Below are 288,358 nucleotides of genomic sequence, written 5' to 3'. Positions count from 1 at the left end.
AAATACAGTATTCCATCCATTGTCCCCGGAGAATACTGTACCATTGTGACATATTCAGTATTCCATCCATTGTCCCTGGAGGATGCTGGCCCAGTGTGACATATGCAGTATTCAATTCATTGTCCCTGGAGAATACTGTACCAGTGTGACATATGCAGTGTTCCATTCATTGTCCCTGGAGAATACTGTACCATTGTGACATATGCAGTATTCCATCCATTGTCCCTGGAGAATACTGTACCAGTGTGACATATGCAGTGTTCCATCCATTGTCATTTAAGGATGCTGGCCCATTGTGACATATGCAGTATTCCATCCATTGTCCCTGGAGAATACCGTACCATTGTGACATATGCAGTATTCCATCCATTGTCCCTGGAGAATACTGTACCATTGTGACATATACAATATTCCATCCATTGTCCTTGGAGAATACTGTACCAGTGTGACATATACAGTATTCTATCCATTGTCCCTGGAGAATACTGTACCATTGTTACATATGCAGTATTCCATCCATTGTCCCTGGAGAATACTGAACCATTGTGACATATACAGTATTCCATCCATTGTCCCTGGAGAATACTGTACCATTGTGACATATGCTGTATTCCATCCATTGTCTCTGGAGAATACTGTACCAGTGTGACATATGCAGTGTTCCATACATTGTCATTTGAGGATGCTGGCCCATTGTGACATATACAGTATTCAATCCATTGTCACAGGAGAATACTGTACCAGTGTGACATATGCAGTGTTCCATTCATTGTCATTTGAGGATGCTGGCCCATTGTGACCTATGCAGTGTTCCATTCATTGTAATTTGAGGATGCTGGCCCATTGTGACATATGCAGCATTCCATCCATTGTCCCTGGAAAATACTGTTCCATTGTGACATATGCAGTATTCCATCTATTGTCCCTGGAGGATGCTGGCCCAGTGTGACATATGCATTGTTCCATTCATTGTCATTTGAGGATGCTGGCCCATTGTGACCTATGCAGTGTTCCATTCATTGTCATTTAAGGATGCTGGCCCATTGTGACATATACAGTGTTCCATCCATTGTCCCTGGAGAATACTGTACAATTGTGACATTTACAGTATTCCATCCATTGTCCCTGGAGGATGCTGGCCCAGTGTGACATATGCAGTGTTCCATCCATTGTCCCTGGAGAATACTGTACCATTGTGACATATGCAGTATTCCATCCATTGTCCCTGGAGAATACTGTACCATTGTGACATATGCAATATTCCATCCATTGTCCCTGGAGAATACTGTACCATTGTGACATATGCAGTATTACATCCATTGTCCCTGGATAATACTGTACCATTGTGACATATGCAGTATTCCATCCATTGTCCCTGGAGAATACTGTACCATTGTGACATATGCAGTATTCCATACACTGTCCCTGGAGGATGTTGGCCCAGTGTGACATATGCAGTGTTCCATCCATTGTCATTTGAGGATGCTGGCCCAGTGTGACATATGCAGTGTTCCATCCATTGTCCCTGGAGAATACTGGCCCATTGTGACATGTGAAGTATTCCATCCATTGTCCCTGAAGGATGCTGGCCCAGTGTGACATATGCAATATTCCATCCATTGTCATTTGAGGATGTAGGCCCAGTGTGACATATACAGTGTTCCATCCATTGTCATTTGAGGATGCTGGCCCATTGTGACATATGCAGTATTCCATCCATTGTCCCTGGAGAATACTGTACCAGTGTGACATATACAGTATTCCATCCATTGTCCCCGGAGAATACTGTACCATTGTGACATATGCAGTATTCCATCCATTGTCCCTGGAGGATGCTGGCCCATTGTGAAATATGCAGTATTCCATCCATTGTCCCTGGAGAATAATGTACCATTGTGACATATGCAGTATTCCTTCCATTGTCACTGGAGAATGCTGGCCCAGTGTGACATATACAGTATTCCATCCATTGTCCCTGGAGAATACTGTACCATAGTGACATATGCTGTATTCCATCCATTGTCCCTGGAGAATGCTGGTCCAGTGTGACATATACAGTATTCCATCCATTGTCCCTGGAGAATACTGTACCATAGTGACATATGCAGTATTCCATCCATTGTCACTGGAGGATGCTGGTCCAGTGTGACATATACAGTATTCCATCCATTGTCCCTGGAGGATGCTGGCCCAGTGTGACATATACAGTATTCCATCCATTGTCCCTGGAGAATACTGTACCATTGTGAAATATGCAGTATTCCATCCATTGTCCCTGGAGAATACTGTACCATTGTGACATATGCTGTATTCCATCCATTGTCCCTGGAGGATGCTGGCCCAATGTGACATATACAGTGTTCCATCCATTGTCATTTGAGGATGCTGGCCCATTGTGACATATACAGTGTTCCATCCATTGTCCCTTGAGAATACTGTACCATTGTGAAATATGCAGTATTCCATCCATTGTCCCTGGAGAATACTGTACCATTGTGACATATGCTGTATTCCATCCATTGTCCCTGGAGGATGCTGGCCCAGTGTGACATATGCAGTGTTCCATTCATTGTCATTTGATTATGCTGGCCCATTGTGACATATACAGTGTTCCATCCATTGTCCCTGGAGAATACTGTACCATTGTGACATATACAGTGTTCCATTCATTGTCCCTGGAGAATACTGTACCATTGTGACATATGCTGTATTCCATCCACTGTCCCTGGAGAATGCTGGCCCAGTGTGACATATACAGTGTTCCATCCATTGTCATTTGAGGATTCTGGCCCATTGTGACTTATGCTGTATTCCATCCATTGTCATTTGAGGATGCTGGCCCATTGTGACATATACAGTATTCCATCCATTGTCCCTGGAGAATACTGTACCATTAAGACATATGCAGTGTTCCATCCACTGTCCCTGGAGGATGCTGGCCCATTGTGACATATACAGTTTTCCATCCATTGTCCCTGGAGAATACTGTACCATTGTGACATATACAGTATTCCATCCATTGTCCCTGGAGAATACTGTACCATTAAGACATATGCAGTGTTCCATCCATTGTCCCTGGAGGATGCTGGCCCATTGTGACATATACAGTATTCCATCCATTGTCCCTGGAGAATACTGTACCATTGTGACATATGCAGTATTCCATCAATTGTCCCTGGAGAATGCTGGCCCAGTGTGACATATACAGTACTCCATCCATTGTCCCTGGAGAATACTGTACCATTGTGACATATGCTGTATTCCATCCATTGTCCCTGGAGGATGCTGGCACAGTGTGACATATACAGTGTTCCATTCATTGTCATTTAAGGATGCTGGCCCATTGTGACATATACAGTGTTCCATCCATTGTCCCTGGAGAATACTGTACCATTGTGACATATACAGTGTTCCATTCATTGTCCCTGGAGAATACTGTACCATTGTGACATATGCTGTATTCCATCCACTGTCCCTGGAGGATGCTGGCCCATTGTGACATATGCTGTATTCCATCCACTGTCCCTGGAGGATGCTGGCCCATTGTGACATATGCAGTATTCCATCCATTGTCATTTGAGGATGCTGGCCCATTGTGACATATACAGTATTCCATCCATTGTCCCTGGAGAATTTTGTACCATTGTGACATATGCAGTATTCCATCCATTGTCCCTGGAGGATGCTGGCCCAGTGTGACATATGCAGTATTCCATCCATTGTCATTTGAGGATGCTGGCCCATTGTGACATATACAGTATTCCATCCATTGTCCCTGGAGGATGCTGGACCAGTGTGACATATGCAGTGTTCCATCCATTGTCCCTGGAGGATGCTGGACCAGTGTGACATATGCAGTGTTCCATCCATTGTCCCTGGAGAATACTGTATCATTGTGACATATGCAGTATTCCATCCATTGTCCCTGGAGGATGCTGGCCCAGTGTGACATATACAGTGTTCCATCCATTGTCATTTGAGGATGCTGGCCCATTGTGACTTATGCAGTATTCCATCCATTGTCATTTGAGGATGCTGGCCCATTGTGACATATACAGTATTCCATCCATTGTCCCTGGAGAATACTGTACCATTGTGACATATACTGTATTCCATCCATTGTCCTTGGAGGATGCTGGCCCAGTGTGACATATGCAGTATTCCATCCATTGTCCCTGGAGGATGCTGGACCAGTGTGACATATGCAGTGTTCCATCCATTGTCCCTGGAGAATACTGTACCATTGTGACATATACTGTATTCCATCCATTGTCCTTGGAGGATGCTGGCCCAGTGTGACATATGCAGTATTCCATCCATTGTCCCTGGAGGATGCTGGACCAGTGTGACATATGCAGTATTCCATCCATTGTCCCTGGAGAATACTGTATCATTGTGACATATGCAGTATTCCATCCATTGTCCCTGGAGGATGCTGGCCCAGTGTGACATATACAGTGTTCCATCCATTGTCATTTGAGGATGCTGGCCCATTGTGACATATACAGTATTCCATCCATTGTCCCTGGAGAATACTGTACCAGTGTGACATATACAGTATTCCATCCATTGTCCCTGGAGGATGCTGGCCCATTGTGACATATACAGTATTCCATCCATTGTCCCTGGAGAATACTGTACCATTGTGACATATGCTGTATTCCATCCATTGTCCCTGGAGAATACTGTACCAGTGTGACATATGCAGTATTCCATCCATTGTCCCTGGAGAATACTGTACCATTGTGACATATGCAGTATTCCATCCATTGTCCCTGGAGAATGCTGGCCCATTGTGACATATACAGTATTCCATCCATTGTCCCTGGAGAATGCTGTACCATTGTGACATATGCAGTATTCCATCCATTGTCCCTGGAGAATACTGTACCATTGTGACATATGCAGTATTCCATCCATTGTCCCTGGAGAATACTGGCCCAGTGTGACATATACAGTGTTCCATCCATTGTCATTTTAGGATGCTGGCCCATTGTGACATATGCTGTATTCCATCCATTGTCCCTGGAGGATGCTGTCCCATTGTGACATATACAGTGTTCCATCCATTGTCATTTGAGGATGCTGGCCCATTGTGACATATACAGTATTCCATCCATTGTTCCTAAAGAATACTGTACCATTGTGACATATGCAGCATTCCATCCATTGTCCCTGGAGAATACTGTACCAGTGTGACATATGCAGTATTCCATCCATTGTCCCTGGAGAATACTGTACCATTGTGACATATGCAGTATTCCATCCATTGTCCCTGGAGAATACTGTACCATAGTGACATATGCAGTGTTCCATCCATTGTCCCTGGAGGATGCTGGCCCAGTGTGACATATGCAGTATTCCATCCATTGTCCCTGGAGAATACTGAACCATTAAGACATATGCAGTGTTCCATCCACTGTCCCTGGAGGATGCTGGCCCATTGTGACATATACAGTATTCCATCCATTGTCCCTGGAGAATACTGTACCATTGTGACATATACAGTATTCCATCCATTGTCCCTGGAGAATACTGTACCATTAAGACATATGCAGTGTTCCATCCATTGTCCCTGGAGGATGCTGGCCCATTGTGACATAATCAGTATTCCATCCATTGTCCCTGGAGAATACTGTACCATTGTGACATATACAGTATTCCATCCATTGTCCCTGGAGAATACTGTACCATTAAGACATATGCAGTGTTCCATCCATTGTCCCTGGAGGATGCTGGCCCATTGTGACATAATCAGTATTCCATCCATTGTCCCTGGAGAATACTGTACCATTGTGACATATACAGTATTCCATCCATTGTCCCTGGAGAATACTGTACCATTGTGACATATGCAGTATTCCATCAATTGTCCCTGGAGAATACTGTACCATTGTGACATATGCAGTGTTCCATCTATTGTCCCTGGAGAATACTGTACCATTATGACATTTGCTGTATTCCATCCACTGTCCCTGGAGGATGCTGGCCCAGTGTGACATATGCAGTATTCCATCCATTGTCATTTGAGGATGCTGGCCCATTGTGACATATACAGTATTCCATCCATTGTCCCTGGAGAATTTTGTACCATTGTGACATATGCAGTATTCCATCCATTGTCCCTGGAGGATGCTGTCCCAGTGTGACATATACAGTGTTCCATCCATTGTCCCTGGAGGATGCTGGCCCATTGTGACATATACAGTATTCCATCCATTGTCCCTGGAGAATACTTTACCATTGTGACATATACAGTATTCCATTCATTGTCCCTGGAGGATGCTGGCCCAGTGTGACATATGCAGTATTCCATCCATTGTCCCTGGAGGATGCTGGACCAGTGTGACATATGCAGTGTTCCATCCATTGTCCCTGGAGAATACTGTACCATTGTGACATATGCAGTATTCCATCCATTGTCCTTGGAGGATGCTGGCCCAGTGTGACACATGCTGTATTCCATCCATTGTCCCTGGAGGATGCTGGCCCATTGTGACATATGCAGTGTACCATTCATTGTCATTTGAGGATACTGGCCCAGTGTGACATATACAGTGTTCCATCCATTGTCATTTGAGGATGCTGGCCCATTGTGACATATGCAGTGTTCCATCCATTGTCCCTGGAGAATACTGTATCATTGTGACATATGCTGTATTCCATCCATTGTCCCTGGAGGATGCTGGCCCAGTGTGACATATACAGTGTTCCATCCATTGACATTTGAGGATGCTGGCCCATTGTGACTTATGCAGTATTCCATCCATTGTCATTTGAGGATGCTGGCCCATTGTGACATATACAGTATTCCATCCATTGTCCCTGGAGAATACTGTACCAGTGTGACATATACAGTATTCCATCCATTGTCCCTGGAGGATGCTGGCCCATTGTGACATATACAGTATTCCATCCATTGTCCCTGGAGATTACTGTACCATTGTGACATATGCAGTATTCCATCCATTGTCCCTGGAGAATACTGTACCATTGTGACATATGCAGTATTCCATCAATTGTCCCTGGAGAATACTGTACCATTGTGACATATGCTGTTTTCCATCCATTGTCCCTGGAGAATACTGTACCATTGTGACATATGCAGTATTCCATCCATTGTCCCTGGAGAATACTGTACCATTGTGACATATGCAGTATTCCATCAATTGTCATTTGAGAATGCTGGCCCATTTTGACATATGCAGTATTCCATCCATTGTCCCTGGAGAATACTGTACCATTGTGACATATGCAGTATTCCATCCATTGTCCCTGGAGAATACTGTACCATTGTGACATATGCAGTATTCCATCTATTGTCCCTGGAGAATGCTGTACCATTGTGACATATGCAGTATTCCATCCATTGTCCCTGGAGAATACTGTACCATTGTGACATATGCTGTATTCCATCCATTGTCCCTGGAGAATACTGTACCATTGTGACATATGCAGTATTCCATCCATTGTCCCTGGAGAATACTGGCCCAGTGTGACATATACAGTGTTCCATCCATTGTCATTTTAGAATGCTGGCCCATTGTGACATATGCTGTATTCCATCCATTGTCATTTGAGGATGCTGGCCCATTGTGACATATACAGTATTCCATCCATTGTTCCTAAAGAATACTGTACCATTGTGACATATGCAGTATTCCATCCATTGTCCCTGGAGAATACTGTACCAGTGTGACATATGCAGTGTTCCATCCATTGTCATTTGAGGATGCTGGCCCATTGTGACATATGCAGTGTTCCATCCATTGTCATTTGAGGATGCTGGCCCAGTGTGACATATGCAGTGTTCCATCCATTGTCCCTGGAGAATACTGAACCATTGTGACATATACAGTGTTCCATTCATTGTCATTTGAGGATGCTGGCCCATTGTGACATATGCTGTATTCCATCCATTGTCCCTGGAGGATGCTGGCCCATTGTGACATATACAGTGTTCCATCCATTGTCATTTGAGGATGCTGGCCCATTGTGACATATACAGTATTCCATCCATTGTTCCTAAAGAATACTGTACCATTGTGACATATGCAGTATTCCATCCATTGTCCCTGGAGAATACTGTACCAGTGTGACATATGCAGTATTCCATCCATTGTCCCTGGAGAATACTGTTCCATTGTGACATATGCAGTATTCCATCCACTGTTCCTGGAGAATACTGTACCATTGTGACATATGCAGTATTCTATCCATTGTCCCTGGAGGATGCTGGCCCAGTGTGACATATGCTGTATTCCATCCATTGTCCCTGGAGGATGCTGGCCCATTGTGACATATACAGTGTTCCATCCATTGTCATTTGAGAATGCTGGCCCATTGTGACATATGCAGTATTCCATCCATTGTCCCTGGAGGATGCTGGCCCATTGTGACATATACAGTGTTCTATCCATTGTCCCTGGAGAATACTGTACCAGTGTGACATATGCTGTATTCCATCCATTGTCCCTGGAGGTTGCTGGCCCAGTGTGACATATACAGTGTTCCATCCATTGTCATTTGAGGATGCTAGCCCATTGTGACATATGCATTATTCCATCCATTGTCCCTGAAGAATACTGTACCATTTAGACATATGCTGTATTCCATCCACTGTCCCTGGAGGATGCTGGCCCATTGTGACATATACAGTGTTCCATCCATTGTCATTTGAGGATGCTGGCCCATTGTGACATATGCAGTATTCCATCCATTGTCCCTGGAGAATACTGTACCATTGTGACATAAGCTGTATTCCATCCATTGTCCCTGGAGAATACTGTACCATTGTGACATATACAGTGTTCCATCCATTGTCCCTGGAGAATACTGTACCATTGTGACATATACAGTGTTCCATCCATTGTCCTTGGAGGATGCTGGCCCATTGTGACATATACAGTATTTCATCCATTGTCATTTGAGAATGCTTGCCCATTTTGACATATACAGTATTCCATCCATTGTCCCTGGAGAATACTGTACCATTGTGACATATGCAGTATTCCATCCATTGTCCCTGGAGAATACTGTACCATTGTGACATATACAGTATTCCATCCATTGTCCCTGGAGAATACTGTACCATTGTGACATGTGCAGTATTCCATCCATTGTCCCTGGAGAATACTGTACCATTGTGACATATGCAGTATTCCATCCATTGTCCCTGGAGAATACTGTACCATTGTGACATATGCAGTATTCCATCCATTGTCCCTGGAGGATGCTGGCCCAGTGTGACATATGCAGTATTCCATTCATTGTCCCTGGAGAATATTGTACCATTGTGACATATGCAGTATTCCATCCATTGTCACTGGAGGATGCTGGCCCATTGTGACATATACAGTGTTCCATTCATTGTCCCTGGAGAATATTGTACCATTGTGACATATGCAGTATTCCATCCATTGTCCCTGGAGAATATTGTACCAGTGTGACATATGCTGTATTCCATCCATTTTCCCTCGAGGATGCTTGCCCATTTTGACCTATGCAGTGTTCCATTCATTGTCATTTGAGGCTGCTGGCCCATTGTGACATATACAGTAGTCCATCCATTGTCCCTGGAGGATGCTGGCCCATAGTGACATATGCAGTATTCCATCCATTGTCCCTGGAGAATACTGTACCATTGTGACATATGCAGTATTCCATCCATTGTCACTGGAGGATGCTGGCCCATTGTGACATATACAGTGTTCCATTCATTGTCCCTGGAGAATATTGTACCATTGTGACATATGCAGTATTCCATCCATTGTCACTGGAGGATGCTGGCCCATTGTGACATATGCAGTGTTCCATTCATTGTCATTTGAGGATGCTGGCCCAGTGTGACATATACAGTATTCCATCCATTGTCCCTGGAGAATACTGTACCATTGTGACATATGCTGTATTCCATCCATTGTCCCTGGAGGATGTTGGCCCAGTGTGACATATACAGTATTACATCCATTGTCCCTGGAGAATACTGTACCAGTGTGACATATGCAGTATTCCATCCATTGTCCCTGGAGAATACTGTACCATTGTGACATATGCTGTATTCCATCCATTGTCCCGGGAGGATGCTGGCCCATTGTGACATATACAGTGTTCCATCCATTGTCATTTGAGGATGCTGGCGTATAGTGACATATACAGTATTCAATCCATTGTCATTTGAGGATGCTGGCCCATTGTGACATATACAGTATTCCATTCATTGTCCCTGGAGAATACTGTACCATTGTGACATATGCAGTATTCCATCCATTGTCCCTGGAGGATGCTGGCCCAGTGTGACATATACAGTGTTCCATCCATTGTCCCTGGAGAATACTGTACCATTGTGACATATGCAGTATTCCATCCATTGTCCCTGGAGAATACTGTACCATTGTGACATATACAGTATTCCATCCATTGTCATTTGAGGATGCTGGCCCATTGTGACATATACAGTATTCCATCCATTGTCATTTGAGGATGCTGGCCCATTGTGACATATGCAGTGTTCCATCCATTGTCATTTGAGGATGCTGGCCCAGTGTGACATATACAGTATTCCATCCATTGTCCCTGGAGGATGCTGGCCCAGTGTGACATATACAGTGTTCCATCCATTGTCCCTGGAGAATACTGTACCATTGTGACATATTCAGTATTCCATCCATTGTCCCTGGAGAATACTGTACCAGTGTGACATATACAGTGTTCCATCCATTGTCATTTGAGGATGCTGGCCCATTGTGACATATGCAGTGTTCCATCCATTGTCCCTGGAGGATGCTGGCTAATTGTGACATATACAGTATTCCATCCATTGTCATTTGAGGATGCTGGCCCATTGTGACATATGCAGTGTTCCATCCATTGTCCCTGGAGGATGCTGTCCCATTGTGACATATGCAGTATTCCATCCATTGTCCCTGGAGAATTCTGTACCAGTGTGACATATACAGTGTTCCATCCATTGTACCTGGAAAATACTGTACTATTGTGACATATACAGTGTTCCATCCATTGTCCCTGGAGAATACAGTACCATTCCATCCATTGTCTATGGAGGATGCTGGCCCAATGTGACATATGCAGTGTTCCATCCATTGTCCCTGGAGAATACTGTACCATAGTGACATATGCAGTATTCCATTCATTGTCCCTGGAGGATGCTGGCTCATTTTGACCTATGCAGTGTTCCATTCATTGTCATTTGAGGATGCTGGCCCATTGTGACATATACAGTATTCCATCCATTGTCCCTGGAGAATACTGTACCATTGTGACATATGCAGTATTCCATCCATTGTCCCTGGAGGATGCTGGCCCAGTGGGACATATGCAGTATTCCATCCATTGTCCCTGGAGAATACTGTACCAGTGTGACATATACAGTATTCCATCTATTGTGCCTGGAGAATACTGTACCATTGTGACATATGCAGTATTCCATCCATTGTCCCTGGAGGATGCTGGCCCAGTGTGACATATACAGTATTCCATCCATTGTCCCTGGAGAATACTGTACCATTGTGACATATGCTGTATTCCATCCAGTGTCCCTGGAGAATGCTGGCCCAGTGTGACATATGCAGTATTACATCCATTATCCCTGGAGAATACTGTACCAGTGTGACATATGCTGTATTCCATCCATTGTCTCTGGAGAATACTGTACCATTGTGACATATGAAGTATTCCATCCATTGTCCCTGGAGGATGCTGGCCCAGTGTGACATATGCAGTGTTCCATTCATTGTCCCTGGAGAATACTGTACCAGTGTGACATATGCTGTATTTCATCCATTGTCCCTGGAGGATGCTGGCCCATTGTGACATATGCAGTATTCCATCCATTGTCCCTGGAGGATGCAGGCCCATTGTGACATATGCAGTATTCCATCCATTGTACCTGGAGGATGCTGGCCCAGTGTGACATAAGCAGTATTCGATCCATTGTCCCTGGAGAATACTGTACCAGTGTGACATATACAGTATTCCATCCATTGTCCCTGGAGAATACTGTACCATTTCTACATATGCTGTTTTCCATCCATTGTCCCTGGAGAATACTGTACCAGTGTGACATATGCAGTATTCCATCCATTGTCCCTGGAGAATACTGTACCATTGTGACATATACATTATTCCATCCATTGTCCCTGGAGAATACTGTAACCTTGTGACATATGCTGTATTCCATCCATTGTCCCTGGAGGATGCTGGCCCATTGTGACATATACAGTATTCCATCCATTGTCCCTGGAGGATGCTGGCCCATTGTGACATATACAGTATTCCATCCATTGTCCCTGGAGAATACTGTACCATTTTGACATATGCTGTATTCCATCCAGTGTCCCTAGAGGATGCTGTACCATTGTGACATATGCAGTATTCCATCCATTGTCCCTGGAGAATACTGTACCAGTGTGACATATGCTGTATTCCATCCATTGTCTCTGGAGAATACTGTACCATTGTGACATATGCAGTATTCCATCCATTGTCCCTGGAGAATACTGTACCATTGTGACATATACAGTATTCCATCCATTGTCCCTGGAGAATACTGTACCATTGTGACATATGCAGTGTTCCATTCATTGTCCCTGGAGAATACTGTACCAGTGTGACATATGCTGTATTCCATCCATTGTCCCTGGAGGATGCTGGCCCATTGTGACATATGCAGTATTCCATCCATTGTCCCTGGAAGATGCTGGCCCATTGTGACTGTGACAAACTGCCATTTGCCACTGGGCATTGTAGAGGACTGATGGCTAGCCTCCTGCCCTACGACTATGGCCCCGGGACATATTACCCTTCAAGAACAGAACTATGCCGCATGTCTGGACTGTTCTTAGGACCGAACGCGGTCAGCGGTGTATAGTAAAGAATCTATGGAACTGTTTTGGGGCAGGAAATTGTGCTTGCGGTCGTTGATAAAGGACTTCCACTGAACTTTTGATCTAATGGAAGCGGATCCGTTACATTGGTGTCAAGCGGTGGGATGGCTTCCCTAGTGCGAGGAGCAGCATCCTGGGAACACCAAGCAAAACTGGACTATTGGTATAGTCACGTACGGTTTGACGCTATGCTGAAGAGGCGGTTGGCTATCTACGGGCCCCACCTAACAGAGGAAATTGTACCGGAAGTGAGGAGAGAACTGGCGGAGTATCTGCAGCAGGAAGCAGAATATCGGGCAGAGATGGCGAAGTATTCCGTCCCTGCGCCCCAGCAAAAACGTGAGTTACAGGGGGCCGAAGGTGTCATCCTTCCCCCCCAGCGGCAGTGTGTACCCCAGGGGGCCGAAGGTGTCGTCCTTCCCCCCCAGCGGCAGTGTGAACCCCAGGGGGCCGAAGGTGTCGTCCTCCGCCCCAAGGAACAGAGTGAACCCCAGGGAGCCGAAGGTGTCGTCCTTCCCCCCCAGCGGCAGTGTGTACCCCAGGGGGCCGAAGGTGTCGTACTTCCCCCCCAGCGGCAGTGTGTACTCCAGGGGGCCGAAGGTGTCATCCTTCCCCCCCAGCGGCAGTGTGTACCCCAGGGGGCCGAAGGTGTCATCCTTCTTCCCCAGCGGCAGTGTGAACCCCAGGGGGCCGAAGGTGTCGTCCTTCCCCCCCAGCGGCAGTGTGAACCCCAGGGAGCTGAAGGTGTCGTCCTTCCCCCCCAGCGGCAGTGTGTACCCCAGGGGGCCGAAGGTGTCGTCCTTCCCCCCCAGCGGCAGTGTGTACCCCAGGGGGCCGAAGGTGTCATCCTTCCCCCCCAGTGGCAGTGTGTACCCCAGGGGGCCGAAGGTGTCGTCCTTCCCCCCCAGCGGCAGTGTGAACCCCAGGGGGCTGAAGGTGTCGTCCTTCCCCCCCAGCGGCAGTGTGTACCCCAGGGGGCCGAAGGTGTCGTCCTTACCCCCCAGCGGCAGTGTGTACCCCAGAGGGCCGAAGGTGTCGTCCTCCCCCCCCAGCGGCAGTGCGTACCCCAGGGGGCCGAAGGTGTCGTCCTTCCCCCCCAGCGGCAGTGTGAACCCCAAGGAGCTGAAGGTGTCGTACTTCCTCCCCAGCGGCAGCCTGTGTTTCAGGGAGAGGAGCGAAGCACCCTCTCTCCCCAGCGGCAGCTTACCATAACAAGGGGAGACACCAATCGCTCAGACGGCGCAGATGGGACCTTGGTCTCTGCGCCTGACCTACCGGGATGCTGGACAGCCTGTCCAGATCCCCCACTACCCTCACCAGGACAACAGGAGGAGGGGGTAAGTACAAATTCCCCTCCCCAGTTAACTCCTAACGTGGCCTCAGGGTTAGCAGAGGCGATGTTAACCCCTGCTGACTCCCATGTTCCTCTGGCTACTGAGCCGGACTATGGTCTCAGCACCCCAGCAGAAGAGCTGGCAGCTGGGCAGAGTGCAGTCGGCCTCTGCCCTCCCTCAAGTCCCCACAGCATGTTGCCCCATCACCACAGCAAAATACCCAGGTGCAGTAACTGTTTCTTGTGGGTGGGTCACCCTTGTACCTGTTTGTTGTGGGTGGGCTACTCGGGCATCTGGTTACTGTGGGTTGGTGGATCGACTAACGGAGGCACTGACCGACAGAAGGTCAGGTGCCTGGTTAGTCTTCCCCCCAAAGGGGAGATGTGTGACAAACTGCCATTTGCCACTGGGCATTGTAGAGGACTGATGGCTAGCCTCCTGCCCTACGACTATGGCCCCGGGACATATTACCCTTCAAGAACAGAACTATGCCGCATGTCTGGACTGTTCTTAGGACCGAACGCGGTCAGCGGTGTATAGTAAAGAATCTATGGAACTGTTTTGGGGCAGGAAATTGTGCTTGCGGTCGGTGATAAAGGACTTCCACTGAACTTTTGATCCGCTGGAGGGATTTGTGTGATTTTTGGAAGTGTTTATGTTTGATGTATGCAGAGTTTAAATATGTAATTTTTATGGAGATGGAATGTATGGTTTTAAAGTTATAGAGTATGTTTAAAAACTGTATTTTTTCTGTCTGTGATAGTTATGTTAACCCATAATTATATCACAGACAGAAGGGAGGATTTTGTGTATTTGGGTGGAAATTCCTGCCCTATTGTTCCCGCATGTGTATTGGTGATCTCCCTTTGTCCTAGGAGATAATTGAATTGCACTTCGGGTGTCTCCAGGCAGAGAGGAGGAGACCATGATGCATTGTGGGGACCTGCATAAATACGGGCGGGTAGCCCTCAATAAAGAGTTCATGTTCAGTTCATGTTTTTCAACCCTTCAAAACGCAGCCTCGTCTCGTTATTGGAGGGAATTGCTGCATCACGCTGGGGATTGCTATGCTCTACATATTCCCTGGAGGAGAGATCTTTCCCACACGGTCCTGATTGTTGGAGGTTCATTCAGGGTGGAAGGAAGACGGCGCGGCTCCAGTTAAGCTACGGCAGTTGTGGAGTCTGCGGTGCTTGTGGTGTCCAGTGCGGTGCTTGTGGTCCTCGGCGCAATCTAGGAAGCGTCCATTAACGGAAGCGGATCCGTTACAGTGACATATGCAGTATTCCATCCATTGTACCTGGAGGATGCTGGCCCAGTGTGACATAAGCAGTATTCGATCCATTGTCCCTGGAGAATACTGTACCAGTGTGACATATACAGTATTCCATCCATTGTCCCTGGAGAATACTGTACCATTGTGACATATGCAGTATTCCATCCATTGTCCCTGAAGAATACTGTACCATTGTGACATATACAGTATTCCATCCATTGTCCCTGGAGAATACTGTACCAGTGTGACATATGCAGTATTCCATCCATTGTCCCTGGAGAATACTGTACCATTGTGACATATGCAGTATTCCATCCATTGTCCCTGGAGGATGCTGGCCCATTGTGACATATGCAGTATTCCATCCATTGTCCCTTGAGAATACTGTACCATTGTGACATATACAGTATTCCATCCATTGTCCCTGGAGAATACTGTACCATTGTGACATATGCAGTATACCATCCATTGTCCCTGGAGGATGCTGGCCCATTGTGACATATGCAGTATTCCATCCATTGTCCCTGGAGAATACTGTACCATTGTGACATATGCAGTATTCCATCCATTGTCCCTGGAGAATACTATACCATTGTGACATATGCTGTATTCCATCCATTGTCCCTGGAGAATACTGTACCATTGTGACATATGCTGTATTCCATCCATTGTCCATGGAGGATGCTGGCCAAGTGTGACATATGCAGTGTTCCTTTCATTGTCCCTGGAGAATACTGTACCATTGTGACATATACAGTATTCCATCCATTGTCTCTGGAGAATACTGGCCCATTGTGACATATACAGTATTCCATCCATTGTCATTTGAGGATGCTGGCCCATTGTGACATATGCAGTATTCCATCCATTGTCCCTGGAGGATGCTGGCCCAGTGTGACATATGCAGTATTCCATCCATTGTCATTTGAGGATGCTGGCCCATTGTGACATATGCAGTATTCCATCCATTGTCCCTGGAGAATACTGTACCATTGTGACATATACAGTATTCCATCCATTGTACCTGGAGAATACTGTACTATTGTGACATATGCAGTATTCCATCCATTGTCCCTGGAGAATACTGTACCATTGTGACATATGCAGTATTCCATCCATTGTCCCTGGAGAATACTGTACCAGTGTGACATATACAGTATTCCATCCATTGTCCCCGGAGAATACTGTACCATTGTGACATATTCAGTATTCCATCCATTGTCCCTGGAGAATACTGTACCAGTGTGACATATACAGTATTTCATCCATTGTCCCCGGAGAATACTGTACCATTGTGACATATGCAGTATTCCATCCATTGTCCCAGGAGGATGGTGGCCCAGTGTGACATATGCAGTGTTCCATTCATTGTCCCTGGAGAATACTGTACCATTGTGACATATGCAGTGTTCCATTCATTGTCCCTGGAGAATACTGTACCAGTGTGACATATAAAGTGTTCCATCCATTGTCATTTGAGGATGCTGGCCCATTGTGACATATGCTGTATTCCATCCACTGTCCCTGGAGGATGCTGGCCCATTGTGACATATACAATGTTCCATCCATTGTCCCTGGAGAATACTGTACCAGTGTGACATATACAGTGTTCCATCCATTGTCATTTGAGGATGCTAGCCAATTGTGACATATGCTGTATTCCATCCATTGTCCCTGGAGGATGCTGGCCCATTGTGACATATGCAGTATTCCATCCATTGTCCCTGGAGAATACTGTACCATTGTGACATATGCAGTATTCCATCCATTGTCCCTGGAGGATGCTGGCCCATTGTGACATATGCAGTATTCCATTCATTGTCCCTGGAGAATATTGTACCATTGTGACATATGCTGTATTCCATCCATTGTCCCTGGAGGATGCTGGCCCATTGTGACATATGCAGTATTCCATTCATTGTCCCTGGAGAATATTGTACCATTGTGACATATGCAGTATTCCATCCATTGTCCCTGGAGAATACTGTACCATTGTGACATATGCAGTATTCCATCCATTGTCCCTGGAGGATGCTGACCCATTGTGACATATATAGTGTTCCATCCATTGTCATTTGAGGATGCTGGCCCATTGTGACATATGCTGCATTCCATCCATTGTCCCTGGAGGATGCTGGCCCATTGTGACATATACAGTGTTCCATCCATTGTCCCTGGAGAATACTGTACCAGTGTGACATATGCTGTATTCCATCCATTGTCCCTGGAGGATGCTGGCCCAGTGTGACATATACAGTGTTCCATCCATTGTCATTTGAGGATGCTAGCCCATTGTGACATATGCAGTATTCCATCCATTGTCCCTGAAGAATACTGTACCATTTAGACATATGCTGTATTCCATCCACTGTCCCTGGAGGATGCTGGCCCATTGTGACATATACAGTGTTCCATCCATTGTCATTTGAGGATGCTGGCCCATTGTGACATATGCAGTATTCCATCCATTGTCCCTATAGAATACTGTACCATTGTGACATATGCAGTATTCCATCCATTGTCCCTGGAGAATACTGTACCATTGTGACATATACAGTGTTCCATCCATTGTCCCTGGAGAATACTGTACCAGTGTGACATATACAGTGTTCCATCCATTGTCATTTGAGGATGCTGGCCCATTGTGACATATGCAGTATTCCATCCATTGTCCCTGGAGAAAACTGTACCATTGTGACATATGCTGTATTCCATCCACTGTCCCTGGAGGATGCTGGCCCATTGTGACATATGCAGTGTTCCATCCATTGTCCCTGGAGAATACTGTACCAGTGTGACATATACAGTGTTCCATCCATTGTCATTTGAGGATGCTAGCCAATTGTGACATATGCTGTATTCCATCCATTGTCCCTGGAGGATGCTGGCCATTGTGACATATACAGTGTTCCATTCATTGTCATTTGAGGATGCTGGCCCATTTTGACATATGCAGTATTCCATCCATTGTCCCTGGAGAATACTTTACCATTGTGACATATGCAGTATTCCATCCATTGTCCCTGGAGAATACTGTACCAGTGTGACATATGCAGTATTCCATCCATTGTCCCTGGAGGATGCTGGCCCATTGTGACATATGCAGTATTCCATCCATTGTCCCTGGAGAATACTGTACCATTGTGACATATGCAGTATTCCATCCATTGTCCCTGGAGGATGCTGGCCCATTGTGACATATGCAGTATTCCATCCATTGTCCCTGGAGAATACTGTACCATTGTGACATATGCTGTATTCCAGGGCTTGACAAATTTCCTTGGAATCTAGGAGCCAGCTAAAAAAGTTAGGAGCCAGGCGGAGACGCGTCATAAAATCTATATTGCGATATAACTTTAAGCATGTATATCGCAATATATTGTTTTCTATATTGAAGGGGGGGGGGGGGGGTTTAAACTTTTTTTTTTTTTTAACTTTATTTAATAACTATTAGCCTTCTTAAGGGCTAGAACCCTTGTCATATTCACCCTAATAGAGCTCTATTAGGGTGAATAGGACTTTACACTCTCCCTGCTGCCCTGTGCATAGTACACACAGCAGGGAGCTGACCATGGCAGCCAGCCTCTGATCAGCCCCTCCAGCCTCTGATCAGCCCCTCCCCCCCTCCCTCTGATCAGCCCCTCCAGCCTCCCTCTTATCAGCCCCTCCAGCCTCCCTCTTATCAGCTCCTCAAGCCTCCCTCTTATCTGCTCCTCCAGCCTCCCTCTTATCAGCCCCTCCAGCCTCCCTCTTATCAGCCCCTCCAGCCTCCCTCTTATCAGCCCCTCCAGCCTCCCTCTTATCAGCCCCTCCAGCCTCTGATCAGCCCCTCCCCCCCTCTTATCAGCCCCCTCTGGTAACAAACCCACCCCGCCTCCCTCCCCAGTATTAATCATTGGTGGCAGTGGCCACAGGGTCCCCCTCCTCCTCCCCCCCATCATTGGTGGCAGTGGGCAGTTCCGATCGGAGTCCCAGCAGTGTAATGCTGGGGCTCCGATCGGTTACCATGGCAGCCAGGACGCTACTGAAGTCCTGGCTGCGATGGTATGTTAGTGAGCAGCATTATAGTCACGTGCGTCGTGGCCGCCGGGAGCTCCTTCTTCTCATAGGTCTGTGCGGCGCATTGCTAATGCTATAAGCATTAGCAATGAGCCGCACAGACAGAAGAAGGAGTGACTGGCGGCCACGGCGCACGTGAGTATAATGCTGCTTACTAACATACCATCGCAGCCAGGACTTCAGTAGCGTGACTCCTGGCTGCCATGGTAACCGATCGGAGCCCCAGCATTACACTGCTGGGACTCCGATCGGAACTGCCCACTGCCCACCGATGCAGAGAGTCGAGACTGAAGAATCCGGCACCCGACCTCTGACAGGACGCTGTGATCCGCGCGAATAACCCCTCAACTGAGGGGTTAATCGCGCGGATCACAGCGTGCAGTCATAGGGGCCGGGATATGGCCGGCACATTCATTGGTGGCGCAGTGGCTACAGTCCCTCCACTCCTCCTCCTACTCTGTTCTTAGTGGTCAGCGGCAGCCGCGCAGTGGGGAGGGAGGGACTCCTCTCCTTCTCCACTGTGCCGGCTCAGGAAACCATGGTGCGCGCCGAGAGCACATCTTTGAAAACGGGCTGACAAATACCCAAGCGCCAGGACCAAATTCCTGGTCGCCATGGCGACCTGGCGCCCGGGATTTGTCGAGCCCTGCTGTATTCCATCCATTGTCCCTGGAGGATGTTGGCCCAGTGTGACATATGCAGTGTTCCATCCATTGTCATTTGAGGATGCAGGCCCATTGTGACATATGCAGTATTCCATCCATTGTCATTTGAGGATGCTGGCGTATTGTGACATATACAGTATTCCATCCATTGTCATTTGAGGATGCTGGCCCATTGTGACATATTCAGTATTCCATTCATTGTCCCTGGAGAATACTGTACCATTGTGACATATACAGTATTCCATCCATTGTCCCTGGAGAATACTGTACCAGTGTGACATATGCAGTGTTCCATCCATTGTCATTTGAGGATGCTGGCCCATTGTGACATATGCAGTATTCCATCCATTGTCCCTGGAGAATACTGTACCATTGTGACATATGCAGTATTCCATCCATTGTCCCTGGAGAATACTGTACCATTGTGACATATGCAGTATTCCATCCATTGTCCCTGGAGAATACTGTACCATTGTGACATATGCAGTATTCCATCCATTGTCCCTGGAGGATGCTGGCCTAGTGTGACATATGCAGTGTTCTAATTATTGTCCCTAGAGAATACTGTACCATTGTGACATATACAGTATTCCATCCATTGTCCCTGGAGAATACTGTACCATTGTGACATATGCTGTATTCCATCCATTGTCCCTGGAGGATGCTGGCCCAGTGTGACATATGCAGTGCTCCAATTATTGTCCCTGGAGAATACTGTACCATTGTGACATATGCTGTATTCCATCCATTGTCCCGGGAGGATGCTGGCCCAGTGTGACATATGCAGTGTTCCATCCATTGTCATTTGAGGATGCTGGCGTATTGTGACATATACAGTATTCCATCCATTGTCATTTAAAGATGCTGGCACATTGTGACATATACAGTATTCCATTCATTGTCCCTGGAGAATACTGTACCATTGTGACATATGCAGTATTCCATCCATTGTCCCTGGAGGATGCTGGCCCAGTGTGACATATACAGTGTTCCATCCATTGTCATTTGAGGATGCTGGCCCATTGTGACATATGCAGTGTTCCATCCATTGTCATTTGAGGATGCTGGCCCAGTGTGACATATACAGTATTCCATCCATTGTCCCTGGAGGATGCTGGCCCAGTGTGACATATACAGTGTTCCATCCATTGTCCCTGGAGAATACTGGCCCATTGTGACATATACAGTATTCCATCCATTGTCCCTGGAGAATACTGTACCATTGTGACATATGCAGTATTCCATCCATTGTCCCTGGAGAATACTGGCCCATTGTGACATATACAGCATTCCATCCATTGTCCCTGGAGAATACTGTACCAGTGTGACATATGCAGTGTTCCATCCATTGTCCCTGGAGAATACTGTACCATTGGGACATATACAGTATTCCATCCATTGTCATATGAGGATGCTGGCCCATTGTGACATATGCAGTGTTCCATCCATTGTCATTTGAGGATGCTGGCCCATTGTGACATATACAGTATTCCATCCATTGTCATTTGAGGATGCTGGCCCATTGTGACATATGCAGTGTTCCATTCATTGTCATTTGAGGATGCTGGCCCATTGTGACATATGCAGTGTTCCATCCATTGTCATTTGAGGATGCTGGCCCAGTGTGACATATACAGTATTCCATCCATTGTCCCTGGAGGATGCTGGCCCAGTGTGACATATACAGTGTTCCATCCATTGTCCCTGGAGAATACTGGCCCATTGTGACATATACAGTATTCCATCCATTGTCCCTGGAGAATACTGTACCATTGTGACATATGCTGTATTCCATCCATTGTCCCTGGAGAATACTGTACCATTGTGACATATGCAGTATTCCATCCATTGTCCCTGGAGGATGCTGGCCCAGTGTGACATATGCAGTATTCCATCCATTGTCCCTGGAGAATTCTGTACCAGTGTGACATATACAGTGTTCCATCCATTGTACCTGGAGAATACTGTACCATTGTGACATATACAGTATTCCATCCATTGTCCCTGGAGAATACTGTACCAGTGTGACATATACAGTATTCCATCCATTGTCCCCGGAGAATACTGTACCATTGTGACATATGCAGTATTCCATCCATTGTCTCTGGAGAATGCTGGCCCAGTGTGACATATGCAGTATTCCATCCATTGTCCCTGGAGGATGCTGGCCCATTGTGACATATAAAGTATTCCATCCATTGTCCCTGGAGAATACTGTACCATTGTGACATATACAGTATTCCATCCATTGTCCCTGGAGAATACTGTACCATTGTGACATATGCAGTATTCCATCCATTGTCCCTGGAGAATACTGTACCAGTGTGACATATACAGTATTCCATCTATTGTCCCTGGAGAATACTGTACCATTGTGACATATGCAGTATTACATCCATTGTCCCTGGAGGATGCTGGCCCAGTGTGACATATACAGTATTCCATCCATTGTCCCTGGAGAATACTGTACCAGTGTGACATATACAGTATTCCATCCATTGTCCCTGGAGAATACTGTACCATTGTGACATATACAGTATGCCATCCATTGTCCCTGGAGAATACTGTAACCTTGTGACATATGCTGTATTCCATCCATTGTCCCTGGAGGATGCTGGCCCATTGTGACATATACAGTATTCCATCCATTGTCCCTGGAGAATACTGTACCAGTGTGACATATACAGTATTCCATCCATTGTCCCTGGAGAATACTGTACCAGTGTGACATATACAGCATTCCATCCATTGGCACTGGAGAATACTGTAACCTTGTGACATATGCTGTATTCCATCCATTGTCCCTGGAGGATGCTGGCCCATTGTGACATATACAGTATTCCATCCATTGTCACTGGAGAATACTGTACCAGTGTGACATATGCAGTATTCCATCCATTGTCGCTGGAGGATGCTGGCCCAGTGTGACATATGCAGTGTTCCATTCATTGTCCCTGGAGAATACTGTACCAGTGTGACATATGCTGTATTCCATCCATTGTCCCTGGAGGATGCTGGCCCATTGTGACATATGCAGTATTCCATCCATTGTCCCTGGAGGATGCTGGCCCATTGTGACATTTGCAGTATTCCATCCATTGTACCTGGAGGATGCTGGCCCTGTGTGACATAAGCAGTATTCGATCCATTGTCCCTGGTGAATACTGTACCAGTGTGACATATACAGTATAGCATCCATTGTCCCTGGAGAATACTGTACCATTTCTACATATGCTGTTTTCCATCCATTGTCCCTGGAGAATACTGTACCAGTGTGACATATGCAGTATTCCATCCATTGTCCCTGGAGAATACTGTACCATTGTGACATATACAGTATTCCATCCATTGTCCCTGGAGAATACTGTACCATTGTGACATATGCAGTGTTCCATTCATTGTCATTTGAGGATACTGGCCCAGTGTGAAATATGCAGTGTTCCATCCATTGTCATTTGAGGATGCTGGCCCATTGTGACATATGCAGTATTCCATCCATTGTCCCTGGAGAATACTGTACCATTGTGACATATACAGTATTCCATCCATTGTCCCTGGAGAATACTGTACCATTGTGACATATGCAGTATTCCAACCATTGTCCCTGGAGGATGCTGGCCCATTGTGACATATGCAGTATTCCATTCATTGTCCCTGGAGAATACTGTACCATTGTGACATATACAGTATTCCATCCATTGTCCCTGGAGAATACTGTACCATTGTGACATATGCAGTATTCCATCCATTGTCCCTGGAGAATACTGTACCATTGTGACATATGCAGTATTCCATCCATTGTCCCTGGAGAATACTGGCCCAGTGTGACATATACAGTGTTCCATTTATTGTCATTTAAGGATGCTGGCCCATTGTGACATATGCAGTATTCCATCCATTGTCCCTGGAGAATACTGTACCATTGTGACATATGCAGTATTCCATCCATTGTCCCTGGAGGATGCTGGCCCAGTGTGACATATGCAGTATTCCATCCATTGTCCCTGGAGAATACTGTACCATTGTGACATATGCAGTATTCCATCCATTGTCCCTGGAGGATGCTGGCCCAGTGTGACATATGCAGTATTCCATCCATTGTCCCTGGAGAATACTGTACCATTGTGACATATGCAGTATTCCATCCATTGTCCCTGGAGGATGCTGGCCCAGTGTGACATATGCAGTATTCCATCCATTGTCCCTGGAGAATACTGTACCATTGTGACATATGCAGTATACCATCCATTGTCCCTGGAAGATGCTGGCCCAGTGTGACATATGCAGTATTCCATCCATTGTCCCTGGAGAATACTGTACCATTGTGACATATACAGTATTCCATCCATTGTCACTGGAGAATACTATACCATTGTGACATATGCAGTATTCCATCCATTGTCCCTGGAGAATGCTGTACCATTGTGACATATACAGTATTCCATCCATTGTCCCTGGAGAATGCTGTACCATTGTGACATATACAGTGTTCCTTTCATTGTCCCTGGAGAATACTGTACCATTGTGACATATGCTGTATTCCATCCATTGTCCCTGGAGAATACTGTACCAGTGTGACATATACAGTATTCCATCTATTGTCCCTGGAGAATACTGTACCATTGTGACATATACAGTATTTCATCCATTGTCCCTGGAGAATACTGTACTACTGTGACATTTGCAGTATTCTATCCATTGTCATTTGAGGATGCTGGCCCATTGTGACATATGCAGTATTCCATCCATTGTCCCTGGAGGATGCTGGCCCAGTGTGACATATGCAGTATTCCATCCATTGTCATTTGAGGATGCTGGCCCATTGTGACATATGCAGTATTCCATCCATTGTCCCTGGAGAATACTGTACCATTGTGACATATACAGTATTCCATCCATTGTCCCTGGAGAATACTGTACTATTGTGACATATGCAGTATTCCATCCATTGTCCCTGGAGGATGATGGCCCATTGTGACATATGCATGTGTTCCATCCATTGTCATTTGAGGATGCTGGCCCATTGTGACATATGCAATATTCCATCCATTGTCCCTGGAGAATACTGTACCAGTGTGACATATGCAGTATTCCATCCATTGTCCCTGGAGAATACTGTACCATTGTGACATATGCAGTATTCCATCCATTGTCCCTGGAGAATACTGTACCAGTGTGACATATACAGTATTCCATCCATTGTCCCTGGAGAATACAGTACCATTGTGACATATGCAGTATTCCATCCATTGTCCCTGGAGAATACTGTACCATTGTGACATATGCAGTATTCCATCCATTGTCCCCGGAGAATACTGTACCAGTGTGACATATACAGTATTCCATCCATTGTACCCGGAGAATACTGTACCATTGTGACATATTCAGTATTCCATCCATTGTCCCTGGAGAATACTGTACCAGTGTGACATATACAGTATTTCATCCATTGTCCCCGGAGAATACTGTACCATTGTGACATATGCAGTATTCCATCCATTGTCCCAGGAGGATGGTGGCCCAGTGTGACATATGCAGTGTTCTATTCATTGTCCCTGGAGAATACTGTACCAGTGTGACATATACAGTGTTCCATCCATTGTCCCTGGAGAATACTGTACCAGTGTGACATATACAGTGTTCCATCCATTGTCATTTGAGGATGCTAGCCAATTGTGACATATGCTGTATTCCATTCATTGTCCCTGGAGGATGCTGGCCCAGTGTGACATATACAGTGTTCCATCCATTGTCATTTGAGAATGCTGGCCCATTTTGACATATGCAGTATTCCATCCATTGTCCCTGGAGAATACTGTACCATTGTGACATATGCAGTATTCCATCCATTGTCCCTGGAGAATACTGTACCATTGTGACATATGCAGTATTCCTTCAATTGTCCCTGGAGGATGCTGGCCCATTGTGACATATGCAGTATTCCATTCATTGTCCCTGGAGAATATTGTACCATTGTGACATATGCAGTATTCCATCCATTGTCACTGGAGAATACTGTACCATTGTGACATATGCTGCATTCCATCCATTGTCCCTGGAGGATGCTGGCCCATTGTGACATATACAGTGTTCCATCCATTGTCGCTGGAGAATACTGTACCAGTGTGACATATGCTGTATTCCATCCATTGTCCCTGGAGGATGCTGGCCCATTGTGACATATACAGTGTTCCATCCATTGTCATTTGAGGATGCTAGCCCATTGTGACATATGCTGTATTCCATCCATTGTCCCTGAAGAATACTGTACCATTTAGACATATGCTGTATTCCATCCACTGTCCCTGGAGGATGCTGGCCCATTGTGACATATACAGTGTTCCATCCATTGTCATTTGAGGATGCTGGCCCATTGTGACATATGCAGTATTCCATCCATTGTCCCTATAGAATACTGTACCATTGTGACATATGCTGTATTCCATCCATTGTCCCTGGAGAATACTGTACCATTGTGACATATACAGTGTTCCATCCATTGTCCCTGGAGAATACTGTACCAGTGTGACATATACAGTGTTCCATCCATTGTCATTTGAGGATGCTGGCCCATTGTGACATATGCAGTATTCCATCCATTGTCCCTATAGAATACTGTACCATTGTGACATATGCTGTATTCCATCCATTGTCCCTGGAGAATACTGTACCATTGGGACATATACAGTGTTCCATCCATTGTCCCTGGAGAATACTGTACCAGTGTGACATATACAGTGTTCCATCCATTGTCATTTGAGGATGCTGGCCCATTGTGACATATGCAGTATTCCATCCATTGTCCCTGGAGAAAACTGTACCATTGTGACATATGCTGTATTCCATCCACTGTCCCCGGAGGATGCTGGCCCATTGTGACATATGCAGTGTTCCATCCATTGTCCCTGGAGAATACTGTACCAGTGTGACATATACAGTGTTCCATCCATTGTCATTTGAGGATGCTAGCCAATTGTGACATATGCTGTATTCCATCCATTGTGCCTGGAGGATGCTGGCCCATTGTGACATATACAGTGTTCCATTCATTGTCATTTGAGAATGCTGGCCCATTTTGACATATGCAGTATTCCATCCATTGTCCCTGGAGAATACTGTACCATTGTGACATATGCAGTATTCCATCCATTGTCCCTGGAGAATACTGTACCATTGTGACATATGCAGTATTCCATCCATTGTCCCTGGAGAATACTGTACCATTGTGACATATGCAGTATTCCATCCATTGTCCCTGGAGGATGCTGGCCCATTGTGACATATGCAGTGTTCCATCCATTGTCCCTGGAGAATACTGTACCATTGTGACATATGCTGTATTCCATTCATTGTCCCTGGAGAATACTGTACCATTGTGACATATGCAGTGTTCCATTCATTGTCCCTGGAGAATATTGTACCATTGTGACATATGCAGTATTCCATCCATTGTCACTGGAGGATGCTGGCCCATTGTGACATATGCAGTGTTCTATTCATTGACATTTGAGGCTGCTGGCCCATTGTGACATATACAGTGTTCCATTCATTGTCCCTGGAGAATACTGTACCAGTGTGACATATGCAGTATTCCATCCATTGTCCCTGGAGAATACGGTACCATTGTGACATATGCTGTATTCCAGGGCTTGACAAATTTCCTTGGAATCTAGGAGCCAGCTAAAAAAGTTAGGAGCCAGGTGGAGACGCGTCATAAAATCTATATTGCGATATAACTTTAAGCATGTATATCGCAATATATTGTTTTCTATATTGAAGGGGGGGAAGGGTGTTTAAACTTTTTTTTTTTTTACTTTATTTAATAACTATTAGCCTTCTTAAGGGCTAGAACCCTTGTCATATTCACCCTAATAGAGCTCTATTAGGGTGAATAGGACTTTACACTCTCCCTGCTGCCCTGTGCATAGAACACACAGCAGGGAGCTGACCATGGCAGCCAGCCTCTGATCAGCCCCTCCAGCCTCTGATCAGCCCCTCCCCCCCTCCCTCTGATCAGCCCCTCCAGCCTCCCTCTGATCAGCCCCTCCAGCCTCCCTCTGATCAGCCCCTCCAGCCTCCCTCTGATCAGCCCCTCCAGCCTCCCTCTTATCAGCCCCTCCAGCCTCCCTCTTATCAGCCCCTCCAGCCTCCCTCTTATCAGCCCCTCCAGCCTCTGATCAGCTCCTCCCCCCCATCATTGGTGGCAGTGGGCAGTTCCGATCGGAGTCCCAGCAGTGTAATGCTGGGGCTCCGATCGGTTACCATGGCAGCCAGGACGCTACTGAAGTCCTGGCTGCGATGGTATGTTAGTAAGCAGCATTATACTCACGTGCGCCGTGATCGCCGGGAGCTCCTTCTTCTCATAGGTCTGTGCGGCGCATTGCTAATGCTATAAGCATTAGCAATGAGCCGCACAGACAGAAGAAGGAGTGACTGGCGGCCACGGCGCACGTGAGTATAATGCTGCTTACTAACATACCATCGCAGCCAGGACTTCAGTAGCGTGACTCCTGGCTGCCATGGTAACCGATCGGAGCCCCAGCATTACACTGCTGGGACTCCGATCGGAACTGCCCACTGCCCACCGATGCAGAGAGTCGAGACTGAAGAATCCGGCACCCGACCTCTGACAGGACGCTGTGATCCGCGCGAATAACCCCTCAACTGAGGGGTTAATCGCGCGGATCACAGCGTGCAGTCATAGGGGCCGGGATATGGCCGGCACATTCATTAGTTGCGCAGTGGCTACAGTCCCTCCCCTCCTCCTCCTACTCTGTTCTTAGTGGTCAGCGGCAGCTGCGCAGTGGGGAGGGAGGGACTCCTCTCCTTCTCCACTGTGCCGGCTCAGGAAACCATGGTGCGCGCCGAGAGCGCATCTTTGAAAACGGGCTGACAAATACCCAAGCGCCAGGACCAAATTCCTGGTCGCCATGGCGACCTGGCACCCGGGATTTGTCGAGCCCTGCTGTATTCCATCCATTGTCCCTGGAGGATGTTGGCCCAGTGTGACATATGCAGTGTTCCATCCATTGTCATTTGAGGATGCTGGCCCATTGTGACATATGCAGTAATCCATCCATTGTCATTTGAGGATGCTGGCGTATTGTGACATATGCAGTGTTCCATCCATTGTCATTTGAGGATGCTGGCCCATTGTGACATATTCAGTATTCCATTCATTGTCCCTGGAGAATACTGTACCATTGTGACATATACAGTATTCCATCCATTGTCCCTGGAGAATACTGTACCAGTGTGACATATGCAGTGTTCCATCCATTGTCATTTGAGGATGCTGGCCCATTGTGACATATGCAGTATTCCATCCATTGTCCCTGGAGAATACTGTACCATTGTGACATATGCAGTATTCCATCCATTGTCCCTGGAGAATACTGTACCATTGTGACATATGCAGTATTCCATCCATTGTCCCTGGAGGATGCTGGCCCATTGTGACATATGCAGTATTCCATCCATTGTCCCTGGAGAATACTGTACCATTGTGACATATGCAGTATTCCATCCATTGTCCCTGGAGAATACTGTACCATTGTGACATATGCAGTATTCCATCCATTGTCCCTGGAGGATGCTGGCCCAGTGTGACATATGCAGTGCTCCAATTATTGTCCCTGGAGAATACTGTACCATTGTGACATATGCAGTATTCCATCCATTGTCCCGGGAGGATGCTGGCCCATTGTGACATATGCAGTGTTCCATCCATTGTCATTTGAAGATGCTGGCCCATTGTGACATATACAGTATTCCATTCATTGTCCCTGGAGAATACTGTACCATTGTGACATATGCAGTATTCCATCCATTGTCCCTGGAGGATGCTGGCCCAGTGTGACATATACAGTGTTCCATCCATTGTCATTTGAGGATGCTGGCCCATTGTGACATATGCAGTGTTCCATCCATTGTCATTTGAGGATGCTGGCCCATTGTGACATATGCAGTGTTCCATCCATTGTCATTTGAGGATGCTGGCCCAGTGTGACATATACAGTGTTCCATCCATTGTCCCTGGAGAATACTGGCCCATTGTGACATATACAGTATTCCATCCATAGTCCCTTGAGAATACTGTACCATTGTGACATATGCAGTATTCCATCCATTGTCCCTGGAGAATACTGGCCCATTGTGACATATACAGCATTCCATCCATTGTCCCTGGAGAATACTGTACCAGTGTGACATATGCAGTGTTCCATCCATTGTCCCTGGAGAATACTGTACCATTGTGACATATGCAGTGTTCCATCCATTGTCATATGAGGATGCTGGCCCATTGTGACATATACAGTATTCCATCCATTGTCATTTGAGGATGCTGGCCCATTGTGACATATACAGTATTCCATCCATTGTCATTTGAGGATGCTGGCCCATTGTGACATATGCAGTGTTCCATCCATTGTCATTTGAGGATGCTGGCCCAGTGTGACATATGCAGTATTCCATCCATTGTCCCTGGAGGATGCTGGCCCAGTGTGACATATGCAGTGTTCCATCCATTGTCCCTGGAGAATACTGGCCCATTGTGACATATACAGTATTCCATCCATTGTCCCTGGAGAATACTGTACCATTGTGACATATGCAGTATTCCATCCATTGTCCCTGGAGAATACTGTACCATTGTGACATATGCAGTATTCCATCCACTGTCCCTGGAGGATGATGGCCCAGTGTGACATATACAGTGTTCCATCCATTGTCATTTGAGGATGCTGGCCCATTGTGACATATACAGTATTCCATCCATTGTCACTGGAGAATACTGTACCATACTGACATATGCAGTATTCCATCCATTGTCCCTGGAGGATGCTGGCCCATTGTGACATATGCAGTGTTCCATTCACTGTCCCTGGAGGATGCTGGCCCAGTGTGACATATGCAGTATTCCATCCATTGTCCCTGGAGAATTCTGTACCAGTGTGACATATACAGTGTTCCATCCATTGTACCTGGAGAATACTGTACCATTGTGACATATACAGTATTCCATCCATTGTCCCTGGAGAATACTGTACCAGTGTGACATATACAGTGTTCCATCCATTGTCCCTGGAGAATACAGTACCATTCCATCCATTGTCCATGGAGGATGCTGGCCCATTGTGACATATGCAGTGTTCCATTTATTGTCATTTAAGGATGCTGGCCCATTGTGACATATGCAGTATTCCATCCATTGTCCCTGGAGAATACTGTACCATTGTGACATATGCAGTATTCCATCCATTGTCCCTGGAGAATACTGGCCCAGTGTGACATATACAGTGTTCCATTTATTGTCATTTAGGATGCTGGCCCATTGTGACATATGCAGTATTCTATCCATTGTCCCTGGAGAATACTGTACCATTGTGACATATGCTGTATTCCATCCATTGTCCCTGGAGGATGCTGGCCCAGTGTGACATATGCAGTGTTCCTTTCATTGTCCCTGGAGAATACTGTACCATTGTGACATATGCTGTATTCCATCCATTGTCTCTGGAGAATACTGGCCCATTGTGACATATGCAGTATTCCATCCATTGTCTCTGAAGAATACTGTACCATTGTGACATATACAGTATTCCATCCATTGTCCCTGGAGAATACTGTACTACTGTGACATATGCAGTATTCCATCCATTGTCATTTGAGGATGCTGGCCCATTGTGACATATGCATTATTCCATCCACTGTACCTGGAGGATTCTGGCCCAGTGTGACATATACAGTATTCCATCCATTGTCCCTGGAGAATACTGTACTACTGTGACATATGCAGTATTCCATCCATTGTCCCTGGAGGATGCTGGCCCATTGTGACATATGCAGTATTCCATCCATTGTCCCTGGAGAATACTGTACCATTGTGACATATACAGTATTCCATCCATTGTCCCTGGAGGATGCTGGCCCAGTGTGACATATGCAGTATTACATCCATTGTCATTTGAGGATGCTGGCCCAGTGTGACATATGCAGTATTCCATCCATTGTCCCTGGAGAATACTGGCCCATTGTGACACATGCTGTATTCCATCTATTGTCCCTGGAGAATACTGTACCATTGTGACATATACAGTATTCCATTCATTGTCCCTGGAGAATGCTGTACCATTGTGACATATACTGTATTCCATCCATTGTCCCTGGAGGATGCTGGCCCATTGTGACATATGCAGTGTTCCATTCATTGTCATTTGAGGATGCTGGCCCAGTGTGACATATGCAGTGTTCCATTCATTGTCCCTGGAGAATACTGTACCATTGTGACATATACAGTATTCCATCCATTGTCCTTGGAGGATGCTGGCCCAGTGTGACATATACAGTGTTCCATCCATTGTCCCTGGAGAATACTGTACCATTGTGACATATGCAGTATTCCATCTATTGTCCCTGGAGAATACTGTACCATTGTGACATATGCAATATTCCATCAATTGTCCCTGGAGAATACTGTACCAGTGTGACATATACAGTATTCTATCCATTGTCCCTGGAGAATACTGTTCCATTGTGACATATGCTGTATTCCATCCATTGTCCCTGGAGGATGCTGGCCCATTGTGACCTATGCAGTGTTCCATTCATTGTCCCTGGAGAATACTGTACCAGTGTGACATATACAGTATTCCATTCATTGTCCCTGGAGGATGCTGGCCCATTGTGACCTATGCAGTGTTCCATTCATTTTCATTTGAGGATGCTGGCCCATTGTGACATATGCAGTGTTCCATCCATTGTCCCTGGAGAATACTGTACCATTGTGACATATGCAATATTCAATCCATTGTCCCTGGAGAATACTGTACCATTGTGACATATGCAGTATTCCATCCATTGTCCCTGGAGAATACTGTACCATTGTGACATATGCTGTATTCCATCCATTGTCCCTGGAGAATACTGTACCATTGTGACATATGCAGTATTCCATCCATTGTCCCTGGAGAATACTGTACCATTGTGACATATACAGTATTCCATCCATTGTCCCTGGAGAATACTGTACCATTGTGACATATGCAGTATTCCATCCATTGTCCCTGGAGAATACTGTACCATTGTGACATATGCTGTATTCCATCCATTGTCCCTGGAGAATACTGGCCCATTGTGACATGTGCAGTATTCCATCCATTGTCCCTGGAGGATGATGGCCCAGTGTGACATATGCAGTATTCCATCCATTGTCATTTGAGGATGCTGGCCCATTGTGACATATGCAGTGTTCCATCCATTGTCCCTGGAGAATACTGTACCATTGTGACATATGCTGTATTCCATCCATTGTCCCTGGAGATTACTGTACCATTGTGACATATGCTGTATTCCATCCATTGTCATTTGAGGATGCTGGCACATTGTGACATATGCAGTATTCCATCCATTGTCCCTGGAGAATACTGTACCATTGTGACATATACAGTATTCCATCCATTGTCCCTGGAGGATGCTGGCCCAGTGTGACATATGCAGTATTCCATCCATTGTCCCTGGAGGATGCTGGCCCATTGTGACATATGCAGTATTCCATCCATTGTCCCTGGAGAATACTGTACCATTGTGACATATACAGTATTCCATCCATTGTCCCTGGAGAATACTGTACCATTGTGACATATGCAGTATTCCATCCACAATGGCCCAGTGTGACATATGCAGTATTCCATCCATTGTCATTTGAGGATGCTGGCCCATTGTGACATATACAGTATTCCATCCATTGTCCCTGGAGAATACTGTACCATTGTGACATATGCAGTGTTCCATCCATTGTCCCTGGAGAATACTGTACCATACTGACATATGCAGTGTTCCATCCATTGTCCCTGGAGGATGCTGGCCCATTGTGACATATGCAGTATTCCATCCATTGTCATTTGAGGATGCTGGCCCATTGTGACATATACAGTATTCCATCCATTGTCCCTGGAGGATGCTGGCCCATTGTGACATATGCAGTATTCCATCCATTGTCCCTGGAGAATACTGTACCATTGTGACATATACAGTATTCCATCCATTGTCCCTGGAGGATGCTGGCCCAGTGTGACATATGCAGTATTCCATCCATTGTCCCTGGAGGATGCTGGCCTATTGTGACATATGCAGTATTCTATCCATTGTCCCTGGAGAATACTGTACCATTGTGACATATACAGTATTCCATCCATTGTCCCTGGAGAATACTGTACCATTGTGACATATACAGTATTCCATCCATTGTCCCTGGAGAATACTGTACCATTGTGACATATGCAGTATTCCATCCATTGTCCCTGGAGAATACTGTACTATTGTGACATATGCTGTATTCCATCCATTGTCCCTGGAGGATGCCGGCCCAGTGTGACATATACAGTGTTCCATCCATTGTCATTTGAGGATGCTGGCCAATTGTGACATATGCAGTATTCCATCTTTTGTCCCTGGAGAATTCTGTACCATTGTGACATATACAGTATTCCATCCATTGTCCCTGGAGGATGCTGGCCCATTGTGACCTATGCAGTGTTCCATTCATTGTCATTTGAGGATGCTGGCCCATTGTGACATATGCAGTATTCCATCCATTGTTCCTGGAGAATACTGTACCATTGTGACATATGCTGTATTCCATCCATTGTCCCTGGAGGATGCTGGCCCATTATGACATATGCAGTGTTCTATTCATTGTCCCTGGAGAATACTGTACCATTGTGACATATGCTGTATTCCATCCATTGTCTTTTGAGGATGCTGGCCCATTGTGACATATGCTGTATTCCATCCATTGTCCCTGGAGAATACTGTACCATTGTGACATATACAGTATTCCATCCACTGTCCCTGGAGGATGCTGGCCCATTGTGACATATACAGTATTCCATCCATTGTCATTTGAGGATGCTGGCCCATTGTGACATATACAGTATTCCATCCATTGTCCCTGGAAAATACTGTACCATTGTGACATATGCTGTATTCCATCCATTGTCCCTGGAGGATGCTGGCCCATTGTGACCTATGCAGTGTTCCATTCATTGTCATTTGAGGATGCTGGCCCATTGTGACATATACAGTATTCCATCCATTGTCCCTGGAGGATGCTGGCCCATTGTGACATATACAGTATTCCATCCATTGTCCCTGGAGAATACTGTACCATTGTGACATATGCAGTGTTCCATTCATTGTCCCTGCAGGATGCTGACCCATTGTGACATGCTGCTTTTTGGCATATTTGCCACGTTGGGTCCGGATCGATGCCGCTCTCCAATTAGGTGAATAAATGGGGCTGGGTAGTCTTCCGGCAGCTCAGGGGTGTACACTGTAGTACGGATCTGCCAGGCTGTTCCTCTGCTGGAACAGCCTGCCGGACCGAGTCAACGCCAGTGTGAAACAGGCCTATGTCAACAAGGAAATATCAAACATACTAATAAAAAAGTGGGTTTATCTTGCAGTACTGCAGACTAAAAATAAAAATATCAAGGAGCCATTGGCTACTAACCTGAAAAATTTAGGAGCCAAATTAAGTTTTGAGTCGCCAAATTTAATATACATATAATTACGGTATAATAGTTTGTAGTTGCCTATTTGTCTCTCCTTTTAATTAGTTCTTCTAGCTCCATCAATCTTGAGGCTCACCGTCCTTCATTACACCCACTCACTGTTCCTCCATTAACCTCTTCAGGACACATGATGTACCGGTACGGCATATTGTCCTGATACTTAAGGACACATGATGTACCGGTACGTCATGTATAGTTCCGATCACCACCGCCCGGCGGGCGGTGATCGGAACCCGGTGCCTGTGTAAATCATTGAGCAGGCACCTTGGCTAGATGCGCCGGGGGGTCCTGTGACCACCCCCATGTCGGCGATTGCAGAAAACCACAGGTCAATTCAGACCTGCGGTTTTCTGCGTTTCCGGTTTATTCGGGTCTCTGAGGACCCGATAACCCGGAACAGAATGGTGATCGGTGGTGTGATTTTACCCCACCAATCACCATCCTGCGATCCTGAGAGGTGACGGTGACATCACCTCTCAGGATTGCCTCTGATTGGTAGGTGGGCGGGTCGGCGGGAGATTCAAATCATAGCAACGCTCCTCTCCTCCTCCTTTTGTGTCTGGAGCCCGAGGAGAGAGGAGCGCTGCCTGCACGTGTGGATCTGAGCCAGCATCACCCCATCTGTGCCCCAGCACCCATCCTTGCCCCCAGGACCCGATCTGTGCCCCAGCACCCCCCATCTGATCAGCAGGTAATTAGGGAAAGTATAGGGAAAGGTTGGGCTAGGCAGGGATAGGCAGGGATAATAAAGGGAAAGTTAGTGTGAAAAAAAGTTTTATTGCATCACCCTAAGTAGGGTGTCTGGGATCCACAGCACAGCTATGTGACCCTAGACCCCCCAGGGGTGCTGCTGCTTGCCCCCCTTTTTTTGGGGCGCAGGAATTTTTTATTTTTTTGTGCGTATGCTGACTGTGGCCGGCACTCTTAGCATCCGGCCACTGTTAGCGCATCGCACACCCCACCGCTGATCAACTTCGGACAGTTGATCAGCGGTTTAGAATTTTTTTTAAACATATTTTTCTTATTTTTTGCCCTTTTTTTAGTTAGTCTTTTTTTTTTTTCTGTTAGTTTTAGGGATAAGTCCGCGAACACCCATGCCCCCCACACACCAAATATTTACACGCACGCACATACACACGCAGACACACACTCCCCTATGGCCCGCCGGATGTTCTCGGCCGAGGAGGCATACGCCCAGCTTGCCTCCGAGTCCGAGAGTCCCAATGAGGACGAGGAAGACCCCACTTTCTGCAGCGTACTCAAGTTGTGTTTAGAAGTGTTCCTGGGTGATGTAGTGCAATAGACACTAACCTGAGACGCTGACTCTCTGCAAGGACAGGTGATGGTAGAAAATGTTCGTGACGCCAGTGCCAATTAAACGGTGGCACGCCGTTTGCTGATAGTAGGAATAACTGAGGAACACGTGAGGTTAAAGCAGAACTCCAACTTTAGTAGTCATCATCAATATAGGGACAATAGTGGAATCGCAGTTCCTTTGCATACAGTCGATTTTGCAATACGGTTGATGCAGGCAATTCAGTTACAGCAAGGTTATTTCAGAGTGTTAAACACAGGACTTGCAGTACAGGCCGTTTGCACTCTATTCCTGTCTGATCCTGGAACATAGAAATTCTTCTCCAAGGTCCAATGCCCTGCTCTGGCGTATATCCTTGGGTTTTATTCTATTAAAGTACCTCCTCTGTAGACTTAAGTACCTCTTGCTTTCCTTGGCTTGCCTCTGTCCCTCTCAGCTTCCTCAGGCTCTTGAAATGAGGTATTCCTGCTTCTGCATATTGGATCTCAGGAGGGGAACCTTCTCCTTGGATTTGGAACCCGGTTACAGGGACTACAATACCCTCTCCTGGTCCGCAGGCTTCAGGCCTGGACTTGTCTCTGACATGGTCTAATCTCCAACTGGTTAGACTAGACTAGACTCTGGACTAGACTGACTTTCCCTTCCTTAACTGGGCCTTATATAAACTAGGGCTCCCTAGCTCCCTCTAATGACCAAGAGCTGGAATGACACCCCTAGCAGGCCTGTACATGCAAGTTTCACAGTAACAGGGAAATACATAGCATTACATTACATGACATTTTATAAAGATGACATATACCAACTTCCCCATAACTAAGGAGGGACGACAGCACACCAAGTGACCTTTGGTAGTGACGGGTATTACAGTCCCCGTACACTACATACCCCACTGCTTTAAGCTGAGTACGACCTCGTACTCCATCAGGGCTCGCCCAACTGGAATCTCTACCTGAAACAGAAAAAGACACATGCAGGCATACATATATGCAATTCATCAGCATTTACATTCAGATCAGGTCCAATTGATAAAGGTGCAGGGTAGTGACAAGGGGCGTCGTTCTCTTCTTCTCAGGATAATGAATGGAACTGGGGCGCTGACCTGGCACAGCATAACATTATAACCAGGATAGTCCATGACAATGAATAAGTCCATAATAGAACAGTAAAATAGATAAAACAGTATAAAAGTTCTTGGAGGCTCAAAGAACAAACATGAGTCCGTACCCAGGTTACTTTCTTATTAAATCACAGAGGCTCTCGTACGGTGGAGTCCATCTCTGGGCACATTTCCTTTTAAAAGAGCAAAAATCTCAGAGGCTCAGGTTCTTTTGAGTCTGTCTCCGGGCACGGTTCCTTAGTATCAAGTTGCACAATAAAATGACAGCAAGACAAGTGCTGTAATACCCCTGATCAACCTGAAAAGGGGGTGAAGGGTAAAAGGTGCAACTAAGGAACAGGCACAACTTGGCGTGGGGTAGCAAAAGCAGGCAGGAGGTCCTGGAAACAAACTTGGCTTTGTTGACTTTATTAATTCAGTGGTCAACACCTACCACTGAGCCGTGGATAAACTGGCAGCAGCAACAAACGACCAGTAAACATAGGACTCCTGTCCTGAAAGGGTTAACAACATAATTCTTTGGAAACATAAGTCAAAGGCCTAGCAGGCTGATTTACAGAGGAATATCCTAATCACTCTGCCCTGCTGGCAAATATGGCCTGTAGTAGTCCTCTACAGGAGGATGTGCCCACATAACGGTGTTAGGGGGCAGCTGCAGGGTAAAGGGGCCCCTAATAGGTATTGGCCCCATGGGCCTAGGGGTAAACCCTTGGGTGGACCGCACCGGTCCCGGCATGATAATCGTGGGATGAAGTGGAGTTGATACCGCCGCCGCAAGCGGTACGGTGGGCTCTGGGCAGCCACTTCCAGCAACAGGGGGTCTTCTTTGGGGCACCGACGGAGCGGTGGTAGCAGAAGGTGGTCTACGGGTGGTGACAGGCACCCTTACCTCGTCCTTCTTTGGCGGCGTTTGGATCCTGGCGGTCGCGATCTTGCGCAGCTCCCGCAACTTCTCCTCCAGCCGGACAATCTGCTCACCGATGCTCTCTGTGTCAGAGTCGCTGTCATCTGCTGGCGCCGCCGGCGCAGGTACAGTCAACGATGGCGCGGACTCGGCCTCTGCAGGTTCTTGTGATGCATCGGGTCTCCGACCCCTCCGGATGTTCTCAAAGGTATTTTGAAGTCCTTTTAAATTTTCCATTTCTCGCATGGTCTTCTCCCGACGAGGCAGCTCGGGGGAAGGATAGGGGCTCACCCATTTTTCCAACACGGTTGGCTGCCAGAAGACGTTAGGCCCAATGAAGGAGCTCCGCTCCTGGAAGGCGTGATGGGCCGGCTCTGGAGAGCGTTCTGGTTCCCGCTCGCAGCCAGAGTAGTCTTCTTCTTCTTCTGCTTCCCAGTCCTCAGGACCTCGCTTGGGACGGGTCACGGCAGTTGCATAAGGGCCTCTCAGGCTCTCGGCAGGGGTGAACTCCACTTCCTCTCCCTCGCGGAGGCTGTGCTGATATGAAGGGAGGTAGTCTCTCTTGACAGACCTTCTGTTAACATACAGGTCTCTGCCAGTCACATAATCTTGGATGAACCCGTAGCCACGGGTTTTGTCAAAGAACACCACCACTCCCTTTCTCCTTTCCAGGCGGGGTTGGGTGTCGGTGTGTCGTTCATGGATTGTCTTGGTCAACTCTTCATAATAGATCTTGGTCTTTGTATTCCGCTTTATAGCGGCCTCCCGGATCTCCGCCATTAGTGAGGACCATTTGAAAGAGGGCTGAAAGAAGTCTCTCCAAGAGCCATAGCAGGGCTCTGGTTCTTTCTCCCGTGGGCGGCAGGCGGGTTTCTCCGGTCCCGGAGAGTAGGCCGGTGGAGCCTCTTCTGGCTCTACACCAATATCACTCATTTTTGAAATCTCCGGCGCGGACGCTGCAGCAACACTCTGTTCACTCTCCAACATGCTCGATCCTTCTCTGGAGAGCGATAGGGTCGCGTCAATTAGATCAGCCAGCTCCTCCCATTGTACTGGGAGGCCGCCCCCCAGGTATTCCAGTATAGGGAAGGCGGTGTCCAGGCTGGCAGACATGCAAATGTCCAGATAAGCAGTGGCGCCTGACCTTGAACTTCTTCCCGCTATTTCCTCAGAAAGGCGCCAATTTTTCCCGCCTTTTCGGGATGAAGATGACGCAGCAGCTATTTCAGCAGCCTCAGCGGCCATCTTTGAGTAGAAACGCTGTCTATTCACTGACAGCAAGCAGGATGATAAAAAGTCCATAAAACCACACTCCAATGTGGCGATTTTCTTCCTCTGGGTAGCGCAACACTGCACAGCGCTTTTTAGGGGTTTTTGGTACACTTTGGGTATGATTTTCAGTCCACAAAGTCCACTTGAATAAAACAGGCAAATTGTCACTTTGGTCACAGGGCAACTGTATAAGGCACAAAGTTCACGCTTCTTGCACTAGAAAGCATGCGTATCCTGTTCGTGACGCCAAAAGAGAGCGGTGCAGCGTACTCAAGTTGTGTTTAGAAGTGTTCCTGGGTGATGTAGTGCAATAGACACTAACCTGAGACGCTGACTCTCTGCAAGGACAGGTGATGGTAGAAAATGTTCGTGACGCCAGTGCCAATTAAACGGTGGCACGCCGTTTGCTGATAGTAGGAATAACTGAAGAACACGTGAGGTTAAAGCAGAACTCCAACTTTAGTAGTCATCATCTATATAGGGACAATAGTGGAATCGCAGTTCCTTTGCATACAGTCGATTTTGCAATACGGTTGATGCAGGCAATTCAGTTACAGCAAAGTTATTTCAGAGTGTTAAACACAGGACTTGCAGTACAGGCCGTTTGCACTCTATTCCTGTCTGATCCTGGAACATAGAAATTCTTCTCCAAGGTCCAATGCCCTGCTCTGGCGTATATCCTTGGGTTTTATTCTATTAAAGTACCTCCTCTGTAGACTTAAGTACCTCTTGCTTTCCTTGGCTTGCCTCTGTCCCTCTCAGCTTCCTCAGGCTCTTGAAATGAGGTATTCCTGCTTCTGCATATTGGATCTCAGGAGGGGAACCTTCTCCTTGGATTTGGAACCCGGTTACAGGGACTACAATACCCTCTCCTGGTCCGCAGGCTTCAGGCCTGGACTTGTCTCTGACATGGTCTAATCTCCAACTGGTTAGACTAGACTCTGGACTAGACTGACTTTCCCTTCCTTAACTGGGACTTATATAAACTAGGGCTCCCTAGCTCCCTCTAATGACCAAGAGCTGGAATGACACCCCTAGCAGGCCTGTACATGCAAGTTTCACAGTAACAGGGAAATACATAGAATTACATTACATGACATTTTATAAAGATGACATATACCAACTTCCCCATAACTAAGGAGGGACGACAGCACACCAAGTGACCTTTGGTAGTGACGGGTATTACAGTCCCCGTACACTACATTTCCTGTTGTCATCCGCGTCCTCCTCATCATCTAGCGATGATGAGCCCCCAAGGCGGCGGAGACGCCTCCAGGCAGAGCCCGCCATATTAGGGACCCTGTGGCCCACCCTAGTACGAGCAGCTCTGGGGCTCGTACTAGTTTTCCGGCCCACCAGTTAAATCCACCGGAGCCCCCTGCCGGTGAACTTGTCTGGTGTACCCCAGAGCGATTTGAGCCTGTGATTCCTGATTTTGTAGGCCAACCAGGAATCCAGATTTCCACAGTGGGCTTCACTGAAAATCTAATGGTGGAGCAGACGAACCTGTACGCCCAACAGTTCGTTGCTCAACACCCGGTATCCTTTTTGGCTAGGCCCGGTGGCTGGACGCCGGTCAGTGCAGCCGAGATGAGGACATTTTGGGGCCTCGTGCTGCATATGGGCCTAGTCAAGAAACCTAGTGTCAGGCATTACTGGAGTGGGGACGTCCTCTACCAGACCCCACTTTACAGGACGGCAATGACTCGCTCCCGGTTTGAGGCCATCTGGAAATGCCTGCATTATTCAGATAATGCAGCATGTCCCCCCCGAGGTGATCCTGCCTATGACCGTCTGTATAAGATACGGCGGTCATCGATCACTCTGGGGCCAAATTTGTACAGGCCTATGTACCTGGAAGGGAGGTCGCGGTTGATGAGTCTCTTTGCGTTCAAGGGGAGACTCATTGTCCGCCAGTATGTTCCCTCAAAGGGGGCGAGGTATGGCGTGAAGCTGTACAAACTTTGTACACTCAGGGTACACTTACAAGTTTCGTGTGTACGAGGGGCGAGATTCCCGTATTCAACCCCCAGAATGTCCCCGCACTCTGGGTGTTAGCGGGAAACTTGTGTGGGACCATATGCACCCACTGCTAGATAAGGGTTACCACCTTTACGTGGATAACTTTTATACTAGTATCCCCTTGTTCCAGTCCCTTGCCGCCAGATCCACGTCCGCTTGTGGGACCGTGCGGAAAAATCAACGCGGTCTCCCTGCCCACCCCCTCCAGGTACCTATCCCCAGGGGTGAGACCCGTGTCCTTACCACTGGAAACCTGTTGCTGGTCAGATATAAGGACAAGAGGGATGTCCTTGTACTGTCCACAATTCATGGTAACGGCATCACCCCTGTCCCTGTGTGAGGTACCGTGGCAACGGTCCCCAAGCCCGATTGCATCGTCGACTACAATCGGTATATGGGAGGAGTTGATCTCTCTGATCAAGTCCTCAAGCCATATAACGCCATGCGCAAAACCCGGGCATGGTACAAAATAGTTGCGGTCTACTTGGTGCAGATTGCCATGTACAACTCTTTTGTGCTGTCCCGGAGCACTGGCAACACAGGGACATTCCTTCAGTTCTATGAGGGAGTCCTCAAGGCCCTGATCTTTTCGGACCGGGAAAGAGCAGGCCGGAGTAACTCGGGAACTGGAGGCGCCCGGATCATCCCTGGCCAACATTTTCCACGTGTGGTCCCCCATACTGGAAAGAAGGGACGAACCCAAAAAAGGTGCAGAGAGTGTCACAGGAGGGGGATACGGAAGGACACCACTACTCAATGTGACACGTGCCCCGATCATCCGGGCCTCTGCATTATTGGTTGCTTCAGGGAGTACCACACTTCCATGGAGTACTAAATTTATATCCCAATGTAGCCACTGACAATCGGATAAAAAAAATATGTTCTCAGACTTGAGACACCAAAAAAAATTGTAAAAAATAAAATAATAATTTAAAAAAAGTATACAAAATTTTTTGTATCAAAAAGGAAAATATAATATAAAACCTAAATAATTGACTTATTAGGTATCGCCGCATCGGTAATAATCTCCTCTATAAAAATACCCTATGACCTAACCCCCCAGATTAACACGGTCCCAAAAAAAAAAAAAACTGTGCAAAAAAAGTTTTTTTTTTTTCACCTTACATAACAAAAAGTTTAATAGCAAGCGATCAAAAAGTCACATAGCCCCCAAAATAGTGCCAATAAAACCTCTCATCCCGCAAAAAATGAGCCCCTACATAAGATAATCGGCTAAAAGAATTACTCAGACTTTAGAGATACAAAAAATTTTTTTTGTATCAAAAAGGATAATATAGTCTAAAACCTAAATAATTGTAAAAAAAAAGTAGACTTATTAGGTATCGCCGCGTCCGTAAGAATCTCCTCTATAAAAATACCCCATTACCTAACCCTCCAGATTAACACGGTCAAAAAAATAATAAAAAATGGTGCCAAAACAGCTATTTTTGGCACTTTTCCATTTCAATCCGTTTTTTCCGGTAACAAAGCAAGGGTTAACAACCAAACAAAACTTTATATTTATTACCCTGATATTGCAGTTTACAGAAACGCCACATTTGTGATCGTAAACTGCTGTATCACTAAAAGGCAGGGCGCAAAAGGAAAGGACAGACATGGTTTCTGGAAGGCCGATTTTGATGGCCTTTTTTATTGACACCATGTCCCTTTTGAAGCCCCCCTGATGCACCCTAGAGTAAAAACTTCCTAAAAGTGACCCCATCTAAGAAACTACACCCCTCAAGGTATTCAAAACTGAAGATTTTACAAACTTTATTAACCCTTTAGGTGTTCCTCAACAGTTAATGGCAAATGGAGATGAAATTTCAGAATTTCAATTTTTGGTAACCTTACATCACAAAAATGTAATATAGAGCAACCAAAAATCATATGTACCCTAAAAATAGTCCCAACAAAACAGCCACCTTATCCCGTAGTTTCTTAGATGGGGTCACTTTTAGGGAGTTTCTACTCCAGGGGTGCATCAGGGGGGTTGAAACAGGACACGGTGTAAATAAACCGGTCCATAAAAATCAGCCCTCCAAGAACCACACGGCGCTCCTTTCCCTCTACACCCCGCCGTGTGGCCGTACAGTAGTGTACGACCACATATGGGGTGTTTCTGTAAACGGCAGAGTCACGGCAATAAAGATACAGTCTTGTTTGGCTGTTAACCCTTGCTTTGTTAGTGGAAAAAATGGGTTAAAATGGAAAATTTGGCAAAAATATTAAATTCTCAAATTTCATCCCCATTTGCCAATAACTCTTGTGCAACACCTAAAGGGTTAACAAAGTTTGTAAAATCAGTTTTGAATACCTTTAGGGGCGTAGTTTCTTAGATGGGGTCACTTTTATGGAGTTTCAACTCTAGGGGTGCATCAGGGGGAGCTTCAAATGGGACATGGTGTAAATAATCCAGTCCAGCAAAATCTGCCTTCCAAAAACCATATGGCGCACCTTTCCCTCTACACCCTACTGTGTGGCAGTACAGTAGTGTCTGGCTGTTATCCCTTGCTTTGTTAGTGGAAAAAATGGGTTAAAATGGAAAATTTGCCCAAAAATTTAAATTCTGAAATTTTATCTCCATTTGCCATTAACTCTTGTGGAACACCTAAAGGGTTAACAACGTTTGTAAAATCAGTTTTGAATACCTTGAGGGGTGTAGTTTCTAGAATGGGGTCATTTTTGGGTGGTTTCTATTATGTAAGCCTCGCAAAGTGACTTAAGACCTGAACTGGTCCCTAAAAATTGGGTTTTGGAAAATTTCTGAAAAATGTAAAGATTTGCTTCGGCCTTAAAGGGGTTGTGCACTAATTTCTATGACCTCTCAGACATGCAGATTCACGTTGCTGATCATGCTTTCCTGATCCCCAGGTGCTGGGGATCCGTCATAATAAAAGTCTATGGCCTGCATAACGGATCTGACCTGTTTGCGTTATGCAGGAGAGGACTCCCCTGCATATCGGAAACTGGACAGATACGTTTTGCAGCCCATAGACTTCTATTATGACTGAATGAATATCGGAATGCCTCTAAAGGCATTCCGTCATAGAATTGCATTATAGTCCGTGGTAACGGAATCCATAACGCAATTCTGCTTTTACCACCAAGCGAAGCCTGAACGAATTTCAAAATATGAAATTCGCTCATCTCTACTTTCAACATTATGTCAGTGTTATCCAGTACACTCCAGACCTCTAGGGGTTACATAGCATCATAAATCAATATAATACTTTGCGACCTGGTAAGTACTACGCAGGGAAGGACGGGGAATCCCGCCGACATACTGTGGTGTGAAACCAGCACAGCCGGTGCTTATACTTGTTCTTACAGGGTTTACCGATCTCTGGCTTCTCCTTGTGACCTCATGATGACTCAGTCCTTTAAAACACTCTAATAAATCCGCATGCCTAGTGTTCTCAGCCGCGGACTGTGCGGGAGCTCTGTGCGTCCCCAGTTGACATGTCTCCGGAAGCTCACGGCCACCAGCAGCTCAGCTCCACAGCACAGTTTCAAACTTGGCAGACTGCTGGAGACGGGAGCCCAAGACGCAGAAACCCAAGCCATGCCCACCCTCTATGCCGGGTAGCGTGAGGGGCGGATCTTCACCCGGCAGACATCTGCAGCGTGTGTCTGCTGGATGAAAGACTTTTTTTTTCTTAAAGAGGCAGAACAGTGGAGGGTCTAGGCGCAAATGCACTTTGTAGTCTTGTCGCCATTTTGCAATTCTAAGTCACATTGGCGACCATTTTGGTCGCTATCTGGAGCACTGTCTTGTGGCGTTTATAATTTTTCATTCCTTTCTTTTTCAGCTGTTTTCCAATAGCCTTCTCTATAGGACTGGAAAATGAATGAAAAAAAGCTTTCACCCAAAATGCATGAAATTCAGTTTTTGTAAGCAAAAAAAAAAAAAAAAAGCCACAAACATTGTTTTTTAAAAAAAAGTAGAAATCCTTAGAGCAGTAAAACTATTGAGTGCCAAAGCATACAAACTACACACCCTTTAAGTCTATAACAGCACAGAAACAACACAGCAGCAGAATATGTCTAGTGTAATGGAGCTGACGCACCGGCAACACTTGACATTTACAAGGTGGGCACAGCTAAAGTGAAGTCATTTTGTGGAACTCAAGGGAAAATATTCCAATTTCTATCACCTGATGAGTTCTTAAAGAATAACTAAACTTGTATTCAAGATTTTTTAAAGATGTCCCAAATGCCCTAAAAATACTGTAATTTTTCTAATAGACCTTATTTACTGATTTTGACTTTTTACTAAAGACCTTTTCACCTAAAGCCCTAAATTTAAATTCCCTATTCTGGCACATTGCTCACTTGTTAGGCTGGGTTCACACGGGCGTGTCCGGATTAGGTCCGGATGCGTCCCGGTGTATTGCGGCAAACCCGCGCGAGTAGGAATGCAATTGCAGTCAGTTTTGACTGCGATTGCGTTCCGATGTTTAGTTTTTATCGCGCAGGTGCAATGTTTTTTGCACGCGCGTGATAAAAAACCGACTGTGGTACCCAGACCCGAACTTCTTCACAGAAGTTCGGGCTTGGGATCGGTGTTCTGTAGATTGTATTATTTTCCCTTATAACATGGTTATAAGGGAAAATAATAGCATTCTGAATACAGAATGCTTAGTAGGTGATCAATTGAGCGTTAAAAAAATATAAAAAAATTAACTCACCTTCTCCTCTTGTCCACGTAGTTCCCGGTCTCTTCTTTAACTTCTTTAATGATGAACTACAGGCTAGGACCTGTGGTGACGTCAGATCACATGCTCCAATCACATGGTCCATCACCACGGTGATGGACCATGTGATTGGAGCATGCGATCTGACGTCACCAAAGGTCCTTTAGCCGACAGCTCATCAGAAGAGACCGGGAACTACGCGATCAAGAGGAGAAGGTGAGTTAATTTGTTTATTTTTTTTAACCCCTCGAGCGCTATTTTAGTATGCAATCTGTATTCAGAATGCTATTATTTTCCCTTATAACCATGTTATAAGGGAAAATAATACAGTGAATAGACTGTCACCTAGCAACCATGCGTGAAAATCGCACCGCATCCGCACTTACTTGCGGATGCTTGCGATTTTCACGCAACCCCATTCACTTCTATGGGGCCTGCGTTGCGTGAAAAACGCAGAATATAGAGCATGCTGCGATTTTCACGCAACGCACAAGTGATGCGTGAAATTCATCGCTCATCTGAACAGCCCCATTGAAATGAATGGGTCCGGATTCAGTGTGGGTGCAATGCGTTCACCTACCGCATTGCACCCGCGCGGAAATCTCGCCCGTGTGAACGCAGCCTTAGTGGTGTACAGACTCTGCATTGTATGAATGGGGCCACAGAGAACGGAGTACGGCCAGGAGCACGCATTGACTAAAAGCTGGCATAGGATATTGGTACCCTGTAACAATGTGCTATTCCAGGATTAGCTGAGCGGAGTGGGCCACTGCCAGTGCCTGCCTAGTTAGGCTCCATTCACACATCCGCAATTCTGTTCCGCATTTTGCGGAACGGAATTGCGGAAATATTCATTTCTATGGGGCTGCACGATGTGCGGCCCCGATCCGGAAATGAGTACCCGCACTTCCGTTCCCGAAAAAAATTGCGGACAAGAATAGGCATATTCTATTAGTGCCGGCAATGTGCGGTCCGCAAAATGCGGATCGCACATTGCCGGTGTCCATGTTTTGCGGATCCGCAAAACGCACACGGATGTGTGAATGGACCCTTAAGCTAAGGCTACTTTCACACTAGCGTTAATATTTTCCGGTATTGAGATCCGTCATAGGGTCTCAATACCAGAAAAAAACGCTTCCGTTTTGTCCCCATTCATTGTCAATGGGGACAAAACGTAAATGAACAGAACAGAGTGCTCCAAAATACATTCCGTTCCGTTCTCAGACCGGAGAGCAAACCACAGCATGCTGCAGTTTGCTTTCGGTCCTGGGATGAGGAGCAAGACGGATCCGTCATGACCCACAATGCAAGTCATTGGGGACGGATCGTTTTCTCTGCCACAATAGAAAACGGATCCGTCCCGCACTGACTTTCAATGGGGTCCATGACGGATCTGTCTTGGCTATGTTAAAGATAATACAACCGGATCCGTTCATAACGGATGCAGATGGTTGTATTATCAGTAACGGAAGCGTTTTTGCTGAACCCTGCCGGATCCCGTAAAAACGCTAGTGGGAAAGTAGCCTAAGGCTGGGTTCACACGGGCGAGATTTCCGCGCGGGTGCAATGCGTGAGGTGAACGCATTGCACCCGCACTGAATCCGCACCCATTCACTTCTATGGGGCTGTGCACATGAGCGGTGATTTTCACGCATCACTTGTGCGTTGCGTGAAAATTGCAGCATGCTCTATATTCTGCGTTTATCAAGCAACGCAGGCCCCATAGAAGAGAATGGGGCTGAATGAAAATTGCAAGCATCCGCAAGCAAGTGCGGATGCGGTGCGATTTTCACGCATGGTTGCTAAGATGACAGTCTATTCACTGTATTATTTTCCCTTATTACATGGTTATAAGGGAAAATAATAGCATTCTTTAATACAGAATGCTTAGTACAAGGTCAATTGAGTGGTTAAAAAATAAAAAAAATATTAACTCCTCTCCTTCTCTTGATCGCGTAGTTGCCGATCTCTTCTTACTTCTTTAATCATGAACTGCCGGCTAAAGGACCTGTGGTGACGTCACATCACATGGTCCAACACCGTGGTGATGGACCATGTGATTGAACCATGTGATGAGCTCAGTGACGTCACCACAGGTCCTTTGACAGGTCCTGAAGAAAGAACAGGAGACCGGCAGCTACGCGATCAATTGGAGGAGGTGAGTTAATTTTTATTTATTTTTTTAACCCTCAATTGACCTTCTACTAAGCATTCTGTATTAAAGGGAACCTGTCACCGGGATTTTGTGTATAAAGCTGAGGACATGGGTTGCTAGATGGCCATTAGCACATCCACAATACCCAGTCCCCATAGCTCTGTGTGCTTTTATTGTGTAAAATAAACGATTTGATACATATGCAAATTAACCTGAGATGAGCCCTGTACGTGAGATGAGTCAGGGACAGGACTCATCTCAGGTTAATTTGCATATGTATCAAATCGTTTTTTTACACAATAAAAGGACACAGAGCTATGGGGACAGGGTATTGCGGATGTGCTAGCGGCCATGTCCTCAGCTCTATGCACAAAATCCCGGTGACAGGTTCCCTTTAAAGAAGAAATGATTTTCCCTTATAACCATGTTATAAGGGAAAATAATTACATCTACAGTCGTGGCCAAAAGTTTTGAGAATGACAAAAATATTAGTTTTCACAAAGTTTGCTGTTAAACTGCTTTTAGATCTTTGTTTCAGTTGTTTCTGCGATGTAGTGAAATATAATTACACGCACTTCATACGTTTCAAAGGCTTTTATCGACAATTACATGACATTTATGCAAAGAGTCAGTATTTGCAGTGTTGGCCCTTCTTTTTCAGGACCTCTGCAATTCGACTGGGCATGCTCTCAATCAACTTCTGGGCCAATTCCTGACTGATAGCAACCCATTCTTTCATAATCACTTCTTGGAGTTTGTCAGAATTAGTGGGTTTTTGTTTGTCCACCCGCCTCTTGAGGATTGACCACAAGTTCTCAATGGGATTAAGATCTGGGGAGTTTCCAGGCCATGGACCCAAAATGTAAACGTTTTGGTTCCCGAGCCACTTAGTTATCACTTTTGCCTTATGGCACGGTGCTCCATCGTGCTGGAAAATGCATTGTTCTTCACCAAACTGTTGTTGGATTGTTGGAAGAAGTTGCTGTTGTAGGGTGTTTTGGTACCATTCTTTATTCATGGCTGTGTTTTTGGGCAAAATTGTGAGTGAGCCCACTCCCTTGGATGAGAAGCAACCCCACACATGAATGGTCTCAGGATGCTTTACTGTTGGCATGACACAGGACTGATGGTAGCGCTCACCTTTTCTTCTCCGGACAAGCCTTTTTCCAGATGCCCCAAACAATCGTAAAGAGGCTTCATCGGAGAATATGACTTTGCCCCAGTCCTCAGCAGTCCATTCACCATACTTTCTGCAGAAGATCAATCTGTCCCTGATGTTTTTTTTTGGAGAGAAGAGGCTTCTTTGCTGCCCTTCTTGACACCAAGCCATCTTCCAAAAGTCTTCGCCTCACTGTGCGTGCAGATGCGCTCACACCTGCCTGCTGCCATTCCTGAGCAAGCTCTGCACTGGTGGCACTCCGATCTCGCAGCTAAATCCTCTTTAGGAGACGATCCTGGCACTTGCTGGACTTTCTTGGACGCCCTGAAGCCTTCTTAACAAGAATTGAACCTCTTTCCTTGAAGTTCTTGATGATCCTATAAATTGTTGATTGAGGTGCAATCTTAGTAGCCACAATATCCTTGCCTGTGAAGCCATTTTTATGCAACGCAATGATGGTTGCACGCGTTTCTTTGCAGGTCACCATGGTTAACATTGGAAGAACAATTATTTCAAGCATCACCCTCCTTTTAACATGTCAAGTCTGCCATTTTAACCCAATCAGCCTGACATAATGATCGCCAGCCTTGTGCTCGTCAACATTCTCACCTGAGTTAACAAGACGATTACTGAAATGATCTCAGCAGGTCCTTTAATGACAACAATGAAATGCAGTGGAAAGGTTTTTTTGGGATTAAGTTAATTTTCATGGGAAAGAAGGACTATGCAATTCATCTGATCACTCTTCATAATATTCTGGAGTATATGCAAATTGCTATTATAAAAACTCAAGCAGCAACTTTTCCAATTTCCAATATTTATGTAATTCTCAAAACTTTTGGCCACGACTGTACACAACCTTGAACCCAAACCTGAACTTCAGTGAAGAAGTTCGGGTCTGGGTACCACATTCAGTTTTTTATCACGCGCGTGCAAAACGCATTGCACCCGCGCGATAAAAACTGAATAACAGAACGCAATCGCAGTCAAAACTGACTGCAATTGGGTACCTACTCGCGCGGGTTTGCCGCAAATCACCCAGGACGCATCCTGAGCCAAAACGTGACGCCCGTGTGAACCCAGCCTAAGGCTCCATTCACACGTCCGTGGTGTGTTGCGGACCAGCAAATTGCGGATCCGCAACACACCCATATAGAAATGCCTATTCTTGTCCGCAAGCTGCGGACAAGAATAGGACATGTTCTATCTTTTGCGGAGCTGCGGACCTGAAGATCGGGGCCGCGCTCCGCAAATGCGGATGCTGACAGCACACTGTGTGCTGTCCGCATCCATTCCATCCCCATAGAAAATGAATGGGTCCGCACCCGTTCTGCAAAATTGCGGAACGGATGGGGACCCATTTGCGGACGTGTGAATGGAGCCTAACAGTCCTGCATATCAGCCTTTAGCTTGGAGAAGCCAGCACAGGAAGGATAGTGAATTTAAAGCATGCTTGAAATCAGGGCTTTAGGTGGAAATTTCGTTAGTAAAAAGTCAAAATCAATAAAGTATATCCGAAAAAATATTTTTAGGGCATTTGGGACATTTCCAAAAACGAATAAAAGTTACTTTTTAATGTTTTCTTGGAAAACCCCTGAAAGAGGCCTTATGAAAAAGTAGGGGGGAAGTGATCAACCAACCCTGCTCCTACTGACCTGGATTTAGTAAAATGCCCCAGTTTTAGGTCGTGGTTATATTAGTGTTGAATTAGGGGGAAGTTTGCATGATTAGGGCGGAGCTTAGTCTGACCATGTACCTAAATATTTCTGGCACTGTGTTTTTCATATCAATTTAAGCTTGAGAAAGGAACAAATTGCATCAAGCCGGAACACAGTACAGAAGATGACAATTACGGTAACTGAAAAGCAAACTTAGGGCCCATTCACATGACCATTTGGTGTGCTGTCCCTTTAAGTCACGTGACATAATGAAACCAATTACAGGATGCGTAACCTGCTGCTCGCACACAGTAAAGTGAACGCCTTTTAGTTAAACAAGCTTTTATTAGATCACATACATAGAATGACAAGGTAACATCTGCGCTGTGGTCTGGTACATATACAGTCACTTTATAGTGTAATAATAATCTCTGGGGGCCACGCCTCGATCCACAAGCCAGGACCACCCCCCCTCTGAACATCTGCGCCATTGGCCTTTAACACGATCATCTCATAAATAAACATAAAAAAACAAGCAGCATAAATATCAGCAGAAGATACAGCCGCCCGGCAGAAAACTACACACGTGGCTGGTGGGTGTTACACAAAAAAAGAACTTCCCCTTTAAATAAAAAAAAACAAAAAAATAAAAAAAACAAACAGGCAAAGTCGCCCCCTGCTGGCAAGTTATTAAAACATTCTATTTTGTTTCTTTTGGTCACATCCATTTCTGGATGGACAAACAACTTTGTGCCCAGGTTCAAAACAGCCGAGTGACAATAGGGTGGTCAGTACTATCTCCAGGGGCGTTGTGACCCAGCTTTTTCAGAATCCTGAATGGTAAATCCATCTAATGCAACTGTACAGGAGATGGGCAGTAACTTTTCAAAACAGGCATATGCGCCATTCAGGAGTCTTGGAAAGTTGGACGACAACTTGGTGGCCATACTGGTTGACACCCAGCTTTCCTAGAAACAGATATAACAAATGAAACAACTGAACACTTTTTTTGGGGGGTGGGATGCTTCTTAGAATTATTTTTCTTCCCCAGTTTAACAATACTGACAGTAACCGGAACCAACTGTAGGCACAGCCTGCCCTCTCCAGAACCCACCTGGCATGTAAACTGGAAATACTGGTATAGAAAACTATAGCTATGGTTTTTACATTTTTTTTTCTGTTTTAAAAATTATTATAATTTTTTTTTATAAAAAGTAACAATGAGATAAATCATGAATATCAAAAGAATCCAACAGTGGGGTGGAGCATTCAAATCTTCAGTGTTGTCCCGCCGACGATGATCACCTCTTTCCTGTTTTCTCCCTTAAAACCAAGGAGCATGTTGCAGCTCAGTGCCATAATAGAGCGGCACTGCAATACCGTCCCGTGAACAGGAGTGGCACTGTTCCTTAGTATAAAAGCCAGACCCTTCTTTTCTGATATTTTGTTCCTCATCTCCTTGTGGCTGTGTTAAGTCTGCAATACCAGACACAGCCACATGCCAAGAGTGGTGCTGTTTTTGGAAAACTTTACTAAACCCCTATAATGATGGCTCCACCACAAGACCTACTGTAGCGCTTCATGTTTAATTTAGCTTTTTTTGTTGTACTACCCTCTGTATCCAGTAGAGGCCGTTGTTGCACAAATGATGGTCACCAGGCCAATATGAAGGAGAATGGGGGAGATATTTGAGTCTATACTTTAACGTGTTTCAGTGTTCCATCTCGGGCCAAGAACTTTGGAAGTCCACAATGGCGTTAAGGTTCTGAAAATGTATGAAATTATGAATTGGTGCTAGAAAAGTCAAGTGGCCCAAAAGTAAATGTTTTACTAAAAAGAATTTAAGACTTCACCATAGCTTCACTGAAAAGGTAGACATCTTGTTGTGGAGCCATTGAGTACGAAAATATGATAATTACAAACAGTTTAAAGTGTCCACGTGCTGACGGCGGCCACGTTGGCACCTGAAGCAATTCCTCCCTTACTCCATACACTCAATGAAACATAAAGAACCTCCTGCCTCAGTCAAGTTAATGGTTCCTACATAAATGGGAAGCATCAAACATGGCAGCCTTCATTGCGCGGATACATGCTCCGAAACATCAACAAATGACTGGCGGTTACTTTTATTGTCACTTTAAAAGGCACGTTCTCTCCTCCCTTCCAGAACACTGAGCGTAGAAACAGTGATGCAAAAAAAAATTATATATTTATAGAATATTTTTTTTAAACACATGACATAAAAATATTAAAGATGGCGGCCTGTCCGCGTCACACATTGGAGTCTTCATCTGTAATACTGGCACTGGGGGATCTGGTCGTGTGATCTTTGAACATGTCGTCTTCTTTCAGCATGTGCTGTGCGGGAAGACAAAATGGTAAGGATGGCATGCCTTGAAAAGTCTTTTGATGCAAAAGGGGTATAAACCATGGTATATATTTGATGTTGAAAGAATGTCATCTCCCACAATGCAATGCACTCATTATTAGGGATGGGTCTGTCAACAGAGTGCTGAAAAACTAAGTTGCAGCCAGCAGAATAAAGAATCCTGCTCTGGATGCGAGTGGGTTATACAGCCAGATCCATAAATATTGGGACATCGACACAATTCTAACATTTTTGGCTCTATACATCACCACAATGGATTTGAAATGAAACAAACAAGATGCGCTTTAACTGCAGACTGTCAGCTTTATTTTGAGGGTAATTACATCCAAATCAGGTGAACGGTGTAGGAATTACAACAGTTTGCATATGTGCCTCCCACTTGTTATGGGACCTAAAGTAATGGGACAATTGGCTTCTCAGCTGTTCCATGGCCAGGTGTGTGTTATTCCCTCATTATCCCAATTACAATGAGCAGAAAAAAGGTCCAGAGTTCATTTCAAGTGTGCTATTTGCATTTGGAATCTGTTGCTGTCAACTCTCAAGATGAGATCCAAAGAGCTGTCACTATCAGTGAAGCAAGCCATCATTAGGCTGAAAAAAAACAAAACAAACCCATCAGAGAGATAGCAAAAACATTAGGCATGGCCAAAACAACTGTTTGGAACATTCTTAAAAAGAAGGAACGCACCGGTGAGCTCAGCAACACCAAAAGACCCGGAAGACCACAGAAAACAACTGTGGTGGATGACCGAAGAATTCTTTCCCTGGTGAAGAAAACACCGTTCACAACAGTTGGCCAGATCAAGAACACTCTCCAGGAGGTAGGTGTATATGTGTCAAAGTCAACAATCAAGAGAAGACTTCACCAGAGTGAATACAGAGGGTTCACCACAAGATGTAAACCATTGGTGAGCCTCAAAAACAGGAAGGCCAGATTAGAGTTTGCCAAACGACATCTAAAAAAGCCTTCACAGTTCTGGAACAACATCCTATGGACAGATAAGACCAAGATCAACTTGTACCAGAGTAATGGGAAGAGAAGAGTATGGAGAAGGAAAGGAACTGCTCATGACCCTAAGCATACCACCTCATCAGTGAAGCATGGTGGTGGTAGTGTTATGGCGTGGGCATGTATGGCTGCCAATGGAACTGCTTCTCTTGTATTTATTGATGATGTGACTGCTGACAAAAGCAGCAGGATGAATTCTGAAGTGTTTCGGGCAATATTATCTGCTCATATTCGGCCAAATGCTTCATTACTCATTGGACGGCGCTTCACAGTGCAGATGGACAATGACCCAAAGCATACTGCAAAAGCAACCAAAGAGTTTTTTAAGGGAAAGAAGTGGAATGTTATGCATTGGCCAAGTCAATCACCTGACCTGAATCCGATTGAGCATGCATTTCACTTGCTGAAGACAAAACTGAAGGGAAAATGCCCCAAGAACAAGCAGGAACTGAAGACAGTTGCAGTAGAGGCCTGGCAGAGCATCACCAGGGATGAAACCCAACGTCTGGTGATGTCTATGCGTTCCAGACTTCAGGCTGTAATTGACTGCAAAGGATTTGCAACCAAGTATTAAAAAGTGAAAGTTTGATTTATGATTATTATTCTGTCCCATTACTTTTGGTTCCTTAACAAGTGGGAGGCACATATGCAAACTGTAGTAATTCCTACAACGTTCACCTGATTTGGATGTAAATACCCTCAAATTAAAGCTGACAGTCTGCAGGTAAAGCACATCTTGTTCGTTTCATTTTAAATCCATTGTGGTGGTGTATAGAGCCAAAAATGTTATAATTGTGTCTATGTTCCAATATTTTTGGACCTGACTGTATGATATAATGTAAGTTATAAGCCAAGAGAAGTAAAGGCAAAATCCCTCAAAGTTTCCTTCATATTCACTTACTGTTAGGTTGTTGATGCCCTCAGAAAAGGCCCCAATCTGCCTCACGGTTCCTTCTGAATCTTCCATCTTAAATGAAAAAAAGACAACAGGCATCAAATGACAGCTGGTTGTATCCTTCCCCACAGGGGCTGTATAAGGGTAGGGCTACCCGCTGATCCTGGTGTGCAACTGCATCTGTCACGCCAAAGTATCTCAATGTAGCAGGACAGCCATAGAAATAAATGGGGCCACAGTGCGACTTGCATGTTTGCTGCGACCGCGACAACAGAATCGCTAAATTCTGCAGGCTCTTTTGCAATTCTGGGGTCGCAGCAAACATGTGAGTCATGCTGTGACCCCATTCATGTCTATGGTTGCTCTGCTAAATTCAGATACTTAGGCGCGACAGCTATCGCATAACCAAGATTGGCGTGTAGCTCTATTATACAGTAGTTATATTTTTGTGCATAGGAGCAGTATTATGTAGTTATATTCTTGTACATATGATGCATTATTATAGTAGTTATATTCTAGTACATAGGAGGCAGTATTATAGTAGTTATATTCTAGTACATAGGAGGCAGAATGTTATATTCTTGTACATAGGAGTCAGTATGATAGTTATATTCTTGTACATAGGGGACACTATTATAGTAGTTATATTCTTGTACATAGGAGGCAGTATTATAGTAGTTATATTCTTGTACATAGGGGCAGTATTATAGTAGTTATATTTTTGTACATAGGAGCAGTATTATAGTAGTTATATTCTTGTACATAGGAGGCAGTATTATAGTAGTTATATTCTTGTACATAGGGGAAGTATTATAGTAGTTATATTCTTGTACAGAGGAGGCAGTATTATAGTAGTTATATTCTAGTACATAGGAGGCAGTATTATAGTAGTTATATTCTTGTGCATAGGAGGCAGTATTATAGTAGTTATATTGTTCTACATAGGGGTCAGTATTATAGAAGTTATAGACTTTTACATAGGAGGCAGTATTATAGTAGTTATATTCTTGTACAGGGGAGGCAGTATTATAGTAGCTAAATTCTTGTACCTAGGAAAAGCATTGTTCTTTTACAGAGAGAGCAGTATTATAGTAGTTCTATTCTTCTACACAGGGGGAAGTATTATGGTAGCTATATACTTATCTACAGGGGACAAAATTACAGTTGTGATATACTTATGTATGAGGACTGTATTATAGGAGTTATATTGTTGTACATTAGGGCAGTATGCCAGTTATTTCTCTGTACATGGGGACAGCGTTACAGTAGTTCTTATACATAAGTATATTCTTGTACATAGGGGACAGTATTAAAGGAGTGATATCCCTCTGCATAGGGTGTCATATTATAGAATTATATTATAAAGTTATATTCTTGTTAATAAGGCACAGTATGGTGATATACCTGTTCTAGTCTATCTAGGTCCTCATCATCTAACATCCTGAGGTCCAGGCCGGCTCTGAAGGGCTTGATGATACTGTTTGCAGATGACTGTCCAAGCTCCATAGGACACACATACTCTTCATTCTCTTCTTGCTTCTTCTTACGTAAGGTTCCAAAATTGGTAAACGCCAATTTCCTTGGCTATGAAAAAACATAAAAAGAAAAGAAAGTTTAGCAGCAGGTTGTGGTTCATTAAAGTGAGGTGGTGACTGTGCTGCTGTGAAATATCCAAAAAAGTGGAATTGTGGCAGAACTGTAAAAATGGTAAATATGTCAGAATGTCACATGCAGTAAATCTGAGAGCTGAATACTAGTTTCCTATAAATATTCTTGACCAGTGCATTATGCACAGTAAACCATACAGCCCTGCACACTGGCGGTGATGTCATGCTCAGTTGTGTTGAGTACTCCTCACCTTGACCTTGGCCGTTGCAGTCAGCAGCATATATTCCGGAGAGGACAGTGCCTCCTGCTTCTGTTGCTGTGCCTGTTGACCAACCAGTAGATTGAAATGAGTGGCCAAGTGCCGCCGTAGCAGAGTCTTGTTTGGTGGGATATTCAGAAGCTGAGCCAAGGTCTCCACATTAAACCGAGGCTCGAGGACCTGGATTAAAAAATAAAGTAAATAAAATCTTTGAATTATTTGAAGTTTATTTTTTGTGAGAGAGAAGAAGATTGTAAGCCGTCTCCTCTGACTGGCTTTATGGGGTGATGCACTTTAAGAAACCTCTAATGGGGTCTATAGCTGCGATAGCAAGGGGTCCCAATTAGGATTTCCCAAAGTAGGGAGGTGCTTGCATCAGTTCATTGCACAGATAGGCCACAAAGTGGGTGTCATGCCACTGGTCAGCAGGGGCAACAATGAGATTAAAAGTCCTGCAGGCAGAGAGCCAAAAGGAAACCAGTAATAGATATCATTTGGTTAGGCTAGTTTAACACTTGCGCTTGAGATCCGGCCAGCTGTTCTGGCAGGGAACAGCTGGCCAGCGCTTCGGTTTTCTTCCAGCCGATTCTCGGCATATTTGGCGGATTACAGCAGGATCTTCACTGGTCCCCATTATAGTTAATGGGCCAGACATAGACAGAAAAACTTCCAGCAATGCCGGAATGCAGAGAGACCCAGCCGCCTGTTCCCTGCCAGAACAGCCGTCCAGATCTCAAGCGCTAGTGTGAAACCAGCCTAAGTAAAGCCTTACAGCCTGAGAGCTAACTGAAAAGCAGGAGAAATGTGACTGCTGCTTTGGATGTGATTGCAGTATAAGGCATAATACACAAGTAATGCAAAATATTTGATAAATAACAGATTTAACTGAACTGATGGGAAAATGCCCTTCGGCTTACCATAAGACCGCCATGAAAGCCACTTCCCCTTAAGTTAGGGGCATATTCTGCAAGGTCAACCGATCGCAGCCACTCCATCACCCGATGATTAGTCCACTGAGCCACTTCAGAGGGGGTAACATTACCCTATATGAAAGGAATTTAAAAATGAGGAAGGTGCAAAAATATTCAAGCCCTATTTTCTGTTTTTATTCATGAATTAATTTTTTCAATCTTGTAATATTGTGAAAATTTCAGGACGACCAGCGGGATCACTTTACCTCTTCAGAGGGTCTCCTGCGCAGACAGCTGGGCTCAAAACTGTTGATTCGCAAGACCTGAATGGCTCGTTTTATACTGAGATGGTGCAGGACACTGACAACTTTCAGGGACAGCAAATCATCCTTAAAAAAAAAAAAAAAAAAAACAGATACAAAGACTAGGTAAATTTCAAAATTTAAAAGGGACCCACAAAGTCAACTGGTTACCCACCATAATAAAAATGAGTTTACTGGGCTGGGATTATAGCGTTTACTGGGATTAATACTTGGACAATCACAGCAAGTGGCCGAATCTTAACAGGGAGGACATAAAGCGCATTGAACAAAAAGCTTAAAGAACAAGATTTATTTTCTGTAAAGGACAATAGCACTCCGTCAGATAACTCACCACTGTCATATAATGGAGCATCCGACCGTCAATCTTTGCTTCATCAAACTGAGTCTTGTACTGAGGAAGGCCAATATCATCCAACCATCCTATAGAAACAGGCAGGAAAGGAAAAAAAAAAAAAAAACATATAAAGACAGGGCAAGATCGGTAAACACCTCTGCTGAAATATTCTGTGCTGCCCACTTGAATATTCTGTCCGCCCACTTGTTTCCACCCCCTTCCTCACATCATCAGACCGGCTGTCACCTGCATCCTATCCTCACTATCATCATCACAAAAAAGGGGTATTCTGATTTTCAAAGTTATCCCCTATCCATGGATAACAATTAGATCGGAAGGGGTCCAAACAGTAGGAGACAGCAGAGTATAGTGCTCAGCTATTTCCGGAACGCGCATAGAAATGAATGGAGTGGCAGTGTGCATGGGGGACTCTAGGGGAAAGGGGGTACCTGTTCTCATGATCGGTGGGGTTCACAGCAGTAGGACCCAGGCCAATCTGATAATGATCCCCTGTGGACATGATAACTTTTAACAACCTGAATACACTTTTAAAGGACAGGTCACTACCTCTGGAAATATTCTGTGCTGCTGGGAGCTCCTTCCTCAAAGCAAAACAGTTGTGCCCTCTCCTGAAATACTCTGCGCTGCTTTAACATTCACACTACAACATGTTTTCTATCAAACGCACACTGACGGAGACTTACTTGTGACCCACTTGTAATCCAGCTTGCCATAACTACTATCGTCTTCAGAGCCCAACGACTGCAGTGCCAGCTGGAGCTTCTTGCGGTGTAGCGGGTGTTTGATGCCCAGTTCCTACATGGGAAAACAGTAGATCATTAGCCCTGGGCAACAATGACACATGGCACTCTACGTTGGACAATAGTTTTGTCTATAGAATGCACTGACCCAATCAATTTGTATGCCCCCCCCCCCACCCCCCTCGAATGACCGGGCTCGATACAATAAGGACCAGCTTTACGAAGACAGAAAATGCTAAAGACCAGAACAGTCTGTGAAACATTTTAGATGGTTACATTGCCTCTTCTCACCTTCTCCAGGTCTTGCTGCGACGCGTGGAGCAATGTCTGCCCGGACACGATCCACTGCTTACAGCTGTTCACGTAGCTGCCCAGACCCTGGTCCCTCAGCCAGTTACACACCTGCTCCTTCGTCCACTTGGCAAATGGGGTGTCCAGGTCACTGTGAGGAAGAGCTCATGCACTCAGTTTAGATCACCTATACATAGTATCTTGCACAAGTATTCAACCCCCTAGCTTTTTTTTTTTTTTTTTTTATTCAATTAAAATCTGAAACACACTGCTGGCACTTAACTTTTTAGGAAGTTGAATATTTTTGCCAACATTATTGGATAGATATTAGCCATATTAGACGCTGGCCACAGAAGTCAAGATTTATTGTCCATTTCTGCACTAGCACCTTCTTCCATTCATATCATATAGTGCACCAGGTCCATTTCTCCACAGTCCTTCCAGCACCTTTCCTTCCTTATCCCAATTATTTTATAACCTTGAAGTGACAATTTCTTGCACAAATACAAGTCTGTGCAACAAGGAGAGGTAACCTGTTCTATTGAAAATGGATGTTTTAACCGCACAGTCAACATTGCTGCAGTTTTGTGATGTGGTTATTTGCCATGCATTTTTTCCAGGTTAATAATTTAACATGAATATATTTCACTTGTATAAATTGCGTGGCCTGGCTCGGCATGCGAGAGGACGCTGAAGCTCGCTCTCCCGGACGGGACTCCTGGTATTCCTCCGGCATCCATTCAACATAGAGGCACAAAAGTCTCCAAAGTCTCCTAACACTCACCAGAGGTCGGGCAGGGCAGGCATTACCATCATGACACGGCAGAGTAAGATGGAGAGGGAAGGGAAGGAGAGTGTGCCTGCAGTGCACGCGAAACAAGATGGTCCGGAAGCGAGAGCAGCGGAGGTAGCAGCGTGACTAGAACAGTTTGCAAGAGTGGCTCCCACAGACGCCCGACCAGTTCCTGATGATCCACAAAGGGGGGACACCGGGCGGTGGGTGTGCTCCCCTCTTAATACATGTACAAGTAGCCCAGAGAATACAGGGGGCTGCTGGAGAGGCCACAGTAAATAGAAGGCGAAAGCAGTGTAGAGCCTCCACATAAACGGCAGAGCCTACCCTCACTGATCTCTAATTGTAGCACAGCTCTTGTTTCCCTCAATACTCAAATGGGGAGCCTACAAGAAAATATGTCCTTCATCAGGCATGATCTAAGGAAGGTCTCTGAGAGAATTAAAGAAGTAGAAGATCGGGTCAGCTGCTTGGAAGATAAAGTATCCTCTTTAAGAAAAGACCTAGGAAAAGTTGCCCACGATGTCTCCTATCTGCTAAACAAGGCGGATAAAATTTTGGGATGCAGTGCCCTTACTCCTCTTTGGAGCAATCATAATCTACCAGAGCTAAGAAGATTAGATGGTTTTGGTACTTGGGAGGGCAGGGGTATATACTGGATGTCACAATTAGACGTTAATGGGACACTCAAAAGCTTTGAACAACTGAAGGAGGAGTTTAACCTCACTAATACTTATTTTTACCAGTACCTACAACTACATCACGCCTTGGCGGTGCAGCGGAAAGTAACTGATCTTACCATACTGGCTTCTGTGATAGCAAAGCAGATTAGAAAGGGGGGGGGGGACCAAGAGAGTGATCTCTGTCTTCTATAAACTACTCGTCTCATTCTATAAGGAGCGCTTTCCACTAGCAGTCAGGGAAAAGTGGTCTTGAGATATAAGTCCCTTAACCGATTCACAATGGTCGGAGGTGCTATCTAGGGGTCCCTTGTTATCATTGTGTGAGACACACAGACTCTCACAGTTGTATCCGATACATATGGTATACACAACACCCATGCTCCTCCATAGGTTGGGTATACGCGATACATCTGAGTGCCCTAACTGTGATCTCCCATATGTTTTGGGAATGTGCTGTCTTAGGCCCTTTCTGGAAAGCAATACTGGATATTATTTTTGAAGTATATAAAATTAGACTTCCAGCTGAACCATTGACATGTATACTGGGCTCATTACAAGATGATTCCACAGAGGGTTTTAGTATTGGTATAAGTAGATTACTATATCAGGCTAGAAAACTAATAGCCAAATACTGGATAAGCACCAATGTATCAACTAAAGAGGAGATTATTGCGCGTATGAATGTGATAATCGGGCTAGAGAGAGGAGTATACTATAAAAGAGGAGCCATTAAAAAGTTCAAGTCTATATGGGGACTATGGCTTGCCCTCCGGGTGCCTTCTCCCCACTCAATTGGGAGGAGGTACCGCTAGGTAATGATTAAAAGGAGATAATTTAGCTTTGTTAGAATGTAGGACGCACTGGTGATAAGAAATATAGCATTACAAACCGGGAAGGGAGAGAGATATTACGTCAATACGGTATGGTGCGGTTCAGGGTAGGGAGGGGGGCCGCAGGGGTTATACAGTCTTATGTACTTCGTCCTTAACTAATGTTGTGCCCAATCAGGGCATGCATGTATATATATATATATATATATATATATATATATATAAATCTATTATCTAAAAAAATAAATTGCATGGCCAATAACCACATCAACAGAAATCACAGTGAAACCAAGTGCGTTTCTTACCCCATGGTCACAATCATTTTGGTGTACCTAATGTATACCCTCAAGTCAATAGGGAGCTATAACTGAACTAATAGGGGGATGGGGTGAGCACTACACGTGCCTTGGGCAGCATAAACTCTACATACAGCCCTGAGTTGTGAAACTGAAAAATAAAAAATAGAAACAAATCCTCCCGCCCTATAAGACAGGCAGGCTTGATTTTTCATGCTCTCTAACTGGCATTACTTTCTAGCAAATACCGATATCCACCTCAGTACATACGAGTCATTCAAAATATATCAAACTAAGTCCAGCAAAAAGTAAGACCCTTAAAAACACACTTTAATTACTGCTGGGAAAGAAACTAGCCATCTTTTTCTAAATATAGACAACCTCTTTAAGAATATGGCTATTCCTAGGAATAGGGTCAGTGAAAATGACAAAACATGGTTTAAATGATACAAACCTGTGAGCCTGACCCAGATCCCGAGACCAGCCCAGCCTTGGCCCAGCGGTGGATCTAGTTCCACCCCTCTTAAACTCTTCTTCAGGAAGTTCTTCTTCTTGGTTTAAGGTGGTAGACTGACTCCTCTTTAGCCTGGAAGAAGAAAAATGATAGCAAATCACATTCTGACTCAATAAAAGTTCCATGGTCCTACCACTGGCATGGGCAAAAGGGCACAGGGCAACCATTGGCAAGCTGGGAAAATGTTGTCCTTGCTCAATGAACGTGTTCTCACCTTCCGAATAATTTCTTAATTCCACGCGGCTTCTTCTTAGAGTCAGGAGAAGATGGCGAGCTGTGAGTGCTCCCTGCGTCCGGGGAGCGAGAAGAGGAAATCGCTAGGTCCAGATGGTCTGTTAAACCCTTTTCAGTCTCTGCTGTAAGATTTTACCCATGTGATTAGTTTGCACTCATGTAATACTACACTTGGACACTGCAATAATTCGGCACCTGACCAAAGGGAATCAGTAGGAAATCATCCATGGTCTGAATTGAATCACACTGCGACCTCTGGCAACTTTAACATCAAACAGTTGAAACAGTGTAACTTTGTGCAGCTCACTGATACTGTGTGGTCCATGTATTCTGAATATTATCTATTATTGTGTTTAAGGAGCAAGAAGTCATCATCCAAAATTAGGATGCTAGAGAATAGCACATGTGCCCCTGTACTTTAAAGGACCCTCATGCTCACTCAGCAAACCTGAAACGAGTCACACAACATACTTGAAACTGCCTTGAGGGAGTAGGGATCATAATTTCATAATTTCTAATCTCCTGCTTGGCAGTTTAGCTAAAAACACATTGTTTTGTAATCTTCTGTTTAGCAACCTGGTAATTCTTTGGTTTGGGATCAGTACTTGTGTGAGATGTTGTGTCTACACAACACTTGAATATAGTCTGATGAAGGTAAAAGCAGCAAACCAAATCTCATACAGTACATGGCAGAATTTAGCGCATTATAAGATCTTAGCTAAGCTGTTAGGGTGGATCTGTCAGCACAGTGCTGACAGATTCAAAGCAGCATCCAGCAGAATTGTGAATGCAGCTCTGGATGTAGTAGGGGCATGAAGCAGGATGATCAGCAAGCCAAAATATAAGTATCTACAATGTTACTCTACATTATATACAGACTGAAATGTAAAATGTTCAAACCCCTGCCTATAATAATGATAAAAAATTATAAATTTACACACAAAACTGGCACAAAAAAAGACAGTGTGAATGAGTCTAATCTAAGTTGTCACTACTGACAGCTTCTTTCACCCTTCGTCAATATTAATGGATACTAGTTCTGATATTAAAGTGGTTGCACCACTAGCTGCTGGGGCCCACCGATCATGAGAACAGCGCCATCTCCGGCACTCCCACAGAGAATGGAGTAGCAGTGCACATGCATGATCCGCCGCTCCATCAGAACGAGGAATGGGACCCCCATTCTCATGATTGGTCGGGGTCCCAGCAGTCAGACCCCCAGCAATTAGCTAGTTAGTCACTATGCTGTGGATAGGAGATAACTTAAAGGGGTTCTGCAGTTTGTTAAACTGATGATCTATCCTCTGGATATATCATCAGCATCTGATCGGCGGGCGTCCGACACCCGGGACCCCCGCCGATCAGCTATTTGAGAAGTGAACAGTGAATAGAGCTTAGCCGCATCCAGGCCCTTTGATACTAGTCGTGACGTCACTGGGCCAGCAGTAAACAGTGAGAAGGCCGCTGCCTTCTCAAACAGCTGATCGTCGGGGGTCCCGAGAGTCGGATCCCAGCCGATCAGATGCTGATGATCTATCCAGAGGATAGATCATAAGTTTAAACAAACTGCAGAACCCCTTTAAAGACATGGCACAACCCCTTTAAAGGGGCCACTAAAGCTTAAGTCTTCATTCACAGTGTAGAAGCATTATAAGAGGAGCGGCTAACAGTCACACATATGGACTGAAATAATATATGTCTCTGAAGGTTCTCAGCACTGGAGATATGTGACATAGAAGTGATCATATGGGGCAGGGAGGTTACTGTGCTCCAATCCATCGCTCTAAAATGGCTGATAAGAGTCAACAGAGCAAACGCAGAGAAAATATACTTCAAGTTGAATCTACCTTTACCATTAATTATTCTCTAAAGAGTTAATTACACATTAATGTATCAATATACACTGCTCAAAAAAATAAAGGGAACACTTAAACAACACAATGTAACTCCAAGTCAATCACACTTCTGTGAAATCAAACTGTCCACTTAGGAAGCAACACTGAGTGACAATCAATTTCACATGCTGTTGTGCAAATGGGATAGACAACAGGTGGAAATTATAGGCAATTAGCAAGACACCCCCAATAAAGGAGTGGTTGTGCAGGTGGTGACCACAGACCACTTCTCAGTTCCTATGCTTCCTGGCTGATGTTTTGGTCACTTTTGAATGCTGGCGGTGCTTTCACTCTAGTGGTAGCATGAGACGGAGTCTACAACCCATACAAGTGGCTCAGGTAGTGCAGCTTATCCAGGATGGCACATCAATGCGAGCTGTGGCAAGAAGGTTTGCTGTGTCTGTCAGCGTAGTGTCCAGAGCATGGAGGCGCTACCAGGAGACAGGCCAGTACATCAGGAGACGTGGAGGAGGCCGTAGGAGGGCAACAACCCAGCAGCAGGACCGCTACCTCCGCCTTTGTGCAAGGAGGAACAGGAGGAGCACTGCCAGAGCCCTGCAAAATGACCTCCAGCAGGCCACAAATGTGCATGTGTCTGCTCAAACAGTCAGAAACAGACTCCATGAGGGTGATATGAGGGCCCGACGTCCACAGGTGGGGGTTGTGCTTACAGCCCAACACCGTGCAGGACGTTTGGCATTTGCCAGAGAACACCAAGATTGGCAAATTCGCCACTGGCACCCTGTGCTCTTCACAGATGAAAGCAGGTTCACACTGAGCACATGTGACAGACGTGACAGAGTATGGAGACGCCGTGGAGAACGTTCTGCTGCCTGCAACATCCTTCAGCATGACCGGTTTGGCATTGGGTCAGTAATGGTGTGGGGTGGTATTTCTTTGGAGGACCGCACAGCCCTCCATGTGCTTGCCAGAGGTAGCCTGACTGCCATTAGGTACCGAGATGAGATCCTCAGACCCCTTGTGAGACCATATGCTGGTGCGGTTGGCCCTGGGTTCCTCCTAATGCAAGACAATGCTAGACCTCATGTGGCTGGAGTGTGTCAGCAGTTCCTGCAAGATGAAGGCATTGATGCTATGGACTCACCCGCCCGTTCCCCAGACTTGAATCCAATTGAGCACATCTGGGACATCATGTCTTGCTCTATCCACCAACGTCACGTTGCACCACAGACTGTCCAGGAGTTGGCAGATGCTTTAGTCCAGGTCTGGGAGGAGATCCCTCAGGAGACCGTCCGCCACCTCATCAGGAGCATGCACAGGCGTTGTAGGGAGGTCATACAGGCAAGTGGAGGCCACACACACTACTGAGCCTCATTTTGACTTGTTTTAAGGACATTACATCAAAGTTGGATCAGCCTGTAGTGTGTTTTTCCACTTTAATTTTGAGTGTGACTCCAAATCCAGACCTCCATGGGTTGAAAAATTTAATTTCCATTTTTAATTTTTGTGTGATTTTGTTGTCAGCACATTCAACTATGTAAAGAACAAAGTATTTCAGAAGAATATTTAATTAATTCAGATCTAGGATGTGTTATTTTTGTGTTCCCTTTATTTTTTTGAGCAGTGTATATTAAATACACACAATATATGAAAAACAATTATAGTGATGATAATCTTTAAACTAAACTAAACTGAAGAGAACTGATCTTTTATTTTATTTTTTCAAATTTGCAATTTGTCACTGTGAACACAAGATGGCGCCAAATTAGCTCAGCAGGTACAGGTTTGGGAATACCAGGGGTTACTCACTACCAAATATTATATTATTATATTAGCTGGAGGCTGAAAAACACACATTAGGGGGAATATTTGGGGAGGGCACAAGGGTGAGTTATTACATTTTATGTATGGGTTATCCTATATTGTTTAGCTAGGCGGCATAACGTGATTGTTAGAGGATGATGGGAGGACAGCACGCGGGTGGCAGGGATCTGGGTTGGACATGCAGTTTTACTATACCTAAAGTGGGGGCGCTCGCACTTCGACTGCGATCTTCAGGTTCCCATTAAATGCAGAAAATCAAACGTAGCCCAAGAATAGAGAAGTTGCAGAAAGACATTTAATAAACTGGAAAAAGAACAGCAGGGGGAGCAAGAGACACAGAAAATACAGAGAACCCCGAAAATAGGAGAAGGAGACAATTCATTAAATATACGGTGTAAACTATATGTGACGGCCTTTGCATCTGTATGGAGAAAATGGACAAGAAGATGGCCACATGAGAGGCAGCAGGGATCGCTGCACTCTCTCACTTACTGACAGATCTGACATGCTGGATCCCAAAAGGGGGTAAGTGATTACATATGAGCCTCTGTCCATCATAGTGGAATATGCTGGCGCTACAGGTTTACCACACTTAAAGGGAGTCTAATAATTCAGAAAATTCTCTGTTAAATCAGCTTAGGGCTAGCTCAGTTGAATGTAGTGATACCTTTCACTTGGTGATCCGTTGCTTTATTGTGGAGGAAAAGTACATTTAATCCATATGTAAATGAGCAGTTCAGTGCACAGAAGAGGGGCCCTAGCCATCCTGTGCACCCGTCCTTCTCCTACTTCCTCTGCCAGCCCCTCCCTCTCCTCTGATTGACAGGACCAAGTTCCTGCATAATCATCCCAGCTGGCCCTGTCAATCAGGTAGGAGGAGGGGCTGCCAGAGGAAGTAGGAGTAGCAAAGGTGCACAGAGTGGCTTGGACCCGCCCTCGCTGAACTTAACTGCTCATTTGCACTTTGATTACAAGCACCTTTTTTCTACAATGAAGGATCACCAAGTACAAGGTATCATCACATTCAGCTGGGCCGGCCCTACAAGGTACTGGTGCCTCGTGTAACGGTGAATTTCATGGTGACAGATTCCCTTTAAGGCTAGAAAGCAGCCTACTGCAGGAGACTCCTGTCCGCAATGCTCAGGTCTACAATAGAGCTCAGGCAATCTAGCCCCACACCCACTCTAGGGCTACCAAAAAAGAAGGAAAGGACTACAGATTACATTCATCTCTAGCGTTAGTCCCCCTTTAAGAAAGGTCCAGTGCTATTTATGCACATCTAATAATTATGATGGGACTTGGAGAGGGTAATTTGTGGGCATTCCCACCACCTGGGTGACCATTAGCACTGGTTGGACATGGAATCTTCCTACCTAGATTTGGGGTGCTTGCAGTCTTCTTGTTTGGGCTCTTTAGCTTGAAGAACCCTCGGCCAAACGATGATCTGGTTTTGCGGGTTCCAAAAGGCTCCTCTTCACCAGTTACTCCATGTGCAGGGGGTCTAGGCGGCAGAGTCTCAAACTTTGCAGAGTCAGGGAATGCTGGTTTCTATATTGGAAAAAAACAAACTTTATTAAAGAAGCACTCAGAATTTTTTTTCTTTCCCCCCACCCGTTTGTAAACTGCATGAGGTAGAAGGTAAACCAGACAATCCTTTTACTGGCTGCTTTACTGCAGAATTATGAGCTCCATTCAGGCCTGCTGTTACAAGCCGACCCGCACATTGACTTCTCAAATTCTACTCTGTCTAATCCGGAAGTAAAGACTCTCAGAAAATCACACCTGGAGCTGGCAGCAGTTTCGCATGGTCTGAACTGCTGACACCCTTGTGAGAAGTACAAAAATTAGCAAAATGGACTTAATTTAACAAGATGGAACAATTTTCTATGACAGATTTCACTGAATATAATAAGCATAATGGGGCAGATTTACTATTGAAAGTGTGACAGCTAATTAAGCAATTTGAGTGAACTGGTATACCTGATTTGCACTGGATTTATCAGGTGGTTTTTTTTTGTTTGTTTTTTTACAGATCACACAACACGGGGCAAAAACTGCAGGATTTTTGGTTTTAGTTAAAACATAAAAAGTGACATGAAAAATTAAAAATAACATCAAAAGTTTTTTTAAAATGTTAAACATAAAAAAGTGATTTAAACAGCAGCTCATTTTCTGATGACACATTCCCTTTAACCACCTCAGCCCCCCTAGCTTAAACACCCTTAATGACCAGGCCACTTTTTACACTTTTGCACTACACTACTTTCACCGTTTATTGCTCGGTCATGCAACTTACCACCCAAATGAATTTTACCTCCTTTTCTTCTCACTAATAGAGCTTTCATTTGGTGGTATTTCATTGCTGCTGACATTTTAACTTTTTTTGTTATTAATCGAAATTTTACGATTTTTTTGCATAAAAATGACATTTTTCACTTTCAGTTGTAAAATTTTGCAAAAAAAACCGACATCCATATATACATTTTTCTCAAAATTTTTTGTTCTACATGTCTTTGATAAAAAAAAAAAATATGTTTGGGTAAAAAAAAAAATGGTTTGGGTAAAAGTTATAGCGTTTACAAACTATGGTACAAAAATGTGAATTTCCGCTTTTTGAAACAGCTCTGACTTTCTGAGCACCTGTCATGTTTCCTGAGGTTCTACAATGGCCAGACAGTACAAACACCCCACAAATGACCCCATTTCGAAAAGTAGACACCCTAAGGTATTCGCTGATGGGCATAGTGAGTTCATAGAACTTTTTCTTTTTTGTCACAAGTTAGCGGAAAATGATGTTTTTTTTTTTTTTTCTTACAAAGTCTCATATTCCACTAACTTGTGACAAAAAATAAAAACTTCCATGAACTCACTATGCCCATCACGAAATACCTTGGGGTGTCTTCTTTCCAAAATGGGGTCACTTGTGGGGTAGTTATACTGCCCTGGCATTCTAGGGGCCCTAATGTGTGGTAAGTAGTTTGAAATCAAAATCTGTAAAAAATGGCCGGTGAAATCCTAAAGGTGCTCTTTGGAATGTGGGCCCCTTTGCCCACCTAGGCTTCAAAAAAGTGTCACACATGTGGTATTGCCGTACTCAGGAGAAGTTGGGCAATGTGTTTTGGGGTGTCATTTTACATATACCCATGCTGGGTGAGAAAAATATCTTGGCAAAAGACAACTTTTCCCATTTTTTTATACAAAGTTGGCATTTGACCAAGATATTTCTCTCACCCAGCATGGGTATATGTAAAATGACACCCCAAAACACATTCCCCAACTTCTCCTGAGTATGGCGATACCACATGTGTGACACTTTTTTTGCAGCCTAGATGCGCAAAGGTGCCCAAATTCCTTTTAGGAGGGCATTTTTAGACATTTGGATCCCAGACTTCTCACGCTTTAGGGCCCCTAAAAAGCCAGGGCAGTATAAATACCCCACATGTGACCCCATTTTGGAAAGAAGACACCCCAAGGTATTCAATGAGGGGCATGGCGAGTTCATAGAATTTTTTTTTTTTGGCACAAGTTAGCGGAAATTGTTTTTTTTCTCACAAAGTCTCCCTTTCCGCTAACTTGGGACAAAAATTTCATTCTTTCATGGACTCAATATGCCCCTCACGGAATACCTTGGGGTGTCTTCTTTCCGAAATGGGGTCACATGTGGGGTATTTATACTGCCCTGGTATTCTAGGGGCCCTAAAGCGTGAGAAGTCTGGAATATAAATGTCTAAAAATTTTTACGCATTTTGATTCCGTGAGGGGTATGGTGAGTTCATGTGAGATTTTATTTTTTGACACAAGTTAGTGGAATATGAGACTTTGTAAGAAAAAAAATTATAATTTCCGCTAACTTGGGCGAAAAAAAATGTCTGAATGGAGTGATCAATGACAGGGGGGTGATCAGGGAGTCTATATGGGGTGATCACCCCCCTGTCATTGATCACCCCCCTATAAGGCTCCATTCAGATGTCCGTATGTGTTTTGCGGATCCGATCCATGTATCCGTAAAAAACATACGGACATCTGAATGGAGCCTTACAGGGGGGTGATCAATGACAGGGGGGTGATCAGGGAGTCTATATGGGGTGATCATCCCCTTGTCATTGATCACCCCCCTATAAGGCTCCATTCAGATGTCCGTATGTGTTTTGCGGATCCGATCCAAGTATCCGTGGATCCGTAAAAAACATACGGACATCTGAATGGAGCCTTACAGGGGGGTGATCAGGGAGTCTATATGGGGTGATCACCCCCCTGTCATTGATCACCCCCCTATAAGGCTCCATTCAGATGTCCGTATGTGTTTTGCGGATCCGATCCATGTATCCGTGGATCCATAAAAAACATACGGACATCTGAATGGAGCCTTACAGGGGGGTGATCAATGACAGGGGGTGATCAGGGAGTCTATATGGGGTGATCAGGGTTTAGTAAGGGGTTAATAAGTGACAGGAGGGGGGGTGTAGTGTAGTGGTATTTGGTGCTACATATTACTGAGCTGCCTGTGTCCTCTGGTGGTCGATCCAAACAAAAGGGACCACCAGAGGACCAGGTAGCAGGTATATTAGACGCTGTTATCAAAACAGCGTCTAATATACCTGTTAGGGGTTAAAAAAAAAATCGCATCTCCAGCTTGCCAGCGAACGATCGCCGCTGGCAGGCTGGAGATTCACTCGCTTACCTTCCAATCCTGTGAACGTGTGCGCGCGTTCACAGAAAATCTCGCGTCTCGCGAGATGACGCATATATGCGTGACTGTGCGCAGGGCTGCCGCCTCCGGAACGCGATCCTGCGTTAGGCGGTCCGGAGGCGGTTAAATCTGCCAAAACATTTCTGTAGTAAAACTAAGCGATAAAATACTGTAAGTGGTGTACACTTAGACTAGACAGTCTACAGCTGCCCCAGATTTATCATCCACATACAGTCACTGTGGTAAATTAGTTTAAGACTGGATTCACACGTCCGTGGAACACGGATCATACGAGTGTATATCACTGTACAGCGGCGGCAGCAGGAAGCGCACAGCGTCATAGCAACCAATGACGCCGTGCGCTCCTGCACTAAGCAGGATGCCAGTCCGGTATCTCACGGTCCGTGTTCATGCAGCCTAAGACTGAATGTTTAAGTTTACACTGCCTCACTATTAGACAGTATTAGTAACTGTGACCCAATATGTGCAGATTAAACATTAAAGTGGTGAATGAGGGCTAAGGAACGCTTTTGTGGTTTTATGCAAGAAAAAAAAAGAAAAAGGAGAGAACACACAGATTAAGAGAAGGAGAAAAGAGTACATGCAGGAGAGAAAGCAGGTCAGGTGATACAGAGGTGAAAGGGGGGAGGAGAGGGAGGTATGCAGGGAAAAGTGGGGGCAGTACAAAAAGGAGAAGAGATCAGAGTGCACGAAAGAAAACTCTAGAAAGCAGGTGAAACGGGAAGAAGGGAGAAGGAGAGAAAGAGGGATGAGGAAAAGAGCAGGAAAGAGAGGGACGAGCATGTGATAGGAAGACAGATGAGAGGAGGCAGGTGAGAGAATGGTAGAAAGAATGTAAGAGAAGTGGGAGGAGAGAGCAAAGGACAGGGGTAGAAGAGAGAGAGCAAAGGACAGGGGGGAGGGAGAGAGAGAGAGAGAGAGAGAGAGAGAGAGAGAGCGCGCGCAAGGGAACAGGGGTAGAAGAGAGAGAGCGCGCAAGGGAACAGGGGTAGAAGAGAGAGAGAGAGAGAGAGAGAGAGAGCGCAAGGGATTAGGGTAGAAGAGAGCAGGGGACAAAAGGTCAGAAAGAGAGAGCAGGGGTCAAAAGGTCAGAAAGAGAGAGCAGGGGTCAAAAGGTCAGAAAGAGAGAGCAGAGGTCAAAAGGTCAGAAAGAGAGCAGGGGACAAAAAGGTCAGAAAGAGAGAGCAGGGGACAAAAGGTCAGAAAGAGAGAGCAGGGGACAAAAGGTCAGAAAGAGAGAGCAGGGGACAAAAGGTCAGAGAGAGCGAGCAGGGGACAAAAGGTCAGAGAGAGCGAGCAGGGGACAAAAGGTCAGAGAGCGAGCAGGGGACAAAAGGTCAGAGAGAGAGAGCAGGGGACAAAAGTCAGAGAGCAGAAGACAAAAGTCAGAGAGCAGAAGACAAAAGGTCAGAGAGAGAGAGAGCAGAAGACAAAAGTCAGAGAGCAGAAGACAAAAGGTCAGAGAGAGAGAGAGCAGAGGACAAAGGTCAGACAGAGAGAACAGGGGACAAAGGTCAGAGAGAGCAAGGGACAAGGGTCAGAGATAGCAGGGGACAAGGGTCAGAGATAGCAGGGGACAAGGGTCAGAGATAGCAGGGGACAAGGGTCAGAGATAGCAGGGGACAAGGGTCAGAGATAGCAGGGGACAAGGGTCAGAGATAGCAGGGGACAAGGGTCAGAGATAGCAGGGGACAAGGGTCAGAGATAGCAGGGGACAAGGGTCAGAGATAGCAGGGGACAAGGGTCAGAGATAGCAGGGGACAAGGGTCAGAGATAGCAGGGGACAAGGGTCAGAGATAGCAGGGGACAAGGGTCAGAGATAGCAGGGGACAAGGGTCAGAGATAGCAGGGGACAAGGGTCAGAGATAGCAGGGGACAAGGGTCAGAGAGAGCAAGGGACAAGGGTCAGAGAGAGAGAGAGAGAGCAGGGGACAAGGGTCAGAGAGAGAGAGAGAGCAGGGGACAAGGGTCAGAGAAAGAGAGAGAGAGAGAGAGCAGGGGACAAGGGTCAGAGAGAGCAGGGGACAAGGGTCAGAGAGAGAGAGAGAGAGCAGGGGACAAGGGTCAGAGAGAGAGAGAGAGCAGGGGACAAGGGTCAGAGAGAGAGAGAGAGCAGGGGACAAGGGTCAGAGAGAGAGAGAGAGAGAGAGAGAGAGAGCAGGGGACAAGGGTCAGAGAGAGAGAGAGAGAGAGAGAGAGCAGGGGACAAGGGTCAGAGAGAGAGAGCAGGGGACAAGGGTCAGAGAGAGAGAGAGAGAGCAGGGGACAAGGGTCAGAGAGAGAGAGAGAGAGCAGGGGACAAGGGTCAGAGAGAGAGAGAGCAGGGGACAAGGGTCAGAGAGAGAGAGCAGGGGACAAGGGTCAGAGAGAGAGCAGGGGACAAGGGTCAGAGAGAGAGAGAGAGAGAGAGAGAGAGAGAGAGAGAGAACAGGGGACAAAAGGTCATAAAAAAAGCGAGCTATGGCGGGGGAAGAGGGAGCAAGTGATGGAGAAGGGAGAGAAGTGCTGGAAGAGATGCATGGGAGGGAGGGTGAGAGAAAGACAGAACATGGGGGGGGGGGGAGAGTAAGAATATCTTGGCACATAATGACAGAGCACGCTCACTACTGCAGGGTATTTATAACTCTCAGGATCCCTGGGAAGCTGTAATTACTCTGGGAAGCACATCATTACACTCTTTCTGCTCACATGCAGCAGAGAAGCCTGTGCTCTGCTCTAAGGCACAGGAGAAGTGACACTCACCCTCTCTGGAGACTTCTTTAAGTTGTCTAAGCTGCTTGACTTCTTCACAGGAGACCTAAACCAAAGACAGTGCAGTGTTAAAATGTACAGAGCATTAAGGGACATGGCTACCAGGCTGACTGATCTCCACTGTATATTGCATCTATTTCCAGACTAGGTCAGTCAGCACCAAGATCATATATCTACAGGGACAATAACATCTTGTCACGGAGGTTCCCGCGACAGGTGACAGGAGATCGGCGAGTCTGGCAACAAGTGGTTGATCTGGTTTTCCTTGTGGATCAATAGGCGTCTGTGTTGTTGCTGGTAATGGCCACACCCCTTGCCTCAGGTGTTGCTTAATGTGTGCTCATTTAACCTTGCTTATTTATTGTTGCCTTTCCCACAATGCTGTGCGGTTTATAGCTTCAGTCTCAGTTGTGGATTGCTGGTGTGTGGATCTCAGCGGAGTTCCTGGTGCTTCCATAACCTCTTTGAAGTTAAGTCTTTCCTTTCCCTTTTGTATTTTGTTTGGGTTCTGTGTGTTGCATTTCCCTATTGTTTGTATTAGGCCTGAGGTAGACTCCTGTTCGTCCTTCATTTTGGAGGAACAGGTAGTCTCGTCCCTGCCATTAGTACCAGGGTCCTATAGGGCTAGATAGGACTCTAGGTATTCCTGCATATGAACACACCTACCTCTGGGGTCTGTTCATACTGGTAGTCAGTCAGGATTCGTGACATTATAAACCGCCAAAACCGTCATTTTTTGTTTGTGTGCAGCCATGGGATCCTATTGCTGCACTGGCAGGTCAGCTGCAGGGGCTGTCTTTGGAGGTAGCTGACCTCCGCACGATTGTCTCGCAGATGCAGAGACCACAGGCTGCTGGTCCTAGTGGTGGTGGTTACCAGGCCTGTCTTGAACCTAACGTTGCCCTCCCGGACAGATTCCCTGGGGGACGTAATAATTAAATTTTGTTTAGGGAGGCGTGCAAACTGTATTTTACGCTACGTCCACACTCATTTGGGGCTGAGAAACAGCGAGTTGGTGTGGTTATTTCCTTGCTTAAGGGGGATGCGCAGTCATGGCCTTTAATGAAACCCCAGTATCTCTGGAGTCTCCCGTTTCCTCGGCCTCTCCTCCTCCTACTAAGGAGTCTCATTCAGATGTGTCCTCTGTGGAAGAGGCATGTTCGGAGGAGAGAGGGTCAAATGAAGATGTTGTCGTCCAAACGGTCCTCTATGGTGGACAATCTTATTACAGCGGTTTTCGAGACGTTGCAGGACAAGGACCCCGCACCTTCTTCGGCCAGCTCGGCTTTTTCCTTTAGAAGGTCCCGTCGCTCGCACAAATGTTTCCCCAACCATCAGGATTTTGATTCCTCTCTTTCCAAGGAGTGAAATTTTCATGATAGACGTTTTGCTTTGCCAAAACGCTTAAAACGTCCTTTATCCTTTTCTGGAGGATTTGACTAAGAAATGGTCGTCCTCAGCTATAGTGGATCCGCCTGTTTCCCGCTTGGCTAAGCATACTACCTTGCCAATGGCAGATGGGGCTTCTGTCTTCGATATCAGGGATAAGAAACTGGAAGCGTTTGCAAAGTCTTTCTTTGAGGCAGTGAGCACAGCACTGCAGCCGGTTTTTGCCTCTATTTGGGTGAGCAAGGCTATGGGGGAGTGGGCGGATAATTTGCGTCAGGGTCTCACCTCGGGAGTCCCCTCTGGAGAGCTGGCAGATATCGCTCTGCAGCTCTCTCATGCCAATGCTTATATTTGGGAAGCCTCTTTGGACCCGGCCAGGCTTATGGCTCGCTCGTCAGCCCTGTTGGTGGCTATTCGCCTTACCCTATAGCTCTCCTGCTGGGCGGCAGATAATGCTTCAAAGCGGACCCGGACGGCCCTCCCCTTTACAGGCAGCAGACTGTTTGGTAAGCGCCTGGACAAAATCCGATCGGGTGGGCGGCCGGCTTCATTTGTTTCGGCATGACTGGCTGGCTCACGTCTCGGATACGTGGGTGAGAGAGGTCATTGCAGAGGGCAACAAGCTGGAATTCAAGTCTTCCCCTCCGTCCTGATTTTTTCGGTCGTCACCTCCGACATCAAACTCTGCCGCGGATTCCTTTTTTCAGGGGATTAGCACACTCTTGCGCCAGGGAGTGATTGTTCCGGTTCCTGCGCAAGACCGTTTTCAAGGGTTTTACTCCAATCTCTTTGCGATTCCCAAAAAAGAGGGCACGGTCCGTCCTAATCTGGACCTCAAGGCACTCAACTGCTTCCTTCCTATCCGGAGTTTCCGGATGGAGTCCCTGAGATCGGTCATTGCGTCCCTCGAATCGGGGGAGTACCTATCCTTGATAGACAGCAAGGACGCTTATCTTCACATGCCCATCTGAGTCAGTCATCAGAGATTTCTCCGGTTCGCAGTGGGTCCATTTCACTTCCAGTTTGTAGCCCTCGCCTTCGGCCGAGTCTTGGAAAATCTCTCCATTAAAGGAGTATGGTCACTCGAGAAACGCTCCCTTCTAACCAACATTCTGGAGTTGAGGGCGATTCGTCTCTCTCTGTGGCATTGGACCGACCATCTCAGAGGATGTCTGGTTTGGGTTCAGTCCGACAACTCCACGGCGGTGGCGTACCTCAATCACCAGGGCGGCACCAGGAGCCCGGCAGCCATGACGGAGGCGGCTCTGATCCTCAGCTGGGTGTAGAACCATGTTCCGGCGCTGTCAGCAGTTCACATTCCCGGCGTCGACAATTGGATCGCCGAATTTCTCAGTCGGGAGCGTCTCGATCCCAGAGAACGGGCTCTTCACCAGCAGGTCTTTCGAGCCATCTGCGAGTGGTGGGGTCAGCTGGACGTGGATCTCATGGCCTCCCGCTTCAACAACAAGATCGAGGACTTCGTCACGCGGTCCAGGGACCCTATGGCCTGCGTGCTACGCGCTGGTGATTCTGTGGAGTAGGTTCACGTTTCCATTTGTGTTCCCGCCTCTTCCTCTCATTCCGCGTCTCCTCCGGAAGATCAGGTCCGAAGGGCTGCCTGTCATTCTCGTGGCCCCCTATTGGCCACGCCGGGTGTGGCATGCTTCTCTGGTCACCCTCCTTGCCGACGAAACCTGGCATCTTCCTCTTCGAGAGGACCTGCTGTCGCAGGGGCCGATCTTCCATCCGAATTTAGGGTCGCTACATTTAACGGCATGGCGGTTGAAGCCGCCGTACTAAAGGCTCGGGGGTTCTCGGATGGCGTGGTCCAGACCATGATTCAGGACAGGAAGCAGTCGTCTTCCCGGATCTACCCCTGGAAGTCCTACTTTAGTTGGTGCGAACGGCGTCAGCTGTCTCCCGTTCGGTTCGCTTTGCTGCGACTCTTGGCTTTCCTGCAGTCGGGCATGGACTTGGGGCTGGCTCTCAGCTCCTTCAAAGGACAAGTGTCGGCTCTCTCCATTCTTTTTTAGCGGAATTTAGCTTCGCTTTCGGCAGTTGGGACTTTTCTGCAGGTGGTGGCGCATGCTGCGTCCCCTTTCTGTCCTCTGTTGGATCCTTGGGATCTTAATCTAGTGCTCAACGCTCTCCAGTCCTCACCGTTTGAGCCTTTGCAGCAGGTGTCGCTTCGCTTCCTGTCTTACAAGGTGGCTTTTTTGGTGGCAATCACTTCTATCCGTAGGGTTTTGGAACTCCCGGCTCTGTCATGTCGGTCGCCTTTCCTGATCCTTTATCAGAATAAGGTAGTTCTTCGTCCGGTTAAGTCCTTCCTTCAAAAGGTGGTGTCGGTATTCCATCTAAATGCGATTATTCTCCCCTTATTTTGTCCGTCTCATCCTCGGGAGCAGTCGCGCCATTCGCTGGATTTGGTATGGGCCGTTCGAGTCTGTCCCAGACGGCATCTTTCCGGCGGACAGATTCAGTTTGTTGTTCCAGAAGGGCCTAGATGAGGGCTGGCAGCGTCGAAGACTTCCATTTCCCGATGGATTTGTTTGGCCATTGTGGAAGCGTACCGCCTTAAGGGCCGGGCTCCACCCTTCCGGGTGACTGCTCATTCCGCTTGCACAGTGGGGGCCTCGTGGGCGGTGCATCATGGGGCTTCTCCCTTCAGGTATGCAAGGCGGCAACCTGGTCGTCTTTGCACACCTTTGCCAAGTTTTATAGGGTACACACCTTTGCGTCTGCTGACGCGTCTCTGGGCCGTAGAGTTTTGCAGACTGCGGTCCTCTGAGTGTCAGGAGGGTTTCTTGTTAGGCCCACCCTGGGGACTGCTCTGTAACATCCCAAGGTCAAGACTGTGTCCCTCAATGATACGGATGAGAAAACTAGATTTTTGTACTTACCGTAAAATCTGTATCTCTTCCGTTAATTGGGGGACACAGCTCCCCCCCATTCTCTTGTTTATGGGCTGTTTCTGGCCTGTGTGGTCCTGGGTTTGTACATAGTGTGATTTTCTTTTTGTCTTCCTTCTACTGCTTATGCACTAACTGATTTAGCTTAGTCCCTGTAGGAAGGGTATAGCTGAAGGGGAGGAGTTCACACCTTTGTGCTGAGTGTCTGCCTCCTAGCAGCAACTGCTATACCCATGGTCAAGCCTGTGTCCCCCAATGAACGGAAGAGAAACATATTTTACGGTAAGTACAAAAATATAGTTATTCTTGTATATAGGGGTCAGTATTATAGTAGTTATATTCTTGCACATAGCAGGCAGAATTATAGTTATATTTTTGCACGTAGAGGCAGCATTATAGTAGTTATATTCTAGTACATACGAGGTAGTATTATAGTAATTATATTTTTGTATAAAGAGGGCAGCATTATAGTCGTTATATTCTTGTACATAGGGGACAGTATTACAGTAATTAGTTTTGTACAGAGGCGGTAGTATTATACTACATTTATACTTTTATATAAGTGGTAGTAATATGGTAGCTATATTCTTCTGTACACAGAGGGCAGTATTATAGTAGTTATATTATTGTACATAGGGTGTAGTATTATAATAGTTATATTCTTGAACAGAGACCGTATTATAGAATATTCTTATACACAGAAGACAGTATTCTAGCAGTTATATTCTTTTACATAGTGGGCAGTATTATAGAAAATATATGCTTGTACATAGGAGCAGTATTATAGTAGTTATATGCATGTACATAAGAGCAGTATTCTATTGGTTACATTGTATATTTTTGAACAGAGGCAGAAGTATTAGTATTATTAGTATCCATATTCTTGGATATAGACAGCATTTTATAGTAGTTTAATTTTTGTACATAGGAGACAGTATTATAGTAGTTATATTCTTGTACACAGGAGGCAGTATTATAGTAGTTATATTCTTGTACATAGGAGGCAGTATTATAGTAGTTATATTTTTGTACATAGGAGACAGTATTATAGTAGTTATATTCTTGTACATAGAAGGCAGTATTATAGTAGTTATATTCTTGTACATAGAAGGCAGTATTATAGTAGTTATTCTAAATTATTAAATGATATAATCACTGTTAATCTTAAGTCTAAAAGTAATCAAAATGGTCTGTACCATCCGGCACCTGGGGTGAAGCTGGCTACATGTGGGGGGACAGTCCATGAGGGAATTACTCATCCACACTCACTGGATCCTCATGATGTATCCTTATCATGTGCTCCATTATACATCAGTGTAGCCAGCTTCCCCAGTTGTACTTGAGCTTTTTGTCACCCTACATTTAGTCTAATTTGCTTCAGCCTATCTAGGCTTAGTTTTTCCCACACAAACCCCCTGAAGAACCCTGTTTTGGGGGAAACTCATTGGGGTATTAGGGAAATGTTTATCTATTAGGATGTATCAGGGTACTATAGGGTAGGAACGAGGACAGAGGGTCTCCACCATCAGGAGATACCTCCGGGCTTAAGAGTTTTTTTTGCCCACCTCACTATCCCTAATGTTTGTCTTCCTCATTTAACAACTATGATGATATGGGAATGTATATTTCTGACTAGGGTTGATATTGATTATATATATATATATATATATATATATATATATATATACACATATATATATATATATATATACACTGCTCAAAAAAATAAAGGGAACACAAAAATAACACATCCTAGATCTGAATTAATTAAATATTCTTTTGAAATACTTTGTTCTTTACATAGTTGAATGTGCTGACAACAAAATCACAAAAAAAACAAAATGGAAATCAAATTTTTTAAGCCATGGAGGTCTGGATTTGGAGTCACCCTCAAAATTAAAGTGGAAAAACACACTACAGGCTGATCCAACTTTGATGTAATGTCCTTAAAACAAGTCAAAATGAGGCTCAGTAGTGTGTGTGGCCTCCACGTGCCTGTATGACCTCCCTACAACGCCTGTGCATGCTCCTGATGAGGCGGACGGTCTCCTGAGGGATCTCCTCCCAGACCTGGACTAAAGCATCTGCCAACTCCTGGACAGTCTGTGGTGCAACGTGACGTTGGTGGATAGAGCGAGACGTGATGTCCCAGATGTTCTCAATTGGATTCAGGTCTGGGGAACGGGCGGGCCAGTCCATAGCATCAATGCCTTCGTCTTCCAGGAACTGCTGACACACTCCAGCCACATGAGGTCTAGCATTGTCTTGCATTAGGAGGAACCCAGGGCCAACCGCACCAGCATATGGTCTCACAAGGGGTCTGAGGATCTCATCTCAGTACCTAAAGGCAGTCAGGCTACCTCTGGCGAGCACATGGAGGGCTGTGCGGCCCTCCAAAGAAATGCCACCCCACACCATTACTGACCTAATGCCAAACTGGTCATGCTAGAGGATGTTGCAGGCAGCAGAACGTTCTCCACGGCGTCTCCAGACTCTGTCACGTCTGTCACATGTGCTCAGTGTGAACCTGCTTTCATCTGTGAAGAGCACAGGGCGCCAGTGGCGAATTTGCCAATCTTGGTGTTTTCTGGCAAATGCCAAACGTCCTGCACGGTGTTGGGCTGTAAGTACAACCCCCACCTGTGGACGTCGGGCCCTCATATCATCCTCATGGAGTCTGTTTCTAACCGTTTGAGCAGACACATGCACATTTGTGGCCTGCTGGAGGTCATTTTGTAAGGCTCTGGCAGTGCTTCTCCTGTTCCTCCTTGCACAAAGGCGGAGGTAGCGGTCCTGCTGCTGGGTTGTTGCCCTCCTACGGCCTCCTCCACGTCTCCTGATGTACTGGCCTGTCTCCTGGTAGCGCCTCCATGCTCTGGACACTACGCTGACAGACACAGCAAACCTTCTTGCCACAGCTAGCATTGATGTGCCATCCTGGATAAACTGCACTACCTGAGCCACTTGTGTGGGTTGTAGACTCCGTCTCATGCTACCACTAGAGTGAAAGCCCCGCCAGCATTCAAAAGTGACCAAAACATCAGCCAGGAAGCATAGGAACTGAGAAGTGGTCAGGTCACCACCTGCAGAACCACTCCTTTATTGGGGGTGTCTTGCTAATTGCCTATAATTTCCACCTGTTGTCTATCCCATTTGCACAACAGCATGTGAAATTGATTGTCACTCAGTGTTGCTTCCTAAGTGGACAGTTTGATTTCACAGAAGTGTGATTGACTTGGAGTTACATTGTGCTGTTTAAGTGTTCCCTTTATTTTTTTGAGCAGTGTATATATATATATATCTGGACCTATGGTTCTAGGTCTTTTAAGTGACTTTAATAAAGATTGAGATTTTAAGGGTCCTTTCTTCTGATTTCTATTATAGTAGTTATATCCTTGTACATAGAAGGCAGTATTACCGGTATACTGGTTATATTTTTGTATATAGAGGACAGTATTACCGTAGTTATATTCTTGTACAGAGGCAGTACTATGGCAGTTTTATTCTCGTATATAGGGAGCCGTATCATAGCAGTCCCAGTTCATTCAACTTACAATATTGTGTCTTCTGCTTTGACCTCTGTAGATAAGCTACTTGTCTTCTCTTCACTGCAAAACAAAAACATTATCTAATTTTACCTTTTGCAAATGAATGTTACAAATTACTTGGTGCAGAGGTTGCTCCCACTGCAGTAAATGCAAAATTAACTTTATGGAGACAAAAACAGTCAAGGGTATTAATCTTCAGCTCATGGATCTCCAGCCACCGCAAAACCACAACACCCATAGACGACAAGGCCAGTCTCTCTGGACATGCTGGGAGTTACAGATCTGCAACATATGGAGAGGGATTGGTTAACCTTGGTCAAGTAGTTTAATAGGATGAGGATGAAAAGGGTCATTGCTTTGTGTCTGATGATTGATGCTAGTCATATCCAAATGGGGCAGGTAGAAGGATCGTTCTAGTGTACTGTGGCTCCTTTTGTAAGGAGCTGTATATCTGCGTCAGCTAACAATGACGTGGTTACCTCCTCAATGAAATCTATGGGCACCATTACCCCAGTAATGCCTGTGGCCCCTCCAGCAACTTCACGTTCTCATCCTAGCCGACACAGATTGATCAGTGCAGAATATTTACCTCGTTTCCAGTGATGTGGTCTCTTCTTTTGCAGAAATGTTTGACACTTCACTCTGTTTCTGAGAAGTTGCCATGGAGGAGAATGAGGGGATAGTGACTTGAAGAATACTGGTGTGCATCTCCAGTGTGGACTAAAAAATATATAAAAAAATATTTTAAGCACATATGGGGGAAAAATGGAAAGGAAGTTTTTATTTTATTTGCAAAATCCACACACTCATTTCCTGAAATACCCTGTGCTCCTGGGGCCCATTCTCCTCTGATCACTAACATCAGTAAACTGGAATTCAGAGACATGGATTACCTTTGCGGTTGCAGTGACCTCCTCTGGGCTGGGGGAGAGTGATAACGGCAGTGGGGAGGGAGATTTATCAGCATCACTTAACGCATTGTAGTCAAACATGAGAGAATTTGACCCGGATATCACAGAGTCATCGCTTTCCACATCTTTACCTGAGGAGAAAGAGATATACGTAAATCAAATGAGCTTTGTTCAGAAGAACATTTGCTTCTCTTGCTTACAAAGCGGCAACATATTCGGCAGCGCTTTACAGACATTCTCATCACTTACTGTCCCCAGTGGGGCTCACAATTTAAATTTCCTAGCAGTATGACTTTGGAGTGTAGGAGGAAACTGAAGTAGATTTGTGCGGCTGATGGGTTTCTCAGAATGTGCCAAGTGTGAGATCTGCTTTCAAGACCATTACTCCTGCAGCTTAAAGAAGTAAACCTTCCCGCACTGTAACCCCACCCATGCTTTCCTTTTGGTCCAGCCCACGCTTTCCTTTTGGTGCAACCAATCCTTTCCCTGTAGTGCCACACTAGTTTTGCTTTTGGTCGCTTTTCACCTTGCCCACACATTCCCTTGGGTCCTGCAACAGCACCACAATTTCCCTCTAAAGAATGCACCAAAGCGATTGTAAAACCAAGCGGTAAAAATGTACGTTCCACCACCTTCCCTGAATCACAAGAATACATCAAGCATCACTCAACTTGCTGGATCTCCAAAGCGAACTATCATTGCTGATCACCAGAGCTCCAAAAACAAAGGAATATTTACAAAGGAAGGAAATCCGCACCTTTCTTACCATGCGCCATAACCACCATATCCTGCACCTTCTTGTACCTGTTCAGCGACTGCCTCAACTCCTCGATCTTCCTGTCCTGTAAGCACAGAATACAGGTAGGATTCAATGCGAATGGACACACAGTGGGTACGAATGTACAGTAGTAACTGAGAAGGTAGCTGGAACCAAGTGTACCCCATAGCTGAGTGTTACTTTGGTGAACTGTTTTTGCACTTGGTATAATTTCCCTTTAAGGGGGTTGTGTCTCAAACATTTCAACCAACCAGCACTTGGATTTGAATATCTTTGTAATTGCATGCAATTAAAAAATTTGTATAGCCGTCGAGTTATTCAATAAAATGTATCTGTATAGCGCCACCTGCTGTTTGTTCGTTTCCTTACTTTTTTTTTGTCCATCTCACTGAGCTGGTCAAAGGTGCTCAGTTTAAATCTTCAACTGCCACCAGTCATATGTTCCGTTAGAAGCTGTGGCAGTTACATGGAGAGAGCTGCAGCAGAAAGGAAACGTCCAGGACTGATCTAGCTTTGTTAGACAGAGATTGTCATGTACTATATGATGTTTGATTTTAATTTTCTACATCAATCATGGCGTAACCCCTTTAAGAGTGGCAGGAGTCTGGCTGCTTTAACTTATCAGCAGTTCTCCATCATCAGACCTTCAACAAAGAGACTGTGGTCTGGCCTGAACGTGCTCGAAAATTATCAAGCGGTTCAGCAAACGACTTAATAGATCCTCAGCACAGACATGATTTCATCCTTCGAAACCTACTTCTCTACGTCTGATCTTAAAGGAGCACTAACCCTGAAAATCTGCCTGTTAGGAGCACTTCATATCAGTGACAAATATGGATGTAAATGTCTCTTTGGGTTCCTGGCACTGGAGATACGTCATAGGACATTCAGATAATGGGGGCAGGATCACTCCTGTCATAGAAGGACACCACTGCCTGTAATGGCAGATAACAGGGAACAACTTGATTTCCTTCTTAGCATAAGGAAAGACAGACAAGTTTGAACGCTGCACCTAAAGGTTGGCCACACATCTCAAACATTAAAGGGTTTCTATCACTTCGTATGCCATAATTAGCTCTCAGACACTAGCGATCCGCTAGTGTCTGCTCTGGCCAACCATCCTAATATAAGAGCTTTTTGGGCAGCCGTTTTGCTAAAAAAATAACTTTTATAAATATGCTAATGAGCCTCTAGGTGCTATGTGGGCGTCATTAGCACCTAGAGGCTCCGTCTACCTTCATACACAGCCACCGCCCAGCGCGTCCCTCCAGCCCGCCCATCTCCTGATGAATGCGATCCTCCGTGTGACGCAACGGACGAATTCTCGCGCATGCGCCGTGCGCGGCTGTATTCGGCGCATGCGCAGAGAATGTCTGACCGCTTCCCTGCTCAGACATCTCCACTGCGCCTGTTCCTTGGAGCACTATGACATCATCGGCGCAGGCGCAGTGGAGATGTCTGAGCAGGGAAGCGGTCAGACATTCTCTGCGCATGCGCCGAATACAGCCGCGCACGGCGCATGCGCGAGAATTCGTCCGTTGCGTCACACGGAGGATCGCATTCATCAGGAGATGGGCGGGCTGGAGGGACGCGCTGGGCGGTGGCTGTGTATGAAGGTAGACGGAGCCTCTAGGTGCTAATGACGCCCACATAGCACCTAGAGGCTCATTAGCATATTTATAAAAGTTATTTTTTTTAGCAAAACGGCTGCCCAAAAAGCTCTTATATTAGGATGGTTGGCCAGAGCAGACACTAGCGGATCGCTAGTGTCTGAGAGCTAATTATGGCATACGAAGTGATAGAAACCCTTTAAGCTGGCTGTAGTAACAGGAAAATGAGCGAGCACTCATACACTTAGTAACCAAATTGACATATGTAGAAAATATTTATTAAATCCCCCTGCTTCCACAAAATACTGATTGAGGGCTGCGACATACCTGCTTGCACAAAATACTGATTAAGGGGTTTGATATACTTGCTTCCACAAAATACTGATTAAGGGGTTTGATATACCTGTTTCCACAAAATACTGATTAAGGGGTTTGATATACCTGCTTCCACAAAATACTGATTAAGAGGTTTGATATACCTGCTTCCACAAAAGACTGATTAAGGGGTTTGATATACCTGCTTCCACAAAAGACTGATTAAGGGCTGCAATATACCTGCTTCCACAAAAGACTGATTAAGGGCTGCAATATACCTGCTTCCACAAATACTGCTCTTCTCTAGGGACTTAGGCACAGCGTCATTTTGAAAATGACAGGCAGAGGAAGAAGCAGGTCGTTCAGCAGGGTTGGTAGGGGTCGGGCAGTTGGGAGCATAAGTGGGAAGTTGGAGAAGGCGCATGCGATTACTTCAAAGGGCACACCAGAGTTGGCTGAGTGGCTCACTCACCCTTCCGCTTCTGCACCCTCCTCATCCTCTGTATCTGCACCCTCCTCACTCTGTGCTGTGTGCACCCCCAAACACACCACCACCACCACAGCCCCTGCACTCGAGTAAGAGGAATTATTTTCCCATCCATTCCCAGACCTTACCGATGCGCAGCCATTCTTGGCATCAGATGAGGAAGAGGAGGTAGCAACGATCGCCACCCAGCGGTCTGACGACAGTACCCAGATCAGCCCAAGGAGGGAGGTGCCAGCTGTCGCTGCCTACTCCGAGATCTCAAATGTCAGTGGTGGTGAAGGTGACTATGATGACGTGTCGATGGATGTCATGTGGGTGCCCACAAGAGATGAAGAGGAGGGGAGTTCAGAGGGAGAGACAGAGCAGCAGAGAGGGATGAGGAGGAGGAGAAGCAGGCAGAGCTCGCAGGGCACAGGAGGCAAAAAGCAGACTGCAAATGTATCTGGAGCGAGCCAACCACCATGCACGGTCACTTCTGGCGCTCCTAGGACGCTGGCACATGGCTCCGCAGTGTGGGCTTTGTTTTTTAACATGTCAGCTGCTGACAATAGTGTTGCCATCTGCAGCCTGTGCTGTCAACGCATAAGTCACGGTAAGCCCAACACTCACCTAGTACGACCGCCTTAAGAAGGCACCTGGCCTCCCATCACCGAGCCCAGTGGAAGCAACGCCGTCAGAACCCACAAAGCCACACTCCCAGTGCTCCATGTCCTGCCTCTTCTCCTTCTCCTCCCATTTGTCCTCCACCTTCCACCGTGCCGTCATCTGGCAGAAGTCAGGCTTCCGTAGCCCAAATGTTTGAGTGTAAAAAGCTGATGACGCGGGATAACCTTCTTGCCCAACGGCTGACCGCTGGCTTGTCGGTACTGCTAGCCCGCCAACTACTGCCATATAAACTGGTGAACTCGGAGGCCTTTAGAAAATTTGTGGCCATTGGCACACCGCAATGGAAGGTCCCTATAAAATAATTATTTCTCCCAGAAAGGGCATCCCAGAGCTATATGGCCACGTTCAGCAGCAAGTGAATATATCTCTGGCACACAGTGTAGGTGCCAAGATACATCTGACCACAGACACGTGGTCTAGAAAAAACAGGCAGGGAAGGTACATAACTTTTACTTCCCACTGGGTGAACCTTCTGACAGCCGTCAAGCATATAACCCGTGGCTCCCATGTGTATTTGCTGTTACCGCCAAGGATTGCATGCAGGCCTGCCTCTTCTCCTCCTCCTACTCATCCGCTGAATCCTTTTTCACTGCTACCGCCTCTTCCGCTACGCCCAAGCTCCCCAGAACCTATTCGACGTCCCAGGTGAGACGTTACCATGTTGTGCTGCGGCTGTTGTGCCTGGAAGTCAAGAGCCACACCGATCCTGCACTGCTTTCAGCTCTGCAGTCACAGGCCGATCAGTGGCTAACACCGCTCAATTTGACAGTTGGTAAAGTGGTGTGCAATCTGCTGAGCGTGCTGAAACAGGGCAAAATGACACACGTGCCGTGCATGGCACACGTCCTGAACTTAGTCCAGCAGCGATTCGTTGACAAATACCCCGGGGTCCAGGACGTCTTGCAGCAATCCAGGAAAATCTCTGGCAATTTTAGAAGATCTTACACGGCTATGGCTCGCCTTGCTGACGTTCAGCTGCGACACCACTTGCCCGTCAGACGTCTGATTTGTGACTGCCCGACGTGTTGGAACTCCACCTTGTATATGCTTGATAGGCTGCTCCAGCAGCAATGTGCCGTTAACGACTACCTGTACGAACTCTGCAACAGGACAGGTTCTGGGGAGCTTGGTTTCTTTTCCCCGCGCCAGTGGCTGCTCATGCGCGACGCATGCAGACTTTTGATGAGATCACCAAACTGGTCAGTCGCAGCAAGGGCGCCATCAGTGACATCGTACCTTACACCTTCCTTCTGGAGCGTGCATTGCGTTGTGTCATTGATCAAGCCGTCGAGCAGCAGGAGCTGGAAGATGAGGAAGTCGCAATGCTGAATGAATTCACGATTTGGGGGGGGGGGGGGGGGGGACGGACTACTCCATCTGAGACAAGTTGGCAGGAGTCTGAAGAGGAGTCAGAGGAGAAGCAAGAAGAGCAGGCTTTGAGGGGGACTTTAAACTTTTCGGGGATCCCTGATGTTGTCCGTGGCTGGGGGGGAGGAGACCGAGGACGACATTCTCCTGGGCGATAAGCAGGAGCCAGGGCGCTCATGGGGGCCTTCATGCTCCAGTGTTTGAAGAGGTACCCCTGTATAAAAAGCATAAAGGGCAAGGACCAGTACTGGGTGGCAACGTACTTAGACCCCCGGTACAAACACAAAATGGCGGACATGTTATTAGCATCACAGAGGGCTGGCAGAATGCAGCATTTCCAGGACTTGATGCGAGAGATGCTGCATTCCACTATTGCGGGCGCTGGCAGAGGAATTTCCACCCACAGCGAAACAGGTGCGGGTACTAATCCTACTGCGCATGCAAGAAGAGGGCGGTTTGAAGATGTGTTGGGTCACTTCAGATAGGAGATCATTTTTGCAGCCAACCCATCGACAGCTGCCCTCCGGATCCAGCCTCAAGGGACGCCTAGACCGACAGGTGTCCGACTACATCGTGTTAACGGCCGATGTGGACACTCTGAGAAGCGAGGAACCCCTGGACTACTGGGTGTGCAGACTTGACCTGTGGCCAGAGCTAGCACAATTTGCCATGGAACTCTTGGCTTGCCCCTCGTCGAGTGTCCTGTCCGAAAGGACGTTCAGCGCAGCAGGGGGGATTGTGACCGATAAGCGCACTCGCCTAGGTCACGACAGTGTGGACTACCTTACATTTCTAAAAATGAATGAGGCATGGATCTCGGAGGAATTCAACACCTGTGACGACCATGTGTAATTGAATTTCCTCATGCCAGCCCACACATATCCGCCACCACCCAGAACAAAGAATGATCCTTGTCTTATGTATATACAGCGCCATAAAAGGCCTTTTCTGTCAGATGAATGCCTAATTTTTGGGGCTTCTACTCCAGTGGACTACAGTAAATTTTTTATCCAGTGGCTGCCTAATGTACCTCCAGGCAAATAATCACAATGTCACGTGCCGGAGGTCCCGGGGGTACCTACAGGTACTCGCACATCGCGATATTATGGCGCTCTAGCTTTGTGACGTCGGGGAGCAAGTAGCAGATTCGGAGGATGCGGGGCGGTGCTGGGCTCCTTCACAGTGGGCGGTGCTGGGCTCAGAGTCAGAGAACGCTGGACTCATCTCATCTCATCTCTGAAGCATGGAGGAGACAGGACTCATCTAAGGTTCATTTACATATCTATAAAATCATTTCTTTGACACAATAAAAGCACACAGAGCTATGGGGACTGGATATTGCGGATGTGCTAGCGGTGATCTAGCAGCCCATGTCCTCAGCTCTATACCCGAAATCCAGGTGTCAGGTTCCCTTTAAGCCTGCTTGTTAGTGATGATCTGACAGTGTAATACTGCTGCCAATTACTGATGAACGAGCATCAGGTAACTGGAATCTTTTAGCAGGTTTAAAAATCATTTCAATGCTGTGCAATCACCACTCTGCTGCCGGCAAACAGTGACTCACTATGGGGACGAGCATTGGCATTAGCGACCACATGTCCCCATACCGAGGAGGAGATTGCTGCATGTAATAGCAGCAGTCTCCTTTGCTAACGAGCAGGCGATTGTCAGGAAGGAACGCTTCCCTCACGACACTCGCCTGTGTGATCTGCAGGTCTAATACAGGCTTTAGGCTGGGTTCAGACCTGAGCGTTTTACAGCGCGTTCCTACGCGCTGTAAAACGCTCAACAGGCAAAAACCAATGTTTCCCTATGGCCATGGATATAAAGATATAAAGATATAGGGTAATTAAGATAGAGCCAGATAAATTGAATACTTGCCCCTGAAAACATTCATCCAGCACTGCTGCACGACCTATGCCAGTCCAGGAGCCTACTAGCCCCTCACTCATCCATGTGTAGCATTATCAAACACATATGGACATATTTTGCTGTATGCTATATGTTTTCAGGGGCAAGTATTCAATTTATCTGGCTCCATCTTAATTACCCTATATCTTTATATCCAATGTCTTTTTCTTTGTTGGTTTATCATACAGCATTCACCACGGTCATACATGGTCTATACTGTCTAAATCCATGACTGCATTCATAAATCTGCATCATAGCGTAAAGCGTAGACAGATCAGCAAACACTTCCCTCCTGGTAATCACTTGCTCTCTAGCAGAAGCGGCCGCTGCTATTACATGCAGCGATTTCCTCCGCAGCAAGGGGTGGAGCGATAACTATAAAAAACAAAATGGCTGCACACCATTATACATGCAAACAATACAGCTAAGAAATGGGGGTCATTCTAAATAAAAGTGGTACAATACAGACTGTAAATGAGTTAATGGAAGCTCTTAGCGCACATATTTGCTCAAACATGTGTATTGTTTGCATGTATAATGGTGTGCAGCTATTTTGTTTTTTATAATTATGTTTGCTTCATGGATATGCACCTGTGATTCTGAAGGTTCTAGTCTAAATTTTCTTGAGGAGCGATAACTATGCCATTGCTCGTCCCCATACTGTCTAGTGGTTTGCTGGCGGTTATTAGACATCACGATCTGCCACCAGCATGCTTAATCTGTTCGCTACCAGCGCCAGAGCATTAGGCAAACATGGTGCCCGCTCGCACATGCAAGCGGGCGTCACGGCCGACAGGTCTCTGCTGTTTCAAACAGCAGAGACCTGCCTCTAATTACCGTGGTAATTAAAGGATTTAGATGCCATGATCAAGTGAGATCACGGCATCTAAATGGTCAAAAACCCGGCCAATGGGGAGGTCGGTAGTTGCTTTCAATGCTGTGAGTCTCGCTTTTAGCCACCAGATGGCAGGCCAACATAAGAAATAAGCAATTCACAGTAATAAACTCATTTTAAAAATACATGATGGTTCAAAATGAAAAATAAAAAAACTGATTTTATAGGCTCATATATGAGCTTTAAAATCATTACAAAAAAATTTAAAATATAAAAATCATAGGTATCACCGCAACCGAAAACGCCTGTACTATTCAAATATAAAAATATTTTTCCACAATGGCGAATAGCGTAACGGAAAAAAGGGTCAAAATGGTCAATTTGCCATTTTTTTATTGCTTCTCTTACCCCAAAAAATGGAATAGTGTTATTAAAAAGTTACACACTCTAAAATGGTATTAATAAAAACTACATATTGCCCCGCAAAAAATGAGCCCCTATACAGCTGAGTAGACATAACTATAAAAAAGTTATGAGGGTCAGAGTTTGGTGATGTAAAAAAAAAAAAAAAATTTTCAAAGTTAAAATTTATTTTTACACTATTTAGACATAAAAAAACCTATGCATATGGGGTACTGACCCAGAGAATCAAGGGCATGGGTCAGTTTTGCCGCAAATGAAAAGTCGTGGAAACAAAACCCGTAAAACGTTGGAGAAATAGCATTTTTTTCCAATTCCACCCCATTAGAATTTTTTTTTACCGCTTCCCACTACATTGTATGCAATAATTAATGGTGGCATTAGAAAGTACAACTTGTCCCGCAAAAAATAAGCCCTCATACAGCTATGTGAACGAAAATATAAAAAAAGTTATGGCTCAAGATAATAGGGAAGAAAAATAAAACCGCGAATACGAAAAAACAAACAAAAAAAAACCTCCGGTAGTGAAAGGGTTAAAAATTTATTTCCCAATGAACGGGTGTTTGCTCATTCATCGGGCAATCGTAGGCAGTATTAAGCCTCATTCACACGTCAGTGTTCCATGGACACCACACGTCCCCATTCATTTTAATGTGTGCATTCACACATCAGTGTTTTAGCACGGATCCATTCTCTATTTTGTCCGTCTTCACGGACCCATCGCGTCCATTATAGTCTATGGGTCCGTGAAAAAGCCACGGATGCCGTCCATGTTGCATCCGTGTTTCAAGGATCATTAGGAAGAGATTCTTTGAAAAATTATTTTTCAGCTGTTCAGTGTCAGTGAAACACGGATGGCACATGGACAGCAAAAAACGGACACGGATCCATCACGGACAGCTCCAAGGATGCATCACTGACCACCTTCTCACGGATTTGAACACGGACGTGTGAATAAGGCTTTACACTGCAAGATGATTGCTAACAATCCCTTATGAGAACGCTAGTTAGCGTTTATTGGCTGAAGTATCGGCCAGTGCAATACAGCCTTCATAGCAGAGACCCTAAAATGTGTTGAGAATGCAGGTAGCAGCAAGGGGCAATAAAGATGCTAATTTTATGCAGCTCTGGATGTGTTTGGAGTATAACACTGGTCATGGATACCTAACGTTTATAGCAGCCGCCAGAAAGCCTCCCGATGTACTACTACAATACAGATGGCTGTCACACTGGAGAAGACGCTGTCAGTAACATAGTACATAGTACATAAGGCTGAAAAAAGACATTTGTCCATCCAGTTCGGCCTGTTATCCTGCAAGTTGATCCAGTATGGTCACTGTTGATGTCCTACCTTCTCCTCGTTGACAGCCATTAGTGACTCCACGGCCTTCTTCATTTTCTGCACTTCTGTGTCTAAAAAAAAACCACACATGTTAGGGAGTCGGACAACACGACATAACACGGCGCATCATTCCCTACCTAGTGAAAACCAGTAGAGCCGGAATTAACATCCAGCTTTGCCTTTCTCATACACTTCACAGGAGAGAGATTTGTGCGGCTAATGCGTTTCTCAGAATGGTACATTGAAACAAGCCATCAGCTGTGAGAAGTACGAGATCTGCTTTCAGACACTCTTGTTATGCTCACATGATCTGTGCTAAACGACTAAGGCAAGCGAGCGTGGACACAGGCAGAAAGGCAGCCACAAGCGGCAGAGTACAAAAATCACACTGCGAGAGCATCTTACTTTTCTCCTTCAGGGTCTTTTTGAGAGATTCATCTGTGCAGATAAGGATAAAGTTATGTGTGCACTAACAACTTATCTTCAGCTCAGGGTAATTAAAAGTGACTGCAGAAGATTAGACAAAAAATTCTTGTTTTCGTCCACAAACACTGCCACACCTGTCCACAGGTTGTGTGTGGAATTACAGCAGAACTCCAGTCACTTCTATAGTTCTGAGCTGCAATACCAGACATGACCCACAGGAAGGCGTGACACTGTTTATGGAAGAAAGCAAAACGTGTTTTCTGCATCTCTACAACCCACTGGCTCCATAAGTCAAGAGTTATTCAGCTGTTCTCTTCTGTCAGGTTGTTAAAGGGAACCGGTCACCATGAAAATATGAGAGGAATGTCAGGCTGAGTTCACACGAGCGTGTCCGGATAAGGTCCGGATGCGTTGAGGCAAATCCGCGCGAGTAGGTACCCAATTGCATTCAGTTTTGACTGCGATTGCGTTCCGTTGTTCAGTTTTTATCGCGCGGGTGCAATGCGTTTTGCACGTGCGTGATAAAAAACTGACTGTGGTACCCAGACCCGAACTTCTTCACAGAAGTTCAGGTTTGGGTTCGGTGTTGTGTAGATGTTATTATTTTCCCTTATAACATGGTTATAAGGGAAAATAATAGCAATCTTTAATACAGAATGCTTAGTAGGTGGTCAATTGAGGGTTAAAAAATAAAAAATAATTAACTCACCTTCTCCTCTTGATCGCGTAGCTGCCGGTCTCTTCTTACTTCTTTAATCATGAGCTGACGGTTAAAGGACCTGTGGTGACGTCAGATCACATGGTCCACCACCACGGTGATGGATCATGTGATTGGACCATGTGATCTGACGTCACCACAGGTCCTTTAGCCGGCAGCTCATGATTAAAGAAGTAAGAAGAGAGCGGCAGCTACGCGATCAAGAGGAGAAGGTGAGTTAATTATTTTTCTATTTTTTAACCCTCAATTGACCACCTACTAAGCATTCTGTATTAAAGAATGCTATTATTTTCCCTTATAACCATGTTATAAGGGAAAATAATACAGTGAATAGACTGTCATCTTAGCAACCATGCGTGAAAATCGTACCGCATCCGCACTTGATTGCGGATGCTTGCGATCTTCATTCAGCCCCATTCACTTCTATGGGGCCTGCGTTGCGTGATAAACGCACAATATAGAGCATGCTGCGATTTTCATGCAACGCATAAGCAGCTCATGTGCACAGCCCCATAGAAATGAATGGGTCCAGATTCAGCGCGGGTGCAATGCGTTCACCTCCCGCATTGCACCCGCGCGGAAATCTCGCCCGTGTGAACTCAGCCTTAGGCTCCTTTCACATCACCGTTTCTCCTTTCCGTTCTCCGGCTCCGTTGAGGAGCAGGAGAATGGAAAGGATGGATTCTGCAGATGACTGAGCCCTAACTGAGCCTAAAGACCCCATAGACTATAATTGGGTCAGTTCGATGTCCGCTCAGAATACGATTTTTGAACGGAGACGAAAGTCCTGCATGCGCGACTTTTGTCTCCGCTCAAAAATCATATTCTGAGCGGACACCGAACGGACCCCATTATAGTCTATGGGGTCTTTAGGCTCCGTTACACTCAGTTATCTGCAGAATCCGTCCTTTCTGTTCTTCTGCTCCTCAACGGAGCCGGAGAACGGAAAGGAGAAACGTGATGTGAAAGGAGCCTTATAGAGCAGATTGATATCTAGTTTTAAGCAAATATATTCTGTAAAACTTGTAATTTATATATTCAAATCTCTATTCTATTTTTGAGCTCAGCAGCCAAGTGGGAGGTCTTGTCAGTGATTGACAGCTCTCTCTGTATACACAATTACTCAGGGAATACTATCACTGAAAGGACCGCCCACATAACTCCTGAGCTCAGAAAGAGCAGTGACATAAATGTGTACATTACAAGTTTTACTAAATTATTTCCCACAAAACTACACAATCTGCTCAGCTCCATCTGCTCTATAACATGCTGCCTGCATTACACCGTGACAGGTTCCCTTTAAAGATGTATTTATCTGTTTTTTAAAGAAAATGTGCCACCTATATTTTTTCTGCCAGTTTAATCAGTTTTTATTTTCTGATTGTGTATTTTTTATTCTGTTTCCTGAACATAATTATGGAGGTGGCCATCTTGTCTGCGCTGTTATTAACAGCATTTAGAGATATGCACCATGGGTCATGGACAGGAGGGAACCTCACTGACTTCTAGGACAGATTTCTCGGCATGCTCTGTGACCCGTGGACAGGTCAGGAGGGAGTAGATAAGCTGTGATCTCACCTATTGAGAATGGTGGACCTGTGTTATCTATATACAAGCAATATAGGTCACTGTAATCCTGCCTGCGAGCATAATGTGATGACTGCTGAAAAGTCATAGGTACAGACCAACAAGTGGCACCTATTACTAGACTTAATGACCAGTGCAAAAACTGTAGGATTTTAATATTTTACAAAAATTGTGACATGAGAACTTAAATATAGCACCACCACAAATTATTTTAAAACCTGTTTAAAATACTAATTTGATAAACAAAGTCATTTTCTGATGATACATTCCCTTTAAGGCCCATTTACACAGGCTGACTGAGAAGGCTATTATCGGGAAGGTCTCATTTGTTCCCAATAATTACTTGCTTGTCAGAGGAGATGAGAGCTACATTTACATGCAGAATTCACCTCCTCTGTATGGGGCTATACATTTTCATTGTTTCTGGGCAGATGGCAGTTTACACAGCATGATCTGCTCCCCAGGAACAATGATTTAGGTGTCCACATCAACAGTGATAATTGACCCATGTAAAGGTGTCATCTATCGCAAACAAGCGTTTGTTACCAAAAATCATGTGTAAAGGCACCTTTAGTTATATCTAAGTTTAAAAAAAAAAAAAAAAGCCCAAAAAAAATTGGCAATATCTTTAACCCTTAATCGTTAAGACACATACAGTGCCGTTGATTTTTTGTTTTAGGACAAAAAAAGTTTTAGGTACCAGGTTTCGAATTCTCCAAAGAAAACTCCCTACTATCAGCATAATTCATGAACACACTTCACTGCTCTATATGACATCAGTGAAAAGAAAGCACAGAAAACTCCGCCAGTACCCACACATCAAAACAGCCCATTGTCCTCCAACACAGACTTACAGACTGCACTGAGATACCTGGAACCTTTCCAGCAATAACAAACGTGTCTGCACTCACAGGTCAGCAAACAGCACAGCGTTTATACACCGTGTGCATGCCAGTATTTACTATAATACTGCCACTACGTACAATACACCTACTATAATTCTGCCCCTATGCACAAAGATATAACTACTATAAAACTGCCCACTAAATAAAAAGTATATAGAATACTGCCCCTATGCAAAAGATTAAAACTACTATAAATACTGCCCCATGCACAATAGAACTACTATAATGCTGCCCCTTATGTACACGAATATAACTACTATACTACTGCTACTAAAATACAGCCCCCTATGTACAAGAATATAACTGCTATAATACTGCCCCTACGTACAATACACCTACTATAATTCTGCCCCTATGCACAAAGATATAACTACTATAAAACTGCCCACTAAATAAAAAATATATAGAATACTGCCCCTATGCAAAAGATTAAAACTACTATAAATACTGCCCCATGCACAATAGAACTACTATAATGCTGCTCCTTATGTACACGAATATAACTACTATACTACTGCTACTAAAATACTGCCCCCTATGTACAAGAATATAACTGCTATAATACTGCCCCTATGTACAAGAATATAACTACTATAAATACTGCCCCTTATGTACACGAATATAACTACTATATTACTGCTACTAAAATACTGCCCCCTATGTACAAGAATATAACTGCTATAATACTGCCCCTATGTACAAGAATATAACTACTATAATACTAGCTCTTATGTACAAGAATATAACTACTATAATACTGCCTGCTATGTACAGGAATATAACTACTATAATACTGCCCCTATGTACAAGAATATAACTACTATAATACTGCCTCCTATGTATAAGAATATAACTACTATAATACTACCTCCTATGTACAAAAATATAACTACTATAAAATACTGTCTCCTATGTACAAGAATATAACTACTATAATACTGCCTCCTATGTGCAAGAATATAACTACTATAATACTGCTTCTAAGTACAAGAATATAACTACTATAATACTGTCTCCTATGTACAAAAATATAACTACTATAATACTGTCTCCTATGTACAAGAATATAACTGCCATAATACTGTCCCTATGTACAAGAATATAACTACTATAAATACTGCCCCATGCACACTAATATACCTACTATAATACTGCCCTCCATGTACAATATAACTACTATAATACTGTCTCCTGTGTACAAGAATATAACTGCCATAATACTGTCCCTATGTACAAGAATATAACTACTATAAATACTGCCCCCATGCACACTAATATACCTACTATAATACTGCCCTCCATGTACAATATAACTACTATAATACTGTCTCCTGTGTACAAGAATATAACTAGTATAATATTGCCCCTATGTATAAGAATATAACTACTATAATACTGCTTCCTATGTACAAGAATATAACTACTATAATACTACCTCCTATGTACAAGAATATAACTACTATAATACTGCCTCCCATGTACAAGAATATAACTACTATAATACTGCTCCTATGTACAAGAATATAACTACTATAATACTGCCTCCTATGTAGAAGAATATAACTACTATAATACTACCTCCTATGTACAAAAATATAACTATAATAATACTGTCTCCTATGTACAAGAATATAACTACTATAATACTGTCTCCTATGTACAAGAATATAACTGCCATAATACTGCCCCTATGTACAAGAATATAACTACTATAATACTGCCCCTATGTACAAGAATATAACTACTATAATACTGCCTCATATGTACAAGAATATAACTACTATAATACTGCCTCCTATGTGCAAGAATATAACTACTATAATATTGTCCCCTACATACATGAATATGAGCACCACTGATATCACTGAGCTAATGGCACCCATGTGAGTCTCTAAATCACCAGTCCACCAGCACCTAACAAGGTGTACATTGGAACCTTTACATTACTCTAGTAATTATACTTTAGTAAACACTTGGGTCTTCTCTACATGGATGCCCTCATACCTTTTAATTTTTTGGGTTTGGCCTGTATGGAAATTGAATGTTTTTGGACTTTGCAAATTTAGCCTCTTTCACAATCTATAGTCCTGTGAGGCTTACCCCTGTCAGTGGTCCCTTTACTTTCTGTCACCAGGGGAAAGTCAACATTCTCTTGCAGTTTCTTAATGTCCGCTTCTTTCTGCTCCAATTCGTCCTTTAACATGTCGAGTTCATCCTGGAATTGGAGAGTCACAAGATCATTTCTGACCCTACAGTAAATATTGGCATGAAATGTGGAGTACATTTTTTCCTTAATGTGAGTTTGAGGTTTTCTTCTCTGTTCCCATTCAAAGGGAAAATGTAAAAAATGAAGTTTGTTTCCTGTTCCCAGGGAGTAATGCATTGTGGGATTTCGGTGATCGCTACAGCTCAGGTGTTTAGTCACATGTCTGACAAAGGGGTGGGGCTAAACTGTTGTCTGCTCCCAAGCAGAATTGTAAAGCCAGCTCTGGGTACGAAGGGAGGAACGGACATGAAACAACCAAGCTGGCACAAAAATAATAGAACAAAGAAATTTACAAAATTACTCAACTCTGCCTAGAAAATAGTACATGCTACGGCGGGCACTAAAGCACCCCTTGAACTGCCAATCAAAACATAGAGATCAAATTCTACCTATCACAAACATCTGACATGTCATTAGTGGGGAGCTGGGTCTGGAGACCCCCACTGGTTGCTTAAATGAAGGGGCAGAATTGCTCTTCTGTGCACGGTGACCCTACCTACTGTTCAGCTCTTCTTGGCTCTCCTCAACCGGCGTATGAATTCATAGAAAGCCTACAGGCTATATGAATCTGTACACCATTTTGGCGGGGGTCCCAGAAACCGTCCCCTCACCGGTCAAAACTTCTGGTATGTCAGCAATTTGTGAAAATAATAGATATTTTCCCAGACTCTTAAAGGGGTTGTGTAGTGTCAGGATATTGATGACCTATCCTTAGAATAGGTCATGTTCAGTGTTTACTGTATCTGCACATCATCTGGATCAGCGACCTCCGGCACTCCAGCTGTGGTGAAACTACCAGTCCCAGCATGCACACTTACTTAACTGTTGCCAGAATTCCCATAGAAGTGAATGGGGCATGCTGGGCGTTGAAGTTTCTCCATAGCTGGAGTGCCGAAGGTTGCCAATGAATTATAGTTGCCAATTAAAAAGGACACACCACCCCATCAAACCTCTGATTAGTGGGGGTGCTGGGAGTCAGACCCCTGCCAATCTGGTATTAATGACTCATCCTGAGGATACATCATCAACATCATAAAACTGGAATACCCCTTTAAGTGTATCATGTGACCTCCTCAGTTACACTAAATAACTGAAATGGGAGGGAAACATGGGTCACATTCATTTTCCGGGCTGTGAATGGCACTTTGAGATGGAAGTGTAGATCTGTGCCCTCTAATTGGGCAATTACCATTCCCTGCATTGTCACCTGCTGAATAAAAAAAACGAACCAGAATTTTTTCGCAGAATGTTTTCGCAAACTATGCCACATGCATCATTGCACATAAACCGACACACATAACAAGCTTCACACACGGCAAGGTACTACAAACGCCAACTAGTGGGGGCCATGCAGAACTGACAATCCTAAGAGTCCCTGCCCTTGTCTATTAGCCGCCAGGCATATGAAGAAGTTAGCTACTTCCGCCTTTACGCACTGATGTCATCCATGAAATGCATCACCCAGCATGCTTTGTAATTGTAACCTATATAGGCCATATATCAGGATGGCGGCTCTGCTCTCTCGCATACATCCCTAATGAACATTTGTTCGCCCATATCCCACCATGTTCCATGCCGCAGAGGCAGAGATTCAATCATGCATGTGTCTGCTCTGATCATGAGGGAGGACACAGGAAGCTTTGTTACTCAGAAACTAGTGACAGTGGATCACTGAGGGTTTCTTAGGACCAGCTGTTACGAAACGAACAATGGGCACACTTCTATTTAGAAAAGGTGTGCAATGTACCAATTTCCTAGCAAAATGCTCTGCTCTGCTCCCAGCTTCAGTGTGCTTAAAGGGGGACTTCATTCCAATACAGGTGATGACATCAGTGCAGGTCAGTGAGCTGGGACCAGCAGCTAGGCTGCATTTTCCCTTTCAAAACCACAACATGTATTTAAAGGGATACATTTAGTTCACACCAAATAAGCATGCCAAGAACACTGGTATGATGATGTCACACAGCAAAGATGGACGGCAAAGTAATGTCAAACCTTACTACAAAACAAACATTTTCTCTAGCATGTCCCAGGCTGGTAAGGAGCATTTAAAACAAGCAGGAAAATGGGTAGCGCCACCTGATGGTGGTCTAGCTGCACTTTTACTGCCGAAGGGCACAACAAGCAGTCATGTCTAGAGGAGCACAAGGCAAGGCCACGAAACAAGGGGACAGAAAACGGGTTTCAAACAACGCTACTGCACCTTTAACGTTTCACATTTGTGTTCCACTCGTTGCTTTTCATAGTGCATCTGACCCACTTTGATTTTCATACTAGAAAGCTTGGCCATTAAAGACTGATAACAAAGAAAGCAAAGAGAAGCTGGGCAGAGACTGACAGTGAAGAGCCTGGTACTAGAATCATACTGCCACTTACTATAACAGCCAGGCTACTAATTCTAAGTGAACGGATAGGCTGCATTCTAAGTGATGTCACCGCTGCTGTATAGTAAATGGATAGGCTGCATTCCCAGTGATGTCACCGCTTCTGTATAGTAAATGGATAGGTTGATGTCACCACTGATCTCCAGTGAATGGATAGGCTGCATTCTCAGTGATGTCACTGCTGCTGTATAGTAAATGAATAGGCTGCATTCTCAGTGATGTCACTGCTGCTGTATAGTAAATGGATAGGCTGCATTCCCAGTGATGTGACCCGTGGTCTGTAGTAAATGGATAGGCTGCATTCCCAGTGATGTCACCGCTGCTGTATAGTAAATGGATAGGCTGCATTCCCAGTGATGTCCCTGCTGATGTATGGCTAAATGGATAGGCTGCATTCCCAGTGATGTCACTGCTGCTGTATAGTAAATGGATAGGCTGCATTCCCAGTGATGTCCCTGCTGCTGTATGGCTAAATGGATAGGCTGCATTCCCAGTGATGTCCTTGCTGCTGTATAGTGAATGGATAGGCTGCATTCCCAGTGATGTCACTGCTGCTGTATAGTAAATGGATAGGCTGCATTCCCAGTGATGTCCCTGCTGCTGTATAGTAAATGGATAGGCTGCATTCCCAGTGATGTCCCTGCTGCTGTATAGTAAATGGATAGGCTGCATTCCCAGTGATGTCCCTGCTGCTGTATAGTAAATGGATAGGCTGCATTCCCAGTGATGTCCCTGCTGCTGTATAGTAAATGGATAGGCTGCATTCCCAGTGATGTCCCTGCTGCTGTATAGTAAATGGATAGGCTGCATTCTCAGTGATGTCCCTGCTGCTGTATAGTAAATGGATAGGCTGCATTCCCAGTGATGTCCCTGCTGCTGTATAGTAAATGGATAGGCTGCATTCCCAGTGATGTCCTTGCTGCTGTATAGTAAATGGATAGGCTGCATTCCCAGTGATGTCCCTGCTGCTGTATAGTAAATGGATAGGCTGCATTCCCAGTGATGTCCCTGCTGCTGTATAGTAAATGGATAGGCTGCATTCCCAGTGATGTCCTTGCTGCTGTATAGTAAATGGATAGGCTGCATTCCCAGTGATGTCCCTGCTGCTGTATAGTAAATGGATAGGCTGCATTCCCAGTGATGTCCCTGCTGCTGTATAGTAAATGGATAGGCTGCATTCCCAGTGATGTCCTTGCTGCTGTATAGTAAATGGATAGGCTGCATTCCCAGTGATGTCCTTGCTGCTGTATAGTAAATGGATAGGCTGCATTCCCAGTGATGTTCCTGCTGCTGTATAGTAAATGGATAGGCTGCATTCCCAGTGATGTCCCTGCTGCTGTATAGTAAATGGATAGGCTGCATTCCCAGTGATGTCCCTGCTGTTGTATAGTAAATGGATAGGCTGCATTCTCAGTGATGTGAACCCTGGTCTCTAGTGTATTGCCAGGCAGTATTCTCAGTGATGTCATTGTTGGTCTCTAGTTTAGAGATAGCCTACATTCTCAGCGATGTCACTGCGCTCTAGTGAATGGATAGGATGCATTCTCACTGATGTCACTGCTGCTCCATAGTAAATGGATAGGCTATATTCTCAGTGATGTGAACCCTAGTCTCTAGTGTATGGGTAGGCTGAATTCTTAGTGATGTCACTAATGCTCTATAGTAAACGGATAGGCTGCATTATCAGTGATGTGAACTGCCCCTCACTAATGAATAGATAGACTGCATTCTCAGTGATGCCATCAATTCTGTATAGTAAATGGATAGGCTGTATTGTCAGTGATGTGATCCCTGGTCTTTAGAGGATGGTTAGGCTGCATTCTCAGTGATGTCACTGTGGTCTAGTGACTGGATAGGCTGCATTCTCAGTGATGTCACTGTGGTCTAGTGACTGGATAGGCTGCATTCTCAGTGATGTCACTGTGGTCTAGTGACTGGATAGGCTGCATTCTCAGTGATGTCACTGTGGTCTAGTGACTGGATAGGCTGCATTCTCAGTGATGTCACTGTGGTCTAGTGACTGGATAGGCTGCATTCTCAGTGATGTCACTGTGGTCTAGTGACTGGATAGGCTGCATTCTCAGTGATGAGACTGCTTTGCAAAGTAAGCATTGCCTGCACTATCTATGCCCACAAGATGGCTGCCTCCAATCTACCCTAAATGCAGAGTGTAAAGCAGAGCACTGGGTTTCTCTACCTTGGTGGACTTCAATTTCTTTTCATATAGTGTGCGCTCATTCTCCATTTCCACCACCCGTAGTCGCAGTTCATTCATCTCTTGCACCAAACCCTGAAGAAAGAGGGAAAAGTCTGCATGTCAGTAACTGTGTACACCCATCATATGCCAGGTGGGCACCCCAATCAGTTCTAGGACTGCAAAGTCACAAGTTGTTACCATGCACGAAATACCAAGCAAATTCACAACAAAGTCCCAGCCCTTCTTCTGTGTGACAATCAATTACGCTCGTCACCCAGCTTTCCCAGACTCCTGAAGGGACTTGAGCCCAGTAATGCAACAATCTGAGTGAAGGAAGGTATTCGATTCTCCATTCAGGGATGGGGGAAGCTGGGTGACTACTACTCCTTTTTAAGCACAAATAGATTATATATAAATGAAAATGAGAGGAATTGGGGAGAAATTGTAGCCACCCCTCACTCCTGCTATCATGTTCTTTTAAGCAAGCAGAGAGGCGGACGTGAAGAGTTAATGAAGCGGCAGACGTGCACTTTGTATGTAGCTATTTCTGACCACACAGCATCATGGAGCTGACGATTATTGGGAAGGAAGCGGTTGTCTAGGGTGATCTGTGGCACCATTACACGGGCTGACTATCTGCAAGGAGTGGTCCTACCAATGCTTGTTCCGGATAATCGGATTGTGTAAACCCGCTATCACCTTGTCATGCTGCAGCACACATGAGGCGGGGTGAAGCAGATTACAAATGGGGTGAAGGCCTTGTTCCTTCATTGTCTATAGGGTAGAGTGTTACCTGAATGATTGCCTGCTTATTTAGGGCAGGGGCATGTGCATTGGACGTGGCTTCCTCCATTAGGGAAAGCAACCATTAAAGGGGGGCTGTAGTTTTATGTAAATGATGGAAGGTTGTCCAACTTTCTAATGACACTGCTAACCATCAGTGAGAGGGAACATTTTTGCTTCCATCCAGAGACTGAAAAATCCCATCATAACCTAATACATAGGACAGGGGATAACTATCAGATTGGTGGCGGTCCTACAGCTGGGACCCCCACCGATCATAAGAACAAGGGCCCATACCCTCTGGAGCTACTGGTCCATTCGCTTCTATGGGAATGCTGGAGATGGAAGAGTACAGCGTTCTGTTATTTTTGGCGCTGCCTCAGAAATGGAGCGGCGGCGTGCATTTCCGATTAGACACTTCGTCCATTGTAGGGGGCTCCACGGGGTACAGGACACTGATTCCACCTTTCATTTTCCAAACAAGCTGTCAAAAAGTTAGAATCTGATTGGTAGAAGAAAAGGTAGAATCTGATTGGTAGAAGAAAAGGTAGAATCTGATTGGTAGAAGAAAAGGTAGAATCTGATTGGTAGAAGAAAAAGGTAGAATCTGATTGGTTGCTATGGGCAACTCAGCCAGTTCTACTTTACACCAGTTTGATAAATGACCCCATAGGTCTATTAGAAAGGTGCAGAACTTTATATACAACAATGATTAAGGTGTACCTATGTGTTGAGAGAAACTTTTGATATGTCATAATGAGATATATCTAAAGTTTTGACTGGCGGGGGGTCCGAGTGCTGAGACCTCTAACCATTGCAAGAACAGGGAAAAAGAGGCGCCCACACAAAGTGCTCATTGAGTGGGTTTCCTCTGGGTAATCCGGTTTCCTCCCACACGCCAAAGACATACTGATGGGGACCTTAGACTGTGAGCCCCACTGGGGACAGCGTGATACTAATGTCTGTAAAGCGCTGCGAAATATAGTAGCGCTGTATAAATAAATATACTTAGTATTGAGCTCATTTCCAGACCTGAGCAGAGCGAACACTCTATGAGAACGCTTCATTCTCTGCATTCTAGTGATCAGTGGGGGTCTCAGCCCTAGCCCCCCCCCCCTTCCACCCCTCAAAACCATTGATATATGTCACTATGACAAATCAAAGGGTTTTTTAAAGACTACAGTGACATTCTAGGCTTTTATTTATGTAAAAGTGGATGACCCCTTTAAAAAAAAAGGGTACAATGGGGGTACTCTGCACCTAACGCCATGGCCACTGTTCCGCCTTTCAGGGCAGACAACACATGAAATTTGAAGCGGAGGATATGTATCTAGGAACCATGCAGACAATGAATCTTGGTGGCAATTTTGGGGCAGACTAGTGAGAAGACCGGCCACACGGAGGTTAAGGCCCCAAACAGCAAGACAAAAATACATGCTGTGAGTAAATCTCTTCACGTCGCAGTCGGACCAAGCACAGTCACCTCTTGATCACCATACTGTAACCTCTTTTCTTGAAATAACGCCAGCTCCACCTCCAATTTCTCCATCTGCTGCCTTAATTCTGCAATAATCTTATGTAGAGACTGGAGTAGGAGAGTAAAAGATGAGAAGAGTCAGGACAGACAGACAGAAGACAGGCGCAGAGCGGGTCCATAAAATGTGGTCTATGAGAAATTCTTACAGTCGATCTACTTCTGGATAAGGCGGCCGACAACCAAGATGTTTGCCATTAAAGGTTTGATACTGGTTTCAATCAGCTTTACCTCATCTGCTGAGTTATGATCTAGGGTAGTAGTCTCCGACAGCAGCCTCCTAGCTGTTGAGAAACTATAACTCCCATCATGCCCTGACAAAGACAATAACCGGTCAGTGCTTCCCTCACCTCCGTGTCTTTGTGTCGCTCCTCATAGTCACTCCTGTCTTTTTCCACTGCTGTCAGTTTCAGTTTCAGAGTGGAAATCTCCGCCATTAAGTCCAGCTTCTGAGTTTCTAATGACGTCCTGCTTAACAGTTCCTGGCATGGAGAAGACAAAATAGTCAGAAATTGTTCCATGGGTCAATGGTCTCGGTCTGAACAATGAACAGGACAATATTCAGGCAGGTAAGTCCATGGGAGTTTTAGAGAGGACAGGCACCCGTCCGTGTTATACTTCTGAACTGTAGTCACAATTCTGTAGGCTGTCATTGAAAACAGTCAGCAAGCTTATTGACAGACATACTTTAGCTACAGAGTTAGTTAGGTTAGCCTACATGAAATGGCTGTAAAGAGCCAAATGTAAAGTCAATACCTCACATAGTGCAAATGACCAGAGCAAGTTCTCTGAAGACACTGAACAAAAAAGGTATACTTGGAGATTTCAGCTCTGAAGCCTGCCAAATAGTGTGTGCAGCTCTGGAGTATAATACAGGCTGTAACAAGATCAGTATAGGATAAGTAATGCAATGTATGTATACAGTGACTCCACCAGCAGAATAAGGAGTGCAGCTCTGGAGTATAATACAGGATGTAACTCAGGATCAGTACAAGTAATGTAATGTATGTATACAGTGACTCCACCAGCAGAATAAGGAGTACAGCTCTGGAGTATATTACAAGATGTAACTCAGGATCAGTACAGGATAAGTAATGTAATTTATGTACAGAGTGACTCCACTAGCAGAATAGTGAGTGAAGCACTGGAATATAATACAGGATTTAACTCAGGATCAGTGTAGGATAAGTAACGTATGTACACAGTAGGGTTGCAACAAGTACTCAATTAAATCAAGGTTTTGACACAAAAAAAATCCTTCGCTTGTGTCACGTGACAACGGAGCGGGAGAGAAGCGCTTGCTATTACTCCCGCTCCGTGGTCTCCCGCTGGCCTACAATGCGCTCGGAATACTCACCTTTCCAGCAGGGGGCCTCCGGACACTGCACAGCACGTCCATGGTCCCGCGCTGCACTGACCTCCTGACGTATACATGCTGTGACCTGATGCACTGTGTGACATAAGGCCCAGAGCAGCACGGAACGATGGTGTCGGCGGCGCCCCTGCTGGAATCGGAAGTAGGTGACACCGAGGGGGTGGGGGCGCAACTAAGGCCGGGCGCCCAGAGTGCATAGCGTCATAGCAACCAATGACGCTGTGCACTCCGGGTGTCAGGAAGAGGGCAGGCTGGGCTTTCACGGACCGTACGTCCGTGGTTTAACTGAAGTGTGGCCGGGCCTTAGGGAGAGATGGCACAAGGAGAGCAGAGACTATGACACAAGGGGGAGAGTGGAGCTGATGGCACCGGGGGAGAGTGGAGCTGATGGCACCGGGGGAGAGTGGAGCTGATGGCACCGGGGGAGAGTGGAGCTGATGGCACCGGGGGAGAGTGGAAATATAAAAATAATCAGTAGAATACTCGATCGCTAGAATAATTGTTAGCTGCAGCCCTAGTACACAGTGACTCCACCAGAAGAATAGCGAGTACAGTTTTGGAGTATAATGCTGGATATAACTCAGGATCAGTACAGGATATGTAATGTATGTACACAGTGACTCCACCAGCTGAATAGTGAGTGCAGCTCTGGAGTATAATACAGGATGTAACTCAGGATCAGTACAGGATAAGTAAATGCAATGTAATGTACACAGTGACTCCACCAGCAGAATAGTGAGTCAGCAGAATAGTGAGTGCAGCTCTGGAGTATAATACAGGATGTAACTCAGGATCAGTACAGGATAAGTAATGTATGTACACAGTGACTCCACCAGCAGAATAGTGAGTGCAGCTCTGGAGTATAATACAGGAAGTAACTTAGGATCAGTACAAGATAAGTAATGTAATGTACAGAGTGACTCCACCAGCAGAATAGCGAGTGTAGTTCAGGAAGGGGAAGACCATTTTGATTTGTTATGTGTACACCCTCTCTTTTTGGAACTCTATGATCTTTGCTTTGAATAGCTCCTGAGCCAAACTAAAAGTTCAGTGAAAGTTTTCTGGGTCACTAGGAAGACTCCAAGTAGAAGCCACACTAGATGAGAGGAGCTGCTTCTCAAGCCCCATGTGAGAACATCATACCATGTGCATGTAGTGAGACCACGGTTTCTGCTGGATGAACGTGGGTTATATATGGTCACTGGATAAGCAATAAAATAGTGCCACAACTGCACAAGCACCAGGGGGCGCAATCTCACCTGCTGCAACATCTCCTCTGTGGAATTCAGCTTTTCTCTGTGTTCTTCCAGGCAGAATTCAAGGTCCCGGATTTTCTCCCCTTGTGCCTCCACCTGGTCAGTCAGGACACTCACCTGGAAAGTACATGATCAATAAAGGGTTAAATAAGAATTTAAATGGTATTTTATCAGGGATAATATTCCAGCTTGTCTCCTACAGTCCCAGATACAGTGCTGGATATTTTGGCCATTCGCCTCCCCCTTTAATCTGTCTTCTCCCTTACGCCCATAGTGAGTTGAGCCCCCCCTCCTCTTTCATTAATTCAGGGGCTGAAAATTGCATGCTGGAAAAAGCCTTTCTTTGTTACAATGTATCAGTGTAGGTAAGAGCTAACAGCCTAGAGTTCCACCACCTCAGCAGCCGTGTGAGCAGGACTAGGTAAAAGGATTAGCGATGGTGCATGTCACCAGTCACTGACAGCAAACAAAGACCTTGAAAATGGCAAAAAATTGAAACACAAAGTAAATTACAAAGTTGAGGGGTGACTTTATTGACATAAGACTGGACTGGCCCTTTAAGAACTTCCATGTACTCAGATACCTGTAGTACTAGAGACTCCTTGTCATTCTCCAGACGAGACAGCCGCTCTTGGTAGATGTCACTTGTGCCTGTAATGTGCCCATTAACCTGCAAGAGATTATTGTTTGCAATAAGATACACATGGTATAGCTCTAATGTACACAAGAATGTAAGGGTGGCCCTTTAAGAGCGGTCTGATCCTGGTAATATACACCCCCAATAACCAATGCCGGGGTGATCTGGACAAACATGGCAACACACAGTGTCTCTGGAGGCGAGGCTGTACGTCGCTCCATGATCACACGCAGTACACGTATGTGCGACATATCGCTGCTCTGACCAGCCTGGCGGTATAATAATTAACCAGGGACTGGTCATCTGCGATATACAAACATACCGCACAAGACTGTACAGCTGCCACCTGGCACAAGCACACACAGATAAAGGAGCAGTACACCTGCAGCCTCTCTATCTATTGAATCACTGAATTCAATCTTCCCTGTCATCAGCCAATTCAAAGGAGTGGGGACCTTTAATATGAAAAATCAACCTGTGTTCAATGACCGCAGATTCTGGGGGCAGCAGTATAGCAGACACTATAATGTCACAAATCAATGATGGCGCTACTAGAGACATAAGGCTAGTGTGCACATTTTTACAGTCATCTATGGAGTGTGGCAACATATGGGGGGGGGGGGGATTTATTATAACCGACGCAAAGGAATAAAAAATGTAAGCCGTTGTCCATACCAACCAATCAGGTAGCTGCTTTCATTATCCAAAGACTTTTGAACAATGAAAGCAGAGATCTGATTCGTTGCAAAAGGCAACTGCTCCACTTTTCCTTTGCACCAGTTTAGATTAATCTCTGCCACCGATGGGTTGCAGCAGAAGACACTACCAGTTTCAGTGGGCAAAGGGTGTGGGCAACGTCAGGGGTGATGAGGTACGCAGGACTGCAGGGTGTGACCAGCATATAAAGCCAGCAAATGGGTAGTGATCACCTTTATGGGAGGAAGATGAAAGTAACGGCACAACCCGTGCGGCTTCTGAAGTAGAGTTGTTGCACATCTATAAAAATCCTTAAAGACTTGACAGTAGCTCAGGAAGCCCAAAGCTAAAATAATCCCTGGGTGCACAAAGTAACAACACAACCATATAATATAGGGCAGCCATACCAAGTACAACCCCTTGGTACAGAGGGGTGCTGTTTTACAATCTCCTACCCCCCTTTGGAAACCTTCAGGGCAATTTTTTTATGGTTTCGATTTACTCTTTTTGGACTAAAAATCTTTTTTTTTTAATTGGTCTTTATTAAACTTTTTCAGCACTTTTTGTGATACATGCAGTTAAAAATCTGTATTAGCAGACTGTCCCTCCTGCGTTCCATGGCTCATATGAAGCCTGATCTCATAAGCACTCATTATAGCTAAACTCCAAGCAAACTGGTAAAAATATGGCTTCTAGGAGATCAGCAGGTCAGAAATAAAGCTTCGCACGAGCTGATGCAATTCAGGAGGGATATTCTACAAACAAACAGACTGATATTTAACTGCATGTTTCACAAAAACGACTGAAAATTTTTAATAAAAATCAATTGAAAAAATGACTTTTAGCCCAAAACAAGTAAAATGCAATCATAAAATGAAATTGTTCCCGTGGCCTTTAAGTCTGCCATTCATGTCTTTTGTCTAGAACAGATGTTAAAAACTTAACTGGGCGAGAACCGACATGACCACTATTGCAGGAGCAGTCATGCAGCTTCTTCTGTCAAGCTGTGAAATGTCTGGATTTGCCATCATCCAGCTCGCCCAGAATCCTGAAAGGCAATCCTGCCTAGTTATGTAATTGCATTCCCAACCGCATAACTAGAGGTCAGCCAGTCAAAAGTTTAGGTGAGGGTGAATAACTGCATAATGGCTTTCCTGGCATCCTGAACATCTGCAACATGAAAACAGGATGTATTGCTGCCTACCTGGGGAAACCTTTCCAAGAAACAACTTGTTGTAACTCCGCTTTCCCAGATTACTGAATGGCATATATGACAGGTTAGGCCGAGACAGTGGTGCCGGGAGGTGTTACAGTTTAAGCATTCAGATCTGCTGTTCAGGAGTCTGGGAAAGCTGTACCACAAGCCCTTTCATTAGTCATCTATTACATCAAGATGTTGGCACCACAGTAGTAAGTTACATTTAAAAGGCAAGATTCATTTGGCCGCAAAAAAAACAAAAAAACGCCAAAAATAAGAAACATTTCGATCTTGTGTCAGGGAAGCGAAGAGAAGCCGATGCGGCTCTGGAGTCCATTATAGACATCACACGCGGAGACAGGAGCTGCGAAATAACAGTCAAGCTCAGCAGTCTCCCTGCCAGCTCGGGAGCACATTTCACATCTGTCCATCTCCACGAGCTCCAGGCTGGGTTGACGAAAGACAAAATATGCTATAATCTGAATACAGAAGTAATGGATTCAATGTGTCAATGAGTGGAGATTGGATAGTATTCTGACCGTCTTTTTTATTTATTTATTTTTATTAAAAAGTGAAAATGGAAAAGAAAAAGTTTAAAAAAAATTAAATAAAAATCGATCATTAGTACAATACCTCAAAATCTAAGAGTACCGAGGAAAAAAAAATTACAAAAAGGGGGAACAAAACATTTTAAAAATATATATATAAAAGTAGATAAAAATATTTTAAAATGTAAATAAAAAAAATAAAAATAGTTTCATCACAGATGACCACAATGCTATTGAACCTACTTTCAAGTTTGACACGGAAAATTATTCCGTCCAGGTGAAGAGAAGATGTAGCTTGGTGTTCAAGAACTGTTCCTGCCACAGATGAATCAAAGAGTTGTAGTTCACCAAGGCCAATGTCTTAAAGGACCTCTGTGCATGGAAGAAAAAGGTGCACAGACATATCTCTAGACTTTACATCCTGAGGGAACGGAGGTCCAAGCAGTCAGTGAGGAGCAGAAGTCCAAGTAGGAGGTAAAGGCCTGGTCTTCAGGGTGATCTGTAGACGTCTGCCACGTACAGACGAGATCGGCTGATGTTGTGTTCTCGGGAGACACTTCAGGTCTGAGACTATAATGTCCCTCACGAGTCACATCTACCTCTATTCCGTAACACCATCCATTAGTTGTGGCCTTTGTGACTCATCTCCATCAAACACAAAGCTGGGAGATCATAAAACACTCAGCGTGAAAGTGACAATGAAACTTCTGAAGAGTTTGTGGCGTCTTTTGTTGTGATACTTTTTAACAGGTGACTGGCCCTTTAAAATGAGATAAATGACACCCAAGGTAACTGGTAAGTATTTGCTCAACCAGCCTCCTACCCGTCTCCTGACAACCAGCCTCCTACCCGTCTCCTGACCATGGCATTAAAGGGGTTTTCCATGCTCCTGATATTGAGGAGCTATCCTCAGGATAGGTCATTAATATCCTATTGCTGGGGGTCCAACACCCTGTTGCCTTCAGCCTCCAGCACTGGAACTAGGACGCATTGAAGGCCAAGTGGCCAAGCTAGGTTACTGCAGCTCAGCTCCCATTCACTTCAAGACGATTGCTTGTCCCACCCCTGCAGAGACTGCTCTTCCCCCACTCTCTCAGCCAATCACACTCAGTCATTCTTCTCACTGAGAAGAGAGAGAAACATGAGTGAGGAAGTAGCTAACTTCTCCTCCTACATGGATTTCCTTACAAACCAATACTGCTACATCCCCGGACACAAACGTATCAACTGCACTTGAAAGGTACTAAGGGGGCCCCAATCACAATGAGGGCCCATAGGGCACGTGGACATCATGGGGAGAGTGACTAAACATGAGTGGCTCCTGTTCTGGCAGACCCAGCTCATCCAGTTGAATGGCTGCCATGTCATCCCCTGCAGCAGACTTGATCACCATTTAACAAATTCCGTAAACTGCAACGACACAAGAGCGGGGGAGGGGAGTTTGTGTTTTAAGTAAACAGGAAGAAATAAAGCCTCATTATACGTTATTTATAGAGTGCAACGATCTGCGGGATCAGAGATCAAGCACCGAGCAGAAGGTTTCCTAAAGAGCACAAATCTGCTTCCCAGCAGAACTTGGCAGCTGAGGACGTAACATTTCTCGTCCCCACACATCTGTGTCAGCGCGGAGATAATGTGATAATTGAAACGTGCTTATCAGCAGATCCGGCCGTTAATTGCCGAGAAGACGGCGAGATGCAGAGAAATACGAGAGCGAGGTAACAATATGGTGAGATCAGAAATATTCACCCCCAAAGATTCACACCATGAAATGTGAGGACCAAGAACAACCTGCTGCAACTTGTCTGAACGGCAGACGGTGAGACACGAAGATATAAGCTATCCTGCTATATCGGTATCCAGGAAAGCTGGGCGACCACCGAGAGGGCCGCTATTACAACTCAGACCGGCCACTCAGGAGCCTAGTAAAGCTGGGTAAGAGTCTCTGTAAGAGAGGTCATATTGGTGGCCACCCAGCTTGACAGAAGACTACAGCTCAAGGACATGACGGGTTAGAATCACAGGGAACTATGGGTGGGGGTGGCACAATGCTGGACTATTGACAGGGCATCAAAACTTTACTGGAACTTCCTAGGACTGCAACCAGTACGGGGTTAAAGCACGCATAGTCTACACACATCTCACATCAGCTTTTCCTTTATGGCTGGTCACTTGTCTAACTGTACTCAAATCTCTGTCTTAAAAGGAACCTGTCATCAACGTTATGCTGCCCATACTAACGGCAGTATAAAGTAGAGACAGTGAGTTGATGTCAGCGGTCTGTCATTTAAAACTAAGTGGTTGCCGAGAACCAACATCATAACCATTGCAGACTGGGCCTGGAAAAGAGTCCCGGCCACCTGAGAAGAGTCCTGGTTATTCATGACTTCCTGCTCTCCTCGCCCACCTGCGGATGACTGACAGTCTTCTACCTAGTTTTCTCCCTGTCTTTCTAGGAGAGAACTGCCAATCATCAGCAGGTGGGCGGGAGAGCAGGAGATTATAATAACCAGGACTCTTCTCAGGTAGACTTGACTCTTTTCCAGGCCTGGGCTGCAATGATTATGATGCTGGTTCTCGGCAACCACTTACTTTTAGCTCATGAGTGACACACCGCTGAGGTCAGCATTTCTGTCACTATTTTATACTGTCCTCAGTGAGGTCAGCATAAAGTTGATGACAGGTTCCCTCTAAAGAGGACCTTTCATGTTTTTTTTTATACTAGATAAATACCTTTCCTTGCGGGGGACCAATCACAGCAGAGAGCGTCAGGGAGAAGGTGAGCTTTTTTTTCTCCTTTGGCTGTGACCCCCTCCGATATGATTGGATCGCGGCACAGCCAGGGAGAAGGAGACGCCCCCTGAGAAACCCTGGTGTCTCCTCCTCCCTGTTCCGATGCTCAGTATTTGCATACTGAGCGGGAAAACTACAGGGGGGCACAGCGGGGCGCAGGAGCGATATTTTTTTTAAAAAAAACCAGACAGGGTGGTAGCATCAGTGGGGGGTAGCCCGGAAAGGTATTTATCTAAAATAAATTAAAAAAATTGAAAGGTCCTCTTTAAGGGGCATTAAGAGAAGGAATTTATAAGCTCCAGACCTCACAAGAAACCTTCATGGTAGACGTGACGGCTCATCACATCCTCCGTCAAGACGCACCAGAACAGGATACGTACAAGATAGATTTAACGGGAGTCTGTCACCTCCAAAATCAGTTTCAAAGTAAGACTCCCTCCATAAACCATACCTTTCCAGTGAAAATCCAGGCTTTTATCCCTGAGGATTTCAGTGCACTGTGGGCGGGGCCACTCTGCCTGGTGCACCATCGCTCGTTGACAGCCCCTGGTATTACAGAGCTGAAAGTGATGACGCAGGGGAAGCCAGGTAGACAGAACACAGCGGCCCTGCACACGGTGCGCCGGAAATATTTTTTGCCTAAAAGTAGAAAGAAGCATTTCTCAGGATTGGATTTTGACGAGAATGATTTTGGAGGTGACAGATTTCCTTGGATATATTTTCAGGGAAAGGCCTCCTCTGAAATACTCTGTGCTGCTGCGAACCATTGCCCTTTCTACAGTGCAGGTCTTATGACACTGCCCCGTCACTTGCAGCCCGGTGCTCACAGACAGGCCACTGCCTCACCATAAGATCAGCACAAACGCTCTGTGCTGCTGTGGACCCTGCTTTCAGTCTGTGACCTCCCGCACCATGACGCTGCCCTATCACATGCAGCCCTATCCTCACTAACATCACCACATAAGTGGTCAGGCCATCCCCTCTCCACAAGATCAGCACACCTATCTACTGAAATACTCTGTATTACTGTGGGTAAGTGCTTTGTCCAACAAGTTGACAACTAATACACCCACCCTTCAGCCTCTCCGAGGGTTATCCTGTAGCTTTCTACCCCTGCACCTCAACCTTTCTAAACACATGTACTAATGGGAGCCCTGGAAGCGGGAGTATGGCTGTATAAGTAGGACTATCTACCATCCAGGAGCGTGGAAGAGCAGGTTCATGACTCCTCTGACAGCAGGTGTTTGCACTGGTCATCACCCAGCTTTCCACAATCCCGAATGGCATAGGCCTTCTCATACAGCAATAAACCCGCTGCCAAATCCCTTTCTCTTTGCAATGCTAGATTGGTCATGCAGGGGCATGGAAAAGCTGGGTGACACCCAGTTAGAGTGGAGCTAGTTTACCAGAATGCTGATGTCCCCCCATTCTACTCATGTAAGCAGGTTGGGGGAAAAAAAGAGGTTGACAACCAGCTCCAGCTTCTAGTTCCACAATCACACAGGAGACCAGGACATATCACCGCATCATCAGGCACATTTGCCACTCGGGGCCCTAGGAAAAATGGCTGATGATTCTAGGACTTCGTAATAGTGGAAAATAATTTTTTAACAGTGGGCATCTTACCACCAACTGACTCTGCAGCCACTCAGCCAGGACTTCTGCTGTGGAGTCGGGCACCTGGCATCTCAGCCCGTCTCTCTCGTCAGTGTCCATCATCTCCAGCATCCCCCGAAGGTCCTCAATAAGATGTAGGACTCGTAAGCTGCCCATGAAGGGGGAAGTCGGGGACTGACAATCAAACAGGCCATTCGAGTACTCCAGAGCCTTGGAGCCTGTGAGGGAGAAAGTGCAGCAATTAAAGGGACAGTACACCCACAATCAGTCAGCTGAATACATTCTACTGTTCCCTGTTATCAGCCGTTCAAGGCTGAAAAGAGGTCGAACGTCTTTTTCCCATATGTTGTGCAGTCAAATAGAATCTATTTTTTCCTGTTTCAGCCATTTATTTTTAGCAGGAAAAATAAAAAATTATACTTACACTACTCACAAAAAGTTTGAGATGTGGCTTTCGGATAAAATTAATGAACTTATGGATAACATAAAAAGTTCACGCTCCAGTGATATTATGTCATGAAAGTAGGCATTTAAGTAGAAGCAGCAATGGCGATTTCCTCATCTCAAACTATTTATTGAAACAAAAGCCAACAACAGTGGTGGGTGTACCCCCACAAAAATGTCAATGTCTCAATATATACACTGCTCAAAAAAATAAAGGGAACACAAAAATAACACATCCTAGATCTGAGATAATTAAATATTCTTCTGAAATACTTTGTTCTTTACATAGTTGAATGTGCTGACAACAAAATCACACAAAAATAAAAAAATGGAAATCTAATTTTTCAACCCGTGGAGGTCTGGATTTGGAGTCACACTCAAAATTAAAAGTGGAAAAACACACTACAGGCTGATCCAACTTTGATGTAATGTCCTTAAAACAAGTCAAAATGAGGCTCGTAGTGTGTGTGGCCTCCACGTGCCTGTATGACCTCCCTACAACGCCTGTGCATGCTCCTGATGAGGTGGCGGACGGTCTCCTGAGGGATGTCCTCCCAGACCTGGACTAAAGCATCTGCCAACTCCTGGACAGTCTGTGGTGCAACGTGACGTTGGTGGATAGAGCGAGACATGATGTCCCAGATGTGCTCAATTGGATTCAGGTCTGGGGAAAGGGCGGGCCAGTCCATAGCATCAATGCCTTCATCTTGCAGGAACTGCTGACACACTCCAGCCACATGAGGTCTAGCATTGTCTTGCATTAGGAGGAACCCAGGGCCAACCGCACCAGAATATGGTCTCACAAGGGGTCTGAGGATCTCATCTCGGTACCTAATGGCAGTCAGGCTACCTCTGGCGAGCACATGGAGGGCTGTGCGGCCCTCCAAAGAAATGCCACTCCACACCATTACTGACCCAATCCCAAACCGGTCATGCTGGAGGACGTTGCAGGCAGCAGAACGTTCTCCACGGCGTCTCCAGACTCTGTCACGTCTGTCACATGTGCTCAGTGTGAACCTGCTTTCATCTGTGAAGAGCACAGGGCGCCAGTGGCGAATTTGCCAATCTTGGTGTTCTCTGGCAAATGCCAAACGTCCTGCACGGTGTTGGGCTGTAAGCACAACCCCCACCTGTGAACGTCAGGCCCTCATATCACCCTCATGGAGTCTGTTTCTGACCGTTTGAGCAGACACATGCACATTTGTGGCCTGCTGGAGGTCATTTTGCAGGGCTCTGGCAGTGCTCCTCCTGTTCCTCCTTGCACAAAGGCGGAGGTAGCGGTCCTGCTGCTGGGTTGTTGCCCTCCTACGGCCTCCTCCACGTCTCCTGATGTACTGGCCTGTCTCCTGGTAGTGCCTCTATGCTCTGGACACTACGCTGACAGACACAGCAAACCTTCTTGCCACAGCTCGCATTGATGTGCCATCTTGGATAAGCTGCACTACCTGAGCCACTTTTGTGGGTTGTAGACTCCGTCTCATGCTACCACTAGAGTGAAAGCACTGCCAGCATTCAAAGTGACCAAAACATCAGCCAGGAAGCATAGGAACTGAGAAGTGGTCTGTGGTCACCACCTGCAGAACCACTCCTTTATTGGGCGTGTCTTGCTAATTGCCTATAATTTCCACCTGTTGTCTATCCCATTTGCACAACAGCATGTGAAATTGATTGTCACTCAGTGTTGCTTCCTAAGTGGACAGTTTGATTTCACAGAAGTGTGATTGACTTGGAGTTACATTGTGTTGTTTAAGTGTTCCCTTTATTTTTTTGAGCAGTGTATATACACACCCACATATCTATATATACCGTATTTTTCACTTTATAAGACACACTCCTCCCCAAAAGTGGGGAAAAAATGGCTGTGCGTCTTATAAAGCAAGTACTAGTGAGGGCTTCCATTAGGTGCCGGGAGTAGGGAGTGAAGCACTGCAAGCGCTTGTAGTACTCACCCTCCAGGTCTTCATTCCCAGGGCTATGCGCTGCACTGTCCTGACCGCGTACAGCGTCAGGACGTAGTGCGCACACAAGGACCTGAAGCTGCACGCAGTCAGGTGACAGAGCAGCACCGGCCGGGAAGACAGGGGAGCACGACTTCTGCCAGAGGTGGAGAGAAGCCGCGGCGCAGGACAGGTAAGAGATGGTTTTTATTTTTATCTGATCTGAGGTCTGATGGGGGTCTCACTATGGGCTGATATAAGGTCTGATGGGGTTCCGACATGAAGTGCTGATGTGATGTCCTGATATTTATGGGGGTCTGATGTGATGTCCTGATATTTATTGGGGTCTGATCTGAGGATCTGATACGAGGTCTGATGAAAAATATTTTTTTCTTATTTTACTCCTCTTAAACCTGGGGTGCGTCTTGTCATTAGGTCTTATAAAGTGAAAAATACGGTATCTGTATATTTTTTATTTAGGATTTTTATTTATTTTTTATAACATATTCACAGACCCAATAACATTCAGACACTGCATCGGTCACTCCTCTTCTTCACTTCCTGATCCTGGCTGGACACACTGAAAATGCCAGGAAAGGACCACTCAGCCAATCCCTGGCCATGATGATGATTGGCTGAGTGGGCATTTGGCATTTATGGTGTTTAGAGCAGGACAGGAGGTAGAAAGCAGCTGTGATCGAAATGGCAGCAGATATTTTTTATTATTATATTTTTTTTACAACATGTTATTTCCCCAAAAAAAACCTTTTAAAAGGGTTCCCCTGCCTTCGGGACATAGCCAATGACTATGCTCAGCGTGATGTATGCCTATGCAGCACGTCACTGTTGGGTTACATGCCACCTGGCGACATGTGAGTGCTGAGGCCAGTCACTGGCTGCAGCGGTGCACTTCACATTGTTTGGCCAGAATGCTACAGGCTAGGGAACAGAAGATCGTTAAGCAGCAACACCCACTTCTGGTCTGTCTCTAACAATTCTGGACTGTTGGCAACTGTGGGCTGACTACAGGATAGTGTAAAGGGGGCTATCTAAGATACTGTGAGTAGGAAACCTATGAGGATGACTGAAATGTTCTTCAATGGGATGAACCCTCCCTGCCCCCAATTATCATCACTTTAGGTCATATATCTTCAGTACAGAGACCCTTCATGTGTGTGATATCAAACACTCCCCTTACAACGCTCCTGCAAGGTTATAAATGTTGACAATTTTACGGCTTCTGGCCCTTTAAAGATCAAGTTCTCATCAACATCCCGCTCCTGCTAAACTAGTCCTATATCGGACAACCAAATACATTTTTTCCATGGCATGGAAAATTAACCCATGGATTCTGGAAACGACCGAGCTTTCCAAGAAACCTGAAGGGTAGATTTTTCTAGTTACAGAAATATACGTCCATCTGCATAATTAGGAGCATTTATCATTCACTCTACTTATTACTTTTACTCTTCTATTTTAAACACGTTAACATTTTTAAGATCTCTGCTTGCTGTCAATACATTCATAATCGACAACTTAGAGGCTGGCAATCTATTCTAATCTAAGGTTTGCCACACAGCGGATGGGCTTAGCACACTGACTCTATTACAACTATGTCAGTTAGACAGGGCTTCACCCTCTGGATGTGAAAATGCTTATATTCATGCTTATATTCACTGACAGCAAGCATAAAAATACTGTGTGCTGTACAGGAGCGTTGCCTGGATCCTGTAGGATCACTGTAGCAACTATGTGTATAATCTATTTGGAGTTGCTATTTAAGTGACTGCCCCTATAGCAGTGATGGCGAGCCTTTTAGAGGCCGAGTGCCCAAACTGCAACCCAAAACCCACTTATTTATAGCAAAGTGCCAGCACGGCAATTTACCCTGAATACTACAGTCCAGTATAGTATATACTCTATGTACTTTATCATTTAGCTATAATAGCCTGCCTACATTCGGTGCGCTGCCTGTGCTGTTCATAGTGCGCCCTGCGCTGATGAATGGCAGGGAAAGTCTAAGGCATATTGATGCACCATAGACTTTTTCAAGAGTGCGGGTGCCCACAGAGAGGGCTCTGAGTGCCGCCTCTGGCACCCGTGCCATAGGTTCGCCATCACTGCCCTATAGGCTCGCTCTAATACTCTGCCCAGCAGGGCTCTGTTCTAAAGAGCAGAATTAGCCGCTTGGCTCAGAGCATCAGGATAATCGTATTTTTAAAGCAACTGAAATATCTGGTGCAGCTGTCATTCGACACTGTTCCACCTCACCTGCTCCCGCCTGAATTCCCAGCACCCTAATGACCCCCCCCACCCACTCTAACCCTCTGATAGGAGGAATCCAGAAAATGACCTTTAAATATCCCCCCTTAAGAATTCTGTCCCGTCACCACTGTCTCATACCCTACTGGTCACCCAGCTTTCCCAGACTCCTGAACGGTATTTGTCTAGCTATACAGTCATCCATCCTTCCAAAATGCTGTATGGCGATGTGACATGGAGGAAAGCTGGGTAAGAATTCCTTTGGAAGACACAAAGATGAACATACAGGTTGTCACCCAGCTTTCCCAGACACCCGAATGGTTTGTCGGTCTAGCTATGCAGTCACACATTGCCGTACTATAACTGGGAAAGCTTGGTGAAAATTCACTGCCATCCAGCTTTCCCAGACACCAGAAAGGACATCCCCCGGTGCCATATTACAGTATAATTATGGAGATGTGACATCTGGAAAAGCTGGGTAATGATCCCTATAAGATGGTATGACCCAGCTTTCCCAGGCACAGATATCACTAAGAAAGCGTAACTTGGCAGAAGACGACTCACCAGCTATAATGCCATCCATCTGCTCCAAGGCCGCGGCTAACATGTCACTTGCGTCTGTCATCATCCTGCTGCCGACGTTCAGTCCTGGAAGACAACAATGAAGAAGAGGTTTAGTTCCTTACTGAGGCGACAACCCTTAATGTCAGTCTTCACTGTGCCTCTAGCATTCTATTCATGAACCAGGAGGCTAGGGGTGAAGAGATTTTGCTGCATGGGAATGATAGCACTGCAGTGTTAAGAGGGCAGCTTTCAGCGGAACTGTACCACATATAATCCGTGGACCGGGCAGCGATAATTTTCGAGATAAGAGCCTTGCACAAGTCATGCTTTATGTCTTGCAAAGGCCCCTTTAAAACGATGTTTGGATTACGTTTGAGACGAGACACAAATATAACCTTGTAAGGAGAGAGAAGGGACTATAAAATACGGAGGCGAGGACGCCGAGCGGATGGAAATGGTTCATAGAGCTGATGAGAGAAAGCCGACACCTGACAGCAATGAAAGGGTTAAACACCACCACTACTACAACTAAGATTACTACTCCCTTCAGCAACAGTACTTGAAGGGGCTGTCCAAGATTGGTAACACATTTCCAGGGGGCTGGGCATGGTCAAAGGGTGTTAAAAAAACACAACAACTCAACTCTTCACAATCTTCGATTCCTGTGTCATGGCTTCCATCTCTGCCGCTTCCAGTGTCCGGAGTGTGACACAGACGACCGGCCAATCAACGGTCTGAGCAGTGATGCCTCAAGAACGGCACATGACAGCAGGTATGGCGGGGATCGGAGGTGGGAGTTTGCCCCCCCCCCGCTTTTTTTTCTTGACTTTTAGACCACACCCAGCCCCCTGGAGATTTCGATATCAATCTCAGACAATCCTTTTAAAGTGTATGTCCACCTCTGAAGATCTCACAGGTTATACAACTAAAAGAGTGGAATATATAGGGAATTTAAGAAGCCAAGCAACCTGGTTTTCACTCTTCAGGCATAAAAAGCGGCAAATTTTGGCGCATAACATTTTGAGATTTTAAGCCAGCCACTCTCGCCACTTGACAGTAGGGTGGTGTCGTAGAATCGGGAGAAAGATTTGTAGATAAAAGGGTGCTTAAAAGTGCAACATTTGATAAATTACATCAAAGCAATGCTTATTTCAAAAATTCCCCTCATGATAAATCCTGTACTGATCCGAAGTTACATCTTGTATTATATTCCAGAGCTGCACCGAGTATTCTGCTGCAGACGTCAGTATGTAGATACATTACTTATCCTGTACTGATCCTGGGGTATATCCTGTATTATACTCCAGAGCTGCACTCACTATTCTGCTGGCAGGGTCACTGTGTACATACATTACTTATCCTGCACTGACCCTGAGTAACATCCTGTATTATACTCCAGAGCTGCACTCACTATTCTGCTGGTGGAGTCACTGTGTACATACATTACATCACTTATCCTGCACTGACCCTGAGTTACATCCAGTATTATACTCCAGAGCTGTACTTACTATTCTGCTGGTGCAGTCACTGTGTACATACATAACATCACTTATCCTGTACTGATCCTGAGTTACATCCTGTATTATACTCCAGAGCTGCACTTACTATTCTGCTGGTGGAGTCACTGTGTACATACATTACTCATCCTGTACTGATCCTGAGTTACATCCTGTATTTTACTCCAGGACAAGAGAAGTAGTACTGTGCAGTGTCCATATATACAGAATAAGGGCAGATACTGAGAATTACACCCAGTATACAGGACAAGAGAAGTGGTACTGTGTAGTGTCCATATATACAGAATAAGGGCAGATACTGAGAATTACACCCAGTATACAGTACATGAGAAGTGGTACTGTGCAGTGTCCATATATACAGAATAAGAACAGATACTGAGAATTACACCCAGTATACAGGAGAAGAGAAGTGGTACTGTGCAGAGTCCATATATACAGAATAAGAGCAGATACTGAGAATTTCACCCAGTATACAGTACATGAGAAGTGGTACTGTGCAGTGTCCATATATACAGAATAAGAGCAGATACTGAGAATTACACCCAGTATACAGGACAAGAGAAGTGGTACTGTGCAGTGTCCATATATACAGAATAAGAACAGATACTGAGAATTACACCCAGTATACAGGAGAAGAGAAGTGGTACTGTGCAGAGTCCATATATACAGAATAAGAGCAGATACTGAGAATTACATCCAGCATACAGGACAGGAGAAGTAGTACTGTGCAGTGTCCATATATACAGAATAAGAACAGATACTGAGAATTACAACCAGTATACAGGACAAGAGAAGTGGTACTATGCAGTTTCCATATATACAGAATAAGAGCAGATACTGAGAATTACATCCAGCATACAGGACAGGAGAAGTGGTACTGTGCAATGTCCAGATATACAGAATAAGAGAAGATACTGAGAATTACATCCAGTATACAGGACAAGAGAAGTGGTACTGTGCAGTGTCCATATATACAGACTAAGAACAGATACTGAGAATTACACCCAGTATACAGGACAGGAGAAGTGGTGGGAGGAGTTGCTGTTCCTTCCTGTTCCTGTTTCCTGTTTCCTGTTTGTGGGTGTGTGAGGTCCGGGAGGCTTACCAGCGCTTTGTTTGCTGGGGGAATTGCTACCCTTTCCCCAGGGGGTGGCAGTTTCTCCCGGTATGGATCCCCGGGCCTCCGGCTGCCGGCGTTCATCACCACGTGTCGGCAGCCGTGGCGGAGATGCGCGAGTGGAGAGGAGGGCCTCCAGGACTGGAGACCTGGGCTTAGATACCTCGACGCTACTGGAGGTGGACGACGACGCGGATGTGAAGATTCCGCAGCAAGCGGCCGCAAGGTCGCAGGTAATGGAGGGCAGCCACGCAAGTGCCGCGGGCAGGAGGGGCCCTGCTACTAGGAGCGGCCGCGATCCCTGCAGTGAGCCCAATGGAGTGCCAGGTGAGGTCCGGAGGGGTCCCAGGAGAGCAGCCAGCTTGGGATCCTCTCTGGACATTTTGAGTCAGCACCCAAGAAAACAGGATGCTGTGGAAAGGCCCGCTGCTGCACAAGCAGCGGGTGGAAACATGAAAAGTGCAGTGGCTGGACAAGCTGCCGGACGGACCGTTGGACGGGATACAGGGAAGGCTGTGGAGAAGGTGACGAGGCCAGAGGCTGAGGTAGGTGATTCAGCATGTGGTGTGTCTGTCGGTGCCTCAGCCCGGCAACAAAGTTACTGTAAAGAAGCATGGTGTCGGGGGTTCTTCCTGCCCAGCGGTTGAGAGACTGCATAATTGGGGTACTTTGGGCCCTAAGGAGTCTCCAAAAACCTTTTCCTCCCGGGTAGCATATTTCCTGAACATGCATGAGGAGGTCAAGAGGGAATTAAAAAGACTGAATGTGGAATTTAAAAATGTACAAATGCAACTTAAAATGGCGCCTAAGACAAAGAAGGCAATCCTCTCCTCCAGACTGGTGAGGTTGGAGGAGATAATCGCGGTTTTTGAGGAGAAGAGGGCCGCCATTGTGGAAAATGGCGGCCCATTCTTGGAGAAATTCAGGAATGACTGCAGGTTTCAGGGTATGTCTGGACTGTCTGGTACGCCTGGCCCCAGTTTGTCAGGGCAGCAGGCTGGAAGCCAGGGAAAGGTGGTACCAGGAACACAGGATTCGGAGGCGGACTCTCTGCCTTGTGGCCAGGGGGACCCCTCAGACCTGATTGCGGCCGCCTCCGGGGATGAAAGCGGGTCTGGGGGAAGGCTAATGCTGGAAGTCAGGCAGCTGGAGTCCCCGGTGGGCAGACTGTATTTTGGGGATGAGGAGGTCCCTGAGGATGAGCTGGTGAAAATCAGAAAGGAGAAAAATAAAACTGTAACGGAAGAAGTGCTTCAATTTGTGCCTTTTGAATCCGCTGCTGTGCCCAGCCCGGTTCCAGTAGTGGAATCGGGTCAAACAGTGCGGGAGATTAATTCTAAGATGGTGACGGGAGGTGCCCCCCCTTCCTGTAGTGGTAGGGTGGTCACAGGAAGCGCAGGGGGTAAAACCCCAAACAGTGTGGCGTACAAGGATGTGATGATTGTGGACAAGGTTCAAGGTGGTGGTGCTGAGAAAGAGGATGTAAAGACTTTGGAACCTGGAGAGAACACTATGGTCGATTATCCCAGGACTGTGCGGGCCGTGGGGGGTGCGGGAGATGGGGAGTCCCCTGCGGTTTTTGCGGGGGGCTCCTCAGGGCCCGCCCCCAGTGATTCTCCAGTCTCTTTAGGGAACCCGACCAGTCCAGGGGGAGTGAAAGGTGATGCAAATATGGTTGTTAATGGGATTGTGGGTAATAATGTGCAGGTGGCTGTGGGGGTGAATGAGAACGTAGACGAGGTTATAAATGAGGATACAAATGAATTGGTGAATGGGATTGTGGATGAGGAAGAAATTGAGATGGTGGATGAGGAAGCTTTGATTGAGGAGTATATTGTGGATACGGAAGTGGATGAAGAGGAGGACGTTATGCGGAAGGAAGCAATGAGGAAGGATGTGAGAGAGGATGGCAAAAACAAAGACGTATGCGGGTGTTGTTTCAGGTGACTTTTTGCCCAAGGTTTCGGGCGGGGGTGACTTGCAACGGCGCCTCCTGGAGGCCCTAAAAAAAAGGACCGGGGACTTCCATACAGGTAGAGGGAGGGTCGGTTGACCTGGCTTTCTGGACAGAAAGGCATGGTTTTAGGGCCTTCCGAGAACAAAGGAGGGGTGAGATCGTATGGACTCACCCCACACCGGGGAGGGACCGTAGGAATGTGGCCCGTCTCTATTGGAGGAGTAAGGAAGCAGCAGTTCCTTCTAGGAAGACTGTTGTGGAACTTCTCCTGGGGGCGGGGTTTGTCGCGAATGACATCTTTGCGCTCATACATCCCTACGGCACCGCTATGTTCGACGTCAGCTTTGTTAGGCCGGAGGGTTTGGAGCTTTTCTGGTCTAAATATGAGCTGATGAAGAACACCCCGGAGTGGCAGGGTTTTGCCGTTGAGGCCATCACCCGCCAATCGACTGTGAAGACAGTGACCGTTTTGACCTGTAATGAATCACTGTCTAGTGTAGACATCATGACTTGGCTCAGTCGATATGGTAGGGTGGGGCAGTTCCCCGCCAAGGTGCTCGATGAGCATGGCATCTGGTCAGGTGCCTGGACCTTCAGCGTGGAGCTGTTTGATCGGGGCAATTCTGTTGCTCATATTCCCTCCTCTGCCTTCATAGGAAGGGAAAGGATTATGGTGTTCTATAGGGGCCAGCCAAAGGTCTGTCACAAGTGCGGCAGTCCCACCCACTTCAGTGCACAATGCGATGTTCGCATGTGTGCGAAGTGTGGGGACACTGGTCATCTTGCCGCATCTTGTAGGCGGATCCGGTGCAACCTCTGTGGGGACCTAGGTCACCCGTTTAGTCGCTGTCCGCTTGCCTTCGCCAACAGGGTTCAGGGCCGGGCTCAAGATCAGGCAGGCACTAGCCGCAAGGCTGGGTCTGTGGTTGGGGAGGAGCCTGCTGCCGGGACTGAATCAGTTGGTGAGGGGACAAGCGCTGGAACTACTAGCGCTGGAAGAAGCAGGCAGGATCCGAAGAAGCAAAGGCCGTCCAAGATCAGGCGGCTAGAACAACGCCGCAAGGATAGGGAACAGGTAGCAGCTGATCCTTCAGCTGGTCTTTCGGCTGGTCTGGCTGAGGATCCCGGTTGTAGTGACCCGGGGTACAGCGACGATGGGGAACCAGAGGCCCAACCTGTGGAGGCTAACCCATCCGCCAACCCTGTCTCCTCGTACGGCGAAAGCTTGGACGAGGGTGGCAGAGCATGGTTGGAGGGTAGGAGGAACAAGCGGAGTAAGAAGAAGAAGAAAGGAGAGGGTCGTAAGCCCTCTCTGGAGTGGGACCCATCTGTCCCACTCATCCTTGACCAGAGGCCTAAGGAAGGATCAACTGGGTCCCCTCTGGTGGAAGTCTCTAATCGGTACCAGGCCCTTGACGAGGATCCCCCAACTGCTTCAGCTGGGGGGGAGGAGGGTGTGGTGCCAGAACGCGTGGGGGCCTCCTCGCAGGCTGCCGGGCCCTGTCCTTCGGGGGGTAAATTACCTTCTGGAGGGGGGGCCAAGCCTGGAACCTTGGGCAAAAAGGATGGTATGGATGTCTCTGTATGTTTGAAAAGACAGAAGGAGTGTGATGGTTCAGATGAAAATGCTGATGGTGGTGGGGTGGGGAAAAAGAAGGCTATCTAACTCGATCATCAATGATGGCGGAACTCACCCCGTTGACACTGGCAAGCATTAACGTTGCCAGTATTAAGTCAGACGCAGCTCGTTTCCTGGCCTTTGATTTTTTCAGCCGTATTGAAGCTGATATTTTGTTTTTGCAAGAGACCTGGTTAACAAGTACAACTCTGCTGGCAAAAGCCAAGCGAGAATGGCGGCTAGGTCCGTCTTTCTGGTCTCTTGCGGCCGAGCCACGTAGCGGGGTGGCGGTACTTTTTAAGACCGCCGAAAGAGTGGAATGCAGGAGGATAATCGAGTTAGAAATGGGAAGGTGCCTGATTTTAGATGTCCTCATGGGGAGACAAGAATTGAGACTAATAAACATCTACGGCCCACAGAGTAAGTGGGACCGCAAGTGTCTCCTCATGAGGATTAAGCCTTTTCTTTTTACCAGCCGGCAAGTGATCTTTGGAGGGGACTTCAACAATGTGACGAGGGCCTGTGATAGGGGAGGCTCCAAAGGTGGGCTGGATGCTGATAGCATTGTGTTGTCTAGGATAGTTGAGGATACTCGTCTGGTGGACGCCCATTTACGGCATAAGCCAGACCACGTGGATTTCACCTTTCATCAGGGAAATCGTAGGTCTAGAATAGATAGGTTTTATTTAAAGGAGGAGGCTGTTTTCTCGGCTTTAGAAGCCGTGGAAGTGGAATTCTCCGACCACTGTTTGATTATTTTTTCTTTGAATGTTGCAGAGACTCCCTGTATGGGCAGAGGTATGTGGAAGCTGAATTCATCTCTCCTGGAAGAAGTGACAATAAGACAGTCCTTTGAGGATTTCCTTCAGAGCCAGGAACCCTTGGTGGACCTCTGCAACAGTAAGTCGGAGTGGTGGGAGATATTCAAAAAAAGGACGGCGAGGTTTTTCCGTGAGCTTTCTAACCTCAGGAGCTGGGACAGATACTGTCTGTACCAGGAACTGAGGAAGAAACTTGAAAGACTGGTTTCGACGGGGGGTAGCCGTGAGGATATCTCTCGTGTGAAATCCTTGCTCAAGAGGTGTCAGTACGATAGATACGCCTCTTTGGTAGCTGAAAGGGATTTCGGGAAGTACCCGACCCCTTTGGAAACTGTAAGATGGCAGTAAAAAGTAAATTTGTGGTAGGCCTGGTCGACAGTACGGGTTCCCTGAATAGGTCCAAATCAGGGATCCTGGAGGTCGTCAGGTCTTTCTACTCTCACCTCTTGGGTAGGAAAGAACTAAATCGGGACAGTTTTTCAGCTTTCTTGGCTGAAGCTACTCCCAAGGCAGGAATAGACCCCTCTCTTGATGTTTTGGCAGAACCTATCAGGCAAGAGGAAGTGGGACTGGCCATTGATGGGCTTAGGCCCAAGAAATCGCCAGGTCCGGATGGCTTAACATCCGAGTGGTACAAGGCTTTCAAGGAACAATTAGTTCCTCTCTTGACCGAGGTGTTTAACGAGTGTCTTTCCTCGGGCACTCTGCCAAAGTCAATGGGTAAGTCAGCCCTGATTATTCTGTCAAAGGGTAAAGATCCATCCCGCATTGAGAACTGGAGACCCATATCGCTTCTCAATGTGGACAGGAAGATTCTGGCAAAAATACTTTTCTGCAGATTGGTGAAGTTTGCACCGAGACTTTTTTCTGGGGCTCAGCACTGCTCTGTTCCCGGTCGGAGCGCTTTTAGCGCCGTTCTCAGTGTCCGAGAAGCCGTGGAGCGGGGCAGGGCGGGTGTTTGGAAAGAGTTTCTGTTATCTTTGGACCAGGCGAAGGCTTTTGACCGGGTTAACCATGAGTACTTGTGGTATGGTCTACCAGGGAGGTTTGTAGACTGGTTAAAAACTTTGTACAAAGGGGCGGAGAGTTTCCCGTTGATTAACGGTTGGTCGGGTCGACCTTTTGAGGTGGCTTCTGGTGTCCGCCAGGGATGTCCTTTAAGCCCTTTGCTGTATGTGTTTGCGATTGATCCCTTCATTAGAAGGGTAGATCGTGGACCGTTGGCGGGGGTGGGGATGGAACTGGCGGTGCGGGGGCCATCTCTGAAGGTGGTGGCATACGCCGATGATGTCTCCATTCTTGCCTCCTCGGAGGATGAGGTGAGCTGGGTGATGTCGGAGGTGGACTGCTATTCAGAGGTTTCTGGGTCTCAGATCAACTGGGACAAATGTGAGACTCTCTGGCTGGGGGAAGGGGATCCTGTCTTCGATCTCCAGGGCACTCTTCCAGAACCTCAGAAGTCCGTAAAGATCTTAGGCATCAATTTTGGCCAGGATGGAGATTATCATCAGCAAAATTGGGAGAGTAGACTAAAAGATGTCGCCCAAAAGGTGGACCGTTGGAAGGGATGGTCTTTATCCCTCAGGGAAAGGGTTCACCTGTGCAAAGCCTACCTGATTCCCGTGCTTTTGTATCTAAGCAGTGTTTGTGTTTTGCCAGGGTCTCTCTGGGGTACGGTCTACAGCCTCTTTTTCCAGATGTTGTGGGGAAACAGGCTGAACCTAATCAGGAGAGAGGTTACTTACCGCACAAGGAGACTAGGCGGGTTGGATATGGTCAACCCTGTGGTATTCTTAACAAATACCTTTTTGAAAATTAATATTGCAAACCTCTGGAAAGAGAGGGCTCCTTTGTGGGTAATTTCCTGTAGGGAGTGGTTTCGGCCTTTCTTCCAGGAATGGGAGACAGGAGGGCGAGTGAAAGACCTACGTGCGTCACATGGATATCCTCCGGCTTACGTTGCCCCGGTTCTGAGAATCCTGAGACGGTGGGGTCTGGGGAAGGGAGAGGTGGAGACCATGTCGAGGTTTTCCCTTGACAGGAAGGTTCTATCTTACCTTTTTCAGGCCCCACTGGCCTTGAGGGACTGCCCAAGTCAGGATCTGGAGGGTGGGCAGTTTGGGATGTGACTTGGCGCTGCTTCCACGGTAAGCTATATGTAAGGGACAATGTGAAGTGTAGAAACTCTGAGGAAAGGGGTTGTCCCCGGGAGGAGTGTGGTAACCTGCTGGAAACCATGGACCACTTCTTACTTCATTGTCTCTTTAATATAGAGGTATACAAAAGGGTGGGGGCTTCCATCGGTTGGCCTAGGCTGGCCGCCCTGTCCTATGCGGAGTGGGCCTATGGGGCTTTCAAAGACCTTGGTGGGAGGGACCGTCGCACTTTATTCGTAGTTAGTGCAGTGGTTAGGCACCACATCTGGTGTGCACGGTGTTTAGTGTCAACAAAGAGTCACAAAATCCTCCCGGTGGAGACTGTATATAGGAACATCATGGGTGACCTGGTGAAGGTACGCTCTCTTGAGTACGAAAGGTGGGGGGACCCCAAGGCCTCTCGTCTGTGGAGGGGCTTCTGTTTTGGGGTTCCTTAGCTGAGTAGTGCTCTTTTCCTGGTGGTGGGCTGATATAGCACACACATAGGTTTTTGTTTTGTTTTGTAGTAATGTAAGTATGGAAAGGCTTACGGGTACCGAACCATAGCTGGTTTAGGTGTAATAGTATTGGTTTATGGTGTCTATGTTGTATTATATAGGTATGTTTTGTATTATGTTAGTGTTATGATAATATTATATTATTATATTAGTATTGTTAAGTTTATAGTGGGGTTTAGTTAGTTAGGTTGGGAGGGGGCTGGGAGGGAGGAGGGAGTGTATATATTTTTGTTTTCTATTATATACATATATATATTAAAAAAAAAAAAAAAAAAAAAAAAAAAAAAAAAAGGGGGTTTTTTTTGGTTTGTTGCAAACTGACTGACCCCAGTCCGACTGGGGAAAGACTAGGACTTCTCAAAGCTCGGGGTTTATCCCCTTGGAACTTTGGGGGTTATCAGTTTGCATATTTGCTGTGGACTGGTGGTGGGTTAGTTAGATTTAGTTCTATAAGTTGTATATAATTTGTTTATCATTTGTATATAGTTTGTGTATATAGTCGGTATATAGTTTGTATATAGTTTATGTATATTGTGTATATATTTTATTTTATGGATTTTATGTATATACGTGTAAGATGCAAATATGTAAATATGTATAGTATGGGGTTACGAAAGTGTTTTAAGTGTGAATAGTATTGTAGGTTCTAGTGGGGTGGTGGACTGGTCGGGATGGGTTTAGTAATGTGTTTCATTTCTGTGTATAGATATTGTTATGGCCTTTTGTTATTTATTTACAAATTAAGAGAGTCCATATATACAGAATGAGAGCAGATACTGAGAATTACACCCAGTATACAGGACAAGAGAAGTGGTACTGTGCAGTGTTCATATATACAGAATAAGAACAGATACTGAGAATTACACCCAGTATACAGGACAAGAGAAGTGGTACTGTGCAGTGTCCATATATGCAAAATAAGAGCAGATACTGAGAATTACATCCAGTATTAGAGGACAGGAGAAGTAGTACTGTGCAGTGTCCATATATACAGAATAAGAGCAGATACTGAGAATTACATGCAGTATACAGGACAAGAGAAGTGGTACTGTGCAGTGTTCATATATACAGAATAAGAGCAGATACTGAGAATTACATCCAGTATACAGGACAAGAGAAGTGGTACTGTGCAGTGTCCATATATACAGAATAAGAGCAGATACTGAGAATTACATGCAGTATACAGGACAGGAGAAGTGGTACTGTGCAATGTGTATATATACAGAATAAGAGCAGATACTGAGAATTACACCCAGTATACAGGACAAGAGAAGTGGTACTGTGCAGTGTCCATATATACAGAATAAGAGCAGATACTGAGAATTACACCCAGTATACAGGACAAGAGAAGTGGTACTGTGCAGAGTCCATATATACAGAATAAGAGCAGATACTGAGAATTACATGCAGTATACAGGACAGAAGTGGTACTGTGCAATGTGTATATATACAGAATAAGAGCAGATACTGAGAATTACACCCAGTATAGAGGACAAGAGAAGTGGTACTGTGCAGTGTCCATATACACAGAATAAGAGCAGATACTGAGAATTACACCCAGTATTAGAGGACAGGAGAAGCGGTACTGTGCAGTGTCCATATATACAGAATAAGAGTAGATACTGAGAATTACACCCAGTATACAGGACAAGAGAAGTGGTACTGTGCAGTGTCCATATATACAGAATAAGAGTAGATACTGAGAATTACACCCAGTATACAGGACAAGAGAAGTGGTACTGTGCAGTGTCCATATATACAGAATAAGAGCAGATACTGAGAATTACACCCAGTATTAGAGGACAAGAGAAGTGGTACTGTGCAGTGTCCATATATACAGAATAAGAGCAGACACTGAGAATTACACCCAGTATACAGGACAGGAGAAGTGGTACTGTGCAGTGTCCATATATACAGAATAAGAGCAGACACTGAGAATTACACCCAGTATACAGGACAGGAGAAGTGGTACTGTGCAGTGTCCATATATACGGAATAAGAGCAGATACTGAGAATTACACCCAGTATACAAGATAAAAGTGATACTGTGCAATGTCCATATATACAGATATTTCTGCATTAATTAGACATGGAGCTCTATAAAACGTGAATGCTCCTTTATGTATTAGGAAACTATTTTCCTCACTTTTCACAATGTTAACCGTAGGTCAGTAGTTGCCATCCATCTTGGCGCAGCGTTTACAGCAGAGATACACAATGGCGCTAATCACAGCTGGCAGTTTAACACCCAGCCCATTCTCTGTGTTCAGCCGTGCCGCAACGGTTTGTAATAAATTCCATCACAGAGATACGACTGATGTTTAGATTTCCACTGGTAGAATTCCATTAGGAAACCGAGTCCTGAAATAAGGATGGTTACATGGGGGATGGGCCTAATAAGTCCTTGAGTTGTCTGGGAAAGCAGGGTGACAACCACCGCAGCAGCAGTACAACCCAGCTTTTTCCAACTCCAGGCTGGCCTAGTTATGCAGCGATTAGTTCTCCTTTTTTTATCCCTGCATTAGGAATGATATTTGCCACTCTGAAGAATGCTAAAGTTATAGAAGCAATAAGACTTAAAGGGGTTTTCTAGGACTTGACACTCAGGGGGCAGTATAAGATAAAGAAAAAAAAACTGCTCTTGCTGCTCCAGTCCCTGCCATTTAGTTTCCTCATGTTCATCATTTATGTGACTGCTGCATCCAATCACTGGCCTCAGCAGGTAGCCTCCGGTCAACCACACATGACTGCTGAAGCCAGTGATTGGCTGCAGAGATCACATCAAAGATGAAGGGCAGGTGACCACTGGAGGACCAGGTAGTAGTGGCGCATGGATAGGAGTAATGTTTATACTTCCCCAGCTCTGTGCCCCTTTGATGCTGGATTCACACCTAGGGGGGGATTTATTAAGACTGGCACTGTGTACGCCGGTCTTTATTTCTCCTGCGTCACTATTATTAAGTGCTGCACGCCTCTTACTGTGGTACATGTTTGGCTGCCCATGCACCAGAACTAAAATCTACGGCAGCCAGAAGGTGGGGTGGATGTCTGGTGTAATGTGCACATAAATTAAAATGAGTTGCCCCATGAAGGTCTTGCCCGCTGGCTCCTACCACTCACCCCTGTCCACTTTTTGGAAAAGTGGCAAGGGTGTCAGAAAAAGTTATGAAACAAAATTGATGGACATTTTTCCCTGTAGCAGTCACCGTGCTCTTCTCGCGCATGCGTCGTGCGTGTCCTGCCACAGCATGATCCCGGCTACGGCTCCCTCCCTCCCTGCGCGCCTTTTTTTCGGAGGCTCCAAAGAAATTAATGGAGGGTGGCTGTGCATGTGCAGCGCGCGCCCTCCACCACCTTTCCCCGCTGCAAATGGAGCCCGCAAAGTGAAGGAGAGCAGACCATGCATGCGCGGCCGCCCTCCACTCCATTTCTATGGGACTGCCAAAAATAAAGTGAATGGAGAGGTGGCCGTACTTGCACGGGGCACTTTCCATTCATTTGTATGGGACTTCCGAGAATAGCTGAGTGTGTCGCTCGGCTATTTTCGGCACTCCCATAGAAACGAATGGAGAGCAGTTACACATGCGTGGTCCGCTCCACTCTAGAGATAGGAGCAGGTCCCAGAGGTGGGATATGCCCCCAGTGTAGGAGATGGGCCAACCCCTTTAATGTCTGCGAGTTCCCCTATATTAGTGCAGTAGGTTGCAGCACAACTTGTCACTACAGATGGCAGCAGCGGGTAATGAAGGTAATAACTGCGCCACCGCCCCCTTGATAAGGAAAAATCTTTTTTTTGGACAAATAATAGCATGCTAATAATTGATCCATCCCTCATTTTAAACAGCTTGAAAAGTTCTAACAGATAATTGTTGTAGAAAAAAAGAATAGTCGGAGCCCCTTTAAATGCAGGCACGTGCGACCAGTACTGGATAGGGACACACCCAGAGGGTTTATTAATGGGTGTGACACTATTCCAGCATGAAAGCACCAGGGAGGAGGCGAGAATGTTTCTCTTTTCAGCATCAAAGCGAGCGTGCGTTTCGGTGACCTTACTAGAAAGGGTTAATGCGGTTGAACCGCAATTAAAACAAGCGCTCAATGAGGTCTCCTTCAGATGGGTGCAGTTTAGTATGTCAGTATTAAAGCCGAATAATCCAAAACTCCCAGCATCACAGATCCCATCATCAGACCCCCGTTCTGGCCGGGATACGGACTCTAAAACGCGCGCAGTCAGAACGAGGCCTAATACTAATATGCAAACATAGAGACGTATATGTCTTAAAGAGCCAGTAACACTAAAGTGGCAATTTGATTATAGTCCTGCAGCGTTCTAGGAGGAGCAGCAGATATCAGTCACAGTTATGTCCTACCAATGAAGGACAATACAGTCAGCCTGCCCCAACCTGAAACAGCCAATCAAGGGGAGCAATAGATTGCACCGACCACTCCCCAGGGTGGGCCGAGTTTAGGTGTCCCAGGACTGTGTGCACCTGTAATGGGGGGAAGCCGACGTGTCGTTGCAGTTGTGGGCAAATAGTTGCCAAGGAAATGACAGCTATATGTTGTGTCACTGACTACAGACAGCATTGGGGCTAGGGCTGCAACGATTACTCGATTCAATCGAGTAACTCGACACAAAACATTTTTTGCATCAAGGATTCGCTTGTGTCATGTGACCACGGAGAATGAGTGAACTGCTTGCTACTACCCCCGCTCCGTGGTCCCCGCCAGCCCGCACCATGCTGCACTGTATCCCGACACATCGCCAGGACATAGTGCACGTTAGAGCGCACTATGATCTGAAGCTGTGTGATGTCAGGACGACAAAGAGGCCAAGGAGCTGAGGAGTGTCGGCGGCGCCCCTACAGGAAAGGTAAGTGCTAGCACAGAGAACTGATGGCATGGGGGGGGCTCATGGCACAGAGAACTGATGGCATGGGGGGGGGGGGGGGGGCGATGGCACAGAGGACTGATGGTATGGGGGGGTGATGGCACAGAGGACTGATGGCAAAGGGGGGTGATGGCACAGAGGGGTGATGGCATGGGGGGGTGATGGCACAGAGGGGTGATGGCATGGGGGGGTGATGGCACCGAGGACTGATGGCATGGGGGGGTCATATGGCACCGAGGACTGATGGCACAGAGGACTGATGTCAAGGGTGGGTGATGGCACAGAGGACTGATGTCAAGGGTGGGTGATGGCACAGAGGACTGATGGCAAGGGTGGGTGATGGCACAGAGGACTGATGGCAAGGGTGGGTGATGGCACAGAGGACTGATGGCAAGGGTGGGTGATGGCACAGAGGACTGATGGCAAGGGTGGGGGATGGCACAGAGGACTAATTGCATGGGGAGGTGATGGCACAGAACTGATGGCATGGGGGGTCATATGGCACCGAGGACTGATGGCATGGGGGGGGTGATGGCACCGAGGACTGATGGCATGGGGGGGGGGGTGATGGCACATAGGACTGATGGCATGGGGGGGTGATGGCACCGAGGACTGATGGCATGGGGGGGGTGATGCCGAGGACTGATGGCATGGGGGGGGTGATGGCACATAGGGCTGATGGCATGGGGGGGAAGCTTTTAATTAGTTTTTTCTTATTAGAGTACTCAATTAATCGTTGGATTAATAGATATTATACTTGATTAGTAAAATAATCGATAGCTGCAGCCCTAATTGGGGCTTTAACCCTGTGCAGATAAGAGGCCCATAACAAGCACCATTTTGAGTGGAGTTCTCTTTTAAGGTCTATGAAACAATGGAGTATTTAATTCACCAGATCAGAAAGAAAAAGCTGAATGTTCATGGCCTGCCCTCCGGGGACAGAACTCTGCAAATTTCAACCACCAGACATATTAACGCTGAATGCTTCATTACACAAATTGGACTCTACCCGGAGTGCGGCCAAACATTAGTCTCTCGCAGTGCGGCCACTCGTTATTTCATTACTGCCTCATGCTGCAGGACAAACTTTACATTAAAATACAAAAAAAAAAAAAAAAGTCATCAGAAACCAGTAAAACAAGTCACAATTCAATTATAAGATTAAGGGATGTAACGTCTGCTTATGAGGCCTCCATGGCGCTGGAGTGAAAGAGGGGACTGGTGAGCACTGAATCCTCTCTTATCTAAAGGGTTAAAAACACAGACGTGCAACAATATATCACTGACACCGTCTCTTTAAATAACGACCGTGTAAAAAGTAACAAGGCGGAACAGGATGAGCGGCCAAGAATATCAGTTGCGGATATTTTTGTCACCGATTCCCAATGCATATGATGTACACCAGGGTGCACTGGACTACTACATGCAGGAGTCAGACCACGGTGAAACTACAGTACTGATGAGTAGTCCATGTAAATGGGACTAAACCGTCCCTCGATGCCAGCCGTGAGCTGCACTTAAGGCTACTTTCACACTGGCGTTTTGGCTTTCCGTTTGTTTGTGAGATCCGTTCAGGGATCTCACAAGCGGTCCAAAACGGATCAGTTTTGCCCTAATGCATTCTGAATGGAAAAGGATCCGCTCAGAATGAATCAGTTTACCTCCGTTCCGTCTCCATTCCTCCCCGGTAGGCACACACTAAAACGCTGCTTGCAGCGTTTTAATGTCCGCCTGACGATGCGGAGGCAAACAGATCCGTCCTGACACACAATGTAAGTCAATGGGGACGGATCCATTTTCACAATTTGGCACAATAGAAAACGGATCTGTCCCCCATTGACTTTCAATGGTGTTCAAGACCGATCAGTTTTGGCAATGTTACAGATAATACAAACGGATCCGTTCTGAACGGATGCATGCGGTTGTATTATCGGTGCGGATCCGCACCAAACGCGACTGTGAAAGTAGCCTAAAGCGCGTTCACCTGTCACATGATGTCAATATATCCTCACTGCACTGACACGCACAAAACTGGGGAACTGGGGAGCCAGGATAGTACTCCTATGACTAGTGGTCATACTCTTCCAACCAATGTCAGACATTTCTAGCCATGTGACATGTCGCATTATTCTTGTACACAGAGACTAGTATCATAGTAGTTATATTCTTGTACACAGAGACTAGTATCATAGTAGTTATATTCTTGTACATAGGGGGCAGTATTATAGTAGTTATATTCTTGTACATATGGGGCAGTATTATAGTAGTTATATTCTTGTACATAGGAGGCAGTATTATAGTAGTTATATTCTTGTACATATGGGGCAGTATTATAGTAGTTATATTCTTGTACATAGGAGGCAGTATTATAGTACAGGGGTGTGAAAATGGTATCGCCCGACTACTGAACAAACTACCTGCTTGGCGCCCCAAAACTGCAAGTCCCGAGCGCCAAGCAGATAGTTTGTTCAGTAGCTTAGCCCTGCTGCGGGCAAGTAGCAGGGCTAAGATGGCTTTGTTTACCGGAGCAGTGGACGCAGTGGATTGGCGACGAGCTGGACGTGGAGAGGCGTTCCCATGGTGATGGGGACGCTTGAAGTTAAAATATACCATCGGATTGGAAAAAACTCTGATCCGATGGTATATTCTAAACCCGAGGTGTTCCCATGGTGATGGGGACTCACCTCTGACAGGGCGCTGCCATCTGCGGCACCTAAGGGGTTAATTGCGCGGGCAGCAGCTCCTTGTCAGAGGTCGGGTGCCGGGAATGTTTCCACAATGTTTGCATTAGTGAGCAGTGCACCCCCCCCCCCCTCCCCCGGTATTAAAATCATTGGCGGGCAGTGCGCGCCCCCGTCCTATCATTGGTGGCAGCGGCAGTTCTGATCGAAATCCCAGCAGTGTAATGCTGGGGCTCCAATCGGTTACCATGGCAGCCAGGACGCTACTCAAGTCCTGTCTGCCATGGTCAGTTACTCAGCAGCATTATACTTACATGCGCTGTGGCCGCCCGGCGCTACTTCTTCTTGTAACTCACAGGTCTGTGCCGTGCATTGCTATAAGCATAAGCAATGCGCCGCACATACCTGTGAGTTACAAGAAGGAGCGCCGAGCGGCCACAGTGCATGTAAGTATAATGCTGCTGAGTAACTGACCATGGCAGACAGGACTTCAGTAGCGTCCTGGCTGCCATGGTAACCGATCGGAGCCCCAGCATTACACTGCTGGGACTCCGATCGGAACGGCCGCTGCCACCAATGATAATGGGGGGGGGGGGGGGGGGCGCACATTTCAATGCCTTTGCCCGCCCTCCAAGTCTCTTGCCTCATCGATAGGGCAAAGGAAGAGGCTGGGGAGGAGTAAAGTGAAAAGAAGGCCGAGCAGCCTGGGTACCTACACACTAAACGCTGCGCTTGGGCACTTGCGAGTGCTCATTTGCATATGAATTAAACTTCGTTTTTCCTGCTTGTGCAAGTCTAAAGAAAAGAACAAAAGTACTGTTACAGTCCTGTATAGGTGTGCTACAGAGCCATGTAAGCACTGTATATGGCCATATGGAGGTGACAGACTCCCTTTAAAGTTACTTTTATTCAACCAGCAAGTAATTTTTTTGACGAGAAATTACATGCGTCTCCCAAAAAATAATAAGACGATGTACAAGAGGCATTATTGTGGAAAAAATAAAAATTCCCAGCTTTTATTTACATTTGAGCAAAAAATACAAGATATTCCGCACTGTGGAAAATCTCAGAGGACGTGGTCGAAAGCAAAAAGTGACACCTGTGCTGGCCAGGAGGATAGTTAGAGAGGTGAAAAAGAATCACCACCAAGGCCATCCTGGTGAATCTGGGCTCTGCTGGTGGCAATGTCTCAAGTCAGACAATCCAACGGACACTGCACACTGCTGGGTTCCACTTCTCCAGATAAGGCACACAAAAGCTCGCTTGGCCTTTGCAAAAGCTCATCTGGACAAAGAAGAAGACTTCTGGTCTTCTGTGTTATGCTCAGATGAAACAAAAATTTAATTGTTTGGTCACAATGATGTTTCCTTCATTTGGCGTAAAAAAGGAGAAGCCTTCAACCCAAAGAACACCATCCCCACTGTCAAACATGGTGGTGGGAACCTAATGCTTTGGGGGTGTTTTTCAGCCAATGGACCAGGGAACCAAATCACAGTAAACGGCAACATGAAAAAAGAGCAACACATGAGGATTTTCAACGACAACATCAGGCCGTCTGCGGAGAAACTTGGCCTTGGGCACCAGTGGACATTTCAGCATGACAATGACCCAAAACACACAGCAAAAGTGGTGAAGAAATGGTTAGCAGACAACAACATTAACATTCTGGAGTGGCGCAGCCAGAGTCCAGACTTGAATCTGTGGAGGGAGCTAAAGATCAGGGTGATGGCAAGAAGACCCTCCAACCTGAAAGATTTGGAGCTCATTGCTAAAGATGAATGGGCAAAAATATCTGTGGAGACATGCAAAAAGCTGGTCTGCAATTATAGGAAGCGTTTGATTGCTGTAATAGCCAATAAAGGCTTTTCTATTCATTATTGAGAAGGGTATGAATAATTTTGGACTGGACACTTTTTGCTCAAATAAAAGCTGAGAAATGGTTTTTTTCCCCACAATAATGCCTCTTGTACATCGTCTTATTATCTTTTGGGAGACACCTATGTCATTTCCTGTCAAAAAAATTCTTGCTGGTTGAATAAAAGTAACTAAGTCAAAATTTGCCAGGGGTATGAATAATTATGGGCAGCACTGTATATTCTTGTACACAGGAGGCAGTATTATAGTAGTTATATTCTAGTACATAGGAGGCAGTATTATAATAATTATATTCTTGTACATAGGGGCAGTATTATAGTAATTATATTCTTGTACACAGGAGGCAGTATTATAGTAGTTATATTCTAGTACATAGGAGGCAGTATTATAGTAGTTATATTCTAGTACATAGAGGGCAGTATTATAGTAGTTATATTCTTGTACATAGGAGTCAGTATTATAGTAGTTATATTCTTGTACATAGGGGGCAGTATTATAGTATTTATATTCTAGTACATAGGAGGCAGTATTATAGAAGTTATATTCTTGTACATAGGGGGCAGTATTATAGTAGTTATATTCTTGTACACAGGAGGCAGTATTACAGTAGTTATATTCTTGTACACAGGAGGCAGTATTACAGTAGTTATATTCTAGTACATAGGAGGCAGTATTATAGTAGTTATATTCTAGTACATAGGAGGCTGTATTATAGTAGTTATATTCTTGTACATAGGGGGCAGTATTATAGTTGTTATATTCTTGTACACAGGAGGCAGTATTACAGTAGTTATATTCTAGTACATAGGAGGCTGTATTATAGTAGTTATATTCTTGTACATAGGGGCAGTATTATAGTAGTTATATTCTTGTACACAGGAGGCAGTATTACAGTAGTTATATTCTAGTACATAGGAGGCAGTATTATAGTAGTTATATTCTTGTACATAGGAGGCAGTGTTATAGTAGTTATATTCTTGTACATAGGAGGCAGTATTATAGTAGTTATATTCTTGTACATAGGAGGCAGCAGGGCTTTTTTCTCAGAGAAAAGGTGGTGGAACTCAGCCCCCCTCCCCTGGCCACGCACCTACCCACCCCTAGGACCGCCCCCTAAAACCGCCCCTTTAGAGAACAGGGAAGTAAAATTTGGGGGGACTATAAAAAGCCCAGCAAAGAAACCCCCCAGATGGGGATGGCACTGTTAATGGGGGATCTGGGGATGGCACTGTTAATGGGGGATCTGGGGATGGCATCCGCAGATCCCCCATACTATAACAGTGCCATCCACAGACCCCCCCCCACCCCATAACAGTGCCATCCACAGACCCCCCCACCCCATAACAGTGCCATCCACAGACCCCCCCATCCTATAACAGTGCCATCCACAGACCCCCCCACCACATAACAGTGCCATCCACAGACCGCCCACCCCATAACAGTGCCATCCACAGACCCCCCACCCCATAACAGTGCCATCCACAGACCCCCCCCACCCCATAACAGTGCCATCCACAGACCCCCCCACCCCATAACAGTGCCATCCACAGACCCCCCCCACCCCATAACAGTGCCATCCACAGACCCCCCCATCCCATAACAGTGCCATCCACAGACACCCCCCCACCCCATAACAGTGCCATCCACAGACCCCCCCCCACCCCATAACAGTGCCATCCACAGACACCCCCCACCCCATAACAGTGCCATCCACAGACACCCCCCACCCCATAACAGTGCCATCCACAGACACCCCCCACCCCATAACAGTGCCATCCACAGACCCCCCCCCACCCCATAACAGTGCCATCCACAGACCCCCCCCACCCCATAACAGTGCCATCCAAAGCCCCCCCCCTTAACACTGCCATCCACAGACCCCCCCCCCCCCCATTGCCGCTCCAGTACAGTTATAAAATGTGTAAAATTAATAATGATTCTATTCATGAGGCCCCCTCTGTAGTAGAACATTCAATATATCCATCCTACTCACAGGGCTGTTATCGTAATCCAGGCCGGCCGGGCAGATGAGCGGCAGCGTCACTGACTGACGTCACGTGCCTGCGCCGCCTGCTTCATTCATAAAGTAGGCCGGGCAGGCACGTGACGTCAGTCAGTGACGCTGTCGCTCGTCTGCCCGGCCGGCCTGGATTACGATAACAGCCCTGTGAGTAGGATGGATATATTGAATGTTCTACTACAGAGGGGGCCTCATGAATAGAATCATTATTAATTTTACACATTCTATAACTGTACTGGAGCTGGGGGCCGGAGCACAGTGAACGCACCGGCCCCCAGCTCCTCCTCCCAGTCCCTCCCCGCTGATACATCGCAGCCTGCGATGCTGGAGCATGGCAGGCTGCGATGTCAAAAGGTGGCGGAACGCCGTTCCGGTGCGTTCCGCCAGAAAAAAAGCCCTGGGAGGCAGTATCATAGTAGTGATATTCTTGTACACAGGAGGCAGTATTATAGTAGTTATATTCTTGTACATAGGAGCAGTATTATAGTAGTTATATTCTTGTACATAGGAGCAGTATTATAGTAGTTATATTCTTGTACATAGGGGGACAGTATTATAGTAGTTATATTCTTGTACATAGGAGGCAGTATTATAGTAGTTATATTCTTGTACATAGGAGCAGTATTATAGTAGTTATATTATTGTACATAGGGGACAGTATTATAGTAGTTATATTCTTGTACATAGGAGCAGTATTATAGTAGTTATATTCTTGTATATATGAGACAGTATTACAGTAGTTATATTCTTGTACATAGGAGCAGTATTATAGTAGTTATATTCTTGTACATAGGAGGCAGTATTATAGTAGTTATATTCCTGTACATAGGAGGCAGTATTATAGATGTTATATTCTTGCACATTGATGGAAGCATTATAGTCATTATATTCTTGTATGCAGGGGCAATATTATTGTAGGCGTATCATTGTATATTATTGTAGTATATAAATACTGTGGAAAAAAAAATATCAGAGCTCCTTGTTGTCAATACATCAGGCTATACACTGACATCTTAACTAGGAAATGTCCGTATAAAGTTCTTGAGGACCCTTCAGTATATGCAGTGCCAGCCACATAACCATATGGAAGCAATCTGTTAACTTATGCCACAGGGCTAGGAAGAGAATTTGTGTGGGTGCAACAGAAACCGCTGGGAGCTGAACACACAAATGACAGGGCCACGCTGCTTTTCTAGCGGATTGTAAACTCGGCTCCCGGGTCACGTCGTGTTACAACTTTACCACAGGAATAGCCTTAAGAGGCTCCACAAAGGGCTGCCATTCAGACCTTCCTAGGGTTAATCATCCGGCTTTTCCAGAGACCAGAAAGGCAGATTGCCTTTTTATACAGCACCATGGATAGATTACTGCATATCTAGATAGATTTGACATGCAAGGCAACCTCCAAGGATAATGTAATGGCAGCTACACTGTCGAGTCACATTGTTATGACCAGCAGCTAATATCCAGAGTAACCGCTGTGTGCAGCACGGAGGGTTGAGCGGTAAACCGGTGTCAGCGATATACCGCGGTATTAAGAAACAGCGATATGGCTATATCGATGTTTCCTAATAACCGCAGTATTTCGTGATGTCACATGTGCGCTGGCAGCTTCTAAATGTGTGTCCGCTGGCCCCTGCATCCTGCATAACAGTACTCACCCACATTACTGCCCGCAGCGGCCGCCCCGCCTCCTCCTAGCTCCCCGTGTTCATGTATCCGCCCACCGACGTCAGATTTAGATAACAGCAGAGGCGAGCACAACAGACAGGCGGGAAAAGTCTCTCCAACTCCCACACACAGGAGTGAGGCCTTAAACGTAGAATAGAACCGGCCCGGGTGTCATACATAAAGGTCCTATGTCTGTCTGTCTTCTGCGGCCTGGTCCTTCCTGCTTTCCTGCAGTCTGCACTCTGATCTATAATAGCAGGCATTAGGGAGTAAGGAGTCCTCCATGTTCATACAGTATTTCTCCTTGTGGCTGCCCCACACAGTATAATGTCACCTTGTGGCTGCCCCACACAGTATAATGTCACCTTGTGGCTGCCCCACACAGTATAATGTCACCTTGTGGCTGCCCCACACAGTATAATGTCACCTTGTGGCTGCCCCACACAGTATAATGTCACCTTGTGGCTGCCCCACACAGTATAATGTCACCTTGTGGCCGCCCCACACAGTATAATGTCACCTTGTGGCTGCCCCATACAGTATAATGCCACCTTGTGGCTGCCCCATACAGTATAACGTCACCTTGTGGCCGCCCCACACAGTATAACGTCACCTTGTGGCTGCCCCACACAGTATAATGCCACCTTGTGGCTGCCCCATACAGTATAATGCCACCTTGTGGCTGCCCCATACAGTATAATGCCACCTTGTGGCCGCCCCATACAGTATAACGTCACCTTGTGGCCGCCCCCATAGGGTATAACGTCACCTTGTGGCTGACCCATTGCGATATATATATATATATATATATATTTACCGCAATAAATTTCTTAATATCGTTATCGTCTGAATATTTTTTTTAATCGCCCAACCCTAGCACGGACAGCAGCTAGACGTAAGGTCCTGGTAGGTTGTCACAGGGATCTGCAGTGTATCCCACAGCTGCTGGAGGGTACGTGGGGGAGGGTCAATAGCGCGAACATGAGGATATAGGTGGTCCCACAGATGCTCAATTTGCTTCAAGTCTGGAGAACTGGGGGGGGCCAGGGTAGTACTTGGAAGTCTTGGTCATGTTATTCCGACCAGTGTCAGACATATTTATCCGTGTGACATGTCGCAGTGTCTTGCTGGAGGATCCCATCCACCCAAGGGAAGAAAATCAGCATGCCTTCCACATGGATGAGTGGCCCAGAAAATGCCCCAAAAACATTCCCCAGACCACTGTAGCGTGTCGGTCCGCCCTCGTACACCTTCACAGTCGAAGTTCACCTCTCACATCAATGGCACGTGGTGATCTGCAGTTTCCATGTCGCTTATTCACAATACATTGTCACCACAGCAGCACATGAACAATGTACACACTGCACAGCTTCAGAAATACCGCCACCCTAGGCCCGAAGCCAATAATTATCCTTTTATACAACTCTGCCCCTTTTACTCATCAGAGCAACGAGGGATATGTGTGCACTTTATATACCCACCAAGCCAGCTCACGACACAACCTCCTTCATGAGCGACGCACTGCTGACGTGGAAAGAAGGAAGTGGTCATAACAATGTGGCTCGACTGGGTATATTGGTTGTCACCCAGCTTTCCAAGAAATGGATACTCTATGAGCCAGTTCACATGCCCGATTTTGAAAAAAATAAATAAAATCAGCACGAAATCCGCGTGGTTTTCTTTCAGGGTGAAAAAAATAATTGCCGTTTTACAAATTTTTTCTTCTTTTTTTACCAATGGGTGTTCACTTCAATACAAAGCTGCATTTCCAGCTTCAAGTTTCTAACGCGGATCTGCAACAACTTACAAAAAACGCCTGGACTTACATGAAGCAGTTTTTTCTGCTTCCTATTCATTTTAATGGGAGATTCAGCGTGGATTCTGCCCCAAGATAGGGTATGCTGCTGCTTTTTGACACGTGTAAAAAAACTATTTGAAATGAATGGGAAGCTGCTTTGAGGTGTTTTTTTGGAGCCAATTTTGAGGCAGAAACGCTCCAAAAAAATTCTGTGTGAACTGGTCCTAGAGTGGACATCAGAAATATATGAGGACTTTACTTACCGGCTCAGCTTCCGTGTCGAGGTAGACCACTCCGAACCCAGCATCCACAATGGGATCCGCGTATGTGGAAGCTTAGGACATGGGAAATTGTTTTGTCAAGGTCTGGTTGAGATTTCTACTCTTCGTTCTCCCCTGAATACCAATGTGACTGAACTGAGCCACCAGTGACGCACCAACAATGCCCCTGCAGCAGTGTGACCGCGCGTCCTCCGACGGCACAACAAGGCAGCCATTATTACCAAGGAACTGAATGACAGAGCAGAGGAAGACGCAGGCTATATATCTGGGGCTCTATTTATTTTACAAGCAATTGTACACTGCCTTAAAGGAACAGAGCACAATTAAAGGAATTGTGCACCACTCATCTTCAGGCTGTGACTGGTAGTGCAGCTCAACGCCAATCAAGTGAATACCAGAGACAGGGGTGAAAGAATGCGGGCAAGGATGCCAGGGCAACCTCTCCTAACAGGTCTCTTTTTGTAACTACTCACATCTCCCTTGTTATAACATTTCTGGAGCATCCATTCCTATGACTTTGTTGTGCCATCTCTTTATTATTCCTGAGTTTCTAGCAGTTTGCAATGGAGGTCCAGATGGGTGTTACCAGTTGGGTGGGGGGTGTCCCTGCACAGTCTGACACTACCAGCATTGATGGTGCCAACTGGCAACACCTTCATTGAAAACTGCTAATAATTAATTCTTAACTTCTAGTAGGAATAATAAGGGAATGGTTCTGTATAAGTGATGTCTGACAACCTTTTCCCCATGTTTGAGCTCCATGACAGAAAGAAGCTGCTGAGGACTTGAGACACTTTTTCTACATTATTGAAAACTGGCTTAGTTGTCCATAGCAACCAATCAGAAGGAGCCTTTCATTTTCCAAGAGAGCTCTGAAAAATTAAAAGTGGAATCTGATTGGCCGTTTACCTTTGCACCAGTTTTGATAAATCTCCCTCTATTGGACACCCCAGTAACAGTTACGTTATAATAAACCCAGACAGAAGGGGGCGCTGAAAGATGCTGTCCTATGTCCAATCATACAGGACACTATTGCGGGCCGCAATGCACGATCGCCGGCCGTAGGTCAGCCGCATCGGATCGCGGACCCATTCACTTTAATGGGTCCGCGATCCGCCCGTTCCGCAAAAAGATAGGACATGTTCTATCTTTTTGCGGAATGGAAGTACGGGACGCAACCCCACGGAAGCACTCCGTAGTGCTTCCAAGGGGTCCCGTTCCGTGCGGCCGTTCCGCAATTCCGGAACCATTGAAGTGAATGGGTCCGCATCAGTGATGCGGAATGCACACGGAACTGTGGCCGTGTATTGCGGCCCGCAATTTGTGGGCCGCAATACGGCCACGGATCACACACGTTCGTGTGAACTAGGCCTTACTCTAGTTACAGGCAAAGTTCCATAAAAAAAATGCTAAAAGCAAACACTAGACGAACTGTGCTAATAGTAAGGCAATTAACAGCGTGGATTTACAATGCACCACGGTGTGCAAAAGATATACTGGTCACCACATCACGACTACTATATAGGGCCTGGTCTCGTGTCCCACAATGCAACGCAGCCGAGAATGCTCTGCAGAGATCACTTCTGCTCTCTGATGGTCTTTACAGCCATGCAGACTGATTCTAAATGCAGCATTGGATGTGACTGGAGAAGAGGTAACGTGGCATCATATGTACAATAAAGTTCTCGGATAATTAACGAACCACTGGAAGAAGTCATTTTATAGACAACCTCTAACCGAGACAACAGTATCTTCTCCGGGATGACCACCAAACACATCATAAAACCAACAACAACAAAAAAGCAGCAAAAATAAAACAAAACTAAAAAAAGGCTAAGAAAACATGAGAAGAATAAGTTTCCTAGGGCGAAGTTACATTACTGGGGAAGTGGCTGCTGACGGCAGTCGAAGGTCAAGAAAAGCAAACACGATGAGGACCTGGACCATTTCCGAACTACGCAATATTTATACAACGCAGCCGAACTTAACTCGGTGAAAAATAACTTTCTGACCATGTAGATAATACAAAGCTCATACTTAAAGGGGTTGTCTCACTTCAGCAGGTGGCATTTATTGAGTAGAGAAAGTTAATACAAGACATTTACTAATGTATTGTGATTATCCGTATTGCTTCCTTTGCTGCCTTGATACATTTTTCCATCACATTATACACGTCTGGTTTCCATGGTTATGACCACCCTTCAATCAGCACCGGTGGCCATACTTGCACACTATAGGAAAATGCGCAGGCCTCACTGGGGGCCGGGACCGCGGAGGTGCGCATAGGCTTGCTCTTTTTCCTAAAGTGTGCAAGCACGTCCACCAGTACTGGATTGCAGGGTGGTCGTAACCATGGAAACGAGCAGCATTTGTGATGGAAAATTGAGCAAGCAAAGGAAGCAATATGGACAATCGCAATTAGGGATCGACCGATTATCGGAGTTACCGATATTATCGGCCGATATTCATGATTTTCAAAGTTATCGGTATCTGCATCTAACCTTGCCGATAATGCGTCCAGCGCGCTATCACAGAACATGAGTATGCTGCTGTCAGCGCTGCCAATGAGGAGAGACGGGAGGAGGAGGGGCGGGTGCACTGTGCCACCAATGATAATTGACGTCGAATACAAATACAGGAAGCTGCGAACAGCGGCAGTTAACCCCTCAGGTGCCGCACCTGAGGGGGTTAACTGCTGCTGCTGAAGGCAGCTCCCTGTCAGAGGCAGGGTGCCGGCTATGTGATTCTGCCCCCCACTGTATTATAATCATTGGAGGCAGTGGCCACAGGGTCCCCCCTCCCCTTCAATTATTGGTGGTGCAGTGGCAGTTCTGATCGGAGTCCCAGCAGTGTAATCCTGGGGCTCTGATCGGTTACCATGGCAGCCAGGACACTACAGAAGCCCTGGTGGCTGCCATGGTAATCTCCCTGCTGCTGTGTGCACAAAGCCCGGGGCAGCAGGGAAAGTGTAAAGTCCTATTCACCCTAAGGCTGGGTTCACACGGGCGTCACGTTTTGGGTCCGGATACGTCCCGGGTGTATTGCAGAAAACCCGCGCGAGTAGGTACACCATTGCAGTCAGTTTTGACTGCCATTGCGTTCCGTTGTTCAGTTTTTAGCGCGCGGGTGCAATGCGTTTTGCACGCGCATGATAAAAAACTGAATGTGGTACCCAGACCCAAACTTCTTCACTGAAGTTCAGGTTTGGGTTAGGTGGTGTGTAGATGTAATTATTTTCCCTTATAACATGGTTATAAGGGAAAATAATAGCATTCTTTAATACAGAATGCTTAGTACAAGGTCAATTGAGGGTTAAAAATAAATAAATAAATTAACTCACCTCCTCCAATTGATCGCGTAGCTGCCGATCTCCTGTTCTTTCTTCAGGACCTGTCAAAGGACCTGTGGTGACGTCACTGAGCTCATCACATGGTCCAATCACATGGTCCATCACCATGGTGATGGACCATGTGATTGGACCATGTGATGTGACGTCACCACAGGTCCTTTAGCCGGCAGCTCATGATTAAAGTAGTAAGAAGAGATCGGCAACTACGCGATCAAGAGGAGGAGGGGAGTTCATTTTTATTTTATTTAATAACCCTCAATTGACCTTCTACAATGCTATTATTTTAGCTATTATAACCATGTTATAAGGGAAAATAATACAGTAAATAGACTGTCATCTTAGCAACCATGCATGAAAATCGCACCGCATCCGCACTTGCTTGCGGATGCTTCCGATTTTCACTCAGCCCCATTAACTTCTATGGGGCCTGCGTTGCGTGATAAACGCACAATATAGAGCATGCTGCGATTTTCACGCATCGCACAAGTGATGCGTGAAAATCACTGCTTATGTGCACAGCCCCATAGAAATGAATGTGTCCGGATTCAGTGCTGGTGCAATGCATTCACCTCACGCATTGCACCCGCGCGGAAATCTCGCCCGTGTGAACCCAGCCTAATAGAGCTCTATCAGGGTGAATAGGACAAGGAATTAAAATATCCCAGGTTCTAGTTATTAAATAAAAAGTAAAAACTTAAAAAAAAAAATAATAATAATAAATTATGTATAAATCACCCCCTTTCCCAATTTTACATATGAAATAAATAAACATACATATCACATATCAGATATTGCCACATCCGATAAAGTCCAAACTATTAAAATATATATTTTTTAAGATCTCCTATCTGGTTAACGCCATAACAGAAATTTAATTTTATTTTTCAAAAATGAACATGCACAGAATATCGGTTGGTATAAGGCCTCTTTCACACTTGCGTTGTCCGGATCCGGCGTGTACTCCACTTGCCGGAATTACACTCCGGATCCGGAAAAACGCAAATGTACTGAAAGCATTTGAAGACGGAACCGTCTTCCAAATGCGTTCAGTGTTACTATGGCACCCAGGACGCTATTAAAGTCCTGGTTGCCATAGTAGTAGTGGGGAGCGGGGGAGCAGTATACTTACAGTCCGTGCGGCTCCCGGGGCGCTCCAGAATGACGTCAGAGCGCCCCATGCGCATGGATGACGTGATCCATGTGATCACATGATCCATGCGCCCAGGGAGCCGCACGGACGGTAAGTATACTGCTCCCCGCTACATATTACCATGGCTGCCAGGACTTTAGCGTCCTGGCAGCCATGGTAACCACTCTGAAAAAGCTAAATGTCGGCTCCGGCAATGCGCCGAAACAACGTTTAGCTTAAGGCCGGATCCGGATCAATGCCTTTCAATGGGCATTAATTCCGGATCCGGCCTTGCGGCAAGTGTTCCGGATTTTTGGCCGGAGCAAAAAGCGCAGCATGCTGCGGTATTTTCTCCGGCCAAAAAACGTTCCGTTCCGGAACTGAAGACATCCTGATGCATCCTGAACGGATTTCTCTCCATTCAGAATGCATTAGGATAATCCTGATCAGGATTCTTCCGGCATAGAGCCCCGACGACGGAACTCTATGCCGGAAGAAAAGAACGCAGGTGTGAAAGAGCCCTAAATTATCGGCTATCGGCCTGAAAGTTCACAGGTTATCGGTATCGGCTCTAAAAAAATCAATGTCGGTCGATCCCTAAATTCGCAATACATTAGTAAGTGCCTTGTATTAACTTTCTCTACTCAGTAAATGTAATTTGCTGAAGTGACACAACCCCTTTAAAGGCACCATTCTATAAAGCTGACGCCGATAGCTTATTTTAAGTATCATGGCTGATTTCATACCCTAGTCACATCCAAAGCTGCAAATTTCTGACAGTTTCTTGATCTCTCAGGTAGCAGGACCACACATCTTTAACTGTGTAGTCAGCTGCGGTGCATTGAGGGAATAGCTGTGTATAAGGCCTCATGCACACGACCGTTGTAAGTTTTGCAGTCTGCAAATCGCGGATCCACAAAACACGGATGGCATCCGTGTGCGTTCTGCAATTTGTGGAACGGCACGGACAGCCATTGATATAACTGCCTATTCTTCTCCACAAAATTGACAAGAATAGGACAGGTTATATTATTTTTGCGGACCACGGAACGGAGCAACGGATGCGGACAGCTCACGGAGTGCTGTCCGCATCTTTTGCGGCCCCATTGAAGTGAATGGGTCCGCATCTGAGCCGCAAAAACTGTGGCTCGGATGCGGACCAAAACAACGTTCGTGTGCATGAGGCCTTAATGAGTGATAAAAAAAATATTTCTAACTGCACTGCATGTAGGATCTCTGCTAAGGATACTTTCACACTAGCGTTATTCATTTCCGGTATTGAAATCCGGTAAAGGGTCTCAATACCGGAAAAAAACGCATCAGTTTAGTCCTAATGCATTCTGAATGGAAAGCAATCCGTTCAGTATGCATCAGGATGTCTTCCGTTCCGTCCCTTTACGGTATTTGACTGGACAAAATCCCGGAACAATACCGCACTTGCCGGATCGGCATTAATGTCCATAGAGATGTATTAATGCCGGATCCGGTACCAAGTGTATAGGAGGAGCTGATTTCGCTTTTGATCTTTGAAAAATTTTTAATACCGGATCCGTTATTCCGGATGAGATGGATCCGGAAAAAAAAAAAAAGGATATCAGTTTGCATACTGTTTGTCAGATCCGGCAGGCAGTTCCGGCAACAGAACTGCCTGCCGGATTCTAACAACGCTAGTGTGAAAGTAGCCTAAGCTGTCAGGATAATAAATGCAGCTCTGGAAGTGACTGGAGTACATCTTCTGAAGAGAAGCGTAAGGTAAATAAAGCAAAGTGGTGGCTAATTATTCTGTAATACGTCAGCTTCCTCAGAATTGCTGAGGCGTCAGGTATCGGTACCCATTCCCTATGGTTCCAAAGCCAATTTTCATGGCACATGTGGGGGAGATTTATCATCTCCCTTGCGCGAGAAAGGTGGTTTTAAAAAGTCGCAAGCTGTGTGTTTGTGACTTAAAAAAAAAAAAATACAAGTGCCTCTTTTTACGCCAAAAGGGAACGTAGCAGGGGTGTGACCAAGAGCAGAGACTGATTTATCTTCATTAAGGTCTCATGCATATGAACGTATCCGTTTTTTTTTACAGGTCCATATGCGGAACCATTCACTTTAATGGGGCTTGAAAAAACACAGAAATGACACTGTGTGTATTCTGTGTCTGTATGTCCGCATGTCCGTTCTGCAAAAAAAAAAAATAGAACATGTCCTATTATTTCCTGTTTTGCGGAAGAGGACAGGCATTGTTACAATAGATCACAAAAAAAACAAATGCAAAATGGATGTCCAACGAAATGTCATCTGTTTTTTTTTGCGAATCTGTGTTTTGCAGACCGTGTGCATGAGCCCTAAACCAGCTTTCTGGTGCAAATGGAGCCAGGAATGTATGGCAGCTCTGAGCAGTCGTAGATATCTATTTAGGCACACGGGCTGCTGGAGGGTGCGCCTAAACATTATCAAGACTGGATAATTGTATCAAACCCTCAGACGAGGGAATTATTACGGTGGGATCCGCAGCAGAAAGCCGCACGTGGATTAGCACCACTGAAGATCTGCTTTCCGTGTGGAATTTGCGGGAATCATGAATATATTGTGGATTTTAAAACCCGGAGCATGTGATCAAGCTATGAAGTATCTCATTCAGTTTACCGGTGGATTCTGTCAGCATATGGATCTGCGGCAAACACCTGAAGAAGACCCCAATACACATTAGTGTAACCCAGCAAGAACGTCAAGTCACCAATCGGCATTCGGCCTCATGCACACAACTGTATGTATTTTGCAGTCCGAAAATAAGATTTTTTTTCGGCCCATTAAAATAAATAAGCAAATGCGAATCAGATGTGCGAAAATAAATATGGTGGGGTGCATGAGGCCTTAACCCAGATTTTCACAATGTCAGGGATGCCCTGAACAGTCCCTGCGGCAGGCAGGCATCGAGTGGACGCGTCTGGAGGCTGCTCTGGCAGCGATGCGAGCGCTGGGTCCTCATCACACTCCTTTTATGGTTTCTAAATTTCTAACAAAAGCCAAAAGTACTGAGCTGATCCCTCAGAGCAGCGCCTGGCACCAGCTATGAAACTGCACCTCTCCATAAAGTGTATAAAAATCCACAGGGAATAGAAGTCCCGGAGAAACACTTACATTGTTAAACTGTCTATTTACATGGCAAGATCACATCCTGAACAAGCTGGATGATAACCAATATGGCTGTCACTGGGTACAAGGACCAGGTGTGTCTATTGTCAGGACTGTCGGAAAGCTGGGTACATACCACTGGCCTGTACTGCAGCAGGCATCATCACAGAAGTGGGATTTACTGAGACTGAATAGGGGCGTATATAATAAGACACATCTACTGCTATTGTTGTAGAAGTGGCATCATCTCTCTGGAGTGCTGATCCAACCCCAATCCTACAGGGATCAACTAGAGCTACAGACAAACCACAGGATCCTAAAAGAGACGCTGACAAATAACCTCCCCAAAAATATCAGCTATTTATAAACTTATCCAATGCAACATTACCTTATAAATATAATCTACAGCTGTTATATCACTAATACTTCCTCCTCTAAGTACAGGTATATGCTAACTAAAATACTGCCTCCTATGTACATGAATATAACTACTATAATACTGCCCTTATGTACAATAATATAACTACTATAATACTGCCTCCTATGTACATGAATATAACTACTATAATACTGCTCCTATGTACAAGAATATAACTACTATAATACTGCCTCCTATGTACATGAATATAACTACTAAAATACTGCCTCCTATGTACATGAATATAACTACTATAATACTGCCCCTATGTACAAGAATATACCTACTATAATACTGCCTCCTATGTACTAGAATATAACTATTATAATACTGCTACTATGTACAAGAATATACCTACTATAATACTGCCTCCTATGTACAAGAATATAACTACTATAATACTGCCTCCTATGTAAAAGAATATAACTACTATAATACTGCCTCCTATGTACAAGAATAGAACTACTATAATACTGCCCCTATGTACAAGAATATAACTACTATAATACTGCCTCCTATGGACAAGAATATAACTACTATAATACTTCCTCCTATGAACAAGAATATAACTACTATAATCCTGCCTCCTATGTACATGAATATAACTACTGTAATACTGCCCCTATGTACAATAATATAACTACTATAATACTGCTACTATGTACAAGAATATAACTACTATAACACTGCTCCTATGTACAATAATATAACTACTATAATACTGCTCCTATGTACAAGAATATAACTACTATCCCCCCCCCTTTTTAATCACCAACGGGACCAGACAAGGGTGCCCCCTATCCCCGGCGTTGTTCATTATTGTAATGGAGACCCTACTATGCAAAATCCGGGAAAACCCCAAGATATCTGGACTCAAAATTAGTAACCATTCCCATGTCGCGGCAGCTTTTGCGGATGACCTACTAATTCTAACTTCTAACCCCATGACCTCCTTCCCTGAACTCGTCAGAATCTTTGAAGATTTTGGGTTCCTATCTAATTTCAAAATAAACTACAGTAAATCACAAGCGCTAAACATAACATGCCCACGGAACACGGTCTTAGAACTCCAACGCACCACCCCATTCACATGGGCCCCGCACTCTATCCAGTATCTTGGCGTTCACGTCTCGACCACTCCTACTGACTTATTCGGCTTAAACTATGCCCCTCTTCTGAAAGACATACGACAGCACCTACAGACAGTAAAGCTACCATTTATTTCTTGGAAGGGCAGGAAGAACTATTTAACCACCTCCGGACCGCTGTACGCACAGACGCGTCCTGGAGGTGGTTGATTCATTCCGAGTGGACGCGCCGACGCGTCCTCTCGCGATGGCCGAGATTTCCTGTGAACGCGCGCACACAGGCGCGCGCGCTCACAGGAACGGAAGGTAAGAGAGTGGATCTCCAGCCTGCCAGCGGCGATCGTTCGCTGGCAGGCTGGAGATGTGATTTTTTTTTTAACCCCTAACAGGTATATTAGACGCTGTTTTGATAACAGCGTCTAATATACCTGCTACCTGGTCCTCTGGTGGTCCCCTTTGTTTGGATCGACCACCAGAGGACACAGGTAGCTCAGTAATATGTTGCACCAAGCACCACACTACACTACACCCCCCCCCGTCACTTATTAACCCCTTATTCACCCTTGATCACCCCTGATCACTCCATATAGACTCCCTGATCACCCCCCTGTCATTGATTACCCCCCTGTCATTGATCACCCCCCTGTAAAGCTCCATTTAGACGTCCGCATGATTTTTACGGATCCACTGATAGATGGATCGGATCCGCAAAACGCACACGGACGTCTGAATGGAGCCTTACAGGGGCGTGATCAATGACTGTGGTGATCACCCCATATAGACTCCCTGATCACCCCCCTGTCATTGATTACCCCCCTGTAAAGCTCCATTCAGACGTCCGCATGATTTTTACGGATCCACTGATAGATGGATCGGATCCGCAAAACACACACGGACGTCTGAATGGAGCCTTACAGGGGCGTGATCAATAACTGTGGTGATCACCCCATATAGACTCCCTGATCACCCCCCTGTCATTGATCACCCCCCCTGTCATTGATCACCCCCCCTGTCATTGATCACCCCCCCTGTCATTGATCACCCCCCCTGTCAGGCTGCATTCAGATGTCCGTATGATTTTTACGGATCCACGGATACATGGATCGGATCCGCAAAACACATACGGACATCTGAATGGAGCCTTATAGGGGGGTGATCAATGACAGGGGGGTGATCACCCCATATAGACTCCCTGATCACCCCCCTGTCATTGATCACCCCCCTGTAAGGCTCCATTCAGACATTTTTTTGGCCCAAGTTAGCGGAAATTTTTTTTTTTTTCTTACAAAGTCTCATATTCCACTAACTTGTGTCAAAAAATAAAATCTCACATGAACTCACCATACCCCTCACGGAATCCAAATGCGTAAAAATTTTTAGACATTTATATTCCAGACTTCTTCTCACGCTTTAGGGCCCCTAGAATGCCTGGGCAGTATAAATACCCCACATGTGACCCCATTTCGGAAAGAAGACACCCCCAGGTATTCCGTGAGGGGCATATTGAGTCCATGAAAGATTGAAATTTTTGTCCCAAGTTAGCGGAAAGGGAGACTTTGTGAGAATAAAATAAATAAAATCAATTTCCGCTAACTTGTGCCAAAAAAAAAAAAATTCTATGAACTCGCCATGCCCCTCATTGAATACCTTGGGGTGTCTTCTTTCCAAAATGGGGTCACATGTGGGGTATTTATACTGCCCTGGCATTCTAGGGGCCCTAAAGCGTGAGAAGAAGTCTGGGATCCAAATGTCTAAAAATGCCCTCATAAAAGGAATATGGGCCCCTTTGCGCATCTAGGCTGCAAAAAAGTGTCACACATCTGGTATCTCCGTACTCAGGAGAAGTTGGGGAATGTGTTTTGGGGTGTCATTTTACATATACCCATGCTGGGTGAGAGAAATATCTTGGCAAAAGACAACTTTTCCCATTTTTTTTATACAAAGTTGGCATTTGACCAAGATATTTATCTCACCCAGCATGGGTATATGTAAAATGACACCCCAAAACACATTCCCCAACTTCTCCTGAATACGGAGATACCACATGTGTGGCACTTTTTTGCAGCCTAGGTGGGCAAAGGGGCCCACATTCCAAAGAGCAGCTTTCGGATTTCACAGGTCATTTACCTACTTACAACACATTAGGGCCCCTGGAAAATGCCAGGGCAGTATAACTACCCCACAAGTGACCCCATTTTGTAAAGAAGACACCCCAAGGTACTCCGTGAGGGGCATGGCAAGTTCCTAGAATTTTTTATTTTTTGTCACAAGTTTGTGGAAAATGATGATTTTTTTTAATTTATTTTTTTCCTTACAAAGTCTCATATTCCACTAACTTGTGACAAAAAATAAAAACTTCCATGAACTCACTATGCCCATCAGCGAATACCTTGGGGTGTCTTCTTTCCAAAATGGGGTCACTTGTGGGGTAGTTATACTGCCCTGGCATTCTAGGGGCCCAAATGTGTGGTAAGGAGTTTGAAATCAAATTCTGTAAAAAATGACCAGTGAAATCCGAAAGGTGCTCTTTGGAATATGGGCCCCTTTGCCCACCTAGGCTGCAAAAAAGTGTCACACATCTGGTATCTCCGTATTCAGGAGAAGTTGGGGAATGTGTTTTGGGGTGTCATTTTACATATACCCATGCTGGGTGAGATAAATATCTTGGTCAAATGCCAACTTTGTATAAAAAAATGGGAAAAGTTGTCTTTTGCCAAGATATTTCTCTCACCCAGCATGGGTATATGTAAAATGACAGAGAAAATATGAGAGAGAGATAGGGAGAGAAATATCTTGGCAAAAGACAACTTTTCCCATTTTTTTATACAAAGTTGGCATTTGACCAAGATATTTATCTCACCCAGCATGGGTATATGTAAAAAGACACCCCAAAACACATTCCTCAACTTCTCCTGAATACAGAGATACCAGATGTGTGACACTTTTTTGCAGCCTAGGTGGGCAAAGGGGCCCATATTCCAAAGAGCACCTTTCGGATTTCACTGGTCATTTTTTACAGAATTTGATTTCAAACTCCTTACCACACATTTGGGCCCCTAGAATGCCAGGGCAGTATAACTACCCCACAAGTGACCCCATTTTGGAAAGAAGACACCCCAAGGTATTCGCTGATGGGCATAGTGAGTTCATGGAAGTTTTTATTTTTTGTCACAAGTTAGTGGAATATGAGACTTTGTAAGAAAAAAAAAAAAAAATCATCATTTTCCGCTAACTTGTGACAAAAAATAAAAAGTTCTATGAACTCACTATGCCCATCAGCGAATACCTTAGGGTGTCTACTTTCCGAAATGGGGTCATTTGTGGGGTGTTTGTACTGTCTGGGCACTGTAGAACCTCAGGAAACATGACAGATGCTCAGAAAGTCAGAGCTGCTTCAAAAAGCGGAAATTCACATTTTTGTACCATAGTTTGTAAACGCTATAACTTTTACCCAAACCCTTTTTTAGAGCAAAATTTAGAGCAAAATTTATATATGGATGTCGTTTTTTTGCAAAATTTTACAACTGAAAGTGAAAAATGTCATTTTTTTGCAAAAAAATCGTTAAATTTCGATTAATAACAAAAAAAGTAAAAATGTCAGCAGCAATGAAATACCACCAAATGAAAGCTCTATTAGTGAGAAGAAAAGGAGGTAAAATTCATTTGGGTGGTAAGTTGCATGACCGAGCAATAAACGGTGAAAGTAGTGTAGGTCAGAAGTGTAAAAAGTGGCCTGGTCTTTCAGGGTGTTTAAGCTATGGGGGCTGAGGTGGTTAAAGACCTACATTGTCCCCAAATTCATTTACCTTTTACAAACACTACCTATCTGGCTGCCCAATTCCTATTTCAATGACATCAAAAGAATCTTTTCATCTTTTATTTGGAAGAGTAAGAAAGCTAGAGTAGCCTACTCAACCCTAATAAGGGAAAGGAGGTTTGGTGGATTCGGGCTACCGGATATCCGCCTTTACTACAAGGCCACCCAAGTGATCAGGGGTTTAGATTTAATGGCGGGTAAACCAGCGTCGATGTGCGCCCATCTGGAGGCCACCACCCTTGCTTACAGAGAAAAACTCGCCTTATGGGGGGTCCGCCCCTGCCTGCATAACTCCACAAATATTTCATATATGTGGAGAGCGGTACTAGCGGAATGGTCTAAGCTGTTTGCCACTAAAGAGCTAAGATTCCCACACGCTCGCCTTCCGTTATCTCTGCTACAAGCATACATCCACAGAGATATACTTGACGCCTCAGGCATCTGGGCTCTTCTTCATAATCATCCACTAGAAACTATTAGATGCCAAAACGGAGAGCTGGATTGGTCGTCCATACTAGACATGCCACTGGTGAAGGGGACCTCCTTCCTACAAATATTAAGTTTCCGTAAGGACATTAAGAAACTTAAGATACCTCCCCCCCATGATACCCCATTAACTTGGCTTGAAGAGCAAGTGGGGACACCCTTTCCTGCTTCAAAAGCTTTATCCAAAATGTACAAGCTCCTCCTGTCAGACGCCCCTCCGGCTATGTCCCATATCTCTGCGTGGGAGACGGAACTTTCCACTAAATTCTCAACCCCTGAGAGAGCATCTATAATGGCCAACTCTCATGGCTTTTCACGCTGTGTAATAGTACAGGAAAACTCCTTCAAACTTACAACCAGATGGTATAAAACACCTGTATTTCTCCATAAATTGAACTCAGCCATCTCGGATATGTGTTGGAGATGCGGCACTGAACCGGGATCACTATCCCACATTTGGTGGAACTGCCATAAAATACGTTCCTTTTGGCTTCAAGTTGAAGCTACTATCAACCAGGTGTGCTCCCTACGATGCCCAATGATACTAGACCCTAAACTGGTACTACTCTGGTGCCCAAACCAAACCTTCACCCCGTCAAAAACTAATCTACCTACGGCCCTTCTTACTGCTGCCAGGCTACTTATCCCGCTGAAATGGAAATCGGATAAGCCTCCATCACAAATGGAATGGTTGGATAAAGCAGATCAGCTATATCGCTTAGAAGAGTTAGCAGCATGGGAAGCGGGAAACCGCCAGAAATTTATGAAGATATGGCATCCATGGAAGCTTTTTCGCGGCTTTGCTTGATCCTCCAAACTTATCGTCATTACTACAGTAATCCTACCCCCCCCCTCTCCTCCCTCCCTCCTTACATGTTACCCACCTACCGATCCATCAGTTTTCTTAGTGTTACCCTTGTCTTCGTGTAAATGTGATCCCCTGGGTCATCTATATGCTATATTAGGCACTCACCCAATCTCAGGTTCCTATTAACATGATTATACCATAAATATATTTTAATTGTGGTTTCCAGCTACAGTGTATGTGAACCTACATATTGTGTGAAAATATGACTATCCTTGTACTACTTGTTAATGTTATGAGATTTCAGTACCTTTTGTAATACTTTGCTACTGCTTGAATAAAAAGAAAATTGGCAAAGAATATAACTACTATAATACTGCCTCCTATGTACTAGAATATAACTACTATAATACTGCCTCCTATGTAGAAGAATATAACTACTATAATACTGCCTCCTATGTAGAAGAATATAACTACTATAAAACTGCCTCCTATGTAGAAGAATATAACTACTATAATACTGCCTCCTATGTAGAAGAATATAACTACTATAAAACTGCCTCCTATGTACAAGAATATAACTACTATAATACTGCCTCCTATGTACAAGAATATAGCTACTATAATACTGCCTCCTATGTACAAGAATATAGCTACTATAATAGTGCAGAAAAAATGAGAAACTAGGCAAACACAAGGAGTAAGGGCTGTATTAGACTGGCAGATGAGCCAGCCTTATGATTGTTGGGAAGTGAAGGAGACTGCTGCTATAACATGCAGTGATCTCCTCCACAGTATGAAGAGGGATGATCGCTAATGCCATCCCTCAGCCCCACACTGAATCGTTCTTTGCCTGCAGCAAATCTGCTGATGACAAACAATTATTTTTGTGCCTGCATAAAAGATGCGATTGCCCGATAAATGAACGTTTGCTCGTTCTTCGGGTAATTGCCAGCACTTTTACACAGGCAGATCACTACTATTGAGCGTGCCTACGAACGCTTGTTAGCAATGATCTTGCCGAACCTAGCCAGTGTAATACAGGCCAAACTTTATTTTATCTTCAAAGAATCCAAATAAGAAAACGGACACACAGTGACAATCAAGCTGTGTCACAGTGTGTCCATTTTCAAACTTGGATTCTTTGAAGATGAATTACAGTAACTCCACATGTTTTATCCGGTTGCTCGATTCTCCTTTTTTCTGCTGTTACTTTGTGATCCATATCACTTCCTTGCTTTAGGATTCCTGCTGGAGCTGGCCGTTACAACTATATAGTATAATACTGCCTCCTACGTACAAGAATATACCCACTATAATACTGCCTCCTATGTACAAGAATATAACTACTATAATACTGCCTCCTATGTACAAGAATATAACTACTATAATACTGCCTCCTATGTACAAGAATATAACTACTATAATACTGCCTCCTATGTACAAGAATATAACTACTATAATACTGCCTCCTATGTACAAGAATATAACTACTATAATACTGCCTCCTATGTACAAGAATATAACTACTATAATACTACCTCCTATGTACAAGAATATAACTACTATAATACTGCCTCCTATGTACAAGAATATAACTACTATAATACTGCCTCCTATGTACAAGAATATAGCTACTATAATACTGCCTCCTATGTACAAGAATATAACTACTATAATACTTCCTATATACAATATAACTACTATAATACTGCCTCCTATATACAAGAATATAGATACTATAATACTGCCTCCTTGAATACAGCGGCGGGGCACAGGAGATGATAGTGCTCTGTCCCGCCGCTGATGTTCTTCTCAGCAGCGCAGTGGAGAAGGAGTCTCTTCCTCCCCCCCTGTGCTGCTGCTGCCGCCGCCAATAAGAAGAGAGATGGGAGGAGCTGTGGCCACTGCGCCACCAATGAAGATAACTGACCTGTTAATACAAATACATGAGGCAGGTGCCAGAATCAAATAGCCGGCACCCGGCCTCTATGACAGGGAGCTGCGGTCCGCTGCAGTTAACCCCTCAGGTGTGGTATTGAGTATCACAATACTTTTTTATGGTGTCGAAAGCGAATCAAAATTTTGGTATCAAAACAACCCTATGCCGATCTGATCGGCGTAGCGTTGTCACAATACCAAAATTTTGATTCGGTTTCGATTTGGCAACTAAAAATTTTATTTGGCTCCTAAATTTTTCAGTTCAGGAGCCAATGGCTACTAGGTATTTTTTTTTTAGTCTGGAGCACTGTAGCTACTATAATACTGCCTATGTACAAGAATATAACTACTATAATACTGCCTCCTATGTACAAGAATATAACTACTATAATACTGCCTCCTATGTACAAGAATATAACTACTATAATACTGCCTCCTATGTACAAGAATATAACTACTATAATACTGCCTCCTATGTACAAGAATATAACTACTATAATACTGCCTCCTATGTACAAGAATATAGCTACTATAATACTGCCTCCTATGTACAAGAATATAACTACTATAATACTTCCTATATACAATATAACTACTATAATACTGCCTCCTATATACAAGAATATAGATACTATAATACTGCCTCCTTGAATACAGCGGCGGGGCACAGGAGATGATAGTGCTCTGTCCCGCCGCTGATGTTCTTCTCAGCAGCGCAGTGGAGAAGGAGTCTCTTCCTCCCCCCCTGTGCTGCTGCCGCCGCCAATAAGAAGAGAGATGGGAGGAGCTGTGGCCACTGCGCCACCAATGAAGATAACTGACCTGTTAATACAAATACATGAGGCAGGTGCCAGAATCAAATAGCCGGCACCTGGCCTCTATGACAGGGAGCTGCGGTCCGCTGCAGTTAACCCCTCAGGTGTGGTATTGAGTATCACAATACTTTTTTATGGTGTCGAAAGCGAATCAAAATTTTGGTATCAAAACAACCCTATGCCGATCTGATCGGCGTAGCGTTGTCACAATACCAAAATTTTGATTCGGTTTCGATTTGGCAACTAAAAATTTTATTTGGCTCCTAAATTTTTCAGTTCAGGAGCCAATGGCTACTAGGTATTTTTTTTTAGTCTGGAGCACTGTAGCTACTATAATACTGCCTATGTACAAGAATATAACTACTATAATACTGCCTCCTATGTACAAGAATATAACTACTATAATACTGCCTCCTATGTACAAGAATATAACTACTATAATACTGCCTCCTATGTACAAGAATATAACTACTATAATACTACCTCCTATGTACAAGAATATAACTACTATAATACTGCCTCCTATGTACAAGAATATAACTACTATAATACTGCCTCCTATGTACAAGAATATAGCTACTATAATACTGCCTCCTATGTACAAGAATATAACTACTATAATACTTCCTATATACAATATAACTACTATAATACTGCCTCCTATATACAAGAATATAGATACTATAATACTGCCTCCTTGAATACAGCGGCGGGGCACAGGAGATGATAGTGCTCTGTCCCGCCGCTGATGTTCTTCTCAGCAGCGCAGTGGAGAAGGAGTCTCTTCCTCCCCCCCTGTGCTGCTGCTGCCGCCGCCAATAAGAAGAGAGATGGGAGGAGCTGTGGCCACTGCGCCACCAATGAAGATAACTGACCTGTTAATACAAATACATGAGGCAGGTGCCAGAATCAAATAGCCGGCACCCGGCCTCTATGACAGGGAGCTGCGGTCCGCTGCAGTTAACCCCTCAGGTGTGGTATTGAGTATCACAATACTTTTTTATGGTGTCGAAAGCGAATCAAAATTTTGGTATCAAAACAACCCTATGCCGATCTGATCGGCGTAGCGTTGTCACAATACCAAAATTTTGATTCGGTTTCGATTTGGCAACTAAAAATTTTATTTGGCTCCTAAATTTTTCAGTTCAGGAGCCAATGGCTACTAGGTATTTTTTTTTAGTCTGGAGCACTGTAGCTACTATAATACTGCCTATGTACAAGAATATAACTACTATAATACTGCCTCCTATGTACAAGAATATAACTACTATAATACTGCCTCCTATGTACAAGAATATAACTACTATACTACTGCCTCCTATGTACAAGAATATAACTACTATGATACTGTCTCCTATGTACAAGAATATAACTACTATAATACTGCCTCCTATGTACAAGAATATAACTACTATAATACTGCCTCCTATGTACAAGAATATAACTACTATAATACTGCCTCCTATGTACAAGAATATAACTACTATAATACTGTCTCCTATGTACAAGAATATAACTACTATAATACTACCTCCTATGTACAAGAATATAACTACTATAATACTGCCTCCTATGTACAAGATTATAACTACTATAATACTGCCTCCTATGTACAAGATTATAACTACTATAATACTGCCTCCTATGTACAAGATTATAACTACTATAATACTGCCTCCTATGTATAAGAATAGAAGTAATGAATCCTGACCCATTCATTTCAATGGGTCTGATGTATATTTTTTCACTCATCAGTTCTGTGTTGTGTGAAAATCGCAGCATGTTCTATATTCAGCGTTTTTCACAACAATCATACAACGATAAATGACTCCCGCAGTCTGACATATTTGAGGCTGTAGAGCTCACCCTCCCCTCACATACATCTCATGTAGATTTCAATCTCATCGGCTCATAAGACTCGGCACTGATAAGTCACGGTTTTTCTAAGAACAAAACTTCCTTTCTTTTCCTACCGTATTTACGGAGGTCGCCACTCATGTGACAGATCGTTCTCACACTCAGTCGTGCACAGGACACAGCAGTTTATAGGTCATGTCAGTGAAACAGGCCATTCCAGGGTTGTCATCCAGCTTTCCCAGACACAGGGAGCTTCCTGGATCATGAACAGAATGCCAGAATTACAGTAAAGACTGACACACATCAGAAAACCAGAAGGAAATGGATTCTACAAACATACCACAAAAGGATGAGTTGTGTATATGGTGGGAACAAAGCTATGCGGACCGGATGGCTACGTGTAAATGTCACATTTGCTAGGGATGGACAGGCCCACACAAGTCCGGGAATCGGATCTCCCTGTGCCCTCATATTTACAGCCCCTCTCACAGCTGTGGGGATTCTCACCCCCACAACAAAGCCTGGTCAGTGCACAGAAGGAAGCTATATATCAACGCCTAGAAACAGAGAACGCAGCATAAGCCGAGAGAGCAAAGGAAGGGCTCATGCACACAAACGCTTTCCGCCCCTTCCGTGCATTGGGGACCATAACGCGTCCGCACCGCAAAAAAATAGAACGGTGAGGAGGCACGGAGAGAAACCCCGTTGGGTTCCGTGCCTCCATTCTACACCGCACCTTCCAGATTGCGGACCCATTCGACTGAATGGGTCCACATCCGTGATGCGGTGCACAAGTGGTCGGTGCCAGCATATTGCGGACCACAATACGGGCCTGGCCGACACACGTTTGTGTGCACGAGTCCTAAAACTGAAGTAGACACGCCAGCTGTGGTAAAACTACTACTCTCAAGATGTACACTTGCTTGACTGTTCTCAGAACGCCACCGAAATGAATGGAGCATGCTGGGAGTGGTAGTTTCCCCACAGCTGGCGTGCCGGAGGTTAGCCATCACTGGAAGCTGCTGTTCCCGGTTGTCAGCCATTTAAGGCTACTTTCACACTCGCGATTTGGGCGGATCCGTCATGGATCTGCAAAAAAGGATCCGTTACAATAATACAACCGCATGCATCCGTCATGAACAGATCCGTTTGTATTATCTGTAACATAGCCAAGACGGATCCGTCCCCATTGACTTACATTGTGTGTCAGGAGTGGGGCGGATCCGTTTTGCGGTCTGCTTGATGAAACTGTGCCAAACGCAGCAGACTACGTTTTGGTGTCCGCCTCCAGAGCGGATCCTTACCCATTCTGAATGCATTAGGGCAAAACTGATCCGTTGTGGACCGCTTGTGAGAGCCCTGAACGGATCTCACAAACGGAAAGCCAAAACGCCAGTGTGAAAGTATTTCTTTGCATTTTGATACAGACTTTTTGGATTATGGATTTTATCTGCACCTTATGATATTTAATAAAGATTATCACCTTTGGAGAAACTGGACGTTTCCACTATTGTTTCCATTTCTTCGCTTTTGTATTACAGGCTACTCATGATTTTAGGCTACATTTCTAGGATTCACGTTATTTGAAGCAATTCTGAGTTATTTCCCGTCTGCCCCAGTCACATCCAGAGCTGCTTTCCAAATGTTCTAGTTGTGCAGGGCAAATTAGCTCCACCCTACCATTAGGTAAGTGAATGGGAGACGGCCATCTCCCACAATGCACTGCTCGTGGTAATGTGGTTAGCTATGACTAGAGTATGTAATGTAAAATACGGAAATATTGGGGTAGGTTTATCAAAACTGGTGCAAAGGAAAACTGCCTTAGTTGCCCATAGAAACCAATCAGATTCCACCTTTCATTTTCCAAAGGAGCTCTGAAAAATGAAAGGTGGAATCTGATTGGTTGCTAGGGGGCAACTAAGGCAGTTTTCCTTTACATTGGTTTTGATAAATCTCCCCCAATAATTATCTGACCTACCAGAACACATTAAGACAAGACAGTGGGGGTCATTTACTAAGATCCCTATGCCAGTTTTTAGCTAAAAAAAAAAAAAAAAGTCAAAAGACTGTTCTGCAACTTTTTAAATCCCATTTTTTTGACGCTTGGGTGTTTTAACGTTGTCCTCGCCACAGGGGAGTGGAGGGGGCCAGGCCTAGCCCAGGACATCGGTCCTGGCAAATTTACTACCTGGAAACAGGCGTAAAAGAGGAGAGAAAACTACTCCCATCAGGGGCCGGTGTATTTACTGCAGGTGGACGGACTGCTGGAGAGGGGGCTCATCCTAAATAAGGGGTTTCCTCCAGCAGCGCAGGGGCTATCAAAGACCGGAGTAAGGCCTCGTCCACATTTTCGTGTGAGTTTGACATCCATTAAAAAAACGTGTTTCATCCATGAAGATGTCTTTGAAGGATCCGTGCTTGGTCCGCGTGTCCGTTTTTACCCTCCGTGCGTCATCTGTAATCCACAGACACTGCTCAGCTGAAAATTTCTTTCCAAAGCATCTCCTATCAGTCTTCAGGAAAAACAGACCCAACATGGATGCCATCTGTGTTGAGTCTGTGAATTTCATTGACCCATAGACTATATTAGGCGTGTTTGGTCCGCAGTCTGGACCAAAGTAGTGCGTGTCTCCGTGATTTTTTCACTGACCCATGGTCAGTAAAAAAAACTGACGTGTAAACAGACACATTCAAATCAATGGGTGCGTGACAGCACAAGTCATGGGCAAGGCCTAAAAAGCCAGTCTTGGTAAATGACCCCCAGTGACTTGAGAGGAACGGGCTGCCATTAGAGCCACTAGTCATGTTTCCCAGGCTCCAGAATGACAAATATGCCTAAGGGCTCATGCACACGACCGTTGTTGTATTGATCCATAATAGAACAGTCCTATCCTTGTCCTTAAAGGGGTTGTCTCACTTCAGCAAATGGCATTTATCATATAGAGAAAGTTAATACAAGGCACTTACTAACGTATTGTTATTATCCATATTGCTTCCTTTGCTGGCTGGATTCATTTTTCCTTCACATTATTCACTGCTCGTTTCCATGGTTACAGACCACCCAGCAATCCAGCAGCGGCACCCATGCTTGCACACTATAGGAGTACCAAAGTACCAGACTATGTGAGCTCCCATGGTCCTGGACTCCTGGCCACCAGGGACGCCAACGCTTTTTCCTGTAGTGTGAGAGCACGGCCACCACTGATGGATTGCAGGTTGGTCATAACCAAAGATACAAGCAGAGTATGATGTGATGGAAAAATGAATCCAGCCAGCAAAAGAAGCAATATGGACAATAACAATACATTAGTAAGTGCCTTGTATTAACTTTCTCTACATGATAAATTCCAGTTGCTGAAGTGAGACAACCCCTTTAATGTGGACAATAATAGAACATGTTTCTATTTTTTTACGGAACGGCCATGCGGACACGGAAGGCACACAGAGTCATTTCCGTTTTTTGTGGCCCCGTTTAGGTGAATGGTTCCACATACAGGCAGCAAATAAACCTGAAACGGACATGGTCAAAAAATACGTTTGTGTGCATAAGACCTAACTATGGTGATTTTCCCAAATATCCATGAAGAATCAGTGTTTGGTCCATGTGTTCGTTTTTTTGCCCTTCACGCATCATCTGTATTCCACGGACACTGCCAGGCTAAAAAATGGTTTCCAGAGAATCTCCTAGCAACAATCCGTGAAAACCACTGACCAAACACTGATGGCATCCATGTTGTGTCCATGGTTTTCTCTGACCCATAGACTATAATGTAGGGCATGCTTCCGTGGTGTCACCAAGGACTCATTAGTGGGCACGTGCACTGTCCATGGAGGCATATTAGCCATATACTGAGGAACTGCATTCCAAGCAATTCCCTTCAATTACAAGTGGCCATGAATGTATTGTTGAGGGAGGGGGGAGTGGAGTAAGAAAACGGCTCAAAATGCAATTCCTTAACATTTAAAGGGGTAGCGAGTCTCGCTCAGTTCCTTACAGAGGTGTACAGAATACTGCACCATTATACGACCGGGATAGGATTTCAAAGAAAACAAAACACAAACTTCTTGAAAGAATCAGAAAGCGGATTATGTCTTTGAAGATTAAGAACCGAGCGCCTTAGCTCATTAAAGGTTCCTTATCCAGTGCGGCTCCTCCAGCCCCACCACCCACAGGCACGGAGATCACTGGAGTCTGGGAAAGCTGGGTAATAACCAATATGGCCTCCATTACAGCTCCCACAGAGTCCTAGCCTCGTTATTCAGAAATCCAGGGTAGAGAGAGAAATCGCTGCCTCCTTTACAGGGTGGTCACCCAACATTCCCACATTACTGATAGTGATGATATTATTTATCACAACAGATTTGCAGTTAGAGGCTGTAATGGAAGCCATATTGGTTGTCACCCAGCTTTCCCAGGAGCAGATAGAACAGCTGATTTAGGGGACATGCGCTGGGAATATCCGTAGACTTGGTAAAAAATACACGTGGGTCTCGTTTTCCCCTCCGGATTATAACATGTATTTATGGTGCCATCTATTCTGGGGTTGTCTGGTACCAAGAGGGAGCCCTGCACTGCGGCCAGACAGCATGATCTGCCCACGGTGCAGACCATAGAGGGTTAACACAAAGCTCCACCCCCGGGCTACAGTAGAAAGCTGCCTAAATAACAATCCCTCAATAAACTCGCCCTGCACTCCCGGAAACATTGCATGTGCATTGGGGCAGATTTACTCATCGAAATGTGCAAGCAATATGGCCACCATTACTACCCCAGTCCGTAAACGCAATCTTCTCTGGTATGACGGACTCTGTCGTGCTGCACTTAAGAGGGTGTGGCTTAGTGAGGAAATGGGCGTGGCCTAAGATGTGACAATTCTAAATCAACATTCTATTGCTAAGGCCTCTTGCACACGACTATGGCTTTTTCTGTATTTTGCGGTCCGTTTTTAGTTTCAGTAGTGTTTCTGATTCCGTTCTGTTTTGCCGAGTACATTCCGTTTTTTGTATGCACCCATTGAAATGAATGGTTCTGTATATGGACCTCAAAAAACGGAGAGAAAAAAAAAACTTTCGTGTGCAAGAGGCCTAAGTAAGCCAACTAATATGTGAAATAAAAGTTAGAGAATGGGGGTCTTTTATTATGATCCCCTATGCCAAAAACTGGCATTAAAAAGTTGCACACCCACCTGTATTTTGCGACTTTTTGAACGCCTGTGCGCTTAATTTACCAGCCCTGGTACATTCACTATCATTTACACCAGATCCCAATGGAGGTGCACCGACTGCTGAAGGATGTGCCTAATTTATGACTAGCCCCGCACCACATCATAAATTAAGCGCAGGGGATATTAAAGACCAGAGTACAACGCCAGTCTATGATACATGACCCCCAAAACGTCTAGTCATGTACCAAACTTATCATCCAGTCTGAGCCCCTGTGATAAATCTGGTCCGATCTAAATTTACACGGTCAAAATATTATACAGGATTAGGAAATCTGCCCGAGGGCATTCCGATTCTCAAATCTCTGCTCGATGTCAGCAAACAAGAGGCAGACCTCCTGTACCAGCCAAAGGCTACATTCACACGACCGTATGGGTTTTGCGGACCGCAAATTGCGTATCCGCCAAAAAAAAAAAAAAAGGATAACGTTCCATATGGTATCCGTTTTTTTTGCGGATCCATTGTAACAATGCCTGTCCTTGTCAGCAAAACGGATAGGACATGTTTTATCTTTTTTGCAGGGTCAGCGCTTCGAGGGGTTCTCCAGTCTATACAAAGTATGGTAGGGGGTTCAGGCTTCTGTCGTGTGACATGAAGATCGGGAAGTCAACTGCGACTTGGCTTCTTTTGATTGTCAATGGGATCATGATGTGACACATGACTGGGGGGGGGGGGGTTCTGGTACCGTCTACAGACCACCCACAGTGGTGACACGCTCTGGACCGGAAGACAGAAGTGGACGCAATGTCAGAGAAAGCCCCGTCTTGTTTAGTAGAAGGGGTCATGTGACTGGATACATACATACACGCTGACAGTTATATACACATTACAACCCCCTTAATGGACATGTGGGCCCTTCAATGGGTGGCAGCCTCCATTATCTCTAGTTCTGTATTTTCAGAGCAGATTACAGTAATTCATCAGCGGATGGCTTTAGCCTGAAGGAAAAATCTCCATTATAAACCAGGGATCAGAGCAGTGGAATATTCTGTCATCGCGCGCTATACACAGCCTTATGTCAAGAAGTGCGTGACAAGCCAAGGCCGCCACGATGGAAACCTGGGAAATGGCGCCAAAGGTGATTTAACGTTTAATATGGAAATTGTAAGGGGACCGAGGTAAGGAGTACGGACGTCACCGCTCTGACCTGCTCATATGTCCCCATAATATATAGGTCACACAGATAGAGGAAAATGGATAAAAAATGCCAACGTCATGTAACGGTCAAATATAGTGCCATTACTCATGACACACATGGCAGATTTCTCTGAAATGACCATACATTTTAGATGCTTTCGGAACGCTTGTTAGCTCGACAGCCACCTCTTCCGACCTCCCAATACTAGGCCAAATATGCATGTGTCCCTCAGCTCCATCCTTCTCTCCAGACACGTTAGATCAGCGGTCAGCAGGTTCGGCTGACATACATGTAAAGTATATGGCCAGCTTTCCCAGCACATTGGGGTTAAATTCCCACAACCGACATGACCCTACAGGAAACAAGCTGCAAAAAATATGTGACAAGTAGCGACTATGGGGGCAGGGAGTCGGGACTGGCCTGGGCTTCCCATTCACAAACACTACATCCAGCTCCTAGATAATAGACATACCAAAGGGAGCGAAACTATCAAACAGCTATAAATTCCCTTGGACTAATTCACAGAGAAGTGAAGAGAATCTATCATTTCCAAAAAATAAAAAGTATTTTGGGGGTCATTTATCAAACTGGTGTAAAGTACAACTGGCTTGGTTGCCTATAGCAACCAATCAGATTCCTCCTTTCATTTTCCAAAGGAGATTTCCAAAATGAAAGGTGGTATCTGATTGGTTGCTATGGGCAACTACCATCAGTTCGCAGATTATATCGTATGCGTGATATTGAATAATTCACATATAAGCTTTAATGCAATATAAAAACAATTGGTATCACAAAATTTATTGTATATGGTCAATGGACGTAATATATATATATATATATATATATATATATATATATATATATATATATATATATATATACACACACACACACACACACACATATATCAAGAAAACTAAGATAAAAATTATATACTGGCCAGTAATTAATATCGATATCAGTAAAAGTGCCATATAATTAATATCCGTGAACCAGCTAATGAGATTTGAGGTTAGTTACTGACACAGTATGACAGCGAGGACTCCAATGCTTTTCGCCATGTGGCTTCTTTTGGGGGAAGGAAGGGGGGGTACACTACATTCAGCCTGAATTGGCTGATATCTGAGGACAAAATCTCCTCCCCCACAGGTTTAGGCCTCCTGCACGCTGTTCGCAAATTGCGGATCCACAAAATACGGATGCGGTCCATGTGGATCCCGCACATTTCGCAGGCCCCAAAGTAGAAATGCCTATTCTTGTCTACATAACGGACAAGAATAGGACATGTTCCATCATTTGCGGAAGGGCCGCATGGATGCGGACAGCACACTGAAGATATCCAAGCGCTGCTGCTCCATAGAAATGAATGGGTCCGCATGTGATCCACAAAAAATGCAGATCGGATGCGGACCCAAAATACGGTGGTGTGCATGAGGCTTCCCTTCAAGCAGTGGAAATGAACATGACCCGCTGGGGCACCGCAGCAGTCTCCCTGTAATCCAGACGGCAATCTGTGCCCTTGGCTGAAAATATTCAACCAAATTCCTGCTTTTTCTTCCCCCCCTGCCCTGTTATTGAGTCTTCGGCAGGAATGACGAGTATTTTTCTGGAATGTAGAAAGTGTATGTTAACTGTTTAATGACCAAACGCTGGACGGGGGCCAGACCCAGCCACCCTGGGCCTAACAACTCAACGTCAAATTAACACCAAGGCTTTGGAGGTGCCAGAACCATACTCGAGCGTGAAGATGAGGCAAACAGCTACAGGAGGACAGAAAAGAAACTATTCCTATACTTTATAAAATGTCGTTTTTTCACTTGAATTTTTTTTTTTTTTAAGGTGCAGAGACAAGAGGCCGATTTCTGATTCCGATGACTAAAACAATGTCAATAAAGTTTATTGAAAGTGGCACAGAACACATTCAGGTTCTGAAGTGAGACACGTACCTCTACAGTTTGTGTCTCGTCAAACTTTGTTTACAATGTCAAGAATGTCATTTAAGACGTGTGAGTGTCCATTCACACGTCCGCAATTTCGTTCCGCATTTTGCGGAACGGAATTGTGGACCCATTCATTTCTATGGGGCAGCACGATGTGCAGCCCGGACATGGAATTTTGGACCCGCACTCCTGGGTCCGCAATGCCGTTATCGAAAAAAATAGAACATGTCCTATTCTTGTCCGCTATTGCGGACAAGAATAGGCATATTCTATTAGTGCCGGCAATGTGCGGTCCGCAAAATGCGGAACGCACATTGCCGCTGTCCGTGGTTTGCCGATCCGCAAAACAAGTTGTGGACGTGTGAATGGACCCGAATACTTATGGTAGTGCTGGGACTATGTGGTAACGGGTAATCGGTGACAGTGTGAGGTGTTGAGAACAGTTTATCATAAATGTACTAGATAACCACTGTTTACCCAGAGATAGCGCCACACACATGGTTGTGGCTGTGCTTAGTACTGCAGCTCAGCCCAGTACAAGTAATTGGGCCTGAGGTGCTGTACCAGGCACAGCCACAACCATACACATGGTGCTGTGCCATGGCCCTTTCATTTAGCTGTATGGGTGACGGAAGTCAGACCCCCCACCAATCTACAGCAGAAGAAAACCACTTTAATGAGAGTAATGGGACGTCTCAATATCCAGGGGGTCACCAGCCTGCCCCCTACAATAAGCCCGGGTGCCACTGGTGGAGCATAGGTGGCTCCTTCACCTCCAGGTGCTCTGCCCCTTTAATAGTCCTCAGTAGAAGACTTTCCATTCAAATAAAAGTATTTTCCTGCCCTGACTCATGCGCCAGTGAACAGATGTAATTCACGTTAAATTTAGAAGTTGTAACGTTTTTAAGGGAGATGATCGGAGACAAATCCGAGCAGCTGCTGCTCCCTCCAGCTGTAAAACGATAAAAACTAATTCTTTCCCAGACGGCACAGGGGCTCCCAATAAAACTCCCATCATTGTAAAGGATTACACCACCATAAAAGAGGATAGGAATCCGCCTCCTGCATTCCCCATGCTATACCGTAACTGTAGAGACCATAACCTGTCTTCTAGCTCCAACCTGTGACTCTTCAGCTGTTAGAAGACTACAACTCCCAGCATCACTCTGGAGGAAGAATCACAACTGTTCTCTGCTGGAGTACCAGAGTATAAGTACTACCAGAGCTTGAATAAAAACTTGCTAATATCATTTCTGGATCAGTTTTAATTTCCAAGATCTCTGCTACCAGTCAGGGAATATGAGGATTGTGGTAAGGGTGCATTCACACAACCGTATTTTCAGTCCGCGGATGAACCGCATTGTTTGCAGATCAAATGCGAACTCATATATTTCTATTGGGCTGCAAAAAATGTGGACAGCACACATCCACATCTGTGTGGCCAAGCCGCAAATTATTTAAAAAAATGGCTATTTTTTCCATTCTGCGGACAAGAATAAGTATTTTTTTCAATGAGGCCTGCAAAAAGTGCGGTATGCACAAGGACCGCATCTGTAATTTGCGGATGCGCAGCAAAGCGGATATAGTGATGTGAATGCACCTTAAACGGTATGCTCACATCCAGGTCTCATGCACACAACTGTATGTATTTTGTGATCCGTAAAATAAGGACGCTTTTCATTTTTTTTTCTTTATGGACCTGTTGACTTGAATGGGTCTGTGGTCCCCATTTTGCGACCATGTGCTATCTTTTTGCGCAACGCACATGGATCATCCATATGCTTTCCAGAAACGTATGTCCGTTCTGGAAAAGGATAGAATACGTCCGCAAAATATGGCCCACAGAACCACTGAAGTCAATGGGTCCACAAAAAAACGACGGCACATGGACCGCACATGTATTTTGCAAACTGCAAAACGGATACGGTCCTGTGCATAAGGTTGAGGTCAGACGCTCCGTTAGATGCAGTAGCAAATTTTTACAAAAAAAAAAGTAATAATATGTAAAAAAGCCAGCAACATAAAAAAAATGATCGCTTCCTGGTAGAAACCTGTCAGATCCCATAATCAACGCCATGATGAATCCGGCCGTTCCGTTATTTCAATGTTCTTTTCCCATACAGAACAATGGAAAAAAATATATAGAACATGCTGCACGCTCAAGTGATGCGTGAAAACCAACGCACATGTACACAGCCCCATTGAAATGAATGGGTCCGGATTCCGTGCGGGCAACAATGCGTTCACATCGCGCATTGCACCCGCACGGAATACACGCTCGTCTGCAAGGGGCCTTAGTGCCAAAATTGCGTAATAATTCAGTCTCTAAACCGTCTAATAGTTGGTATAAACTTAGGGCTCATGAACACGACGGTAAAGGCTCCATGCACGCGTTGCAGACTGCAAACGCCTTAAATGGGTCCATGATCCGCAAGATCCGATGCCGTGTCCTCTCTTCGGACGTATGCCCACAGAAACACTACGAAGGGCTTCCATGGGCTTTCGGGTCCGTGCCTCCGCACTGCAAAAGACATATCCTATGTTTTGGCGCATCTTGCAGATCATGGACCCATTCAAGTCAATGGGTCCGCAGCGCAGCACTGCACACACCCGGTCCCATATATTGCAGACCGCTATTTGCCGTCCTCAACACGGGCACGGAGCCCTTACGTTGTGTGAATGAGCCCTCAGAGGTGTCTTTCCCTGCACCACATTCATCATCCAGCCCCTGTGATAAGTCTGGTACAGGACGGGTAAATCTGCCCCATGGTGGTCTCTGCTGCAGCCAGCTCTGTGTCCAGACACTAATGGAAGCAGCTCTCCCTCTCTCCAGCACCAGTCAGAGGCTGAATTACATTCACATAGCTCATAGTCAGTGAGCCTCATCATTCTAGGACAATGCTGTCAAAGTTCATCCTGAAATGCATCAGTCCCTCCCTCTCCCCCCCTCCCAAAAAAAAAAAAGGCACTGAGCACGTACTATCATCAGAGGAAGTGAGAAAACCACCAGACACTGGAGTGAAAACCATCACAGGAAGACTGTCAGATAAACTGCTCTCTTCAATGACACACATGGGTACATGGGGCAAGATGCCACCTTGTGGAGTACCAACTGCTTCCTCTTCAGTGCTAGTGCTGATCAGGGGTCTCCAACCTTGTGACTCCCCATCTGATGGCTGCTGGAGCATAATGGGAGTAGTAGTTCCGCAACTGTTGCAGATTGAAAGGAACTGTCCTGAAGCACTCAAGCACCCCGAGTGTGCCCTCACAAGCTGCATTAGAAATGTACCCAGGTCCCTCACCTGGCCAGGGTCAACACCCACACAGACTAGCCCTCATAAGAATACTGATCAAGTAAAACCGCTTGCCCCAGATCTGTGCCCAAGTGCTGGCTTGTCGTAAATGTATGCCAGGGTGGCAGCCTGCCCTAGATTCGTGCTCCAATGCCAGCTTGTCCCAGATCGCTATCAATGTCCCAACTGCAAGCCCGCCCTCACCCTGTGTATGAATATCGACCTGCCTAACATCAGTGCCCAAGATGCCAGGAGACTACGTGCCAGTTTGCTAACCCCAGTGACTCATCACTGTCACCCAAGTCCCAGGTCTCTGACAGCCTTCCTTGGTGTGGCCAGTGCCAACCTGTGGTAGAAGAGTGGCCCCACCACCTGAGCCTGCTCCCAACAAGGAGTGAATTGTTCCAGCACCTCAGCAGTGGGAATCCAGCCCCACATTTCAGGATCACAGACACTGGGAGGATGACTTTTTCCTGCAGTGGAACTACAAGTCCCAGCATGCTCCAGCTGCCCACACGTCTGGAGTTGTAGTTCCTCCGCAGTTGGGAGAGAAGTTGCACAACTCCCTTATCAGATCGAGAAGCAATGAAACAAAGTCAGCACAGACAAGGAAACTTGTGTAAAGCCTTCCTTGCCCGCAGCCCCATACAGGGCACTCTATACAGTCCACAGCCCAGGCAGGGCCCCTGGGGGCCCCCGGAACTCCACTCACAGCAGGAAGCACATGGCTGAAAGTTAAAGGACAATTCCACCTCCCTTCCTAATAACAGCGCAGAGTCCCCCGGTCTTACCTGCCCTGTGGTGTCCCGGATCCTGGGTACAAAGACGCCAGTGTCCCCCTCCCCGGTGACTCCCCTCCCTACTACCCTCTGCCTCTCTCTCCCCTCAGCCCGGGCTCCCCGTGACGTCGCTCGGCCACGCCCCTCCACGGCTCTCACTGTCCTGCACGGAGGAGGAGGCGGGCTTACACCGAGCTTGCCCGCGAATTGGCTGCGGCATCTGTCAATCAGGAAAAGTGAACATTCCAAAATTTCCAGGGCAGGATGAGCCTGGAAACAGGAAGCGGAGCAGGGAGGATGCGGGGTCCAGGGTACTGGAGAGGGTGGGGGTGGATGAAGTGAACATAGTGTAGTGGATCCAGTGATAAAGGGAAGAAGGGGACTGGATGAAGTGAAAAAAATAGTATAGTGGATCCAGTTATAGTGAAAGGGGGCTGGATCAAGTTATAGAGGAAAGAGGGGGGGGGGGCAGGATTCAGTTATAGAGGAAAGAGGGGGGGGACTGGATCCAGTTATAGAGGAAAGAGGGGGGACAGGATCCAGTTATAGAGGAAAGAGGGGGGACAGGATCCAGTTATAGAGGAAAGAGGGGGGGACAGGATCCAGTTATAGAGGAAAGAGGGGGGATTGGATCAAGTTATAGAGGAAAGAGGGGGGATTGGATCAAGTTACAGAGGAAAGAGGGGGCTGGATCCAGTTATAGAGGAAAGAGGGGGGGCAGGATCCAGTTATAGAGGAAAGAGGGGGGACTGGATCCAGTTATAGAGGAAAGAGGGGGGGGACTGGATCCAGTTATAGAGGAAAGAGGGGGGACTGGATCCAGTTATAGAGGAAAGAGGGGGGACAGGATCCAGTTATAGAGGAAAGAGGGGGGGACAGGATCCAGTTATAGAGGAAAGAGGGGGGGACTGGATCCAGTTATAGAGGAAAGAGGGGGGACTGGATCCAGTTATAGAGGAAAGAGGGGGGGGACTGGATCCAGTTATAGAGGAAAGAGGGGGGACTGGATCCAGTTATAGAGGAAAGAGGGGGGATTGGATCAAGTTATAGAGGAAAGAGGGGGGACTGGATCCAGTTATAGAGGAAAGAGGGGGGATTGGATCAAGTTACAGAGGAAAGAGGGGGCTGGATCAAGTTATAGAGGAAAGAGGGGGGACAGGATCCAGTTATAGAGGAAAGAGGGGGGACAGGATCCAGTTATAGAGGAAAGAGGGGGGGGACTGGATCCAGTTATAGAAGAAAGAGGGCGGATTGGATCAAGTTATAGAGGAAAGAGGGGGGATTGGATCAAGTTATAGAGGAAAGAGGGGGGACTGGATCCAGTTATAGAGGAAAGAGGGGGGGACTGGATCCAGTTATAGAGGAAGGGGGGACTGGATCCAGTTATAGAGGAAAGGGTGGGGGGATTGGATCCAGTTATAGAGGTGGGGGGACTGAATCCAGTTATAGAGGAAAGAGGGGAGACTGGATCCAGTTATAGAGGAAAGGGGGGGACTGGATCCAGTTAAAGCGGAAAGGGGGAGATTGGATCCAGTTATAGAGGTGGGGAGGACTGGATCCAGTTATAGAGGAAAGGGGGGGCTGAATCCAGTTATAGGGGGAGGGGGGATGGATCCAGTTATAGAGGAAGGGGGGACTGGATCCAGTTATAGAGGGGAGACTGGATCCAGTTATAGAGGAAAGGGGGGACTGGATCCAGTTATAAAAAAAAAAGAGGGGGGACTGGATCCAGTTATAGGGGAAAAGGGGAATTTATCCATTAATAGAGAAAATGGGTAAAGTGGATCCAGTAATGGATGTAAGAGGGGGAAGTGGATCTGTGATAGAGTAATGCCTCACTCACACCTCAGTGTTTGATCAGTAATTACCATCAGTGATTTTGAGCCAAAGCCAGCTGCAGATCTTTCCCTTATACCTGAGGTCTGTGGAGGCTCCAGTCCTGGTTTTGGCTCACAATCACTGATGGAAATCACTGACCAAACACTGATGTGTGAATGAGGGATAAGGAGGGGGAAGTGAATTCAGATATAGAGGAAGGAGGGGAGCTGGATCGAGTTATAGAGGAAAGAGGGGGAAGTGGTCCCATTAATAAAGAAAAAGGACAAAGTGGATCCAGTAATAGAGCAAAGAGAACATGAATCCAGTGGCAGAGGAGAGTGGATCCAGTAGTTAAGGGAAGTGACGTGTGATGGAGGAAAAATAAGTGGATCCAGTGATGAAGGAAAGAAAGGGAACAGTATAGTGAGAGAGAAAAGAGGGGGAACTAAATCCAGTAGGAAATAGGAGGGGTGGTTCCATAAGGTGGGGGTTGGATTCAGTGATGCCGTGTCAGACAGAGGTGCCTAGGACCCACCAGTAGAATTCATTCTGAGGGCCCAAGGTACTGCTACAAATTCTACCTGCTCACACAGAGGCAGCAGCAAGATGCCACAAGATGTTTCTGGGGCCCCTGCAGTGACATGGAGAAGGCAGGTCCCTGGGCTACGTCACCTCAGCTCCCCGATTCATCTACAATAATAATCAGGGTTGTCTGGATTCAGGGAAGCTGGTCTTTGGTAGATAAATGAGGGGGGCCATAGGATTGAGGAAGTGACTGGAGCCAGTGGAAGGGGGCCCTGTGGATGTAACAAACATAAATGAGGACGAACACCACATTGCATTTAGTTAGACCACTGGGTCACGTGATGAGCTCTTTGGTCCACTGATGCATATGGGTCAAGGGATTGATATTTTTAGGGAAGACTAGGAGAATGGATGTAATGGGGAGGTTTAGTTAAAAAAAAAAAACTGCTCCAAATTATAGGGTTAAAAAATGGTGTGGCTAAAAGGAGGTGTGCCAAAGAAGTGTATTGGTGTAAACGGTATGTCATCCAGCCTCAAGCGCTGGATTAGGTGATAAAAGAATAGAGCCTTCCTCCTCCATGTCTGCCGGCAGGAATATGAATTCTCCTATTGTTCATGCAGTTTTGTGATATCACCTAGTAATTGGGGTTCACTACTAAAGACTGGGGTTATATGGTTAATGACAGCATTATATCGCCATCTAGTGGCCAAACATCATATTGCAGCACTGTTTTATTAGTCCTGAAATCTCCATACAATACAAGGTACTCCTCTGACAGTTAACTGTTTTACTAAAGTATTGAAGGAGATGGGTCGGCACTGCGGTTTGCACGTGGTGCACGCGTCCAGGGAAGGCGTCCCACTAGTATATAGCGAAGAAGGACCAGCACTCACTCACTTGATGAAATGTAGAAAGGCATAATAGCATCATCAGTGACTAGTTTTGTCTCAAGCCTGAGCCTTTTTCAAACTGCATTATGCCTTCAATAAACGTCTCTTCATATCATCAAGAAAGTGAGTGCCAGTCCTTCTTCGCTATACAGCAGACCTGGGCAAACTACGGCCCGCGGGCCGTATACGGCCCGGCGGACCTTTTAATCCGGCCCCCGGCATTTTTGTTGCCGCCGCCGGCCCTGTAACAGCACGGAGTCACTGTCCGGAGTGAGGAGGGGGCGGGGCCCGCGGCCGCTCTGCGCTCCGCTCTGCTGCCTGGCCTGCCTGTCTCTTTAACAGAGCAGACCAGTGGCTGCTGGAGCGTGATGCAGCTGCCGCACAGGCAGAAAGAGGAAGGAGGCGGAGCCCCAGCCAGCAGCCACAGCCAAAGCCAAGCAACTAACAGAACTTACAGGTATTTGGTGGGGGTGGGGGGGGCTCATATAGGACAGGGGGACAGTGTGTGCTTTCCTGCCTGCTACTACATCACCCCCCCCCCCCCAGGGATTGTGGGGGTCATTAAGGGTTGGACTTGCTGCTGATGTTTAGTGTGCCAGTGTGTGTGTGTCCGTCCCTGTGTGTGTGTGTCTGTCCCTTTGTGTGTGTGTGTGTGTGTGTCCGTCCCTGTGTGTGTGTCTGTCCCTTTGTGTGTGTGTGTCTATCCCTGTGTGTGTGTGTTTGTCCCTTTGTGTGTGTGTGTGTGTCCATCCCTGTGTGTGTGTGTTTGTCCCTTTGTGTGTGTGTCCCCGTCCCTGTGTGTGTCCGTCCGTGTGTGTCTGTCCCTTTGTGTGTGTCCGTCCCTTTGTGTGTGTGTGAGTGTGTCTGTCCCTTTGTGTGTGTCCCCGTCCCTGTGTGTATGTCTCTCCCTGTGTGTATCACCTTGCCCACAGTGTTCCTATGTCTTGACGCAGCTGCTTCAGAACGTTCTGTGCGGGGAAGAAGATGGAAGAGGAGGCAGCGCCAGCATGGAGTCTGTGCGATAGACACAGGGAGGCACACTAAGGACGAAGGTAACACTTCCACATGATCTACACTAGTGTTATCTGTGGTTTTACATAGGACTGCAGGTAACACTACTACATTATTTAGCACTAGTGTTATCTGTGGTTTTACATAGGACTGCAGGTAACACTACCACAAGGTTAGCTCACACAGGGCGCCTGAACACCTTAGGCCGGCCCTGGCTGCGCACCCCAGCGCCAAGGGATGACGTCACTGATGTAATATGCCTTTTATATGTGGAGAGCGGTGATGTCACAGATGTAATATATTACTTATAAGTGATATATTACATCAGTGACATCACCACTCTCCACACATAAGTAATATATTACATCAGTGACATCACTGCTGTCCACATATACCGGTAAGTAATACATTACATCAGTGACATCACCGCTCATCACATATATGTGGAGAGCGGTGATGTCACTGATGTAATATATCGCCTATATGTGGACAGCGGTGATGTCACTGATGTAATATAACATTATATGTGGAGAGTGTTCATGTCACTGATGCAATACAGCGCTCCAGATGGCGACCAAAATGGTCGCCAATGCGCCTTAAAATTTGCAGATGGCGACAAGACTTGTCATAGGCTACAGGCCTGAGGTCTATTTGGTAGTGAAATCCCAGCGCAGGCAGGCATGATGATGTCATCACGCCCGCCTGTGCCAGGACGCGGTGATTTTATGCAGTATTGAGTTTAGCCTTTTGGCCCGGCCCTCCAAAATATTTTCAGTTTCTCATGTGGCCCCATCGAAAAAATAATTGCCCACCCCTGCTATACAGGGAGTGCAGAATTATTAGACAAGTTGTATTTTTGAGGATTAATTTTATTATTGAACAACAACCATGTTCTCAATGAACCCAAAAAACTCATTAATATCAAAGCTGAATATTTTTGGAAGTAGTTTTTAGTTTGTTTTTAGTTTTAGCTATTTTAGGGGGATATCTGTGTGTGCAGGTGACTATTACTGTGCATAATTATTAGGCAACTTAACAAAAAACAAATATATACCCATTTCAATTATTTATTTTTACCAGTGAAACCAATATAACATCTCAACATTCACAAATATACATTTCTGACATTCAAAAACAAATCAGTGACCAATATAGCCACCTTTCTTTGCAAGGACACTCAAAAGCCTGCCATCCATGGATTCTGTCAGTGTTTTGATCTGTTCACCATCAACATTGCGTGCAGCAGCAACCACAGCCTCCCAGACACTGTTCAGAGAGGTGTGCTGTTTTCCCTCCTTGTAAATCTCACATTTGATGATGGACCACAGGTTCTCAATGGGGTTCAGATCAGGTGAACAAGGAGGCCATGTCATTAGATTTTCTTCTTTTATACCCTTTCTTGCCAGCCACGCTGTGGAGTACTTGGACGCGTGTGATGGAGCATTGTCCTGCATGAAAATCATGTTTTTCTTGAAGGATGCAGACTTCTTCCTGTACCACTGCTTGAAGAAGGTGTCTTCCAGAAACTGGCAGTAGGACTGGGAGTTGAGCTTGACTCCATCCTCAACCCGAAAAGGCCCCACAAGCTCATCTTTGATGATACCAGCCCAAACCAGTACTCCACCTCCACCTTGCTGGCGTCTGAGTCGGACTGGAGCTCTCTGCCCTTTACCAATCCAGCCACGGGCCCATCCATCTGGCCCATCAAGACTCACTCTCATTTCATCAGTCCATAAAACCTTAGAAAAATCAGTCTTGAGATATTTCTTGGCCCAGTCTTGACGTTTCAGCTTGTGTGTCTTGTTCAGTGGTGGTCGTCTTTCAGCCTTTCTTACCTTGGCCATGTCTCTGAGTATTGCACACCTTGTGCTTTTGGGCACTCCAGTGATGTTGCAGCTCTGAAATATGGCCAAACTGGTGGCAAGTGGCATCTTGGCAGCTGCACGCTTGACTTTTCTCAGTTCATGGGCAGTTATTTTGCGCCTTGGTTTTTCCACACGCTTCTTGCGACCCTGTTGACTATTTTGAATGAAACGCTTGATTGTTTGATGATCACGCTTCAGAAGCTTTGCAATTTTAAGAGTGCTGCATCCCTCTGCAAGATATCTCACTATTTTTGACTTTTCTGAGCCTGTCAAGTCCTTCTTTTGACCCATTTTGCCAAAGGAAAGGAAGTTGCCTAATAATTATGCACACCTAATATAGGGTGTTGATGTCATTAGACCACACCCCTTCTCATTACAGAGATGCACATCACCTAATATGCTTAATTGGTAGTAGGCTTTCGAGCCTATACAGCTTGGAGTAAGACAACATGCATAAAGAGGATGATGTGGTCAAAATACTCATTTGCCTAATAATTCTGCACTCCCTGTATGTTTTGCTAAAGTAGTGATAATCCTCATGCAAAAAATGGGACCTTGTAGCTGAATGATCAGTTGTTCTAGATCATTGGATAGTCATAGGAAAGTATGCAGAAAGGAGCACTCTGGGCTAAACTGATGCATATTCACAAGAGTGGAAGCTCGGGGGGCAGAGCATGGTCCAGGGATTCTCTCTTTGAATCTCTGTGTTAATTGTGCCTGGAGTGTTCCTATAAGAGCTGTAAGGAACACAGCCCGTCAATGCTGTCACTGTTATATAATTTGAAGAGATTTTTAATTTGGTCTCTATTCTCTGTCCTTCTATGCAAAAAGGTATCTCCCAAGGTAAGAGAACAATCTCATAGAGCCACCTTCTGGAAGTGGTACAAATCTGCTGACAGATGCCTTTTAACTGCTTAAGCTGGCACAGACGGTGGACGTTTAACCCCTTCCATGCCACGGTAGAGATTGCTGTGTGGAAAAGGTCAACAGGGAGCTCCCTCCCTCTTCCATCGGGCTGCTGCACTGTTGTGGCAGCGTCCCAATGTTTACCATGGCAACCGGACACCTTCACAGGCATCCAAGCTTGCCATGGTATATCTGAGCCTGACAGGGTCCTGCCAGATCAGGCTTAGACTCCATTCACACGTCCGTAAGTGTTTTGCGGATTCGCAAAACACGGACACCGGCAATGTGCGTTCCGCATTTTGCGGACCGCACATCGCCGGCACTTAATAGAAAACGCCTATTCTTGTCCGCAAAAATGACCAAAAAGTCACACACCCCAAAATGGTAACAATAAAAACAGCAGATCATCACACAAAAAAATATTCCTCACACAGCTCTGTATATGTAACTATAAAGAAGTTATAGGGGTTAGAATATGAAGATGAAAAACTTTATTTTTTTCCAAAGTTTTAATTTTTTTCAGTATTTGTAAACTGTTTTTTATAAATTTTTCAAAATTTTTGGAGAAAAAACATACAAACAAGAGCGATATTTCACCGCCATCAATAGTATCCGTTTGTACAAGTGCAAAATTATTTGTCAAATGCCTTTTCCATGAGCATACGGATAGTAACAGAAGTCCAACGAAACTAACAGTATCAGACAATCATCTCCGTAAAATATTACGGGAGATATCCCCAAGAAAAGCAGAACATACTAACCAAATACAGTCCCTAGTGGGTTCCCGGGGTCAAAGCAGTGAAATCTTCTCTGACCTAATGTGATACCTCGTGAAAGTAATGTATAGAACAACACAAACAGATAAGGAAAAAATAAATAAAAAAAACACAAGAACCTAGATGCTCGGGAGTATCTGGACGCTGTGGGCCCCCCCTCCCCCAGTTCATGACAGTAGAACCGGTAGTTCGCCCAGTGCCGTCTGTTGCAGGAACCAAGTAGTCCCTGAAAAGCATTCGTGTATGGCCTTACGGACGTGCAACGGCAGAATATTAATAAAACTTTCCCACACCTGAAAGAAGTGTTCCACTTTTTTGTCTTTTTGATGCGAGGCCTCCACCCAGTCCATACACATGATATAGGAGAGTTTCTCCAAGAACAATCTGAAGGGGGGGATTGTGGGTTGTAGCCAGACTTGTAGGATCGCCTTAGTTCCTGCTACTGCCACAAAATGTAGCAACTTCCTACACCCTGGGGTACAGTTATATTTATCCTTGTCTAAATAACCGAACAGCGCCCAAAGTGGGTCGCGCGGGGTGAAAGTGGAATTTTTTTCAGTATTTAAACACAGAAAAACTATTGTATTTTTCACCCTATAAGACCTAGATTTTAGAAGAGGAAAATAAAAAAATATACTGTATATTTTTCATTAGACCTCAGATCAGACCACCAATCAGACCCCCAATGTTAGGCCTGTTTCACAATTGTGTTTTGGAGGATCCGACAGAGGTTCTCAAAACCAGACCAAAACGGTTCTGTTTGATGTTAACACATCCGGATGCATCTGTTCCGTTAGGATGCGGTTGTGTTACATCGAGACGGAACAAACCGGATCTGGCACTAAAATCACTGTAAGTCAATGCTCCGGTTTGTTCTGTTTCGCAGACCGGACACAAAACCCCAGCTTGCGGCGGTGTTGTGTCCGGTCAAAAAATCCAACAAAAACTTTAGCAGCAGATGGGCTGCAGCCAGCTACATTCTTACAAAGATATGATTGCAAATATATTGTATATATACATTATGCTGTGTTTTCTTGCATTGCTGGTTGTCCGGTTGCCCTTTGATGGCACCAAGACCGTCTTCTTGAATGTTAGGCCTCATGCACACGACCATTGTTGTGTTCCGTTACGCAAAATGGGGTTCTGTTGTTCCGTGATCCGTTTCCGTTTTTGTTTTCTGTGTGTCTTCCTTGATTTTTGGAGGATCACCAGACATGAAAAGTGAAAAAAAAATCTGTAACGGATCACCTGGCACCCCGACCGGGTACCTCCGTTGACTGATGCTCCTAGCATTTTCCTGAGGTTTCCAAGCACTCTGGCAGACACCACAATCACCGAACCGAAGAAGCCTATAAATCCTCTTCAAGCATATGAATGCTGTAGACAGTGGAATAGGAAACCATTTACACTCCTAGCAGTCAAACTGGGACAGCATGCAATAAATCCTCCCCCAAGAATGAGACGGCACTTCACCTTGAGGGTTAAAACAGGAACTGAACTTTATTTAGACACAGCACACCTACTTTAAACTCCCCAACAGCCTCATTTACATACAATAGGGTACCTAGAGGACTCTGGTACAAGGAAGGGTGGGGCCAGACAATAGCAAGGGCTGATGGGAAATGGAGGAGGGACAGAGCAGCTGGTTTAAACTGGTGTCCCTGCGACAACACATTGCTGGAGAAACAATGGGACAGGAAAAAGGGGGAGGAGAAGAGGCACAGAACAACAATGCCTGTAACATAGCAAACTTTACAGCCAGGGCAAGATATATACAGTCCACAACACACAGCAATACAATTTAACCGAACCCATAATAACATACATAATATTAAAGACGGCCTGAATGCAATCTGCTACACAGTCTTAAAGGGGCATTGTTCCTAAAAGTCATAACATGTCAGCGGATGGCCATTAAAGGGCCAGTAGCAGCAATATAAAATACCACATGCCCAAATATTGCATTCAAACGTACCAATTTACCAGGGGCCATAGTCAGCAGGTAGGAGGCGGGCAGCCAGGCCTCTCCAATGCCCAGTGGCGAGGCGGGTTCCGCCACAAAATCTAAGTCAAGTTTGCCTTGCAAATGATAGGAAAAAAACGGACGCGGACACGCGGATGACAATCTTGTGTGCCTCCGTGTTTTTTCACGGACCCATTGATTTGAATGGGTCCGCGAACCGTTGTCGTTGAAAAAAATAGGACAGGTCTGGAAACACGGATCACGGACGCGGATGACAAACGGTGCATTATCCGAGTTTTCAACGGACCCATTGAAAGTCAATGGGTCCGCAGAAAATCACGGAACAACGGACACGGAACACAACAACGGTCGTGTGCATGAGGCCTTAGTCATAGGAAGGGTCATCACACTGCGAGAAGTTCATAAAAATGAGAGGTGCTAGTATGAGGAAAGTGTGTATTGTTGTGCATTTTCATACGTATACAATATTATCTAATGACATTATAATCAAAATGAATGCTCATCTCATTGCCTTTAAGAATAAGATCAGCCTGAACCAAAGTTATATTATATGGCTGAGGAAGCCAAGATGAGTTCATGGCAAGTTCAGTTTATATAAAAAAAAAAATAATTGTGAACATAAACGGACATTGTATTAAAAGTTATTGCTAAAGATATGAGACCATCTGTTAAGGAGTAAGTCAACTCCCCAAGACATGTATGTCTGGAGGGAACAAGGTTACTTGATAAGTGTTCATATCCTTGGGGCACACCTGCTGTATGAGGTTCAATTTATATATTCATAATTATATTATATATATATATATATATATCTGCATGGTATATTTAGTTTACAACATATGTTAATCAATAATTCATATAATATGTTATCTATGTGTAACAATGTATCGATTTATATATATGTTATACCATGTATTTACCATTTAGAAGGTACAGAAACAAGTAAGTTTAAGTTAATTGGATTTCAAAACAATAGTTATTCATGGATGTAGATAAATGAAATGTACAAGTTCCGATGCCCAGCATCAAAGTCGCTATATAAAATTTTCATCAAGTCAACCTATATTTCAAAAAGATAAGGAGAAGACAGTCAACTCCAACAAGTCCAGGATATAGGTAATTAAAAGTGTCAGGAAAAGACCTTCCTCAATGATTTATGGTAAGAAAGGTCAACCAAGTCATGAGAATATATTATTAGATATTTAATTTTAATGCTTAAAAGTTATGTTCATCTACAATATCGCAGTGCCATCTGGAGGCAGATGGGCAACATTATATTATTTCATTATTTGTTCTATACCATATTAGGAGTTGAGATAACGTCATGATGTTATTAGCATGCGAATACACCCACCCTACCTGATTGGGAATCCATAATCTAAAGGGGATGATTCTTAGATAAGGGGGGGAATAATTACTCGTGTGCGGAGTAGCATGAAAAGTTAGCAAGAGAAAAAAAAAGAGCTAGAGAAAAAGATCCATATATCCATTGATCCATACATTCATTCAATCAAAAAGAAAAACTTTACCAGAAGAAACTTGGATTATTCTTTTTGGATTACTAGGAAAGTTTTTCAGAACTGGTCCCATCTGAACTCTGTCTACCTTTGACCCGGTAACGTATATTTTGTTTACTACTCGTGATATTAATAAGATATTTCTCTCGGTATATAGCCAAGAGTTCCCATATTGTGGGAATATATAGTGTTAGGTGCCTCCATAATGCTGATTATTCTCTTAGCAAAGATGCATATTGTTAATGGAAGATCTGACATTATTTGAAAAGAGGACTAAACCCTTGGAAAGTTATTTTCCCTAGTCTGATTGCCGAGTTGAATATTTTATCATATTAATATCATATATTTTTGATTGGTCATAGGAAAACCGAGTCAAGGGATAACAGTTATTTTCCTGTAAATCCGTGTTTTATTGTTATAGCCTGTTTGATAAACAGAAGATCCTAAGTTTCTCTTGGTATATGAGTCCGTTTGTTAAAAGTATGACACTGGTTGTCATGTATCAATAAATCATACTGTGCTGATCAGATAGGGGTGTGTTAACACCACCGTGTGGTACATTTTGGATGTTACATTGTAATTTCATCATTTGTTTTGCAGTTGTATTGTTTTTATATTCTTTGTTTTTATCATAAACGATTATATATTTTTGCATATACAATTGTCCCTTTGTTTCACTGCTTGCACAAATCAAATTAAGATACTTGATAAAAAGAACTTAGAGGCGTTTTTTATGTCCGCCTGAAGGATAATATATTTTAATATTTTTTTTATCCTCTCTTTTATATGAAGATTCTTTTTCATATAGAAGATATATGACAGTATGGACTTTGTGAAGTGCCTGTAATGCCTCATTCACACAGTCAGTGATTTTGAGCCAAAACCAGGTGCCGTGTAAATAAGGCCTCATGCACACGACCGCTGTGTGTTTTGCGGTCCGCAAATTGCAGATCCGCAAAACACGGATGTCGTCCGTGTACGTTTCGTAATTTGCGGAACGGCGCGGACAGCCATTAATATAACTGCCTATTCTTGTCCGCAAAACGGAACGGGGCAACGGATGCGGAAAGCATCTTTTGGGCCCCATTAAAGTGAATGGGTCCGCATCCAAGCCGCAAATACTGCGACTCGGATGCGGACCAAAACAACGGTCGTATGCATGAGGCCTAAGGCATAACAAGGGATTACAGTGTAACCTCTCGCCAAATAGATGGTGCTAGAAAACAAGGGAAGGGTGGTTGACACAGGCAATGCTGGGAGTAGGAGGAGAAGAGTCAGGGCAGTAAGAGGCTTGAGCAATAGAGGAGTGTGTTGTAGGCCGTGTACTGGGGTGGGCTCCCCAGGATACAGCGAAGTCACGAACGAGGAAAGCAACTCTGACACCAGCTTTTGTAAAAACAGAATTTTACTAACACGTGATAATAAACACAACCACAAATGCTGAGAACATAAAATGAATTTACATACACCCAGCCCAAAGGCTGAGACCCCTGTGTTGCACAGCATGGCGCCCCCTGATGGATGCCAGCGGAAATTTCACGGTTATTTACCTACTGGCGGGCACAACTAAAACTGCCTCGCTGTACCTATTATTACCCTAAAAACAAGACAATTGTTTGGGTGCTTAGTACGGGTTAGCCTGTGGTTCAACACTGCAGTTCACAATCTTATCGTGCTCTATATTATTCCCCCTCCCATAACTAGTCCGGTAGCATGTGCCTGAATTTTTCTCCTAAGCAAAACACTGAACTGGATAGTTTGTGGGGGTGTTTATCAGCTCTCAAATGTGCAATGTCCCTTTTAGTAATGGAGTCCTTGTATTACCAGTAGCAACACTTTAGACCTGACACAAAGCAGAGACCCTAACTATCTAACTACAGGCCTGGGCTAAGTCTCTAGGCGCCAAACTGCAGTGAGATGCGTGCACGAGCTTACCGACCCGGGTCTGCTCTTTATCCACTGATGTCTCTGAACCCGAACAACCAGTCTTTCCAGCAAACATGAGGTCCCTTGTCAGCCTTCCTGGAAACCATTCTCCTTTCCCTGTACGACGATTAGCTTCACTCAGCTGTAGCTGTGGTCACTGAGGAGGTCCTTTCACTCCTAGATCCATTAGCTTCTCAGCTCACTCCTAAGATGGCTGCAGATCCTTCTTCATGCTCTCTAGAACCACACCTCTCATGAATATGGAAATATATAGGCAGTCAGTCAGCTGTGCCTAGGAAACAGCAGCATCTTGTGGCCAAACAGCAAAACATCAGTTCAGAACATTTAATTTAATCCACACACAAACAGTGTTCAAACAATGGGAGCAGTTTCTCAATCTCACAGTGGTATGCTCCTCACACAGAATAGAGTCTATGAGAACTCCAGAATCGGGCTACTTTCACACTTGCGTTTTTCTTTTCCGGCATAGAGTTCCGTCACAGGGGCTCTATACCGGAAAAGAACTGATCAGTTTTATCCCCATGCATTCTGAATGGAAAGTAATCCGTTCAGTTTGCATCAGGATGTCTTCAGTTCAGTCGTTTTGACTGATCAGGCAAAAGAGAAAACCGCAGCATGCTACGGTTTTCTCTCCGGCGAAAAAAACTGAAGACTTGCCTGAACGCCGGATCCGGCATTTTTTCCCATAGGAATGAATTAGCGCCGGATCCGGCATTCAGAATACCGGAATGCCGGATCCGTCGTTCCGGCATGCGCATGCGCAGATCGGTAAAAATTTGAAAAAATGTACAAGACGGATCCGTCGGTCCGCATGACAAGCGGAGAGACGGATCCGTCCTTGCAATGCATTTGTGAGACGGATCCGCACCCGGATCCGTCTCACAAATGCTTTCAGTCAGCGGCAGATCGGCGGATCCGGCGGGCAGTTCAGACGACGGAACTGCCCGCTGGATCACACTGCCGCAAGTGTGAAAGTACCCTAAGGAGTACAAAGGACTCGCTTAGTGCTCCAATACAGTGGAGCATGAAAGAGAGACAGTCGGCAGGTGAGGTCTTAGAACACATGTGGACAGAGACGGAGACTCCTGGCCTGCAGGCACCCTGCTGAAAAGAGACAATCACTGCCTGGTAAGCCTTAGGCCTCTTTCACATGGGCGTTGCGGAAAAATGTGCGGGTGCGTTGCGGGAACACCCGCGATTTTTCCGCACGAGTGCAAAACATTGTAATGCGTTTTGCACTTGCGTGAGAAAAATCGTGCGTGTTTGGTACCCAAACCCGAACTTCTTCACAGAAGTTCGGGCTTGGGATCGGTGTTCTGTGGATTGTATTATTTTCCCTTATAACATGGTTATAAGGGAAAATAATAGCATTCTGAATACAGAATGCAAAGTAAAATAGCACTGGAGGGGTTAAAAAAATAATAATAATAATTTAACTCACCTTAATCCACTTGCTCGCGTAGCCCGGCATCTCCTTGTATCTCCTTTGTTGAAGGACCTTTTGTGAGCATTAATTATAGTTCAAGGACCTGTGATGACGTCACTCCGGTCATCACATGGTACGTCACATGATCTTTTACCATGTGAATCACCATGGTAAAAGATCATGTGACGTACCATGTGATGACCGGAATGACGTCACCACAGGTCCTTCAACAAAGGAGACACAAGGAGATGCCGGGCTACGCGAGCAAGTGGATTAAGGTGAGTTAAATCATTTTTTATTTTTTTTAACCCCTTCAGCGCTATTTTACTTTGCATTCTGTATTCAGAATGCTATTATTTTCCCTTATAACCATGTTATAAGGGAAAATAATAATGATCGGGTCTCCATCCCGATCGTCTCCTAGCAACCGTGCGTGAAAATCGCACCGCATCCGCACTTGCTTGCGGATGCTTGCGATTTTCACGCAACCCCATTCACTTCTATGGGGCCTGCGTTGCGTGAAAAACGCAGAATATAGAACATTCTGCGATTTTCACGCAACGCATAAGTGATGCGTGAAAATCACCGCTCATGTGACCAGCCCCATAGAAATGAATGGGTCGGTATTCAGTGCGGGTGCAATGCGTTCACCTCACACATCGCATCCGCGCGGAATACTCGCTCGTGTGAAAGGGGCGCTTCAGCTTTATCCTAATGCATTCTGAATGGAAAGCATTCCGTTCAGTTTGCATCAGGATTTCTTCAGTTCAGTCCCTTTATGGTATTTTCTCCAGCCAAAATTCCGGAACACATGCCGGATCCCATTGAAATGTATTAATGCTGGTACCAAGTGGAATTTTAATGCATTTGTCAGACGGATCCACATCCAGATCCGTCTATAAATGATATCCGTTTGCATACGGATTTCATGCGCCATGTGCGAAAACGGCCATAGTATAAAAATATATTCCCCATACGGAAAACAGCAAAATGAAAAACAAAAGTGCTAAAACGGCGCTAAATTGCCGTTTTTGGTCGCTTCCTTTTCTACAAACAATTAAAAAAGTGATCAAAAAGTCATACACACCCCAGAATGGTATCAATGAAAATTTCAGATCCCCCCGAAAAAAATGAGCCCCCACACACCTCCCACCGTACACATAATTACAAAAAAGTTATAGCGGTCAAAATATGGCAACGAAAAAATAAAACTGATTTTTTCCCCTACTTTTTAATTATTTTATCACTCAAAACGCAAGAAAAACTATACATATAAGGTATCCCCAGATTCGTACTGACCTGTAGATTAAAAGTAACTGGTCAGTTTTATCACACATCGAACGTCGTAAATAAAAAAAATACTTTAAACTGTGGTGGAATTTCTCCCCATTTAGAATTTTTTTCCTGCTTCCCACTACATCACATGCAATATTAAATGGTGGAGTTGGAAATTACAACTTGTCCTGCAAAAAACCCTATAGCTATGTGAACACACAAATAAAAAAGTTAAGGCTCTGGGAAGGCAGGGAGCGCAAAACGAAAACGCAAAAACAAAAAAACCTCCAGGGTAGAAAGGGTTAATCACACTTAGTAAATATATTTATTCACTTAGCCTGCATTAGCTTATTTATTCTAAAATCATTGAATTCACGTTAAAACATCCATCCACCCAAAGGAAAACGCGGAGTGAATATTGTCTGTAGTGTGGAAAAGTTTCCATTTATTGGACAGTAGCCAAAGGCATACTTCATGACACTGTTTGCCCTGTGTAACGTAACATGAATTCAAAAGATTTGAGAATGAATAAACTTACGCAGGCTAAGTTTATAAATATATTTACTAAGTGTGATTAAATAAGATACAAATCACATACAGAATAATTAAAAAAAAAGTAAATAAACACCACTAAACTAAATATGGGGTAGGGATTCGGTCGGACATGCTATAACACATGGCTGTCTACCATGTTATAACACACAACCAAATCCCCAGGGTTGTGTGGGGTATGAGTACTTTTTCTAACCTACTACATTGCAAGGAAATTATTAAACATAATATAAAAGAGGACAGAATTAAAAGGGACAGAACCAATCAGTACTTAAAAATACCCTTACAATACTCCCTGGTAAACTGGTGGTTAAAAATAAGGTGCCTTGCATCCAGTCTTATTCTGGCAAATGGGTGCATGACATGGATGAACAGGGCAAAGCCCTCATAAGCAGCACGGTCATAAGGGCCAGGTGGTGTAGAAGATCAGTGAGGTATATAGCTTCAAGTAGGCCCATTTGATTGGATTAAAGTCACTGACACATTCTGGAAGTCTTCAAGTTGTGAACATCTGCAGTGCTTCCATAGGACCTGATATCAACTATTATAAACCTGTAGTTGGCCAAGGTATCCCTAACAATCCCAGAAATGGTGTCACGAACGTTCCCGCAACAGGTGGCAGGAGATCGGTGAGACTGGCAATACGTGGTTTGATATGACATGTTTTCCATTTGTATCAAATGACATCTGTGTTGTTTCTGGTGCTTGCCACACCTATTAGGGTCATTTAACCTTCTCTATTTATAGTTGCTTCTCCCACAATGCTGTGCGGTTTATAGCTTCTGTTTGGACCTTTTGGATAGATTGTTGTTGGATCTTGGCTGAGTTCCTGGTGCTGCCATTGCTCCTTTGAAGTTAAGTCTTTCCTTTCCCTTTTGTATTATGTTTGGGTTTTGTGTGTTGCATTTCCCTATTGTTTGTATTAGGCCTGAAGGAGACTCCTGTTCGCCCTTCCTTTTGAAGGAACAGGTAGTCATGTCCCTGCCATTAGTACCAGGGTCCTATAGGGCTTGATAGGACTCTAGGTATTCCTTCGTATGAACTCACCTACCTTTGGGGTCTGTTCACACTGGTAGTCAGTCAGGATTTTAGTTAGGGTTTTTACTAGGAGGTGTCCATTTTCCTTCCCTAGTTCTCAGGCCTGATTCCCTGTTCCCCCCCTTCCCTCCTATGCTCGGTGTAGTGTTTCCCTCCCACACTGAAGCGTGACAAATGGTCATCGTCCCTAGCAGGAATTCAAAATATTGGGATGTGAAGGAATTTCCAGTTGCCAGGAATCTGAAAAAGATTAAAAACATATCTTAAAAATACTGTCAATCCAAATCTCTGTCCATTTTACAGGCACACCCTTCCCAGGTTGGTAATGCATAGCTTCTGTATATTTCAGGAACCCTTTGCAATTTCTAGGCACAGGGAACAGTATGTATTCTAACCTCATGGTGACAATAAGCCCTTTTTCACACAATCGCGTCCGTAATGACATCTGCGACAGGATAGTCAGTGTTTCATCTGCATGTGCGTTTTTTGCTCTCCATGTATCATCTGTATTCCACGTACATTGCTAGGCAGAAAATTAGTACCTATCAACGGATTGTGAAAATCACTGACAGAACGCAGATGACTTCCCTGTTGTGTCAGTGGTTTTCACTGACCCATACACTTCAATGGGCATGTTTGGTCCGCATCGTGGACCAAAGTGCTGCATGTCTCCTTGGTTTTTCCAATGGTCAGTGCAAAATCACTGGCGTCAATAAGGCCCCATGCACATGACCGTACTTTTGATCCGCATTTGATCTGCATTTTTTGCAGATCGGATGAGGACCCATTCATCTCAATGGGGCCGCAAAAAAAACGCACCTGTGTGCTATCTGCATCCATATGTCCGTTCTGCCATCCCTCAAAACAAAATAGAACATGTCCTATTCTTGTCCACATTTTTTACATTGGGCAGGACGTAAAGAATGGGAAATTGCAGGACGCACACTGCCGGAATCCGTGTTATGCGTATCTGCGTTTTGTGGGTAAATACTTTCTCTAGCATCTCATGACTCCTCTAGAGATTAGCCTGCGCAATAGGTCAAGGACTGTAGTTGTCCAGGAAATAGCGGACATGGCCAGAAGCAAGAAAAATCTCACAATGCTCTTTATGCTAAAAGCAATATAAATTGTGAGGTCGTGTGCTCTTCTTGGCAGTGTTTTCAGTGGGTTGGAGCAATTTGTGATAAAAGTGGGCATTTTTACGTTTAGTTTTTTTAAAGGATGTTAAGAACTGATATGCCATATGGAAGGAAAAAACAGACGAACGGGACATAGTCAGATGGAAATTTGTCATTTTTTAGCTTAGAAGCTGCGAGTTTTATATCGCCCTTTTGTTCAGTTTAAGAGGTTTTCTGCTTTCCCCATATTGATGACCTATCCTCAGTATCCTGAGCCCCTGATGCATGAATAGAATGTCAGCTCTACAGAAAAAACTGACACTTTACACAGAAAGGAGAGCGAGGAAGAGCAGCGAGTCCAGGGATCGTAGACCCACAGTAGACATTGGCTTGGACACCAAGACACCTGCAATTCTCTACATGGCAATCCTGCCCGGCATCCAAATACCATTCCACATTAAAAGTGACATATTGGGGGTCATTTATTGCAGACCAATTTATTACTCCAGTCTTTGATAGTCCCTGTGCTGCCGAGGAAGATCCTAATTTATGACTATTCCATGACACTGGAGGCATAAATGTTAGTAAATTTGCTGTCCCCCACCCCTCCCAAGTGGCGAGGACGGTGTAAAAACTCCATGTGCCACAAAATTATGTAAAAAAGTCTCAAGATGGATCTTATGACTTTTTTTTTTTCTTTTACACCAAAAACTGGTGCACCGTTGTTAGTAAATTTACTGAATGATATACTGTATATACATTGCTGGCAATGAAAAGGTTAAAGAACTCATGGTTCTCATCCATAGGAATGCTAGACCTCTGTCCTGCTCCTCTCCGGTCATCTGAGGTGTTATATATAAACGTCTCCAAAGAGGAGCATTTTCTGGTGTCATTTTACACATTAGTGGTCATTAGGAGGATGGAAGCTTTTAGTGACAAGGACCGGTTGACAGTAATGGAGGGACAGCGCAGTGCGGTAAAGACCCCAGACAGGAAATAGCTCTGTGTCCTTATTTCGAGCTGATTAAAAGTTTGACAGATCCAAGAATGATTGACTTGACGCCATCCATCTGCCATGATTTCAGACGTTTTTAATTCATTTAACTTTTTACAACTATAATTATCTATAGTTCTGTTCATCCTGATCTTGCTGAATAGAATGGCAGAACTATAGTGCAGACTGACACTTGCTGGTAATGACACACTCATACATTTTAAGGAAATGGTCACTGCCAAAGATCGACTTCTAGAGTCTAGATGGTTCTTTGAGGTTAGGCTACTTTCACACTTGCGCTTTCCGATATTGATATCCGTCATAGGATCTTAATAGCGGGGGGGAAAACTCTTCCGTTTTGTCCCCATTCATTGTCAATGGGGACAAAACTGAACTGAACAAAACGGAATGCACCAGAATGCGTTCCGTTTAGTTGCGCTCCCATCGCGGACAGAATAACGCAGCAAGCAGCGTTTTTCTGTCCGAGATGTGGTGCGGAGGAAGACGGATCCGTCGTGACCCACAATGTAAGTCAATGAGGACGGATCCGTTTTCTCTGAGACCATAGAAAACAGATCCGTCCCCCATTGACTTTCAGTGGTGTTCATGACGGATCCGTTTTGGCTATGTTAAAGATAATACAACTGGATCTGTTTAGAACGGATGCAGACTGTTGTATTATCAGAACGGAAGCATTTTCGCAGATCCATGATGGATCCAGCAAAAACGCTGGTGTGAAAGTAGCCTAAGTGGCATGCATTATATTGTGCTATTTTATTAGAATCTGAATTTGGGTGATGAGCCTGAGAGCTAACAGGAAACCAGCAGGGGACATCGTGGAGATGTGAGATCCTGCAGAATGGGAGCAATCGGGAAAGCTCTGAAGGCCTTCAATGAACTGTGAAGTCTTGCATCCTGGGGGCTAACAGGAAAACAGCAGATAGAAGAGACATACGGAGCGACTTGCAGGAGGACATGCAAAGTGACTGTTAAAAAGAAGGCAGCAGTTAGATGAGAGGTCCTACAGCTTACAGGGCGTCAGCAGTTTTATCAATGCAAAACTGCTGACAGACATAGGAAAGGGCAGAGGGAACTATCACTGCATCACTAAGAAAATGAACTCTGACACCACAAGCTGCGGTGCTTCAGACTCACACTGTCAGTGGCGCACATTCAGTGTCGGACTGGGGTGCATAGGGCCCACCAGTAAAATTCATTTTGGGGGCGCCCGCTTTAAACCTACATGCAAATATTCCCTGCTCACACAGCGCCAACAGCAGCATGACGCTATAAGATGAAAGATTATAGGGGTCACTGTAGTGACTTTGAGAGGTCAGGTCCCCAGGGAAAGAGGATGCTGGCTAGCATGACTCTGTACTTATGCAGCGCACGGGTTCAACGTCCATGGGATCCCTTTAAGATGAGATAAGTGTTTGTCGTGACGCCAGTTGCAATGAAGCAACGAGGGTACAGGGCCCCTTTTAATGATATGGTGGTACCCAGTGTAAGAATGCCAGAGTGGTGTAGGGTGGCCTAAAATGTCCCTTAAAAGTGTTGCACGTGTCACGGTGCTCCTACCTTGATACGCTGGACCCCAGGCTTTGTCGTCCACAGCAGAGCAAAAGGGGTAATAGTTGAGGGATTTGAAGAAAAGATTGAGTCCAGACCTTGTATATAGTTGAACAGCAACTTTACTTGAATAAACGTCCTTCCAAACAGTTTACAGGCTTTCTCATGGTTTCCAGCAGGAGTTGGCATTAACGGTGGCAGGCAAACTCCTTTCTGCTACGTCCGTGGCTCTCTGGCTCGGCTGTGCTAACAGTATTAAATAGGAATCTTTTCCTTTCCTTTCTGCTGTACCTAACTTTATAGTCTGGTCTGTCCCTAGTTGTATCCAGGGAACTCTTTACTCCTGGTTTCTGAGGCTCCAAGCTTTAGCCTCACTTTCCGGCAGAGCTGAAGGTGCTCTAGCTGGCCTAAGCAAGGCTCGTCCAGCAGGGACGAGGACCTGCTGCCTTCCCCTAGCAGAGGGTACTCTCCACTAATTTCTAACTATCTAAACTCCTCCCTAGAGGCGGAAAATAGAATGGAACGAAGGCTCCATTCTGTGTAAGGTAGCTCTGCCATGTATGCCACCATCTGCTGGTGAACCAGGCATATCACCACATTTAAACAGTTACAAAATAGGAAATATGAATACACATTTTGCAGGATCTGGAAATTAATACATATGATGACATAAAGTTAACCATCGGAGATAGTAGTGGGGTGCAAAAGTGGTAATGCACCTCTGGGGCGTTACACTTAGGGTACTTTCACACTAGCGTTATTCTTTTCCGGTATTGAGTTCCGTCACAGGGGCTCAATACCGGGAAAAAACACTTCAGTTTTATCCTAATGCATTCTGAATGGAAAGTATTTTCTCCCACCAAAATTCTGGAACACTTGCCGGAATGCTGGATCCGGCATTAATTCCCATTAAAATGAATTAATGCCGGATCCGGTACCAAGTGTTCCGGAAAACCGAATCCGGTTTCAAAATGCGAAAAAAAAAAATACTGGATCCGTTTTTATGGATAACACCAGAGAGACGGATCCGGAATTTCAATGCATTTGTCAGACGGATCCGCATCCGTCTACAAATGATATCCGTTTGCATGCGGATTTACGGATCCGGCAGGCAGTTCCAGTGACGGAACTGCCTGCCGGATCCTCACAACGCAAGTGTGAAAGTACCCTAAGAAGTCTTAGGCCTCTTTTACACGAGTGTGTCCGGATTAGGTCCGGATGCGTCCCGATGCATTGCGGCAAACCCCGCGCGAGTAGGTACGCAATTGCAGTCAGTTTTGACTGCGATTGCGTTCCGTTGTTCAGTTTTTATCGCGCGGGTGCAATGTACCACATTCAATATTATAAGGGAAAATAATAAAGATCAGGTCCCCATCCCGATCGTCACCTAGCAACCATGCGTGAAAATCGCACCGCATCCGCACCATTGCGGATGCTTGTGATTTTCTCGCAGTCCCATTTACTTCTATGGGGCCTGCGTTGCGTGAAAAACGCACAAAGTAGAGCATGCTGCTATTTTCACGCAACGCACAAGTGATGTGTGAATATCACCGCTCATGTGCACAGCCCCATAGAAATGAATGGGTCCGGATTCAGTGCGGGTGCAATGCGTTCACCTCACGCATTGCACCCGCGCGGAAATCTCGCCCGTGTGAAAGGGGCCTTATAACAGAACGCCTCGTCTAATTCATGAAGTGCTGTGTGACTTTTAATAAATACTCTGCCAAATGAAATACGCCTAATTTTATTGCCAAAAACAGGCGAGCTTGATAAGTGTGCCCCTGTTTTTCGATCAGTGATTGTGAGCCAAAGGCCTGTTTCACATGGTCAGTATTTGGTCAGCATTTTGCATTAGTATAAGGGCTCATGCACACAACCGTATGCCCGAATATTCTAGATTTTTTTTCATCTGAACCCATGATCCCTCACTGCTTCTTGCTTGTGGGCCAATGAGAAGGCTGCAATGTCTTTGTCTGAGCTTAGCAACATCCCTAGCAACCAATAGGAAAGTTGCCTACCCCTTACTATATAAGAACCTCCCCAGCAGCCATTTTCTGCAGTTTTTTGCAGTTCTGAGAGAGACAGCAGTGTCATTGCTGTGCTCTGTGCTTTACTGTGTCATTACATTAGATAGTTACAAGTTAGTTAGCTTATATATATATAATACAGATAGTCAGTGTAGGTTAGATCCTGATATAGTGTAGCTGTTGCAGTGCAGTGTGTTAGATAGGTTCTGCTGTCCATACATACATACTACAGACATAGTGCTGTGATGTCACAACAATACTTAGTGCACCAATCATTAATATGTAGTCAGAAGTGCTAAAATGTGAAGTTTCACCTATTGCGCCAAAATATTCGCATCATTAGTGCCGATTAGCGCAATCAGGAATATATTGGAGCACTCTATCTGCATATAAAGCCATTTTTTTTATGTTCTGCCGTGTCAACCATTTTCTCCAGTCTCCGGAAACGTTTAGCAGCTTGGATGTAGCAAAAGTAACCCACGCCTGTATTGCGCGCGCATTACGCAAATATTACATTGCCGATTTTCGCAATCAAGAAAATAATCGCGAAATGTCTGACATTAATACTTATGTATGCCTGCAACATGACCCGTTTTTTTCTATCAAGGATAAGATAATGGAAATGGTAAACCATTATGGTGCAAAAGGTGTCATTGATGAGCAGTTGCGGAGATATTTGGTCAAACAATCACCTATTACGCCAGTACTCTATATTTTGCCTAAGGTCCATAAGACGCTTGTGGATCCCCCCCGGCCGTCCAATCGTGGCCTCGGTAAATTCGATATTGTCCCCCTTATCCATCACCCTGGAAAAGGTCTTAACACCCTTGATAAAAAATACTCGGTCGTTCTTGTTGGATACGACGCAATTTTTGAAAGAAATTACAGACCTGCATTCCATTCCGGTGGATAGTTGGCTTGTGACAATTGATGTGGTGAGTCTCTACACATCAATTGATCATGAGAAAGTGATTCAGGCGGTGGCAGATTTATTAATAACTAGTGACTACCCAATGATACAACAGGAATTCTTTTTGCATATGCTACGTCTAGTGTTGTTTAACAATTATTTTATGCTTGAAGATGCATATTATTTGCAGCGACGAGGAACCGCGATGGGATCGAACGTGGCCCCGCCCTACGCAAATGCGTTTATGTCAGCTTTTGAGGAGTCTTTCATTTATAGTAATATGTATTACCAAGAAAATGTACTTATTTGGAAAAGATTTATAGACGATATTTTTTGCGTGTGGGCGTGGTCACATGAGGTCCTATGCGAGTTCTTTGAACATTTGAACAGGGTCTGTGATGGTCTTAGATTTACTATTACCTGTGATAAGTATAAGGTGAGCTTTTTGGATACTGTGGTAATGAAGGATGAGTATGGCCGTCTCTCAACTGATTTGTTCAGGAAAGAGACGGACAGGAACAGTATTCTACATTTTACTAGTGCACACCCACCCTCGCTGAAAAAAGCAATACTAAAGTCACAGTTTCAGAGAATAAAAATTATTGTTTCTGATCCACTTATGCGGGATCACAGATTGCAGGAAATGGTGTCTAGATTTAGTGAAAGGGGGTACCCGAGATCTATTTTAGAGGAAGCTAGAACTACTTCTCCACCCGGGGATCGGGATAGTGGACAACAACGCATAGCGTTTATACATAAATATCATCCCTATAATGCAAGTATAGATGGTGTGGTTAGGAAACATTGGAGTATTTTAGCAAAAGCGTACCCAGGTGTAGAGGAATTCAAAAGACCACCATTGATTTGCAATAAAAAGAACCCTAGTCTGAGAGATAAATTAGTCCATGCAGACCTAGGGAGTAAAAAGGAAATATTGAGACAGAGCACATTGAGGACAATCAAGAAAGGCACATTTCCGTGCCTGCATTGTCTTCAATGTTCTCATATTATTAAGGGTTCTGAGGTATATCATCCTCACACAGGAAAGGCCTTCAAGATTGAGGGTTTTTTCACTTGTGAGTCAAAAAATGTGATCTATCTGATCAAATGCCCATGTGGGCTTGCGTATGTGGGCGAAACTATGCAAACAGTGAGGGATAGGATATGCAAGCATAAGTCCACCATTAGGACCAAAAATGTATTATTACCGTTGCCTTACCACTTCGATAAATGTAAACATTCTATATCTCAGTTAAGGTTTCAGGTTTTGGAGCAAATTGTGAGACCTAGGAGAGGAGGCGATATAAAAAAACGTTTACTTCGTAGAGAGGCGTTCTGGATACATACGCTTGATACATTGTATCCCAGAGGTCTCAATCGCGATTATGAGGTTGTAAAGTTATGAGATTATATGTATGTTTTTCGTACTGCTTGATTCGAATAATTTCTTTCTTTTCCTTAATTGTAGACATTATCGACTCGCTGATCTCCTATTTTCGATATTGTGAAAATCCTATGTTATATGTGTTCCCATGCTATAGTGAAACCAAGAAATCGGTTGGTTTATTTTTTGTTCCCGCCCATAAGGGGGTGGATGATGTCACTTTGCTTAATTGATGTGTATATATAAGAGTCACTGTGAATTTGAGATGTATCTGTTGATGAAGGCTATATGCCGAAATGCGTTATTTTGAAATAATCTACTTTACTGAGCAATAAAGAAGATAAATTTGCAACATATTGGCGGCTTGCTGGATTTTCTACTGATCTACGTGGAGCATGCTCCTTCCGGGCAACGCCAGGTAACTAGCAGGTGCTGGCTATATTCAATTTGATTTGTCTGTTCTTTATAAGCGGCCAAATGACTGAACTGATCTGCACCAAATTTGGCACATAGGTACATCAGATTTTAGACCTTGTCTCAGCTCTCTAGGAAGTACAGTTCCCGAGATATTCCCAAAAAATGCAAATATGGCACCATCACATGACCTGCATTAGCCAATAGAAGCCCACAGGTCTTTCACTCATATCCCAACTGCCATATAAACAGTCACATTAACCTTATCAGCCAAAGGAAGCTGGCAGGTCCTTCAGTCTCAACATACACACAGTTTTACACCAGGTTTCCATAACAACCCAGCCATTTTTCTTCACTGCTGTAGGTTACCTTTAAAGGGGCAATGCACTGTGGATGACACTGTTAAGGGAGTGGAGTGCTGTGGAGGTCACAGTTAAGGGGGTAGGCCGCTGAAGAGGTCACAGTTTAGGGGACGGTCCTCTATGCAGGTCAGTGTCAAGGGGCGGGGTGCTGTAGAGGTCACTGTTAAGGGTGCGGGGTGTTGTGGAGGTCTCATTTTAAGGGAACGGAGCACTGTGGGGGTCACTCTTAAGGGGGTGGATTATTGTGGAAATCACTGTTAAGGAGGTCACTAATAAAGGAGCGGGCTCTGTGGAGGTCACTATTAAAGGGGCAGGCACTGTGGAGGTTACTGTTAAGGGGGCAGGGCACTGTGCGGTTCACTGTAAGTGGGCGAGCCTCTATGGAGGTCACTGGTAAAGGGGTGGGCACTGTGGAGGTTACTGTTAAGGGGGCAGGGGACTGTGGAGGTCACTGTTAAAGGGGAGGAGATGCTGTGGAGGTCACTGTTAAGGGGGCAGGGTGCTGTGGAGGTAAGTGTTAAGGGGGAGGGGCCCTGTGGAGGTCACTGTTAAGGGGGTGGGATGCTGTAGAGGTCGCTGTTATGTTGATATCTTTTAATGACACACAAACATTAAATAAAATAGTTGAAATATACCCGTGCAAAGACATTGTATCCACCTAGAGGGGCTACAAAAAAAAAAAGTAAAAAAAAAATCTAAATATTTAAAATCACTCCCCTTTGCTTAGAATAACAAATAAATACATAAATAATAATAAAAAAATATAAACATCATGGACATCACCACATCCGAAAACACCCGTATTAAAATATAAAAATATTTTTTCGTTACACCATTCGCCGCATTGGAAAAAGCGCCAAAATGGCCGATTTACCATTCTTTCATCGCTTCTCTTACCCAAAAGCATTTAATAAAATGTGATCAAAAAGTCATACTCCAAAACTACAGATTGTCCCGCAAAAAATGAGCACCCAAACAGCTCAGTAGATATAACTATAAAAAAGTTATTGAGGTCAAATATTTTTTTTTCAAAGTTTTCATACATTTTTTCAGTATTTAGACATATAAATCCTATACATATGTGGTATTGTAATCGTACTGACCCAGAGAATTAGGGGAACAGGTCAGTTTTGCTGTAGGGACAAAACCCATAGAACTGTAAAGAAATTACGTGGTTTTTTTTCCCCCAATTCCACCCACTTCCCACTATATTGTATACCATATTAAATGGTGGCATTATAAAGTACAAATTGTCCCACAAAAAACAAGCTTTCGTATGGATATTTGAACGGAAAAATAAAAAAAAGTTATGGCTCCAGGAAGACGAACAAAAATGAAAACACAAAAACAAAAAACCTCTGGTATCCTAAGGGTTAATCGTGGCATACCCCCTTTATGACTGTGACCCCTTTACACGGCGATCTTGGCCACTAAATCTATTGCACAACCAAAGATTGCTGTGTAGCAGTGCAGCGATTGAACTGAATTTGGTTACAAGTTACTGCGACCCTAGAATCTCAAAAAATCCAGCATATAGCTGTTTTTGTCTGGACGATAGCTGGCATTTATGGCAGATTATCTCTAATGTACTGTAGACGCCGAACAGGGAGATAGGTAAGGGCTAGCAGGGGAAGCTTGAGTGCTCACAGGGAGACCAGCAGGTGGCAGCAGGACCCCAGAATTGGTTATACAGCTGCGGATGTTGGAATATTTTAACCCTCTAATGACAACTATTTTATTTTTACGTTTCTGCCGCTTCATATTTAAGCAGCCATAACTTTTTTTGTTTTTTCATTGGCATTTCTGTGTAAGGCCGAGTGAAATTGCATTTTTTTGTGCTATTTGAGGGTACATATAAATTGCTTCATAATTTAAAGGTGTTCAACTGTTAGAGAATACCGCAGACATTCTCTCAGCTTTTCCTAGGCCGAGTGACAACACGTTCATGTGTCATGTGGCCTAGGAGCAGCTCAGTCCCATTCAAATAAATGGGGCTGAGCTGCAATACCAAGCACAGCTGTTATACAATGTACGGCACTGTGCTTGGTAAGCTGTGAGAAGGCTCACAGGAGTGCCGATGCCTTCTCAAACAGCTGACCTGCAGGGGTCCCAGGTGTCGGACCCCCACCGCTCAGATACTGATGACCTATCCAGAGGATAATTTCTTATTTTTATTAAAAAAAATAAAAAATATAAAAAAAATGTAATCACTTTTTTAAAATCCCATTATGGAATTACTGTCTTACAAAATTATTTTAACGTTATAGTGTATCCTGTATGGTAATACATTATCATACTTAGCATTTTATTGGTAAAATCGGGGCACCCAAAACCCCAGCCCTGGGACTGCCCGACCCTGCCCGAAAGCGCCCACTTGTGGGCGAGGTTATGTTTGGTAACCTTTCCGGTTCAAGACAGCCTGAATTTGCCTGGACTATCTCTGAAAATCAGGGACAGTTCCTGCAAATTCAGGACAGTTGGCAACTATTCATTATGCTCTGTGTCTCTATGGTACAGGCTATGGTTAGGACAACATTAGTGTGCACTATTACTGAATTCACAATCCCGGGGTCCAGTCTAGGTCCCCAGGACTGATTGCAGAGGGCTTACAAAGTCTCTGATCAGATCACTAGGACCCAATCAGAGAGGGAAATATTCTTTGATTACACTGTGGTAATAGACTGCTGCAATCAAAGGGTTAACGGAATTGCCTCTGCCTCCAATCCTGGCTGTAGAGCCTGCTGTAAGAACAGGAACTTTTAGATACAGTTCATTCATAGAACAAGAGTGCTCACAGAAACGCTCAACTCGCTCTAAGGCCTCATGCACACCACCCTAGTTTTGGTCTGTATCTGATCAGTATTTTTTGCGGATCGGATGTGGACCCATTTATTTCAATGGGGCCGCAAAAGATGTGGACAGCACACTGTGTGCTGTCCGAATCTGTATATCTATTCCGAAGGTCTGAAAAAAAATAGAGCATGTCCTATTCTTTCCCGTTTTACCAACAACAATAGGCATTTGAAACATACTGTGTGACCTGCGGGACGCACATGGACCGCAAAAACAGATATGGTCATGCGCAGGAAGCCTTAGGCCCCTTTCACACGGGCGTTGCGGGAAAAGGTCCGGGTGCGTTGCGGGAACACCCGCGATTTTTCCGCGCGAGTGCAAAACATTGTAATGCGTTTTGCACTCGCGTGAGAAAAATCGCGCATGCTTGGTACCCAAACCTGAACTTCTTCACAGAAGTTCGGGCTTGGGATCGGTGTTCTGTAGATTGTATTATTTTCCCTTATAACATGGTTAGAAGGGAAAATAATAGCATTCTGAATACAGAATGCTTAGTAGGTGATCAATTGAGGGTTAAAAAAAAAATAAAAAATTAACTCACCTTCTCCTCTTGTTCGCGTAGTTCCTGGTCTCTTCTTTACTTCTTTAATGATGAGCTGTGGGCTAAAGGACCTTTGGTGACGTCAGGTCCTATCCGATAGTTCATCATTAAAGAAGTAAAGAGGAGACCGGGAACTACGCGAACAAGAGGAGAAGGTGAGTTAATTTTTTATTTATTTTTTAACCCTCAATTGATCACCTACTAAGCATTCTGTATTCAGAATGCTATTATTTTCCCTTATAACCATGTTATAAGGGAAAATAATACAATGAATAGACTGTCACCTAGCAACCATGCGTGAAAATCGCACCGCATCCGCACTTGCTTGCGGATGCTTGCGATTTCCACGCAACACCATTCACTTCTATGGGGCCTGCGTTGCGTGAAAAACGCAAAATATAGAGCATGCAGCGATTTTCATGCAACGCATAAGTGATGCGTGAAAATCACCCCTCATCTGAATAGCCACATAGAAATGAATGGGTCGGTATTCAGTGCGGGTGCAATGCGTTCACCTCAAGCATCGCATCCGCGCGGAATTCTCGCCCGTGTGAAAGGGGCCTTAGGGTACCTGTACACGAATGTGGGTGAATGCACATAAGATTCGTATGAATTCCTGTGTGGATTTATGTGCGATGAGAAACACTTGAGGCTCACAGTGGACCAATGGGTGTAAAAATGTATGTACTCACGGTTAGCAGATGCCTCCCTGGGCTGGCGTACAGTGGATGGGAAGACAGCACAAAATCCTCCGGGGCACTCTCGGTTGCAGGGAACACCAGTCAGATGTTGGTTGAGGTGCCCTTGATGGTAATGGGTGTTAGGTGCTTTTGCGGCTGGGCCCCTGGTTCGTGATGCCAGCAACGTAAGGTGCAAATGTTGAGAGTAGTAGTAGTAAGAATGAGGAGTCGTTGTAAACCAGTTGAACATTTACTGAAAATCAATAGTCTCTGGACAGTTGGTACAGTTCATCAATGGAAAGCTTTTTTGTATTGCACAAATAATAATAAGTTCACTTGTAATCCTATTCAGGGGCGTACCTAGAGCATTTGGCACCCGGGGCGAACCCTTTGTTTGGCACCCCCCCCCCCACCCCCAAGAAAGTTAAGAAAACATGCACAAACTTTTTTCAATGTTTTCAATAATATTTATAAATAAAAATAAAACCCCTTAATAAAATAAACCTCTGCACACCCCCTTAACGAAATAAACCCATTAACCCCCCCTTAATAAAACCCATTAACCACCCCTTAATAGACCCCTTAACCCTTCCTTAATAAAATAAAAACCTGCACCCCCTTAAACCCCAGTATAATAAACATTGGTGGCGCAGTGCGCCCCCCCCAACATAATGAACATTGGTGGCGCAGTGCGCCCCCCCAACATAATAAACATTGGTGGCGCAGTGCGCCCCTCCTCCCTAGTATAATAAACATATAAACATTGGTGGTGCAGTGCGCCCCCCCCAACACCCTAGTATAATAAACATTGGTGGTGCAGTGTGCCCCCCCAACATAATAAACATTGGTGGGCAGTGCGCCCCCCCTCCCTAGTATAATAAACATATAAACATTGGTGGTGCAGTGCGCCCCCCCCCAATACCCTAGTATAATAAACATTGGTGGCGCAGTGTGCCCCCCCAACATAATAAACATTGGTGGGCAGTGCGCCCCCCCTCCCTAGCATAATAAACATATAAACATTGGTGGTGCAGTGCGCCCCCCCCCAACACCCCAGTATAATAAACATTGGTGGCACAGTGCGCCCCCCCCCCCAACATAATAAACATTGGTGGGCAGTGCCAATGAGGGTTAAAAAAATAAATAAATAAAAATTAACTCACCACCTCCAATTGATCGCGTAGCAGCCGGTCTCCTGTACTTTCTTCAGGACCTGTCAAAGGACCTGTGGTGATGTCACTGAGCTCATCACATGATACATCACATGATCCATCACCATGGTAATGGACCATGTGATAGAGGCTGGAGCTCAGTGACGTCACCACAGGTCCTGAAGAAATTACAAGGAGACCGGCAGCAGCTACGCGATCAATTGGAGGAGGTGAGTTAATTTTTTATTTTTTAACCCTCATTGGCACTGCCCACTGCCCACTGCCCACCAATGTTTATTATACTGGAGGGGGGGGCCGCACTCAATGTTTATTATACTGGGGGGGGCGCACTCAATGTTTATTATACTGGGGGGGACCGCACTCAATGTTTATTATACTGGGGGGGGCCGCACTCAATGTTTATTATACTGGGGGGGAAGGCCGCACTCAATGTTTATTATACTGGGGGGGGCCGCACTCAATGTTAATGAAGATATCTTCATTGGTGGCGCAGTGGCCACAGCCCCTCCCCCGGCCCTGTCCGTCTTCTTATTGGCCGCGGCGGCAGCAGCACAGGGGGAGGGAGAGACCATCTGGAGCCCTGCCCCTATCACAGCGCCACGCCTGGCCCACTCGCCACATTTTTATTTATTTTTTATCCTCAGTCGCGGCGGGCCCCCAGTGGCGTAGGGCCCCATAGCCATTGCTATGGCTGCTATGGCGATCCCTACGCCACTGGCACCCCCCTTGTGAGTGGCACCCGGGGCGGGCCGCCCCCCCCTTGGTACGCCACTGATCCTATTATCAGGTAGTGACAGTTGTCAATGAAGGAGTTGTCCCTTTTAAAGTAGACACTTTACAGGTGTAAAGGGGGAATATTAATCACCAATATTTATGCAAATATCAATAATTAATATTCATAAATAGGAGGAGCCATCTAGTGATAACTCCGCCTATTTATGCCTTTATATACTAATAACACAATAAATTTGCTATACTTTACACTAATCACTATGCTAGCTGCATGCGCCTTACTAACTAACTATCGCCAATAACTACACGTTACACAGATACAAATATAACGGTATTTATTAACAATACACTACGCAATACACTAACAATACAGCATTAAATATACAATACTCAACTACACTACACATTCCCAATTCCACCCATAAACTAACTACACAGTTCACACATACAAGTATATAACAACCCACCCCACCTGACTATTCACTGTCCCTACGGGGTACGACGAAGGGTTAAAAAGGTTTGTTTGCAGAGCAGAGGCATGCTCTACAGAGGATTTGTTTGCAGAGCAGAAGCATGCTCTACAGAGGAACCAAGGCAGGGAACCAGGGGTTAATCAGGGTTAACCAGGGTTCAGGAGTCTATGGGGGGTGAACCAGGGGTTAACCAGGGGTTTTTCTACTGTCTGGGCATTGTAGAACCTCAGGAAACATGACAGGTGCTCAAAAAGTCAGAGCTGCTTCAAAAAGCGGAAATTCATATTTTTGTACCATAGTTTGTAAACGCTATAACTTTTACCCAAACCATTTTTTTTTACACAAACATTTTTTTTTTTATCAAAGACATGTAGAACAATAAATTTTGAGAAAAATTTATATAGAAATGTATTTTTTTTAAAAAAACATTTACAACTGAAAGTGAAAAATTTCATTTTTTTGCAAAAATTTTGGTAAATTTCGATTAATAACAAAAAATTTAAAAATGTCAGCAGCAATGAAATACCACCAAATGAAAGCTCTATTAGTGAGAAGAAAAGGAGGTAAAATTCATTTGGGTGGTAAGTTGCATGACCGGGCAATAAACGATGAAAGTAGTGTAGTGCAGAAGTGTAAAAAGTGGTCTGGTCATTAAGGGTGTTTAAGCTAGGGGGGCTGAGGTGGTTAAGGGCGATCTCCCTTGTGGCAGGCAAACACATCTGCTTCATTATTAGGCAGGATACTCTTATAAATAGGTTTTTCCACTATTACCTGGAAGGCTTGTGTAGTGGATAAGGACAATTATGGCCTTAATCATCCAGTTGTGTCCAGGTACTCGGAAAGTTGCTCTCAGGAACTTGTGCTAATGAGGTCCATAAGCTATAGTTAGTTGTTACCCTCACTAGGCTCTCTGCATCTGGGTGTATAGACTCACTGGGCCAGATTTCTCATGACTCTGACAGCTCACTCCACTTTAACATATGGCTAAAGTCAGTTTTAGCCAAGTCAGATTTATGATCGGCCCTTTAAGACTGTAATAAATGTGGTTTGACGGTAGCAGTTTATCCGTCAGTAAGCAGCTTTACAAAAGTCGCACATCTTTACGAAAAAGTCGCACGTTTTTATGAAAAAGTCGCATGTTCTATTAAAAAGTCTCATAAGATAAGCATGGTCCTCACTGGAGTGAAATTGCGATTTTTTAAATAGTCCCAATAGTAAATCTGTCTAGAGATTCATTTACATAAGAAAACACGCCCACTTTCAGAAAACTGGCGAGCATAGAGCAGAGCAGAAAAAAGTCGCAAATTTGTGCGCAGTTTTAGCATTTGGGACTTTTTTGGGGACTTTTTCACTCCATTATTCTGACCTGAGCTAATGATAAATCTGGCCCACTGTCTGGTGCTTGGTTGCTGTAGTTATCTTCTCCAGGCTTGATCAGGGCCCAGAGGAAAGGAACACAGCTACATGGTGACTTTAGTCTGTTTCTCTCCTCCATGAACTTTCTTCTCCTCTCACCAACTACTAACTCCACTTCCTGTCTAGACACACCCAAGCTACATATATTATGTGGTGCCAGCACCACCTAGGGGCGAGTGGTGTGTAATGATATTGCCAGCCAGGTAATAGGAAACACCATACATTGCAAATACAGATGTTTAACGTGTCTTATTTACACACATATGTGTGACGCTGCAATCCTTCATTAGAGAAGGGTGAAATCCGCAGCTAAAACCGCAAACATAATTGACATGCTGAGGATTTGGAAATCCGCTCGGCAGGTCAATTTTCGCACAGAAAAAATCCACAAAGTGTGCATGAGATTTGGTGGTGCTGTACTACGCTGTGGTTTTTCTGCACAGGAATCTGAACTGAAAAACCACACGTATCCTGCAACGAGTGCTGGTGGCCTTGTCATCGATGTAAAGAGGGAAACGCATTGGGATCAGTAAATTAGAAAATACCTCCAGAACGCAATGAGATGAAGCGCACGTCTTAATCTTTATTAGTGATGCTGGGAAACGCTCAATTAACATACAGAATGAATGTGATGTGGACCGTGTCGGCTGGAGCTGCGCTAGCGCAATGTTCTGCTCCGGTTCACACTTTATTATCTGTTGCATGATTATGGAGGGAGGCTCTGCAGGGCGGAGAGGCAGATTCACTGACCTGCAAAGGAACTTAGCATTAGCCAAGCCATTTGTGTTATAGCCAGCTGGGCTGCAGAGCTTGCACTCGAATCACCAGACAATATAGTAGATCGTGATGAATACTGATGCTTTACTCAATGCCACAATTTTTTGTATGCCTAAGGCCTCGTCTACATTTCCAAGTCAGTGACACGTCAATGAAAAAAAGCGTACGTGAAGATGTTCGTGAAGGATCCGTGGTTGGTCCGTGTGTCCGTTTTTACCATCTGTGTGTCATCTGTAATTCACTGACGTTGCTCAGCTGAAAATTAATTTCCAAAGAATCTCCTATAAGCCTTCAGTGAAAAACGGATGCCATCCGTGGTGTGTCCGTGATTTTCACGGATCCATTGACTTCTATGGGTGTACTTTGTCCGCATCATGGATCAAAGTAGTGCGTGTCCCCGTGATTTTTTTTACTGACCCACTGTCAGTAAAAAAAATACTGAAATGTGAACAGACTCATTTAAATCAATGGGTACATGTGCTGTCCGCAGAAAATGCGGATAGCACACATTAGTGAAAAACGGAAATGTGGACGAGGCCTAAGGGCTCATGCACACGACCGTATGTATTTTTCGGTCAGCAAAAAACGGATCCGCAAAAAATTCCATATTTTGCGGAATGGAACAGCTGGCCCCTAATAGAACAGTACTATCCTTGTCTGTAATGCGGACAATATTAGGACATGTTCTATTTTTTTAGCGGAACGGAAATACGGACATACGGAAACGGAATGCACACAGAGTAACATCCGTTTTTTTTTTTTTTTTGCGGACCCATTGAAGTGAATGTTTCCGCATACGGTCCACAAGAAAAACGGAACGGACACAGAAAGAAAATACGTTTGTGTGCATGAGCCCTAAGAAGAACACCCATTCATCCTGAGCCTCCTGATTCACGAGCAGAATGCCAGAATACAGTGAAAACTGACACATTGGGGTACTGTCACGGCGCAGTCTAGGAGGCGGCACGTCCGGAGCGTGCGCGCATCATCCAGCGTCACCCGCGGGCCTGATAATACTATGTGTGCATCTATCTGCATTCATGCTAATGGCTTTAGGACTGAGCACCGAGCTGATCACTCGGTGCTCGGCTGTGTAGTCATGTGACGCTGGCCACGTCACATGACCCCTCTAGCTCCCTATTTAAACAGGCAATCTGCTGGCCACAGATTGCCTGTTATTTAGATTCCACCTGTGATTTTGTCTTTCCTGGCGTACTTACCTCCTGCTGAATTCCTGACGATCCTCTGCCTGCTCCTTGTGTACTTTGCTGCTCTCCTGGTATTCTGACCCCGGCCTCCTCCTGACGATCCTCTGCTGACTCCTTTGGTACTTCACGACTCTCCTGGTATTGATGACCCCGGCTTCTCCTAACAATTCTCCTCTTGCTCCATTTGTACTTTGTAGCTTTCCTGGTATTGACTCGGTCCGTTCACGTTCTGTTGTTTGTCTGTCTGTCATCCCTGCACTTATTCCAACTAGGGATTGCCGTCCAGTTGTCCTCTGTCATTAGGACTCGCTAGGCAAGTAGGCAGGGCCAGGGGTAAGGGTGAAGCGCAGTGGTCACTTTCCTCCCCCCTGTGTGTGTGTGTGTGTACGCGACCGTTACAGAATAACAGGCCCTGAGGACGGGGCAGGCGCAGTCCTCTCGCAAGGTCCTGCTACCCTCACTAACCTGAGACCTTGTGCTTTTTTTTCCAGAAAGTTTTCCCCCTCTGAGAGAAATTATGACATAGGAAATCGGGAGTTACTGGCCATTAAGTGGGCATTTGAAGAATGGAGACATTTTCTTGAGGGGCAAAACATTCTGTTACTGTTGTTACCGATCATAAGAACCTAATGTTTCTCGAGTTGGCTAAAAGGTTAAATCCCCGTCAGGCTAGATGGGCATTGTTTTTTACTCGCTTTAATTTTTCCATAACTTTCAGACCTGGAAGTAGAAACGTGAAGGCTGACACACTCTCTCTGAGTTTCTGTGCATACCAGCCTACAGAGACTCCACCTGAAACCATTTTACCAGCTAAGGTCTTCGTAGCAGCCTAGTCTCATGACATCACGACTCTCATCAAGGCTGAACAACACCTAGCTCCGTCGTCCACTCCTACAGATAAGTTGTTTGTTCCCGTACAGTTTCGTCCCCAACTGCTGGGTGAGTGTCATGACTCTGTTTTTTGTGGACATCCGGGCATTGAGGGCACTAAAGAGCTGGTTTCCAGATCATTCTGGTGGCCTACCTTAACTAGAGACGTCAAGTCTTATGTGTTGGCCTGCGAGGTTTGTGCGAGGTCTAAGACCCCTAGGACTCGCCCGGCTGGGGACCTACGACCCTTACCCATTCCCAGTAGACCCTGGTCTCATATCTCGATGGATTTTATCACTGATCTGCCACCTGCAGAGGGTAAGACTGTGGTTTGGGTAGTGGTCGATAGATTCAGCAAGATGGCTCACTTTATTCCCCTGCCTAAACTCCCGAGTGCGAAGATCCTAGCATCTTTGTTTGTGGAACAAATTGTATGTTTACATGGCATTCCAGAAAATATTGTATCTGACAGGGGTGTGCAGTTTGTTCTCAAGTTTTGGAGGGCCTTCTGTCTGAGATGCCGGATTTCTCTGTCCTTCTCATCTCCTTATCACCCTGAAAGTAATGGACAGACTGAGCGCCTCAATCAGTCGGTGGAACAATTTCTCAGGGCATATGTTGCAGATGATCAACAGTTGTGGGTGAAATACCTTCCGTTAGCCGAGTTTGCTCTGAATAATCGTGTTAATTCCTCTGCTGGGGTCTCTCCTTTTTTTAGTAACTATGGCTTTCATCCTCATTTTCTTTCTGGGTCATCCGTCTCCTCTTGTAATCCCGAGGCGGATGAGATCTCCTCAAAACTGTGCCCAGTATAGGCTCAGGTTCAATCGAACCTGGAAAAGGCTCAAGACACTCAAAGAGTCAAGGCCAATAGGAGACGTTCCACGGGGGTGAACTTTCAGGTGGGTGATAAGGTGTGGTTGTCCTCTAAAAATCTTTCAAAGTTGCTTCAAGAAAGTTTGCTCCTCGCTTTATAGGGCCGTACAAAATCACAGAGGTGATTAATCCTCTATCATTTAGGTTAGAATTGCCCCACTCGTTCCATATTCACGATGTATTTCACAAGTCCCTACTAAAAAAATACATCGAACCTGTTGTACCGTCACAAGCCGCGCCTCTGCCTGTAATGGTTAAGGATTCTGTGGAGTATGTGGTATCTAAAATTGTGGATGTCAGGAGAGTGCGTAATTCCTTGCAGTATCTGGTGCACTGGAAGGGCTATGGACCTGAGGAGAGGTCTTGGTTACCAGTTAGGGAGGTTCATACCCCTAGACTGGTTAAGAAATTTCATGAGGATCATCCCGAGAAGCCGTCACCTGAGTCCTTAGGTCCGGTGGCCCCGTGTAAAAGGGGGGGTACTGTCACGGCGCCGTCTAGGAGGCGGGCACGTCCGGAGCGCACGCGCATCATCAGTGCGTCCAGCGTCACCCGCGCTTCTGATAATACTATGTGTGCATCTATCTGCATTCATGCTAATGGTTTTAGGACTGAGCACCAAGCTGATCACTCGGTGCTCGGCTGTGTAGTCTGTGTGGAGTCATGTGACGCTGGCCACGTCACATGACCCCTCTAGCTCCCTATTTAAACAGGCAATCTGCTGGCCACAGATTGCCTGTTATTTAGGTTCCACCTGTGATTTTGTCTTTCCTGGCATACTTACCTCCTGCTGAATTACTGACGATACTCTGCCTGCTCCTTGTGTACTTTGCTGCTCTCCTGGTATTCTGACCCCGGCCTCCTCCTGACGATCCACTGCTGACTCTTTTGGTACTTCACGACTCTCCTGGTATTTATGATTATGGTTTCTCCTGACAATTCTCTGCTTGCTCCATTTGTACTTTGTAGCTTTCCTGGTATTGACTCGGTCTGTTCACGTTCTGTTGTTTGTCTGTCTGTCATCCCTGCACGTATTCCAAGCTAGGGATTGCCGTCCAGTTGTCCCCTGTCATTAGGACTCGCGAGGCAAGTAGGCAGGGCCAGGGGTAAGGGTGGAGCGCAGTGGTCACTCCCCCCCCCCTGTGTGTGTGTGTGTACGCGACCGTTACAGGTACATTTACTAAAACCGGCTTTTTTCTGGAAGTCCCCCATTCCGTTGCTGTAAGATTTGTCTAATTCATGATGAGGCCGTATTTATGGCAGTCCTTACGCATAGTAAAAAACTACACCAGCCCAACTGTCATAGTTTTTTTCCAACATTTACACCTGTTTCCATGTTAGAAAATTTGACAGGGCCAGGACTCCAGCCACAGCACGGCCCCCTAGCGTGCCTCCGCTCCGCCTCCATCCTGCCCAACTGCTGAACACAGAGTCAAACTAGCCGTGCGGCTAAATATTGTGGCACAGACAGTTAAAAGGGGGAAGTTTGACAATTTTTTGGACTAAAATAGTTGAAATTCCCTTAATAAATATCCCTCACTGTGCTGTGTGACCCTGCTCACTGTATATAAACCAATATATGTCATCATCCTGCAAATTAATGGACCCACTGCCACCAAATCTCTGTGCGCGGGCACCAAATCTCCGCAATGCACGGGCACTGGCCGTGTGAATCCCGTATAGTGGTGCAGACCTATGAATGAGTCCGCTATCCGCAAAATACAATGCGGAAGCACAGACCCGAAAGCTCACGGAAGCGCTTTGGAGTGTTTCCGTGGGCTTCCGATCTGTGCCACCGCTGCACAAAAGATACAACTTGTCCTTTCTTTAGCTGTATCTTTTGGATCTCAGAACAGAGTGCACACGGCCAGTGGCCGTATATTTGCGGACCCGCTGTTTTCGGACAATGGAGCCCTTACTTTTGTGTGCATGAGCCCTTAAAGAGGACCTTTCAAATGGCAAAAAATTGTGAACTAAGTATCATGACATATACAGCGGCGCCCAGGGATCTCACTGCACTTACTATTATCCCTGGGCGCCGCTCTGTTCTCCTGCTATGCCCTCCGGTATGTTCGGGGACTTGGTTATAGTAGGAGGAGACTTAGGGAACTTGGTTATAGTAGGCGGAGTCTGCTCTTGTTCTCCTGGGCGTCTCCTTCTCCCAGGCTGTAGCACTGGCCAATCGCAGCGCAGAGCTCACAGCCTGGGAGAAAAAAACCTCCCAGGGTGTGAGCTCTGCGCTGCGATTGGCCAGTGCTACAGCCTGGGAGAAGGAGACGCCCAGGAGAACAAGGGCAGTCTCCTCCTACTATAACCAAGTCCCCTAAGTCTCTGCCTACTATAGCCAAGTCCCCTAAGTCTCTGCCTACTATAACCAAGTCCCCTAAGTCTCTGCCTACTATAGCCAAGTCCCCTAAGTCTCTGCCTACTATAGCCAAGTCCCCTAAGTCTCTGCCTACTATAACCAAGTCCCCTAAGTCTCTGCCTACTATAACCAAGTCCCCTAAGACTCCGCCTACTATAACCAAGTGACCGAACATATCGGAGGGCATAGCAGGAGAACGGAGCGGCGCACAGGGATAATAGTAAGTGCAGTGAGATCCTTGGGCGCCGCTGTATATATCATGACACTTAGTTCACAATTTTTTGCCAGATGAAAGGTCCTCTTTAAACGTAGGGCAAGTGACACCTTACGGCGACTGCACATGGTGCAGATTTGTATGCAGAAAATTGTGGTTTTGGTGCATTTTTTATGTGTTTTTTGGTGTGGATTTTCTGTTTATGGTAACAGCTCCATTGAAGTTTGAGGAACAGCACTGGACAGAAGGTACAGAATCGCACAATTGACATGAAGCAAATTTTAATATCCGCACGTCAGGTAAGTTTTCACATGGAAGAAAAAAGCTAAGTGTACAGATTTGCCCAATCTCATATACTTTCCTGGTTCTGTAATACACTGCATTTTTTCTACATGAAAATCCGCATGAAAAAAACGCATTTAATAGGCATCGTGTGCAGGCACCCTTAAAATGTAACGGGTCATACAGGGTTAAGAGATGCAGCTCTGCATTATGTAATTGAGTTAATGATCTTATATAATCGGGAGAGATGATTAGTTAATGTAATACTGGATGAAGATAATGAACTTAGTGGAGATGCAGGTTTTAGAGCTTGTCTGCCGTTACTATGTATTTAACGCTTCCAGCGAGAAGAAAAGAGGCCCCCTAAGGAGACTGCGCAAAAGCGCCCCCCGCTATACAATGTGTAATTACAGTCAAGATCCCTGCTGCATGATAGGCCTGGAGACAGCAGCTCAGCAGATAGTATCACACATGGTGGGCTTAGATACATGGCTCAGCAAAGAGTATCACACGTGGTGGGCTTAGATACACGGCTCTTCAGATAGTATCACACATGACAGGCTTAGATACACAATTAAGCAGACAGTATCACACATGATAGGCCTGGTTACAGCAGCTCAGCAGACAGTATCACACATGATAGGATTAGATACAGCAGCTCAGCAGATGCTATTACAGAAGAGACATATACACTGACAAAGTATCACACATACTTAGGCACATTTGCTCAGACAGAATCACACATGGTGGGCTTAGATACTTGGCTCATCAGACAATAACACACATGATAGGCCTGGATACAGCAGACAGTATCACACATGATGGGCTTAGATACTTGGCTTAGCAGACAGTATCACACATGGTGGGCTTAGATACTTGGCTTAGCAGACAGTATCTCATACATGGTGGGCTTAGATACTTGGCTTAGCAGACAGTATCACACATGGTGGGCTTAGATACTTGGCCCAGCTGGCAGTATCACACACAATAGACTTACATGACAAATTATTACACATACCTAGGTATATTAGCTCAGCAGACAGCATCACACACGGTAGGCTCAGATATACGTCTTAGATACATGGCTGAGTAGCTGACTGGGTTGGTTATTTCCAGGAGTCAGGTGTCAGAGTGAAGGGTTAATTGAGGGTTACTGTTTTTGGTAAGCAGTTGTATGTCGCGCATACATAATAATATAATAGCCATCTCTGAATTTATCAGCAGCGTTTATCAATTGTTTGTTGCTATGGAAACTGCTAATCTGGAGAGGAAATGAGTTTTATTGCAGAGTCCTTTGGATGGGAAGAGATAATGAAGTGAGGCATTCCAAGAAAAAGAACCTTGAGCCGGGGGCTTAAAGGGCTCCACAACTGCAGTCTGCCTTCTGCCTTACAGCAACAGTCGGTGGTCACCACTGCTTCACTCACCGATCTGTATCCTGGTGGCAGGATCGTAATTATAGCCGTAGCAGACATGCCACTTGCTATTGTAGTGTCCCACTAGGTAAAGGTGGGCTCTACACAAGGGTCAATATGGCCACGTTATTCTCCACCTCCTGTTGACTATGGCTATTGTACTTTATATGATGTTTCATGTGATTTTTTATTTTTTTTTCCCTGTGTATTTCCTGTATCAGGCCTGTTAGGGGTAGTTCCTCCTCCTAGACAGTAGAGGGAGCTAGGGAACACCTAGTATATATAGTTAGGTTCAGACAGGAAAGGGGAGAATATAGTAGTCCAGGAGGCTAGTGAGTGCAGTCTAGCCTGCCTGAGGTTCCTGAGCAAAGCAAGCTCAGAAATTTGCCACCAGGAGAGGGTTTTGCCTCCTGATAAACCCAGTTCACACAATAGTACAGTGCAGAGCCATAATTCCAGCTAAACAGAGAGCTGAAGGGCAGAAGGATATATATGCAAAGCAAGGAGTCATATACCTGAGGAAGTTTCCCTAACCAAGGATAAAGCTAGCAATAGGGCATACGGGCCTTGGGATAAAGACAGACAGGATTCTGAGGAAAAGTACAGCCTGATCTGTAAGTGTTTAACCCTCTGAGTATCTTGCAAGAACATTGTACCTGCCAATTGATGTCAAGCCTGCATGTTACTGCCTCTTACTTGTGGAACTGAACAAAGGACTGTAAATAGTTAACTGTTTCAGTAATGGAAGTTTTGGTTCACTGCAACTTGTGTTCCTCCATTATTACTGCAACAAATCGGTGTGCCACCGTTACCGGAACTGGCGTCACGGACTTTAAGGGATCTTGCCACAGGCACATTAAACCTACAACACCTAGGGCACCTCACCTACCACCTGGCCTGGTCGCTATATACAGAGAGTGCCCCAGAGGACTTCTGTGCCAGCCTCTCCATCACTGCTGTACGCCTGCCCAGGGTCTTCTATAAACTGTGAGTAACCAAGAGCAACCCTCGTTTTGCCTATTAACCGTGACCTCCCCATCGCAATACCCTGCAGGGCTACGTACTGCATATTTTGGCGTCACAAACAGGATTTACGGATTATTCCTACGCCATTGTGGAATCTAAACTGTGTGCCAATATTGCCTATAAAGTGATAAATGCCCTATCCGTTTATTTGAAAAAGTTGGGCCAAAGAACTGTGAAAAGTTGCGGTGTGAAACTGTATTTTTGTGGACTGTTTGGCGCTTCTTAAGTCACCGCTTGCTGTCAGTGAATGGACAGCGTTATACTTAAAGATGGCCGCCTAAGCTGACTGGACTATCGGTGCGCCTCGTTGTGTCTGTTTGGCGCGAAAAAGAGAACAGAAGGTACCACCCAGCCTGTGAAAGAAATGTACCACCCTGTCTGTAAAGAAGATACCGCCTACCTTGAATCCCGGAGCTCAGAGAGGCCGCGCCTATCTCCTGACGCTGCGCGTGGGACCTCCGCACAACGTAATCTTGTGCCTCGCGAGACTTGGACTGCGCATCACCGGAGTAAGTAAACTTTGGGTACGAACCGATTCCTTTATATTTAAGCACCGGGTGAATTCCGATCTTGCTGGAAAGCTGGGGGGAGGTCCCTCCTTAGCCATAAGAGACTTAATCCAGGGGAGAACACATCCGATTCGGATCTTGGCCTGCTCCGCTGCTCCTTAAAGGGCCATACTCGCTTCATAGTCCCTCTTAGCAATGCTTGAGCCAGCGAAACCCAGCGTGTGTCTGCCTAAAGAAGCTACCTCCAGAGACCACGCCATGTCCGCACCTGAAGAAGCGGGGCAGGTGGCCCCTGATATACCTTCTGAAGTGCACGCAGCTGATAACAGTGCGCCTGCCGCTGCGGCAACATCTAGCCTGATACCGCTGACCATGCCATATTATTTTGGGGCCCCCTGGTTCCCGTGATATTCCGGGGAAGCCCATAAATTGAAGGACTTTAGAGACCAGATACTGGCCTTATTCCGGCTCTACCCTATCTCCGCTGAGCAACAAATGGAGATCCTCTTAGCACAGTTAGAAGGGGCCGCCCGCAGGGAGGTCATGTCATGGCCCCATTCCGAAAAGAATAGCCTGGAACAGATCTTTGATCGCCTAGGCACCACGTTTGAGGCCAGAACAGTGTTAGAAGTTAAAGGGAATCTGTCACTAGCAATTTACCAATTTTTTTTTTTCATGAATCCATGTTTAACTGAGTACCTTTTTTCCATCTGTCTTGTTCTTTTGATTGTCAGTCTTGTCATTTCTTCAAAAAATCGATTCTTATGATATGTAAATGATGCTGTAAGGAGCCCAGAGGGGCGTTCTTCTTTCTCCGCGGTGCCCAGGAACGCCCCTCTGAAGTGCCGTGCCCGGCCAAATTTGAAAATTAATAACGCCTCCAAGTTCATCTAAATCGCCTCCCAGAGGCGCGGCTAAGTGCTCAACACCCCCCCCCTCCTCAGCGCCGCGCTCTGCGGCAAACACCCCGATCCTCCTCTCGCCGGCATCCCAAATCCCGCGCAGGCGCAGTGCCGACAGTCATCTTATCATAGCGCAGGCAATCGCCGGCACTGACAATCAAAAGAATAAGACAGATGGAAAAAAGGTACTCTGTTAAACATGGATTCATGAAAAAAAATTTTTGCTAAATTGCTAGTGACAGATTCCCTTTAAAATGCGATTTTTCAGCAGGAAGCAAATGCCTAGTGAGTCACTACGTGATTTTGCTTTGTCCTTGCAAGAGACCCTGAGGGCTGTGGTCCAGGTGGACCCCCACGGGAGGCTGAGGACCAGGACTGGACTCTAAGGGAGCAGTTCATTGCGGGTGTAAACACTGAGCACTTAAAGGGCCAGCTGAGGATGCTGTCGGCCCAGCACCCCAATTGTGCGTTTTTGGACTTTAAAGAGCTGGCCATCAGTATCCTAGGCCAAAACCCGCCCCCGGGGCCAGTGGCCTCCCTTGAACCTCAGGCCTGCCAGTCAAAAACGAATGTGCGGCCGTCCGGAGCCAGTCAAGCCACCCAGGCTCCAGTAACAGATGTGGTGGCGGCATTAATGGAGCAAGTTAACCATCTCACTAAGAGCCTAGAAAAAGTGTGCAGGAAAATAGAGGAATGGGAAAGACCATTGTTATTGGAGGACGAGGCAGAAATTAGGCAGGTGCATAAATTTGGGCACTGTTGTCATTTTATTAATTCCAAAACCTTTAGAACTAATTATTGGAACTCAAATTGGCTTGGTAAGCTCAGTGACCCCTGACCTACATACATAGGTGAATCCAATTATGAGAAAGAGTATTTAAGGGGGTCAATTGTAAGTTTCCCTCCTCTTTTAATTTTCTCTGAAGAGTAGCAACATGGGGGTCTCAAAACAACTCTCAAATGACCTAAAGACAAAGATTGTTCACCATCATGGTTTAGGGGAAGGATACAGAAAGCTGTCTCAGAGATTTCAGCTGTCTGTTTCCACAGTTAGGAACATATTGAGGAAATGGAAGACCACAGGCTCAGTTCAAGTTAAGGCTCGAAGTGGCAGACCAAGAAAAATCTCAGATAGACAGAAGCGACGAATGGTGAGAACCATCAGAGTCAACCCACAGACCAGCACCAAAGACCTACAACATCATCTTGCTGCAGATGGAGTCACTGTGCATCGTTCAACCATTCGGCGCACTTTACACAAGGAGATGCTGTATGCGAGAGTGATGCAGAGGAAGCCTTTTCTCCGCCCACAGCACAAAAAGTGCCGCTTGAGGTGGGCTAAAGCACATTTGGACAAGCCAGCTTCATTTTGGAATAAGGTGCTGTGGACTGATGAAACTAAAATTGAGTTATTTGGCCATAACAAGGGGCGTTATGCATGGAGGAAAAAGAACACAGCATTCCAAGAAAAACACCTGCTACCTACAGTAAAATATGGTGGTGGTTCTATCATGCTGTGGGGCTGTGTGGCCAGTGCAGGGACTGGGAATCTTGTCAAAGTTGAGGGACGCATGGATTCCACTCAGTATCAGCAGATTCTGGAGACCAATGTCCAGGAATCAGTGACAAAGCTGAAGCTGCGCCAGGGCTGGATCTTTCAACAAGACAACGACCCTAAACACTGCTCAAAATCCACTAAGGCATTTATGCAGAGGAACAAGTACAACGTTCTGGAATGGCCATCTCAGTCCTTAGACCTGAATATAATTGAAAATCTGTGGTGTGACTTAAAGAGAGCTGTCCATGCTCGGAAGCCATCAAACCTGAATGAACTAAAGATGTTTTGTAAAGAGGAATGGTCCAAAATACCTTCAACCAGAATCCAGACTCTCATTGGAACCTACAGGAAGCGTTTAGAGGCTGTCATTTCTGCAAAAGGAGGATCTACTAAATATTGATTTCATTTCTTTTTTGTGGTGCCCAAATTTATGCACCTGCCTAATTTTGTTTAAACAATTATAGCACACTTTCTGTAAATCCAATAAACTTCATTTCACTTCTCAAATATCACTGTGTGTGTCTCCTATATGATATATTTAACTGACATTTTTTATCGTAACAACCAACGATTTATACAGGAAAATCATGACGATTAACAAGGTTGCCCAAACTTTCGCATCCCACTGTAAGCTCACTGTAATCTGGTTATTTGGGAATTTATTTTTTCCTTGGATCATTAGTAGGGATGAGCGAATTGACTTCAGATGAAACATCCAAAGTCGATTCGCATAAAACTTCGTTTCGGGAAATCTTTTTTTTACAGTAAAAATTTATTTATGAAGTTATTGCGCGAAGTCCAGCGAGACTTCGCGAATCAATAACTTCGGCTCATCGGAGCCAATACATTCTAATACTGTACGGAGCTCCTACTCCATACAGTATTAGAACGAAGTTTTTATGCGAATCGACTTTGGATATTTCATCCGAAGTCGATTTGCTCATCCCTAGTCATTAGCATATGATTTGCTATGGAGGAAATCAAATACATTGCGTTGCAAAAGTTTTCATGTCCTGATGAAATCAACTGGCGGTATTGGGGCAGTATCACACACAGCTTTGTGTGGCAGTTTTTGACTGGGCCAAGTTCAGGTCAGCAGCTCTGATTGGAGTGTGCAGGTTCCCTACTTTGTTGATGAGGCCTCTGTTTTCTGCCTCTAAGCTCTATTAGTCAAAAAAACAGCTGTGCCAGGAGCTTGACCTGTAAAGATAGCGGCGTCCACGTCCTGAGTTTGTACACCGCAGAAGATTAGAAGAGAAGAGGATCTTGTCCCGACCATCCTCCCGTATTTTTTTGTAGTTGTGGTCCTCTATTAGGGGCGGTTAGTCACCCAAGTTCGCCTCGGGGAAAAGTGATTTATTAACTGGAGGTTTAAGGGGTTGTCCCACGAAAAATATTCTACATTCTGCAAACCAGCAGCAAGATCTGAATACTTTTGTAATTGCAAGTAATTAAAAATTTTGTATACCTACTGAGCTAGTCACAGAAATCTATTTGTATAGCGCCACCTGCTGTTTGCACTTTTTCTAAATTCTGTGTCCATCTCTTGCACATGCTCAGTTCTATTCTTCAACTACCACCAGCTGCAGCAGAAAGACGTCCCCTGAGCTCTCTGATGTGAGGTAGAGATATCTGATCTTCATTATTTACATTACTCATGGGATAACCTCTTTAACTTATTATGCATTGGACGCCTTCCCGTATCTGGACGCAACTGTACTGTATGTCCAGATTGCATATAATTTTCTGTAATCAGGCGTACAGTTATGTCTGTATTGTTAACTAGCACTGACGTGAGAAAGTGTCACAGGCAGTGAAGACACTGGAGCAGTCAACAAGGGACCAATCAGTCCCTTGCCGGCAGTCTCTCTGATTGGTTCATCTGTACAGATGAACCAATCAGAGCGTTTTTCAGTGTAAAATGCCGATACAGGCTCTCATCCCAACAGTTCCTGTCGTGGAGATCAGAGTATGCCCCTTTTTTTGCCCCCTGCTGCCTCCTCAGTGTCCCTGCTGCCCCTGTGCCTTGCTGCTTGCCTCCATTAGAGTGATGTGATGGAAGCAGCATAGAAACTGAGCCACTACGGAAGGTGCGGAATCGCACAAACAGGCTGCAGTTTTTATAATCCGCTCCAACAGGTCAGTTCCTGTACCTAAGGAAAAAAATCAAAAGGGATCATTTATCAAACTGGTGTAAAGTAGGATTGGCTTAGGCTACTTTCACATCTGTGCTTTCCCTTTCCACTATTGAGAGCCCTCATAGGATCTCAATAGAGGGGAAAACGCTTCCGTTTTGTCCCCATTCGTTGTCAATGGGGACCAAACTGAACGAAATGGAATGCACCAGAATGCATTCCGTTCCGTTTGGTTACATCCCCATCGCGGACAGAATAACGCTGCAAGCAGAGTTTTTTCTGATCGTGGGGTGTTGCGGAGCAATACGGATCCAATGTAAGTCAATGGAGACGGATCCGTTTTCTCAATGGTTTTAGCGAAAGATCAGTCTTGGCTATTTTAGAGATAACACAACCAGATCCGTTCAGAACGGATGCAGACGGTTGTATTATTATGACGGAAGCGTTTTTGATGATCCATGACGGATGTAGCAAAAACGCTGGTGTGAAAGTAGCCTTAGTCGCCCATAGCAACCAATCAGATTCCTCCTTTCATTTTCCAAAGGAGCTGTCCAACATGGAAGGTGGAATCTGATTGGTTGCTATGGGCAACTAAACCAGTTCTACTTTATACCAATTTGATAAATGACCCCCAAAGCGTACATGGGATTTGTCTAATCTCATTCTCTTTGCTGGTGCTGTATTGCGCTGTGGATTCCGCATCGTGTAGTTTGCGTCGTGTGCAGCCACCTTTAGGAAGCTTTTTCCCTACCAAAAGGGGCGGTGCTTTGACAACCTTGTATCCATTTTCATTAAGAAAATGGTTGTAATCATTAAATAGCATGGCTCCTAGAGATGCTTTATTTTAAACATCAGCAATCTTCAAATATTTAACTATTCACCATTCACAACATCTCTGCTCGCTGTCAGTGAATATAAGCATGACGGAGGTATTGGTTACCTTCCGCCCGACCCCCTTTAACACTTAACTGACCTCTTAACATCGACCCAAACCATGCCTCCTTAGACAACACGTTCCGGACCTGACTTACCCCAATAAGTCACGGACACCAAATTGGATTAAATCGGCCACAGCAGCCATTTTATTAACATAAAATATATATATACACCTTTATTTAATACTAAAACTGTAACATAACATATGTAGAACATATACAAATTAATTAACAGGGGGAGGTCCTTGAAGCCCCAAACAAATGAGTTACCCCGCCAGGGTGAGCCAGCTTGCCTCCAGCCGTAGAGCGCCAGCTCGGAAGCACCACTGATGGCCCCCAAAATTCAGCCACAACCGACCGCCAACCATGGGAGTCCAGACCCAACCGTGGAGCCCTCCCTTCATCGCCACCTGAGACTCTCTCCAACTTCAAGGACCTCCCACCGCCACCAATGCGCAGGCTTGACCGCTTAAGCTTGCGCGTTCCTCCACATCCGTAAAGCGGTCTCAATGCCCTCCTGTAAGGCCAGTCACCACATATCCAGCCCTACCGCATTCAAGAGGACACCATCAGCCCGCCAGAAACCCCCAACACATTTTTCAAGTTCCACGTGCCTCACTGCCAATGCCCCATTCCTAGCCATTGTAAGGGATCGTTTACTTTTAGGGGGTTGCCATCACAGATTACTTTACCAGACAAGGGTAGAATGTCCAAACTCGTGTTTTATTCCGGACGTTTCAGCAAAACAGGTTATGAAGTCACAGCTTCAACTTATCACGTGTGACATCCACACAAAATAACAAACCCTTGCCCGGCTAGGCTCTAACTAAACACATAAGCGTATCACTGACTCACCTCGAGAACCCTGTTCACACATGGAACACAAATGTGGCTTTCCTCAGCCATTCAGTCCAGCAACCTCCAGGCTGTGACACTTCAATACCTTTTGGGGGATTGTGGCCCAGTAGTCCTCCCGACTCTGGCCTCGTGATCCTTGTTTCACAGGCGTCACCGCGTCCCCCAAAGTTCAGGCTATCGCCTAGCCTCGTGGCCCCTCAGCCCACCCGGCTGAGACCACTCACACAGAGCCTCACCAGGACTCTGCTTCACCAAACACTCTAAAGTGAGCGACACCCAAGATCCAGTAGCAGGATTAAATAGGATCCCTGGACATGAGCATGCCCTAAGTCCCGGACTGGAGCATGGGGAACAGGCACCCACCCAACACATTGGCTGTTCCCAGTAAAAGCCCGCCCTGAACAAAGTGTATGGAAGATGGTGCGGACTTGTTACATATGTTGTGGTCTTGTCCAGTAGTTGGTAATTATTGGGAGGAAGTTGTAGAGATGATTAATAGTAAATTGACATTAAGAATTCAAAAAGATCCTAAGGTGTGTATTCTGGGGTATGTGTCTGAAATTGGAGGGAATGAACCGGTTAGGGTAGCTGCGGGGAGATTGCTATATGTGGCCAGGAAACTGATCGCTATGAGGTGGATCCAGGGGAGTCCGCCCACACTGAGTGAGTTTGAACGGAAGGTGCATGACATGCTGGTACTCGAAAAAGGGGTGTTTGTGAAGAGAGGGTGCCCTCAGAAGTTTGAAAAAATGTGGACTGAATGGTTATCTCATACTCACGTGGTTATATAGTCATGTGATGGTCAAGACCAATGTTAGGGTTGGGGGGTTAGGGTAGGGTAAGGGGGGGAGGGAGTTTGAAAGGTCAAGTTTCCGGTAACTTTTTGCCCATATGATGTTTTAGCAAAGGTATATGTATTGTATGGATTCATGATAATACTGAGTGGTGATATACTTATGAGTATTGTTGTTCACTGAATCCGCATTGTGGATAATGTAAAGAAAGAAAAAAGTCAACATATTGTATTATGTTATAATATGTATTTATTGTTTAATAAAAACGATTTGATTCAAAAAAAAAAAGCCTGCCCTGAAATAGCTGAACAAGCTACAGTATCTATATGGTGTCCCCCAACTACTTTAGTGGACACTTGAACTAGGGCTTTTACTCCACCAAGGCCGGGCCCCTTGGTGACACGCTCCCAGTGCACACAACACCCCTTTTATCCTGCTTCCCCGTGACTTTACTGCACACCTCAATGTTCACATTGCCACACCATGAAGTGCCCGATTAACCTTCACCCGAGCCCTATTCAAACCTTCCACCTATCGGGCATCCCGTCACACCTTCCACGGAACTATATCCGACCAAACAGTCACGAGCCTCGGGAACAACGCCCACAACCGAAGTAAATCAAATTTCACATCCCTCACTAATTCCCGAAAAGGCCTGCCCCCAATTTGTTGCCCCCTACATGCAACACCAACACGTCTGGAACCCTGTCTTGCTTGACAAACCTTTGGACCTCAGGCAACACCCCGCCCCATACCATCCCCCTACTACCCAGCCATCTTACCACCGCTACTGAACGAGCGAACCCAAGCTGTTGACAATCAGATCGAACTGCTGCCTGAATGGCTACCCAAGAGACATACGAGTGTCCCAAAATCCATACTAACGCTGGTTCCGAACCTGCAACGAGAAAACAAAACAAAACACCTAGAAGCAACACAGCTGGAAATACATTGTCCCTTTTTTTTTTTTTTATATATAAAGTCGACTCCCAATTTTACATCCGCTCCGGACGGATATATGATGGAAAACGAATTGATTCCCACCTCCCGATACGTTTTATCACTTCATCCCCCAACCCCCATGGAGCCGCCTCCGTCGCACCCCCAATTCTGAAGAAATGTCTAGAATAACCTGCATGACCTACCCCCAACTGAACCAAACACCTCCTGAAAACCCCTGTAAACTGGAATCGGGAAAGGAAAGAACCATCAGCATGTACCAACAAAGGAGAAACTTCCCTCAGTACCTCTGCTCCATACTTGCCCATACAATGCACCGGACACATCGAGCAGCCTGGGATTGCAAACAACACTATCCTGCGCCCTCTTCCCTCTACATCAGTTTTTGATCTCCTAAGGATGAATTCCACTCTATCTGGGAACAGATCCATATCTTTCCTAAACAGCCCTCCCACTCTACTAACTGTCGGACAAACCAGTTCTCCTAAACGCAACGCCCCGAAAAATGCCATTGAGAAAGCGAGTCAAAACAGCCGCAGCTCCCATACCGAACTACAGACCTTTTCTAGCTGTTCCCCCAACCTCAGAAGCAAGGTAAAAGACACTGGACGCCGATCGTCCTCTCCCACCCGCAACCGACGCCAACCTTTCAACGCCCGAACGACTAAAATGTTTTTTGTGAAATCCGTCATTTTCCTCAGCCTAAAATGAAAGGCTAAATATAACTGTTCCATTTTTTAAACTGACCATCCCTCCTCCCTACAATGTCCTATAAACAGCAACAACGGTATCTTTAAATCCTCATTCCCGACACCCAACCTAGCACTCCACTCTTCCCAACACCCCCAAGCTTTCGAGTATGTCTCCCACGTACCGGGCGCCAATGATAACCGAATAAGTCCCACTATGGTGCCTCCAGAAGGTCCCATAGGCAACTCGGGCAGTCCCACCCAACCTCCTCTGCCTCTGGAGCCAGCTGGTGAAAACGCTCCCACTGTGAATGAGAGAGAGCATCAGCAATACAGTTATCGACCCCGGGTCCATACACTGCCACCACCCATGTATTAAGCAACAAACACTCCAATACCAGCCTCTGTAACAGCCGCACCACTAACGGCGACGAGGCAGACAACCTGTTAATTGCCTGAACCACTCCCAAATTGTCACAGTGGAAACAAACATTTTTATTTCTGAAAAACTCTCCCCACAACAGAGTTCCAACAGTGCCAAATTCTTCACCCAACCTCACCGCTTCCTCCTCCACCGATCCACCCGCCTGCGTTTGAACTGATGCAGTATTCCTCCCTAATCCTAAAATGGCCCAACCTAAACCCCCGGACCCACTAGGGCTTCCCGCCACTCCCCACGCTGACAGCGGGGACGCCGCCCCATTCTCCAACTTGCTAACAATCCCGCTAAACCACCCAACAACTGCCCTATCCTCCTACCCAAATACGTCTAAGGGCCCCCAACCCCCCCACTACCTGAACTAGCCACCAACTGAGCTAAAGGTCCCCATAGCATCTCACCTGGCTACTGTGACCCCATCTGCTGTCCGCTCCTCTGCGCTGACCTAGGCGAAGCGACCTCCAAGAGATGTCCCCTGGCTGAAATGAATCCAGGGACGTTGACTCTGGCATCTTCCCTCACTGCCTCAGGAGAGGCGGAGCCTTCCACCTCCTGCTGCCTAGAAGACGAGCGCCTGCTGCCTCCTGCCACGTGGCCTGCAGCAGCCCCATCCCCATCGCGTTACTGCTCATGCAGAGGGGCCTCTTTCTCGCCTGGTCCCAGAAGGGGGCCCGCCATTCCTACTCCTGCCTCACTGATAGCCCTCGCTGCTGACTGGGGAGACCTGATATGGCTTCCTCGTGGGCTCCACCTACTGGCCGGATTTCTTCCCCTGGGCGCTCAGGATGAGGCTTTACCTGCCTCCGGTCCTGGGAAGGGCTCCGTCTGCGGCGCTGAGCCTGAGGGGGGGATAGCTCCGGGCTGAGGCGCGCGGGCCAGCCGTGGCTGTAGTGAAGAAGGCTGAGGCAGCGTGAAGAAGGCTGAGTGCTGCCGCCCCACTCAGCAACTGCTGCACTTTCTCCCGCAGGCAGCCGGTTCCACAGAGCGCTGCTGCTGCCCTCAACTCTCCTAACACCGCATCAAGCTGCTCCATCGCACTGTGAGTAACTGCGTATCTCAGCTCTCGTTTTCACCAAAATGGCCCCTTTTTTCTCCAACCTAGCCTATTTAACCCCCCAATTCCCGCCCCCTGAAATTGAACTGCCCAATCCCTTACCTCCTGGGTCTCCCTGAACCAACCCCCGTCATGTTGGCCTCCCCTAGAGGCTACCGCCCCCGGGTCGCGCCAGATTTTGTGCAGAAAAAAATGCAGTGTAATACTGCAGTGTCCCACTATGTGTTATATGTGGGCACTTTAAACTTTTGATATATGTGTATTTAACGTATTGTGGTATCAAGCTGTAATTCCTATTACCAGGCTGTTAGTGCGGCTTTAAATCTATTCGCCCCTAGGTGGTGCTGGCATCACTTATACTGTATATATATCCTGGGGTTTGCTAAGAAAGTTGGTTAAGAGTGGAGTTATTGAGAGTGTAGAGTTGAGCAAGTAAGTTAATGGAGGAGCAGAACAGGCCTAAGCCACAATGTAGCTGCCTTTTTAACATCTTGGACCTGATCACGCTATGGGAGCACGGAGAACAGTGCATTACAGCAGCATAGCACAGACCAGTGAGTCTATGTCTGGATATGGAGAAAGTCTAGTGGAAGAGCTAAATTAGCCAATGGACTTCACAAGCAACAGTGACTGGGAGGAACCTAAAAGTGCCTGGACCAGGGGCGTTGCTAGGGTCTCAAAAGATCCGGGGCCCAAGCCCCAATGAATATGGCCCAGTTCTCTAAGTCGCCAGCCCCCTCCCCCCCCCCCCCACACCGCATTTTGCTGTACTTGCTATACAGCTGCACATACCTGTCACATCTAGAGCCTACCAGGTGATGTCTCCTCCGATGTAGATCTTCTCTGTCATCATCTTCTCCATTTGGTCTGAATAACTTCTTTCAGTCGCGCCTCGTCTCTGCAGAGTGTGAAACACAGGCATCTTAGCTTCCTCACTTTTCTATCATCATCCCCCAACCTGGAGTCCCCACAGTGTTACCCTGTTGCTCACTGTGCTCCCCAATACTCCAAATACTATCCTGAAGAAATATGAATGCCCCCATAGTAATAGTGCTCCTCCAAGTCCCACCAATAGTAATTCCTTTCCATAATGCCCCCATTAGTAATACTGCCCCCTACAGTGCCCCCAACCATGATAACGCTCCCCAAGAGTGCCCCTATTAGTAGAAGAGCCCTCCAGTATTAATAATACCCTCAAAGCCCCCAGTAGAGATAAGCCCCCCTATTGTTCCCCAGTGGTAATAAAGCTCTCTACAGACCCTCAGTAGTAATAAGGCCCCCATAGTGCTCTTAGTAAAAATAAGGAGGATCTATAAGTCCCTCCTATTGAGCCCCCAGTAGTAATAAGAACACCTATAATGTCCCCTGAATTTGCAGTACCTCCTGTAGTTATATTCCTCCCTCCACCATACAGTCCCATGTAAATAACATAACACGATCTCTCCTGCACTCTCCAAAATACAGTCCTATGTAAAGAACATAACTTCAGTGAGCATCCTTTCCAAAGAATGGAGCAGAAGACTGATGCCTGCCATCAGTGAGCCTCCCTGTGGATTGCTACTGTACAGTAAGAGTTATTATAATCAGTACCTGAGTGCTAGAAAGTGGACAAGGTATAGACAGAAATAGAGAGAAGGAAAACTCAAGTTTCAATTGCCAAGCCTGTTACAAGGATTACAGATAAACCAATACCGGAGTCATATCTTTATGCCATATAAATGAACTGGACTGACTACCTGGAGACAAGTGTCACGGTAGGTAGGTAAGCAGGGAAATAACCAAACACAGGGAAAACAAACAGAACAAATGACTAGACCCAAAAGCTAGGGAGAATAGGGTCACCTCCTAGCGATCCCTAAGGCTTTCCCTAAACTGCTGTGCACATGTGCATACCCTAATGGTGGATATGCACATGCCCTCGTGCCTAAGTCTATACACCCTCGGAAAACCCTGAGCAGTAGGGAAAAGGGAAGAGGCGACCTGCTTCCTCAAACAGGAGGAAGCAAGTGTCTCCCTAGAGGCCTAGATAAAAGACACAATAGGAAGAAACAGAGAGGACTTAGCTTGAGCTGAGCTGAGCTGAGCTGGAGGAGACGATCCACAACACATCCAAAGCCCACAGGAATGAACTTTAACCCACACAGGCCACTGGGGGAAGGGAGAATAAATAGCCTCGCTAACAATCAACCCAGTACACCTGAGGGAAGGTGAATCCAGCTCAAACCCAAACCAAAACAATGAGAGGAGTCAGACATGTGCAGCCAGTCTGACAGATCTCCGCAAATTCACAGGGCAAGGCGTGACAACAAGTGATTTAAGTAAAAGTTCAACTGTTTTACTACAACCAACTCCTCATCTTTTCCACCACAACCTTTGCACCTTACGGTGCTGGCGTCACGAACAACCGGGGTCCCAGCCTCAAAAGCACCCTAAACACCTATACTATCAAGGGCACCTCAACTACCATCTGGCTGGTGATCCCTGTACTAGGGAGTGCCCCGGAGGATTTAGTGGCCTCTTTGCCATCACTGCACGCCAGCCCAGGGAGCTACAAAAATCATGAGTACGACTACCACCCCCATCGGCTCACCATACACTACACTCACATTGCCCCTGTGCTCCGGTTCGCTGCAATATGGTACCAGCAAAGTGAATGAGATTTGACAAATCTCATGTACACTTTGCTTTTTTTTTAGGTTTGGAAATTGTCTTGCTGTGGGGATTTGCAGCTTGTCATTTGTTTGTGTGATTCTGCACCTTCTGTAGAGTGTTTTTTTCCATAGACTTCAATGGGGTTGTTCACATAAACATAAAATCCGCAACAAAAACTCATAAAAGCCACATAAAAATGCACTGAAACCGTGATAAATACTGCAGATTTGTGTGGGTTTTTGTACGTATTTTATCTGGATATTCTGCTCCTGTAAGGGGATGTTGACACGGCGGCTTTTTGAGTAGAATTTTGGTCCACACCAAAATTTCAATAAAAACCTTCCAGTGGCTGCGTCCTCTCTGTCTCCCCTACATCTCAATGGGAGGCAGCTCTGAGGATGGTGGAGCAGCGGCTTAAAACTGCAGCCACTCCAAAAAGGGACATGTCCTCAGCGCTGCCACCCATCGAGATATATGGGAGGTAAAGAGGACGTGGCTGCCGGGGGGGTTTTCTGCAAAATTCTGCTGAAAAAGCCACCACGTGAACGTCCCCTTAGGGTGCCTTCACACGTTGAGGAATTTTTCACGAAAAAATACACTGGTGTGGATTTTAATAAATTGCATTTTTTTAAATTTCGGATTATGCTGCGTTTTTTCCCCCTGCACCGCAACAGAATAGCATGGGTCTTTGAGAATGATGTTGCGGATTTCTGATCAGATTACATCTCCATTGGAATGAATGGAGACAAACATTTCACTGTACTGATACATTGTAACAAACCATCGGGACATCTGCTAATATGTTTAGACTAGTTACAATTGTAACAAACCCCCAGCTGTGAGAAGTGTTAGGGAGCTTTCACACACTGTGGATTTTGTTGCAGAATTTTCCCTTCATCTAAATAGGGCTTGCAGAAATCCATATGCCTGTTTTCCTATTCAAATAAATGGAGGTGATTTTAAGTTGCGGAAAATTCTGCAGTGTGTGAAGGCATCCTTAATGGGGTTGTATACCAGCAAGTGGCATTTATCATGTAGAGGAAGTTAATACAAGGCACTTACTAATGTATTGTTATCATCCATATTGCTTCCTATGCTGGCTGGATTCATTTTTCCACCACATAATACACTTCTTGTTTCCATGGTTACGACCACCCTGCAATCCATCAGTGGTGCTCATGTTTGCACACTATAGGAAAAGGTGCCGGCCTCTCTGGTGACCAGTACTGTGGGAGCTCACATAGGCGGGTGCTTTTTTCTATAGTGTGCAGGCATGACCACCACTGATGGATTGCAGGGTGGTCGTAACCATGGAAGTGTAGCAGTGTATAATGTGATGGAAAAATGAATCCAGCCAGCAAAGGAAGCAATATGGACAATAACAATACATTAGTAAGTGCATGTATTAAACTTTCTCTACATAATAAACACCTTTTGCTGAAGTGACACAACCCCTTTAAGGGTACTTTCACACTAGCGTTTTTCTTTTCCGGCATAGAGTTCCGACCTAGGGGCTCAATACCGGAAAAAAAAAGATCAGTTTTATCCTAATGCATTCTGAATGGACAGCATTCCGTTCAGGATGCATCAGTTCAGTCGCTATTACGTTTTTTGGCCGGAGAAAATACCGCAGCATGCTGCAGTTTTCTCTCCGGCCAAAAATCCTGAACACTTGCCGAAATTCCGGATCCAGCATTAATTTCCATTGAAATGTATTAGTGCCGGATCCGGCCCCAAAATGGATCTGTTCTTCCGGTCCACGCATGCGCAGACCTTTTAAATCTGTGAAAAAAATAAATACCGGATCCGTTTTACCGGATGACACCGGAGAGACGGATCTGGTATTTCAATGCATTTGTCAGAGGGATCAGGATCCTGATCCGTATGACAAATGCCATCAGTTTGCATACGTTTTGACGGATCCGGCAGGCAGTTCCGGCGACGTAACTGCCTGCCGGAATCCTCTGCCGCAAGTGTGAAAGTAGCCCAAGTCTGCCCAGGTTTTCAGTCACTGGATGTATGCATGAGTGTTCTCATCTATTAACATCAAGATCTTGAAAACTGAGAAATTGAAACATAAAATGTATCAGAAAGTTACATTTCCTGACAGTGATTAAAGGGTTTCTGTCACCCCAATTTTCGATATTAAACAGGCTGACATTATAGATATGAAAATATCACCTGAATTTATCTCTGCATTTCTTTTATTTAAGTATGCCCCCGTTTTCGTGTAATTTTAACTTTTATTATATGCAAATGAGCCTCTAGGAGTGGGGGGGGGGGGGGTTGCACCTGCGCCTAGAGGCTCCGTTCGCCCACCTCATTTCCACGCCCTTCTATCTTGATTGACAGGGCCAGGCCAGCATTGGTTCTCTTGCTGGCCCAGTCTGCTGTGTATATCTCAGGCGCAGGGAGAAAGCCGGCTGCTGGAGCGTCCCTTTAAAGGGGTTTTCAGGCTGTTTAATATTGATGACCTATCCTCAGGATAGCAACCAACAGAAGGTAACGGCAGCATCTCCAGTTCTTTCTTTATTGATGTTCTTAAAAGAATGTGTACACAAAAAGCTAGACAGCTGTCATTCTTTTAAGTACGATCAATAAAGAAAGAACTGGAGACGCTGCCGTTACCTTCTGTTGGTTGCTGATCTGTGGACTGCTGAGGATCTGCGGTCGTGGTTTGGCTGGTGCATTCCGGTGTGGTCGGTGAGGTCCGTGGGTGCTGCTCCTGAACTTTTGTTTGATACTATCCTCAGGATAGGTCATCAATATCTAATCAGCGGGGGTCCGACACCCAGCACCCGCACTGATCAGCTGTATGAAGAGGCTGCAGTGCTCCGGTGAGCACAGCGCCCTACATTGTAGAGTGGCTTTGCTTGGTACTGCAGCTTAGGTCCACTGACTTGAATGGGGCTGAGTTACACTTAGGCCACGTGATGAACGTGAAATCACTGGTCTAGGAAGAGGCTGCAGCACTCAAGTTCTCTTCAAACAGCTGATCGGCGGGGGTGCTGGAAGTCAGACCCCCACCAATCAGAAAATAATGACCTATAGGTCAACATTATTAAACATCCAGTAAAACCCCTTTAAACATGACGGCCACTTCTTTTCTGGAGGGTGCGCTACCTTCTGACAGAGTGGACTCAGAAGCCTGTCACGTCTTCTTCCATTGTGTCTTATTTTCTAGGAACGTTCAGAGAGGTCACCTGAGTCTCTAATGTCCCAGCCTTTTCCTGGAATCATATTTTCAGAGAAATCTTCCTTTTCCGTAATGGTCCCATGCTGAGTCCTGTGATTACTGTGATGGGCGTTCAATTATCTCCAGCTATGTGAGGGCTGAAGGCACGACAGTTACATAATGCCGCAAGAGTCAGCCTGACCTTTCCCGGAGAAGAATGAGTTGTAAAAAGCCTACTTATTCCAAGAGAGTTAAAGATAGTGCCTGGGGGCCTCCAAAACTGAGCTATGTACTAAACATAGAGGCAGAGAGTAATGAAATCCGACCAGTCACAAGCCCCAGAAATTGCTCCACTCTCCAGAATGCAGAGCAGCCATTACACATCTCAGCCGAACATGGCCTCAGCTAATAGGTAGAGCTGTGTGCTTCGAGAAAGTATCCCAATATCATGAGAGGCTTAGATACACCAGATGATATGATTAGGTACACCAGCTCAGCAGACTGTATCACACATGATAGGCTTTGATAGAGTAGTTCAGAAGACAGTATCACACAAGACAAGCTTAGGCTACTTTCACACTTGCGTTGAGAGCGGGTCCGTCTGGTATCTGCACAGACGGATCCGCTCCTATAATGCAAACGCTTAGATCCGTTCAGAACGGATCCGTAAGCATTACCATGAAAAAAAAAAAATAAAAAAAATAGAATTTTTTTTTTGTTCATGATAATGCTTACGGATCCGTTTTGACTTTACATTGAAAGTCAATGGGGGACGGATCCGTTTGAAAATTGAGCCATACTGTGTCAACTTCAAACGGATCCGTCCCCATTGACTTACATTGTAAGTCTGGACGGATCCGTTTGCCTCCGCACGGCCAGGCGGACACCCGAACGCTGCAAGCAGCGTTCAGGTGTCCGTCTGCTGAGCGGAGCGGAGGACAAACGCTGCCAGACTGATGCATTCTGAGCGGATCCGCATCCACTCAGAATGCATTAGGACTGGACGGATCCGTTCGGGGCCGCTTGTGAGAGCCTTCAAACGGAGCTCACAAGCGGAGCCCCGAACGCTAGTGTGAAAGTAGCCTTAGATACACCACTTAGACATTATTCCACATGATACAATTAGGTACACCAGCTCAGCAGACTGTATCACACACGATAGGCTTAGATATGCCACCTAAGCAGACAGTATCACACACATATAGGGGTAGATATGCCACCTTAGCAGACAGTATCACACATATAGGGTTAGATATGCCACCTAAACAGACAGTATCACACATATAGTGTTAGATATGCCACCTAAGCAGACAGTATCACACATATAGGGTTAGATATGCCACCTAAGCAGACAGTATCACACATATAGGGTTAGATATGCCACCTAAGCAGACAGTATCATACATATAGGGTTAGATATGCCACCTAAGCAGACAGTATCACACATATAGGGTTAGATATGCCACCTAAGCAGACATTATCACACATATAGGGTTAGATATGCCACCTAAGCAGACAGTATCACACATATAGGGTTAGATATGCCACCTAAGCAGACAGTATCACACATAGGGTTAGAAACATCAGCTAAGCAGACAGTATAACACATTATAGGCTTAGATATGTCAACTCAGCGGACAGTATCACAATAAGGTTGGATACATCAGCTAAAGAAACAGTATCACACATGATACATACCTCCCAACTTTTTGGAGGGTCAAAGAGGGGCACTTATAGTTCATTGTGTGAAAGTACATTTTTCCTGCATATCTATACACTTTAATAATTTTCTTAGCACACAATGGCAGAAAAATTATTTGAATAGATAGTGAATTAATATACAAAGTGGGGTGTAATATACAGATAGGAACCAGACAAATACTTTCTGGATCAATATTGGAAATGTAACAATTCGAATCTATGCCTCAGAAAAAAAGAGGGACAGAGGGACTTGGGTCAAAAAGAGGGACATTTAGGAAGTCTGGATGATAGGCTTTCATATAAGACTTTGCTCTGTGACCATAAGTGATACATTTCCCTGAGTTTCCTCCTCTCAGTGGGACAATTACTCCCTTTTATGGCCGCTGTTACTGATGTCTTTGTCATCTTTGACATAAAAATGTAACAATCAATAACGTGACACAATGTGAGCAATCAGACATGACTGTTCATACTGAGGTGACAGAAGCCATTGTCAGCAGGGTGACAAATACACAGCATGCAACAGAGTCATCGATCGCAAGAAGCAGCTGAGCGGTAAACAATACAGTCCCTACAATATACAGGGTGAGGCATCAGAGATGGCCGCACATGCTCAGGACACGGCCACTTAACTGTAGCAGTAAAGACACTCCCATTGAACGGTCAGATTGATATAAATTTAGCAGTGCAATGAATGGGGAGATCTCTGGATCCATGTGAGGTACAGGGCTGGTTCTAGCTTTGTTAGGGCTCATGCACACAAATGTGTGCCGGTCATTCTGTGCATTGGGTCCCCAATACATGGGTACAATCCGTGCAGTTGACGCAGACAAATGCAGACCCATTCAACATGAATGGGTACGTGATCCATCTGCACTGCAAAAAATATATAATATGTTCTATTTTTTTGCGGTGTGGAGGCACAGAGAGAAACCCCACTCCGTAGTGCTTCTGTGGGGTTACGCTCCTTCCGATCTGTCATACGATATGCACACGGCTGTGTGCATGAGACCTTAAAAAGAGATTGTCATGCACTATATGATGTCTGATTTTAATTTTTTACATCAGTCATGGGATAACCCCCTTTAACTCCTAAACAGGTAAAGAGAGGCCAAAACTGACACTTTCAGTGTGTTTCTGTCACGGTCCCTCCAGTGACAGAGGTTAGAAGATCTGAGAGACTGGCTGCACGTCAGGTTATTTGACAGCCTATCTGTTTTCAATTGTTGCAGTGTTGATGTTGGTAATGACCACACCTCTTGTCTCAGGTGTAGCTTGTGGTCATTACTGCTTCTCTATTTAGTCTGGACTCACACTTCATACCATGTGGTTGATATTCTCTGCCTGAAGTTGGAAGAGCTGGTGTGTGGTCCTCATCTGAGTTCCTGCTCATCCATTTTCTATTGAAGATAAGTGTACTTCTCTTGGTATTTTGTTGTTCCCATTTGCTCGTTGTTTACTAGGCCTCAGGGAGACGCTGGTTCGTTCATCTGGGAAGGAACCAGTAGTCTCAGACCCTGTCACTAATCCTATGGATTTTCAGGGTTTCTAGGGCCTAGGTTTCCGGTGTATGAATATTGCCACCTTCAGGGTCTATTCATACTGACAAGAGTCAGGGCTAGGTTTAGGGTTTCAGTAGGTGGTCACCATTTCCCTTCCCCTAGCATTGAGGCCTAGTTCCTGGTAATTTCCCTTCTGTTGTCATTCTGGTGTTCCTCCCCTCCCCCTACACTGTGATATTATCAACCACTGAAAAACGGCCATTTTGTTTGTGTCAGTGCAGCAATGGATATGATTTCTGCACTGGTCGGACAACTGCAGGGGCTGTCTTTGGAGGTAGCTGACCTCCGCATGACCGTCTCACAGAGCTAGAGACCACAGGCGGCTGGTTCTGGCAGCGGGAACCAGGCCTGCCCTGAACCTAAGGTCCCTCTCCCGGACAGATTTTCCGGGGGGAAGTGACAACTTTATTCGGTTCAGGGAGTCATGCAAATTATATTTTAGACTACGTCCTAACTCTTCAGGGGACGAGAGTCAAAATCTTGGGCTTTTTCGTTGGTTGGTAGATGAATTTTTCAGAGCTCTAGGTCTTATCTACAATGATAGACAAACATGTAAGACATATACACCCTCAGCCTGGTATCAGAGCGGACACCATATAAGGCTGGGATATCAACGTTGGTGCTAGTGGTGGGCTAGGCAAGAATAAAAGCGTGAAGGATAGAATAGGGTATTGGTGTAGTGTGTACACTGCCTCTAATAAATCCCTACTTTTCCTAGTCCACCCTATTAATGTATCCAACGGACGGGGTCCAAAAAGCCCCGCAAGGAGTGGCCCAGACTGGAACTCTGATCCTACGCTGAAAGCCCTGATGAGGCCCTAAGCAGCGATGATAAGACCATGTATCCAGTAGATAATACAAAATGGACTGTATTATCTACTGGATACATGATCTTATCATCGCTGCTTAGGGCCTCATCAGGGCTTTCAGCGTAGGATCAGAGTTCCAGTCTGGGCCACCCCTTGCGAGGCTTTTTGGACCCCGTCCGTTGGATACATTAATAGGGTGGACTAGGACAAGTAGGGATTTATTAGGGGCAGTGTACACACTACAACAATACCCTATTCTATCCTTCACGTTTTTTTTCTTGCCTAGCCCACCACTAGCACCAACGTTGATATCCCAGCCTTATATGGTGTCGGCTCTGATACCAGGCTGAGGGTGTACAGTCGTGGGCAAAAGTTTTGAGAATGACATAAATATTGGAAATTGGAAAAGTTGCTGCTTAAGTTTTTATAATAGCAATTTGCATATACTCCAGAATGTTATGAAGAGTGATCAGATGAATTGCATAGTCCTTCTTTGCCATGAAAATTAACTTAATCCCAAAAAAACCTTTCCACTGCATTTCATTGCTGTCATTAAAGGACCTGCTGAGATCATTTCAGTAATCGTCTTGTTAACTCAGGTGAGAATGTTGACGAGCACAAGGCTGGAGATCATTATGTCAGGCTGATTGGGTTAAAATGGCAGACTTGACATGTTAAAAGGAGGGTGATGCTTGAAATCATTGTTCTTCCATTGTTAACCATGGTGACCTGCAAAGAAACGCGTGCAGCCATCATTGCGTTGCATAAAAATGGCTTCACAGGCAAGGATATTGTGGCTACTAAGATTGCACCTCAATCAACAATTTATAGGATCATCAAGAACTTCAAGGAAAGAGGTTCAATTCTTGTTAAGAAGGCTTCAGGGCATCCAAGAAAGTCCAGCAAGCGCCAGGATCGTCTCCTAAAGAGGATTCAGCTGCGGGATCAGAGTGCCACCAGTGCAGAGCTTGCTCAGAAATGGCAGCAGGCAGGTGTGAGCGCATCTGCACGCACAGTGAGGCGAAGACTTTTGGAAGATGGCCTGGTGTCAAGAAGGGCAGCAAAGAAGCCACTTCTCTCCAAAAAAAACATCAGGGACAGATTGATCTTCTGCAGAAAGTATGGTGAATGGACTGCTGAGGACTGGGGCAAAGTCATATTCCCCCGATGAAGCCTCTTTCCGATTGTTTGGGGCATCTGGAAAAAGGCTTGTCCGGAGAAGAAAAGGTGAGCGCTACCACCAGTCCTATGTCATGCCAACAGTAAAGCATCCTGAGACCATTCATGTGTGGGGTTGCTTCTCATCCAAGGGAGTGGGCTCACTCACAATTTTGCCCAAAAACACAGCCATGAATAAAGAATGGTACCAAAACACCCTCCAACAGCAACTTCTTCCAACAATCCAACAACAGTTTGGTGAAGAACAATGCATTTTCCAGCACGATGGAGCACCGTGCCATAAGGCAAAAGTGATAACTAAGTGGCTCGGGGACCAAAACGTTGACATTTTGGGTCCATGGCCTGGAAACTCCCCAGATCTTAATCCCAAGAGGCGGGTTGACAAACAAAAACCCACTAATTCTGACAAACTCCAAGAAGTGATTATGAAAGAATGGGTTGCTATCAGTCAGGAATTGGCCCAGAAGTTGATTGAGAGCATGCCCAGTCGAATTGCAGAGGTCCTGAAAAAGAAGGCCCAACACTGCAAATACTGACTCTGCATAAATGTCATGTAATTGTCGATAAAAGCCTTTGAAATGTATGAAGTGCGTGTAATTATATTTTACTACATCACAGAAACAACTGAAACAAAGATCTAAACGCAATTTAGCAGCAAACTTTGTGAAAACGAATATTTGTGTCATTCTCAAAACTTTTGGCCACGACTGTAGATATATTGAAGAGCGGTTGCACTACATTTTTTCCAGAAGAGTAAAAATACTCCTTTTGGCAATTTGGAGGATTAATTTTAGCCGAGGAGAAGTATGAATTTTGCGGTAATTCATATACAGTCAGGTCCATAAATATTGGGACATCAACACAATTCTAACATTTTTGGCTCTATACACCACCACAATGGATTTGAAATGAAACGAACAGACTGTCAGCTTTAATTTGAGGGTATTTACATCCAAATCAGGTGAACGGTGTAGGAATTGCAACAGTTTTCATATGTGCCTTCCACTTGTTAAGGGACCAAAAGTAATGGGACAATTGGCTTCTCAGCTGTTCCATGGCCAGGTGTGTGTTATTTCCTCATTATCCCAATTACAATGAGCAGAAAAAAGGGTCCAGAGTTCATTTCAAGTGTGCTATTTTCATTTGAAATCTGTTGCTGTCAACTCTCAAGATGAGATTCAAAGAGCTGTCACTATCAGTGAATCAAGCCATCATTAGGCTGAAAAAACAAAATAAACCCATCAGAGAGATAGCAAAAACATTAGGCGTGGCCAAAACAACTGTTTGGAACATTCTTAAAAAGAAGGAACGCACCGGTGAGCTAAGCAACACCAAAAGACCCCGGAGACCACGGAAAACAGCTGTGGTGGATGACCGAAGAATTCTTTCCCTGGTGAAGAAAAAACCCATCACAACAGTTGGCCAGATCAAGAACACTCTCCAGGAGGTAGGTGTATGTGTGTCAAAGTCAACAGTCAAGAGAAGACTTCACCAGAGTGAATACAGAGGGTTCACCACAAGATGTAAACCATTGGTGAGCCTCAAAAACAGGAAGGTCAGATTAGAGTTTGCCAAATGACATCTAAAAAAGCCTTCACAGTTCTGGACCAACATCCTATGGACAGATGAGACCAAGATCAACTTGTACCAGAGTGATGGGAAGAGAAGAATATGGAGAAGGAAAGGAACTGCTCATTATTCTAAGCATACCACCTCATCAGTGAAGCATGGTGGTGGTAATGTCATGGCGTGGGCATGTATGGCTGCAAATGGAACTGGTTCTCTTGTATTTATTGATGATGTGACTGCTGACACAAGCAGCAGGATGAATTCTGAAGTGTTTCAGGCAATATTATCTGCTCATATTCAGTCAAATGCTTCAGAACTCATTGGACGGCGCTTCACAGTGCAGATGGACAATGACCCAAAGCATACTGCAAAAGCAACCAAAGAGTTTTTTAAGGGAAAGAAGTGGGATGTTATGCAATGGCCAAGTCAATCACCTGACCTGAATCCGATCGAGCATGCATTTCACTTGCTGAAGACAAAACTGAAGGGAAAATGCCCCAAGAACAAGCAGGAACTGAAGACAGTTGCAGTAGAGGCCTGGTAGAGCATCACCAGGGATGAAACCCAGCGTCTGGTGATGTCTATGCGTTCCAGACTTCAGGCTGTAATTGACTGCAAAGGATTTGCAACCAAGTATTAAAAAGTGAAAGTTTGATTTATGATTATTATGTCCCATTACTTTTGGTCCCTTAACAAGTGGGAGGCACATATGCAAACTGTTGTAATTCCTACACCGTTCACCTGATTTGGATGTAAATACCCTCAAATTAAAGCTGAGAGTCTGCAGTTAAAGCACATCTTGTTCGTTTCATTTCAAATCTATTGTGGTGGTGAATAGAGCCAAAAATGTTAGAATTGTGTCAATGTCCCAATATTTATGGACCTGACTGTATATAATACATAGGTCTACATAACATTATGAGGTTGGTATTTCTACAGGGAAATTATTACTAATGTCCTCTATAATGTCTTCCATGCAGAAATTGCAAATGTAGAGAATTTTAAATGTATCCATCATCATACACTAAACATAGAACCACTACCACCATAATAGAGCTGGAAACACAGTGCCCACATAACACTGCCATACACAGTGCTTCCATATGCAGTTACCCCATTATAGAGTCAGACGTAGTTCCGTATGTAATGCCCAGAGAAATAAACAGCACTCCCAAGACTATTCTATAATTATTTGGCTATAACTGCCCAGTTCCTGCTGTGTATTCACCTCAGACCCAGTCACCCCACCTGAGGTCTTATAGATCTACTCATAGGCATTGCTACAGGGGGACAAGGGGGGGGGGGAATCCGGCAATTTGTAAGTTATGCCAGAATGAAAGCACTGCCATGCTGCCCACCCGCTTCACTACGGGTTCCTCCCTCGGCAGTCGGCAGCTAAGTGAATCTTCCCCCGCCCACCTCAGCTGCTATTGGCTGGGAGGGAGAGGGGAGCACTGCCATTGGCTGCCTGTGTATTTCAGCCTAGCAGGGTCTGCAGAGTGAGAAAAGAATGCGGCTTGGGGATTTAACATCAGGAAACATCGTTGCGCGCCCCTCCCCCTGCCACCACGCCTAGAGGAAGAAGGGACGAGGACAGAGCACATCAGAACTGTAAGTACCTTTTCTATCTGCGATGCACCCCTGACCAGCGCCCCCTGTGTTAAATGCACACCTAATCAGCGCCCCCTGCGTAACATGCACCCCTGACCAGCGCCCCCTGCGTTACATGCACCCCTGACCAGCACCCCCTGCGTTACATGCACCCCTGACCAGCGCCCCAGCATTACATGCACCCCTGACGAGCGCCCCAGCATTACATGCACCCCTGACCAGCACCCCCTGCGTTACATGCACCCCTGACCAGCGCCCCAGCATTACATGCACCCCTGACCAGCGCCCCAGCATTACATGCACCTCTGACCAGCGCCCCCAGTGTTACATGCTCCCCTGACCCAGCGCCCCCAGCGTTACATGCACCCCTGACCAGCGCCCCCTGCGTTACATGCACCCCTGACCAGTGCCCCCTGCATTACATGCACCTCTGACTAGCGCACCTTGCGTTACACGCACCCCTGACCAGCGCACCCTGCGTTACACGCACCCCTGACCGCCGCACTCTGCGTTACACGCACCCCTGACCGCCGCATTCTGCGTTACAAGCACAATAAGTAGTATTAGTTGCACACGCCAACAACACCCACAGGGTTATTTCACAAAAGGGTGAAGAGTTTGGAGAAGTCAGGAGAAGTGAACCATATAGGACAACATAGCTGATTTGAAAAAAATTCTCCAATTCAGCTCACTTTCCTATTCAGTTATGTTGTCCTAGATTGTTCCCTTCTCCAAACTTTTAACCCTTTTGTGAATAAGCCTGTGAGCGTCTGTTCATTGGTCTTCTTTACTGACATGTTTAACATATGGGATTATTTACACAGCCCTGGTGTTTGCTGAAACTGCTATAAACTATAAAGAAAAGTTTTTGAGAGTGTTTCTCTCTTTCTCAGGTCTGAAGCAATACCGAGGAAGAAAGGAAAAGTCTTGAAAGCTTGTCTTTTAAGTATTAGGTTAGTACAATAAAAAGATATCCCTGCATACCGCAATACTCTCGTATTTTGTAATCTTATTTATACAGTATATACTTATTTAGTTTTTTTCAGTAGTATGATTAAGTGGTGAAAACTATTAGTGCCCCATTTTTGACTGTGGTATCTTATGTGCCCCCTTCCTATATATTGTTCCTAGAGTCGCCACTGGATCTACTAGTGCCCACACTGCCCACAGCACCTGTTACAAGAGGCTGCTTACCACACTAGGCGCCACTGCACAGGCATCCTCCACAATGGTCTCAGAGTGCAGCAAATGGCCCGGCAGCCCACCCAAATTGAAAAATCAGCAACCTCCTTACCAATAATAAAGCTCTATATGTAGCTCTGCTACATATTGAGCATATACCCACTCTGCTACATGTTCATTGCACGCACAGCTCTGCTACATGTTCATTGCACACACAGCTCTACTATATGCCCATTACACAGGGAGTCTTGCTACATGTCCAATACATATCGAAAACGCCATAATATGCTCATTACACTTACATAGCCCTGCTTTGTATTGTACAGATGCTCCACTTCATATTCAGCAGTGTCGTACACAGAGCCTCATGAGTTCTCTTAACTCCTCCCACACCCATGGTTGCTCACAGGTCCTGTGCCCACAATGTGCTGTTTAGTCCGGAGCAGCTCCTGGTGAGGGAGATGTCAGTGAGGGGTGGAGCTTCTCGGGAGAAGGGCGGGGATTCCTGTGTGCCAGACCTCGCATGTTGCTGATGCAGCACTCTGGACTAGAAAAAAACATGGCTAAGATTTATCAAAACTGGCTTAGTTGCCTATAGCAACCAATAACATTCCACCTTTCATGTTTCCGAGCTCCTTTGGAAAATGAAAAGTGGAATCTGATTGGTTGCTATTGGCAACTAAGTCTGTTTTCCAATACAACAGATTTGATAAATCTCCCCATGTGTAAAAATACACAAGTCATTTTTCAGAGAGTATAATGGCCTGAACAGTTGTCTATGACGCTTATACAGGAGTTATTGCGACCTTTGGTTAGAACATTTCAGATTCTAGTCAGTCTGAGTCTAACCAGGAACCATAACAGATGCAAAGATGTAATGCTGACAGTTTAGCTTGTCTTGGACCACGGAAAATACAGGACGGAGTTGGAACAACTACAAAAATCAAGCCAGATGAAAGGAAAAGTGTAGAGGAAGTCCAGCAGAGATAACTTGTCTGAAGCTATGTTCACACAAATAAAATACTTCCTGATTTCATCCGGAAAACGTCTGTTTTCCACTGTGAAATTCGCCATAAATAGATTTTAATTGACTTCAATGGAAAAAACGTCACCGTGTGCACATGTGCTAAATTGCGATCCACTTCTGAAGTGGCAAGTTACTTCTTAGAAGCGGGTTATTGGTATATTTTGTAATAAAAAGAGAGAATTGTGATGGCACACTCGCACTTGGTTTAAATTGAAAGGTATTTATTATTGTTGGTTAAAATATTTAATTAAAATAAATATTATTAATAAAATTGTAAGAGGAAAATGATGGTAGGAATCTCTAAAAATTGCAGATAGTAGAGTGAGATGACAATTCGTGATGTTGTTTGGGAGGAGGTCTAATTGGACTGCTTTATGTGAAAAATGGGCAATAATAAACGAGATCAGGGTATTTTTGACAAGGATGATGTTCTAATGTTCAAAAGTTTCTTTCAATATATTCTAGAGTCCGTGAAAATATGATCACATAAATGTTAAGTGCTGCGTAGATTCAATTTTGTAGGGTGGTGGTAATCTTTAAAAGATGTGAAATATCTTCTCATATAAAATCCAATAAAGATAAAAATGTAAAAATGTCCGTGCAAAACAATTGTGAAAAAATGCTGCTCAATTGAGTGAAGGTGTGTTGTGCACAACAAAAATATTAAATAGCAAACCAGTGCTCATTAAAAAAAAAAATGAAAATATAAAACAACATGTATGTCACATAGATAGTGTTTATGTGTTGGAACACTTAGGGTTAACTGCTATTATAGCCGTATAAGTTATGTGTCTTATGTTTATCGAATTCTCCAGGTCATAGGATGCTCGTCTTTTAAAGAGAGAGCGACTCTCCTGGTAATTTGCTGGTTCGCTCAAATTTGCATGTAGGCTTTCCAAATAATCTTAGTGGATATTGCCTATATCGTTATAAAAGTACATTCCATAAAAATGCATATGAGCAATTAAGGGTGCGTTGTACTTTACCCCTCTTCGGCTTATTGCAGTGTCTTCTGTTCTGCAAGGACCTGCGTGGCATCCCACGTGATCGCTTGCCTTACCATGTGATGCTGCACGTGATGCTGCACGTGATGATGATGCGGCTTGGTGTCACACGGGTCCTGGTTGTTGATTGGCCAATCCTGTTCAACTGTGGGAAGATTTGAAAATCTGTCGTGGTAGCGAATATTTTCATCAAACAATCTTCACTTTAAAGTCGGATCCTTTGAAGTCCTCACTGTTTCCTCAGACCAGACGCGTTTCGAGACACTTTCTGGTCTCTTCCTCAGTGGTCAATTCTTGGTATATTTTGTACTTAGGTCAATGGAGAAACAGAAAAAAACGCTAGCAGTTTTAGAAGCGTTTTAGCAGCTTTTCTGCCAGCAAAAACGCTTCTGGATTCTGGATTATATACCAACCAATGGCTGGATAAGAAAAATAGTGGCAAAACATTTTCTAAAAGGCTTGTAATACTCTCTACAGGTTTCGGTTACTAATCTGTTTTCTGCTACTGATTTTACTGCTGTGTGAATTTAATCTGAAAAGGACCAATAGTTTCTACGGCACATGTCCATGAGTTTACCCCTGATGCCTGGATACACATTTAGGCCCCATTCACACCACCGTATTTTTGGTTCGCATCCGATCTGCATCGTCATGTGAATGCACCCTTAGGCAGATTGATCAACTGTGGGTTTTGTGGCTGAGTACTGTAGGTATAGCAACCTGTTCAGAAAAGGGGCAGAAGGGTTTGCCTGCCATGAGGGGACCACCCTTTGGTTGCATTATATTGTCTAAAATATACACCCCACGTCTGGATGCTTATGTCACAGTCAGCTAGTGAAGGGCAGAGTAAAGAAGACTACCTGAAAGAGACACTTTAGCCTGTTCTGATGCACAACTACCTCATCATTGCTTCCTGTACTACTGCTACACTGCAACGTGCTGGCATCATGACAACTGGTCAAAGCTTTCACCACCAATGCCACCACAACTGTCATCAGGCAAGAGAACCCCAGAACTGGATTGTGCCCCGAAGGTAAGAAAAGGTGTGCCCTTCCCATCCCTACGCGCCGGCCCAGGGAGTTTTAGAACCGTGAGTACCACAATTATAACAACCCCCATCTGGCCACTCAGTCACACAAATGCCCCTGTGGCCAGGTCACTGCAGATGGCTTATCCGGAGAATAGAGCATCTATACAACAGTACTAGAAAACCCTCTTAATCTCTCCCTGTCAGCCTCATGTACCACTGTAAATGATAAAGCGCTGGCTACCTGCAACCACCACTAGAGGGAGCTCAGTATATATGAACTTATGCAGCTACAGTAGTACACGATGGGCGCTATACTGTATAAATCTGTATGCAGTGCCTCTATGCAAGGTACACTACCGCACAAGTACTAGATAATGACACATTGACATGTGGAGCACAGAGCAATAACACACTGACGCTTATGGTACAGAACAATGATACACTGACATTTCAGGTACTGGACAATAACACGTGATATATTGCAATTATACAAGGTAAATATAGAGAAAGTCTCTAGTGATGGCACTACCGTATATCCAATGGTTAAACTGAGCAATGTTGTCTGTAATCGGCTCCCGTTCTCAGCTGTATACGGTGCTCTGTCTACTCATAGAGTTCATTTCAAACATGCAAACGAAGACTAGAAATAGGAGAACGTTGCCGCTTACTTGCATCTGCTTGTTTGGTGAATGTCTGCCCTCACCTCCTGTATCGCTTTTATGCAATAAAAAGTGAAGATTTATGAAGATGCTGGTGAGTGCCGTCTTCTATTTCTAGTCTTCGTTTGCATATCGCAATTATACACCAATAATTGGGATACAGGCAGGGGTGGACTGGGAATTTAAAGTGGCCGTGGGAATTTTTTTTTAAAGTGGCCCCATGTTGTAGGCAAGGCTAGCACGAGTGTGTAGTATCAACACAAGTAGGTAGAGCCAACACAAGGAGGCAGGGCAAGCAATATCATACGGCTACATTCACACAACCGTATGAATGAGTCCGCATCCGTTCCACAATTTTGCGGAACGGGTGCAGACCCATTCATTTCTATGGGGCCGCAAAACATACATAGTGTGCTGTCCACATACGTAATTCCGTTCCGCAGCCCCACAAAAAAATAAAAATAAAAATAGAACATGTCCTATTTTGTCCACAATTGCAGATAAGAATAGGCATTTTCTATGATAGCGGCGGCATGTGCGGTCTGCAAATTGCGGAACACACATGGCCGGTATCTGTGTACGGATCCGTAAAACACCACGTTCATGTGAATGTAGCCTACTACAGCCTAAAATATAGCCCCAGCAAAACCGAATACCACAGTGCTGTGAAAAATACTGATCCAGCAGAAACAAATACCACAATGCAGCACAAAATACATTCCTAGAAGCTTCCCCTCTGTGGTGGTGAGCACCAGCTGCCACATTCTCTCCTTCTCCTACAGTTGTCTCGAATTAAGATGTAAAGGAATAGGCTAAAGAGAGATGCTGCCTGGTCTTTCCGCACCACCAAACATACAGGAGAATACAGTACTACATATCATTACCAGTTTCCTCTGTTTGTATATATCCTTTTTTCTCTTCTTCTCCATTTGGCCCAGACCACCATGACTTCTTTCAGGCATGTTTCGTCTCAGCAGAGTTTACCATAGAGACATTTTAGATTCCTCATAACCTTCTCACTGTCCCCATCCTGCTGCCCCAATAGTAATAATCTTCTGCCACCCCCAATACTATCTGCTGTGCTCCCCAAGACCCTGAAATTCTATATTACACAATAAATAGTGCCCCACAATAGTAATAATGCTCCTTATTGTGCCCCAGTAATTATAAGGTCCACTATAATACCTCAGTATTAATAGTACCCTCTATAGTGCCTTTAGCAATAATAATGCCCAGTGTCGGACTGGAATGTCTATGGCCCACCAGTGGAATTGTTTCTGGGGGCCCACCCTATAGCTAATGTACCGCCAAGGGCTGTGATTGGCCACAGCGGTCACAGGACCAAGCCGGTTGTTGGTCCTGTGGGGATCGGAAGCAGCTGTTGCCTCCAAGGCCGGACAGCCCATCTAAGGGTTTACTATATGATATTAGTGGTTGTGCGATTCTCAGCAAACCAATTTTTGTTTTTTGCCTGCCACTATATAGGAATACTTCCCAAATTTTGAAAAGGCTAAAGAGGGACATTATCAGCATTGTGCATAGCATGGCACAACAATTTTTTTTTTCAATAAGCCACACCTCTAACTCTGTCCAATGCCTTGCTATTCACACTCAATACTCTTAGTGCCCCCACAAAATATTTGTGACCCCAAAGTTCCTCCACACAGAGAAATTATACCCCTATAGTGCCCCCACAATCAGTGTATGCCCCCATAGTGCCCCCACATAGTATTATACCCCCAAAGTGCCTCCACCATAGTGCCACCACATAGTATTAAGGCTGCAAAATGCCCCCACACAGAAAATGTATGCCCTCATAGTGCCACCACATAGCATTATGCCCCAAGTGGTACTTTACTGTTAATTAAATAAAAAATAAGGAATACTCACCAGCTCCATCCTAATGGTGAAAAAATCTAATGTTCACCTGTGTTCCATTCCATGCCACTGTCTGCAGTGCAGGCCACAGACTTTTTCTGTCTTCATCCCTGAAACCGACCCCGTTTTAGACAATGGGTATGACGTCATTGCGCTGCCTGCGTTACAGCACAGGCATTCACAATGATGCCTTTGCACTGCCTGCCTTATGACATCATGCCACCTGAAACCAGGCAGTCACGATAATTTCCTAGCTTTGAAACCACCTGTGCTATTTGTACACTGCCTCATAGGCTTCAGGCATGCAGTTTGTGGCATGCCCTGGGCACTCATGCTCCCCTGCAGTATTTAATTGTGCAGTTAAATTTAGGAGGGCACCTACGGCACCTGACGCAGTGAGCGTCAGATCATTATGTACCCGGCCATCATCCAATAGGAGGTCTGTGGCCACTCCATGGATACATTTTAATACAGAACACTGACATTTGGGGTTTTATTGGACTTTGAATAGTGACAGATCCTAATATGACGGTATGTCCCCTTGGCTCCACCAGGGGGCACCATTACTGCACAATATTAAGCTATTTGGCTGTAAGCAGTTTTGTATATTTCTATAGTAAATTATTTTAAAGCAAGAGAAGATTTCGAGGCCCCACACACACGTCGGCGTGTGCATGCACATACACCCAACAACAACCATGTGTATGAAGCACATTCTCCTTTGCAATTACATATTTTTCAACATTTAAGATATTGTAGTGACAGTCATGAAATAGAAGGGATATAGATAGACACAAGTGGAGTTCAAGGCATCCTTGATCTACTCCAGTACCAATGAAGGCTGGGAAGAGTGCACTGATACGCTTCCACTTTTTTTTTTACTAAGGAATAGGGCCACTAGTCCAATGTATATAGATGGGCTACACTAATAATATCATCTCATAGTGCCCAAAAAGGACACAACAGAGTACCTAAAAACATAGTACAGAAATAATACCACCCTACAGTGTAACAATACTATTATACAGCTTTTATCTCTGTATCGAAAACTGAACCTCTCAAAAACTGAACATCTTGTCTTTCTCCCCATCTACTAACTCAACTAAACTTGATATTTCAATTTTGGTCTGCAGCAATATCATAACTCCTGTGCAACATGCCCGCTGTCTTGGGGCCACATTTGACTCTGATCTTTCCTTTGTTCCCCATATACAATCACTTACACTCTCTTATCATCTGCACCTCAAGAATATCGCCAGAATCCGCCCTTTTCTTACGGTGGAAACGGCAAAAACTCTTGTTGTTGCCTTGATTCATTCTCGTCTTGACTACTGCAACGCATTACTAATCGGTCTCCCTCTCACTAAACTCTCCCCCCTGCAGTCTGTTCTAAATGCTGCAGCCAGGCTCATCTATTCATCCAACCGCTACACTGATGCTACTAGTCTGTGCCAGTCACTTCACTGATTGCCCATCCACTACAGAATACAGTTCAAACTTCTCACCCTCACCCACAAAGCTCTCCACAGTGCTGCACCTCCATACATCTCCTCCCTCATCTCCATCTGCCACCCGACTCGTGCTCTCTGTTCTGTTAGCGACCTAAGATTATTATCCTCCATAATTTATACCTCTCACTCCCATCTTCAAGACTTTTCTCGAGCTGCACCTACTCTCTGGAATACTCTGCCCCGGAATACTAGGTCAATTCACAACTTCTCCACCTTCAAACGTGCCTTAAAAACACATCTTTTCAGGCAGGCTTATCAAGCTACCTAAAATGACTTTTCCCAGGCTAAACCATTCCCCAACCAACTCCTATGGCCTAAACTCGATCCTCTAGTAGTCCCAAACCCGAAGCAGATTGGCCGGCACCACTCCTGTCAGATCAATAATGGCTCAAATCCTACTTATCGCAATCAACTACCTTATGTGTCACCCCCAATTCCTCATAGATTATAAGCTCTTGAGAGCAGGGCCCTGAATAGTAGTGTTTCAGTTGCATATTAGCCAGTTAGTTTTGTTTTGTACATGAACCCTATTAATTTGTAAAGCGTTACGGAATATGGTGGCGCTATATATATATAAATTGTATTATTATTAAATAATAATACCACCACCATACAGTATCCAAATGATATCACTAATCACCATCCAGAAATACCACCTGTAGCTGGCCAGCTAAGACCTGTCCTAGGTTGCTAGTATAGACTTATATGTGTATACAGCTAAACCTGCTAATAACCTTAATACAGTTCCTATGTTTATGTGTTAAAGACAAAAGCAGAGTTATTTACTGTGACATCATGTTTTGGATGTCATATAACTGTTAAATTTTGTGTTCACAGAAGCAGAAAAAGATAATATGCCTTTAAGATTTATTTTATAATGTAAGGTAGGCTCAGTGACACAGCAAAAACAACAGAAAGCATAGTGTTAATCTGTTTTTGCTAGGCAGAAGTCTAGACGAATCACAGCCAGCTTCTCACAGAGCAAGAGTTTTCACCAATCACAGCCAGCCTCACACACAGCCTGTCTGGGAATTCCCCCAACTGCTGCTGCTAGAATCATTATTCACCAGAGACAGGAGCTGAAGAGACATTCACTCCACTGAGAGCTGAGTTTTATGGGAACAAGAGGCCAAAATAGATATTTAAAACGGTTATATAATGTTCCTATTGTTAGTATTGTGTTTAGAACTGTATACTGAACTAGATATATATGTTTACAGTTCCACCAATAGCAAACTACAATTGCAAATACAAATTGAAAATTCAAATTGCCAGCAAATACAAATTGCAAGCATACAACCCAGATTCCATACAAATTGCATACAAACTGCGAACTGCTCATACCAGATCATAAGCAATTGCATACTGCAAACCAAGTTGAGCAAGCAGAACTATTAGTTATACCTCAGATATACCTCTCAGAGAGATCATAAAGTGCTTAAATAACTTAAAGGGAGAGAACAGATACTCAAGAGAGAAATATAGCCACCATTTTATGTTGAATAACAAGATTGAACAGTTGAACCACAATCTTAATCATACTGCCATTTTGTGATATCTTTTCAACACGTGTTATGTACATGGACTATCTGCTGCGGAGGCGGCAGTGTTAGGCTACTTTCACACTAGCGTTCGGGGGTCCGCTCGTGCGCACCGTTTGAAGGGGCTCACGAGCGGCCCCGAACGCATCCGTCTGGCCCCAATGCATTCTCAGTGGAGGCGGATCCACTGAGAATGCATCCGCCTGCCAGCGTTCAGCCTCCGCTCCGCTCAGTGAGCGGACACCTGAACGCTGCTTGCAGCGTTCGGGTGTCCGCCTGGCCGTGCGGAGGCGAGCGGATCCGTCCAGACTTACAATGTAAGTCAATGGGGACGGATCCGCTTGAAGATGACACCATATGGCTCAATCTTCAAGCGGATCCGTTCCCCATTGACTTACAATGTAAAGTCTGAACGGATCCGCTCAGACAACTTTCACACTTAGAAAATTTTCTAAGTTTTAATGCAGACGCATCCGTTCTGAACGGATGCGAACGTCTGCATTATCGGAGCGGATCCGTCTGATGAAACATCAGACGGATCCGCTCCGAACGCTAGTGTGAAAGTAGCCTTATATATGAAGAAAAGTTGAAGTTAATAAAGAAGTTATTTCAAGCATTTGGTGTGCTCTTTAAACCTACTGTTTCCATAGAACGACGCTAGAGGAATTACAGAGTAATAGACAGTCTGGTTAGACTAAAAGTCAGAGATATCAAAATTCTCCTAATGCCACAGCGCAAAAAGGCACTTCATAGTGCTGCGCCTGCCACACCACCATTATACAACCATTATACAATTTACAAATAATGGCACCATAAAATATGTGAAATTACATTAGCGTTATTATACTGTTACTAAATAATGCATCATCCAGTCATCAAATAATGTCACCAGAGAGTGACTACACAAAATCAACATTCTGTGCAGAATTCATACCACCATACAGCATGAAAATACTACTATTATATGGTGTGGGAACAGGGGCTGGTTGATGGAGTATAAGTAACTCCATTTTGTCTTACTCAGCCATGTGTATTACATTTGGTTAGTGTACTACAAAATACCCCTTCCCCCTATGAATGTGAGACACTTCCTTAAACTGTTTCATGGAATCCATACAGTTTGAAAGTAAGAACTGTTCAAGCCATATAAGGACATCTCGTTCAACTGTATGCTAGCCTATGTGTATATACCTGATTGGTCAAATGCTGTTACTATGAGTCAGCTATTATGTTAATACAGAAGCTTATGTGTGACCATACCATAGGTCAAATACTAATGCTAACATATGATTGGATGTAAAGGAAGCTCAACCCCCTCTATTAAAACTGTTTGCCAGCTGTGAATAAACTAGAATGGGTTAGAACTACACACTCTTCAGTGTTATCTTATTCATTCTCCTGGTACCAGTTAGGGTTAATTCAAGCTGATCACCGAAATCTGAAGATAGGGACAAGTTAGGTAAAAGAGAGTAAAATCTCCTAACAAATCTGGGGTCTCAGGTCCGGGATTGGGAGGGTCCTCTTCAGGTCTACAGTGAAAGACAATTTTTGTCCAACTCTTGGACCTGGAGCACTGACCAAAATCTCATCCAAGTAAGTCGAACCATCTATTTATGATTTCGGTGAATTGCGGTGTCTGGGTACACGCAGAAAGCTATAGATAGCTTTAAAAAGTTGTTGATTATAAGAAGCTCCAGGAGCTCATATCAGTATAGTGCACTAAGGATTTCTGTTTAGGAAACAGAAGGTTACAAGCTTGGATTAACTCTTATATATATATATAGTATAAGTATTTTAGAAGTAATAAGATTATCTGTTTGTGTGAGATACTGACCGGTTGGTAAGTGTACGGTCATATCCCACTGTTATTATCAAATTGATGTATTTTGGGTTAACTACTGTTAATGTGTAAAATTGTTTGTGTTGTGGAGGACTGCAAGACGCCCCAGTTTTTCGGCTAAGAGCGATCTGTTGACCCGGAAAATATGAACGCAAGTGGCAGTCCGAAACAACAATAGTCGATAGGGGTCCAAAGAGTATAGAGAGACATTAAGATACGAATCAGCTGATCAGTTGACAGGTCTTGTCGGCGCTATTTCAGTGCAGTACAGCCAGTCCTGACAGTGATTGTCTCACTTATTCTTTGAACTATAAATACTAACATGGGAGGACAAGGGTCTAAAACTAAATTCCCTAAACCAGAACTAGGAGAGACTTGCAAAATCTATGTAGCCCGTGTTAGTCCAACAAACTATTACCTGATCAACCCGTGGGTAGATAATCTAGCAGGCTGGACTGAGGTAATGGATGCTGCAGATCCATTCCCCAGGTACGGTGATAATAGTATTTATCATATGGATATGGTCAAAGGACTATGTCTAGGTGATAAAACAGCCTGGCCGCATTTCGATGCGGATCCTTCCTGGGACATGGATTACATGTCCAGGAGTGCAGAACAGTGGCTGGAAATAGCCCCCCACTGGTATGATGCAGGTAATAGCAAGAAGAATAAGAATCTAAAAAGTCCCAAAAATGATAGGTCTCTACATGAAATAGAACAGGAGGTAGGTACAAAGAAGAGAAGTCAGAAATCCCCTCCACCTTATAATAAATCCACCCCCACGGCACCTCTGTACCCAGTTCTGACTCAGATTGAGTAAGATGCTGTAACAGCGGTTATACCATTAAAACTAGAAGAAAAATACCGACCCCCCATGCCAACATTTGGAAACATAATGGAGCGCGGTCTAAATATTGGCACACCGCATACTAGTTATACTACACGCAGTACAAGTAGAATGAAAGATGAAACAGAAAAGGAAGAATCAAAAGAGGAAGTCCAAGTAATCGCTCCCTTTCTGACAGTAGGACAGCACTTAGTAAAAAAGCCCATAGAAATAGAGGATCTCAACAAAATTATAAAGTATTGTCCCAAACCTTCCATAGCCCCACTGGGGACTATTACATACCTAAAAAAGGCCTGTAGAGGGCGCAACTACACACAGGAAGATTTAAGGCTTATCCTGGATGGTATTATAGGAACACACACAACCTGGAATTGGGACAAGGTTAGCTCCATATCTACTATTACACAACGCAGTGATGCTCTAGATTATGTATGTAATACAGAAGTGGGTCAGAAAAGGATATGGGCGGAGATTGAGGAACATATGAATGAGGTATTCAAACAAAAATCTTCATTGCCCGTAGCAGTAGCCTGCAAACAGAAATCTGCTGAGTCGGTCACTGAATTTTGGAAGCGATTTATTGATTGCTGGAAGACCGAGGCGGGTCTACCTGTACGTGACAATGATAGTTTGATTATCTCCACATTTGTAAACAATCTATCAGATAAATTGATCTTAACTGTAAAACAAAATGTGTCCTCTTGGACTTCAGATGCAACTGATGAGTTTGAGAAACATCTCTTTGAAAAGGAAGCAGCTGGATGCTTTGAGATTAGGAAAGCAATTTCCCCCACACACGCATATGCTAGCAGAGGGAGGGGGAGGGGGAGGAGGGGCAGAAATAATAGAACCTACAATGAAAGACAGGACTCATTGCCAAATAATTGTTGTTATAACTGTGGAAAAGAAGGACATTGGGCACGTCAATGCCGTGCGCCAAGACGCGATGGGAAAATTCAAGATTACAGCACACAGAAACCTGACACTCAGTCACAAAATAATCAACCAAGTCAGATAAACCACAGACAAGGTCCACAGAGTCAGCCCAGATTCCCATTAGATTGGCATCAGCAAAACTCATACTGAAGATGCCCAGAGGGACAAAGCCCCGCTTTCACGCAGGTCACCACACATTGGAAGGACACACCAGTAATTCTACTTAGAGTAGGAGGAAGAAAAGTGGGATTTTTAATAGATAGTGGAGCTACTTCTAGTGTGTTAAACAATTCAATGTACAAAGGGCCTTTAAGGAAGTGTGCGCCCTCTATGGGAATAAATGGGGTACTGACGAGGACATACAGAACAGATTCCTTACCAGTAGAAACTATTGATAGGGAACACATTACAAATCATGCTTTTAGCATCATACCTGAATGTCCTGTGAGCCTTCTGGGAAGAGACTTATTCATTAAGTTAGAGTTGCAAATTACTGTTGAGAACAATGGCATCAGTGTATACTCTCATGCTTTGCCCATAATAACCCCCACACCTCTGATCTTTACAAACTTACAAGATCACTCAGAATTAGAGGAAATAGACCCATCATTATGGGCAAGAGGGGACTATGACACAGGATTCATTGACTGCACACCATACAAAGCAACCATCAAAGAGGGCAGTACACCTGTATATCAGAAACAATACCCACTGTCAAAAGAGAAACTTGATGGGCTTAGGCCAATGATTAAGGAATTCCTACAAAAGGGAATCCTGGAAGAGGTGATTTCACCCTACAGCACGCCCGTGAATCCAGTGACAAAGGCAGATGGTACTACCCGCTTTGTGCAGGATTTAAGGGCAATAAATAATATCATTGTGCCTATTGCTCCTATTGTCCCAGATGTCACTTCACTTCTTTCTGCAATTCCTGCAGACGCTGTCTATTTCAGTGTGATAGATCTGAAGAATGCTTTCTTCTCTATCCCAGTTGATAAGGCAACCAGACTACTTTTTGCTTTTTCCTTTGATGGACGACAACTGACCTGGTGCAGAATGCCTCAGGGATTTGCTGATTCACCTGTAGTGTACAGCATAGTCCTCCAAGCCACGTTAAAATCCTGGTACCCCCCCCAAGGCTCTGTGTTGCTGCAATATGTTGATGATTTGTTACTGTGTAGCATGTCAGCGGAGGCCAGCATACAGGATGGTTTATCACTGTTACAATGGTTGTCAGGATGTGGTCACAAAGTGACACTTAAGAAAATGCAATGGTGTAAAATGCAGGTTGAATACTTGGGCTTTGTCCTCACAAAGGGTGAAAGAAGAATCAGCGCAGAAAGAGTCCAGTCTATTGCGGGTTTGGTCGCCCCGCACACCAGGAAAGAAATGTTATCTTTCCTTGGTATGATAAATTACTGTAGACAATGGATTCCTGATTGCTCCTATTATGACAATGTTTTGAGGCAAGCCACTCTGGATGGAAATCCAGATCTGATTAAATGGTCTTCTGAAATGTACAATGCATTTGATTGTCTAAAATGTTCACTCATGTCGAGTCCAGGGCTGGGCCTCCCTGACTATAATATGCCCTTCCACATGTTTGCACGCCAAAATTGTAAAACCATGGCGGGGGTACTGACACAAGAACACGGAGGCAAGTTGCGTCCTTGTGCGTTTTTCTCAAAGGTTATGCCCACCTCTGTCCAGGGGATGCCGGCATGTCTGCGTTCCCTTGCAGCCTGTGCAATGATGGTAGAATTAGCAACTACTTTCACCCTGGGACATTTAACCTTCTTGCACACTACACATGATGTTGTAGGCTTACTCAGAGGTGTACATACACAACACATGTCAGCGCAAAGATTATCTGGATATGAGATCCTGTTGCTCAGTAACCCTTCACTCCAGATTAAATATGCATCCAACATTACAGGACCAGCACCTATTTTGAATGCATTACTAGGGCTGAAAGGAACAGAAGATGCCCTTCCTGACACACATGATTGCCTACAGGTGCTCAATCATGAGACGTCACCTAGGGCTGACTTATCAACTGTTCCCATACCTGATGCACCAGAAGTTTTTGTTGATGGATCATGCTCTCGCCCCACTGATACTATATTCTGTGCAGCATATGCTATTGTTATGCTGCCAGATATAGTCTTGGAAGCAAGCCCAATTCCCATCCAGTCTGCACAGGCAGCTGAACTCATTGCACTCACAAGGGCTTGCATACTACACACCAATAAACCTGTCACTATTTACACAGACAGCAGATATGCTCATGGTGTAGTATGGGATCATGGGATGATTTGGCAGAGGAGAGGATTCACTGCAGCAGACGGTAAGAGAATCTCACATGCACAGCTAGTCACGGACCTCTTGGCTGCAATCAGATTGCCTTCAGATCTAGCTATAGTACATTGCAGGGCACATACAAATGGAAAAGACAGAATTTCAAGAGGTAATGCATTTGCAGATAGTGTAGCTAAAGACACAGCCAAGAGTAATCCAAATAGAATGAATCATGACAATTGGGAAATGGCAGTCCTACACCCACCCTCACCTGATTTGACACACATGCTAACAGACCTGCAAAGGTATGCAACTGAAACAGAGGAGAAGGATTGGTGCTATCCAATCTTGCAGAAAAATCCAAAGTCTGGATTGGTCTGCAAGGAGGGGAAGCCTTGCATACCTCAGCATAGTGCATCCATCTTCATTGCACACTTTCACGGGGTAGGACACAACAGCATACAAACTACCCATATGTTGTTGAGCCAAAGTTTTTACATCACTGATAGCAAACAGCTAGTCACAGACTACATACACAGATGTATTACGTGCTTGAGAAACAACCCTAACAACCCACTGAAAATACCTCACCAACACCTTGACTACCCCACTACACCATTCACCCACTTGCAGGTGGATTACACGCATATACCTAAAACAAAAGGGAAACAAGAGTATGCATTAGTGATAGTGGACATGTTCTCAAGGTGGCCAGAAGTCTTCCCTACAAAGGCAGAAGATGCTAAAACTACAGCCAAAATTCTGACTCAGCAAATAATCCCAAGGTGGGGCTGTCCTCTGGTTATTGAATCAGACCAGGGGCCGGCCTTCACCTCAAAACTTAACAAGGAGGTAGCTAGACTGTTACAGGTGGAATGGAAATTTCATATTCCGTATCATCCACAAAGCTCAGGCATTGTGGAAAGAATGAACAGGACAGTTAAAGACAAACTCAGGAAGGCCACTGCTGGTACATTTGAAAAATGGAAGCAAATCCTACCCATAATACTTGCAGAAATTAGAATGACGCCTAATAAGAAGTTAGGGATGTCACCATTTGAAATTCTCATGGGTAGGCCTTTCCCCACACCATGGGCAAAACGCCCCTTGGTGGTGCAGGAAGGGGACTTGGACCTGATCAGGGAAGAGTATGTTACTAATCTGATCAAAGTCCTCAGTAAAACTGAAGAAAAAGTTGCTTGTAAGTCTCCTTCTCTTCCACAGGAACCAACCCATCCATTCCGGGTAGGCGACCAGGTGATCATCAAGATCTTAAAGAAGGGAAAGGAACCAGGAAGCTTCACCTACGGACCACCCACCGAGGTAGTCGCGATCACCAGAACAGCAGTCCTCACTGAACAGTCGCCCACGTGGATCCACGCCACAAGGATTAAGTTGGTGAAGAAAAGAGAGGTACTAACGGGGGCAGACAGCCCTGACCTCCAACGAGGCCCAGAGGTACTAACGGAGGCAGACAGCCTTGACCTCGAAGAAGATACAGAAGGGGTACTAACGGAGGCAGACAGCCTTGACCCTCAACGAGATGACGCAGTCGGGAAATTCCTCGAGATGGCTGAGATGTAGTGCCTTAATAATTGCAGTTTTGTGTCTCCTACTTACTGTCCCATGGCTGTGGGACAGACAGATATACTTGAAAACAGAATGCAGAGGGGAAGACAATTTATGGAAGACAAAGGAGAACTTATGGCTGTACCTGGCCAAAACTCTGAACTTAACTGACTTTTGTCTCCGAACCACTTTATCCGCATCTAACATTTTGGAGACATGTCTGGTAGCAGTCCCCACCCCAGTAGATGTATGGACGGGGCTCCTACGTTCCCAATGGAATGACACAGATTTGGAGGATCATGATGTTAAATATGGATATGTAAATCCTTATCATGCTTGTTATGACTGTCCTACATATGAGAATCTGCAGAGTAATATGATAGAAATAATTACAGGTCTTGTCACAGCAGCAGAAATATGTTATAACTTCACCTGTGATGAGACACTATTGCCTCCCTGCATACAAGCAAAAATGCAGAACAAGACTAAGCCAAATATTTGTGATACAGATTTAGGTAGTTGTAAAAAGATAATATCAGGAAAAAATATGCAATGTAATATTACTAAAACAGTACCTTCCCTAGACAAACATGTACCTCTACCAACAGGATGGGTATTGGCCTGTGGGAATACTAGTTACACATACATACCGGCCAATATTACAGAGGGACCCTGTACAATAGCTAGGTTGACATTAGCAATGATACCACTATTCCCAGCAATGCAGACACGACACACGAGAGACACTTCCCTACAGCTACCAGAAAATTGTGATTATAATGTGAATCTCCTCTCTAGAGCAGAATACATGAGTTTAGGGATGTCTTTGGTAGGAGTACCAGGTTTGGCCATATATAACCACAGGACAATATCAAAACTTGCCTGTTTTATGGTAAAACAGATAAATATCACTAGTGCAATTCTGCAAGATATGCTGCTGGATATACAATCATATAAAAAGGCTATCTTGCAGAATAGGGCAACTATTGATTATTTATTGCTCCAACATGGTGTAGGATGCTCAGCGTTCGCAGGGATGTGTTGTTTCAATCTATCAGATCACTCCCGTGGAATAAAAGACAAAATAGGCCAATTAGAAGAGATGATAAAACATATAAAACAAGATGTTGACCAAGGTTGGTGGGACTGGCTTTTTGGCTGGATACCTGACTTTGGTCAAATAAGATATGTTGTAGGAGTGGCATTTGCCGTGGTCGCTGCAATAGTGGGTCTCTGCTGTTGTCTACAGTGTGTGCCCTCCTTTCTTACCATATGTAAAAATGTGGCCGAAAGAGGGGTACACTCAACATTCCTCTATACTCCGTTAGAGGTAGAAGAGGTAAACCCAACCTCAACAAAGCCTGAGGATTATACTCCTGAAGGGTATATGGAATACCTAAAGGCTTACAAGCAAACCAAGGAAGAGCAGAGAAAGAACCATATAGTATAAGGTATATATATAAGGTTCTTAGAGGGGATTGATGGAGTATAAGTAACTCCATTTTGTCTTACTCAGCCATGTGTATTACATTTGGTTAGTGTACTACAAAATACCCCTTCCCCCTATGAATGTGAGACACTTCCTTAAACTGTTTCATGGAATCCATACAGTTTGAAAGTAAGAACTGTTCAAGCCATATAAGGACATCTCGTTCAACTGTATGCTAGCCTATGTGTATATACCTGATTGGTCAAATGCTGTTACTATGAGTCAGCTATTATGTTAATGCAGAAGCTTATGTGTGACCATACCATAGGTCAAATACTAATGCTAACATATGATTGGATGTAAAGGAAGCTCAACCCCCTCTATTAAAACTGTTTGCCAGCTGTGAATAAACTAGAATGGGTTAGAACTACACACTCTTCAGTGTTATCTTATTCATTCTCCTGGTACCAGTTAGGGTTAATTCAAGCTGATCACCGAAATCTGAAGATAGGGACAAGTTAGGTAAAAGAGAGTAAAATCTCCTAACACTGGTGGTGACAGATTTCACAGGATTCAGGAGGTTACTTTCACATATGCGATTTCCTTTCCGGTTTACAATTACACTTCAGTTTGATTTAATACAACTGGCTGCATCCGTTTCGTTCAGATGTGGTTGTATTAAATTGAAAGTGAACAAACCTGTCCCCAAAAAAACACCTATCTGGCACCATTGACTTGCGTTGTTTTTAGTGCCGGGTCCGGTTTGTTCAGTTTTGCAAACCGGACACAAAACCGCAGTTTGCGGAGGTTTTGTGTCGGGTCACAGAACGCAACAAACATCAGAATGCATTCTGTTATGGTTTGTTTCGTTTTGTCCCCATTGACAATAAATGGAGACAAAACTAAAGCGTTTTCCTCCGCATTTGAGATCCTTTGCTGGATCTCAAAACCAGAAAGGAAACTGCATACAGTATGTGAAAGTAGCCTAACACTGTTTTTTTCCCTTCCAACACAAGATAATGGCATCCCGTTCACTTGTATTACTACACGGCAAAAATAAACCATAAGAAGCAACATAAAGTCTTTGCCCGTCTGGGTGCTAACTAAACACAATCATCACCTCATCTAGGTGCTTGGTAAACACAGGATCAAGCTCTCAGGTCATGCAGCTTCCAGGCACTGACGCTGACAGAGCTTTTCAGCCCTGCGTTTATCCCCACAGTAATGAGCCTACAGCTACACCTGGGTTTGCCTCAGGCGAGGCCTCCATTGATCAGGTCGACTGAAGTTGTGCATGATATTCAGCAGCGGATTGCAAATAGCCCCAAACTGGAAGACTGTCTCTGAACCTGAAACTGTACCGAATAACGTGTGTGCAGGAACTGAAAGGGTCTGACAAAGCTAAACGCGTAAATTGCTGACTATGATTGCTGATAGACATTTGGACCCATTGCTGTACTTCATGACGGATGAAACTTGGTTTCATTTATCAGGTCACGTAAATTCCCAGAATACGAGGTACTGGTCAGTTGAAAATCCACATTTGACTCACGAAACACCACTTCACGACCAGAAAATTGGTGTTTGGTGTGCAGTGTCAGGAACACAAATAGTGGGCCCAATTTTCTTCAAATCAACTGTGAATACCGCAATTTACCTGGACATCTTTGAACAGTTTTACAACCAAATAATGCAGTGATCGGGACCTCAGGGGCAATGTATGAGTATGGTGGCCTGATGGGTGTAGTAGTTGGTACGTTTCTGCAACTTCCTTGGGCCGGCGTGCAGTGATGGGAAGGATAGCACTGGATTCCTTCGGGGCACACTCTGGTGTTGAGGGATCTCCTGCCAGGTGTTGGTTGAGGTGCCCTGGGTGGTACAGGGTTTAAGGTGCAGGGAAGGCAGGGTTGTGACGTCAGCACCCTTGGGTGCTAATGAGGTGGTAGAATAAAGAGGAATCCGTTTGAATACATAACTGGAACATTTACTGAGAATCACTTACATTGAAGTAGTTGTAATCCTTTCAAAGGACATCACAATTCAGTTGTCTCTGTAATCGTAATAGCAGGCTCTTGGTGTGGTATAGATCCTGGTCACACTCAGGCTATTGTAACTTCTAGCTGACTATCTTCCAGGGGTGGAGTATACATCAATAAACTTCTCTGGCCAGGAAACAAATATCTTCCTTAGATTACTTACAAATTTCCTTCACTAGTATTGCCCACACTGTCCATAGAGGAATGTGGCTCCAAATACAGTTTTGTGCTTAACTGCAGAACGTGAACAGGCACCGTAGGCTAACTCCTGTCTCACACTGGGTGCTATTGGAGTCTATAGACTGAGGTAACACTCTCACCTCCACGAGTCTCTCTTTATACTCTCTCAACACACTGGGTCACTTGTATTCATCTCTTGAGGCCTACCCTTGGTCTGCGCACAACTCAGAGGGGTAGCTGTTGCAAGCTTGTCAGCTCACTTGTCTTCAGGGTTCAGCAGGTCCAGTTCTAGCTTTGGTTAGCAGGCTTTTTGTGTGTGACTCTGCAGTCTGGCTGAGGCGTCTGACTTTTGTGTCTGACTCAGGAGTTAGCTTTCCTTGGCCTAGACTAAACATGTGCTGACCTGACTGCACTGCACTCAACTGCTACACTTTCATTCATAACTTAATCTGCACTGTGCTTCCCCTTGCCTACTCTGCCTTGCACCAAATACCTTTATGTATACAGGGCACCACTACTATTACAGAGTGGGACACCAGAAGAAAAAATGTGCTGCTTTTTCCAACAAGATGGGGCATCATGCCACACCTCACCGAACTCACTGGAACGGGTTCATGAACGGTTTACTGAGGAGCGAACTGTGAGCAAGGGGTAATGGCCACCACGTTCCCCAGACTTGTCCACATTTTTATCTGTGGGGAAATTTAAACCAGAAAGTGTCCGCTAACCATCCACATCCCCTTGATGAACTTAAGAAAAACATCACAAACAGTATCCGCAGCATCACAAGCGGTATCAGCCAACATAATCCAACGTTCCCAAAGATGCAGAGACCTGAACGGGGACCATTTTCAGCATCTTCTGTGACTTGTGGGTTACTAAAAAAAAGCAATCCACTTGCTCTTTCATCTTGTCATACTATTGCTGGAGACCGGCTACTTTTTCATTTGCCACCCTGTATTTTGCTTTACAAGCTTTCCTAGGACACTACGTTGTACAAGTGCCTGGTTATATAGTAAATGAGTTGGAGATGTAAATCTTAAAGCTTGGCAGAATTATCAGTCAGTACCAGTAGTCTGGGAAAGCTGAGTAACAAACCCTGTGCACAGGATGTAATGGTAGTCATGTTCCTGAGCTCACAGGCTGGCAATCAGATACACAAGACACGAGAGTGAAGAGCTGACTGCCCCTCTCCATGGTAACGGACGAATCCGCATGTAAAATCATCTCAGCAGTTATAACGGTTTACATGTTGGCGCTCCTGGTGCTTGCCAAGAACATGTGGTGACCTTTATTCAGACTAGACAAGCGTGCAAGTCTTATGTAACACCACAGTAATGATGGTGGAGGAATGCCAGCAGAATACTGATCACCAAGGACTGAACTTCAGAGGAACAGAGCATAAACCAAAGGCAGAGAGATGGCGGGTCACATGGGGGTGTTAGGATGGCAACCCATGCCTGTAGGTGCACAGCAGTCTCCCTCCTGAGAATCTAGTTTTTTTGTGGATTGTCCTGTAAAATAAACCTCAAAGTGGATGGGTGATTGTGAAAATTAACCCACAGAGAGTGTTTCTTGGCTATTTTGTGGGTCTTCATTGGCAGATGAGGTCGAGGTTGACCCTCAACTTCAAGAAAAAAAAAAATAATCACATTAACTGGGGAAAGAACAGAACACTTACTTGGTGCCATCCTTTTCACCTTTATAGCTGCAGATTTGCAGTAACCCCCTGAGTAACTGGTGTAGAGGATAGGAGTGATAGTTGCCCTGATGAAGTGTTTATCACCGTTCCTCCCTGGGGATCAGTGCAGTGGAATTATAGTCCTGAAGAAGGAGGCCAGAGTTAAACATAACATACAGTAGCAGCAGGTTGGTTGGTGGCAATTCTGCACTTAGGTGATACTGACCTAGTGATTGTTTGGTGATAGGTGGCTTGGCTGTAGTCCCTCACCTTACAGCCATATCTGCAGATGCATAAATAGCAGGTCATTCTGCTGTCTGCGCTCTCAAGGCTTTACTTGAGGACACTTTGGAATGGTTCCCTCTAGAGATTAGGTAACAGGAGCAGGAGCACAGCAACTTGCTTCCTCTCCATACTGTAGCTACGGCAGGAACATCCCCTTCCCCCCTTGTGGCAGAGAGAAGGACCAGCCCACTCCTACCAAGAGAATAGGAACAGGGTGGTTAACCCTGTTCCTGCCAACCTTTGCCATTCCTTCCTTGCTGGTAGTGACACCCAGGAAACAAACCGTAAAATGCATAGTGCAATAATGAACAATATGTAGTGCCCCCAGATCCATCAATTCAAAGGCTCCTCTTCTGCCATCCATCTGTTACCATGAAGACTACCATGGGTCTGCATAGGAACTCCATACACAAAGGGTTAGAGATTTTTATTTTGCAATGCAACAATAAAGAAATGATTTAAAATTTATACACACCCTTCAAGACACACTACAACGCTCTACAGATTGGAGCTGCTGCTGGTTTGAGGTGAGTTAAATTCGAGATGATATTCTGCTATGAAGCGAAGTCTTCCCCACAATCGAGTGTTTACTGGTGGATGGGCGATATTAAATTGCACTTGACCGGGTCAGGATATGAAATCCATGGACAATTTGTAGATATTTGATATTACGGTGGGTATGTGAGACTTTCCTGCAGTTCATGACCAGAACGAAACCAAGAAAATTACCGTAATATACTGGAATTCTTAATTCCAGCTTGAAAAATCTCTGTAATAACGCTGTGACCTATGGCGACAAATACATCCTTATCAAATGACTGCGAGCAAAAATACCGCAGAAGGCTCAGTAACAGTTTTCCCTCCACAAAGGGGTTGAATGTAATAAGAACCTCCAGAAACAGCACCACTGTTGTCCACTGGTCATATTTGGCATTACAGCTCCATCCTACTGTAAAATGTATAATACTTAGTCTCGCCTCTATCATGAAATTTATTCTCATAAATTACTGTATCAAAATACAAAGCTGAACTCGGCTTTGTTAATGAGGCACGGAGCCGAGTTCGGATTAGTTTTTTGATACAGTAATTTATGCGAGTAAACAAAGTGACACGTGATAGAGGCGAGAAGAAGTACTGTCTCGTGATATTTCCTGAAACTTCGGAAAGACCTCTGTGGAGGCCATACATTTTTACAGTAGGACGGAAATGATATTGTTAACAAAGTTTTTAAAAGAATCGGGCTCGAATACAGCAATCCGAAGCTGATTCACTCAACCCTAATCATCGATATACATTGTTATGTCCCGTCTCACACTCCAGTCAAACGCAGAGTTGCCTGTATAGCTCTGCATACTTACCAGTATTGTAGTTGGTAAATTCGGGATCATCTCCTGAAATGGGCAAACACAATGGGGCCGTCCACTTATGGGCGGTGCTTATATAAACCCCATACATTTTAGGTGGAATTTGCCAGGACAGTCTCTGAAATTTAGGGACAGTCCCTGCAAATTCTGAGGTTTTGGCAACAATGGCGCTGCTGACTGCTAACCCTCACTTCACATTTCCATCGCTCACTGGTGGCTCAATGTCTGTATGGAGCATTGTGAATTAAACGGGTTGTCCCACGAAAAATATTGTACGATTTTCAAACCAGCTACTGGATCGGACTTATTTTGTAATTGCATGTAATTAAAAATGTATTATAGCAACTGAGTTATTCAATTAAATCCATTTGTATAGCGCCACCTGCTGTCTTTTTTGCCCCTAGTAACCTACCACAGCAATGCTTTAATTTCTTATAATACTTTTGAAAAATGAAAGCTGCGCTGTGATTGGTTACTATTAGCAATGAAGACAGATTTCCTTTTAGGCGCATAGTTACAAACAGAAACTCCACCCCGGTTTCCATTCTGTGTGTCCATTTCCGCACCAAATCCACAACAAAACCCATATGTGTCACTTGCTGAATTTGTTGCAAATTAGATGCTGGTTTGCTGCAGATCTTCACATACACTTGACATGAAGCAGATTTCAAAATCCGCACAGAAAGAAAAAGCAAAGTGTACAAGAAATTTGTCTAATCTCATTCACTTTGCTGGTCCTGTATTAAGGCTCATGCACATGACCGTATGTATTTTGCGGTCCGCAAACAAATACGGATGATGTCCGTGTGCATTCTGTATTTTGCGGAATGGAACAGCTGGCCCTTCATAGAACAGTACTATCCTTGTCTGTAATGCGGACAATATTAGGACATGTTCTATTTTTTTGCAGAACGGAAATACAGACATACGGAAATGGAATGCACACGGAGTAACTTCTGTTTTTTTTTTGCGGACCCATTGAAATGAATGATTCCGTATATGGTCCGGACACGGAAAGAATATACATTTGTGTGCATAAGCCCTTAAAGGGGTTCTGTGTTTTTTTTAAACTGATGATCTATTCTCTGGATAGATCATCAGCATCTGATCGGCGGGGGTCCGACAACCGGGACCCCAGCCTATCAGCTGTTTGAGAAGGCAGAGGCGCTGGAAGTAGTGACGCGGCCTTCTCGCTGTTTACCGCAGGCCCAGTGACGTCACGACTAGTATCAACTGGCCTGGTCGGGGCTAAGCTCCATTCCAGTCAACAGAGCTTAGCCCCGCCCAGGCTAGTTGATACTAGTAGTGACGCCACTGGGCCTGCGGTAAACAGCGAGAAGGCCGGGGCACTACTGCCAGCGCCACTGCCTTCTCAAACAGCTGATCGGCAGGGGTCCCGGGTGTCGGACCCTTGCCAATCAGATGCTGATGATCTATCCAGAGCATACCCTAAGGTCTCTTTCACACGAGCGATACAGATTGTGTCAGGATCTGTTCAGGGAAAAATGGATGGTTTTGTACTCAAGTTCAATCAGTTTTTTTCTGCAATTGTGCTCAGTGTTTCTGTTTTTTTCCCTTCCAGATTGTACAGTATGTTTGGTACTTGCATACCTGGATCCGATGAAAGCTGTAACGGCACCGGACGGGGTTAAAAGCAGAGTGTGCCTGGCGTTCATGCTGTACCTGCGCTCCCTGGACTTTGTGTGGCTGTCATGGCCCATAAACAGGTAGGAACTAGTGTTAGGGACCACTCATAGAGGCGACCTTGACGTGGTGAGTGGCTTATTACGCTTTGGCCAAAATGTATACCAATGCCTCATTCAACATCCAGCATGGAGGCAGGGCGGAGTGCTGGTTGCAGAGTGCTATTGCATTTGTGTCTTTTTCTTTATATATGTATTTCGCCATAGCGATGTGCACCTGCATATAGGGTTGTGCTGATTAAATCCCCCACATTTTTTCTTTGTAGTATATATTGGAGGCGTGGCGATCTCCATGCAGTCATGCACACCTGACCAGTTAATCTGCCCTGGAGGCTGGTTTTAAAGTCAGTATAAGGCCTCCTGCACACGACCGTTGTGTGCACCCGTGGCCGTTGTGCCGTTTTCCGTTTTTTTTCGCGGACCCATTGACTTTCAATGGGTCCGTGGAAAAATCGGAAAATGCACCGTTTTGCAGCCGCATCCGTGATCCGTGTTTCCTGGCCGTGTTTCCTGTCCTATTTTTTTCACGGCCAACGGTTCACGGACCCATTCAAGTCAATGGGTCCGTGAAAGAACACGGATGCACACAAGATTGGCATCCGTGTCCGTGATCTGTGGCCGTAGGTTAGTTTTTATACAGACGGATCCGAAGATCCGTCTGCATAAAAGCTTTTTCATAGCTGAGTTTTCACTTCGTGAAAACTCAGAACCGACAGTATGTTCTAACACAGAGGGGTTCCCATGGTGATGGGGACGCTTCAGGTTAGAATATACTAACAGAACTGTGTACATGACTGCCCCCTGCTGCCTGGAAGGTGCTGCCAGGCAGCAGGGGGCAGCCCCCCCCCCTGTAGTTAACACATTGGTGGCCAGTGCGGCCGCCCCCCCCCCTCCCCTGTAGTTAACTCATTGGTGGCCAGTGGCCCCCCCCCTCCCCTGTAGTTAACTCACTGGAGGCCAGTGGGCCCCCCCCTCCCCTGTAGTTAACACATTGGTGGCCAGTGCGGCCGGCCCCCCCCTCCCCTGTAGTTAACTCATTGGTGGCCAGTGGGCCCCCCCCTCCCCTGTAGTTAACTCATTGGAGGCCAGTGGGCCCCCCCTCCCCTGTAGTTAACTCATTGGTGGCCAGTGCGGCCGGCCCCCCTCCCTCCCCTGTAGTTAACTCGTTGGTGGCCAGTGGCCCCCCCTCCCTCCCCTGTAGTTAACTCGTTGGTGGCCAGTGGGCCTTCTCCCCTCCCTCCCCCTCCTAAATAAAATCTCCCCCCTATCATTGGTGGCAGCGGAGTGTACCGATCGGAGTCCCAGTTTAATCGCTGGGGCTCCGATCGGTAACCATGGCAACCAGGACACTACTGCAGTCCCGGTTGCCATGGTTACTTAGCAATTTGTAGAACCATTATACTTACCTGAGAGCTGCGATGGTCTGCGTCCGGTCGGGAGCTCCTCCTACTGGTAAGTAACAGGTCCGGCCGGGAGCTCCGCCTACTGGTAAGTGACATGACCTGTCACTTACCAGTAGGAGGAGCTCCCGACCGGACGCAGACCATCGCAGCTCGCAGGTAAGTATAATGGTTCTACAAATTGCTAAGTAACCATGGCAACCGGGACTGCAGTAGCGTCCTGGTTGCCATGGTTACCGATCAGAGCCCCAGCGATTAAACTGGGACTCCGATCGGTACACTCCGCTGCCACCAATGATAGGGGGGAGATTTTAATTAGGAGGGGGGGGCCCACTGGCCACCAACGAGTTAACTACAGGGGAGGGAGGGGGACCGGCCACACTGGACACCAATGAGTTAACTACAGGGGAGGGGGGGGGCCCACTGGCCACCAATGAGTTAACTACAGGGGAGGGAGGGGGGGGGCCGGCCACACTGGCCACCAATGTGTTAACTACAGGGGGGGGGCTGCCCCCTGCTGCCTGGCAGCACCTGCCAGGCAGCAGGGGGCAGTCATGTACACAGTTCTTTTAGTATATTCTAACCTGACGCGTCCCCATCACCATGGGAACGCCTCTGTGTTAGAATATACTGTCTGATTTGAGTTTCACGATGTAACTCAAATCCGACGGTATATTCTAACATAGAGGCGTTCCCATGGTGATGGGGACGCTTCAAGTTAAAATATACCATCGGATTGGAGAAAACTCCGATCTGATGGTATATTAACTCCTGACTTTACATTGAAAGTCAATGGGGGACGATATTGTACCATATTGTGTCAACTTCAAACGGATCCGTCCCCATTGACTTGCATTGTAATTCAGGACGGATCCGTTTGGCTCCGCACGGCCAGGCGGATACCAAAACGACATTTTTTTCATGTCCGTGGATCCTCCAAAAATCAAGGAAGACCCACGGACGAAAAAACGGTCACGGATCACGGAAAAACGGAACCCCGTTTTGCGGACCGCAAAAAAATACGGTCGTGTGCATGAGGCCTAAAACTTAGTCTACTTCTACAGGGCCTACCAGTAGCCATTTGGCTCCAGGAGAAGTATATAGTGGGCTTAGCATGCATGTTGGTACTTGCATCCCTGGATCCGATGAAAGCTGTAACGGCACCGGACGGGGTTAAAAGCAGAGTGTGCCTGGCGTTCATGCTGTACCTGCGCTCCCTGGACTTTGTGTGGCTGTCATGGCCCATAAACAGGTAGGAACTAGTGTTAGGGACCACTCATAGAGGCGACCTTGACGTGGTGAGTGGCTTATTACGCTTTGGCCAAAATGTACACCAATGCCTCATTCAACATCCAGCTTGGAGGCAGGGCGGAGTGCTGGTTGCAGAGTGCTATTGCATTTGTGTCTTTTTCTTTATATATGTATTTCGCCATAGCGATGTGCACCTGCATATAGGGTTGTGCTGATTAAATCCCCCACATTTTTTCATTGTACATTATGTGTTTGCGTGCGAAGAAAAACTGAAGAATAACAATCTACATCTTTCAGGAACCATCACTGAAAAATGTATTGCATCCGGACGCCTTCCTTTTTGTTTAACGTGAGCCCCATTCACGTCCATAGATGAAAAACACACAATATCAAACATGTAGAGATTTTTTCTGAAGACAGAGACGATGCGTGAAAAACGATGCTCATGTGCACAGACCCATTGAAATTAATGGGTCAGGATTCAGTCCAGATACTACGTGTTCATTACACGCATTGCATACGGACAGAAAACTCGCTCATGTGAAAGAGCCTGGTTTTTGTGCGGAAAAACCGCAGTGTACCAGCAAAGTGTATGAAATCTCATGTACACTTTGTGTTCTGTCCTCCTTATGTGTGAAGGTACATAGCTTGACAGACAGCTAAACCTTATCCCGGCAATGAATTGACAATGGAGTAACGTCCAACTTTATCTTTGTTGCAAGGATGTAAATGCGCGTGTGCACGTGGTAAAACTGGGGAACAGAAAAAACAATGCGCTTACTAATGGGGTCTGACATATAGTAATGCACATACAGTACAGACCAAAAGTTTGGACACACCTTCTCATTCAAAGAGTTTTCTTTATTTTCATGACTATGAAAATTGTAGATTCACACTGAAGGCATCAAAACTATGAATTAACACATGTGGAATTATATACATAACAAACAAGTGTGAAACAACTGAAAATATGTTATTTTCTAGGTTCTTCAAAGTAGCCACCTTTTGCTTACTTTGAAAGTAAGGGCTATTTGACCATGAAGGAGAGTGATGGGGTGCTGCGCCAGATGACCTGGCCTCCACAGTCACCGGACCTGAACCCAATCGAGATGGTTTGGGGTGAGCTGGACCGCAGAGTGAAGGCAAAAGGGCCAACAAGTACTAAGCATCTCTGGGAACTCCTTCAAGACTGTTGGAAGACCATTTCAGGGGACTACCTGTTGAAGCTCATCAAGAGAATGCCAAGAGTGTGCAAAGCAGTAATCAAAGCAAAAGGTGGCTACTTTAAAGAACCTAGAATATGACATATTTTCAGTTGTTTCACACTTGTTTGTTATGTATATAATTCCACATGTGTTAATTCATAGGTTTGATGCCTTCATAGTCATGAAAATAAAGAAAACTCTTTGAATGAGAAAATGTGTCCAAACTTTTGGTCTGTACTGTACAAACACAGATGCATATCTAAGCAGAGCCTGTTACCTAGCTACATAACAAGCATGGTCCCTAGCTGCTAACTATAAGCTGCTATAAAGGAAAAGAAAAGGATATGCAAAATACACAAGAAAACAGATGCCACAGGCTGTAATGTGGCTATGTGACATACCAGCGATGCTACTGTGAGCTAAAATGTAGAGGATGTCTCAAGAGGCTTCCAAGCCATGTGGTATCCTCAGGCAGTGATGACTGTGAATGAAGATAATGGCTGCTATGTGCAGAAATAATGATGATGTCACTAAGATAAGGAAGCTGAAGTAGACCAAACTTGTAGTATGAAATAGCTGCTATTGTATGTAAAACGGCCACTAGATGGTGGTGTTACACAATATACAGTACAGAGAATTATACAGCAAACATATTAACTATGTATGAAAGTTATGCATAAATTTACAATAAACTTGCTGAAGGCATGACACTTTGATTTATTTATTTTTTTAGGTGCAGAAATTGACTTGCCCTGCAGATTTCGAAAACTCCAGCATGTCAATTGTTTTTGTGTTTTACTGGTGCATAAAATACACAACAAAAACCGCATGAAAATAAGGCACAACAAAGCACCAATTGAGCGTTTTTTGTACGGTTTTGGTGCATATTTCATGCAGATTTTCTGCACACAAATCTGCACTGCGTACAGGAACCTTAAACATTTTCAGAAATCCGGCCCAAGCTGCTGTACAGCAGAATGTAAAGCAGGACATTATGGGAGCTCGTACCATAGGAGATTGTCTAGCAGCACAGATGTAACAGCAGGTAAAATCATGAAAGTTTTGCATGTAACTGGAAAATGTCATGTCAACCTTTGCACACCAAATTGATTTATTGCCTAAATAGGCCCAACATTCTGGGTTAATTCCTTTTACAATATAACTTAATAGAGCTCAAGGCTAAGGTTTTATGATACAGAGCTCCAAATTTTTTGTTTAGACATAGTAGTAAGGGCTTATCCAGGCGGCCGTATGTTTTTTTGCGGTCCATAAAAATGTGGACCTGTTTTTTTGCAGACAGTTCAGTCTGTCCGCAAAAAACAGAATGCATACGGAATGTGTTCCGTATGCGTTAAATTTTTTGCGGATCCATAGATTTGAATTGGCCACAGAGCCGAGTTTTACTGACAAACATAGGGCATGCTCTATCTTTTTTGGGGCGCCACGGAACAGAACAACGGATGCAGACAACACACGGTCTGCTGTCGGCATCTTTTGCGGTCCCATTGAAATAAATGGGTCTGCAAAAGTACGGAACGGGTGCGGTACAAAACATATGGCCATCTGAATGAGCCCTAACAATGGTTAGCAGCCACCACTAGGAGTCGCTCATTACTAGCACAGAATGGTAATCTTCCCTACCGTGCAGATTCCCAGTGGGCCACACCAGACACTTAGAATGGCAGCCTCATAAATAAGCCGTCTAATCTGCTTCCCTCCGCCAACAGCCTTGGAAGCCTTGTACAGTATCTCACAAAGGTGAGTAGACTTCTCACCTCATCTTTATGTAGGGCAACAGTTCTTTTTTTCAGATCCTCAGAGAGTAATGGCCGGACTGGGGGGCGGTAGACTTTAGGGGAGGCTATCATGACGGGGGGTTGGTTTAAAGGAGACCCCCGGGGGTGGCGATTGGCTAGTTCAATTTAAGGAGGCGGGAACCAAGGGGTTAAGTAGTTGGTGTTTGGGTAAGAAAGAGCCCATTTTGCTTAAAGAGGACCTTTCACCTGGAAAAACATTGTGAACTAAGTATGCTGACATGGAGAGCGGCGCCCGGGGATCTCACTGCACTTACTATTATCCCTGGGCGCCGCTCCATTCTCCCGTTATGCCCTCCGGTATCTTCGCTCTGTAAGTTATAGTAAGCGGTGTCTGCCCTTGTCCTGTGGGTGTCTCCTTCTCCTAGGCTGCAGCGCTGGCCAATCGCAGCACACAGCTCACAGCCTGGGAGAAAAAAACCTCCCAGGCTGTGAGCTGTGCGCTGCGATTGGCCAGCGCTGCAGCCTAGGAGAAGGAGACGCCCACAGGACAAGGGCAGACACCGCCTACTATAACTTACAGAGCGAAGATACCGGAGGGCATAACGGGAGAACGGAGCGGCGCCCAGGGATAATAGTAAGTGCAGTGAGATCCCCGGGTGCTGCTCTCCATGTCAGCATACTTAGTTCACAATGTTTTTTCCAGGTGAAAGGTCCTCTTTAAGTACTTACAGTGATGGAGCTGGACGCGATGCTAGCAGAGCTGAGGGCGGCAGCAGCGGTATGAGGAGCAGGCTGGCTACAGGAGCAGGTCCAGCAGCTGCTGAGAGGGGCTGCTGAGGCACCTACCTCGCCTCAGCTATCTTCATTACGGCCGCAGCGGGCCCGCCCGCCGGTGCGCCTCAGCCCAGAATTGTCTTCCCCTCGGGCTCAGCGCCGCAGACGGAGCCCTTCCCAGGACCCTTCATGCCTGCAGGCGGCGGGTACAGCTCCTGTCTGCGCGCCCAGACGTGGAAGGAATCCGGCCAGTAGGCGGAGCCCACGAGCAGGCTATGGCAGGCCTTCCCAGCATGTGACGAGTGCGACTAGGGGATCAGGAGCAGGAACGGCGGGCACCCTCCTTGACGTTGTAAGAGGCAGCCCTGAATCATCCAGCAGCATTTCCAGCACTTATATCTATGCAGACTGTCATGTTTCCCTCCGGCCACCAGAGGCCACTGTGACTGAGCAGGAGCATGAGTTGTGCTGTTCCAGAGGCTAAGAAAGAGTTAGGAAGTTTTCCTGGGCTGTGCTAGAAGTTGCTTGCTGAGATAACAGGGAGAGATGGACTGCTGAGAGATATCAGTAAAAGACTGGAGCAGCAAGAGGCTACAATAGCTGAGTTTTCCCTGACAGCTGTGGAGCAGCATACAGATGACTGTACAGTGTGTTCCAGAGGAGTGGGACCGTGTCATACTGGGATCAGAGACAAGCCGGATTGTTCCTGCCAGAGCTGGAATTAGGTGAATACCTGCATCTGCTGTGATCCAACCAGAGAGAGAAAGACAGACAAGCAAGCGACTGGACCTGGAACCAGACTGCACGTTCCATCACTTACCAGACCAAGGAGAATCTGCAGAACTGTGAGTGGCACCAGTGCTTATCTGCGATAGGTTATAGAGTAAGGGGTAGTGTCCCCTGGGTAGCAGGGCTAGATAGGTAATTGGTAGTGAGAGTAGCTTGTAAGCTGACTGTTTTCTGTTTAGATCATTCTGCGTCTATGCAAAATCTCATTACCATTGTTGTTGATTTATGTACACCTATTCATACCATTCCTGTCATTGACCCATTGCACCTCTGGCGTGGTGGTACTGTATTGTTAATCAGATTTTCCGGCTGTTTTGTTTTGTTCCTTAATAAAGCCGGTTTTTGCTGCAGTCTCCTTGTCCGCTGTACTGTACTTGAATCCTGCCTTGCAGTCTCTTCCTCCCCTGACCGTTACACGTAATCAGTGTGTGAGAGCGCACGGGGCTGCTTCAGGCCATGGGACAGTAGGCAGCAGGCAGCAGGCCTTCGGCTTCGGTTCAGCAGGAGGTGAGAGGCTCCGCCCCCCCAGAGGCAGTGAGTGAAGACCCAGGCCTCCACGTCCCTGGTTTCGGCCCGGCCGGGGGACATCCACTGGAGCTTGCTTCACCAGGACCAGCGCAGAGGACCGGACATCAGGATGCAGGATCTATGGCTGATGGGTTCACAGCACCCAGGCAGCCAGGTGAGATGCTTTGGGGACCTGTAGTTCAGTTGGTGGCTAGTTCGGCCAGTGGGTGGGTTGGGGGGCCCCAGACGGAGTTGGGGGTTAGGGCAGTTGTTGGGGGGTTTAGCGGGGTTATTGGCAAATTGGAGCATGGTGGGGTGTCCCCATTGCCAGCATGGGGAGTGGGGGGAGCCCCTAGTGGGTCCAAGGGTTCAGGGGTGACCATGTTAGGTTTACGGGGGAGCACAGCATCGGTCCAAACACAGGCGGGCGGTTCTGGGGAGGATGAAGTGATACGGGTGGACGATAAAGCGAAGGGAGAAGTCTACGTTTGTTTTAAAGGTCCGTTGGGGGCGCATTTGAAACAGGAGGTTAGGGAGCGAATTTGGAAAAGTTCCACTTAGATAGAGCAAGGACATATGAGAGTAGAAAGGAGGATGAGGAAAAGCGTAGGCACTGTTTAATACCGCGTACGTTCCCGAATTGGTTACAGGCGTTCGCGATATTAGCCAGCGTGATGGGGGAGAAAGCGCCGGAATGCTGCTCGGCGCTTTGTTTTTTGGACACAATTGGGGAAGCTTACCGGGTGTATGGGGAATGGCATGGCTGCGTTACGACAAGCAGTTTAGACAGCGGAAGGCGGTACGTCCGAATATTAGATGAGATCACAAAGACATCGCTTTGTGGTTAAAAGTGACGGCGCCGGTTAGGTCGGTTCAGTCCTTTCGGGGAAAATCAGGGGCTGGGGGACAATACAGCTTTGCTGCAGCATCCGCAAAGGGATTGTGCTTCTTATTTAATAAAGGGGGGTGTAAATTTGGAGCTAAGTGCAAGTTCAAGCACGAGTGCTCCACTTGTGGTGGGTACCATAGAGCCACGCGGTGCTTCAGGGGTGGCAGGCAGAGAGGAGGCGAGGGTACTAGCAAAGGGGGAGATGCCGATTCAACTGGAAAAGATGGAACCTTTCCTAGATAGATACCCGGATAAAAGGGCTGCAAAGTTGTTGCGGGAAGGGTTTTTGTTGGGGTTTCGAATTCCGTTTGTTCCGTCCGATGCGGTGTTAGTTAAAAAAAACTTGCGGTTGGCAAGGGAACACTCAGGCCTAGTGGGTGAAAAGTTGGAAAAGGAGGTTAGGCTAGGTAGGATGGCTGGTCCGTTTTCGGAACCGCCTCTGGTGGATTTGCGTTTGTCGCCATTGGGCATGGTCCCCAAAAAAGGAGGCGAATAGGTTCCGCCTTATTCATCATCTGTCTTTTCCGAAGGGATCGTCGGTCAACGATTGTATCGATCCGACCTTATGCTCGGTGGTCTATGCCTCGTTTCATGCGGCAGTGCAGTGGGTTAGGAAGTTCAGGGAAGGGGCGCTAATGGCGAAGATGGACATTCAGGCAACGTTCAGGTTATTGCCAGTGCATCCGGATAGTCTGCATTTGTTGGGGTGCTTTTAGGATGGGGGCTTCTTTGTGGATCGTTGTTTGCCGATGGGCTGTTCATTGTCATGCGCGTATTTTGAGACATTAAGCTCATTTCTAGAATGGGCGGCTGGAACTCGTCTGGATGTGAGTCTATCATTTACTATTTGGATGATTTCCTATGTATTGGCCCCCCGGATTCGCGTGTGTGTTCTTTGTTGCTGCACACACTGGATGTGCTGTTTGATTCATTTGGAGTTCCCCTGGCGGCAGAGAAGACGGTGGGACCGACAACGGAATCGAGCTACTTAGGAATAGTGATTGACTCTGTGCGGATGGAATGTAGGTTACCCCCGGATAAGCTTGAGGATTTAAAAAGGGAAGTTGCAAGGGCGCAGCGGTTAAAAAATATACAGTTGCAGGAGCTTCAGTCACTTCTGGGAAAGCTTAATTTTGCGTGTCGGATTATGCCCATGGGAACGATTTTTAGCAGGAGGCTGGCGGAGGCGACGGCAGGGGTAGCGGCACCGCACCATTACATTAGGTTAGGTTAGGAGTTAAGGGCGGATTTACAAGTTTGGGGTTCATTTTTGAGATGTTATAATGGTCATTCACTGTTTAAGGGGGAGGTGATTGATGCGTTTGATTTTAGCTTTGGAGTTTACTGCAGGGGTCAATGGTGTGCGGGGGGTTGGCCTGAGACCTGGGTAAGGAGGGGCTGGGTGAGGAATTTGGCCTTACTGGAGATTTTCCCTATTGTAGTAGCGGTAATGTTGTGGGGGGAGAATTTCAGAAACAAGAAGGTTCGTATCCACTGTGACAACTTGGGAGTGGTCCAGGCAATTAATGGGTTGTCGGCCTCGTCACCGTTAGTGGTGCGTCTATTACAGAGGCTGGTCTTGGAGTGTCTGTCACTTAACGCGTGGGTAGTAGCTATGCATGTATCCGGGGTTGACAACTGTATTGCTGATGCTCTCTCTCGTTCGCAGTGGGAGCGCTTTCGTCAGCTGGCTCCAGAGGCAGAGGAGGGCGGGCTGGACTGCCCGAGCTGCCTATGGGAACTTCTGGAAGCACCATAGTGGGGCTCATCTGGTCATCACTGGTGCCCGGTACGTGGGAGACATACTTAAAAGCCTGGTAGTGTTGGGAGGAGTGGTGGGCTAGATTGGGGGTTGAGAACGATGATTTGAGATACCAATATTGTTGTTTATAGGTCATTGTAGGGAGGAGTGTTGCTCCGTTTCGAAAATAAATAGTTGTATTTCGGGATTAGCTTTTGGTTTTAGGCAGCGAAAATTGCCGGATGTCACAAAGTCTTTTTTAGTTGTAAGGGCGTTGAAAGGTTGGCTCCAGTTGCGGGCGGGGTGGAAATGATCGGAGGCTGGTTTCATTTGCCTTGCTTCTGAGGTTGGGGGAACAGCTCGGCAAGGTTTGTACTGCAGTGTGAGAGTTACGGTTGTTTCGTTTTTGTTTTTTGGGGCGCTGTGTTTAGGTGAACCGGTATGTCTAACGGTTCGTAGAAGGGGTGGGTTGTTTGGGGACGATGTGGACATTTTTCCAGATAGAGTGGAGTTTCTCATTAGGAGATCGAAAACGAATGTGGAGGGCGCAGGGTAGTCCTGTTCACGGTACCGGGTTGTTCGATGTGTTCGGTTCATTGTATGTGGGAGTATGGAGCGGAGGTATGTGGGGAAGCTTCTCCTTTGTTGGTACATGCGAATGGGTCTTTCCTTTCCCGTTTTCAGTTCACAGCGGTTTTCAAGAAGTGTTTGGTCCAGTTGGGCATAGGGCTAGCGGGTTACTCTAGTCATTCATTCAGAATTGGGGCTGCGACAGAGGCAGCTCGATGGGGATTGGAAGAGGATGTCATAAAAAGAATAGGGAGGTGGGAATCTATTCGGTTTTGGTCATATATCCGTCAGGAGCGATGATGTGATAATGGTTTATAAAAAGAAAATGTTCATATGTAGCCTCTCTTTTCTGTGGGATGCTTCTTGGTGTTTTTGTTTATCTCGTTCAGATCCAGTGTTAGTTTGGATATTAGGACATTCATATGTCTTCTGGGGGGCCATTCGGGCAGTAGTTCGGCCGGATGGTCAGCAGTTGGGGTTTGCTTGTTCAGTAACAGATGGCTGGTTCGTAGGGGGATGGTGTGTGTGTGTGTGTGTGTGGGGGGGGGGTGTTGCCTGAGGTCCACAGGTTCATCAGGCAGGATAGGGCTCCGGATGTGTTGGTTCTGCACGTAGGTGGCAACAATTTGGGGGCACAGCCTTTTAGGGAACTGGTGAGGGATATCAAATTTGACCTCCTTAGGTTGTGGCCGCTGTTCCCGAGGCTCGTGACTGTGTGGTCAGATATAGTTCCGAGGAAAGTGTGGAGGGGCACGCGCTCGATGGAAGGAATCAACAAGGCTCGGGTAAAGGTTAATCGGGCGATTTATGGCAAGGAATGGGGCAGTGGCAGTGAGGCATGTGGAACTGGAGAAAAAGGTTGGGGAGTTTTGGCGGGCTGATGGTGTTCACCTTAACGGGGTTGGTTTAAGGGAGATCCCCGGGGGTGGCTATTGGCTAGTTCAATTTAAGGGGGCAGGAAACAAGGGGTTAAGTAGCTGGAGTTTGGAGAAGAAAGAGGCAATTTTGCTTGGAACTTTAGCTTGTTGTCTTTGATTTTGAGGCTTCCTGCCAAAGGTTGGAGGTAAGGAGTGGTCTGAGGTAAGATGTGGTGGTAGTTGTGGGACTGCAATTTGTCACGACGGCTGTAAGCGCTAGGAGGTCCTTGAAGTTGGAGAGATTATCAGATAAGGAGGATGGGAGGGCTCCACGGTTGGGGCTGGACTTCCATGGTTGGTGGTCAGTTGTGGCGGAATTTTGGGGAGCGTTCAGTCGTGCCTCCGAGCTGGCGCTTAACGGCTAGAGGCAAGGCGGCTCAACCTGGTGGGGTAACGCCCCTTTTTTGGTTTGGGGCTTCAAGGACCTCCCCCGTTTGGATTCAGGAATATATATCATACATATGTTATACACTGCTCAAAAAAATAAAGGGAACACAAAAATAACACATCCTAGATCTGAGTTAATTAAATATTCTTCTGAAATACTTTGTTCTTTACATAGTTGAATGTGCTGACAACAAAATCACACAAAAATAAAAAAATGGAAATCAAATTTTTTAACCCACGGAGGTCTGGATTTGGAGTCACACTCAAAATTAAAGTGGAAAAACACACTACAGGCTGATCCAACTTTGATGTAATGTCCTTAAAACAAGTCGAAATGAGGCTCAGTAGTGTGTGTGGCCTCCACGTGCCTGTATGACCTCCCTACAATGCCTGTGCATGCTCCTGATGAGGTGGCGGACGGTCTCCTGAGGGATCTCCTCCCAGACCTGGACTAAAGCATCTGCCAACTCCTGGACAGTCTGTGGTGCAACGTGACGTTGGTGGATAGAGCGAGACATGATGTCCCAGATGTGCTCAATTGGATTCAGGTCTGGGGAATGGGCAGGCCAGTCCATAGCATCAATGCCTTCATCTTGCAGGAACTGCTGACACACTCCAGCCACATGAGGTCTAGCATTGTCTTGCATTAGGAGGAACCCAGGGCCAACCGCACCAGCATATGGTCTCACAAGGGGTCTGAGGATCTCATCTCGGTACCTAATGGCAGTCAGGCTACCTCTGGCGAGCACATGGAGGGCTGTGCGGCCCTCCAAAGAAATGCCACCCCACACCATTACTGACCCAATGCCAAAACGGTCATGCTGGCATTGCTGGAGGATGTTGCAGGCAGCAGAACGTTCTCCACAGCGTCTCCAGACTCTGTCACGTCTGTCACATGTGCTCAGTGTGAACCTGCTTTCATCTGTGAAGAGCACAGGGCGCCAGTGGCGAATTTGCCAATCTTGGTGTTCTCTGGCCAATGCCAAACGTCCTGCACGGTGTTGGGCTGTAAGCACAACCCCCACCTGTGGACGTCGGGCCCTCATATCACCCTCATGGAGTCTGTTTCTGACAGTTTGAGCAGACACATGCACATTTGTGGCCTGCTGGAGGTCATTTTGCAGGGCTCTGGCAGTGATCCTCCTGTTCCTCCTTGCACAAAGGCGGAGGTAGCGGTCCTGCTGCTGGGTTGTTGCCCTCCTACGGCCTCCTCCACGTCTCCTGATGTACTGGCCTGTCTCCTGGTAGCGCCTCCATGCTCTGGACACTACGCTGACAGACACAGCAAACCTTCTTGCCACAGCTCGCATTGATGTGCCATCCTGGATAAGCTGCACTACCTGAGCCACTTGTGTGGGTTGTAGACTCCGTCTCATGCTACCACTAGAGTGAAAGCACCGCCAGCATTCAAAAGTGACCAAAACATCAGCCAGGAAGCATAGAAACTGAGAATGGGTCAGGTCACCACCTGCAGAACCACTCCTTTATTGGGGGTGTCTTGCTAGTTGCCTATAATTTCCACCTGTTGTCTATCCCATTTGCACAACAGCATGTGAAATTGATTGTCACTCAGTGTTGCTTCCTAAGTGGACAGTTTGATTTCACAGAAGTGTGATTGACTTGGAGTTACATTGTGTTGTTTAAGTGTTCCCTTTATTTTTTTGAGCAGTGTAGTATTTAAAAGGTTATTTATATGTATTTTATGGTAATAAAACGGCTGCTGTGGCCGATATAATCCAACATGGTGTCCGTGTCTTATTGGGTTGGTCAAGTCCGGGTTACGGGGTGCTTGGGGGAGGCTTGGGCTAGTTAAGTAGTTAATAGGGGTAGAGCGGAGAATAACCAATACCTCCGTCAAGTGACCAGTATGAGAGAGTATGAGAGCGATAACACCAAATGTAATACACCTGCTCCCCATTCACACTTGAGACCTTGTAACACTAACGAATTACATGACACCGGAGAGGGAAAATGGCTAATTGGGCACAATTTGGCTATTTTCACTTAGGGATGTACTCACTTTTGTTGCCATTAATTAATGGCTGTGTGTTGAGTTATTTGGAGGGCACACCAAATTTACACTGTAATAGAAGCTGTAACACTGACTACTTTACATTGCATCAAAGTGTCATATCTTCAATGTTGTCCAATGAAAAGATATGATAAAATATTTACAGAAATGTGAGGGGCATAATCACTTTTGTGAGATACTTGTAACTAGGCCCATCATACCCACCAGAGCCTCCTGCACAATTTGAGGTTCATATTGCACCAGCTTCCCTCATTAACCCCACCGATGCCTACCTGTGGACTAAATTTGCAACCAGAAGCCAGAGCAATACCCACGATGGCACCAACACTTTCTCTGCCTCCTTATTTTACCACTGAACATCTCAGGAGGACAACAGCAACAGATACCTGCTTGGCTCAAGTCTTGGGCTTCTTTTTGCCCTTAAAACAGCCAGCTAGCTCTAGCACCCTGGGGCCCCACAGCTGCGGACCAAAATACTGGCTACCAAAAGCTGTATACAACTGGATTGAAGACTCAGTACACCACACAGGCAACCTCCTTTCATTTCATACCATGGGTTCAAGGTAGGAGGGCAGACAGAAGGGGCTGTCAGATGGATGGTGGAGTCAATAACCAGACTTTCTTTACTGAATAGATAATGGGAGTTGCAATACATATAGCAGAAAAAAGTATATCGCAGACTAGGCTTCTCCCAATAGCTACTGTGTGAGCAGTAGCAATGAAGCTAGAAATCCTCCCTGAGTCTCACTCCAAGAACACTTTATAATCTTCCCAAATGACCACAGGTGTCCAATTCCATTCTAGTTAATACATTTTGCAATTCCCTGGCTGACCAGTCTGTCTTCAAAAATATGGTGGGGGCCGAAGCAATATTCCCTTTCCTCAATTCTTTTGCCTTAAACAGCCTGGCCTTAAAGGGAGTCTGTCATCAAAGTTTCACCTTTTTAACCCTTCCCATAGCTTTTTAGCAGCCTTACAGTTAATAAAAACGTTACCTTTATGAGCAATCCTGGACTTATAAAACCGGCAAAAAACATCTTAGTAGCATATGCAAATGAGGGCTCGCAAGTGCCCAGGGGCGGCGTTACCCTCGTAGGTACCCAGCTAGCTCAGCCTTATCGTCGCTTTCCCCCGCCCATTCTTTCCCTCTGCCCGCCCATCCTTTCCCTCTGACCGCCCATCTACTTACTTCTTGTTTCACCGAGATCCCGTGCCTGCGCACTCAGTCCGTCGGCCGGTGCATGCACACTGTGATGCCCATTCCTTGCACGGCATCACAGTAATTAATGCGGACTGAGTGCACAGGCGCGGGATCTCGGCGAAACAAGAAGTAAGTAGATGGGCGGTCAGTGGAAAAGGATGGGCGGGCAGAGGGAAAGAATGGGCGGAGGGAAGCGACGATAAGGGTGAGCTAGCTGGGTACCTACGAGGGTAACGCTGCCCCTGGGCACTTGCGACCCCTCATTTGCATATGCTACTAAGATGTTTTTTGCCGGTTTTATAAGTCCAGGATTGTTCATAAAGGTAACGTTTTTATTAACTGTAAGGCTGCTAGAAAGCTATGGAAAGGGTTAAAAAGGTGAAAATTTGATGACAGACTCCCTTTAATGATTTTCTACCTTCCATAAAGTCTGTTCTCTTTCTATCAGGGGTAGTCTTGCAGTTTTGCTGTTCTCTTGCAGTTTTAAGTCTCAGGTAGCAAGGTTCCCTGGACCAGGCTCATGTTTAGGTCTA

At 45.4% G+C, this 288,358-nt stretch overlaps 1 protein-coding gene across 18 annotated transcripts; it reads right to left on the bottom strand.

Annotated features, from left to right (window-relative positions):
* Positions 1–53,302: 53,302 nt before the first annotated feature.
* PPFIBP1 (PPFIA binding protein 1) lies at positions 53,303–178,236 on the bottom strand. 18 transcript variants are annotated; one of them, XM_040435840.1, is made up of 30 exons: positions 178,118–178,236; positions 122,005–122,088; positions 116,807–117,015; positions 109,892–109,978; positions 109,312–109,425; positions 107,028–107,159; positions 106,627–106,728; positions 104,361–104,453; positions 101,983–102,075; positions 99,614–99,728; positions 94,283–94,315; positions 93,887–93,948; positions 84,903–84,987; positions 84,128–84,276; positions 83,824–83,954; positions 83,241–83,294; positions 75,377–75,431; positions 69,297–69,471; positions 68,119–68,151; positions 64,224–64,365; positions 63,950–64,081; positions 60,894–61,044; positions 60,546–60,657; positions 59,839–59,927; positions 59,451–59,573; positions 59,191–59,316; positions 58,265–58,453; positions 57,811–57,990; positions 56,413–56,478; positions 53,303–54,471 (listed from the first exon to the last, which is right to left on the bottom strand). In XM_040435840.1, the coding sequence occupies exons 2-30, from the start codon at positions 122,066–122,068 to the stop codon at positions 54,385–54,387; spliced, it is 3,183 nt and encodes a 1,060-aa protein (XP_040291774.1). In that variant the 5' UTR covers positions 122,069–122,088; positions 178,118–178,236; the 3' UTR covers positions 53,303–54,384. The 18 variants fall into 18 exon arrangements, with proteins under 18 accessions (XP_040291774.1, XP_040291787.1, XP_040291791.1 ...); XM_040435853.1 differs by having other exon boundaries at positions 64,224–64,362; XM_040435857.1 differs by having other exon boundaries at positions 84,912–84,987.
* Between the last annotated feature and the right edge of the window lie 110,122 nt (positions 178,237–288,358).

The sequence above is a fragment of the Bufo bufo genome, chromosome 1 (assembly GCF_905171765.1).
Source record: "Bufo bufo chromosome 1, aBufBuf1.1, whole genome shotgun sequence".
In the NCBI taxonomy this organism is placed as follows: domain Eukaryota; kingdom Metazoa; phylum Chordata; class Amphibia; order Anura; family Bufonidae; genus Bufo; species Bufo bufo.
The sequence above is the reverse complement of the archived record's forward strand: the minus strand, read 5'-3'. Positions and strand labels throughout refer to the sequence as shown.

What these genes read in the sequence shown, in the direction of transcription:
- PPFIBP1 (XM_040435840.1), bottom strand. Translation starts at nt 122,068, where the DNA reads ATGATGACAGACGCAAGTGACATGTTAGCCGCGGCCTTGGAGCAGATG. An exon ending in CAGAGGAGATGTTGCAGCAG is followed by an intron (nt 107,160 to 109,311) that starts GTGAGATTGCGC and finishes TCTCCATGCCAG; the next exon opens with GAACTGTTAAGCAGGACGTC. An exon ending in TACAGTATGGTGATCAAGAG is followed by an intron (nt 104,454 to 106,626) that starts GTGACTGTGCTT and finishes CTCTTTCTTCAG; the next exon opens with GGTTTGGTGCAAGAGATGAA.